This window comes from Homo sapiens, chromosome 15 (genome assembly GCF_000001405.40).
Source record: "Homo sapiens chromosome 15, GRCh38.p14 Primary Assembly".
NCBI classification, from domain to species: domain Eukaryota; kingdom Metazoa; phylum Chordata; class Mammalia; order Primates; family Hominidae; genus Homo; species Homo sapiens.
The window spans coordinates 19,357,606-19,645,963 of NC_000015.10; the positions used below are offsets into that span (position 1 = coordinate 19,357,606).

Consider the following 288,358-nt stretch of genomic DNA (forward strand, 5'->3'; position numbering starts at 1 on the left):
AACCTGCTTTGTGATGTTTGCATTCAACTCACAGAGCTGAACATTCCCGTTCATAGAGCAGGTTTGAAACACTCTTTCTGTACTATCTGGAAGTGGACATTTCGAGCGCTTTCAGGCCTATGGTGAAAAAGGAAACATCTTCAAATAAAAACTAGACAGAAGCATTCTCAGAAACTTATTTGTGATGTGTGTCCTCAACTCACAGAGTTCAACCTTTGTTTTGATACAGCAGTTTGGAAACACTCTTTTTGTAGAATCTACAAATGGATATTTGGAGACCTTTGAAAATTTTCGTTGGACACGGGAATATCTTCATATAAAATCTAGACAAAAGCATTCTCAGAAACTTCTTTGTAATGTTTGCATTCAACTCATAGAGTTGAACATTGCCTTTCATAAAGCACGTTTGAAACACACTTTGTGGAGTATGTGGAAATGGACATTTCGAGCACTCTTAGGCCTAAGGTGAAAAGGGAAATATCTTCAAATAAAAACTAGTCAGCCAGCATTCTCAGAAACCTCTTTGTGATGTGTGTACTCAACTAACAGAGTTGAACCTTCCTTTTCACAGAGCAGTTTGGAAACACACTTTTTGTGGCATTTGCAAGTGGATATTTGGATAGCTTTGAGGATTTCGTTGGAAACGGGAATATTTTCATATAAAATCTAGACAGAGCATTCTCAGAATCTTCTTTGTGATGTATGCCCTCAATTCACAGAGTTGAACCTTTGTTTGGATACAGCATTTTGGAAACATTCCTTTTGTAGAATCTGCAAGTTGATATTTGGATAGCTTTGAGGATTTCGTTGGAAACGGGAATATCTACATATAAAATCTAGACAGAAGCATTCTCAGAAACCTCTTTGTAATGTTTGCATTCAACTCATAGGTTTCAACATTCCCTATCATAGAGCAGGTTTGAAACACTCTTTTTGTAGTATGTGGAAGTGGACATTTGGAGCGCTTTGAGGCCTACGGTGAAAAAGGAAATATCTTCCCATAAAAACTAGACAGAAGCATTCTCAGAAACTTGTTTGTGACGTGTGTATTCAACTAACAGAGTTGAACCTTTCTTTTTACAGAGCAGCTTTGAAACCCTGTTTCTGTGGAATCTGCAATTGGAAATTTCGATAGTTCTGAGGATTTCGTTGGAAACGGGATTACAAATAGAAAGTAGACAGCAGCATTCTCAGAAACTGCTTTGTGATGTTTGCATTCAAGTCACATAGTTGAACATTCCCTTTCATAGAGCAGGTTTGAATCACTGTTTCTGTAGTATCTGGAAGTGGGTATTTCGAGCGCTTTCAGGCCTAAGGTGAGAAAGGAAATGTCTTCAAATAAGAACTAGACAGAAGCATTCTCAGAAACTTATTTGTGATGTGTGTCCTCAACTAACAGAGATGAACCTTTGTTTTGATACAGCAGTTTGGAAACACTCTTTTTGTAGAATCTACAAGAGGATATTTTGAGAGCATTGAAAATTTCGTTGGAAGCGGGAAAACCTTCATATAAAATCTAGACAGCAGCATTCTCAGAAACTTCTTTGTGATGTTTGCATTCAACTCATAGAGTTGAACATTCCCATTCATACAGCAGGTTTGAGACACTCTTTGTATAGCATGTGGAAATGGATATTTGGAGCGCTTTGAGGCCTATGGTGAAGAAGGAAATATCTTCCCAAAAAAACTAGACGAAAGCATTCTCGCAATCTTGTTTGCCATGTGTGTACTCAACTAACAGAGTTGAACCTATCTTTTGACAGAGCAGTTTTGAAACACTCTTTTTGTGGAATCTGCAAGTGGATATTTGGATAGCTTCGAGGATTTCGTTGGAAACGGGAATATCCTCATTTAAAATCTAGACGGAAGCATTCTCAGAACCTGCTTTGTGATGTTTGCATTCAACTCACAGAGCTGAACATTCCCGTTCATAGAGCAGGTTTGAAACACTCTTTCTGTACTATCTGGAAGTGGACATTTCGAGCGCTTTCAGGCCTATGGTGAAAAAGGAAACATCTTCAAATAAAAACTAGACAGAAGCATTCTCAGAAACTTATTTGTGATGTGTGTCCTCAACTCACAGAGTTCAACCTTTGTTTTGATACAGCAGTTTGGAAACACTCTTTTTGTAGAATCTACAAATGGATATTTGGAGAACTTTGAAAATTTCGTTGGACACGGGAATATCTTCATATAAAATCTAGACAAAAGCATTCTCAGAATCTTCTTTGTGATGTTTGCATTCAACTGATAGAGTTGAACATTCCCTTTCATACAGCACGTTTGAAACACACTTTGTGGAGTATGTGGAAATGGACATTTCGAGCACTCTTAGGCCTAAGGTGAAAAGGGAAATATCTTCAAATAAAAACTAGTCAGCAGCATTCTCAGAAACCTCTTTGTGATGTGTGTACTCAACTAACAGAGTTGAACCTTCCTTTTCACAGAGCAGTTTGGAAACACTCTTTTTGTGGCATTTGCAAGTGGATATTTGGATAGCTTTGAGGATTTCGTTGGAAACGGGAATATTTTCATATAAAATCTAGACAGAAGCATTCTCAGAATCTTCTTTGTGATGTATGCCCTCAATTCACAGAGTTGAACCTTTGTTTGGATACAGCATTTTGGAAACATTCCTTTTGCAGAATCTGCAAGTTGATATTTGGATAGCTTTGAGGATTTCGTTGGAAACGGGAATATCTACATATAAAATCTAGACAGAAGCATTCTCAGAAACCTCTTTGTAATGCTTGCATTCAACTCATAGGTTTCAACATTCCCTATCATAGAGCAGGTTTGAAACACTCTTTTTGTAGTATGTGGAAGTGGACATTTGGAGCGCTTTGAGGCCTACCGTGATAAAGGAAATATCTTCCCATAAAAACTAGACAGAAGCATTCTCAGAAACTTGTTTGTGACGTGTGTATTCAACTAACAGAGTTGAACCTTTCTTTTTACAGAGCAGCTTTGAAACACGCTTTTTGTGGAATCTGCAATTGGAAATTTCGATAGTTCTGAGGATTTCGTTGGAAACGGGATTACAAATAGAAAGTAGACAGCAGCATTCTCAGAAACTGCTTTGTGATGTTTGCATTCAAGTCACCTAGTAGAACATTCCCTTTCATAGAGCAGGTTTGAATCACTGTTTCTGTCGTATCTGGAAGTGGATATTTCGAGCGTTTTCAGGCCTAAGGTGAGAAAGGAAATGTCTTCAAATAAGAACTAGACAGAAGCATTCTCAGAAACTTATTTGTGATGTGTGTCCTCAACTAACAGAGTTGAACCTTTCTTTTGACACAGCAGTTTGGAAACACTCTTTTTGTAGAATCTACAAGTGGATATTTTGAGAGCATTGAAAATTTCGTTGGAAACGGGAAAACCTTCATATAAAATCTAGACAGAAGCATTCTCAGAAACTTCTTTGTAATGTTTGCATTCAACTCATAGAGTTGAACATTCCCTTTCATACAGCAGGTTTGAAACACTCTTTTTGTAGTATGTGGAAGTGGACATTTGGAGCGCTTTGAGGCCTACGGTGAAAAAGGAAATATCTTCCCATAAAAACTAGACAGAAGCATTCTCAGAAACTTGTTTGTGACGTGTGTATTCAACTAACAGAGTTGAACCTTTCTTTTTACAGAGCAGCTTTGAAACCCTGTTTCTGTGGAATCTGCAATTGGAAATTTCGATAGTTCTGAGGATTTCGTTGGAAACGGGATTACAAATAGAAAGTAGACAGCAGCATTCTCAGAAACTGCTTTGTGATGTTTGCATTCAAGTCACCTAGTTGAACATTCCCTTTCATAGAGCAGGTTTGAATCACTGTTTCTGTAGTATCTGGAAGTGGGTATTTCGAGCGCTTTCAGGCCTAAGGTGAGAAAGGAAATGTCTTCAAATAAGAACTAGACAGAAGCATTCTCAGAAACTTATTTGTGATGTGTGTCCTCAACTAACAGAGATGAACCTTTGTTTTGATACAGCAGTTTGGAAACACTCTTTTTGTAGAATCTACAAGAGGATATTTTGAGAGCATTGAAAATTTCGTTGGAAGCGGGAAAACCTTCATATAAAATCTAGACAGCAGCATTCTCAGAAACTTCTTTGTGATGTTTGCATTCAACTCATAGAGTTGAACATTCCCATTCATACAGCAGGTTTGAGACACTCTTTGTATAGCATGTGGAAATGGATATTTGGAGCGCTTTGAGGCCTATGGTGAAGAAGGAAATATCTTCCCAAAAAAACTAGACGAAAGCATTCTCGGAATCTTGTTTGCCATGTGTGTACTCAACTAACAGAGTTGAACCTATCTTTTGACAGAGCAGTTTTGAAACACTCTTTTTGTGGAATCTGCAAGTGGATATTTGGATAGCTTCGAGGATTTCGTTGGAAACGGGAATATCCTCATTTAAAATCTAGACGGAAGCATTCTCAGAACCTGCTTTGTGATGTTTGCATTCAACTCACAGAGCTGAACATTCCCGTTCATAGAGCAGGTTTGAAACACTCTTTCTGTACTATCTGGAAGTGGACATTTCGAGCGCTTTCAGGCCTATGGTGAAAAAGGAAATATCTTCAAATAAAAACTAGACAGAAGCATTCTCAGAAACTTATTTGTGATGTGTGTCCTCAACTCACAGAGTTCAACCTTTGTTTTGATACAGCAGTTTGGAAACACTCTTTTTGTAGAATCTACAAATGGATATTTGGAGACCTTTGAAAATTTCGTTGGACACGGGAATATCTTCATATAAAATCTAGACAAAAGCATTCTCAGAATCTTCTTTGTGATGTTTGCATTCAACTCATAGCAGTTGAACATTCCCTTTCATACAGCACGTTTGAAACACACTTTGTGGAGTATGTGGAAATGGACATTTCGAGCACTCTTAGGCCTAAGGTGAAAAGGGAAATATCTTCAAATAAAAACTAGTCAGCAGCATTCTCAGAAACCTCTTTGTGATGTGTGTACTCAACTAACAGAGTTGAACCTTCCTTTTCACAGAGCAGTTTGGAAACACTCTTTTTGTGGCATTTGCAAGTGGATATTTGGATAGCTTTGAGGATTTCGTTGGAAACGGGAATATTTTCATATAAAATCTAGACAGAAGCATTCTCAGAATCTTCTTTGTGATGTATGCCCTCAATTCACAGAGTTGAACCTTTGTTTGGATACAGCATTTTGGAAACATTCCTTTTGTAGAATCTGCAAGTTGATATTTGGATAGCTTTGAGGATTTCGTTGGAAACGGGAATATCTACATATAAAATACTAGACAGAAGCATTCTCAGAAACCTCTTTGTAATGCTTGCATTCAACTCATAGGTTTCAACATTCCCTATCATAGAGCAGGTTTGAAACACTCTTTTTGTAGTATGTGGAAGTGGACATTTGGAGCGCTTTGAGGCCTACGGTGAATAAAGGAAATATCTTCCCATAAAAACTAGACAGAAGCATTCTCAGAAACTTGTTTGTGACGTGTGTATTCAACTAACAGAGTTGAACCTTTCTTTTTACAGAGCAGCTTTGAAACACGCTTTTTGTGGAATCTGCAATTGGAAATTTCGATAGTTCTGAGGATTTCGTTGGAAACGGGATTACAAATAGAAAGTAGACAGCAGCATTCTCAGAAACTGCTTTGTGATGTTTGCATTCAAGTCACCTAGTTGAACATTCCCTTTCATAGAGCAGGTTTGAATCACTGTTTCTGTCGTATCTGGAAGTGGATATTTCGAGCGTTTTCAAGCCTAAGGTGAGAAAGGAAATGTCTTCAAATAAGAACTAGACAGAAGCATTCTCAGAAACTTATTTGTGATGTGTGTCCTCAACTAACAGAGTTGAACCTTTCTTTTGACACAGCAGTTTGGAAACACTCTTTTTGTAGAATCTACAAGTGGATATTTTGAGAGCATTGAAAATTTCGTTGGAAACGGGAAAACCTTCATATAAAATCTAGACAGAAGCATTCTCAGAAACTTCTTTGTAATGTTTGCATTCAACTCATAGAGTTGAACATTCCCTTTCATACAGCAGGTTTGAAACACTCTTTCTGTAGTATGTGGAAGTGGACATTTGGAGCGCTTTGAGGCCTACGGTGAAAAAGGAAGTATCTTCCCATAAAAACTAGACAGAAGCATTCTCAGAAACTTGTTTGTGACGTGTGTATTCAACTAACAGAGTTGAACCTTTCTTTTTACAGAGCAGCTTTGAAACCCTGTTTCTGTGGAATCTGCAATTGGAAATTTCGATAGTTCTGAGGATTTCGTTGGAAACGGGATTACAAATAGAAAGTAGACAGCAGCATTCTCAGAAACTGCTTTGTGATGTTTGCATTCAAGTCACATAGTTGAACATTCCCTTTCATAGAGCAGGTTTGAATCACTGTTTCTGTCGTATCTGGAAGTGGGTATTTCGAGCGCTTTCAGGCCTAAGGTGAGAAAGGAAATGTCTTCAAATAAGAACTAGACAGAAGCATTCTCAGAAACTTATTTGTGATGTGTGTCCTCAACTAACAGAGATGAACCTTTGTTTTGATACAGCAGTTTGGAAACACTCTTTTTGTAGAATCTACAAGAGGATATTTTGAGAGCATTGAAAATTTCGTTGGAAGCGGGAAAACCTTCATATAAAATCTAGACAGCAGCATTCTCAGAAACTTCTTTGTGATGTTTGCATTCAACTCATAGAGTTGAACATTCCCATTCATACAGCAGGTTTGAGACACTCTTTGTATAGCATGTGGAAATGGATATTTGGAGCGCTTTGAGGCCTATGGTGAAGAAGGAAATATCTTCCCAAAAAAACTAGACGAAAATCATTCTCGGAATCTTGTTTGCCATGTGTGTACTCAACTAACAGAGTTGAACCTATCTTTTGACAGAGCAGTTTTGAAACACTCTTTTTGTGGAATCTGCAAATGGATATTTGGATAGCTTCGAGGATTTCGTTGGAAACGGGAATATCCTCATTTAAAATCTAGACGGAAGCATTCTCAGAACCTGCTTTGTGATGTTTGCATTCAACTCACAGAGCTGAACATTCCCGTTCATAGAGCAGGTTTGAAACACTCTTTCTGTACTATCTGGAAGTGGACATTTCGAGCGCTTTCAGGCCTATGGTGAAAAAGGAAACATCTTCAAATAAAAACTAGACAGAAGCATTCTCAGAAACTTATTTGTGATGTGTGTCCTCAACTCACAGAGTTCAACCTTTGTTTTGATACAGCAGTTTGGAAACACTCTTTTTGTAGAATCTACAAATGGATATTTGGAGACCTTTGAAAATTTCGTTGGACACGGGAATATCTTCATATAAAATCTAGACAAAAGCATTCTCAGAGTCTTCTTTGTGATGTTTGCATTCAACTCATAGAGTTGAACATTCCCTTTCATACAGCACGTTTGAAACACACTTTGTGGAGTATGTGGAAATGGACATTTCGAGCACTCTTAGGCCTAAGGTGAAAAGGGAAATATCTTCAAATAAAAACTAATCAGCAGCGTTCTCAGAAACCTCTTTGTGATGTGTGTACTCAACTAACAGAGTTGAACCTTCCTTTTCATAGAGCAGTTTGGAAACACTCTTTTTGTGGCATTTGCAAGTGGATATTTGGATAGCTTTGAGGATTTCGTTGGAAACGGGAATATTTTCATATAAAATCTAGACAGAAGCATTCTCAGAATCTTCTTTGTGATGTATGCCCTCAATTCACAGAGTTGAACCTTTGTTTGGATACAGCATTTTGGAAACATTCCTTTTGTAGAATCTGCAAGTTGATATTTGGATAGCTTTGAGGATTTCGTTGGAAACGGGAATATCTACATATAAAATCTAGACAGAAGCATTCTCAGAAACCTCTTTGTAATGCTTGCATTCAACTCATAGGTTTCAACATTCCCTATCATAGAGCAGGTTTGAAACACTCTTTTTGTAGTATGTGAAAGTGGACATTTGGAGCGCTTTGAGGCCTACGGTGAAAAAGGAAATATCTTCCCATAAAAACTAGACAGAAGCATTCTCAGAAACTTGTTTGTGACGTGTGTATTCAACTAACAGAGTTGAACCTTTCTTTTTACAGAGCAGCTTTGAAACACGCTTTTTGTGGAATCTGCAATTGGAAATTTCGATAGTTCTGAGGATTTCGTTGGAAACGGGATTACAAATAGAGAGTAGACAGCAGCATTCTCAGAAACTTATTTGTGATGTGTGTCCTCAACTAACAGAGTTGAACCTTTCTTTTGACACAGCAGTTTGGAAACACTCTTTTTGTAGAATCTACAAGTGGATATTTTGAGAGCATTGAAAATTTCGTTGGAAACGGGAAAACCTTCATATAAAATCTAGACAGAAGCATTCTCAGAAACTTCTTTGTAATGTTTGCATTCAACTCATAGAGTTGAACATTCCCTTTCATACAGCAGGTTTGAAACACCCTTTTTGTAGTATGTGGAAGTGGACATTTGGAGCGCTTTGAGGCCTACGGTGAAAAAGGAAATATCTTCCCATAAAAACTAGACAGAAGCATTCTCAGAAACTTGTTTGTGACGTGTGTATTCAACTAACAGAGTTGAACCTTTCTTTTTACAGAGCAGCTTTGAAACCCTGTTTCTGTGGAATCTGCAATTGGAAATTTCGATAGTTCTGAGGATTTCGTTGGAAACGGGATTACAAATAGAAAGTAGACAGCAAGCATTCTCAGAAACTGCTTTGTGATGTTTGCATTCAAGTCACATAGTTGAACATTCCCTTTCATAGAGCAGGTTTGAATCACTGTTTCTGTAGTATCTGGAAGTGGGTATTTCGAGCGCTTTCAGGCCTAAGGTGAGAAAGGAAATGTCTTCAAATAAGAACTAGACAGAAGCATTCTCAGAAACTTATTTGTGATGTGTGTCCTCAACTAACAGAGATGAACCTTTGTTTTGATACAGCAGTTTGGAAACACTCTTTTTGTAGAATCTACAAGAGGATATTTTGAGAGCATTGAAAATTTCGTTGGAAGCGGGAAAACCTTCATATAAAATCTAGACAGCAGCATTCTCAGAAACTTCTTTGTGATGTTTGCATTCAACTCATAGAGTTGAACATTCCCATTCATACAGCAGGTTTGAGACACTCTTTGTATAGCATGTGGAAATGGATATTTGGAGCGCTTTGAGGCCTATGGTGAAGAAGGAAATATCTTCCCAAAAAAACTAGACGAAAGCATTCTCGGAATCTTGTTTGCCATGTGTGTACTCAACTAACAGAGTTGAACCTATCTTTTGACAGAGCAGTTTTGAAACACTCTTTTTGTGGAATCTGCAAGTGGATATTTGGATAGCTTCGAGGATTTCGTTGGAAACGGGAATATCCTCATTTAAAATCTAGACGGAAGCATTCTCAGAACCTGCTTTGTGATGTTTGCATTCAACTCACAGAGCTGAACATTCCCGTTCATAGAGCAGGTTTGAAACACTCTTTCTGTACTATCTGGAAGTGGACATTTCGAGCGCTTTCAGGCCTATGGTGAAAAAGGAAACATCTTCAAATAAAAACTAGACAGAAGCATTCTCAGAAACTTATTTGTGATGTGTGTCCTCAACTCACAGAGTTCAACCTTTGTTTTGATACAGCAGTTTGGAAACACTCTTTTTGTAGAATCTACAAATGGATATTTGGAGACCTTTGAAAATTTCGTTGGACACGGGAATATCTTCATATAAAATCTAGACAAAAGCATTCTCAGAGTCTTCTTTGTGATGTTTGCATTCAACTCATAGAGTTGAACATTCCCTTTCATACAGCACGTTTGAAACACACTTTGTGGAGTATGTGGAAATGGACATTTCGAGCACTCTTAGGCCTAAGGTGAAAAGGGAAATATCTTCAAATAAAAACTAGTCAGCAGCATTCTCAGAAACCTCTTTGTGATGTGTGTACTCAACTAACAGAGTTGAACCTTCCTTTTCACAGAGCAGTTTGGAAACACTCTTTTTGTGGCATTTGCAAGTGGATATTTGGATAGCTTTGAGGATTTCGTTGGAAACGGGAATATTTTCATATAAAATCTAGACAGAAGCATTCTCAGAATCTTCTTTGTGATGTATGCCCTCAATTCACAGAGTTGAACCTTTGTTTGGATACAGCATTTTGGAAACATTCCTTTTGCAGAATCTGCAAGCTGATATTTGGATAGCTTTGAGGATTTCGTTGGAAACGGGAATATCTACATATAAAATCTAGACAGAAGCATTCTCAGAAACCTCTTTGTAATGCTTGCATTCAACTCATAGGTTTCAACATTCCCTATCATAGAGCAGGTTTGAAACACTCTTTTTGTAGTATGTGGAAGTGGACATTTGGAGCGCTTTGAGGCCTACGGTGAAAAAGGAAATATCTTCCCATAAAAACTAGACAGAAGCATTCTCAGAAACTTGTTTGTGACGTGTGTATTCAACTAACAGAGTTGAACCTTTCTTTTTACAGAGCAGCTTTGAAACACGCTTTTTGTGGAATCTGCAATTGGAAATTTCGATAGTTCTGAGGATTTCGTTGGAAACGGGATTACAAACAGAAAGTAGACAGCAGCATTCTCAGAAACTGCTTTGTGATGTTTGCATTCAAGTCACCTAGTTGAACATTCCCTTTCATAGAGCAGGTTTGAATCACTGTTTCTGTCGTATCTGGAAGTGGATATTTCGAGCGTTTTCAGGCCTAAGGTGAGAAAGGAAATGTCTTCAAATAAGAACTAGACAGAAGCATTCTCAGAAACTTATTTGTGATGTGTGTCCTCAACTAACAGAGTTGAACCTTTCTTTTGACACAGCAGTTTGGAAACACTCTTTTTGTAGAATCTGCAAGTTGATATTTTGAGAGCATTGAAAATTTCGTTGGAAACGGGAATATCTACATATAAAATCTAGACAGAAGCATTCTCAGAAACTTCTTTGTAATGCTTGCATTCAACTCATAGAGTTGAACATTCCCTTTCATACAGCAGGTTTGAAACACTCTTTTTGTAGTATGTGGACGTGGACATTTGGAGCGCTTTGAGGCCTACGGTGAAAAAGGAAATATCTTCCCATAAAAACTAGACAGAAGCATTCTCAGAAACTTGTTTGTGACGTGTGTATTCAACTAACAGAGTTGAACCTTTCTTTTTACAGAGCAGCTTTGAAACCCTGTTTCTGTGGAATCTGCAATTGGAAATTTCGATAGTTCTGAGGATTTCGTTGGAAACGGGATTACAAATAGAAAGTAGACAGCAGCATTCTCAGAAACTGCTTTGTGATGTTTGCATTCAAGTCACCTAGTTGAACATTCCCTTTCATAGAGCAGGTTTGAATCACTGTTTCTGTAGTATCTGGAAGTGGGTATTTCGAGCGCTTTCAGGCCTAAGGTGAGAAAGGAAATGTCTTCAAATAAGAACTAGACAGAAGCATTCTCAGAAACCTATTTGTGATGTGTGTCCTCAACTGACAGAGTTGAACCTTTCTTTTGACACAGCAGTTTGGAAACACTCTTTTTGTAGAATCTACAAGTGGATATTTTGAGAGCATTGAAAATTTCGTTGGAAACGGGAAAACCTTCATATAAAATCTAGACAGAAGCATTCTCAGAAACTTCTTTGTAATGTTTGCATTCAACTCATAGAGTTGAACATTCCCTTTCATACAGCAGGTTTGAAACACTCTTTTTGTAGTATGTGGACGTGGACATTTGGAGCGCTTTGAGGCCTACGGTGAAAAAGGAAATATCTTCCCATAAAAACTAGACAGAAGCATTCTCAGAAACTTGTTTGTGACGTGTGTATTCAACTAACAGAGTTGAACCTTTCTTTTTACAGAGCAGCTTTGAAACCCTGTTTCTGTGGAATCTGCAATTGGAAATTTCGATAGTTCTGAGGATTTCGTTGGAAACGGGATTACAAATAGAAAGTAGACAGCAAGCATTCTCAGAAACTGCTTTGTGATGTTTGCATTCAAGTCACCTAGTTGAACATTCCCTTTCATAGAGCAGGTTTGAATCACTGTTTCTGTAGTATCTGGAAGTGGGTATTTCGAGCGCTTTCAGGCCTAAGGTGAGAAAGGAAATGTCTTCAAATAAGAACTAGACAGAAGCATTCTCAGAAACTTATTTGTGATGTGTGTCCTCAACTAACAGAGATGAACCTTTGTTTTGATACAGCAGTTTGGAAACACTCTTTTTGTAGAATCTACAAGAGGATATTTTGAGAGCATTGAAAATTTCGTTGGAAGCGGGAAAACCTTCATATAAAATCTAGACAGCAGCATTCTCAGAAACTTCTTTGTGATGTTTGCATTCAACTCATAGAGTTGAACATTCCCATTCATACAGCAGGTTTGAGACACTCTTTGTATAGCATGTGGAAATGGATATTTGGAGCGCTTTGAGGCCTATGGTGAAGAAGGAAATATCTTCCCAAAAAAACTAGACGAAGGCATTCTCGCAATCTTGTTTGCCATGTGTGTACTCAACTAACAGAGTTGAACCTATCTTTTGACAGAGCAGTTTTGAAACACTCTTTTTGTGGAATCTGCAAGTGGATATTTGGATAGCTTCGAGGATTTCGTTGGAAACGGGAATATCCTCATTTAAAATCTAGACGGAAGCATTCTCAGAACCTGCTTTGTGATGTTTGCATTCAACTCACAGAGCTGAACATTCCCGTTCATAGAGCAGGTTTGAAACACTCTTTCTGTACTATCTGGAAGTGGACATTTCGAGCGCTTTCAGGCCTATGGTGAAAAAGGAAACATCTTCAAATAAAAACTAGACAGAAGCATTCTCAGAAACTTATTTGTGATGTGTGTCCTCAACTCACAGAGTTCAACCTTTGTTTTGATACAGCAGTTTGGAAACACTCTTTTTGTAGAATCTACAAATGGATATTTGGAGACCTTTGAAAATTTCGTTGGACACGGGAATATCTTCATATAAAATCTAGACAAAAGCATTCTCAGAATCTTCTTTGTGATGTTTGCATTCAACTCATAGAGTTGAACATTACCTTTCATACAGCACGTTTGAAACACACTTTGTGGAGTATGTGGAAATGGACATTTCGAGCACTCTTAGGCCTAAGGTGAAAAGGGAAATATCTTCAAATAAAAACTAGTCAGCAGCATTCTCAGAAACCTCTTTGTGATGTGTGTACTCAACTAACAGAGTTGAACCTTCCTTTTCACAGAGCAGTTTGGAAACACTCTTTTTGTGGCATTTGCAAGTGGATATTTGGATAGCTTTGAGGATTTCGTTGGAAACGGGAATATTTTCATATAAAATCTAGACAGAAGCATTCTCAGAATCTTCTTTGTGATGTATGCCCTCAATTCACAGAGTTGAACCTTTGTTTGGATACAGCACTTTGGAAACATTCCTTTTGTAGAATCTGCAAGTTGATATTTGGATAGCTTTGAGGATTTCGTTGGAAACGGGAATATCTACATATAAAATCTAGACAGAAGCATTCTCAAAAACCTCTTTGTAATGCTTGCATTCAACTCATAGGTTTCAACATTCCCTATCATAGAGCAGGTTTGAAACACTCTTTTTGTAGTATGTGGAAGTGGACATTTGGAGCGCTTTGAGGCCTACGGTGAAAAAGGAAATATCTTCCCATAAAAACTAGACAGAAGCATTCTCAGAAACTTGTTTGTGACGTGTGTATTCAACTAACAGAGTTGAACCTTTCTTTTTACAGAGCAGCTTTGAAACACGCTTTTTGTGGAATCTGCAGTTGGAAATTTCGATAGTTCTGAGGATTTCGTTGGAAACGGGATTACAAATAGAAAGTAGACAGCAGCATTCTCAGAAACTGCTTTGTGATGTTTGCATTCAAGTCACCTAGTTGAACATTCCCTTTCATAGAGCAGGTTTGAATCACTGTTTCTGTCGTATCTGGAAGTGGATATTTCGAGCGTTTTCAGGCCTAAGGTGAGAAAGGAAATGTCTTCAAATAAGAACTAGACAGAAGCATTCTCAGAAACTTATTTGTGATGTGTGTCCTCAACTAACAGAGTTGAACCTTTCTTTTGACACAGCAGTTTGGAAACACTCTTTTTGTAGAATCTACAAGTGGATATTTTGAGAGCATTGAAAATTTCGTTGGAAACGGGAAAACCTTCATATAAAATCTAGACAGAAGCATTCTCAGAAACTTCTTTGTAATGTTTGCATTCAACTCATAGAGTTGAACATTCCCTTTCATACAGCAGGTTTGAAACACTCTTTTTGTAGTATGTGGAAGTGGACATTTGGAGCGCTTTGAGGCCTACGGTGAAAAAGGAAATATCTTCCCATAAAAACTAGACAGAAGCATTCTCAGAAACTTGTTTGTGACGTGTGTATTCAACTAACAGAGTTGAACCTTTCTTTTTACAGAGCAGCTTTGAAACCCTGTTTCTGTGGAATCTGCAATTGGAAATTTCGATAGTTCTGAGGATTTCGTTGGAAACGGGATTACAAATAGAAAGTAGACAGCAGCATTCTCAGAAACTGCTTTGTGATGTTTGCATTCAAGTCACATAGTTGAACATTCCCTTTCATAGAGCAGGTTTGAATCACTGTTTCTGTAGTATCTGGAAGTGGGTATTTCGAGCGCTTTCAGGCCTAAGGTGAGAAAGGAAATGTCTTCAAATAAGAACTAGACAGAAGCATTCTCAGAAACTTATTTGTGATGTGTGTCCTCAACTAACAGAGATGAACCTTTGTTTTGATACAGCAGTTTGGAAACACTCTTTTTGTAGAATCTACAAGAGGATATTTTGAGAGCATTGAAAATTTCGTTGGAAGCGGGAAAACCTTCATATAAAATCTAGACAGCAGCATTCTCAGAAACTTCTTTGTGATGTTTGCATTCAACTCATAGAGTTGAACATTCCCATTCATACAGCAGGTTTGAGACACTCTTTGTATAGCATGTGGAAATGGATATTTGGAGCGCTTTGAGGCCTATGGTGAAGAAGGAAATATCTTCCCAAAAAAACTAGACGAAAGCATTCTCGCAATCTTGTTTGCCATGTGTGTACTCAACTAACAGAGTTGAACCTATCTTTTGACAGAGCAGTTTTGAAACACTCTTTTTGTGGAATCTGCAAGTGGATATTTGGATAGCTTCGAGGATTTCGTTGGAAACGGGAATATCCTCATTTAAAATCTAGACGGAAGCATTCTCAGAACCTGCTTTGTGATGTTTGCATTCAACTCACAGAGCTGAACATTCCCGTTCATAGAGCAGGTTTGAAACACTCTTTCTGTACTATCTGGAAGTGGACATTTCGAGCGCTTTCAGGCCTATGGTGAAAAAGGAAACATCTTCAAATAAAAACTAGACAGAAGCATTCTCAGAAACTTATTTGTGATGTGTGTCCTCAACTCACAGAGTTCAACCTTTGTTTTGATACAGCAGTTTGGAAACAATCTTTATTTGGAGACATTTGAAAATTTCGTTGGACACGGGAATATCTTCATATAAAATCTAGACAAAAGCATTCTCAGAATCTTCTTTGTGATGTTTGCATTCAACTCATAGAGTTGAACATTCCCTTTCATACAGCACGTTTGAAACACACTTTGTGGAGTATGTGGAAATGGACATTTCGAGCACTCTTAGGCCTAAGGTGAAAAGGGAAATATCTTCAAATAAAAACTAGTCAGCAGCATTCTCAGAAACCTCTTTGTGATGTGTGTACTCAACTAACAGAGTTGAACCTTCCTTTTCACAGAGCAGTTTGGAAACACTCTTTTTGTGGCATTTGCAAGTGGATATTTGGATAGCTTTGAGGATTTCGTTGGAAACGGGAATATTTTCATATAAAATCTAGACAGAAGCATTCTCAGAATCTTCTTTGTGATGTATGCCCTCAATTCACAGAGTTGAACCTTTGTTTGGATACAGCATTTTGGAAACATTCCTTTTGTAGAATCTGCAAGTTGATATTTGGATAGCTTTGAGGATTTCGTTGGAAACGGGAATATCTACATATAAAATCTAGACAGAAGCATTCTCAGAAACCTCTTTGTAATGCTTGCATTCAACTCATAGGTTTCAACATTCCCTATCATAGAGTAGGTTTGAAACACTCTTTTTGTAGTATGTGGAAGTGGACATTTGGAGCGCTTTGAGGCCTACGGTGAAAAAGGAAATATCTTCCCATAAAAACTAGACAGAAGCATTCTCAGAAACTTGTTTGTGACGTGTGTATTCAACTAACAGAGTTGAACCTTTCTTTTTACAGAGCAGCTTTGAAACACGCTTTTTGTGGAATCTGCAATTGGAAATTTCGATAGTTCTGAGGATTTCGTTGGAAACGGGATTACAAATAGAAAGTAGACAGCAGCATTCTCAGAAACTGCTTTGTGATGTTTGCATTCAAGTCACCTAGTTGAACATTCCCTTTCATAGAGCAGGTTTGAATCACTGTTTCTGTCGTATCTGGAAGTGGATATTTCGAGCGTTTTCAGGCCTAAGGTGAGAAAGGAAATGTCTTCAAATAAGAACTAGACAGAAGCATTCTCAGAAACTTATTTGTGATGTGTGTCCTCAACTAACAGAGATGAACCTTTGTTTTGACACAGCAGTTTAGAAACACTCTTTTTGTAGAATCTACAAGAGGATATTTTGAGAGCATTGAAAATTTCATTGGAAGCGGGAAAACCTTCATATAAAATCTAGACAGCAGCATTCTCAGAAACTTCTTTGTGATGTTTGCATTCAACTCATAGAGTTGAACATTCCCATTCATACAGCAGGTTTGAGACACTCTTTGTATAGCATGTGGAAATGGATATTTGGAGCGCTTTGAGGCCTATGGTGAAGAAGGAAATATCTTCCCAAAAAAACTAGACGAAAGCATTCTCGCAATCTTGTTTGCCATGTGTGTACTCAACTAACAGAGTTGAACCTATCTTTTGACAGAGCAGTTTTGAAACACTCTTTTTGTGGAATCTGCAAGTGGATATTTGGATAGCTTCGAGGATTTCGTTGGAAACGGGAATATCCTCATTTAAAATCTAGACGGAAGCATTCTCAGAACCTGCTTTGTGATGTTTGCATTCAACTCACAGAGCTGAACATTCCCGTTCATAGAGCAGGTTTGAAACACTCTTTCTGTACTATCTGGAAGTGGACATTTCGAGCGCTTTCAGGCCTATGGTGAAAAAGGAAACATCTTCAAATAAAAACTAGACAGAAGCATTCTCAGAAACTTATTTGTGATGTGTGTCCTCAACTCACAGAGTTCAACCTTTGTTTTGATACAGCAGTTTGGAAACACTCTTTTTGTAGAATCTACAAATGGGTATTTGGAGACCTTTGAAAATTTCGTTGGACACGGGAATATCTTCATATAAAATCTAGACAAAAGCATTCTCAGAGTCTTCTTTGTGATGTTTGCATTCAACTCATAGAGTTGAACATTCCCTTTCATACAGCACGTTTGAAACACACTTTGTGGAGTATGTGGAAATGGACATTTCGAGCACTCTTAGGCCTAAGGTGAAAAGGGAAATATCTTCAAATAAAAACTAGTCAGCAGCATTCTCAGAAACCTCTTTGTGATGTGTGTACTCAACTAACAGAGTTGAACCTTCCTTTTCACAGAGCAGTTTGGAAACACTCTTTTTGTGGCATTTGCAAGTGGATATTTGGATAGCTTTGAGGATTTCGTTAGAAACGGGAATATTTTCATATAAAATCTAGACAGAAGCATTCTCAGAATCTTCTTTGTGATGTATGCCCTCAATTCACAGAGTTGAACCTTTGTTTGGATACAGCATTTTGGAAACATTCCTTTTGTAGAATCTGCAAGTTGATATTTGGATAGCTTTGAGGATTTCGTTGGAAACGGGAATATCTACATATAAAATCTAGACAGAAGCATTCTCAGAAACCTCTTTGTAATGCTTGCATTCAACTCATAGGTTTCAACATTCCCTATCATAGAGCAGGTTTGAAACACTCTTTTTGTAGTATGTGGAAGTGGACATTTGGAGCGCTTTGAGGCCTACGGTGAAAAAGGAAATATCTTCCCATAAAAACTAGACAGAAGCATTCTCAGAAACTTGTTTGTGACGTGTGTATTCACCTAACAGAGTTGAACCTTTCTTTTTACAGAGCAGCTTTGAAACACGCTTTTTGTGGAATCTGCAATTGGAAATTTCGATAGTTCTGAGGATTTTGTTGGAAACGGGATTACAAATAGAAAGTAGACAGCAGCATTCTCAGAAACTTATTTGTGATGTGTGTCCTCAACTAACAGAGTTGAACCTTTCTTTTGACACAGCAGTTTGGAAACACTCTTTTTGTAGAATCTACAAGTGGATATTTTGAGAGCATTGAAAATTTCGTTGGAAACGGGAAAACCTTCATATAAAATCTAGACAGAAGCATTCTCAGAAACTTCTTTGTAATGTTTGCATTCAACTCATAGAGTTGAACATTCCCTTTCATACAGCAGGTTTGAAACACTCTTTTTGTAGTATGTGGAAGTGGACATTTGGAGCGCTTTGAGGCCTACGGTGAAAAAGGAAATATGCTTCCCATAAAAACTAGACAGAAGCATTCTCAGAAACTTGTTTGTGACGTGTGTATTCAACTAACAGAGTTGAACCTTTCTTTTTACAGAGCAGCTTTGAAACCCTGTTTCTGTGGAATCTGCAATTGGAAATTTCGATAGTTCTGAGGATTTCGTTGGAAACGGGATTACAAATAGAAAGTAGACAGCAGCATTCTCAGAAACTGCTTTGTGATGTTTGCATTCAAGTCACATAGTTGAACATTCCCTTTCATAGAGCAGGTTTGAATCACTGTTTCTGTAGTATCTGGAAGTGGGTATTTCGAGCGCTTTCAGGCCTAAGGTGAGAAAGGAAATGTCTTCAAATAAGAACTAGACAGAAGCATTCTCAGAAACTTATTTGTGATGTGTGTCCTCAACTAACAGAGATGAACCTTTGTTTTGATACAGCAGTTTGGAAACACTCTTTTTGTAGAATCTACAAGAGGATATTTTGAGAGCATTGAAAATTTCGTTGGAAGCGGGAAAACCTTCATATAAAATCTAGACAGCAGCATTCTCAGAAACTTCTTTGTGATGTTTGCATTCAACTCATAGAGTTGAACATTCCCATTCATACAGCAGGTTTGAGACACTCTTTGTATAGCATGTGGAAATGGATATTTGGAGCGCTTTGAGGCCTATGGTGAAGAAGGAAATATCTTCCCAAAAAAACTAGACGAAAGCATTCTCGCAATCTTGTTTGCCATGTGTGTACTCAACTAACAGAGTTGAACCTATCTTTTGACAGAGCAGTTTTGAAACACTCTTTTTGTGGAATCTGCAAGTGGATATTTGGATAGCTTCGAGGATTTCGTTGGAAACGGGAATATCCTCATTTAAAATCTAGACGGAAGCATTCTCAGAACCTGCTTTGTGATGTTTGCATTCAACTCACAGAGCTGAACATTCCCGTTCATAGAGCAGGTTTGAAACACTCTTTCTGTACTATCTGGAAGTGGACATTTCGAGCGCTTTCAGGCCTATGGTGAAAAAGGAAACATCTTCAAATAAAAACTAGACAGAAGCATTCTCAGAAACTTATTTGTGATGTGTGTCCTCAACTCACAGAGTTCAACCTTTGTTTTGATACAGCAGTTTGGAAACACTCTTTTTGTAGAATCTACAAATGGATATTTGGAGACCTTTGAAAATTTCGTTGGACACGGGAATATCTTCATATAAAATCTAGACAAAAGCATTCTCAGAATCTTCTTTGTGATGTTTGCATTCAACTCATAGAGTTGAACATTCCCTTTCATACAGCACGTTTGAAACACACTTTGTGGAGTATGTGGAAATGGACATTTCGAGCACTCTTAGGCCTAAGGTGAAAAGGGAAATATCTTCAAATAAAAACTAGTCAGCAGCATTCTCAGAAACCTCTTTGTGATGTGTGTACTCAACTAACAGAGTTGAACCTTCCTTTTCACAGAGCAGTTTGGAAACACTCTTTTTGTGGCATTTGCAAGTGGATATTTGGATAGCTTTGAGGATTTCGTTGGAAACGGGAATATTTTCATATAAAATCTAGACAGAAGCATTCTCAGAATCTTCTTTGTGATGTATGCCCTCAATTCACAGAGTTGAACCTTTGTTTGGATACAGCATTTTGGAAACATTCCTTTTGTAGAATCTGCAAGTTGATATTTGGATAGCTTTGAGGATTTCGTTGGAAACGGGAATATCTACATATAAAATCTAGACAGAAGCATTCTCAGAAACCTCTTTGTAATGCTTGCATTCAACTCATAGGTTTCAACATTCCCTATCATAGAGCAGGTTTGAAACACTCTTTTTGTAGTATGTGGAAGTGGACATTTGGAGCGCTTTGAGGCCTACCGTGAAAAAGGAAATATCTTCCCATAAAAACTAGACAGAAGCATTCTCAGAAACTTGTTTGTGACGTGTGTATTCAACTAACAGAGTTGAACCTTTCTTTTTACAGAGCAGCTTTGAAACCCTGTTTCTGTGGAATCTGCAATTGGAAATTTCGATGGTTCTGAGGATTTCGTTGGAAACGGGATTACAAATAGAAAGTAGACAGCAGCATTCTCAGAAACTGCTTTGTGATGTTTGCATTCAAGTCACCTAGTTGAACATTCCCTTTCATAGAGCAGGTTTGAATCACAGTTTCTGTCGTATCTGGAAGTGGATATTTCGAGCGTTTTCAGGCCTAAGGTGAGAAAGGAAATGTCTTCAAATAAGAACTAGACAGAAGCATTCTCAGAAACTTATTTGTGATGTGTGTCCTCAACTAACAGAGTTGAACCTTTCTTTTGACACAGCAGTTTGGAAACACTCTTTTTGTAGAATCTACAAGTGTATATTTTGAGAGCATTGAAAATTTCCTTGGAAACGGGAAAACCTTCATATAAAATCTAGACAGAAGCATTCTCAGAAACTTCTTTGTGATGTTTGCATTCAACTCATAGAGTTGAACATTCCCATTCATACAGCAGGTTTGAGACACTCTTTGTATAGCATGTGGAAATGGATATTTGGAGCGCTTTGAGGCCTATGGTGAAGAAGGAAATATCTTCCCAAAAAAACTAGATGAAACCATTCTCGGAATCTTGTTTGCCATGTGTGTACTCAACTAACAGAGTTGAACCTATCTTTTGACAGAGCAGTTTTGAAACACTCTTTTTGTGGAATCTGCAAGTGGATATTTGGATAGCTTCGAGGATTTCGTTGGAAACGGGAATATCCTCATTTAAAATCTAGACGGAAGCATTCTCAGAACCTGCTTTGTGATATTTGCATTCAACTCACAGAGCTGAACATTCCCGTTCATAGAGCAGGTTTGAAACACTCTTTCTGTACTATCTGGAAGTGGACATTTCGAGCGCTTTCAGGCCTATGGTGAAAAAGGAAACATCTTCAAATAAAAACTAGACAGAAGCATTCTCAGAAACTTATTTGTGATGTGTGTCCTCAACTCACAGAGTTCAACCTTTGTTTTGATACAGCAGTTTGGAAACACTCTTTTTGTAGAATCTACAAATGGATATTTGGAGACCTTTGAAAATTTCGTTGGACACGGGAATATCTTCATATAAAATCTAGACAAAAGCATTCTCAGAATCTTCTTTGTGATGTTTGCATTCAACTCATAGAGTTGAACATTCCCTTTCATACAGCACGTTTGAAACACACTTTGTGGAGTATGTGGAAATGGACATTTCGAGCACTCTTAGGCCTAAGGTGAAAAGGGAAATATCTTCAAATAAAAACTAGTCAGCAGCATTCTCAGAAACCTCTTTGTGATGTGTGTACTCAACTAACAGAGTTGAACCTTCCTTTTCACAGAGCAGTTTGGAAACACTCTTTTTGTGGCATTTGCAAGTGGATATTTGGATAGCTTTGAGGATTTCGTTGGAAACGGGAATATTTTCATATAAAATCTAGACAGAAGCATTCTCAGAATCTTCTTTGTGATGTATGCCCTCAATTCACAGAGTTGAACCTTTGTTTGGATACAGCATTTTGGAAACATTCCTTTTGTAGAATCTGCAAGTTGATATTTGGATAGTTTGAGGATTTCGTTGGAAACGGGAATATCTACATATAAAATCTAGACAGAAGCATTCTCAGAAACCTCTTTGTAATGCTTGCATTCAACTCATAGGTTTCAACATTCCCTATCATAGAGCAGGTTTGAAACACTCTTTTTGTAGTATGTGGAAGTGGACATTTGGAGCGCTTTGAGGCCTACGGTGAAAAAGGAAATATCTTCCCATAAAAACTAGACAGAAGCATTCTCAGAAACTTGTTTGTGACGTGTGTATTCAACTAACAGAGTTGAACCTTTCTTTTTACAGAGCAGCTTTGAAACACGCTTTTTGTGGAATCTGCAATTGGAAATTTCGATAGTTCTGAGGATTTCGTTGGAAACGGGATTACAAATAGAAAGTAGACAGCAGCATTCTCAGAAACTGCTTTGTGATGTTTGCATTCAAGTCACCTAGTTGAACATTCCCTTTCATAGAGCAGGTTTGAATCACTGTTTCTGTCGTATCTGGAAGTGGATATTTCGAGCGTTTTCAGGCCTAAGGTGAGAAAGGAAATGTCTTCAAATAAGAACTAGACAGAAGCATTCTCAGAAACTTATTTGTGATGTGTGTCCTCAACTAACAGAGTTGAACCTTTCTTTTGACACAGCAGTTTGGAAACACTCTTTTTGTAGAATCTACAAGTGGATATTTTGAGAGCATTGAAAATTTCGTTGGAAACGGGGAAAACCTTCATATAAAATCTAGACAGAAGCATTCTCAGAAACTTCTTTGTAATGTTTGCATTCGACTCATAGAGTTGAACATTCCCTTTCATACAGCAGGTTTGAAACACTCTTTTTGTAGTATGTGGAAGTGGACATTTGGAGCGCTTTGAGGCCTACGGTGAAAAAGGAAATATCTTCCCATAAAAACTAGACAGAAGCATTCTCAGAAACTTGTTTGTGACGTGTGTATTCAACTAACAGAGTTGAACCTTTCTTTTTACAGAGCAGCTTTGAAACCCTGTTTCTGTGGAATCTGCAATTGGAAATTTCGATAGTTCTGAGGATTTCGTTGGAAACGGGATTACAAATAGAAAGTAGACAGCAGCATTCTCAGAAACTGCTTTGTGATGTTTGCATTCAAGTCACATAGTTGAACATTCCCTTTCATAGAGCAGGTTTGAATCACTGTTTCTGTAGTATCTGGAAGTGGGTATTTCGAGCGCTTTCAGGCCTAAGGTGAGAAAGGAAATGTCTTCAAATAAGAACTAGACAGAAGCATTCTCAGAAACTTATTTGTGATGTGTGTCCTCAACTAACAGAGATGAACCTTTGTTTTGATACAGCAGTTTGGAAACACTCTTTTTGTAGAATCTACAAGAGGATATTTTGAGAGCATTGAAAATTTCGTTGGAAGCGGGAAAACCTTCATATAAAATCTAGACAGCAGCATTCTCAGAAACTTCTTTGTGATGTTTGCATTCAACTCATAGAGTTGAACATTCCCATTCATACAGCAGGTTTGAGACACTCTTTGTATAGCATGTGGAAATGGATATTTGGAGCGCTTTGAGGCCTATGGTGAAGAAGGAAATATCTTCCCAAAAAAACTAGACGAAAGCATTCTCGCAATCTTGTTTGCCATGTGTGTACTCAACTAACAGAGTTGAACCTATCTTTTGACACAGCAGTTTTGAAACACTCTTTTTGTGGAATCTGCAAGTGGATATTTGGATAGCTTCGAGGATTTCGTTGGAAACGGGAATATCCTCATTTAAAATACTAGACGGAAGCATTCTCGGAACTGCTTTGTGATGTTTGCATTCAACTCACAGAGCTGAACATTCCCGTTCATAGAGCAGGTTTGAAACACTCTTTCTGTACTATCTGGAAGTGGACATTTCGAGCGCTTTCAGGCCTATGGTGAAAAAGGAAACATCTTCAAATAAAAACTAGACAGAAGCATTCTCAGAAACTTATTTGTGATGTGTGTCCTCAACTCACAGAGTTCAACCTTTGTTTTGATACAGCAGTTTGGAAACACTCTTTTTGTAGAATCTACAAATGGATATTTGGAGACCTTTGAAAATTTCGTTGGACACGGGAATATCTTCATATAAAATCTAGACAAAAGCATTCTCAGAATCTTCTTTGTGATGTTTGCATTCAACTCATAGAGTTGAACATTCCCTTTCATACAGCACGTTTGAAACACACTTTGTGGAGTATGTGGAAATGGACATTTCGAGCACTCTTAGGCCTAAGGTGAAAAGGGAAATATCTTCAAATAAAAACTAGTCAGCAGCATTCTCAGAAACCTCTTTGTGATGTGTGTACTCAACTAACAGAGTTGAACCTTCCTTTTCACAGAGCAGTTTGGAAACACTCTTTTTGTGGCATTTGCAAGTGGATATTTGGATAGCTTTGAGGATTTCGTTGGAAACGGGAATATTTTCATATAAAATCTAGACAGAAGCATTCTCAGAATCTTCTTTGTGATGTATGCCCTCAATTCACAGAGTTGAACCTTTGTTTGGATACAGCATTTTGGAAACATTCCTTTTGCAGAATCTGCAAGCTGATATTTGGATAGCTTTGAGGATTTCGTTGGAAACGGGAATATCTACATATAAAATCTAGACAGAAGCATTCTCAGAAACCTCTTTGTAATGCTTGCATTCAACTCATAGGTTTCAACATTCCCTATCATAGAGCAGGTTTGAAACACTCTTTTTGTAGTATGTGGAAGTGGACATTTGGAGCGCTTTGAGGCCTACGGTGAAAAAGGAAATATCTTCCCATAAAAACTAGACAGAAGCATTCTCAGAAACTTGTTTGTGACGTGTGTATTCAACTAACAGAGTTGAACCTTTCTTTTTACAGAGCAGCTTTGAAACACGCTTTTTGTGGAATCTGCAATTGGAAATTTCGATAGTTCTGAGGATTTCGTTGGAAACGGGATTACAAATAGAAAGTAGACAGCAGCATTCTCAGAAACTGCTTTGTGATGTTTGCATTCAAGTCACCTAGTTGAACATTCCCTTTCATAGAGCAGGTTTGAATCACTGTTTCTGTCGTATCTGGAAGTGGATATTTCGAGCGTTTTCAGGCCTAAGGTGAGAAAGGAAATGTCTTCAAATAAGAACTAGACAGAAGCATTCTCAGAAACTTATTTGTGATGTGTGTCCTCAACTAACAGAGTTGAACCTTTCTTTTGACACAGCAGTTTGGAAACACTCTTTTTGTAGAATCTACAAGTGGATATTTTGAGAGCATTGAAAATTTCGTTGGAAACGGGAAAACCTTCATATAAAATCTAGACAGAAGCATTCTCAGAAACTTCTTTGTAATGTTTGCATTCAACTCATAGAGTTGAACATTCCCTTTCATACAGCAGGTTTGAAACACTCTTTTTGTAGTATGTGGAAGTGGACATTTGGAGCGCTTTGAGGCCTACGGTGAAAAAGGAAATATCTTCCCATAAAAACTAGACAGAAGCATTCTCAGAAACTTGTTTGTGACGTGTGTATTCAACTAACAGAGTTGAACCTTTCTTTTTACAGAGCAGCTTTGAAACCCTGTTTCTGTGGAATCTGCAATTGGAAATTTCGATAGTTCTGAGGATTTCGTTGGAAACGGGATTACAAATAGAAAGTAGACAGCAGCATTCTCAGAAACTGCTTTGTGATGTTTGCATTCAAGTCACCTAGTTGAACATTCCCTTTCATAGAGCAGGTTTGAATCACTGTTTCTGTCGTATCTGGAAGTGGATATTTCGAGCGTTTTCAGGCCTAAGGTGAGAAAGGAAATGTCTTCAAATAAGAACTAGACAGAAGCATTCTCAGAAACTTATTTGTGATGTGTGTCCTCAACTAACAGAGTTGAACCTTTCTTTTGACACAGCAGTTTGGAAACACTCTTTTTGTAGAATCTACAAGTGGATATTTTGAGAGCATTGAAAATTTCGTTGGAAACGGGAAAACCTTCATATAAAATCTAGACAGAAGCATTCTCAGAAACTTCTTTGTAATGTTTGCATTCAACTCATAGAGTTGAACATTCCCTTTCATACAGCAGGTTTGAAACACTCTTTTTGTAGTATGTGGACGTGGACATTTGGAGCGCTTTGAGGCCTACGGTGAAAAAGGAAATATCTTCCCATAAAAACTAGACAGAAGCATTCTCAGAAACTTGTTTGTGACGTGTGTATTCAACTAACAGAGTTGAACCTTTCTTTTTACAGAGCAGCTTTGAAACCCTGTTTCTGTGGAATCTGCAATTGGAAATTTCGATAGTTCTGAGGATTTCGTTGGAAACGGGATTACAAATAGAAAGTAGACAGCAGCATTCTCAGAAACTGCTTTGTGATGTTTGCATTCAAGTCACCTAGTTGAACATTCCCTTTCATAGAGCAGGTTTGAATCACTGTTTCTGTAGTATCTGGAAGTGGGTATTTCGAGCGCTTTCAGGCCTAAGGTGAGAAAGGAAATGTCTTCAAATAAGAACTAGACAGAAGCATTCTCAGAAACATATTTGTGATGTGTGTCCTCAACTAACAGAGATGAACCTTTGTTTTGATACAGCAGTTTGGAAACACTCTTTTTGTAGAATCTACAAGAGGATATTTTGAGAGCATTGAAAATTTCGTTAGAAGCGGGAAAACCTTCATATAAAATCTAGACAGCAGCATTCTCAGAAACTTCTTTGTGATGTTTGCATTCAACTCATAGAGTTGAACATTCCCATTCATACAGCAGGTTTGAGACACTCTTTGTATAGCATGTGGAAATGGATATTTGGAGCGCTTTGAGGCCTATGGTGAAGAAGGAAATATCTTCCCAAAAAAACTAGACGAAAGCATTCTCGGAATCTTGTTTGCCATGTGTGTACTCAACTAACAGAGTTGAACCTATCTTTTGACAGAGCAGTTTTGAAACACTCTTTTTGTGGAATCTGCAAGTGGATATTTGGATAGCTTCGAGGATTTCGTTGGAAACGGGAATATCCTCATTTAAAATCCTAGACGGAAGCATTCTCAGAACCTGCTTTGTGATGTTTGCATTCAACTCACAGAGCTGAACATTCCCGTTCATAGAGCAGGTTTGAAACACTCTTTCTGTACTATCTGGAAGTGGACATTTCGAGCGCTTTCAGGCCTATGGTGAAAAAGGAAACATCTTCAAATAAAAACTAGACAGAAGCATTCTCAGAAACTTATTTGTGATGTGTGTCCTCAACTCACAGAGTTCAACCTTTGTTTTGATACAGCAGTTTGGAAACACTCTTTTTGTAGAATCTACAAATGGATATTTGGAGACCTTTGAAAATTTCGTTGGACACGGGAATATCTTCATATAAAATCTAGACAAAAGCATTCTCAGAATCTTCTTTGTGATGTTTGCATTCAACTCATAGAGTTGAACATTCCCTTTCATACAGCACGTTTGAAACACACTTTGTGGAGTATGTGGAAATGGACATTTCGAGCACTCTTAGGCCTAAGGTGAAAAGGGAAATATCTTCAAATAAAAACTAGTCAGCAGCATTCTCAGAAACCTCTTTGTGATGTGTGTACTCAACTAACAGAGTTGAACCTTCCTTTTCACAGAGCAGTTTGGAAACACTCTTTTTGTGGCATTTGCAAGTGGATATTTGGATAGCTTTGAGGATTTCGTTGGAAACGGGAATATTTTCATATAAAATCTAGACAGAAGCATTCTCAGAATCTTCTTTGTGATGTATGCCCTCAATTCACAGAGTTGAACCTTTGTTTGGATACAGCATTTTGGAAACATTCCTTTTGTAGAATCTGCAAGTTGATATTTGGATAGCTTTGAGGATTTCGTTGGAAACGGGAATATCTACATATAAAATCTAGACAGAAGCATTCTCAGAAACCTCTTTGTAATGCTTGCATTCAACTCATAGGTTTCAACATTCCCTATCATAGAGCAGGTTTGAAACACTCTTTTTGTAGTATGTGGAAGTGGACATTTGGAGCGCTTTGAGGCCTACCGTGAAAAAGGAAATATCTTCCCATAAAAACTAGACAGAAGCATTCTCAGAAACTTGTTTGTGACGTGTGTATTCAACTAACAGAGTTGAACCTTTCTTTTTACAGAGCAGCTTTGAAACCCTGTTTCTGTGGAATCTGCAATTGGAAATTTCGATGGTTCTGAGGATTTCGTTGGAAACGGGATTACAAATAGAAAGTAGACAGCAGCATTCTCAGAAACTGCTTTGTGATGTTTGCATTCAAGTCACCTAGTTGAACATTCCCTTTCATAGAGCAGGTTTGAATCACTGTTTCTGTCGTATCTGGAAGTGGATATTTCGAGCGTTTTCAGGCCTAAGGTGAGAAAGGAAATGTCTTCAAATAAGAACTAGACAGAAGCATTCTCAGAAACTTATTTGTGATGTGTGTCCTCAACTAACAGAGTTGAACTTTTCTTTTGACACAGCAGTTTGGAAACACTCTTTTTGTAGAATCTACAGGTGGATATTTTGAGAGCATTGAAAATTTCGTTGGAAACGGGAAAACCTTCATATAAAATCTAGACAGAAGCATTCTCAGAAACTTCTTTGTAATGTTTGCATTCAACTCATAGAGTTGAACATTCCCTTTCATACAGCAGGTTTGAAACACTCTTTTTGTAGTATGTGGAAGTGGACACTTGGAGCGCTTTGAGGCCTACGGTGAAAAAGGAAATATCTTCCCATAAAAACTAGACAGAAGCATTCTCAGAAACTTGTTTGTGACGTGTGTATTCAACTAACAGAGTTGAACCTTTCTTTTTACAGAGCAGCTTTGAAACCCTGTTTCTGTGGAATCTGCAATTGGAAATTTCGATAGTTCTGAGGATTTCGTTGGAAACGGGATTACAAATAGAAAGTAGACAGCAGCATTCTCAGAAACTGCTTTGTGATGTTTGCATTCAAGTCACATAGTTGATCATTCCCTTTCATAGAGCAGGTTTGAATCACTGTTTCTGTAGTATCTGGAAGTGGGTATTTCGAGCGCTTTCAGGCCTAAGGTGAGAAAGGAAATGTCTTCAAATAAGAACTAGACAGAAGCATTCTCAGAAACTTATTTGTGATGTGTGTCCTCAACTAACAGAGATGAACCTTTGTTTTGATACAGCAGTTTGGAAACACTCTTTTTGTAGAATCTACAAGAGGATATTTTGAGAGCATTGAAAATTTCGTTGGAAGCGGGAAAACCTTCATATAAAATCTAGACAGCAGCATTCTCAGAAACTTCTTTGTAATGTTTGCATTCAACTCATAGAGTTGAACATTCCCTTTCATACAGCAGGTTTGAAACACTCTTTTTGTAGTATGTGGAAGTGGACATTTGGAGCGCTTTGAGGCCTACGGTGAAAAAGGAAATATCTTCCCATAAAAACTAGACAGAAGCATTCTCAGAAACTTGTTTGTGACGTGTGTATTCAACTAACAGAGTTGAACCTTTCTTTTTACAGAGCAGCTTTGAAACCCTGTTTCTGTGGAATCTGCAATTGGAAATTTCGATAGTTCTGAGGATTTCGTTGCAAACGGGATTACAAATAGAAAGTAGACAGCAGCATTCTCAGAAACTGCTTTGTGATGTTTGCATTCAAGTCACCTAGTTGAACATTCCCTTTCATAGAGCAGGTTTGAATCACAGTTTCTGTCGTATCTGGAAGTGGATATTTCGAGCGTTTTCAGGCCTAAGGTGAGAAAGGAAATGTCTTCAAATAAGAACTAGACAGAAGCATTCTCAGAAACTTATTTGTGATGTGTGTCCTGAACTAACAGAGATGAACCTTTGTTTTGATACAGCAGTTTGGAAACACTCTTTTTGTAGAATCTACAAGAGGATATTTTGAGAGCATTGAAAATTTCGTTGGAAGCGGGAAAACCTTCATATAAAATCTAGACAGCAGCATTCTCAGAAACTTCTTTGTGATGTTTGCATTCAACTCATAGAGTTGAACATTCCCATTCATACAGCAGGTTTGTATACTCTTTGTATAGCATGTGGAAATGGATATTTGGAGCGCTTTGAGGCCTATGGTGAAGAAGGAAATATCTTCCCAAAAAAACTAGACGAAAGCATTCTCGGAATCTTGTTTGCCATGTGTGTACTCAACTAACAGAGTTGAACCTATCTTTTGACAGAGCAGTTTTGAAACACTCTTTTTGTGGAATCTGCAAGTGGATATTTGGATAGCTTCGAGGATTTCGTTGGAAACGGGAATATCCTCATTTAAAATCTAGACGGAAGCATTCTCAGAACCTGCTTTGTGATGTTTGCATTCAACTCACAGAGCTGAACATTCCCGTTCATAGAGCAGGTTTGAAACACTCTTTCTGTACTATCTGGAAGTGGACATTTCGAGCGCTTTCAGGCCTATGGTGAAAAAGGAAACATCTTCAAATAAAAACTAGACAGAAGCATTCTCAGAAACTTATTTGTGATGTGTGTCCTCAACTCACAGAGTTCAACCTTTGTTTTGATACAGCAGTTTGGAAACACTCTTTTTGTAGAATCTACAAATGGATATTTGGAGACCTTTGAAAATTTCGTTGGACACGGGAATATCTTCATATAAAATCTAGACAAAAGCATTCTCAGAATCTTCTTTGTGATGTTTGCATTCAACTCATAGATTTGAACGTTCCCTTTCATACAGCACGTTTGAAACACACTTTGTGGAGTATGTGGAAATGGACATTTCGAGCACTCTTAGGCCTAAGGTGAAAAGGGAAATATCTTCAAATAAAAACTAGTCAGCAGCATTCTCAGAAACCTCTTTGTGATGTGTGTACTCAACTAACAGAGTTGAACCTTCCTTTTCACAGAGCAGTTTGGAAACACTCTTTTTGTGGCATTTGCAAGTGGATATTTGGATAGCTTTGAGGATTTCGTTGGAAACGGGAATATTTTCATATAAAATCTAGACAGAAGCATTCTCAAAATCTTCTTTGTGATGTATGCCCTCAATTCACAGAGTTGAACCTTTGTTTGGATACAGCATTTTGGAAACATTCCTTTTGTAGAATCTGCAAGTTGATATTTGGATAGCTTTGAGGATTTCGTTGGAAACGGGAATATCTACATATAAAATCTAGACAGAAGCATTCTCAGAAACCTCTTTGTAATGTTTGCATTCAACTCATAGGTTTCAACATTCCCTATCATAGAGCAAGTTTGAAACACTCTTTTTGTAGTATGTGGAAGTGGACATTTGGAGCGCTTTGAGGCCTACGGTGAAAAAGGAAATATCTTCCCATAAAAACTAGAGAGAAGCATTCTCAGAAACTTGTTTGTGACGTGTGTATTCAACTAACAGAGTTGAACCTTTCTTTTTACAGAGCAGCTTTGAAACACGCTTTTTGTGGAATCTGCAATTGGAAATTTCGATAGTTCTGAGGATTTCGTTGGAAACGGGATTACAAATAGAAAGTAGACAGCAGCATTCTCAGAAACTGCTTTGTGATGTTTGCATTCAAGTCACCTAGGTGAACATTCTCTTTCATAGAGCAGGTTTGAATCACTGTTTCTGTCGTATCTGGAAGTGGATATTTCGAGCGTTTTCAGGCCTAAGGTGAGAAAGGAAATGTCTTCAAATAAGAACTAGACAGAAGCATTCTCAGAAACTTATTTGTGATGTGTGTCCTCAACTAACAGAGTTGAACCTTTCTTTTGACACAGCAGTTTGGAAACACTCTTTTTGTAGAATCTACAAGTGGATATTTTGAGAGCATTGAAAATTTCGTTGGAAACGGGAAAACCTTCATATAAAATCTAGACAGAAGCATTCTCAGAAACTTCTTTGTAATGTTTGCATTCAACTCATAGAGTTGAACATTCCCTTTCATACAGCAGGTTTGAAACACTCTTTTTGTAGTATGTGGAAGTGGACATTTGGAGCGCTTTGAGGCCTACGGTGAAAAAGGAAATATCTTCCCATAAAAACTAGACAGAAGCATTCTCAGAAACTTGTTTGTGACGTGTGTATTCAACTAACAGAGTTGAACCTTTCTTTCTACAGAGCAGCTTTGAAACACGCTTTTTGTGGAATCTGCAATTGGAAATTTCGATAGTTCTGAGGATTTCGGTGGAAACGGGATTACAAATACAAAGTAGACAGCAGCATTCTCAGAAACTGCTTTGTGATGTTTGCATTCAAGTCACCTAGTTGAACATTCCCTTTTATAGAGCAGGTTTGAATCACTGTTTCTGTCGTATCTGGAAGTGGATATTTCGAGCGTTTTCAGGCCTAAGGTGAGAAAGGAAATGTCTTCAAATAAGAACTAGACAGAAGCATTCTCAGAAACTTATTTGTGATGTGTGTCCTCAACTAACAGAGATGAACCTTTGTTTTGATACAGCAGTTTGGAAACACTCTTTTTGTAGAATCTACAAGAGGATATTTTGAGAGCATTGAAAATTTCGTTGGATGCGGGAAAACCTTCATATAAAATCTAGACAGCAGCATTCTCAGAAACTTCTTTGTGATGTTTGCATTCAACTCATAGAGTTGAACATTCCCATTCATAAAGCAGGTTTGAGACACTCTTTGTATAGCATGTGGAAATGGATATTTGGAGCGCTTTGAGGCCTATGGTGAAGAAGGAAATATCTTCCCAAAAAAACTAGACGAAAGCATTCTCGGAATCTTGTTTGCCATGTGTGTACTCAACTAACAGAGTTGAACCTATCTTTTGACAGAGCAGTTTTGAAACACTCTTTTTGTGGAATCTGCAAGTGGATATTTGGATAGCTTCGAGGATTTCGTTGGAAACGGGAATATCCTCATTTAAAATCTAGACGGAAGCATTCTCAGAACCTGCTTTGTGATGTTTGCATTCAACTCACAGAGCTGAACATTCCCGTTCATAGAGCAGGTTTGAAACACTCTTTCTGTACTATCTGGAAGTGGACATTTCGAGCGCTTTCAGGCCTATGGTGAAAAAGGAAACATCTTCAAATAAAAACTAGACAGAAGCATTCTCAGAAACTTATTTGTGATGTGTGTCCTCAACTCACAGAGTTCAACCTTTGTTTTGATACAGCAGTTTGGAAACACTCTTTTTGTAGAATCTACAAATGGATATTTGGAGACCTTTGAAAATTTCGTTGGACACGGGAATATCTTCATATAAAATCTAGACAAAAGCATTCTCAGAATCTTCTTTGTGATGTTTGCATTCAACTCATAGAGTTGAACGTTCCCTTTCATACAGCACGTTTGAAACACACTTTGTGGAGTATGTGGAAATGGACATTTCGAGCACTCTTAGGCCTAAGGTGAAAAGGGAAATATCTTCAAATAAAAACTAGTCAGCAGCATTCTCAGAAACCTCTTTGTGATGTGTGTACTCAACTAACAGAGTTGAACCTTCCTTTTCACAGAGCAGTTTGGAAACACTCTTTTTGTGGCATTTGCAAGTGGATATTTGGATAGCTTTGAGGATTTCGTTGGAAACGGGAATATTTTCATATAAAATCTAGACAGAAGCATTCTCAGAATCTTCTTTGTGATGTATGCCCTCAATTCACAGAGTTGAACCTTTGTTTGGATACAGCATTTTGGAAACATTCCTTTTGTAGAATCTGCAAGTTGATATTTGGATAGCTTTGAGGATTTCGTTGGAAACGGGAATATCTACATATAAAATCTAGACAGAAGCGTTCTCAGAAACCTCTTTGTAATGCTTGCATTCAACTCATAGGTTTCAACATTCCCTATCATAGAGCAGGTTTGAAACACTCTTTTTGTAGTATGTGGAAGTGGACATTTGGAGCGCTTTGAGGCCTACGGTGAAAAAGGAAATATCTTCCCATAAAAACTAGACAGAAGCATTCTCAGAAACTTGTTTGTGACGTGTGTATTCAACTAACAGAGTTGAACCTTTCTTTTTACAGAGCAGCTTTGAAACACGCTTTTTGTGGAATCTGCAATTGGAAATTTCGATAGTTCTGAGGATTTCGTTGGAAACGGGATTACAAATAGAAAGTAGACAGCAGCATTCTCAGAAACTGCTTTGTGATGTTTGCATTCAAGTCACCTAGTTGAACATTCCCTTTCATAGAGCAGGTTTGAATCACTGTTTCTGTCGTATCTGGAAGTGGATATTTCGAGCGTTTTCAGGCCTAAGGTGAGAAAGGAAATGTCTTCAAATAAGAACTAGACAGAAGCATTCTCAGAAACTTATTTGTGATGTGTGTCCTCAACTAACAGAGTTGAACTTTTCTTTTGACACAGCAGTTTGGAAACACTCTTTTTGTAGAATCTACAAGTGGATATTTTGAGAGCATTGAAAATTTCGTTGGAAACGGGAAAACCTTCATATAAAATCTAGACAGAAGCATTCTCAGAAACTTCTTTGTAATGTTTGCATTCAACTCATAGAGTTGAACATTCCCTTTCATACAGCAGGTTTGAAACACTCTTTTTGTAGTATGTGGAAGTGGACATTTGGAGCGCTTTGAGGCCTACGGTGAAAAAGGAAATATCTTCCCATAAAAACTAGACAGAAGCATTCTCAGAAACTTGTTTGTGACGTGTGTATTCAACTAACAGAGTTGAACCTTTCTTTTTACAGAGCAGCTTTGAAACACGCTTTTTGTGGAATCTGCAATTGGAAATTTCGATAGTTCTGAGGATTTCGTTGGAAACGGGATTACAAATACAAAGTAGACAGCAGCATTCTCAGAAACTGCTTTGTGGATGTTTGCATTCAAGTCACCTAGTTGAACATTCCCTTTCATAGAGCAGGTTTGAATCACTGTTTCTGTCGTATCTGGAAGTGGATATTTCGAGCGTTTTCAGGCCTAAGGTGAGAAAGGAAATGTCTTCAAATAAGAACTAGACAGAAGCATTCTCAGAAACTTATTTGTGATGTGTGTCCTCAACTAACAGAGTTGAACCTTTCTTTTGACACAGCAGTTTGGAAACACTCTTTTTGTAGAATCTACAAGTGGATATTTTGAGAGCATTGAAAATTTCCTTGGAAACGGGAAAACCTTCATATAAAATCTAGACAGAAGCATTCTCAGAAACTTCTTTGTGATGTTTGCATTCAACTCATAGAGTTGAACATTCCCATTCATACAGCAGGTTTGAGACACTCTTTGTATAGCATGTGGAAATGGATATTTGGAGCGCTTTGAGGCCTATGGTGAAGAAGGAAATATCTTCCCAAAAAAACTAGACGAAAGCATTCTCGGAATCTTGTTTGCCATGTGTGTACTCAACTAACAGAGTTGAACCTATCTTTTGACAGAGCAGTTTTGAAACACTCTTTTTGTGGAATCTGCAAGTGGATATTTGGATAGCTTCGAGGATTTCGTTGGAAACGGGAATATCCTCATTTAAAATCTAGACGGAAGCATTCTCAGAACCTGCTTTGTGATGTTTGCATTCAACTCACAGAGCTGAACATTCCCGTTCATAGAGCAGGTTTGAAACACTCTTTCTGTACTATCTGGAAGTGGACATTTCGAGCGCTTTCAGGCCTATGGTGAAAAAGGAAACATCTTCAAATAAAAACTAGACAGAAGCATCCTCAGAAACTTATTTGTGATGTGTGTCCTCAACTCACAGAGTTCAACCTTTGTTTTGATACAGCAGTTTGGAAACACTCTTTTTGTAGAATCTACAAATGGATATTTGGAGACCTTTGAAAATTTCGTTGGACACGGGAATATCTTCATATAAAATCTAGACAAAAGCATTCTCAGAATCTTCTTTGTGATGTTTGCATTCAACTCATAGAGTTGAACATTCCCTTTCATACAGCACGTTTGAAACACACTTTGTGGAGTATGTGGAAATGGACATTTCGAGCACTCTTAGGCCTAAGGTGAAAAGGGAAATATCTTCAAATAAAAACTAGTCAGCAGCATTCTCAGAAACCTCTTTGTGATGTGTGTACTCAACTAACAGAGTTGAACCTTCCTTTTCACAGAGCAGTTTGGAAACACTCTTTTTGTGGCATTTGCAAGTGGATATTTGGATAGCTTTGAGGATTTCGTTGGAAACGGGAATAGTTTCATATAAAATCTAGACAGAAGCATTCTCAGAATCTTCTTTGTGATGTATGCCCTCAATTCACAGAGTTGAACCTTTGTTTGGATACAGCATTTTGGAAACATTCCTTTTGTAGAATCTGCAAGTTGATATTTGGATAGCTTTGAGGATTTCGTTGGAAACGGGAATATCTACATATAAAATCTAGACAGAAGCATTCTCAGAAACCTCTTTGTAATGCTTGCATTCAACTCATAGGTTTCAACATTCCCTATCATAGAGCAGGTTTGAAACACTCTTTTTGTAGTATGTGGAAGTGGACATTTGGAGCGCTTTGAGGCCTACGGTGAAAAAGGAAATATCTTCCCATAAAAACTAGACAGAAGCATTCTCAGAAACTTGTTTGTGACGTGTGTATTCAACTAACAGAGTTGAACCTTTCTTTTTACAGAGCAGCTTTGAAACCCTGTTTCTGTGGAATCTGCAATTGGAAATTTCGATGGTTCTGAGGATTTCGTTGGAAACGGGATTACAAATAGAAAGTAGACAGCAGCATTCTCAGAAACTGCTTTGTGATGTTTGCATTCAAGTCACCTAGTTGAACATTCCCTTTCATAGAGCAGGTTTGAATCACTGTTTCTGTCGTATCTGGAAGTGGATATTTCGAGCGTTTTCAGGCCTAAGGTGAGAAAGGAAATGTCTTCAAATAAGAACTAGACAGAAGCATTCTCAGAAACTTATTTGTGATGTGTGTCCTCAACTAACAGAGTTGAACCTTTCTTTTGACACAGCAGTTTGGAAACACTCTTTTTGTAGAATCTACAAGTGGATATTTTGAGAGCATTGAAAATTTCGTTGGAAACGGGAAAACCTTTCTATAAAATCTAGACAGAAGCATTCTCAGAAACTTCTTTGTAATGTTTGCATTCAACTCATAGAGTTGAACATTCCCTTTCATACAGCAGGTTTGAAACACTCTTTTTGTAGTATGTGGAAGTGGACATTGGGAGCGCTTTGAGGCCTACGGTGAAAAAGGAAATATCTTCCCATAAAAACTAGACAGAAGCATTCTCAGAAACTTGTTTGTGACGTGTGTATTCAACTAACAGAGTTGAACCTTTCTTTTTACAGAGCAGCTTTGAAACCCTGTTTCTGTGGAATCTGCAATTGGAAATTTCGATAGTTCTGAGGATTTCGTTGGAAACGGGATTACAAATAGAAAGTAGACAGCAGCATTCTCAGAAACTGCTTTGTGATGTTTGCATTCAAGTCACCTAGTTGAACATTCCCTTTCATAGAGCAGGTTTGAATCACTGTTTCTGTAGTATCTGGAAGTGGGTATTTCGAGCGCTTTCAGGCCTAAGGTGAGAAAGGAAATGTCTTCAAATAAGAACTAGACAGAAGCATTCTCAGAAACTTATTTGTGATGTGTGTCCTCAACTAACAGAGATGAACCTTTGTTTTGATACAGCAGTTTGGAAACACTCTTTTTGTAGAATCTACAAGAGGATATTTTGAGAGCATTGAAAATTTCGTTGGAAGCGGGAAAACCTTCATATAAAATCTAGACAGCAGCATTCTCAGAAACTTCTTTGTGATGTTTGCATTCAACTCATAGAGTTGAACATTCCCATTCATACAGCAGGTTTGAGACACTCTTTGTATAGCATGTGGAAATGGATATTTGGAGCACTTTGAGGCCTATGGTGAAGAAGGAAATATCTTCCCAAAAAAACTAGACGAAAGCATTCTCGCAATCTTGTTTGCCATGTGTGTACTCAACTAACAGAGTTGAACCTATCTTTTGACAGAGCAGTTTTGAAACACTCTTTTTGTGGAATCTGCAAGTGGATATTTGGATAGCTTCGAGGATTTCGTTGGAAACGGGAATATCCTCATTTAAAATCTAGACGGAAGCATTCTCAGAACCTGCTTTGTGATGTTTGCATTCAACTCACAGAGCTGAACATTCCCGGTCATAGAGCAGGTTTGAAACACTCTTTCTGTACTATCTGGAAGTGGACATTTCGAGCGCTTTCAGGCCTATGGTGAAAAAGGAAACATCTTCAAATAAAAACTAGACAGAAGCATTCTCAGAAACTTATTTGTGATGTGTGTCCTCAACTCACAGAGTTCAACCTTTGTTTTGATACAGCAGTTTGGAAACACTCTTTTTGTAGAATCTACAAATGGATATTTGGAGACCTTTGAAAATTTCGTTGGACACGGGAATATCTTCATATAAAATCTAGACAAAAGCATTCTCAGAATCTTCTTTGTGATGTTTGCATTCAACTCATAGAGTTGAACATTCCCTTTCATACAGCACGTTTGAAACACACTTTGTGGAGTATGTGGAAATGGACATTTCGAGCACTCCTTAGGCCTAAGGTGAAAAGGGAAATATCTTCAAATAAAAACTAGTCAGCAGCATTCTCAGAAACCTCTTTGTGATGTGTGTACTCAACTAACAGAGTTGAACCTTCCTTTTCACAGAGCAGTTTGGAAACACTCTTTTTGTGGCATTTGCAAGTGGATATTTGGATAGCTTTGAGGATTTCGTTGGAAACGGGAATATTTTCATATAAAATCTAGACAGAAGCATTCTCAGAATCTTCTTTGTGATGTATGCCCTCAATTCACAGAGTTGAACCTCTGTTTGGATACAGCATTTTGGAAACATTCCTTTTGTAGAATCTGTAAGTTGATATTTGGATAGCTTTGAGGATTTCGTTGGAAACGGGAATATCTACATATAAAATCTAGACAGAAGCATTCTCAGAAACCTCTTTGTAATGCTTGCATTCAACTCATAGGTTTCAACATTCCCTATCATAGAGCAGGTTTGAAACACTCTTTTTGTAGTATGTGGAAGTGGACATTTGGAGCGCTTTGAGGCCTACGGTGAAAAAGGAAATATCTTCCCATAAAAACTAGACAGAAGCATTCTCAGAAACTTGTTTGTGACGTGTGTATTCAACTAACAGAGTTGAACCTTTCTTTTTACAGAGCAGCTTTGAAACACGCTTTTTGTGGAATCTGCAATTGGAAATTTCGATAGTTCTGAGGATTTCGTTGGAAACGGGATTACAAATAGAAAGTAGACAGCAGCATTCTCAGAAACTGCTTTGTGATGTTTGCATTCAAGTCACCTAGGTGAACATTCTCTTTCATAGAGCAGGTTTGAATCACTGTTTCTGTCGTATCTGGAAGTGGATATTTCGAGCGTTTTCAGGCCTAAGGTGAGAAAGGAAATGTCTTCAAATAAGAACTAGACAGAAGCATTCTCAGAAACTTATTTGTGATGTGTGTCCTCAACTAACAGAGATGAACCTTTGTTTTGATACAGCAGTTTGGAAACACTCTTTTTGTAGAATCTACAAGAGGATATTTTGAGAGCATTGAAAATTTCGTTGGAAGCGGGAAAACCTTCATATAAAATCTAGACAGCAGCATTCTCAGAAACTTCTTTGTGATGTTTGCATTCAACTCATAGAGTTGAACATTCCCATTCATACAGCAGGTTTGAGACACTCTTTGTATAGCATGTTTAAATGGATATTTGGAGCGCTTTGAGGCCTATGGTGAAGAAGGAAATATCTTCCCAAAAAAACTAGACGAAAGCATTCTCGCAATCTTGTTTGCCATGTGTGTACTCAACTAACAGAGTTGAACCTATCTTTTGACAGAGCAGTTTTGAAACACTCTTTTTGTGGAATCTGCAAGTGGATATTTGGATAGCTTCGAGGATTTCGTTGGAAACGGGAATATCCTCATTTAAAATCTAGACGGAAGCATTCTCAGAACCTGCTTTGTGATGTTTGCATTCAACTCACAGAGCTGAACATTCCCGTTCATAGAGCAGGTTTGAAACACTCTTTCTGTACTATCTGGAAGTGGACATTTCGAGCGCTTTCAGGCCTATGGTGAAAAAGGAAACATCTTCAAATAAAAACTAGACAGAAGCATTCTCAGAAACTTATTTGTGATGTGTGTCCTCAACTCACAGAGTTCAACCTTTGTTTTGATACAGCAGTTTGGAAACACTCTTTTTGTAGAATCTACAAATGGATATTTGGAGACCTTTGAAAATTTCGTTGGACACGGGAATATCTTCATATAAAATCTAGACAAAAGCATTCTCAGAGTCTTCTTTGTGATGTTTGCATTCAACTCATAGAGTTGAACATTCCCTTTCATACAGCACGTTTGAAACACACTTTGTGGAGTATGTGGAAATGGACATTTCGAGCACTCTTAGGCCTAAGGTGAAAAGGGAAATATCTTCAAATAAAAACTAGTCAGCAGCATTCTCAGAAACCTCTTTGTGATGTGTGTACTCAACTAACAGAGTTGAACCTTCCTTTTCACAGAGCAGTTTGGAAACACTCTTTTTGTGGCATTTGCAAGTGGATATTTGGATAGCTTTGAGGATTTCGTTGGAAACGGGAATATTTTCATATAAAATCTAGACAGAAGCATTCTCAGAATCTTCTTTGTGATGTATGCCCTCAATTCACAGAGTTGAACCTTTGTTTGGATACAGCATTTTGGAAACATTCCTTTTGTAGAATCTGCAAGTTGATATTTGGATAGCTTTGAGGATTTCGTTGGAAACGGGTATATCTACATATAAAATCTAGACAGAAGCATTCTCAGAAACCTCTTTGTAATGCTTGCATTCAACTCATAGGTTTCAACATTCCCTATCATAGAGCAGGTTTGAAACACTCTTTTTGTAGTATGTGGAAGTGGACATTTGGAGCGCTTTGAGGCCTACGGTGAAAAAGGAAATATCTTCCCATAAAAACTAGACAGAAGCATTCTCAGAAACTTGTTTGTGACGTGTGTATTCAACTAACAGAGATGAACCTTTCTTTTTACAGAGCAGCTTTGAAACACGCTTTTTGTGGAATCTGCAATTGGAAATTTCGATAGTTCTGAGGATTTCGTTGGAAACGGGATTACAAATAGAAAGTAGACAGCAGCATTCTCAGAAACTTATTTGTGATGTGTGTCCTCAACTAACAGAGTTGAACCTTTCTTTTGACACAGCAGTTTGGAAACACTCTTTTTGTAGAATCTACAAGTGGATATTTTGAGAGCATTGAAAATTTCGTTGGAAACGGGAAAACCTTCATATAAAATCTAGACAGAAGCATTCTCAGAAACTTCTTTGTAATGTTTGCATTCAACTCATAGAGTTGAACATTCCCTTTCATACAGCAGGTTTGAAACACTCTTTTTGTAGTATGTGGACGTGGACATTTGGAGCGCTTTGAGGCCTACGGTGAAAAAGGAAATATCTTCCCATAAAAACTAGACAGAAGCATTCTCAGAAACTTGTTTGTGACGTGTGTATTCAACTAACAGAGTTGAACCTTTCTTTTTACAGAGCAGCTTTGAAACCCTGTTTCTGTGGAATCTGCAATTGGAAATTTCGATAGTTCTGAGGATTTCGTTGGAAACGGGATTACAAATAGAAAGTAGACAGCAGCATTCTCAGAAACTGCTTTGTGATGTTTGCATTCAAGTCACATAGTTGAACATTCCCTTTCATAGAGCAGGTTTGAATCACTGTTTCTGTCGTATCTGGAAGTGGGTATTTCGAGCGCTTTCAGGCCTAAGGTGAGAAAGGAAATGTCTTCAAATAAGAACTAGACAGAAGCATTCTCAGAAACTTATTTGTGATGTGTGTCCTCAACTAACAGAGATGAACCTTTGTTTTGATACAGCAGTTTGGAAACACTCTTTTTGTAGAATCTACAAGAGGATATTTTGAGAGCATTGAAAATTTCGTTGGAAGCGGGAAAACCTTCATATAAAATCTAGACAGCAGCATTCTCAGAAACTTCTTTCTGATGTTTGCATTCAACTCATAGAGTTGAACATTCCCATTCATACAGCAGGTTTGAGACACTCTTTGTATAGCATGTGGAAATGGATATTTGGAGCGCTTTGAGGCCTATGGTGAAGAAGGAAATATCTTCCCAAAAAAACTAGACGAAAGCATTCTCGGAATCTTGTTTGCCATGTGTGTACTCAACTAACAGAGTTGAACCTATCTTTTGACAGAGCAGTTTTGAAACACTCTTTTTGTGGAATCTGCAAGTGGATATTTGGATAGCTTCGAGGATTTCCTTGGAAACGGGAATATCCTCATATAAAATCTAGACGGAAGCATTCTCAGAACCTGCTTTGTGATGTTTGCATTCAACTCACAGAGCTGAACATTCCTGTTCATAGAGCAGGTTTGAAACACTCTTTCTGTACTATCTGGAAGTGGACATTTCGAGCGCTTTCAGGCCTATGGTGAAAAAGGAAATATCTTCAAATAAAAACTAGACAGAAGCATTCTCAGAAACTTATTTGTGATGTGTGTCCTCAACTCACAGAGTTCAACCTTTGTTTTGATACAGCAGTTTGGAAACACTCTTTTTGTAGAATCTACAAATGGATATTTGGAGACCATTGAAAATTTCGTTGGACACGGGAATATCTTCATATAAAATCTAGACAAAAGCATTCTCAGAATCTTCTTTGTGATGTTTGCATTCAACTCATAGAGTTGAACATTCCCTTTCATACAGCACGTTTGGAACACACTTTGTGGAGTATGTGGAAATGGACATTTCGAGCACTCTTAGGCCTAAGGTGAAAAGGGAAATATCTTCAAATAAAAACTAGCCAGCAGCATTCTCAGAAACCTCTTTGTGATGTGTGTACTCAACTAACAGAGTTGAACCTTCCTTTTCACAGAGCAGTTTGGAAACACTCTTTTTGTGGCATTTGCAAGTGGATATTTGGATAGCTTTGAGGATTTCGTTGGAAACGGGAATATTTTCATATAAAATCTAGACAGAAGCATTCTCAGAATCTTCTTTGTGATGTATGCCCTCAATTCACAGAGTTGAACCTTTGTTTGGATACAGCATTTTGGAAACATTCCTTTTGTAGAATCTGCAAGTTGATATTTGGATAGCTTTGAGGATTTCGTTGGAAACGGGAATATCTACATATAAAATCTAGACAGAAGCATTCTCAGAAACCTCTTTGTAATGCTTGCATTCAACTCATAGGTTTCAACATTCCCTATCATAGAGCAGGTTTGAAACACTCTTTTTGTAGTATCTGGAAGTGGACATTTGGAGCGCTTTGAGGCCTACGGTGAAAAAGGAAATATCTTCCCATAAAAACTAGACAGAAGCATTCTCAGAAACTTGTTTGTGACGTGTGTATTCAACTAACAGAGTTGAACCTTTCTTTTTACAGAGCAGCTTTGAAACACGCTTTTTGTGGAATCTGCAATTGGAAATTTCGATAGTTCTGAGGATTTCGTTGGAAACGGGATTACAAATAGAAAGTAGACAGCAGCATTCTCAGAAACTGCTTTGTGATGTTTGCATTCAAGTCACCTAGTTGAACATTCCCTTTCATAGAGCAGGTTTGAATCACTGTTTCTGTCGTATCTGGAAGTGGATATTTCGAGCGTTTTCAGGCCTAAGGTGAGAAAGGAAATGTCTTCAAATAAGAACTAGACAGATAAGCATTCTCAGAAACTTATTTGTGATGTGTGTCCTCAACTAACAGAGTTGAACCTTTCTTTTGACACAGCAGTTTGGAAACACTCTTTTTGTAGAATCTACAAGTGGATATTTTGAGAGCATTGAAAATTTCGTTGGAAACGGGAAAACCTTCATATAAAATCTAGACAGAAGCATTCTCAGAAACTTCTTTGTAATGTTTGCATTCAACTCATAGAGTTGAACATTCCCTTTCATACAGCAGGTTTGAAACACTCTTTTTGTAGTATGTGGAAGTGGACATTTGGAGCGCTTTGAGGCCTACGGTGAAAAAGGAAATATCTTCCCATAAAAACTAGACAGAAGCAATCTCAGAAACTTGTTTGTGACGTGTGTATTCAACTAACAGAGTTGAACCTTTCTTTTTACAGAGCAGCTTTGAAACACGCTTTTTGTGGAATCTGCAATTGGAAATTTCGATAGTTCTGAGGATTTCGTTGGAAACGGGATTACAAATAGAAAGTAGACAGCAGCATTCTCAGAAACTGCTTTGTGATGTTTGCATTCAAGTCACCTAGTTGAACATTCCCTTTCATAGAGCAGGTTTGAATCACAGTTTCTGTCGTATCTGGAAGTGGATATTTCGAGCGTTTTCAGGCCTAAGGTGAGAAAGGAAATGTCTTCAAATAAGAACTAGACAGAAGCATTCTCAGAAACTTATTTGTGATGTGTGTCCTCAACTAACAGAGATGAACCTTTGTTTTGATACAGCAGTTTGGAAACACTCTTTTTGTAGAATCTACAAGAGGATATTTTGAGAGCATTGAAAATTTCGTTGGAAGCGGGAAAACCTTCATATAAAATCTAGACAGCAGCATTCTCAGAAACTTCTTTGTGATGTTTGCATTCAACTCATAGAGTTGAACATTCCCATTCATACAGCAGGTTTGAGACACTCTTTGTATAGCATGTGGAAATGGATATTTGGAGCGCTTTGAGGCCTATGGTGAAGAAGGAAATATCTTCCCCAAAAAACTAGTCGAAAGCATTCTCGGAATCTTGTTTGCCATGTGTGTACTCAACTAACAGAGTTGAACCTATCTTTTGACAGAGCAGTTTTGAAACACTCTTTTTGTGGAATCTGCAAGTGGATATTTGGATAGCTTCGAGGATTTCGTTGGAAACGGGAATATCCTCATTTAAAATCTAGACGGAAGCATTCTCAGAACCTGCTTTGTGATGTTTGCATTCAACTCACAGAGCTGAACATTCCCGTTCATAGAGCAGGTTTGAAACACTCTTTCTGTACTATCTGGAAGTGGACATTTCGAGCGCTTTCAGGCCTATGGTGAAAAAGGAAACATCTTCAAATAAAAACTAGACAGAAGCATTCTCAGAAACTTATTTGTGATGTGTGTCCTCAACTCACAGAGTTCAACCTTTGTTTTGATACAGCAGTTTGGAAACACTCTTTTTGTAGAATCTACAAATGGATATTTGGAGACCTTTGAAAATTTCGTTGGACACGGGAATATCTTCATATAAAATCTAGACAAAAGCATTCTCAGAATCTTCTTTGTGATGTTTGCATTCAACTCATAGAGTTGAACGTTCCCTTTCATACAGCACGTTTGAAACACACTTTGTGGAGTATGTGGAAATGGACATTTCGAGCACTCTTAGGCCTAAGGTGAAAAGGGAAATATCTTCAAATAAAAACTAGTCAGCAAGCATTCTCAGAAACCTCTTTGTGATGTGTGTACTCAACTAACAGAGTTGAACCTTCCTTTTCACAGAGCAGTTTGGAAACACTCTTTTTGTGGCATTTGCAAGTGGATATTTGGATAGCTTTGAGGATTTCGTTGGAAACGGTAATATTTTCATATAAAATCTAGACAGAAGCATTCTCAGAATCTTCTTTGTGATGTATGCCCTCAATTCACAGAGTTGAACCTTTGTTTGGATACAGCATTTTGGAAACATTCCTTTTGTAGAATCTGCAAGTTGATATTTGGATAGCTTTGAGGATTTCGTTGGAAACGGGAATATCTATCTACATATAAAATCTAGACAGAAGCATTCTCAGAAACTTCTTTGTAATGCTTGCATTCAACTCATAGGTTTCAACATTCCCTATCATAGAGCAGGTTTGAAACACTCTTTTTGTAGTATGTGGAAGTGGACATTTGGAGCGCTTTGAGGCCTACGGTGAAAAAGGAAATATCTTCCCATAAAAACTAGACAGAAGCATTCTCAGAAACTTGTTTGTGACGTGTGTATTCAACTAACAGAGTTGAACCTTTCTTTTTACAGAGCAGCTTTGAAACACGCTTTTTGTGGAATCTGCAATTGGAAATTTCGATAGTTCTGAGGATTTCGTTGGAAACGGGATTACAAATAGAAAGTAGACAGCAGCATTCTCAGAAACTGCTTTGTGATGTTTGCATTCAAGTCACCTAGTTGAACATTCCCTTTCATAGAGCAGGTTTGAATCACTGTTTCTGTCGTATCTGGAAGTGGATATTTCGAGCGTTTTCAGGCCTAAGGTGAGAAAGGAAATGTCTTCAAATAAGAACTAGACAGAAGCATTCTCAGAAACTTATTTGTGATGTGTGTCCTCAACTAACAGAGTTGAACCTTTCTTTTGACACAGCAGTTTGGAAACACTCTTTTTGTAGAATCTACAAGTGGATATTTTGAGAGCATTGAAAATTTCGTTGGAAACGGGAAAACCTTCATATAAAATCTAGACAGAAGCATTCTCAGAAACTTCTTTGTAATGTTTGCATTCAACTCATAGAGTTGAACATTCCCTTTCATACAGCAGGTTTGAAACACTCTTTTTGTAGTATGTGGAAGTGGACATTTGGAGCGCTTTGAGGCCTACGGTGAAAAAGGAAATATCTTCCCATAAAAACTAGACAGAAGCATTCTCAGAAACTTGTTTGTGACGTGTGTATTCAACTAACAGAGTTGAACCTTTCTTTTTACAGAGCAGCTTTGAAACCCTGTTTCTGTGGAATCTGCAATTGGAAATTTCGATAGTTCTGAGGATTTCGTTGGAAACGGGATTACAAATAGAAAGTAGACAGCAGCATTCTCAGAAACTGCTTTGTGATGTTTGCATTCAAGTCACCTAGTTGAACATTCCCTTTCATAGAGCAGGTATGAATCACTGTTTCTGTCGTATCTGGAAGTGGATATTTCGAGCGCTTTCAGGCCTAAGGTGAGAAAGGAAATGTCTTCAAATAAGAACTAGACAGAAGCATTCTCAGAAACTTATTTGTGATGTGTGTCCTCAACTAACAGAGATGAACCTTTGTTTTGATACAGCAGTTTGGAAACACTCTTTTTGTAGAATCTACAAGAGGATATTTTGAGAGCATTGAAAATTTCGTTGGAAGCGGGAAAACCTTCATATAAAATCTAGACAGCAGCATTCTCAGAAACTTCTTTGTGATGTTTGCATTCAACTCATAGAGTTGAACATTCCCATTCATACAGCAGGTTTGAGACACTCTTTGTATAGCATGTGGAAATGGATATTTGGAGCGCTTTGAGGCCTATGGTGAAGAAGGAAATATCTTCCCAAAAAAACTAGACGAAAAGCATTCTCGGAATCTTGTTTGCCATGTGTGTACTCAACTAACAGAGTTGAACCTATCTTTTGAGAGAGCAGTTTTGAAACACTCTTTCTGTGGAATCTGCAAGTGGATATTTGGATAGCTTCGAGGATTTCGTTGGAAACGGGAATATCCTCATTTAAAATCTAGACGGAAGCATTCTCAGAACCTGCTTTGTGATGTTTGCATTCAACTCACAGAGCTGAACATTCCCGTTCATAGAGCAGGTTTGAAACACTCTTTCTGTACTATCTGGAAGTGGACATTTCGAGCGCTTTCAGGCCTATGGTGAAAAAGGAAACATCTTCAAATAAAAACTAGACAGAAGCATTCTCAGAAACTTATTTGTGATGTGTGCCCTCAACTCACAGAGTTCAACCTTTGTTTTGATACAGCAGTTTGGAAACACTCTTTTTGTAGAATCTACAAATGGATATTTGGAGACCTTTGAAAATTTCGTTGGACACGGGAATATCTTCATATAAAATCTAGACAAAAGCATTCTCAGAATCTTCTTTGTGATGTTTGCATTCAACTCATAGAGTTGAACATTCCCTTTCATACAGCACGTTTGAAACACACTTTGTGGAGTATGTGGAAATGGACATTTCGAGCACTCTTAGGCCTAAGGTGAAAAGGGAAATATCTTCAAATAAAAACTAGTCAGCAGCATTCTCAGAAACCTCTTTGTGATGTGTGTACTCAACTAACAGAGTTGAACCTTCCTTTTCACAGAGCAGTTTGGAAACACTCTTTTTGTGGCATTTGCAAGTGGATATTTGGATAGCTTTGAGGATTTCGTTGGAAACGGGAATATTTTCATATAAAATCTAGACAGAAGCATTCTCAGAATCTTCTTTGTGATGTATGCCCTCAATTCACAGAGTTGAACCTTTGTTTGGATACAGCATTTTGGAAACATTCCTTTTGTAGAATCTGCAAGTTGATATTTGGATAGCATTGAGGATTTCGTTGGAAACGGGAATATCTACATATAAAATCTAGACAGAAGCATTCTCAGAAACCTCTTTCTAATGTTTGCATTCAACTCATAGGTTTCAACATTCCCTATCATAGAGCAGGTTTGAAACACTCTTTTTGTAGTATGTGGAAGTGGACATTTGGAGCGCTTTGAGGCCTACGGTGAAAAAGGAAATATCTTCCCATAAAAACTAGACAGAAGCATTCTCAGAAACTTGTTTGTGACGTGTGTATTCAACTAACAGAGTTGAACCTTTCTTTTTACAGAGCAGCTTTGAAACCCTGTTTCTGTGGAATCTGCAATTGGAAATTTCTATAGTTCTGAGGATTTCGTTGGAAACGGGATTACAAATAGAAAGTAGACAGCAGCATTCTCAGAAACTTATTTGTGATGTGTGTCCTCAACTAACAGAGTTGAACCTTTCTTTTGACACAGCAGTTTGGAAACACTCTTTTTGTAGAATCTACAAGTGGATATTTTGAGAGCATTGAAAATTTCGTTGGAAACGGGAAAACCTTCATATAAAATCTAGACAGAAGCATTCTCAGAAACTTCTTTGTAATGTTTGCATTCAACTCATAGAGTTGAACATTCCCTTTCATACAGCAGGTTTGAAACACTCTTTTTGTAGTATGTGGAAGTGGACATTTGGAGCGCTTTGAGGCCTACGGTGAAAAAGGAAATATCTTCCCATAAAAAATAGACAGAAGCAATCTCAGAAACTTGTTTGTGACGTGTGTATTCAACTAACAGAGTTGAACCTTTCTTTTTACAGAGCAGCTTTGAAACCCTGTTTCTGTGGAATCTGCAATTGGAAATTTCGATAGTTCTGAGGATTTCGTTGGAAACGGGATTACAAATACAAAGTAGACAGCAGCATTCTCAGAAACTGCTTTGTGATGTTTGCATTCAAGTCACCTAGTTGAACATTCCCTTTCATAGAGCAGGTTTGAATCACTGTTTCTGTAGTATCTGGAAGTGGGTATTTCGAGCGCTTTCAGGCCTAAGGTGAGAAAGGAAATGTCTTCAAATAAGAACTAGACAGAAGCATTCTCAGAAACTTATTTGTGATGTGTGTCCTCAACTAACAGAGATGAACCTTTGTTTTGATACAGCAGTTTGGAAACACTCTTTTTGTAGAATCTACAAGAGGACATTTTGAGAGCATTCAAAATTTCGTTGGAAGCGGGAAAACCTTCATATAAAATCTAGACAGCAGCATTCTCAGAAACTTCTTTGTGATGTTTGCATTCAACTCATAGAGTTGAACATTCCCATTCATACAGCAGGTTTGAGTCACTCTTTGTATAGCATGTGGAAATGGATATTTGGAGCGCTTTGAGGCCTATGGTGAAGAAGGAAATATCTTCCCAAAAAAACTAGACGAAAGCATTCTCGGAATCTTGTTTGCCATGTGTGTACTCAACTAACAGAGTTGAACCTATCTTTTGACAGAGCAGTTTTGAAACACTCTTTTTGTGGAATCTGCAAGTGGATATTTGGATAGCTTCGAGGATTTCGTTGGAAACGGGAATATCCTCATTTAAAATCTAGACGGAAGCATTCTCAGAACCTGCTTTGTGATGTTTGCATTCAACTCACAGAGCTGAACATTCCCGTTCACAGAGCAGGTTTGAAACACTCTTTCTGTACTATCTGGAAGTGGACATTTCGAGCGCTTTCAGGCCTATGGTGAAAAAGGAAACATCTTCAAATAAAAACTAGACAGAAGCATTCTCAGAAACTTATTTGTGATGTGTGTCCTCAACTCACAGAGTTCAACCTTTGTTTTGATACAGCAGTTTGGAAACACTCTTTTTGTAGAATCTACAAATGGATATTTGGAGACCTTTGAAAATTTCGTTGGACACGGGAATATCTTCATATAAAATGCTAGACAAAAGCATTCTCAGAATCTTCTTTGTGATGTTTGCATTCAACTCATAGAGTTGAACATTCCCTTTCATACAGCACGTTTGAAACACACTTTGTGGAGTATGTGGAAATGGACATTTCGAGCACTCTTAGGCCTAAGGTGAAAAGGGAAATATCTTCAAATAAAAACTAGTCAGCAGCATTCTCAGAAACCTCTTTGTGATGTGTGTACTCAACTAACAGAGTTGAACCTTCCTTTTCACAGAGCAGTTTGGAAACACTCTTTTTGTGGCATTTGCAAGTGGATATTTGGATAGCTTTGAGGATTTCGTTGGAAACGGGAATATTTTCATATAAAATCTAGACAGAAGCATTCTCAGAATCTTCTTTGTGATGTATGCCCTCAATTCACAGAGTTGAACCTTTGTTTGGATACAGCATTTTGGAAACATTCCTTTTGTAGAATCTGCAAGTTGATATTTGGATAGCTTTGAGGATTTCGTTGGAAACGGGAATATCTACATATAAAATCTAGACAGAAGCATTCTCAGAAACCTCTTTGTAATGCTTGCATTCAACTCATAGGTTTCAACATTCCCTATCATAGAGCAGGTTTGAAACACTCTTTTTGTAGTATGTGGAAGTGGACATTTGGAGCGCTTTGAGGCCTACCGTGAAAAAGGAAATATCTTCCCATAAAAACTAGACAGAAGCATTCTCAGAAACTTGTTTGTGACGTGTGTATTCAACTAACAGAGTTGAACCTTTCTTTTTACAGAGCAGCTTTGAAACCCTGTTTCTGTGGAATCTGCAATTGGAAATTTCGATAGTTCTGAGGATTTCGTTGGAAACGGGATTACAAATAGAAACTAGACAGCAGCATTCTCAGAAACTGCTTTGTGATGTTTGCATTCAAGTCACATAGTTGAACATTCCCTTTCATAGAGCAGGTTTGAATCACTGTTTCTGTAGTATCTGGAAGTGGGTATTTCGAGCGCTTTCAGGCCTAAGGTGAGAAAGGAAATGTCTTCAAATAAGAACTAGACAGAAGCATTCTCAGAAACTTATTTGTGATGTGTGTCCTCAACTAACAGAGATAAACCTTTGTTTTGATACAGCAGTTTGGAAACACTCTTTTTGTAGAATCTACAAGAGGATATTTTGAGAGCGTTGAAAATTTCGTTGGAAGCGGGAAAACCTTCATATAAAATCTAGACAGCAGCATTCTCAGAAACTTCTTTGTGATGTTTGCATTCAACTCATAGAGTTGAACATTCCCATTCATACAGCAGGTTTGAGACACTCTTTGTATAGCATGTGGAAATGGATATTTGGAGCGCTTTGAGGCCTATGGTGAAGAAGGAAATATCTTCCCAAAAAAACTAGACGAAAGCATTCTCGCAATCTTGTTTGCCATGTGTGTACTCAACTAACAGAGTTGAACCTATCTTTTGACAGAGCAGTTTTGAAACACTCTTTTTGTGGAATCTGCAAGTGGATATTTGGATAGCTTCGAGGATTTCGTTGGAAACGGGAATATCCTCATTTAAAATCTAGACGGAAGCATTCTCGGAACCTGCTTTGTGACGTTTGCATTCAACTCACAGAGCTGAACATTCCCGTTCATAGAGCAGGTTTGAAACACTCTTTCTGTACTATCTGGAAGTGGACATTTCGAGCGCTTTCAGGCCTATGGTGAAAAAGGAAACATCTTCAAATAAAAACTAGACAGAAGCATTCTCAGAAACTTATTTGTGATGTGTGTCCTCAACTCACAGAGTTCAACCTTTGTTTTGATACAGCAGTTTGGAAACACTCTTTTTGTAGAATCTACAAATGGATATTTGGAGACCTTAGAAAATTTCGTTGGACACGGGAATATCTTCATATAAAATCTAGACAAAAGCATTCTCAGAATCTTCTTTGTGATGTTTGCATTCAACTCATAGAGTTGAACATTCCCTTTCATACAGCACGTTTGAAACACACTTTGTGGAGTATGTGGAAATGGACATTTCGAGCACTCTTAGGCCTAAGGTGAAAAGGGAAATATCTTCAAATAAAAACTAGTCAGCAGCATTCTCAGAAACCTCTTTGTGATGTGTGTACTCAACTAACAGAGTTGAACCTTCCTTTTCACAGAGCAGTTTGGAAACACTCTTTTTGTGGCATTTGCAAGTGGATATTTGGATAGCTTTGAGGATTTCGTTGGAAACGGGAATATTTTCATATAAAATCTAGACAGAAGCATTCTCAGAATCTTCTTTGTGATGTATGCCCTCAATTCACAGAGTTGAACCTTTGTTTGGATACAGCATTTTGGAAACATTCCTTTTGTAGAATCTGCAAGTTGATATTTGGATAGCTTTGAGGATTTCGTTGGAAACGGGAATATCTACATATAAAATCTAGACAGAAGCATTCTCAGAAACCTCTTTGTAATGCTTGCATTCAACTCATAGGTTTCAACATTCCCTATCATAGAGCAGGTTTGAAACACTCTTTTTGTAGTATGTGGAAGTGGACATTTGGAGCGCTTTGAGGCCTACGGTGAAAAAGGAAATATCTTCCCATAAAAACTAGACAGAAGCATTCTCAGAAACTTGTTTGTGACGTGTGTATTCAACTAACAGAGTTGAACCTTTCTTTTTACAGAGCAGCTTTGAAACACGCTTTTTGTGGAATCTGCAATTGGAAATTTCGATAGTTCTGAGGATTTCGTTGGAAACGGGATTACAAATAGAAAGTAGACAGCAGCATTCTCAGAAACTGCTTTGTGATGTTTGCATTCAAGTCACCTAGTTGAACATTCCCTTTCATAGAGCAGGTTTGAATCACAGTTTCTGTCGTATCTGGAAGTGGATATTTCGAGCGTTTTCAGGCCTAAGGTGAGAAAGGAAATGTCTTCAAATAAGAACTAGACAGAAGCATTCTCAGAAACTTATTTGTGATGTGTGTCCTCAACTAACAGAGATGAACCTTTGTTTTGATACAGCAGTTTGGAAACACTCTTTTTGTAGAATCTACAAGAGGATATTTTGAGAGCATTGAAAATTTCGTTGGAAGCGGGAAAACCTTCATATAAAATCTAGACAGCAGCATTCTCAGAAACTTCTTTGTGATGTTTGCATTCAACTCATAGAGTTGAACATTCCCATTCATACAGCAGGTTTGAGACACTCTTTGTATAGCATGTGGAAATGGATATTTGGAGCGCTTTGAGGCCTATGGTGAAGAAGGAAATATCTTCCCTAAAAAACTAGACGAAAGCATTCTCGGAATCTTGTTTGCCATGTGTGTACTCAACTAACAGAGTTGAACCTATCTTTTGACAGAGCAGTTTTGAAACACTCTTTTTGTGGAATCTGCAAGTGGATATTTGGATAGCTTCGAGGATTTCGTTGGAAACGGGAATATCCTCATTTAAAATCTAGACGGAAGCATTCTCAGAACCTGCTTTGTGATGTTTGCATTCAACTCACAGAGCTGAACATTCCCGTTCATAGAGCAGGTTTGAAACACTCTTTCTGTACTATCTGGAAGTGGACATTTCGAGCGCTTTCAGGCCTATGGTGAAAAAGGAAACATCTTCAAATAAAAACTAGACAGAAGCATTCTCAGAAACTTATTTGTGATGTGTGTCCTCAACTCACAGAGTTCAACCTTTGTTTTGATACAGCAGTTTGGAAACACTCTTTTTGTAGAATCTACAAATGGATATTTGGAGACCTTTGAAAATTTCGTTGGACACGGGAATATCTTCATATAAAATCTAGACAAAAGCATTCTCAGAATCTTCTTTGTGATGTTTGCATTCAACTCATAGAGTTGAACATTCCCTTTCATACAGCACGTTTGAAACACACTTTGTGGAGTATGTGGAAATGGACATTTCGAGCACTCTTAGGCCTAAGGTGAAAAGGGAAATATCTTCAAATAAAAACTAGTCAGCAGCATTCTCAGAAACCTCTTTGTGATGTGTGTACTCAACTAACAGAGTTGAACCTTCCTTTTCACAGAGCAGTTTGGAAACACTCTTTTTGTGGCATTTGCAAGTGGATATTTGGATAGCTTTGAGGATTTCGTTGGAAACGGGAATATTTTCATATAAAATCTAGACAGAAGCATTCTCAGAATCTTCTTTGTGATGTATGCCCTCAATTCACAGAGTTGAACCTTTGTTTGGATACAGCATTTTGGAAACATTCCTTTTGTAGAATCTGCAAGTTGATATTTGGATAGCTTTGAGGATTTCGTTGGAAACGGGAATATCTACATATAAAATCTAGACAGAAGCATTCTCAGAAACCTCTTTGTAATGTTTGCATTCAACTCATAGGTTTCAACATTCCCTATCATAGAGCAGGTTTGAAACACTCTTTTTGTAGTATGTGGAAGTGGACATTTTGAGCGCTTTGAGGCCTACGGTGAAAAAGGAAATATCTTCCCATAAAAACTAGACAGAAGCATTCTCAGAAACTTGTTTGTGACGTGTGTATTCAACTAACAGAGTTGAACCTTTCTTTTTACAGAGCAGCTTTGAAACCCTGTTTCTGTGGAATCTGCAATTGGAAATTTTGATAGTTCTGAGGATTTCGTTGGAAACGGGATTACAAATAGAAAGTAGACAGCAGCATTCTCAGAAACTGCTTTGTGATGTTTGCATTCAAGTCACATAGTTGAACATTCCCTTTCATAGAGCAGGTTTGAATCACTGTTTCTGTCGTATCTGGAAGTGGGTATTTCGAGCGCTTTCAGGCCTAAGGTGAGAAAGGAAATGTCTTCAAATAAGAACTAGACAGAAGCATTCTCAGAAACTTATTTGTGATGTGTGTCCTCAACTAACAGAGATGAACCTTTGTTTTGATACAGCAGTTTGGAAACACTCTTTTTGTAGAATCTACAAGAGGATATTTTGAGAGCATTGAAAATTTCGTTGGAAGCGGGAAAACCTTCATATAAAATCTAGACAGCAGCATTCTCAGAAACTTCTTTGTGATGTTTGCATTCAACTCATAGAGTTGAACATTCCCATTCATACAGCAGGTTTGAGACACTCTTTGTATAGCATGTGGGAATGGATATTTGGAGCGCTTTGAGGCCTATGGTGAAGAAGGAAATATCTTCCCAAAAAAACTAGACGAAAGCATTCTCGGAATCTTGTTTGCCATGTGTGTACTCAACTAACAGAGTTGAACCTATCTTTTGACAGAGCAGTTTTGAAACACTCTTTTTGTGGAATCTGCAAGTGGATATTTGGATAGCTTCGAGGATTTCGTTGGAAACGGGAATATCCTCATTTAAAATCTAGACGGAAGCATTCTCGGAACCTGCTTTGTGATGTTTGCATTCAACTCACAGAGCTGAACATTCCCGTTCATAGAGCAGGTTTGAAACACTCTTTCTGTACTATCTGGAAGTGGACATTTCGAGCGCTTTCAGGCCTATGGTGAAAAAGGAAACATCTTCAAATACAAACTAGACAGAAGCATTCTCAGAAACTTATTTGTGATGTGTGTCCTCAACTCACAGAGTTCAACCTTTGTTTTGATACAGCAGTTTGGAAACACTCTTTTTGTAGAATCTACAAATGGATATTTGGAGACCTTTGAAAATTTCGTTGGACACGGGAATATCTTCATATAAAATCTAGACAAAAGCATTCTCAGAATCTTCTTTGTGATGTTTGCATTCAACTCATAGAGTTGAACATTCCCTTTCATACAGCACGTTTGAAACACACTTTGTGGAGTATGTGGAAATGGACATTTCGAGCACTCTTAGGCCTAAGGTGAAAAGGGAAATATCTTCAAATAAAAACTAGTCAGCAGCATTCTCAGAAACCTCTTTGTGATGTGTGTACTCAACTAACAGAGTTGAACCTTCCTTTTCACAGAGCAGTTTGGAAACACTCTTTTTGTGGCATTTGCAAGTGGATATTTGGATAGCTTTGAGGATTTCGTTGGAAACGGGAATATTTTCATATAAAATCTAGACAGAAGCATTCTCAGAATCTTCTTTGTGATGTATGCCCTCAATTCACAGAGTTGAACCTTTGTTTGGATACAGCATTTTGGAAACATTCCTTTTGTAGAATCTGCAAGTTGATATTTGGATAGCTTTGAGGATTTCGTTGGAAACGGGAATATCTACATATAAAATCTAGACAGAAGCATTCTCAGAAACCTCTTTGTAATGCTTGCATTCAACTCATAGGTTTCAACATTCCCTATCATAGAGCAGGTTTGAAACACTCTTTTTGTAGTATGTGGAAGTGGACATTTGGAGCGCTTTGAGTTCTACGGTGAAAAAGGAAATATCTTCCCATAAAAACTAGACAGAAGCATTCTCAGAAACTTGTTTGTGACGTGTGTATTCAACTAACAGAGTTGAACCTTTCTTTTTACAGAGCAGCTTTGAAACACGCTTTTTGTGGAATCTGCAATTGGAAATTTCGATAGTTCTGAGGATTTCGTTGGAAACGGGATTACAAATAGAAAGTAGACAGCAGCATTCTCAGAAACTGCTTTGTGATGTTTGCATTCAAGTCACCTAGTTGAACATTCCCTTTCATAGAGCAGGTTTGAATCACTGTTTCTGTCGTAACTGGAAGTGGATATTTCGAGCGTTTTCAGGCCTAAGGTGAGAAAGGAAATGTCTTCAAATAAGAACTAGACAGAAGCATTCTCAGAAACTTATTTGTGATGTGTGTCCTCAACTAACAGAGATGAACCTTTGTTTTGATACAGCAGTTTGGAAACACTCTTTTTGTAGAATCTACAAGAGGATATTTTGAGAGCATTGAAAATTTCGTTGGAAGCGGGAAAACCTTCATATAAAATCTAGGCAGCAGCATTCTCAGAAACTTCTTTGTGATGTTTGCATTCAACTCATAGAGTTGAACATTCCCATTCATACAGCAGGTTTGAGACACTCTTTGTATAGCATGTGGAAATGGATATTTGGAGCGCTTTGAGGCCTATGGTGAAGAAGGAAATATCTTCCCAAAAAAACTAGACGAAAGCATTCTCGGAATCTTGTTTGCCATGTGTGTACTCAACTAACAGAGTTGAACCTATCTTTTGACAGAGCAGTTTTGGAACACTCTTTTTGTGGAATCTGCAAGTGGATATTTGGATAGCTTCGAGGATTTCGTTGGAAACGGGAATATCCTCATTTAAAATCTAGACGGAAGCATTCTCAGAACCTGCTTTGTGATGTTTGCATTCAACTCACAGAGCTGAACATTCCCGTTCATAGAGCAGGTTTGAAACACTCTTTCTGTACTATCTGGAAGTGGACATTTCGAGCGCTTTCAGGCCTATGGTGAAAAAGGAAACATCTTCAAATAAAAACTAGACAGAAGCATTCTCAGAAACTTATTTGTGATGTGTGTCCTCAACTCACAGAGTTCAACCTTTGTTTTGATACAGCAGTTTGGAAACACTCTTTTTGTAGAATCTACAAATGGATATTTGGAGACCTTTGAAAATTTCGTTGGACACGGGAATATCTTCATATAAAATCTAGACAAAAGCATTCTCAGAATCTTCTTTGTGATGTTTGCATTCAACTCATAGAGTTGAACATTACCTTTCATACAGCACGTTTGAAACACACTTTGTGGAGTATGTGGAAATGGACATTTCGAGCACTCTTAGGCCTAAGGTGAAAAGTGAAATATCTTCAAATAAAAACTAGTCAGCAGCATTCTCAGAAACCTCTTTGTGATGTGTGTACTCAACTAACAGAGTTGAACCTTCCTTTTCACAGAGCAGTTTGGAAACACTCTTTTTGTGGCATTTGCAAGTGGATATTTGGATAGCTTTGAGGATTTCGTTGGAAACGGGAATATTTTCATATAAAATCTAGACAGAAGCATTCTCAGAATCTTCTTTGTGATGTATGCCCTCAATTCACAGAGTTGAACCTTTGTTTGGATACAGCATTTTGGAAACATTCCTTTTGTAGAATCTGCAAGTTGATATTTGGATAGTTTGAGGATTTCGTTGGAAACGGGAATATCTACATATAAAATCTAGACAGAAGCATTCTCAGAAACCTCTTTGTAATGCTTGCATTCAACTCATAGGTTTCAACATTCCCTATCATAGAGCAGGTTTGAAACACTCTTTTTGTAGTATGTGGAAGTGGACATTTGGAGCGCTTTGAGGCCTACGGTGAAAAAGGAAATATCTTCCCATAAAAACTAGACAGAAGCATTCTCAGAAACTTGTTTGTGACGTGTGTATTCAACTAACAGAGTTGAACCTTTCTTTTTACAGAGCAGCTTTGAAACACGCTTTTTGTGGAATCTGCAATTGGAAATTTCGATAGTTCTGAGGATTTCGTTGGAAACGGGATTACAAATAGAAAGTAGACAGCAGCATTCTCAGAAACTGCTTTGTGATGTTTGCATTCAAGTCACCTAGTTGAACATTCCCTTTCATAGAGCAGGTTTGAATCACTGTTTCTGTCGTATCTGGAAGTGGATATTTCGAGCGTTTTCAGGCCTAAGGTGAGAAAGGAAATGTCTTCAAATAAGAACTAGACAGAAGCATTCTCAGAAACTTATTTGTGATGTGTGTCCTCAACTAACAGAGTTGAACCTTTCTTTTGACACAGCAGTTTGGAAACACTCTTTTTGTAGAATCTACAAGTGGATATTTTGAGAGCATTGAAAATTTCGTTGGAAACGGGAAAACCTTCATATAAAATCTAGACAGAAGCATTCTCAGAAACTTCTTTGTAATGTTTGCATTCAACTCATAGAGTTGAACATTCCCTTTCATACAGCAGGTTTGAAACACTCTTTTTGTAGTATGTGGAAGTGGACATTGGGAGCGCTTTGAGGCCTACGGTGAAAAAGGAAATATCTTCCCATAAAAACTAGACAGAAGCATTCTCAGAAACTTGTTTGTGACGTGTGTATTCAACTAACAGAGTTGAACCTTTCTTTTTACAGAGCAGCTTTGAAACCCTGTTTCTGTGGAATCTGCAATTGGAAATTTCGATAGTTCTGAGGATTTCGTTGGAAACGGGATTACAAATAGAAAGTAGACAGCAGCATTCTCAGAAACTGCTTTGTGATGTTTGCATTCAAGTCACCTAGTTGAACATTCCCTTTCATAGAGCAGGTTTGAATCACTGTTTCTGTAGTATCTCGAAGTGGGTATTTCGAGCGCTTTCAGGCCTAAGGTGAGAAAGGAAATGTCTTCAAATAAGAACTAGACAGAAGCATTCTCAGAAACTTATTTGTGATGTGTGTCCTCAACTAACAGAGATGAACCTTTGTTTTGATACAGCAGTTTGGAAACACTCTTTTTGTAGAATCTACAAGAGGATATTTTGAGAGCATTGAAAATTTCGTTGGAAGCGGGAAAACCTTCATATAAAATCTAGACAGCAGCATTCTCAGAAACTTCTTTGTGATGTTTGCATTCAACTCATAGAGTTGAACATTCCCATTCATACAGCAGGTTTGAGACACTCTTTGTATAGCATGTGGAAATGGATATTTGGAGCGCTTTGAGGCCTATGGTGAAGAAGGAAATATCTTCCCAAAAAACTAGACGAAAGCATTCTCGCAATCTTGTTTGCCATGTGTGTACTCAACTAACAGAGTTGAACCTATCTTTTGACAGAGCAGTTTTGAAACACTCTTTTTGTGGAATCTGCAAATGGATATTTGGATAGCTTCGAGGATTTCCTTGGAAACGGGAATATCCTCATATAAAATCTAGACGGAAGCATTCTCAGAACCTGCTTTGTGATGTTTGCATTCAACTCACAGAGCTGAACATTCCTGTTCATAGAGCAGGTTTGAAACACTCTTTCTGTACTATCTGGAAGTGGACATTTCGAGCGCTTTCAGGCCTATGGTGAAAAAGGAAATATCTTCAAATAAAAACTAGACAGAAGCATTCTCAGAAACTTATTTGTGATGTGTGTCCTCAACTCACAGAGTTCAACCTTTGTTTTGATACAGCAGTTTGGAAACACTCTTTTTGTAGAATCTACAAATGGATATTTGGAGACCTTTGAAAATTTCGTTGGACACGGGAATATCTTCATATAAAATCTAGACAAAAGCATTCTCAGAATCTTCTTTGTGATGTTTGCATTCAACTCATAGAGTTGAACATTCCCTTTCATACAGCACGTTTGAAACACACTTTGTGGAGTATGTGGAAATGGACATTTCGAGCACTCTTAGGCCTAAGGTGAAAAGGGAAATATCTTCAAATAAAAACTAGTCAGCAGCATTCTCAGAAACCTCTTTGTGATGTGTGTACTCAACTAACAGAGTTGAACCTTCCTTTTCACAGAGCAGTTTGGAAACACTCTTTTTGTGGCATTTGCAAGTGGATATTTGGATAGCTTTGAGGATTTCGTTGGAAACGGGAATATTTTCATATAAAATCTAGACAGAAGCATTCTCAGAATCTTCTTTGTGATGTATGCCCTCAATTCACAGAGTTGAACCTTTGTTTGGATACAGCATTTTGGAAACATTCCTTTTGTAGAATCTGCAAGTTGATATTTGGATAGTTTGAGGATTTCGTTGGAAACGGGAATATCTACATATAAAATCTAGACAGAAGCATTCTCAGAAACCTCTTTGTAATGCTTGCATTCAACTCATAGGTTTCAACATTCCCTATCATAGAGCAGGTTTGAAACACTCTTTTTGTAGTATGTGGAAGTGGACATTTGGAGCGCTTTGAGGCCTACGGTGAAAAAGGAAATATCTTCCCATAAAAACTAGACAGAAGCATTCTCAGAAACTTGTTTGTGACGTGTGTATTCAACTAACAGAGTTGAACCTTTCTTTTTACAGAGCAGCTTTGAAACACGCTTTTTGTGGAATCTGCAATTGGAAATTTCGATAGTTCTGAGGATTTCGTTGGAAACGGGATTACAAATAGAAAGTAGACAGCAGCATTCTCAGAAACTGCTTTGTGATGTTTGCATTCAAGTCACCTAGTTGAACATTCCCTTTCATAGCAGCAGGTTTGAATCACTGTTTCTGTCGTATCTGGAAGTGGATATTTCGAGCGTTTTCAGGCCTAAGGTGAGAAAGGAAATGTCTTCAAATAAGAACTAGACAGAAGCATTCTCAGAAACTTATTTGTGATGTGTGTCCTCAACTAACAGAGATGAACCTTTGTTTTGATACAGCAGTTTGGAAACACTCTTTTTGTAGAATCTACAAGAGGATATTTTGAGAGCATTGAAAATTTCGTTGGAAGCGGGAAAACCTTCATATAAAATCTAGACAGCAGCATTCTCAGAAACTTCTTTGTGATGTTTGCATTCAACTCATAGAGTTGAACATTCCCATTCATACAGCAGGTTTGAGACACTCTTTGTATAGCATTTGGAAATGGATATTTGGAGCGCTTTGAGGCCTATGGTGAAGAAGGAAATATCTTCCCAAAAAAACTAGACGAAAGCATTCTCGCAATCTTGTTTGCCATGTGTGTACTCAACTAACAGAGTTGAACCTATCTTTTGACAGAGCAGTTTTGAAACACTCTTTTTGTGGAATCTGCAAGTGGATATTTGGATAGCTTCGAGGATTTCGTTGGAAACGGGAATATCCTCATTTAAAATCTAGACGGAAGCATTCTCAGAACCTGCTTTGTGATGTTTGCATTCAACTCACAGAGCTGAACATTCCCGTTCATAGAGCAGGTTTGAAACACTCTTTCTGTACTATCTGGAAGTGGACATTTCGAGCGCTTTCAGGCCTATGGTGAAAAAGGAAACATCTTCAAATAAAAACTAGACAGAAGCATTCTCAGAAACTTATTTGTGATGTGTGTCCTCAACTCACAGAGTTCAACCTTTGTTTTGATACAGCAGTTTGGAAACACTCTTTTTGTAGAATCTACAAATGGATATTTGGAGAACTTTGAAAATTTCGTTGGACACGGGAATATCTTCATATAAAATCTAGACAAAAGCATTCTCAGAATCTTCTTTGTGATGTTTGAATTCAACTCATAGAGTTGAACATTCCCTTTCATACAGCACGTTTGAAACACACTTTGTGGAGTATGTGGAAATGGACATTTCGAGCACTCTTAGGCCTAAGGTGAAAAGGGAAATATCTTCAAATAAAAACTAGTCAGCAGCATTCTCAGAAACCTCTTTGTGATGTGTGTACTCAACTAACAGAGTTGAACCTTCCTTTTCACAGAGCAGTTTGGAAACACTCTTTTTGTGGCATTTGCAAGTGGATATTTGGATAGCTTTGAGGATTTCGTTGGAAACGGGAATATTTTCATATAAAATCTAGACAGAAGCATTCTCAGAATCTTCTTTGTGATGTATGCCCTCAATTCACAGAGTTGAACCTTTGTTTGGATACAGCATTTTGGAAACATTCCTTTTGTAGAATCTGCAAGTTGATATTCGGATAGCTTTGAGGATTTCGTTGGAAACGGGAATATCTACATATAAAATCTAGACAGAAGCATTCTCAGAAACCTCTTTGTAATGCTTGCATTCAACTCATAGGTTTCAACATTCCCTATCATAGAGCAGGTTTGAAACACTCTTTTTGTAGTATGTGGAAGTGGACATTTGGAGCGCTTTGAGGCCTACGGTGAAAAAGGAAATATCTTCCCATAAAAACTAGACAGAAGCATTCTCAGAAACTTGTTTGTGACGTGTGTATTCAACTAACAGAGTTGAACCTTTCTTTTTACAGAGCAGCTTTGAAACACGCTTTTTGTGGAATCTGCAATTGGAAATTTCGATAGTTCTGAGGATTTCGTTGGAAACGGGATTACAAATACAAAGTAGACAGCAGCATTCTCAGAAACTGCTTTGTGATGTTTGCATTCTAGTCACCTAGTTGAACATTCCCTTTCATAGAGCAGGTTTGAATCACAGTTTCTGTCGTATCTGGAAGTGGATATTTCGAGCGCTTTCAGGCCTAAGGTGAGAAAGGAAATGTCTTCAAATAAGAACTAGACAGAAGCATTCTCAGAAACTTATTTGTGATGTGTGTCCTCAACTAACAGAGTTGAACCTTTCTTTTGACACAGCAGTTTGGAAACACTCTTTTTGTAGAATCTACAAGTGGATATTTTGAGAGCATTGAAAATTTCCTTGGAAACGGGAAAACCTTCATATAAAATCTAGACAGAAGCATTCTCAGAAACTTCTTTGTGATGTTTGCATTCAACTCATAGAGTTGAACATTCCCATTCATACAGCAGGTTTGAGACACTCTTTGTATAGCATGTGGAAATGGATATTTGGAGCGCTTTGAGGCCTATGGTGAAGAAGGAAATATCTTCCCAAAAAAACTAGACGAAAGCATTCTCGGAATCTTGTTTGCCATGTGTGTACTCAACTAACAGAGTTGAACCTATCTTTTGACAGAGCAGTTTTGAAACACTCTTTTTGTGGAATCTGCAAGTGGATATTTGGATAGCTTCGAGGATTTCGTTGGAAACGGGAATATCCTCATTTAAAATCTAGACGGAAGCATTCTCAGAACCTGCTTTGTGATGTTTGCATTCAACTCACAGAGCTGAACATTCCCGTTCATAGAGCAGGTTTGAAACACTCTTTCTGTACTATCTGGAAGTGGACATTTCGAGCGCTTTCAGGCCTATGGTGAAAAAGGAAACATCTTCAAATAAAAACTAGACAGAAGCATTCTCAGAAACTTATTTGTGATGTGTGTCCTCAACTCACAGAGTTCAACCTTTGTTTTGATACAGCAGTTTGGAAACACTCTTTTTGTAGAATCTACAAATGGATATTTGGAGAACTTTGAAAATTTCGTTGGACACGGGAATATCTTCATATAAAATCTAGACAAAAGCATTCTCAGAGTCTTCTTTGTGATGTTTGCATTCAACTGATAGAGTTGAACATTCCCTTTCATACAGCACGTTTGAAACACACTTTGTGGAGTATGTGGAAATGGACATTTCGAGCACTCTTAGGCCTAAGGTGAAAAGGGAAATATCTTCAAATAAAAACTAGTCAGCAGCATTCTCAGAAACCTCTTTGTGATGTGTGTACTCAACTAACAGAGTTGAACCTTCCTTTTCACAGAGCAGTTTGGAAACACTCTTTTTGTGGCATTTGCAAGTGGATATTTGGATAGCTTTGAGGATTTCGTTGGAAACGGGAATATTTTCATATAAAATCTAGACAGAAGCATTCTCAGAATCTTCTTTGTGATGTATGCCCTCAATTCACAGAGTTGAACCTTTGTTTGGATACAGCATTTTGGAAACATTCCTTTTGTAGAATCTGCAAGTTGATATTTGGATAGCTTTGAGGATTTCGTTGGAAACGGGAATATCTACATATAAAATCCAGACAGAAGATTTCTCAGAAACCTCTTGGTAATGTTTACATTCAACTCATAGGTTTCAACATTCCCTATCATAGAGCAGGATCGAAACACTCTTTTTGTAGTATGTGGAAGGGGATATGTGGAGCGCTTTGAGGCCTACGGTGAAAAAGGAAATATCTTCCCATAAAAACTAGACAGAAGCATTCTCAGAAACTTGTTTGTGACGTGTGTATTCAACTAACAGAGTTGAACCTTTCTTTTTACAGAGCAGCTTTGAAACACGCTTTTTGTGGAATCTGCAATTGGAAATTTCGATAGTTCTGAGGATTTCGTTGGAAACGGGATTACAAATAGAAAGTAGACAGCAGCATTCTCAGAAACTGCTTTGTGATGTTTGCATTCAAGTCACCTAGTTGAACATTCCCTTTCATAGAGCAGGTTTGAATCACAGTTTCTGTCGTATCTGGAAGTGGGTATTTCGAGCGTTTTCAGGCCTAAGGTGAGAAAGGAAATGTCTTCAAATAAGAACTAGACAGAAGCATTCTCAGAAACTTATTTGTGATGTGTGTCCTCAACTAACAGAGATGAACCTTTGTTTTGATACAGCAGTTTGGAAACACTCTTTTTGTAGAATCTACAAGAGGATATTTTGAGAGCATTGAAAATTTCGTTGGAAGCGGGAAAACCTTCATATAAAATCTAGACAGCAGCATTCTCAGAAACTTCTTTGTGATGTTTGCATTCAACTCATAGAGTTGAACATTCCCATTCATACAGCAGGTTTGAGACACTCTTTGTATAGCATGTGGAAATGGATATTTGGAGCGCTTTGAGGCCTATGGTGAAGAAGGAAATATCTTCCCAAAAAAACTAGACGAAAGCATTCTCGGAATCTTGTTTGCCATGTGTGTACTCAACTAACAGAGTTGAACCTATCTTTTGACAGAGCAGTTTTGAAACACTCTTTTTGTGGAATCTGCAAGTGGATATTTGGACAGCTTCGAGGATTTCCTTGGAAACGGGAATATCCTCATATAAAATCTAGACGGAAGCATTCTCAGAACCTGCTTTGTGATGTTTGCATTCAACTCACAGAGCTGAACATTCCCGTTCATAGAGCAGGTTTGAAACACTCTTTCTGTACTATCTGGAAGTGGACATTTCGAGCGCTTTCAGGCCTATGGTGAAAAAGGAAACATCTTCAAATAAAAACTAGACAGAAGCATTCTCAGAAACTTATTTGTGATGTGTGTCCTCAACTCACAGAGTTCAACCTTTGTTTTGATACAGCAGTTTGGAAACACTCTTTTTGTAGAATCTACAAATGGATATTTGGAGACCTTTGAAAATTTCGTTGGACACGGGAATATCTTCATATAAAATGCTAGACAAAAGCATTCTCAGAATCTTCTTTGTGATGTTTGCATTCAACTCATAGAGTTGAACATTCCCTTTCATACAGCACGTTTGAAACACACTTTGTGGAGTATGTGGAAATGGACATTTCGAGCACTCTTAGGCCTAAGGTGAAAAGGGAAATATCTTCAAATAAAAACTAGTCAGCAGCATTCTCAGAAACCTCTTTGTGATGTGTGTACTCAACTAACAGAGTTGAACCTTCCTTTTCACAGAGCAGTTTGGAAACACTCTTTTTGTGGCATTTGCAAGTGGATATTTGGATAGCTTTGAGGATTTCGTTGGAAACGGGAATATTTTCATATAAAATCTAGACAGAAGCATTCTCAGAATCTTCTTTGTGATGTATGCCCTCAATTCACAGAGTTGAACCTTTGTTTGGATACAGCATTTTGGAAACATTCCTTTTGTAGTATCTGCAAGTTGATATTTGGATAGCTTTGAGGATTTCGTTGGAAACGGGAATATCTACATATAAAACCTAGACAGAAGCATTCTCAGAAACCTCTTTGTAATGTTTGCATTCAACTCATAGGTTTCAACATTCCCTATCATAGAGCAGGTTTGAAACACTCTTTTTGTAGTATGTGGAAGTGGACATTTGGAGCGCTTTGAGGCCTACGGTGAAAAAGGAAATATCTTCCGATAAAAACTAGACAGAAGCATTCTCAGAAACTTGCTTCTGACGTGTATTCAACTAAAAGAGTTGAACCTTTCTTTTTACAGAGCAGCTTTGAAACACACTTTTGTGGAATCTGCAATTGGAAATTTCGATAGTTCTGAGAATTTCTTTGGAAACGGGATTACAAATAGAAAGTAGACAGCAGCATTCTCAGAAACTGCTTTGTGATGTTTGCATTCAAGTCACATAGTTGAACATTCCCTTTCATAGGGCAGGTTTGAATCACTATTTCTGTAGTATCTGGAAGTGGATATTTCGAGCGCTTTCAGGCCTAAGGTGAGAAAGGAAATATCTTCAAATAAGAACTAGACAGAAGCATTCTCAGAAACTTATTTGTGATGTGTGTCCTCAACTAACAGAGTTGAACCTTTGTTTTGATACAGCAGTTTGGAAACACTCTTTTTGTAGAATCTACAAGTGGATATTTTGAGAGCATTTTAAATTTCGTTGGAAGCGGGAAAACCTTCATATAAAATCTAGACAGAAGCATTCTCAGAAACTTCTTTGTAATGTTTGCATTCAACTCATAGAGTTGAACATTCCCTTTCATACAGCAGGTTTGAAACACTGTTTTTGTAGTATGTGGAAGTGGACATTTGGAGCGCTTTGAGGCCTACGGTGAAAAAGGAAATATCTTCCCATAAAAACTAGACAGAAGCATTCTCAGAAACTTGTTTGTGACGTGTGTATTCAACTAACAGAGTTGAACCTTTCTTTTTACAGAGCAGCTTTGAAACCCTGTTTTTGTGGAATCTGCAATTGGAAATTTCGATAGTTCTGAGGATTTCGTTGGAAACGGGATTACAAATAGAAAGTAGACAGCAGCATTCTCAGAAACTGCTTTGTGATGTTTGCATTCAAGTCACATAGTTGAACATTCCCTTTCATAGAGCAGGTTTGAATCACTGTTTCTGTAGTATCTGGAAGTGGGTATTTGGAGCGCTTTCAGGCCTAAGGTGAGAAAGGAAATGTCTTCAAATAAGAACTAGACAGAAGCATTCTCAGAAACTTATTTGTGATGTGTGTCCTCAACTAACAGAGTTGAACCTTTGTTTTGACACAGCAGTTTGGAAACACTCTTTTTGTAGAATCTACAAGTGGATATTTTGAGAGCATTGAAAATTTCGTTGGAAGCAGGAAAACCTTCATATAAAATCTAGACAGAAGCATTCTCAGAAACTTCTTTGTAATGTTTGCATTCAACTCATAGAGTTGAACATTCCCTTTCATACAGCAGGTTTGAAACACTCTTTTTGTAGTATGTGGAAGTGGACATTTGGAGCGCTTTGAGGCCTACGGTGAAAAAGGAAATATCTTCCCATAAAAACTAGACAGAAGCATTCTCAGAAACTTGTTTGTGACGTGTGTATTCAACTAACAGAGTTGAACCTTTCTTTTTACAGAGCAGCTTTGAAAACCTGTTTCTGTGGAATCTGCAATTGGAAATTTCGATAGTTCTGAGGATTTCGTTGGAAACGGGATTACAAATAGAAAGTAGACAGCAGCATTCTCAGAAACTGCTTTGTGATGTTTGCATTCAAGTCACATAGTTGAACATTCCCTTTCATAGAGCAGGTTTGAATCACTGTTTCTGTAGTATCTGGAAGTGGGTATTTCGAGCGCTTTCAGGCCTAAGGTGAGAAAGGAAATGTCTTCAAATAAGAACTAGACAGAAGCATTCTCAGAAACTTATTTGTGATGTGTGTCCTCAACTAACAGAGATGAACCTTTGTTTTGATACAGCAGTCTGGAAACACTCTTTTTGTAGAAACTACAAGAGGATATTTTGAGAGCATTGAAAATTTCGTTGGAAGCGGGAAAACCTTCATATAAAATCTAGACAGCAGCATTCTCAGAAACTTCTTTGTGATGTTTGCATTCAACTCATAGAGTTGAACATTCCCATTCATACAGCAGGTTTGAGTCACTCTTTGTATAGCATGTGGAAATGGATATTTGGAGCGCTTTGAGGCCTATGGTGAAGAAGGAAATATCTTCCCAAAAAAACTAGACGAAAGCATTCTCGGAATCTTGTTTGCCATGTGTGTACTCAACTAACAGAGTTGAACCTATCTTTTGAGAGAGCAGTTTTGAAACACTCTTTCTGTGGAATCTGCAAGTGGATATTTGGATAGCTTCGAGGATTTCGTTGGAAACGGGAATATCCTCATTTAAAATCTAGACGGAAGCATTCTCAGAACCTGCTTTGTGATGTTTGCATTCAACTCACAGAGCTGAACATTCCCGTTCATAGAGCAGGTTTGAAACACTCTTTCTGTACTATCTGGAAGTGGACATTTCGAGCGCTTTCAGGCCTATGGTGAAAAAGGAAACATCTTCAAATAAAAACTAGACAGAAGCATTCTCAGAAACTTATTTGTGATGTGTGTCCTCAACTCACAGAGTTCAACCTTTGTTTTGATACAGCAGTTTGGAAACACTCTTTTTGTAGAATCTACAAATGGATATTTGGAGACCTTTGAAAATTTCGTTGGACACGGGAATATCTTCATATAAAATCTAGACAGAAGCATTCTCAGAATCTTCTTTGTGATGTTTGCATTCAACTCATAGAGTTGAACATTCCCTTTCATACAGCACGTTTGAAACACACTTTGTGGAGTATGTGGAAATGGACATTTCGAGCACTCTTAGGCCTAAGGTGAAAAGGGAAATATCTTCAAATAAAAACTAGTCAGCAGCATTCTCAGAAACCTCTTTGTGATGTGTGTACTCAACTAACAGAGTTGAACCTTCCTTTTCACAGAGCAGTTTGGAAACACTCTTTTTGTGGCATTTGCAAGTGGATATTTGGATAGCTTTGAGGATTTCATTGGAAACGGGAATATTTTCATATAAAATCTAGACAGAAGCATTCTCAGAATCTTCTTTGTGATGTATGCCCTCAATTCACAGAGTTGAACCTTTGTTTGGATACAGCATTTTGGAAACATTCCTTTTGTAGAATCTGCAAGTTGATATTTGGATAGCTTTGAGGATTTCGTTGGAAACGGGAATATCTATCTACATATAAAATCTAGACAGAAGCATTCTCAGAAACCTCTTTGTAATGTTTGCATTCAACTCATAGGTTTCAACATTCCCTATCATAGAGCAGGTTTGAAACACTCTTTTTGTAGTATGTGGAAGTGGACATTTGGAGCGCTTTGAGGCCTACGGTGAAAAAGGAAATATCTTCCCATAAAAACTAGACAGAAGCATTCTCAGAAACTTGTTTGTGACGTGTGTATTCAACTAACAGAGTTGAACCTTTCTTTTTACAGAGCAGCTTTGAAACCCTGTTTCTGTGGAATCTGCAATTGGAAATTTCGATAGTTCTGAGGATTTCGTTGGAAACGGGATTACAAATAGAAAGTAGACAGCAGCATTCTCAGAAACTGCTTTCTGATGTTTGCATTCAAGTCACCTAGATGAACATTCCCTTTCATAGAGCAGGTTTGAATCACTGTTTCTGTAGTATCTGGAAGTGGGTATTTCGAGCGCTTTCAGGCCTAAGGTGAGAAAGGAAATGTCTTCAAATAAGAACTAGACAGAAGCATTCTCAGAAACTTATTTGTGATGTGTGTCCTCAACTAACAGAGATGAACCTTTGTTTTGATACAGCAGTTTGGAAACACTCTTTTTGTAGAATCTACAAGAGGATATTTTGAGAGCATTGAAAATTTCGTTGGAAGCGGGAAAACCTTCATATAAAATCTAGACAGCAGCATTCTCAGAAACTTCTTTGTGATGTTTGCATTCAACTCATAGAGTTGAACATTCCCATTCATACAGCAGGTTTGAGACACTCTTTGTATAGCATTTGGAAATGGATATTTGGAGCGCTTTGAGGCCTATGGTGAAGAAGGAAATATCTTCCCAAAAAAACTAGACGAAAGCATTCTCGGAATCTTGTTTGCCATGTGTGTACTCAACTAACAGAGTTGAACCTATCTTTTGACAGAGCAGTTTTGAAACACTCTTTTTGTGGAATCTGCAAGTGGATATTTGGATAGCTTCGAGGATTTCGTTGGAAACGGGAATATCCTCATTTAAAATCTAGACGGAAGCATTCTCAGAACCTGCTTTGTGATGTTTGCATTCAACTCACAGAGCTGAACATTCCCGTTCATAGAGCAGGTTTGAAACACTCTTTCTGTACTATCTGGAAGTGGACATTTCGAGCGCTTTCAGGCCTATGGTGAAAAAGGAAACATCTTCAAATAAAAACTAGACAGAAGCATTCTCAGAAACTTATTTGTGATGTGTGTCCTCAACTCACAGAGTTCAACCTTTGTTTTGATACAGCAGTTTGGAAACACTCTTTTTGTAGAATCTACAAATGGATATTTGGAGACCTTTGAAAATTTCGTTGGACACGGGAATATCTTCATATAAAATCTAGACAAAAGCATTCTCAGAATCTTCTTTGTGATGTTTGCATTCAACTCATAGAGTTGAACATTCCCTTTCATACAGCACGTTTGAAACACACTTTGTGGAGTATGTGGAAATGGACATTTCGAGCACTCTTAGGCCTAAGGTGAAAAGGGAAATATCTTCAAATAAAAACTAGTCAGCAGCATTCTCAGAAACCTCTTTGTGATGTGTGTACTCAACTAACAGAGTTGAACCTTCCTTTTCACAGAGCAGTTTGGAAACACTCTTTTTGTGGCATTTGCAAGTGGATATTTGGATAGCTTTGAGGATTTCGTTGGAAACGGGAATATTTTCATATAAAATCTAGACAGAAGCATTCTCAGAATCTTCTTTGTGATGTATGCCCTCAATTCACAGAGTTGAACCTCTGTTTGGATACAGCATTTTGGAAACATTCCTTTTGTAGAATCTGTAAGTTGATATTTGGATAGCTTTGAGGATTTCGTTGGAAACGGGAATATCTACATATAAAATCTAGACAGAAGCATTCTCAGAAACCTCTTTGTAATGCTTGCATTCAACTCATAGGTTTCAACATTCCCTATCATAGAGCAGGTTTGAAACACTCTTTTTGTAGTATGTGGAAGTGGACATTTGGAGCGCTTTGAGGCCTACGGTGAAAAAGGAAATATCTTCCCATAAAAACTAGACAGAAGCATTCTCAGAAACTTGTTTGTGACGTGTGTATTCAACTAACAGAGTTGAACCTTTCTTTTTACAGAGCAGCTTTGAAACACGCTTTTTGTGGAATCTGCAATTGGAAATTTCGATAGTTCTGAGGATTTCGTTGGAAACGGGATTACAAATAGAAAGTAGACAGCAGCATTCTCAGAAACTGCTTTGTGATGTTTGCATTCAAGTCACCTAGTTGAACATTCCCTTTCATAGAGCAGGTTTGAATCACTGTTTCTGTCGTATCTGGAAGTGGATATTTCGAGCGTTTTCAGGCCTAAGGTGAGAAAGGAAATGTCTTCAAATAAGAACTAGACAGAAGCATTCTCAGAAACTTATTTGTGATGTGTGTCCTCAACTAACAGAGTTGAACCTTTCTTTTGACACAGCAGTTTGGAAACACTCTTTTTGTAGAATCTACAAGAGGATATTTTGAGAGCATTGAAAATTTCGTTGGAAACGGGAAAACCTTCATATAAAATCTAGACAGAAGCATTCTCAGAAACTTCTTTGTAATGTTTGCATTCAACTCATAGAGTTGAACATTCCCTTTCATACAGCAGGTTTGAAACACTCTTTTTGTAGTATGTGGAAGTGGACATTTGGAGCGCTTTGAGGCCTACGGTGAAAAAGGAAATATCTTCCCATAAAAACTAGACAGAAGCATTCTCAGAAACTTGTTTGTGACGTGTGTATTCAACTAACAGAGTTGAAACTTTCTTTTTACAGAGCAGCTTTGAAACACGCTTTTTGTGGAATCTGCAATTGGAAATTTCGATAGTTCTGAGGATTTCGTTGGAAACGGGATTACAAATAGAAAGTAGACAACAGCATTCTCAGAAACTGCTTTGTGATGTTTGCATTCAACTCATAGAGTTGAACATTCCCATTCATACAGCAGGTTTGAGACACTCTTTGTATAGCATGTGGAAATGGATATTTGGAGCGCTTTGAGGCCTATGGTGAAGAAGGAAATATCTTCCCATAAAAACTAGACGAAAGCATTCTCGGAATCTTGTTTGCCATGTGTGTACTCAACTAACAGAGTTGAACCTATCTTTTGACAGAGCAGTTTTGAAACACTCTTTTTGTGGAATCTGCAAGTGGATATTTGGATAGCTTCGAGGATTTCGTTGGAAACGGGAATATCCTCATTTAAAATCTAGACGGAAGCATTCTCGGAACCTGCTTTGTGATGTTTGCATTCAACTCACAGAGCTGAACATTCCCGTTCATAGAGCAGGTTTGAAACACTCTTTCTGTACTATCTGGAAGTGGACATTTCGAGCGCTTTCAGGCCTATGGTGAAAAAGGAAACATCTTCAAATAAAAACTAGACAGAAGCATTCTCAGAAACTTATTTGTGATGTGTGTCCTCAACTCACAGAGTTCAACCTTTGTTTTGATACAGCAGTTTGGAAACACTCTTTTTGTAGAATCTACAAATGGATATTTGGAGACCTTTGAAAATTTCGTTGGACACGGGAATATCTTCATATAAAATCTAGACAAAAGCATTCTCAGAATCTTCTTTGTGATGTTTGCATTCAACTCATAGAGTTGAACATTCCCTTTCATACAGCACGTTTGAAACACACTTTGTGGAGTATGTGGAAATGGACATTTCGAGCACTCTTAGGCCTAAGGTGAAAAGGGAAATATCTTCAAATAAAAACTAGTCAGCAGCATTCTCAGAAACCTCTTTGTGATGTGTGTACTCAACTAACAGAGTTGAACCTTCCTTTTCACAGAGCAGTTTGGAAACACTCTTTTTGTGGCATTTGCAAGTGGATATTTGGATAGCTTTGAGGATTTCGTTGGAAACGGGAATATTTTCATATAAAATCTAGACAGAAGCATTCTCAGAATCTTCTTTGTGATGTATGCCCTCAATTCACAGAGTTGAACCTTTGTTTGGATACAGCATTTTGGAAACATTCCTTTTGTAGAATCTGCAAGTTGATATTTGGATAGCTTTGAGGATTTCGTTGGAAACGGGAATATCTACATATAAAATCTAGACAGAAGCATTCTCAGAAACCTCTTTGTAATGCTTGCATTCAACTCATAGGTTTCAACATTCCCTATCATAGAGCAGGTTTGAAACACTCTTTTTGTAGTATGTGGAAGTGGACATTTGGAGCGCTTTGAGGCCTACCGTGAAAAAGGAAATATCTTCCCATAAAAACTAGACAGAAGCATTCTCAGAAACTTGTTTGTGACGTGTGTATTCAACTAACAGAGTTGAACCTTTCTTTTTACAGAGCAGCTTTGAAACACGCTTTTTGTGGAATCTGCAATTGGAAATTTCGATAGTTCTGAGGATTTCGTTGGAAACGGGATTACAAATACAAAGTAGACAGCAGCATTCTCAGAAACTGCTTTGTGATGTTTGCATTCAAGTCACCTAGTTGAACATTCCCTTTCATAGAGCAGGTTTGAATCACTGTTTCTGTCGTATCTGGAAGTGGATATTTCGAGCGTTTTCAGGCCTAAGGTGAGAAAGGAAATGTCTTCAAATAAGAACTAGACAGAAGCATTCTCAGAAACTTATTTGTGATGTGTGTCCTCAACTAACAGAGTTGAACCTTTCTTTTGACACAGCAGTTTGGAAACACTCTTTTTGTAGAATCTACAAGTCGATATTTTGAGAGCATTGAAAATTTCGTTGGAAACGGGAAAACCTTCATATAAAATCTAGACAGAAGCATTCTCAGAAACTTCTTTGTAATGTTTGCATTCAACTCATAGAGTTGAACATTCCCTTTCATACAGCAGGTTTGAAACACTCTTTTTGTAGTATGTGGAAGTGGACATTTGGAGCGCTTTGAGGCCTACGGTGAAAAAGGAAATATCTTCCCATAAAAACTAGACAGAAGCATTCTCAGAAACTTGTTTGTGTCGTGTGTATTCAACTAACAGAGTTGAACCTTTCTTTTTACAGAGCATCTTTGAAACACGCTTTTTGTGGAATCTGCAATTGGAAATTTCGATAGTTCTGAGGATTTCGTTGGAAACGGGATTACAAATAGAAAGTAGACAGCAGCATTCTCAGAAACTGCTTTGTGATGTTTGCATTCAAGTCACCTAGTTGAACATTCCCTTTCATAGAGCAGGTTTGAATCACAGTTTCTGTCGTATCTGGAAGTGGATATTTCGAGAGTTTTCAGGCCTAAGGTGAGAAAGGAAATGTCTTCAAATAAGAACTAGACAGAAGCATTCTCAGAAACTTATTTGTGATGTGTGTCCTCAACTAACAGAGATGAACCTTTATTTTGATACAGCAGTTTGGAAACACTCTTTTTGTAGAATCTACAAGAGGATATTTTGAGAGCATTGAAAATTTCGTTGGAAGCGGGAAAACCTTCATATAAAATCTAGACAGCAGCATTCTCAGAAACTTCTTTGTGATGTTTGCATTCAACTCATAGAGTTGAACATTCCCATTCATACAGCAGGTTTGAGACACTCTTTGTATAGCATGTGGAAATGGATATTTGGAGCGCTTTGAGGCCTATGGTGAAGAAGGAAATATCTTCCCAAAAAAACTAGACGAAAGCATTCTCGCAATCTTGTTTGCCATGTGTGTACTCAACTAACAGAGTTGAACCTATCTTTTGACAGAGCAGTTTTGAAACACTCTTTTTGTGGAATCTGCAAGTGGATATTTGGATAGCTTCGAGGATTTCGTTGGAAACGGGAATATCCTCATTTAAAATCTAGACGGAAGCATTCTCAGAACCTGCTTTGTGATGTTTGCATTCAACTCACAGAGCTGAACATTCCCGTTCATAGAGCAGGTTTGAAACACTCTTTCTGTACTATCTGGAAGTGGACATTTCGAGCGCTTTCAGGCCTATGGTGAAAAAGGAAACATCTTCAAATAAAAACTAGACAGAAGCATTCTCAGAAACTTATTTGTGATGTGTGTCCTCAACTCACAGAGTTCAACCTTTGTTTTGATACAGCAGTTTGGAAACACTCTTTTTGTAGAATCTACAAATGGATATTTGGAGACCTTTGAAAATTTCGTTGGACACAGGAATATCTTCATATAAAATCTAGACAAAAGCATTCTCAGAATCTTCTTTGTGATGTTTGCATTCAACTCATAGAGTTGAACATTCCCTTTCATACAGCACCTTTGAAACACACTTTATGGAGTATGTGGAAATGGACATTTCGAGCAATCTTAGGCCTAAGGTGAAAAGGGAAATATCTTCAAATAAAAACTAGTCAGCAGCATTCTCAGAAACCTCTTTGTGATGTGTGTACTCAACTAACAGAGTTGAACCTTCCTTTTCACAGAGCAGTTTGGAAACACTCTTTTTGTGGCATTTGCAAGTGGATATTTGGATAGCTTTGAGGATTTCGTTGGAAACGGGAATATTTTCATATAAAATCTAGACAGAAGCATTCTCAGAATCTTCTTTGTGATGTATGCCCTCAATTCACAGAGTTGAACTTTTGTTTGGATACAGCATTTTGGAAACATTCCTTTTGTAGAATCTGCAAGTTGATATTTGGATAGCTTTGAGGATTTCGTTGGAAACGGGAATATCTACATATAAAATCTAGACAGAAGCATTCTCAGAAACTTCTTTGTAATGCTTGCATTCAACTCATAGGTTTCAACATTCCCTATCATAGAGCAGGTTTGAAACACTCTTTTTGTAGTATGTGGAAGTGGACATTTGGAGCGCCTTGAGGCCTACGGTGAAAAAGGAAATATCTTCCCATAGAAACTAGACAGAAGCAATCTCAGAAACTTGTTTGTGACGTGTGTATTCAACTAACAGAGTTGAACCTTTCTTTTTACAGAGCAGCTTTGAAACACGCTTTTTGTGGAATCTGCAATTGGAAATTTCGATAGTTCTGAGGATTTCGTTGGAAACGGGATTACAAATAGAAAGTAGACAGCAGCATTCTCAGAAACTTATTTGTGATGTGTGTCCTCAACTAACAGAGTTGAACCTTTCTTTTGACACAGCAGTTTGGAAACACTCTTTTTGTAGAATCTACAAGTGGATATTTTGAGAGCATTGAAAATTTCGTTGGAAACGGGAAAACCTTCATATAAAATGCTAGACAGAAGCATTCTCAGAAACTTCTTTGTAATGTTTGCATTCAACTCATAGAGTTGAACATTCCCTTTCATACAGCAGGTTTGAAACACTCTTTTTGTAGTATGTGGACGTGGACATTTGGAGCGCTTTGAGGCCTACGGTGAAAAAGGAAATATCTTCCCATAAAAACTAGACAGAAGCATTCTCAGAAACTTGTTTGTGACGTGTGTATTCAACTAACAGAGTTGAACCTTTCTTTTTACAGAGCAGCTTTGAAACCCTGTTTCTGTGGAATCTGCAATTGGAAATTTCGATAGTTCTGAGGATTTCGTTGGAAACGGGATTACAAATAGGAAAGTAGACAGCAGCATTCTCAGTAAACTGCTTTGTGATGTTTGCATTCAAGTCACCTAGTTGAACATTCCCTTTCATAGAGCAGGTTTGAATCACTGTTTCTGTCGTATCTGGAAGTGGGTATTTCGAGCGCTTTCAGGCCTAAGGTGAGAAAGGAAATGTCTTCAAATAAGAACTAGACAGAAGCATTCTCAGAAACTTATTTGTGATGTGTGTCCTCAACTAACAGAGATGAACCTTTGTTTTGATACAGCAGTTTGGAAACACTCTTTTTGTAGAATCTACAAGAGGATATTTTGAGAGCATTGAAAATTTCGTTGGAAGCGGGAAAACCTTCATATAAAATCTAGACAGCAGCATTCTCAGAATCTTCTTTGTGATGTTTGCATTCAACTCATAGAGTTGAACATTCCCTTTCATACAGCACGTTTGAAACACACTTTGTGGAGTATGTGGAAATGGACATTTCGAGCACTCTTAGGCCTAAGGTGAAAAGGGAAATATCTTCAAATAAAAACTAGTCAGCAGCATTCTCAGAAACCTCTTTGTGATGTGTGTACTCAACTAACAGAGTTGAACCTTCCTTTTCACAGAGCAGTTTGGAAACACTCTTTTTGTGGCATTTGCAAGTGGATATTTGGATAGCTTTGAGGATTTCGTTGGAAACGGGAATATTTTCATATAAAATCTAGACAGAAGCATTCTCAGAATCTTCTTTGTGATGTATGCCCTCAATTCACAGAGTTGAACCTTTGTTTGGATACAGCATTTTGGAAACATTCCTTTTGTAGAATCTGCAAGTTGATATTTGGATAGCTTTGAGGATTTCGTTGGAAACGGGAATATCTACATATAAAATCTAGACAGAAGCATTCTCTCGAAACCTCTTTGTAATGTTTGCATTCAACTCATAGGTTTCAACATTCCCTATCATAGAGCAGGTTTGATACACTCTTTTTGTAGTATGTGGAAGTGGACATTTGGAGCGCTTTGAGGCCTACGGTGAAAAAGGAAATATCTTCCCATAAAAACTAGACAGAAGCATTCTCAGAAACTTGTTTGTGACGTGTGTATTCAACTAACAGAGTTGAACCTTTCTTTTTACAGAGCAGCTTTGAAACACGCTTTTTGTGGAATCTGCAATTGGAAATTTCGATAGTTCTGAGGATTTCGTTGGAAACGGGATTACAAATAGAAAGTAGACAGCAGCATTCTCAGAAACTGCTTTGTGATGTTTGCATTCAAGTCACCTAGTTGAACATTCCCTTTCATAGAGCAGGTTTGAATCACAGTTTCTGTCGTATCTGGAAGTGGATATTTCGAGCGCTTTCAGGCCTAAGGTGAGAAAGGAAATGTCTTCAAATAAGAACTAGACAGAAGCATTCTCAGAAACTTATTTGTGATGTGTGTCCTCAACTAACAGAGATGAACCTTTGTTTTGATACAGCAGTTTGGAAACACTCTTTTTGTAGAATCTACAAGAGGATATTTTGAGAGCATTGAAAATTTCGTTGGAAGCGGGAAAACCTTCATATAAAATCTAGACAGCAGCATTCTCAGAAACTTCTTTGTGATGTTTGCATTCAACTCATAGAGTTGAACATTCCCATTCATACAGCAGGTTTGAGACACTCTTTGTATAGCATGTGGAAATGGATATTTGGAGCGCTTTGAGGCCTATGGTGAAGAAGGAAATATCTTCCCAAAAAAACTAGACGAAAGCATTCTCGGAATCTTGTTTGCCATGTGTGTACTCAACTAACAGAGTTGAACCGATCTTTTGACAGAGCAGTTTTGAAACACTCTTTTTGTGGAATCTTCAAGTGGATGTTTGGATAGCTTCGAGGATTTCGTTGGAAACGGGAATATCCTCATTTAAAATCTAGACGGAAGCATTCTCAGAACCTGCTTTGTGATGTTTGCATTCAACTCACAGAGCTGAACATTCCCGTTCATAGAGCAGGTTTGAAACACTCTTTCTGTACTATCTGGAAGTGGACATTTCGAGCGCTTTCAGGCCTATGGTGAAAAAGGAAACATCTTCAAATAAAAACTAGACAGAAGCATTCTCAGAAACTTATTTGTGATGTGTGTCCTCAACTCACAGAGTTCAACCTTTGTTTTGATACAGCAGTTTGGAAACACTCTTTTTGTAGAATCTACAAATGGATATTTGGAGACCTTTGAAAATTTCGTTGGACACCGGAATATCTTCATATAAAATCTAGACAAAAGCATTCTCAAAATCTTCTTTGTGATGTTTGCATTCAACTCATAGAGTTGAACATTCCCTTTCATACAGCACGTTTGAAACACACTTTGTGGAGTATGTGGAAATGGACATTTCGAGCACTCTTAGGCCTAAGGTGAAAAGGGAAATATCTTCAAATAAAAACTAGTCAGCAGCATTCTCAGAAACCTCTTTGTGATGTGTGTACTCAACTAACAGAGTTGAACCTTCCTTTTCACAGAGCAGTTTGGAAACACTCTTTTTGTGGCATTTGCAAGTGGATATTTGGATAGCTTTGAGGATTTCGTTGGAAACGGGAATATTTTCATATAAAATCTAGACAAAAGCATTCTCAGAATCTTCTTTGTGATGTATGCCCTCAATTCACAGAGTTGAACCTTTGTTTGGATACAGCATTTTGGAAACATTCCTTTTGTAGAATCTGCAAGTTGATATTTGGATAGCTTTGAGGATTTCGTTGGAAACGGGAATATCTACATATAAAATCTAGACAGAAGCATTCTCAGAAACCTCTTTGTAATGCTTGCATTCAACTCATAGGTTTCAACATTCCCTATCATAGAGCAGGTTTGAAACACTCTTTTTGTAGTATGTGGAAGTGGACATTTGGAGCGCTTTGAGGCCTACGGTGAAAAAGGAAATATCTTCCCATAAAAACTAGACAGAAGCATTCTCAGAAACTTGTTTGTGACGTGTGTATTCAACTAACAGAGTTGAACCTTTCTTTTTACAGAGCAGCTTTGAAACACGCTTTTTGTGGAATCTGCAATTGGAAATTTCGATAGTTCTGAGGATTTCGTTGGAAACGGGATTACAAATAGAAAGTAGACAGCAGCATTCTCAGAAACTGCTTTGTGATGTTTGCATTCAAGTCACCTAGTTGAACATTCCCTTTCATAGAGCAGGTTTGAATCACTGTTTCTGTAGTATCTGGAAGTGGGTATTTCGAGCGCTTTCAGGCCTAAGGTGAGAAAGGAAATGTCTTCAAATAAGAACTAGACAGAAGCATTCTCAGAAACTTATTTGTGATGTGTGTCCTCAACTAACAGAGATGAACCTTTGTTTTGATACAGCAGTTTGGAAACACTCTTTTTGTAGAATCTACAAGAGGATATTTTGAGAGCATTGAAAATTTCGTTGGAAGCGGGTAAACCTTCATATAAAATCTAGACAGCAGCATTCTCAGAAACTTCTTTGTGATGTTTGCATTCAACTCATAGAGTTGAACATTCCCATTCATACAGCAGGTTTGAGACACTCTTTGTATAGCATGTGGAAATGGATATTTGGAGCGCTTTGAGGCCTATGGTGAAGAAGGAAATATCTTCCCAAAAAAACTAGACGAAAGCATTCTCGCAATCTTGTTTGCCATGTGTGTACTCAACTAACAGAGTTGAACCTATCTTTTGACAGAGCAGTTTTGAAACACTCTTTTTGTGGAATCTGCAAGTGGATATTTGGATAGCTTCGAGGATTTCGTTGGAAACAGGAATATCCTCATTTAAAATCTAGACGGAAGCATTCTCAGAACCTGCTTTGTGATGTTTGCATTCAACTCACAGAGCTGAACATTCCCGTTCATAGAGCAGGTTTGAAACACACTTTCTGTACTATCTGGAAGTGGACACTTCGAGCGCTTTCAGGCCTATGGTGAAAAAGGAAACATCTTCAAATAAAAACTAGACAGAAGCATTCTCAGAAACTTATTTGTGATGTGTGTCCTCAGCTCACAGAGTTCAACCTTTGTTTTGATACAGCAGTTTGGAAACACTCTTTTTGTAGAATCTACAAATGGATATTTGGAGACCTTTGAAAATTTCGTTGGAAACGGGAAAACCTTCATATAAAATCTAGACAGAAGCATTCTCAGAATCTTCTTTGTGATGTTTGCATTCAACTCATAGAGTTGAACATTCCCTTTCATACAGCACGTTTGAAACACACTTTGTGGAGTATGTGGAAATGGACATTTCGAGCACTCTTAGGCCTAAGGTGAAAAGGGAAATATCTTCAAATAAAAACTAGTCAGCAGCATTCTCAGAAACCTCTTTGTGATGTGTGTACTCAACTAACAGAGTTGAACCTTTCCTTTTCACAGAGCAGTTTGGAAACACTCTTTTTGTGGCATTTGCAAGTGGATATTTGGATAGCTTTGAGGATTTCGTTGGAAACGGGAATATTTTCATATAAAATCTAGACAGAAGCATTCTCAGAATCTTCTTTGTGATGTATGCCCTCAATTCACAGAGTTGAACCTTTGTTTGGATACAGCATTTTGGAAACATTCCTTTTGTAGAATCTGCAAGTTGATATTTGGATAGCTTTGAGGATTTGGTTGGAAACGGGAATATCTACATATAAAATCTAGACAGAAGCATTCTCAGAAACCTCTTTGTAATGTTTGCATTCAACTCATAGGTTTCAACATTCCCTATCATAGAGCAGGTTTGAAACACTCTTTTTGTAGTATGTGGAAGTGGACATTTGGAGCGCTTTGAGGCCTACGGTGAAAAAGGAAATATGCTTCCCATAAAAACTAGACAGAAGCATTCTCAGAAACTTGTTTGTGACGTGTGTATTCAACTAACAGAGTTGAACCTTTCTTTTTACAGAGCAGCTTTGAAACCCTGTTTCTGTGGAATCTGCAATTGGAAATTTCGATAGTTGCTGAGGATTTCGTTGGAAACGGGATTACAAATAGAAAGTAGACAGCAAGCATTCTCAGAAACTGCTTTGTGATGTTTGCATTCAAGTCACCTAGTTGAACATTCCCTTTCATAGAGCAGGTTTGAATCACTGTTTCTGTCGTATCTGGAAGTGGATATTTCGAGCGTTTTCAGGCCTAAGGTGAGAAAGGAAATGTCTTCAAATAAGAACTAGACAGAAGCATTCTCAGAAACTTATTTGTGATGTGTGTCCTCAACTAACAGAGTTGAACCTTTCTTTTGACACAGCAGTTTGGAAACACTCTTTTTGTAGAATCTACAAGTGGATATTTTGAGAGCATTGAAAATTTCGTTGGAAAGGGGAAAACCTTCATATAAAATCTAGACAGAAGCATTCTCAGAAACTTCTTTGTAATGTTTGCATTCAACTCATAGAGTTGAACATTCCCTTTCATACAGCAGGTTTGAAACACTCTTTTTGTAGTATGTGGAAGTGGACATTTGGAGCGCTTTGAGGCCTACGGTGAAAAAGGAAATATCTTCCCATAAAAACTAGACAGAAGCATTCTCTGAAACTTGTTTGTGACGTGTGTATTCAACTAACAGAGTTGAACCTTTCTTTTTACAGAGCAGCTTTGAAACCCTGTTTCTGTGGAATCTGCAATTGGAAATTTCGATAGTTCTGAGGATTTCGTTGGAAACGGGATTACAAATAGAAAGTAGACAGCAGCATTCTCAGAAACTGCTTTGTGATGTTTGCATTCAAGTCACCTAGTTGAACATTCCCTTTCATAGAGCAGGTTTGAATCACTGTTTCTGTAGTATCTGGAAGTGGGTATTTCGAGCGCTTTCAGGCCTAAGGTGAGAAAGGAAATGTCTTCAAATAAGAACTAGACAGAAGCATTCTCAGAAACTTATTTGTGATGTGTGTCCTCAACTAACAGAGATGAACCTTTGTTTTGATACAGCAGTTTGGAAACACTCTTTTTGTATAATCTACAAGAGGATATGTTGAGAGCATTGAAAATTTCGTTGGAAGCGGGAAAACCTTCATATAAAATCTAGACAGCAGCATTCTCAGAAACTTCTTTGTGATGTTTGCATTCAACTCATAGAGTTGAACATTCCCATTCATACAGCAGGTTTGAGACACTCTTTGTATAGCATGTGGAAATGGATATTTGGAGCGCTTTGAGGCCTATGGTGAAGAAGGAAATATCTTCCCCAAAAAACTAGACGAAAGCATTCTCGCAATCTTGTTTGCCATGTGTGTACTCAACTAACAGAGTTGAACCTATCTTTTGACAGAGCAGTTTTGAAACACTCTTTTTGTGGAATCTGCAAGTGGATATTTGGATAGCTTCGAGGATTTCGTTGGAAACGGGAATATCCTCATTTAAAATCTAGACGGAAGCATTCTCAGAACCTGCTGTGTGATGTTTGCATTCAACTCACAGAGCTGAACATTCCCGTTCATAGAGCAGGTTTGAAACACTCTTTCTGTACTATCTGGAAGTGGACATTTCGAGCGCTTTCAGGCCTATGGTGAAAAAGGAAACATCTTCAAATAAAAACTAGACAGAAGCATTCTCAGAAACTTATTTGTGATGTGTGTCCTCAACTCACAGAGTTCAACCTTTGTTTTGATACAGCAGTTTGGAAACACTCTTTTTGTAGAATCTACAAATGGATATTTGGAGACCTTTGAAAATTTCGTTGGACACGGGAATATCTTCATATAAAATCTAGACAAAAGCATTCTCAGAATCTTCTTTGTGATGTTTGCATTCAACTCATAGAGTTGAACATTCCCTTTCACACAGCACGTTTGAAACACACTTTGTGGAGTATGTGGAAATGGACATTTCGAGCACTCTTAGGCCTAAGGTGAAAAGGGAAATATCTTCAAATAAAAACTAGTCAGCAGCATTCTCAGAAACCTCTTTGTGATGTGTGTACTCAACTAACAGAGTTGAACCTTCCTTTTCACAGAGCAGTTTGGAAACACTCTTTTTGTGGCATTTGCAAGTGGATATTTGGATAGCTTTGAGGATTTCGTTGGAAACGGGAATATTTTCATATAAAATCTAGACAGAAGCATTCTCAGAATCTTCTTTGTGATGTATGCCCTCAATTCACAGAGTTGAACCTTTGTTTGGATACAGCATTTTGGAAACATTCCTTTTGCAGAATCTGCAAGCTGATATTTGGATAGCTTTGAGGATTTCGTTGGAAACGGGAATATCTACATATAAAATCTAGACAGAAGCATTCTCAGAAACCTCTTTGTAATGCTTGCATTCAACTCATAGGTTTCAACATTCCCTATCATAGAGCAGGTTTGAAACACTCTTTTTGTAGTATGTGGAAGTGGACATTTGGAGCGCTTTGAGGCCTACGGTGAATAAAGGAAATATCTTCCCATAAAAACTAGACAGAAGCATTCTCAGAAACTTGTTTGTGACGTGTGTATTCAACTAACAGAGTTGAACCTTTCTTTTTACAGAGCAGCTTTGAAACACGCTTTTTGTGGAATCTGCAATTGGAAATTTTGATAGTTCTGAGGATTTCGTTGGAAACGGGATTACAAATAGAAAGTAGACAGCAGCATTCTCAGAAACTTATTTGTGATGTGTGTCCTCAACTAACGGAGTTGAACCTTTCTTTTGACACAGCAGTTTGGAAACACTCTTTTTGTAGAATCTACAAGTGGATATTTTGAGAGCATTGAAAATTTCGTTGGAAACGGGAAAACCTTCATATAAAATCTAGACAGAAGCATTCTCAGAAACTTCTTTGTAATGTTTGCATTCAACTCATAGAGTTGAACATTCCCTTTCATACAGCAGGTTTGAAACACTCTTTTTGTAGTATGTGGAAGTGGACATTTGGAGCGCTTTGAGGCCTACGGTGAAAAAGGAAATATCTTCCCATAAAAACTAGACAGAAGCATTCTCAGAAACTTGTTTGTGACGTGTGTATTCAACTAACAGAGTTGAACCTTTCTTTTTACAGAGCAGCTTTGAAACACGCTTTTTGTGGAATCTGCAATTGGAAATTTCGATAGTTCTGAGGATTTCGTTGGAAACGGGATTACAAATAGAAAGTAGACAGCAGCATTCTCAGAAACTGCTTTGTGATGTTTGCATTCAAGTAACCTAGTTGAACATTCCCTTTCATAGAGCAGGTTTGAATCACTGTTTCTGTCGTATCTGGAAGTGGATATTTCGAGCGTTTTCAGGCCTAAGGTGAGAAAGGAAATGTCTTCAAATAAGAACTAGACAGAAGCATTCTCAGAAACTTATTTGTGATGTGTGTCCTCAACTAACAGAGATGAACCTTTGTTTTGATACAGCAGTTTGGAAACACTCTTTTTGTAGAATCTACAAGAGGATATTTTGAGAGCATTGAAAATTTCGTTGGAAGCGGGAAAACCTTCATATAAAATCTAGACAGCAGCATTCTCAGAAACTTCTTTGTGATGTTTGCATTCAACTCATAGAGTTGAACATTCCCATTCATACAGCAGGTTTGAGACACTCTTTGTATAGCATGTGGAAATGGATATTTGGAGCACTTTGAGGCCTATGGTGAAGAAGGAAATATCTTCCCAAAAAAACTAGACGAAAGCATTCTCGGAATCTTGTTTGCCATGTGTGTACTCAACTAACAGAGTTGAACCTATCTTTTGACAGAGCAGTTTTGAAACACTCTTTTTGTGGAATCTGCAAGTGGATATTTGGATAGCTTCGAGGATTTCGTTGGAAACGGGAATATCCTCATTTAAAATCTAGACGGAAGCATTCTCAGAACCTGCTTTGTGATGTTTGCATTCAACTCACAGAGCTGAACATTCCCGTTCATAGAGCAGGTTTGAAACACTCTTTCTGTACTATCTGGAAGTGGACATTTCGAGCGCTTTCAGGCCTATGGTGAAAAAGGAAACATCTTCAAATAAAAACTAGACAGAAGCATTCTCAGAAACTTATTTGTGATGTGTGTCCTCAACTCACAGAGTTCAACCTTTGTTTTGATACAGCAGTTTGGAAACACTCTTTTTGTAGAATCTACAAATGGATATTTGGAGACCTTTGAAAATTTCGTTGGACACGGGAATATCTTCATATAAAATCTAGACAAAAGCATTCTCAGAATCTTCTTTGTGATGTTTGCATTCAACTCATAGAGTTGAACATTCCCTTTCATACAGCACGTTTGAAACACACTTTGTGGAGTATGTGGAAATGGACATTTCGAGCACTCTTAGGCCTAAGGTGAAAAGGGAAATATCTTCAAATAAAAACTAGTCAGCAGCATTCTCAGAAACCTCTTTGTGATGTGTGTACTCAACTAACAGAGTTGAACCTTCCTTTTCACAGAGCAGTTTGGAAACACTCTTTTTGTGGCATTTGCAAGTGGATATTTGGATAGCTTTGAGGATTTCGTTGGAAACGGGAATATTTTCATATAAAATCTAGACAGAAGCATTCTCAGAATCTTCTTTGTGATGTATGCCCTCAATTCACAGAGTTGAACCTTTGTTTGGATACAGCATTTTGGAAACATTCCTTTTGTAGAATCTGCAAGTTGATATTTGGATAGCTTTGAGGATTTCGTTGGAAACGGGAATATCTACATATAAAATCTAGACAGAAGCATTCTCAGAAACCTCTTTGTAATGCTTGCATTCAACTCATAGGTTTCAACATTCCCTATCATAGAGCAGGTTTGAAACACTCTTTTTGTAGTATGTGGAAGTGGACATTTGGAGCGCTTTGAGGCCTACCGTGAAAAAGGAAATATCTTCCCATAAAAACTAGACAGAAGCATTCTCAGAAATTTGTTTGTGACGTGTGTATTCAACTAACAGAGTTGAACCTTTCTTTTTACAGAGCAGCTTTGAAACCCTGTTTCTGTGGAATCTGCAATTGGAAATTTCGATAGTTCTGAGGATTTCGTTGGAAACGGGATTACAAATAGAAAGTAGACAGCAGCATTCTCAGAAACTGCTTTGTGATGTTTGCATTCAAGTCACCTAGTTGAACATTCCCTTTCATAGAGCAGGTTTGAATCACTGTTTCTGTAGTATCTGGAAGTGGGTATTTCAAGCGCTTTCAGGCCTAAGGTGAGAAAGGAAATGTCTTCAAATAAGAACTAGACAGAAGCATTCTCAGAAACTTATTTGTGATGTGTGTCCTCAACTAACAGAGATGAACCTTTGTTTTGATACAGCAGTTTGGAAACACTCTTTTTGTAGAATCTACAAGAGGATATTTTGAGAGCATTGAAAATTTCGTTGGAAGCGGGAAAACCTTCATATAAAATCTAGACAGCAGCATTCTCAGAAACTTCTTTGTGATGTTTGCATTCAACTCATAGAGTTGAACATTCCCATTCATACAGCAGGTTTGAGACACTCTTTGTATAGCATGTGGAAATGGATATTTGGAGCGCTTTGAGGCCTATGGTGAAGAAGGAAATATCTTCCCACAAAAACTAGACGAAAGCATTCTCGGAATCTTGTTTGCCATGTGTGTACTCAACTAACAGAGTTGAACCTATCTTTTGACAGAGCAGTTTTGAAACACTCTTTTTGTGGAATCTGCAAGTGGATATTTGGATAGCTTCGAGGATTTCGTTGGAAACGGGAATATCCTCATTTAAAATCTAGACGGAAGCATTCTCAGAACCTGCTTTGTGATGTTTGCATTCAACTCACAGAGCTGAACATTCCCGTTCATAGAGCAGGTTTGAAACACTCTTTCTGTACTATCTGGAAGTGGACATTTCGAGCGCTTTCAGGCCTATGGTGAAAAAGGAAACATCTTCAAATAAAAACTAGACAGAAGCATTCTCAGAAACTTATTTGTGATGTGTGTCCTCAACTCACAGAGTTCAACCTTTGTTTTGATACAGCAGTTTGGAAACACTCTTTTTGTAGAATCTACAAATGGATATTTGGAGACCTTTGAAAATTTCGTTGGACACGGGAATATCTTCATATAAAATCTAGACAAAAGCATTCTCAGAGTCTTCTTTGTGATGTTTGCATTCAACTCATAGAGTTGAACATTCCCTTTCATACAGCACGTTTGAAACACACTTTGTGGAGTATGTGGAAATGGACATTTCGAGCACTCTTAGGCCTAAGGTGAAAAGGGAAATATCTTCAAATAAAAACTAGTCAGCAGCATTCTCAGAAACCTCTTTGTGATGTGTGTACTCAACTAACAGAGTTGAACCTTCCTTTTCACAGAGCAGTTTGGAAACACTCTTTTTGTGGCATTTGCAAGTGGATATTTGGATAGCTTTGAGGATTTCGTTGGAAACGGGAATATTTTCATATAAAATCTAGACAGAAGCATTCTCAGAATCTTCTTTGTGATGTATGCCCTCAATTCACAGAGTTGAACCTTTGTTTGGATACAGCATTTTGGAAACATTCCTTTTGTAGAATCTGCAAGTTGATATTTGGATAGCTTTGAGGATTTTCGTTGGAAACGGGAATATCTACATATAAAATCTAGACAGAAGCATTCTCAGAAACCTCTTTGTAATGCTTGCATTCAACTCATAGGTTTCAACATTCCCTATCATAGAGCAGGTTTGAAACACTCTTTTTGTAGTATGTGGAAGTGGACATTTGGAGCGCTTTGAGGCCTACCGTGAAAAAGGAAATATCTTCCCATAAAAACTAGACAGAAGCATTCTCAGAAACTTGTTTGTGACGTGTGTATTCAACTAACAGAGTTGAACCTTTCTTTTTACAGAGCAGCTTTGAAACCCTGTTTCTGTGGAATCTGCAATTGGAAATTTCGATAGTTCTGAGGATTTCGTTGGAAACGGGATTACAAATAGAAAGTAGACAGCAGCATTCTCAGAAACTGCTTTGTGATGTTTGCATTCAAGTCACCTAGTTGAACATTCCCTTTCATAGAGCAGGTTTGAATCACTGTTTCTGTAGTATCTGGAAGTGTGTATTTCGAGCGCTTTCAGGCCTAAGGTGAGAAAGGAAATGTCTTCAAATAAGAACTAGACAGAAGCATTCTCAGAAACTTATTTGTGATGTGTGTCCTCAACTAACAGAGATGAACCTTTGTTTTGATACAGCAGTTTGGAAACACTCTTTTTGTAGAATCTACAAGAGGATATTTTGAGAGCATTGAAAATTTCGTTGGAAGCGGGAAAACCTTCATATAAAATCTAGACAGCAGCATTCTCAGAAACTTCTTTGTGATGTTTGCATTCAACTCATAGAGTTGAACATTCCCATTCATACAGCAGGTTTGAGACACTCTTTGTATAGCATGTGGAAATGGATATTTGGAGCGCTTTGAGGCCTATGGTGAAGAAGGAAATATCTTCCCAAAAAAACTAGACGAAAGCATTCTCGCAATCTTGTTTGCCATGTGTGTACTCAACTAACAGAGTTGAACCTATCTTTTGACAGAGCAGTTTTGAAGCACTCTTTTTGTGGAATCTGCAAGTGGATATTTGGATAGCTTCGAGGATTTCGTTGGAAACGGGAATATCCTCATTTAAAATCTAGACGGAAGCATTCTCAGAACCTGCTTTGTGATGTTTGCATTCAACTCACAGAGCTGAACATTCCCGTTCATAGAGCAGGTTTGAAACACTCTTTCTGTACTATCTGGAAGTGGACATTTCGAGCGCTTTCAGGCCTATGGTGAAAAAGGAAACATCTTCAAATAAAAACTAGACAGAAGCATTCTCAGAAACTTATTTGTGATGTGTGTCCTCAACTCACAGAGTTCAACCTTTGTTTTGATACAGCAGTTTGGAAACACTCTTTTTGTAGAATCTACAAATGGATATTTGGAGACCTTTGAAAATTTCGTTGGACACGGGAATATCTTCATATAAAATCTAGACAAAAGCATTCTCAGAATCTTCTTTGTGATGTTTGCATTCAACTCATAGAGTTGAACATTCCCTTTCATACAGCACGTTTGAAACACACTTTGTGGAGTATGTGGAAATGGACATTTCGAGCACTCTTAGGCCTAAGGTGAAAAGGGAAATATCTTCAAATAAAAACTAGTCAGCAGCATTCTCAGAAACCTCTTTGTGATGTGTGTACTCAACTAACAGAGTTGAACCTTCCTTTTCACAGAGCAGTTTGGAAACACTCTTTTTGTGGCATTTGCAAGTGGATATTTGGATAGCTTTGAGGATTTCGTTGGAAACGGGAATATTTTCATATAAAATCTAGACAGAAGCATTCTCAAAATCTTCTTTGTGATGTATGCCCTCAATTCACAGAGTTGAACCTTTGTTTGGATACAGCATTTTGGAAACATTCCTTTTGTAGAATCTGCAAGTTGATATTTGGATAGCTTTGAGGATTTCGTTGGAAACGGGAATATCTACATATAAAATCTAGACAGAAGCATTCTCAGAAACCTCTTTGTAATGCTTGCATTCAACTCATAGGTTTCAACATTCCCTATCATAGAGCAGGTTTGAAACACTCTTTTTGTAGTATGTGGAAGTGGACATTTGGAGCGCTTTGAGGCCTACGGTGAAAAAGGAAATATCTTCCCATAAAAACTAGACAGAAGCATTCTCAGAAACTTGTTTGTGACGTGTGTATTCAACTAACAGAGTTGAACCTTTCTTTTTACAGAGCAGCTTTGAAACACGCTTTTTGTGGAATCTGCAATTGGAAATTTCGATAGTTCTGAGGATTTCGTTGGAAACGGGATTACAAATAGAAAGTAGACAGCAGCATTCTCAGAAACTGCTTTGTGATGTTTGCATTCAAGTCACCTAGTTGAACATTCCCTTTCATAGAGCAGGTTTGAATCACTGTTTCTGTCGTATCTGGAAGTGGATATTTCGAGCGTTTTCAGGCCTAAGGTGAGAAAGGAAATGTCTTCAAATAAGAACTAGACAGAAGCATTCTCAGAAACTTATTTGTGATGTGTGTCCTCAACTAACAGAGATGAACCTTTGTTTTGATACAGCAGTTTGGAAACACTCTTTTTGTAGAATCTACAAGAGGATATTTTGAGAGCATTGAAAATTTCGTTGGAAGCGGGAAAACCTTCATATAAAATCTAGACAGCAGCATTCTCAGAAACTTCTTTGTGATGCTTGCATTCAACTCATAGAGTTGAACATTCCCATTCATACAGCAGGTTTGAGACACTCTTTGTATAGCATGTGGAAATGGATATTTGGAGCGCTTTGAGGCCTATGGTGAAGAAGGAAATATCTTCCCAAAAAAACTAGACGAAAGCATTCTCGCAATCTTGTTTGCCATGTGTGTACTCAACTAACAGAGTTGAACCTATCTTTTGACAGAGCAGTTTTGAAACACTCTTTTTGTGGAATCTGCAAGTGGATATTTGGATAGCTTCGAGGATTTCGTTGGAAACGGGAATATCCTCATTTAAAATCTAGACGGAAGCATTCTCGGAACCTGCTTTGTGATGTTTGCATTCAACTCACAGAGCTGAACATTCCCGTTCATAGAGCAGGTTTGAAACACTCTTTCTGTACTATCTGGAAGTGGACATTTCGAGCGCTTTCAGGCCTATGGTGAAAAAGGAAACATCTTCAAATAAAAACTAGACAGAAGCATTCTCAGAAACTTATTTGTGATGTGTGTCCTCAACTCACAGAGTTCAACCTTTGTTTTGATACAGCAGTTTGGAAACACTCTTTTTGTAGAATCTACAAATGGATATTTGGAGACCTTTGAAAATTTCGTTGGACACGGGAATATCTTCATATAAAATCTAGACAAAAGCATTCTCAGAATCTTCTTTGTGATGTTTGCATTCAACTCATAGAGTTGAACATTCCCTTTCATACAGCACGTTTGAAACACACTTTGTGGAGTATGTGGAAATGGACATTTCGAGCACTCTTAGGCCTAAGGTGAAAAGGGAAATATCTTCAAATAAAAACTAGTCAGCAGCATTCTCAGAAACCTCTTTGTGATGTGTGTACTCAACTAACAGAGTTGAACCTTCCTTTTCACAGAGCAGTTTGGAAACACTCTTTTTGTGGCATTTGCAAGTGGATATTTGGATAGCTTTGAGGATTTCGTTGGAAACGGGAATATTTTCATATAAAATCTAGACAGAAGCATTCTCAGAATCTTCTTTGTGATGTATGCCCTCAATTCACAGAGTTGAACCTTTGTTTGGATACAGCATTTTGGAAACATTCCTTTTGTAGAATCTGCAAGTTGATATTTGGATAGCTTTGAGGATTTCGTTGGAAACGGGAATATCTACATATAAAATCTAGACAGAAGCATTCTCAGAAACCTCTTTGTAATGCTTGCATTCAACTCATAGGTTTCAACATTCCCTATCATAGAGCAGGTTTGAAACACTCTTTTTGTAGTATGTGGAAGTGGACATTTGGAGCGCTTTGAGGCCTACGGTGAAAAAGGAAATATCTTCCCATAAAAACTAGACAGAAGCATTCTCAGAAACTTGTTTGTGACGTGTGTATTCAACTAACAGAGTTGAACCTTTCTTTTTACAGAGCAGCTTTGAAACACGCTTTTTGTGGAATCTGCATTTGGAAATTTCGATAGTTCTGAGGATTTCGTTGGAAACGGGATTACAAATAGAAAGTAGACAGCAGCATTCTCAGAAACTTATTTGTGATGTGTGTCCTCAACTAACAGAGTTGAACCTTTCTTTTGACACAGCAGTTTGGAAACACTCTTTTTGTAGAATATACAAGAGGATATTTTCAGAGCATTGAAAATTTCGTTGGAAGCGGGAAAACCTTCATATAAAATCTAGACAGCAGCATTCTCAGAAACTTCTCTGTAATGTTTGCATTCAACTCATAGAGTTGAACATTCCCTTTCATACAGCAGGTTTGAAACACTCTTTTTGTAGTATGTGGAAGTGGACATTTGGAGCGCTTTGAGGCCTACGGTGAAAAAGGAAATATCTTCCCATAAAAACTAGACAGAAGCATTCTCAGAAACTTGTTTGTGACGTGTGTATTCAACTAACAGAGTTGAACCTTTCTTTTTACAGAGCAGCTTTGAAACCCTGTTTCTGTGGAATCTGCAATTGGAAATTTCGATAGTTCTGAGGATTTCGTTGGAAACGGGATTACAAATAGAAAGTAGACAGCAGCATTCTCAGAAACTGCTTTGTGATGTTTGCATTCAAGTCACATAGTTGAACATTCCCTTTCATAGAGCAGGTTTGAATCACTGTTTCTGTAGTATCTGGAAGTGGGTATTTCGAGCGCTTTCAGGCCTAAGGTGAGAAAGGAAATGTCTTCAAATAAGAACTAGACAGAAGCATTCTCAGAAACTTATTTGTGATGTGTGTCCTCAACTAACAGAGATGAACCTTTGTTTTGATACAGCAGTTTGGAAACACTCTTTTTGTAGAATCTACAAGAGGATATTTTGAGAGCATTGAAAATTTCGTTGGAAGCGGGAAAACCTTCATATAAAATCTAGACAGCAGCATTCTCAGAAACTTCTTTGTGATGTTTGCATTCAACTCATAGAGTTGAACATTCCCATTCATAGAGCAGGTTTGAGACACTCTTTGTATAGCATGTGGAAATGGATATTTGGAGCGCTTTGAGGCCTATGGTGAAGAAGGAAATATCTTCCCAAAAAAACTAGACGAAAGCATTCTCGGAATCTTGTTTGCCATGTGTGTACTCAACTAACAGAGTTGAACCTATCTTTTGACAGAGCAGTTTTGAAACACTCTTTTTGTGGAATCTGCAAGTGGATATTTGGATAGCTTCGAGGATTTCGTTGGAAACGGGAATATCCTCATTTAAAATCTAGACGGAAGCATTCTCAGAACCTGCTGTGTGATGTTTGCATTCAACTCACAGAGCTGAACATTCCCGTTCATAGAGCAGGTTTGAAACACTCTTTCTGTACTATCTGGAAGTGGACATTTCGAGCGCTTTCAGGCCTATGGTGAAAAAGGAAACATCTTCAAATAAAAACTAGACAGAAGCATTCTCAGAAACTTATTTGTGATGTGTGTCCTCAACTCACAGAGTTCAACCTTTGTTTTGATACAGCAGTTTGGAAACACTCTTTTTGTAGAATCTACAAATGGATATTTGGAGACCTTTGAAAATTTCGTTGGACACGGGAATATCTTCATATAAAATCTAGACAAAAGCATTCTCAGAGTCTTCTTTGTGATGTTTGCATTCAACTCATAGAGTTGAACATTCCCTTTCATACAGCACGTTTGAAACACACTTTGTGGAGTATGTGGAAATGGACATTTCGAGCACTCTTAGGCCTAAGGTGAAAAGGGAAATATCTTCAAATAAAAACTAGTCAGCAGCATTCTCAGAAACCTCTTTGTGATGTGTGTACTCAACTAACAGAGTTGAACCTTCCTTTTCACAGAGCAGTTTGGAAACACTCTTTTTGTGGCAGTTGCAAGTGGATATTTGGATAGCTTTGAGGATTTCGTTGGAAACGGGAATATTTTCATATAAAATCTAGACAGAAGCATTCTCAGAATCTTCTTTGTGATGTATGCCCTCAATTCACAGAGTTGAACCTTTGTTTGGATACAGCATTTTGGAAACATTCCTTTTGCAGAATCTGCAAGTTGATATTTGGATAGCTTTGAGGATTTCGTTGGAAACGGGAATATCTACATATAAAATCTAGACAGAAGCATTCTCAGAAACCTCTTTGTAATGCTTGCATTCAACTCATAGGTTTCAACATTCCCTATCATAGAGCAGGTTTGAAACACTCTTTTTGTAGTATGTGGAAGTGGACATTTGGAGCGCTTTGAGGCCTACGGTGAAAAAGGAAATATCTTCCCATAAAAACTAGACAGAAGCATTCTCAGAAACTTGTTTGTGACGTGTGTATTCAACTAACAGAGTTGAACCTTTCTTTTTACAGAGCAGCTTTGAAACACGCTTTTTGTGGAATCTGCAATTGGAAATTTTGATAGTTCTGAGGATTTCGTTGGAAACGGGATTACAAATAGAAAGTAGACAGCAGCATTCTCAGAAACTTATTTGTGATGTGTGTCCTCAACTAACAGAGTTGAACCTTTCTTTTGACACAGCAGTTTGGAAACACTCTTTTTGTAGAATCTACAAGTGGATATTTTGAGAGCATTGAAAATTTCGTTGGAAACGGGAAAACCTTCATATAAAATCTAGACAGAAGCATTCTCAGAAACTTCTTTGTAATGTTTGCATTCAACTCATAGAGTTGAACATTCCCTTTCATACAGCAGGTTTGAAACACTCTTTTTGTAGTATGTGGAAGTGGACATTTGGAGCGCTTTGAGGTCTACGGTGAAAAAGGAAATATCTTCCCATAAAAACTAGACAGAAGCATTCTCAGAAACTTGTTTGTGACGTGTGTATTCAACTAACAGAGTTGAACCTTTCTTTTTACAGAGCAGCTTTGAAACCCTGTTTCTGTGGAATCTGCAATTGGAAATTTCGATAGTTCTGAGGATTTCGTTGGAAACGGGATTACAAATACAAAGTAGACAGCAGCATTCTCAGAAACTGCTTTGTGATGTTTGCATTCAAGTCACCTAGTTGAACATTCCCTTTCATAGAGCAGGTTTGAATCACTGTTTCTGTCGTATCTGGAAGTGGATATTTCGAGCGTTTTCAGGCCTAAGGTGAGAAAGGAAATGTCTTCAAATAAGAACTAGACAGAAGCATTCTCAGAAACTTATTTGTGATGTGTGTCCTCAACTAACAGAGTTGAACCTTTCTTTTGACACAGCAGTTTGGAAACACTCTTTTTGTAGAATCTACAAGTCGATATTTTGAGAGCATTGAAAATTTCGTTGGAAACGGGAAAATCTTCATATAAAATCTAGACAGAAGCATTCTCAGAAACTTCTTTGTAATGTTTGCATTCAACTCATAGAGTTGAACATTCCCTTTCATACAGCAGGTTTGAAACACTCTTTTTGTAGTATGTGGAAGTGGACATTTGGAGCGCTTTGAGGCCTACGGTGAAAAAGGAAATATGCTTCCCATAAAAACTAGACAGAAGCATTCTCAGAAACTTGTTTGTGACGTGTGTATTCAACTAACAGAGTTGAACCTTTCTTTTTACAGAGCAGCTTTGAAACCCTGTTTCTGTGGAATCTGCAATTGGAAATTTCGATAGTTCTGAGGATTTCGTTGGAAACGGGATTACAAATAGAAAGTAGACAGCAGCATTCTCAGAAACTGCTTTGTGATGTTTGCGTTCAAGTCACCTAGTTGAACATTCCCTTTCATAGAGCAGGTTTGAATCACTGTTTCTGTAGTATCTGGAAGTGGGTATTTCGAGCGCTTTCAGGCCTAAGGTGAGAAAGGAAATGTCTTCAAATAAGAACTAGACAGAAGCATTCTCAGAAACTTATTTGTGATGTGTGTCCTCAACTAACAGAGATGAACCTTTGTTTTGATACAGCAGTTTGGAAACACTCTTTTTGTAGAATCTACAAGAGGATATTTTGAGAGCATTGAAAATTTCGTTGGAAGCGGGAAAACCTTCATATAAAATCTAGACAGCAGCATTCTCAGAAACTTCTTTGTGATGTTTGCATTCAACTCATAGAGTTGAACATTCCCATTCATACAGCAGGTTTGAGACACTCTTTGTATAGCATGTGGAAATGGATATTTGGAGCGCTTTGAGGCCTATGGTGAAGAAGGAAATATCTTCCCAAAAAAACTAGACGAAAGCATTCTCGGAATCTTGTTTGCCATGTGTGTACTCAACTAACAGAGTTGAACCTATCTTTTGACAGAGCAGTTTTGAAACACTCTTTTTGTGGAATCTGCAAGTGGATATTTGGATAGCTTCGAGGATTTCGTTGGAAACGGGAATATCCTCATTTAAAATCTAGACGGAAGCATTCTCAGAACCTGCTTTGTGATGTTTGCATTCAACTCACAGAGCTGAACATTCCCGTTCATAGAGCAGGTTTGAAACACTCTTTCTGTACTATCTGGAAGTGGACATTTCGAGCGCTTTCAGGCCTATGGTGAAAAAGGAAACATCTTCAAATAAAAACTAGACAGAAGCATTCTCAGAAACTTATTTGTGATGTGTGTCCTCAACTCACAGAGTTCACCTTTGTTTTGATACAGCAGTTTGGAAACACTCTTTTTGTAGAATCTACAAATGGATATTTGGAGACCTTTGAAAATTTCGTTGGACACGGGAATATCTTCATATAAAATCTAGACAAAAGCATTCTCAGAATCTTCTTTGTGATGTTTGCATTCAACTCATAGAGTTGAACATTCCCTTTCATACAGCACGTTTGAAACACACTTTGTGGAGTATGTGGAAATGGACATTTCGAGCACTCTTAGGCCTAAGGTGAAAAGGGAAATATCTTCAAATAAAAACTAGTCAGCAGCATTCTCAGAAACCTCTTTGTGATGTGTGTACTCAACTAACAGAGTTGAACCTTCCTTTTCACAGAGCAGTTTGGAAACACTCTTTTTGTGGCATTTGCAAGTGGATATTTGGATAGCTTTGAGGATTTCGTTGGAAACGGGAATATTTTCATATAAAATCTAGACAGAAGCATTCTCAGAATCTTCTTTGTGATGTATGCCCTCAATTCACAGAGTTGAACCTTTGTTTGGATACAGCATTTTGGAAACATTCCTTTTGTAGAATCTGCAAGTTGATATTTGGATAGCTTTGAGGATTTCGTTGGAAACGGGAATATCTACATATAAAATCTAGACAGAAGCATTCTCAGAAACCTCTTTGTAATGCTTGCATTCAACTCATAGGTTTCAACATTCCCTATCATAGAGCAGGTTTGAAACACTCTTTTTGTAGTATGTGGAAGTGGACATTTGGAGCGCTTTGAGGCCTACGGTGAAAAAGGAAATATCTTCCCATAAAAACTAGACAGAAGCATTCTCAGAAACTTGTTTGTGACGTGTGTATTCAACAAACAGAGTTGAACCTTTCTTTTTACAGAGCAGCTTTGAAACACGCTTTTTGTGGAATCTGCAATTGGAAATTTCGATAGTTCTGAGGATTTCGTTGGAAACGGGATTACAAATAGAAAGTAGACAGCAGCATTCTCAGAAACTTATTTGTGATGTGTGTCCTCAACTAACAGAGTTGAACCTTTCTTTTGACACAGCAGTTTGGAAACACTCTTTTTGTAGAATCTACAAGTGGATATTTTGAGAGCATTGAAAATTTCGTTGGAAACGGGAAAACCTTCATATAAAATCTAGACAGAAGCATTCTCAGAAACTTCTTTGTAATGTTTGCATTCAACCTCATAGAGTTGAACATTCCCTTTCATACAGCAGGTTTGAAACACCCTTTTTGTAGTATGTGGAAGTGGACATTTGGAGCGCTTTGAGGCCTACGGTGAAAAAGGAAATATCTTCCCATAAAAACTAGACAGAAGCATTCTCAGAAACTTGTTTGTGACGTGTGTATTCAACTAACAGAGTTGAACCTTTCTTTTTACAGAGCAGCTTTGAAACCCTGTTTCTGTGGAATCTGCAATTGGAAATTTCGATAGTTCTGAGGATTTCGTTGCAAACGGGATTACAAATAGAAAGTAGACAGCAGCATTCTCAGAAACTGCTTTGTGATGTTTGCATTCAAGTCACATAGTTGAACATTCCCTTTCATAGAGCAGGTTTGAATCCCTGTTTCTGTCGTATCTGGAAGTGGGTATTTCGAGCGTTTTCAGGCCTAAGGTGAGAAAGGAAATGTCTTCAAATAAGAACTAGACAGAAGCATTCTCAGAAACTTATTTGTGATGTGTGTCCTCAACTAACAGAGATGAACCTTTGTTTTGATACAGCAGTTTGGAAACACTCTTTTTGTAGAATCTACAAGAGGATATTTTGAGAGCATTGAAAATTTCGTTGGAAGCGGGAAAACCTTCATATAAAATCTAGACAGCAGCATTCTCAGAAACTTCTTTGTGATGTTTGCATTCAACTCATAGAGTTGAACATTCCCATTCATACAGCAGGTTTGAGACACTCTTTGTATAGCATGTGGAAATGGATATTTGGAGCGCTTTGAGGCCTATGGTGAAGAAGGAAATATCTTCCCACAAAAACTAGACGAAAGCATTCTCGCAATCTTGTTTGCCATGTGTGTACTCAACTAACAGAGTTGAACCTATCTTTTGACAGAGCAGTTTTGAAACACTCTTTTTGTGGAATCTGCAAGTGGATATTTGGATAGCTTCGAGGATTTCGTTGGAAACGGGAATATCCTCATTTAAAATCTAGACGGAAGCATTCTCAGAACCTGTTTGTGATGTTTGCATTCAACTCACAGAGCTGAACATTCCCGTTCATAGAGCAGGTTTGAAACACTCTTTCTGTACTATCTGGAAGTGGACATTTCGAGCGCTTTCAGGCCTATGGTGAAAAAGGAAACATCTTCAAATAAAAACTAGACAGAAGCATTCTCAGAAACTTATTTGTGATGTGTGTCCTCAACTCACAGAGTTCAACCTTTGTTTTGATACAGCAGTTTGGAAACACTCTTTTTGTAGAATCTACAAATGGATATTTGGAGACCTTTGAAAATTTCGTTGGACACGGGAATATCTTCATATAAAATCTAGACAAAAGCATTCTCAGAATCTTCTTTGTGATGTTTGCATTCAACTGATAGAGTTGAACATTCCCTTTCATACAGCACGTTTGAAACACACTTTGTGGAGTATGTGGAAATGGACATTTCGAGCACTCTTAGGCCTAAGGTGAAAAGGGAAATATCTTCAAATAAAAACTAGTCAGCAGCATTCTCAGAAACCTCTTTGTGATGTGTGTACTCAACTAACAGAGTTGAACCTTCCTTTTCACAGAGCAGTTTGGAAACACTCTTTTTGTGGCATTTGCAAGTGGATATTTGGATAGCTTTGAGGATTTCTTTGAAACGGGAATATTTTCATATAAAATCTAGACAGAAGCATTCTCAGAATCTTCTTTGTGATGTATGCCCTCAATTCACAGAGTTGAACCTTTGTTTGGATACAGCATTTTGGAAACATTCCTTTTGCAGAATCTGCAAGCTGATATTTGGATAGCTTTGAGGATTTCGTTGGAAACGGGAATATCTACATATAAAATCTAGACAGAAGCATTCTCAGAAACCTCTTTGTAATGCTTGCATTCAACTCATAGGTTTCAACATTCCCTATCATAGAGCAGGTTTGAAACACTCTTTTTGTAGTATGTGGAAGTGGACATTTGGAGCGCTTTGAGGCCTACGGTGAAAAAGGAAATATCTTCCCATAAAAACTAGACAGAAGCATTCTCAGAAACTTGTTTGTGACGTGTGTATTCAACTAACAGAGTTGAACCTTTCTTTTTACAGAGCAGCTTTGAAACACGCTTTTTGTGGAATCTGCAATTGGAAATTTCGATAGTTCTGAGGATTTCGTTGGAAACGGGATTACAAATAGAAAGTAGACAGCAGCATTCTCAGAAACTGCTTTGTGATGTTTGCATTCAAGTCACCTAGTTGAACATTCCCTTTCATAGAGCAGGTTTGAATCACTGTTTCTGTCGTATCTGGAAGTGGATATTTCGAGCGTTTTCAGGCCTAAGGTGAGAAAGGAAATGTCTTCAAATAAGAACTAGACAGAAGCATTCTCAGAAACTTATTTGTGATGTGTGTCCTCAACTAACAGAGTTGAACCTTTCTTTTGACACAGCAGTTTGGAAACACTCTTTTTGTAGAATCTACAAGTGGATGTTTTGAGAGCATTGAAAATTTCGTTGGAAACGGGAAAACATTCATATAAAATCTAGACAGAAGCATTCTCAGAAACTTCTTTGTAATGTTTGCATTCAACTCATAGAGTTGAACATTCCCTTTCATACAGCAGGTTTGAAACACTCTTTTTGTAGTATGTGGAAGTGGACATTTGGAGCGCTTTGAGTCCTACGGTGAAAAAGGAAATATCTTCCCATAAAAACTAGACAGAAGCAATCTCAGAAACTTGTTTGTGACGTGTGTATTCAACTAACAGAGTTGAACCTTTCTTTTTACAGAGCAGCTTTGAAACACGCTTTTTGTGGAATCTGCAATTGGAAATTTCGATAGTTCTGAGGATTTCGTTGGAAACGGGATTACAAATAGAAAGTAGACAGCAGCATTCTCAGAAACTGCTTTGTGATGTTTGCATTCAAGTCACCTAGTTGAACATTCCCTTTCATAGAGCAGGTTTGAATCACTGTTTCTGTAGTATCTGGAAGTGGGTATTTCGAGCGCTTTCAGGCCTAAGGTGAGAAAGGAAATGTCTTCAAATAAGAACTAGACAGAAGCATTCTCAGAAACTTATTTGTGATGTGTGTCCTCAACTAACAGAGATGAACCTTTGTTTTGATACAGCAGTCTGGAAACACTCTTTTTGTAGAAACTACAAGAGGATATTTTGAGAGCATTGAAAATTTCGTTGGAAGCGGGAAAACCTTCATATAAAATCTAGACAGCAGCATTCTCAGAAACTTCTTTGTGATGTTTGCATTCAACTCATAGAGTTGAACATTCCCATTCATACAGCAGGTTTGAGACACTCTTTGTATAGCATGTGGAAATGGATATTTGGAGCGCTTTGAGGCCTATGGTGAAGAAGGAAATATCTTCCCAAAAAAACTAGACGAAAGAGCATTCTCGCAATCTTGTTTGCCATGTGTGTACTCAACTAACAGAGTTGAACCTATCTTTTGACAGAGCAGTTTTGAAACACTCTTTTTGTGGAATCTGCAAGTGGATATTTGGATAGCTTCGAGGATTTCGTTGGAAACGGGAATATCCTCATTTAAAATCTAGACGGAAGCATTCTCAGAACCTGCTTTGTGATGTTTGCATTCAACTCACAGAGCTGAACATTCCCGTTCATAGAGCAGGTTTGAAACACTCTTTCTGTACTATCTGGAAGTGGACATTTCGAGCGCTTTCAGGCCTATGGTGAAAAAGGAAACATCTTCAAATAAAAACTAGACAGAAGCATTCTCAGAAACTTATTTGTGATGTGTGTCCTCAACTCACAGAGTTCAACCTTTGTTTTGATACAGCAGTTTGGAAACACTCTTTTTGTAGAATCTACAAATGGATATTTGGAGACCTTTGAAAATTTCGTTGGACACGGGAATATCTTCATATAAAATGCTAGACAAAAGCATTCTCAGAATCTTCTTTGTGATGTTTGCATTCAACTCATAGAGTTGAACATTCCCTTTCATACAGCACGTTTGAAACACACTTTGTGGAGTATGTGGAAATGGACATTTCGAGCACTCTTAGGCCTAAGGTGAAAAGGGAAATATCTTCAAATAAAAACTAGTCAGCAGCATTCTCAGAAACCTCTTTGTGATGTGTGTACTCAACTAACAGAGTTGAACCTTCCTTTTCACAGAGCAGTTTGGAAACACTCATTTTGTGGCATTTGCAAGTGGATATTTGGATAGCTTTGAGGATTTCGTTGGAAACGGGAATATTTTCATATAAAATCTAGACAGAAGCATTCTCAGAATCTTCTTTGTGATGTATGCCCTCAATTCACAGAGTTGAACCTTTGTTTGGATACAGCATTTTGGAAACATTCCTTTTGTAGAATCTGCAAGTTCATATTTGGATAGCTTTGAGGATTTCGTTGGAAACGGGAATATCTACATATAAAATCTAGACAGAAGCATTCTCAGAAACCTCTTTGTAATGCTTGCATTCAACTCATAGGTTTCAACATTCCCTATCATAGAGCAGGTTTGAAACACTCTTTTTGTAGTATGTGGAAGTGGACATTTGGAGCGCTTTGAGGCCTACGGTGAAAAAGGAAATATCTTCCCATAAAAACTAGACAGAAGCATTCTCAGAAACTTGTTTGTGACGTGTGTATTCAACTAACAGAGTTGAACCTTTCTTTTTACAGAGCAGCTTTGAAACCCTGTTTCTGTGGAATCTGCAATTGGAAATTTCGATAGTTCTGAGGATTTCGTTGGAAACGGGATTACAAATAGAAAGTAGACAGCAGCATTCTCAGAAACTGCTTTGTGATGTTTGCATTCAAGTCACATAGTTGAACATTCCCTTTCATAGAGCAGGTTTGAATCACTGTTTCTGTCGTATCTGGAAGTGGATATTTCGAGCGTTTTCAGGCCTAAGGTGAGAAAGGAAATGTCTTCAAATAAGAACTAGACAGAAGCATTCTCAGAAACTTGTGATGTGTGTCCTCAACTAACAGAGTTGAACCTTTCTTTTGACACAGCAGTTTGGAAACACTCTTTTTGTAGAATCTACAAGTGGATATTTTGAGAGCATTGAAAATTTCGTTGGAAACGGGAAAACCTTCATATAAAATCTAGACAGAAGCATTCTCAGAAACTTCTTTGTAATGTTTGCATTCAACTCATAGAGTTGAACATTCCCTTTCATACAGCAGGTTTGAAACACTCTTTTTGTAGTATGTGGAAGTGGACATTTGGAGCGCTTTGAGGCCTACGGTGAAAAAGGAAATATCTTCCCATAAAAACTAGACAGAAGCATTCTCAGAAACTTGTTTGTGACGTGTGTATTCAACTAACAGAGTTGAACCTTTCTTTTTACAGAGCAGTTTTGAAACCCTGTTTCTGTGGAATCTGCAATTGGAAATTTCGATAGTTCTGAGGATTTCGTTGGAAACGGGATTACAAATAGAAAGTAGACAGCAGCATTCTCAGAAACTGCTTTGTGATGTTTGCATTCAAGTCACATAGTTGAACATTCCCTTTCATAGAGCAGGTTTGAATCACTGTTTCTGTAGTATCTGGAAGTGGGTATTTCGAGCGCTTTCAGGCCTAAGGTGAGAAAGGAAATGTCTTCAAATAAGAACTAGACAGAAGCATTCTCAGAAACTTATTTGTGATGTGTGTCCTCAACTAACAGAGATGAACCTTTCTTTTGATACAGCAGTTTGGAAACACTCTTTTTGTAGAATCTACAAGAGGATATTTTGAGAGCATTGAAAATTTCGTTGGAAGCGGGAAAACCTTCATATAAAATCTAGACAGCAGCATTCTCAGAAACTTCTTTGTGATGTTTGCATTCAACTCATAGAGTTGAACATTCCCATTCATACAGCAGGTTTGAGACACTCTTTGTATAGCATGTGGAAATGGATATTTGGAGCGCTTTGAGGCCTATGGTGAAGAAGGAAATATCTTCCCAAAAAAACTAGACGAAAGCATTCTCGGAATCTTGTTTGCCATGTGTGTACTCAACTAACAGAGTTGAACCTATCTTTTGACAGAGCAGTTTTGAAACACTCTTTTTGTGGAATCTGCAAGTGGATATTTGGATAGCTTCGAGGATTTCGTTGGAAACGGGAATATCCTCATTTAAAATCTAGACGGAAGCATTCTCAGAACCTGCTTTGTGATGTTTGCATTCAACTCACAGAGCTGAACATTCCCGTTCATAGAGCAGGTTTGAAACACTCTTTCTGTACTATCTGGAAGTGGACATTTCGAGCGCTTTCAGGCCTATGGTGAAAAAGGAAACATCTTCAAATAAAAACTAGACAGAAGCATTCTCAGAAACTTATTTGTGATGTGTGTCCTCAACTCACAGAGTTCAACCTTTGTTTTGATACAGCAGTTTGGAAACACTCTTTTTGTAGAATCTACAAATGGATATTTGGAGACCTTTGAAAATTTCGTTGGACACGGGAATATCTTCATATAAAATCTAGACAAAAGCATTCTCAGAATCTTCTTTGTGATGTTTGCATTCAACTCATAGAGTTGAACATTCCCTTTCATACAGCACGTTTGAAACACACTTTGTGGAGTATGTGGAAATGGACATTTCGAGCACTCTTAGGCCTAAGGTGAAAAGGGAAATATCTTCAAATAAAAACTAGTCAGCAGCATTCTCAGAAACCTCTTTGTGATGTGTGTACTCAACTAACAGAGTTGAACCTTCCTTTTCACAGAGCAGTTTGGAAACACTCTTTTTGTGGCATTTGCAAGTGGATATTTGGATAGCTTTGAGGATTTCGTTGGAAACGGGAATATTTTCATATAAAATCTAGACAGAAGCATTCTCAGAATCTTCTTTGTGATGTATGCCCTCAATTCACAGAGTTGAACCTTTGTTTGGATACAGCATTTTGGAAACATTCCTTTTGTAGAATCTGCAAGTTGATATTTGGATAGCTTTGAGGATTTCGTTGGAAACGGGAATATCTACATATAAAATCTAGACAGAAGCATTCTCAGAAACCTCTTTGTAATGCTTGCATTCAACTCATAGGTTTCAACATTCCCTATCATAGAGCAGGTTTGAAACACTCTTTTTGTAGTATGTGGAAGTGGACATTTGGAGCGCTTTGAGGCCTACGGTGAAAAAGGAAATATCTTCCCATAAAAACTAGACAGAAGCATTCTCAGAAACTTGTTTGTGACGTGTGTATTCAACTAACAGAGTTGAACCTTTCTTTTTACAGAGCAGCTTTGAAACCCTGTTTCTGTGGAATCTGCAATTGGAAATTTCGATAGTTCTGAGGATTTCGTTGGAAACGGGATTACAAATAGAAAGTAGACAGCAGCATTCTCAGAAACTGCTTTGTGATGTTTGCATTCAAGTCACCTAGTTGAACATTCCCTTTCATAGAGCAGGTTTGAATCACTGTTTCTGTAGTATCTGGAAGTGGGTATTTCGAGCGCTTTCAGGCCTAAGGTGAGAAAGGAAATGTCTTCAAATAAGAACTAGACAGAAGCATTCTCAGAAACTTATTTGTGATGTGTGTCCTCAACTAACAGAGATGAACCTTTGTTTTGATACAGCAGTTTGGAAACACTCTTTTTGTAGAATCTACAAGAGGATATTTTGAGAGCATTGAAAATTTCGTTGGAAGCGGGAAAACCTTCATATAAAATCTAGACAGCAGCATTCTCAGAAACTTCTTTGTGATGTTTGCATTCAACTCATAGAGTTGAACATTCCCATTCATACAGCAGGTTTGAGACACTCTTTGTATAGCATGTGGAAATGGATATTTGGAGCGCTTTGAGGCCTATGGTGAAGAAGGAAATATCTTCCCAAAAAAACTAGACGAAAGCATTCTCGGAATCTTGTTTGCCATGTGTGTACTCAACTAACCGAGTTGAACCTATCTTTTGAGAGAGCAGTTTTGAAACACTCTTTCTGTGGAATCTGCAAGTGGATATTTGGATAGCTTCGAGGATTTCGTTGGAAACGGGAATATCCTCATTTAAAATCTAGACGGAAGCATTCTCAGAACCTGCTTTGTGATGTTTGCATTCAACTCACGGAGCTGAACATTCCCGTTCATAGAGCAGGTTTGAAACACTCTTTCTGTACTATCTGGAAGTGGACATTTCGAGCGCTTTCAGGCCTATGGTGAAAAAGGAAACATCTTCAAATAAAAACTAGACAGAAGCATTCTCAGAAACTTATTTGTGATGTGTGTCCTCAACTCACAGAGTTCAACCTTTGTTTTGATACAGCAGTTTGGAAACACTCTTTTTGTAGAATCTACAAATGGATATTTGGAGACCTTTGAAAATTTCGTTGGACACGGGAATATCTTCATATAAAATCTAGACAAAAGCATTCTCAGAATCTTCTTTGTGATGTTTGCATTCAACTCATAGAGTTGAACATTCCCTTTCATACAGCACGTTTGAAACACACTTTGTGGAGTATGTGGAAATGGACATTTCGAGCACTCTTAGGCCTAAGGTGAAAAGGGAAATATCTTCAAATAAAAACTAGTCAGCAGCATTCTCAGAAACCTCTTTGTGATGTGTGTACTCAACTAACAGAGTTGAACCTTCCTTTTCACAGAGCAGTTTGGAAACACTCTTTTTGTGGCATTTGCAAGTGGATATTTGGATAGCTTTGAGGATTTCGTTGGAAACGGGAATATTTTCATATAAAATCTAGACAGAAGCATTCTCAGAATCTTCTTTGTGATGTATGCCCTCAATTCACAGAGTTGAACCTTTGTTTGGATACAGCATTTTGGAAACATTCCTTTTGTAGAATCTGCAAGTTGATATTTGGATAGCTTTGAGGATTTCGTTGGAAACGGGAATATCTACATATAAAATCTAGACAGAAGCATTCTCAGAAACCTCTTTGTAATGCTTGCATTCAACTCATAGGTTTCAACATTCCCTATCATAGAGCAGGTTTGAAACACTCTTTTTGTAGTATGTGGAAGTGGACATTTGGAGCGCTTTGAGGCCTACGGTGAAAAAGGAAATATCTTCCCATAAAAACTAGACAGAAGCATTCTCAGAAACTTGTTTGTGACGTGTGTATTCAACTAACAGAGTTGAACCTTTCCTTTTACAGAGCAGCTTTGAAACCCTGTTTCTGTGGAATCTGCAATTGGAAATTTCGATAGTTCTGAGGATTTCGTTGGAAACGGGATTACAAATAGATAGTAGACAGCAGCATTCTCAGAAACTGCTTTGTGATGTTTGCATTCAAGTCACCTAGTTGAACATTCCCTTTCATAGAGCAGGTTTGAATCACTGTTTCTGTAGTATCTGGAAGTGGGTATTTCGAGCGCTTTCAGGCCTAAGGTGAGAAAGGAAATGTCTTCAAATAAGAACTAGACAGAAGCATTCTCAGAAACTTATTTGTGATGTGTGTCCTCAACTAACAGAGATGAACCTTTGTTTTGATACAGCAGTTTGGAAACACTCTTTTTGTAGAATCTACAAGAGGATATTTTGAGAGCATTGAAAATTTCGTTGGAAGCGGGAAAACCTTCATATAAAATACTAGACAGCAAGCATTCTCAGAAACTTCTTTGTGATGTTTGCATTCAACTCATAGAGTTGAACATTCCCATTCATACAGCAGGTTTGAGACACTCTTTGTATAGCATGTGGAAATGGATATTTGGAGCGCTTTGAGGCCTATGGTGAAGAAGGAAATATCTTCCCAAAAAAACTAGACGAAAGCATTCTCGCAATCTTGTTTGCCATGTGTGTACTCAACTAACAGAGTTGAACCTATCTTTTGACAGAGCAGTTTTGAAACACTCTTTTTGTGGAATCTGCAAGTGGATATTTGGATAGCTTCGAGGATTTCATTGGAAACGGGAATATCCTCATTTAAAATCTAGACGGAAGCATTCTCAGAACCTGCTTTGTGATGTTTGCATTCAACTCACAGAGCTGAACATTCCCGTTCATAGAGCAGGTTTGAAACACTCTTTCTGTACTATCTGGAAGTGGACATTTCGAGCGCTTTCAGGCCTATGGTGAAAAAGGAAACATCTTCAAATAAAAACTAGACAGAAGCATTCTCAGAAACTTATTTGTGATGTGTGTCCTCAACTCACAGAGTTCAACCTTTGTTTTGATACAGCAGTTTGGAAACACTCTTTTTGTAGAATCTACAAATGGATATTTGGAGACCTTTGAAAATTTCGTTGGACACGGGAATATCTTCATATAAAATCTAGACAAAAGCATTCTCAGAATCTTCTTTGTGATGTTTGCATTCAACTCATAGAGTTGAACGTTCCCTTTCATACAGCACGTTTGAAACACACTTTGTGGAGTATGTGGAAATGGACATTTCGAGCACTCTTAGGCCTAAGGTGAAAAGGGAAATATCTTCAAATAAAAACTAGTCAGCAGCATTCTCAGAAACCTCTTTGTGATGTGTGTACTCAACTAACAGAGTTGAACCTTCCTTTTCACAGAGCAGTTTGGAAACACTCTTTTTGTGGCATTTGCAAGTGGATATTTGGATAGCTTTGAGGATTTCGTTGGAAACGGGAATATTTTCATATAAAATCTAGACAGAAGCATTCTCAGAATCTTCTTTGTGATGTATGCCCTCAATTCACAGAGTTGAACCTTTGTTTGGATACAGCATTTTGGAAACATTCCTTTTGTAGAATCTGCAAGTTGATATTTGGATAGCTTTGAGGATTTCGTTGGAAACGGGAATATCTACATATAAAATCTAGACAGAAGCATTCTCAGAAACCTCTTGTAATGCTTGCATTCAACTCATAGGTTTCAACATTCCCTATCATAGAGCAGGTTTGAAACACTCTTTTTGTAGTATGTGGAAGTGGACATTTGGAGCGCTTTGAGGCCTACGGTGAAAAAGGAAATATCTTCCCATAAAAACTAGACAGAAGCATTCTCAGAAACTTGTTTGTGACGTGTGTATTCAACTAACAGAGTTGAACCTTTCTTTTTACAGAGCAGCTTTGAAACACGCTTTTTGTGGAATCTGCAATTGGAAATTTCGATAGTTCTGAGGATTTCGTTGGAAACGGGATTACAAATAGAAAGTAGACAGCAGCATTCTCAGAAACTGCTTTGTGATGTTTGCATTCAAGTCACCTAGTTGAACATTCCCTTTCATAGAGCAGGTTTGAATCACTGTTTCTGTCGTATCTGGAAGTGGAAATTTCAAGCGTTTTCAGGCCTAAGGTGAGAAAGGAAATGTCTTCAAATAAGAACTAGACAGAAGCATTCTCAGAAACTTATTTGTGATGTGTGTCCTCAACTAACAGAGTTGAACCTTTCTTTTGACACAGCAGTTTGGAAACACTCTTTTTGTAGAATCTACAAGTGGATATTTTGAGAGCATTGAAAATTTCGTTGGAAACGGGAAAACCTTCATATAAAATCTAGACAGAAGCATTCTCAGAAACCTCTTTGTAATGTTTGCATTCAACTCATAGGTTTCAACATTCCCTATCATAGAGCAGGTTTGAAACACTCTTTTTGTAGTATGTGGAAGTGGACATTTGGAGCGCTTTGAGGCCTACGGTGAAAAAGGAAATATCTTCCCATAAAAACTAAACAGAAGCATTCTCAGAAACTTGTTTGTGACGTGTGTATTCAACTAACAGAGTTGAACCTTTCTTTTTACAGAGCAGCTTTGAAACCCTGTTTCTGTGGAATCTGCAACTGGAAATTTCGATAGTTCTGAGGATTTCGTTGGAAACGGGATTACAAATAGAAAGTAGACAGCAGCATTCTCAGAAACTGCTTTGTGATGTTTGCATTCAAGTCACCTAGTTGAACATTCCCTTTCATAGAGCAGGTTTGAATCACTGTTTCTGTCGTATCAGGAAGTGGATATTTCGAGCGTTTTCAGGCCTAAGGTGAGAAAGGAAATGTCTTCAAATAAGAACTAGACAGAAGCATTCTCAGAAACTTATTTGTGATGTGTGTCCTCAACTAACAGAGTTGAACCTTTCTTTTGACACAGCAGTTTGGAAACACTCTTTTTGTAGAATCTACAAGTGGATATTTTGAGAGCATTGAAAATTTCGTTGGAAACGGGAAAACCTTCATATAAAATCTAGACAGAAGCATTCTCAGAAACTTCTTTGTAATGTTTGCATTCGACTCATAGAGTTGAACATTCCCTTTCATACAGCAGGTTTGAAACACTCTTTTTGTAGTATGTGGAAGTGGACATTTGGAGCGCTTTGAGGCCTACGGTGAAAAAGGAAATATCTTCCCATAAAAACTAGACAGAAGCATTCTCAGAAACTTGTTTGTGACGTGTGTATTCAACTAACAGAGTTGAACCTTTCTTTTTACAGAGCAGCTTTGAAACCCTGTTTCTGTGGAATCTGCAATTGGAAATTTCGATAGTTCTGAGGATTTCGTTGGAAACGGGATTACAAATAGAAAGTAGACAGCAGCATTCTCAGAAAGTGCTTTGTGATGTTTGCATTCAAGTCACATAGTTGAACATTCCCTTTCATAGAGCAGGTTTGAATCCCTGTTTCTGTCGTATCTGGAAGTGGGTATTTCGAGCGTTTTCAGGCCTAAGGTGAGAAAGGAAATGTCTTCAAATAAGAACTACACAGAAGCATTCTCAGAAACTTATTTGTGATGTGTGTCCTCAACTAACAGAGATGAACCTTTGTTTTGATACAGCAGTTTGGAAACACTCTTTTTGTGGAATCTACAAGAGGATATTTTGAGAGCATTGAAAATTTGGTTGGAAGCGGGAAAACCTTCATATAAAATCTAGACAGCAGCATTCTCAGAAACTTCTTTGTGATGTTTGCATTCAACTCATAGAGTTGAACATTCCCATTCATACAGCAGGTTTGAGACACTCTTTGTATAGCATGTGGAAATGGATATTTGGAGCGCTTTGAGGCCTATGGTGAAGAAGGAAATATCTTCCCAAAAAAACTAGACGAAAGCATTCTCGCAATCTTGTTTGCCATGTGTGTACTCAACTAACAGAGTTGAACCTATCTTTTGACAGAGCAGTTTTGAAACACTCTTTTTGTGGAATCTGCAAGTGGATATTTGGATAGCTTCGAGGATTTCGTTGGAAACGGGAATATCCTCATTTAAAATCTAGACGGAAGCATTCTCAGAACCTGCTTTGTGATGTTTGCATTCAACTCACAGAGCTGAACATTCCCGTTCATAGAGCAGGTTTGAAACACTCTTTCTGTACTATCTGGAAGTGGACATTTCGAGCGCTTTCAGGCCTATGGTGAAAAAGGAAACATCTTCAAATAAAAACTAGACAGAAGCATTCTCAGAAACTTATTTGTGATGTGTGTCCTCAACTCACAGAGTTCAACCTTTGTTTTGATACAGCAGTTTGGAAACACTCTTTTTGTAGAATCTACAAATGGATATTTGGAGAACTTTGAAATTTTCGTTGGACACGGGAATATCTTCATATAAAATCTAGACAAAAGCATTCTCAGAATCTTCTTTGTGATGTTTGCATTCAACTCATAGAGTTGAACATTCCCTTTCATACAGCACGTTTGAAACACACTTTGTGGAGTATGTGGAAATGGACATTTCGAGCACTCTTAGGCCTAAGGTGAAAAGGGAAATATCTTCAAATAAAAACTAGTCAGCAGCATTCTCAGAAACCTCTTTGTGATGTGTGTACTCAACTAACAGAGTTGAACCTTCCTTTTCACAGAGCAGTTTGGAAACACTCTTTTTGTGGCATTTGCAAGTGGATATTTGGATAGCTTTGTGGATTTCGTTGGAAACGGGAATATTTTCATATAAAATCTAGACAGAAGCATTCTCAGAATCTTCTTTGTGATGTATGCCCTCAATTCACAGAGTTGAACCTTTGTTTGGATACAGCATTTTGGAAACATTCCTTTTGTAGAATCTGCAAGTTGATATTTGGATAGCTTTGAGGATTTCGTTGGAAACGGGAATATCTACATATAAAATCTAGACAGAAGCATTCTCAGAAACCTCTTTGTAATGTTTGCATTCAACTCATAGGTTTCAACATTCCCTATCATAGAGCAGGTTTGAAACACTCTTTTTGTAGTATGTGGAAGTGGACATTTGGAGCGCTTTGAGGCCTACGGTGAAAAAGGAAATATCTTCCCATAAAAACTAGACAGAAGCATTCTCAGAAACTTGTTTGTGACGTGTGTATTCAACTAACAGAGTTGAACCTTTCTTTTTACAGAGCAGCTTTGAAACCCTGTTTCTGTGGAATCTGCAATTGGAAACTTCGATAGTTCTGAGGATTTCGTTGGAAACGGGATTACAAATAGAAAGTAGACAGCAGCATTCTCAGAAACTGCTTTGTGATGTTTGCATTCAAGTCACCTAGTTGAACATTCCCTTTCATAGAGCAGGTTTGAATCACTGTTTCTGTAGTATCTGGAAGTGTGTATTTCGAGCGCTTTCAGGCCTAAGGTGAGAAAGGAAATGTCTTCAAATAAGAACTAGACAGAAGCATTCTCAGAAACTTATTTGTGATGTGTGTCCTCAACTAACAGAGATGAACCTTTGTTTTGATACAGCAGTTTGGAAACACTCTTTTTGTAGAATCTACAAGAGGATATTTTGAGAGCATTGAAAATTTCGTTGGAAGCGGGAAAACCTTCATATAAAATCTAGACAGCAGCATTCTCAGAAACTTCTTTGTGATGTTTGCATTCAACTCATAGAGTTGAACATTCCCATTCATACAGCAGGTTTGAGACACTCTTTGTATAGCATGTGGAAATGGATATTTGGAGCGCTTTGAGGCCTATGGTGAAGAAGGAAATATCTTCCCAAAAAAACTAGACGAAAGCATTCTCGGAATCTTGTTTGCCATGTGTGTACTCAACTAACAGAGTTGAACCTATCTTTTGACAGAGCAGTTTTGAAACACTCTTTTTGTGGAATCTGCAAGTGGATATTTGGATAGCTCGAGGATTTCGTTGGAAACGGGAATATCCTCATTTAAAATCTAGACGGAAGCATTCTCGGAACCTGCTTTGTGATGTTTGCATTCAACTCACAGAGCTGAACATTCCCGTTCATAGAGCAGGTTTGAAACACTCTTTCTGTACTATCTGGAAGTGGACATTTCGAGCGCTTTCAGGCCTATGGTGAAAAAGGAAACATCTTCAAATAAAAACTAGACAGAAGCATTCTCAGAAACTTATTTTTGATGTGTGTCCTCAACTCACAGAGTTCAACCTTTGTTTTGATACAGCAGTTTGGAAACACTCTTTTTGTAGAATCTACAAATGGATATTTGGAGACCTTTGAAAATTTCGTTGGACACGGGAATATCTTCATATAAAATCTAGACAAAAGCATTCTCAGAATCTTCTTTGTGATGTTTGCATTCAACTCATAGAGTTGAACATTCCCTTTCATACAGCACGTTTGAAACACACTTTGTGGAGTATGTGGAAATGGACATTTCGAGCACTCTTAGGCCTAAGGTGAAAAGGGAAATATCTTCAAATAAAAACTAGTCAGCAGCATTCTCAGAAACCTCTTTGTGATGTGTGTACTCAACTAACAGAGTTGAACCTTCCTTTTCACAGAGCAGTTTGGAAACACTCTTTTTGTGGCATTTGCAAGTGGATATTTGGATAGCTTTGAGGATTTCGTTGGAAACGGGAATATTTTCATATAAAATCTAGACAGAAGCATTCTCAGAATCTTCTTTGTGATGTATGCCCTCAATTCACAGAGTTGAACCTTTGTTTGGATACAGCATTTTGGAAACATTCCTTTTGTAGAATCTGCAAGTTGATATTTGGATAGCTTTGAGGATTTCGTTGGAAACGGGAATATCTACATATAAAATCTAGACAGAAGCATTCTCAGAAACCTCTTTGTAATGCTTGCATTCAACTCATAGGTTTCAACATTCCCTATCATAGAGCAGGTTTGAAACACTCTTTTTGTAGTATGTGGAAGTGGACATTTGGAGCGCTTTGAGGCCTACCGTGAAAAAGGAAATATCTTCCCATAAAAACTAGACAGAAGCATTCTCAGAAACTTGTTTGTGACGTGTGTATTCAACTAACAGAGTTGAACCTTTCTTTTTACAGAGCAGCTTTGAAACCCTGTTTCTGTGGAATCTGCAAATGGAAATTTCGATAGTTCTGAGGATTTCGTTGGAAACGGGATTACAAATAGAAAGTAGACAGCAGCATTCTCAGAAACTGCTTTGTGATGTTTGCATTCAAGTCACATAGCTGAACATTCCCTTTCATAGAGCAGCTTTGAATCACTGTTTCTGTAGTATCTGGAAGTGGGTATTTCGAGCGCTTTCAGGCCTAAGGTGAGAAAGGAAATGTCTTCAAATAAGAACTAGACAGAAGCATTCTCAGAAACTTATTTGTGATGTGTGTCCTCAACTAACAGAGATGAACCTTTGTTTTGATACAGCAGTTTGGAAACACTCTTTTTGTAGAATCTACAAGAGGATATTTTGAGAGCATTGAAAATTTCGTTGGAAGCGGGAAAACCTTCATATAAAATCTAGACAGCCAGCATTCTCAGCAAACTTCTTTGTGATGTTTGCATTCAACTCATAGAGTTGAACATTCCCATTCATACAGCAGGTTTGAGACACTCTTTGTATAGCATGTGGAAATGGATATTTGGAGCGCTTTGAGGCCTATGGTGAAGAAGGAAATATCTTCCCAAAAAAACTAGACGAAAGCATTCTCGGAATCTTGTTTGCCATGTGTGTACTCAACTAACAGAGTTGAACCTATCTTTTGACAGAGCAGTTTTGAAACACTCTTTTTGTGGAATCTGCAAGTGGATATTTGGATAGCTTCGAGGATTTCGTTGGAAACGGGAATATCCTCATTTAAAATCTAGACGGAAGCATTCTCAGAACCTGCTTTGTGATGTTTGCATTCAACTCACAGAGCTGAACATTCCCGTTCATAGAGCAGGTTTGAAACACTCTTTCTGTACTATCTGGAAGTGGACATTTCGAGCACTTTCAGGCCTATGGTGAAAAAGGAAACCTCTTCAAATAAAAACTAGACAGAAGCATTCTCAGAAACTTATTTGTGATGTGTGTCCTCAACTCACAGAGTTCAACCTTTGTTTTGATACAGCAGTTTGGAAACACTCTTTTTGTAGAATCTACAAATGGATATTTGGAGACCTTTGAAAATTTCGTTGGACACGGGAATATCTTCATATAAAATCTAGACAAAAGCATTCTCAGAATCTTCTTTGTGATGTTTGCATTCAACTCATAGAGTTGAACATTACCTTTCATACAGCACGTTTGAAACACACTTTGTGGAGTATGTGGAAATGGACATTTCGAGCACTCTTAGGCCTAAGGTGAAAAGGGAAATATCTTCAAATAAAAACTAGTCAGCAGCATTCTCAGAAACCTCTTTGTGATGTGTGTACTCAACTAACAGAGTTGAACCTTCCTTTTCACAGAGCAGTTTGGAAACACTCTTTTTGTGGCATTTGCAAGTGGATATTTGGATAGCTTTGAGGATTTCGTTGGAAACGGGAATATTTTCATATAAAATCTAGACAGAAGCATTCTCAGAATCTTCTTTGTGATGTATGCCCTCAATTCACAGAGTTGAACCTTTGTTTGGATACAGCATTTTGGAAATATTCCTTTTGTAGAATCTGCAAGTTGATATTTGGATAGCTTTGAGGATTTCGTTGGAAACGGGAATATCTACATATAAAATCTAGACAGAAGCATTCTCAGAAACCTCTTTGTAATGTTTGCATTCAACTCATAGGTTTCAACATTCCCTATCATAGAGCAGGTTTGAAACACTCTTTTTGTAGTATGTGGAAGTGGACATTTGGAGCGCTTTGAGGCCTACGGTGAAAAAGGAAATATCTTCCCATAAAAACTAGACAGAAGCATTCTCAGAAACTTGTTTGTGACGTGTGTATTCAACTAACAGAGTTGAACCTTTCTTTTTACAGAGCAGCTTTGAAACACGCTTTTTGTGGAATCTGCAATTGGAAATTTCGATAGTTCTGAGGATTTCGTTGGAAACGGGATTACAAATAGAAAGTAGACAGCAGCATTCTCAGAAACTGCTTTGTGATGTTTGCATTCAAGTCACCTAGTTGAACATTCCCTTTCATAGAGCAGGTTTGAATCACTGTTTCTGTCGTATCTGGAAGTGGGTATTTCGAGCGCTTTCAGGCCTAAGGTGAGAAAGGAAATGTCTTCAAATAAGAACTAGACAGAAGCATTCTCAGAAACTTATTTGTGATGTGTGTCCTCAACTAACAGAGATGAACCTTTGTTTTGATACAGCAGTTTGGAAACACTCTTTTTGTAGAATCTACAAGAGGATATTCTGAGAGCATTGAAAATTTCGTTGGAAGCGGGAAAACCTTCATATAAAATCTAGACAGCAGCATTCTCAGAAACTTCTTTGTGATGTTTGCATTCAACTCATAGAGTTGAACATTCCCATTCATACAGCAGGTTTGAGACACTCTTTGTATAGCATGTGGAAATGGATATTTGGAGCGCTTTGAGGCCTATGGTGAAGAAGGAAATATCTTCCCAAAAAAACTAGACGAAAGCATTCTCGGAATCTTGTTTGCCATGTGTGTACTCAACTAACAGAGTTGAACCTATCTTTTGACAGAGCAGTTTTGAAACACTCTTTTTGTGGAATCTGCAAGTGGATATTTGGATAGCTTCGAGGATTTCGTTGGAAATGGGAATATCCTCATTTAAAATCTAGACGGAAGCATTCTCAGAACCTGCTTTGTGATGTTTGCATTCAACTCACAGAGCTGAACATTCCCGTTCATAGAGCAGGTTTGAAACACTCTTTCTGTACTATCTGGAAGTGGACATTTCGAGCGCTTTCAGGCCTATGGTGAAAAAGGAAACATCTTCAAATAAAAACTAGACAGAAGCATTCTCAGAAACTTATTTGTGATGTGTGTCCTCAACTCACAGAGTTCAACCTTTGTTTTGATACAGCAGTTTGGAAACACTCTTTTTGTAGAATCTACAAATGGATATTTGGAGACCTATGAAAATTTCGTTGGACACGGGAATATCTTCATATAAAATCTAGACAAAAGCATTCTCAGAATCTTCTTTGTGATGTTTGCATTCAACTCATAGAGTTGAACATTCCCTTTCATACAGCACGTTTGAAACACACTTTGTGGAGTATGTGGAAATGGACATTTCGAGCACTCTTAGGCCTAAGGTGAAAAGGGAAATATCTTCAAATAAAAACTAGTCAGCAGCATTCTCAGAAACCTCTTTGTGATGTGTGTACTCAACTAACAGAGTTGAACCTTCCTTTTCACAGAGCAGTTTGGAAACACTCTTTTTGTGGCATTTGCAAGTGGATATTTGGATAGCTTTGAGGATTTCGTTGGAAACGGGAATATTTTCATATAAAATCTAGACAGAAGCATTCTCAGAATCTTCTTTGTGATGTATGCCCTCAATTCACAGAGTTGAACCTTTGTTTGGATACAGCATTTTGGAAACATTCCTTTTGTAGAATCTGCAAGTTGATATTTGGATAGCTTTGAGGATTTCGTTGGAAACGGGAATATCTACATATCAAATCTAGACAGAAGCATTCTCAGAAACCTCTTTGTAATGCTTGCATTCAACTCATAGGTTTCAACATTCCCTATCATAGAGCAGGTTTGAAACACTCTTTTTGTAGTATGTGGAAGTGGACATTTGGAGCGCTTTGAGGCCTACCGTGAAAAAGGAAATATCTTCCCATAAAAACTAGACAGAAGCATTCTCAGAAACTTGTTTGTGACGTGTGTATTCAACTAACAGAGTTGAACCTTTCTTTTTACAGAGCAGCTTTGAAACACGCTTTTTGTGGAATCTGCAATTGGAAATTTCGATAGTTCTGAGGATTTCGTTGGAAACGGGATTACAAATAGAAAGTAGACAGCAGCATTCTCAGAAACTGCTTTGTGATGTTTGCATTCAAGTCACCTAGTTGAACATTCCCTTTCATAGAGCAGGTTTGAATCACTGTTTCTGTCGTATCTGGAAGTGGATATTTCGAGCGTTTTCAGGCCTAAGGTGAGAAAGGAAATGTCTTCAAATAAGGACTAGACAGAAGCATTCTCAGAAACTTGTGATGTGTGTCCTCAACTAACAGAGTTGAACCTTTCTTTTGACACAGCAGTTTGGAAACACTCTTTTTGTAGAATCTACAAGTGGATATTTTGAGAGCATTGAAAATTTCGTTGGAAACGGGAAAACCTTCATATAAAATCTAGACAGAAGCATTCTCAGAAACTTCTTTGTAATGTTTGCATTCAACTCATAGAGTTGAACATTCCCTTTCATACAGCAGGTTTGAAACACTCTTTTTGTAGTATGTGGACGTGGACATTTGGAGCGCTTTGAGGCCTACGGTGAAAAAGGAAATATCTTCCCATAAAAACTAGACAGAAGCATTCTCAGAAACTTGTTTGTGACGTGTGTATTCAACTAACAGAGTTGAACCTTTCTTTTTACAGAGCAGCTTTGAAACCCTGTTTCTGTGGAATCTGCAATTGGAAATTTCGATAGTTCTGAGGATTTCGTTGGAAACGGGATTACAAATAGAAAGTAGACAGCAGCATTCTCAGAAACTGCTTTGTGATGTTTGCATTCAAGTCACCTAGTTGAACATTCCCTTTCATAGAGCAGGTTTGAATCACTGTTTCTGTAGTATCTGGAAGTGGGTATTTCGAGCGCTTTCAGGCCTAAGGTGAGAAAGGAAATGTCTTCAAATAAGAACTAGACAGAAGCATTCTCAGAAACTTATTTGTGATGTGTGTCCTCAACTAACAGAGATGAACCTTTGTTTTGATACAGCAGTTTGGAAACACTCTTTTTGTAGAATCTACAAGAGGATATTTTGAGAGCGTTGAAAATTTCGTTGGAAGCGGGAAAACCTTCATATAAAATACTAGACAGCAGCATTCTCAGAAACTTCTTTGTGATGTTTGCATTCAACTCATAGAGTTGAACATTCCCATTCATACAGCAGGTTTGAGACACTCTTTGTATAGCATGTGGAAATGGATATTTGGAGCGCTTTGAGGCCTATGGTGAAGAAGGAAATATCTTCCCAAAATAACTAGACGAAAGCATTCTCGGAATCTTGTTTGCCATGTGTGTACTCAACTAACAGAGTTGAACCTATCTTTTGACAGAGCAGTTTTGAAACACTCTTTTTGTGGAATCTGCAAGTGGATATTTGGATAGCTTCGAGGATTTCGTTGGAAACGGGAATATCCTCATTTAAAATCTAGACGGAAGCATTCTCAGAACCTGCTTTGTGATGTTTGCATTCAACTCACAGAGCTGAACATTCCCGTTCATAGAGCAGGTTTGAAACACTCTTTCTGTACTATCTGGAAGTGGACATTTCGAGCGCTTTCAGGCCTATGGTGAAAAAGGAAACATCTTCAAATAAAAACTAGACAGAAGCATTCTCAGAAACTTATTTGTGATGTGTGTCCTCAACTCACAGAGTTCAACCTTTGTTTTGATACAGCAGTTTGGAAACACTCTTTTTGTAGAATCTACAAATGGATATTTGGAGACCTTTGAAAATTTCGTTGGACACGGGAATATCTTCATATAAAATCTAGACAAAAGCATTCTCAGAATCTTCTTTGTGATGTTTGCATTCAACTCATAGAGTTGAACATTCCCTCTCATACAGCACGTTTGAAACACACTTTGTGGAGTATGTGGAAATGGACATTTCGAGCACTCTTAGGCCTAAGGTGAAAAGGGAAATATCTTCAAATAAAAACTAGTCAGCAGCATTCTCAGAAACCTCTTTGTGATGTGTGTACTCAACTAACAGAGTTGAACCTTCCTTTTCACAGAGCAGTTTGGAAACACTCTTTTTGTGGCATTTGCAAGTGGATATTTGGATAGCTTTGAGGATTTCGTTGGAAACGGGAATATTTTCATATAAAATCTAGACAGAAGCATTCTCAGAATCTTCTTTGTGATGTATGCCCTCAATTCACAGAGTTGAACCTTTGTTTGGATACAGCATTTTGGAAACATTCCTTTTGTAGAATCTGCAAGTTGATATTTGGATAGCTTTGAGGATTTCGTTGGAAACGGGAATATCTACATATAAAATCTAGACAGAAGCATTCTCAGAAACCTCTTTGTAATGCTTGCATTCAACTCATAGGTTTCAACATTCCCTATCATAGAGCAGGTTTGAAACACTCTTTTTGTAGTATGTGGAAGTGGACATTTGGAGCGCTTTGAGGCCTACGGTGAAAAAGGAAATATCTTCCCATAAAAACTAGACAGAAGCATTCTCAGAAACTTGTTTGTGACGTGTGTATTCAACTAACAGAGTTGAACCTTTCTTTTTACAGAGCAGCTTTGAAACCCTGTTTCTGTGGAATCTGCAATTGGAAATTTCGATGGTTCTGAGGATTTCGTTGGAAACGGGATTACAAATAGAAAGTAGACAGCAGCATTCTCAGAAACTGCTTTGTGATGTTTGCATTCAAGTCACCTAGTTGAACATTCCCTTTCATAGAGCAGGTTTGAATCACAGTTTCTGTCGTATCTGGAAGTGGATATTTCGAGCGCTTTCAGGCCTAAGGTGAGAAAGGAAATGTCTTCAAATAAGAACTAGACAGAAGTATTCTCAGAAACTTATTTGTGATGTGTGTCCTCAACTAACAGAGATGAACCTTTGTTTTGATACAGCAGTTTGGAAACACTCTTTTTGTAGAATCTACAAGAGGATATTTTGAGAGCATTGAAAATTTCGTTGGAAGCGGGAAAACCTTCATATAAAATCTAGACAGCAGCATTCTCAGAAACTTCTTTGTGATGTTTGCATTCAACTCATAGAGTTGAACATTCCCATTCATACAGCAGGTTTGAGACACTCTTTGTATAGCATGTGGAAATGGATATTTGGAGCGCTTTGAGGCCTATGGTGAAGAAGGAAATATCTTCCCAAAAAAACTAGACGAAAGCATTCTCGGAATCTTGTTTGCCATGTGTGTACTCAACTAACAGAGTAGAACCTATCTTTTGACAGAGCAGTTTTGAAACACTCTTTTTGTGGAATCTGCAAGTGGATATTTGGATAGCTTCGAGGATTTCGTTGGAAACGGGAATATCCTCATTTAAAATCTAGACGGAAGCATTCTCAGAACCTCCTTTGTGATGTTTGCATTCAACTCACAGAGCTGAACATTCCCGTTCATAGAGCAGGTTTGAAACACTCTTTCTGTACTATCTGGAAGTGGACATTTCGAGCGCTTTCAGGCCTATGGTGAAAAAGGAAATATCTTCAAATAAAAACTAGACAGAAGCATTCTCAGAACCTTATTTGTGATGTGTGTCCTCAACTCACAGAGTTCAACCTTTGTTTTGATACAGCAGTTTGGAAACACTCTTTTTGTAGAAACTACAAATGGATATTTGGAGACCTTTGAAAATTTCGTTGGACACGGGAATATCTTCATATAAAATCTAGACAAAAGCATTCTCAGAATCTTCTTTGTGATGTTTGCATTCAACTCATAGAGTTGAACATTCCCTTTCATACAGCACGTTTGAAACACACTTTGTGGAGTATGTGGAAATGGACATTTCGAGCACTCTTAGGCCTAAGGTGAAAAGGGAAATATCTTCAAATAAAAACTAGTCAGCAGCATTCTCAGAAACCTCTTTGTGATGTGTGTACTCAACTAACAGAGTTGAACCTTCCTTTTCACAGAGCAGTTTGGAAACACTCTTTTTGTGGCATTTGCAAGTGGATATTTGGATAGCTTTGAGGATTTCGTTGGAAACGGGAATATTTTCATATAAAATGCTAGACAGAAGCATTCTCAGAATCTTCTTTGTGATGTATTCCCTCAATTCACAGAGTTGAACCTTTGTTTGGATACAGCATTTTGGAAACATTCCTTTTGTAGAATCTGCAAGTTGATATTTGGATAGCTTTGAGGATTTCGTTGGAAACGGGAATATCTACATATAAAATCTAGACAGAAGCATTCTCAGAAACCTCTTTGTAATGTTTGCATTCAACTCATAGGTTTCAACATTCCCTATCATAGAGCAGGTTTGAAACACTCTTTTTGTAGTATGTGGAAGTGGACATTTGGAGCGCTTTGAGGCCTACGGTGAAAAAGGAAATATCTTCCCATAAAAACTAGACAGAAGCATTCTCAGAAACTTGTTTGTGACGTGTGTATTCAACTAACAGAGTTGAACCTTTCTTTTTACACAGCAGCTTTGAAACACGCTTTTTGTGGAATCTGCAATTGGAAATTTCGATAGTTCTGAGGATTTCGTTGGAAACGGGATTACAAATAGAAAGTAGACAGCAGCATTCTCAGAAACTTATTTGTGATGTGTGTCCTCAACTAACAGAGTTGAACCTTTCTTTTGACACAGCAGTTTGGAAACACTCTTTTTGTAGAATCTACAAGTGGATATTTTGAGAGCATTGAAAATTTCGTTGGAAACGGGAAAACCTTCATATAAAATCTAGACAGAAGCATTCTCAGAAACTTCTTTGTAATGTTTGCATTCAACTCATAGAGTTGAACATTCCCTTTCATACAGCAGGTTTGAAACACCCTTTTTGTAGTATGTGGAAGTGGACATTTGGAGCGCTTTGAGGCCTACGGTGAAAAAGGAAATATCTTCCCATAAAAACTAGACAGAAGCATTCTCAGAAACTTGTTTGTGACGTGTGTATTCAACTAACAGAGTTGAACCTTTCTTTTTACAGAGCAGCTTTGAAACCCTGTTTCTGTGGAATCTGCAATTGGAAATTTCGATAGTTCTGAGGATTTCGTTGGAAACGGGATTACAAATTGAAAGTAGACAGCAGCATTCTCAGAAACTGCTTTGTGATGTTTGCATTCAAGTCACCTAGTTGAACATTCCCTTTCATAGAGCAGGTTTGAATCACTGTTTCTGTCGTATCTGGAAGTGGATATTTCGAGCGTTTTCAGGCCTAAGGTGAGAAAGGAAATGTCTTCAAATAAGAACTAGACAGAAGCATTCTCAGAAACTTATTTGTGATGTGTGTCCTCAACTAACAGAGATGAACCTTTGTTTTGATACAGCAGTTTGGAAACACTCTTTTTGTAGAATCTACAAGAGGATATTTTGAGAGCATTGAAAATTTCGTTGGAAGCGGGAAAACCTTCATATAAAATCTAGACAGCAGCATTCTCAGAAACTTCTTTGTGATGTTTGCATTCAACTCATAGAGTTCAACATTCCCATTCATACAGCAGGTTTGAGACACTCTTTGTATAGCATGTGGAAATGGATATTTGGAGCGCTTTGAGGCCTATGGTGAAGAAGGAAATATCTTCCCAAAAAAACTAGACGAAAGCATTCTCGGAATCTTGTTTGCCATGTGTGTACTCAACTAACAGAGTTGAACCTATCTTTTGACAGAGCAGTTTTGAAACACTCTTTTTGTGGAATCTGCAAGTGGATATTTGGATAGCTTCGAGGATTTCGTTGGAAACGGGAATATCCTCATTTAAAATCTAGACGGAAGCATTCTCAGAACCTGCTTTGTGATGTTTGCATTCAACTCACAGAGCTGAACATTCCCGTTCATAGAGCAGGTTTGAAACACTCTTTCTGTACTATCTGGAAGTGGACATTTCGAGCGCTTTCAGGCCTATGGTGAAAAAGGAAACATCTTCAAATAAAAACTAGACAGAAGCATTCTCAGAAAACTTATTTGTGATGTGTGTCCTCAACTCACAGAGTTCAACCTTTGTTTTGATACAGCAGTTTGGAAACACTCTTTTTGTAGAATCTACAAATGGATATTTGGAGACCTTTGAAAATTTCGTTGGACACGGGAATATCTTCATATAAAATCTAGACAAAAGCATTCTCAGAATCTTCTTTGTGATGTTTGCATTCAACTCATAGAGTTGAACATTCCCTTTCATACAGCACGTTTGAAACACACTTTGTGGAGTATGTGGAAATGGACATTTCGAGCACTCTTAGGCCTAAGGTGAAAAGGGAAATATCTTCAAATAAAAACTAGTCAGCAGCATTCTCAGAAACCTCTTTGTGATGTGTGTACTCAACTAACAGAGTTGAACCTTCCTTTTCACAGAGCAGTTTGGAAACACTCTTTTTGTGGCATTTGCAAGTGGATATTTGGATAGCTTTGAGGATTTCGTTGGAAACGGGAATATTTTCATATAAAATCTAGACAGAAGCATTCTCAGAATCTTCTTTGTGATGTATGCCCTCAATTCACAGAGTTGAACCTTTGTTTGGATACAGCATTTTGGAAACATTCCTTTTGCAGAATCTGCAAGTTGATATTTGGATAGCTTTGAGGATTTCGTTGGAAACGGGAATATCTACATATAAAATCTAGACAGAAGCATTCTCAGAAACCTCTTTGTAATGCTTGCATTCAACTCATATGTTTCAACATTCCCTATCATAGAGCAGGTTTGAAACACTCTTTTTGTAGTATGTGGAAGTGGACATTTGGAGCGCTTTGAGGCCTACCGTGAAAAAGGAAATATCTTCCCATAAAAACTAGACAGAAGCATTCTCAGAAACTTGTTTGTGACGTGTGTATTCAACTAACAGAGTTGAACCTTTCTTTTTACAGAGCAGCTTTGAAACCCTGTTTCTGTGGAATCTGCAATTGGAAATTTCGATAGTTCTGAGGATTTCGTTGGAAACGGGATTACAAATAGAAAGTAGACAGCAGCATTCTCAGAAACTGCTTTGTGATGTTTGCATTCAAGTCACCTAGTTGAACATTCCCTTTCATAGAGCAGGTTTGAATCACTGTTTCTGTCGTATCTGGAAGTGGATATTTCGAGCGTTTTCAGGCCTAAGGTGAGAAAGGAAATGTCTTCAAATAAGAACTAGACAGAAGCATTCTCAGAAACTTATTTGTGATGTGTGTCCTCAACTAACAGAGTTGAACCTTTCTTTTGACACAGCAGTTTGGAAACACTCTTTTTGTAGAATCTACAAGTGGATATTTTGAGAGCATTGAAAATTTCGTTGGAAACGGGAAAACCTTCATATAAAATCTAGACAGAAAGCATTCTCAGAAACTTCTTTGTAATGTTTGCATTCAACTCATAGGAGTTGAACATTCCCTTTCATACAGCAGGTTTGAAACACTCTTTTTGTAGTATGTGGACGTGGACATTTGGAGCGCTTTGAGGCCTACGGTGAAAAAGGAAATATCTTCCCATAAAAACTAGACAGAAGCATTCTCAGAAACTTGTTTGTGACGTGTGTATTCAACTAACAGAGTTGAACCTTTCTTTTTACAGAGCAGCTTTGAAACCCTGTTTCTGTGGAATCTGCAATTGGAAATTTCGATAGTTCTGAGGATTTCGTTGCAAACGGGATTACAAATAGAAAGTAGACAGCAGCATTCTCAGAAACTGCTTTGTGATGTTTGCATTCAAGTCACATTGTTGAACATTCCCTTTCATAGAGCAGGTTTGAAACACTGTTTCTGTAGTATCTGGAAGTGGGTATTTCGAGCACTTTCAGGCCTAAGGTGAGAAAGGAAATGTCTTCAAATAAGAACTAGACAGAAGCATTCTCAGAAACTTATTTGTGATGTGTGTCCTCAACTAACAGAGATGAACCTTTGTTTTGATACAGCAGTTTGGAAACACTCTTTTTGTAGAATCTACAAGAGGATATTTTGAGAGCATTGAAAATTTCGTTGGAAGCGGGAAAACCTTCATATAAAATCTAGACAGCAGCATTCTCAGAAACTTCTTTGTGATGTTTGCATTCAACTCATAGAGTTGAACATTCCCATTCATACAGCAGATTTGAGACACTCTTTGTATAGCATGTGGAAATGGATATTTGGAGCGCTTTGAGGCCTATGGTGAAGAAGGAAATATCTTCCCAAAAAAACTAGACGAAAGCATTCTCGGAATCTTGTTTGCCATGTGTGTACTCAACTAACAGAGTTGAACCTATCTTTTGACAGAGCAGTTTTGAAACACTCTTTTTGTGGAATCTGCAAGTGGATATTTGGATAGCTTCGAGGATTTCGTTGGAAACGGGAATATCCTCATTTAAAATCTAGACGGAAGCATTCTCAGAACCTGCTTTGTGATGTTTGCATTCAACTCACAGAGCTGAACATTCCCGTTCATAGAGCAGGTTTGAAACACTCTTTCTGTACTATCTGGAAGGGGACATTTCGAGCGCTTTCAGGCCTATGGTGAAAAAGGAAACATCTTCAAATAAAAACTAGACAGAAGCATTCTCAGAAACTTATTTGTGATGTGTGTCCTCAACTCACAGAGTTCAACCTTTGTTTTGATACAGCAGTTTGGAAACACTCTTTTTGTAGAATCTACAAATGGATATTTGGAGACCTTTGAAAATTTCGTTGGACACGGGAATATCTTCATATAAAATCTAGACAAAAGCATTCTCAGAATCTTCTTTGTGATGTTTGCATTCAACTCATAGAGTTGAACATTCCCTTTCATACAGCACGTTTGAAACACACTTTGTGGAGTATGTGGAAATGGACATTTCGAGCACTCTTAGGCCTAAGGTGAAAAGGGAAATATCTTCAAATAAAAACTAGTCAGCAGCATTCTCAGAAACCTCTTTGTGATGTGTGTCCTCAACTAACAGAGTTGAACCTTTCCTTTGACACAGCAGATTGGAAACACTCTTTTTGTAGAATCTACAAGTGGATATTTTGAGAGCATTGAAAATTTCCTTGGAAACGGGAAAACCTTCATATAAAATCTAGACAGAAGCATTCTCAGAAACTTCTTTGTAATGTTTGCATTCAAGTCATAGAGTTGAACATTCCCTTTCATACAGCAGGTTTGAAACACTCTTTTTGTAGTATGTGGAAGTGGACATTTGGAGCGCTTTGAGGCCTACGGTGAAAAAGGAAATATCTTCCCATAAAAACTAGACAGAAGCAATCTCAGAAACTTGTTTGTGACGTGTGTATTCAACTAACAGAGTTGAACCTTTCTTTTTACAGAGCAGCTTTGAAACCCTGTTTCTGTGGAATCTGCAATTGGAAATTTCGATAGTTCTGAGGATTTCGTTGGAAACGGGATTACAAATAGAAAGTAGACAGCAGCATTCTCAGAAACTGCTTTGTGATGTTTGCATTCAAGTCACCTAGTTGAACATTCCCTTTCATAGAGCAGGTTTGAATCACTGTTTCTGTCGTATCTGGAAGTGGATATTTCGAGCGTTTTCAGGCCTAAGGTGAGAAAGGAAATGTCTTCAAATAAGAACTAGACAGAAGCATTCTCAGAAACTTATTTGTGATGTGTGTCCTCAACTAACAGAGTTGAACCTTTCTTTTGACACAGCAGTTTGGAAACACTCTTTTTGTAGAATCTACAAGTGGATATTTTCAGAGCATTGAAAATTTCGTTGGAAACGGGAAAACCTTCATATAAAATCTAGACAGAAGCATTCTCAGAAACTTCTTTGTAATGTTTGCATTCAACTCATAGAGTTGAACATTCCCTTTCATACAGCAGGTTTGAAACACTCTTTTTGTAGTATGTGGAAGTGGACATTTGGAGCGCTTTGAGGCCTACGGTGAAAAAGGAAATATCTTCCCATAAAAACTAGACAGAAGCATTCTCAGAAACTTGTTTGTGACGTGTGTATTCAACTAACAGAGTTGAACCTTTCTTTTTACAGAGCAGCTTTGAAACCCTGTTTCTGTGGAATCTGCAATTGGAAATTTCGATAGTTCTGAGGATTTCGTTGGAAACGGGATTACAAATAGAAAGTAGACAGCAGCATTCTCAGAAACTGCTTTGTGATGTTTGCATTCAAGTCACATAGTTGAACATTCCCTTTCATAGAGCAGGTTTGAATCACTGTTTCTGTAGTATCTGGAAGTGGGTATTTCGAGCGCTTTCAGGCCTAAGGTGAGAAAGGAAATGTCTTCAAATAAGAACTAGACAGAAGCATTCTCAGAAACTTATTTGTGATGTGTGTCCTCAACTAACAGAGATGAACCTTTGTTTTGATACAGCAGTTTGGAAACACTCTTTTTGTAGAATCTACAAGAGGATATTTTGAGAGCATTGAAAATTTCGTTGGAAGCGGGAAAACCTTCATATAAAATCTAGACAGCAGCATTCTCAGAAACTTCTTTGTGATGTTTGCATTCAACTCATAGAGTTGAACATTCCCATTCATACAGCAGGTTTGAGACACTCTTTGTATAGCATGTGGAAATGGATATTTGGAGCGCTTTGAGGCCTATGGTGAAGAAGGAAATATCTTCCCAAAAAACTAGACGAAAGCATTCTCGGAATCTTGTTTGCCATGTGTGTACTCAACTAACAGAGTTGAACCTATCTTTTGACAGAGCAGTTTTGAAACACTCTTTTTGTGGAATCTGCAAGTGGATATTTGGATAGCTTCGAGGATTTCGTTGGAAACGGGAATATCCTCATTTAAAATCTAGACGGAAGCATTCTCAGAACCTGCTTTGTGATGTTTGCATTCAACTCACAGAGCTGAACATTCCCGTTCATAGAGCAGGTTTGAAACAGTCTTTCTGTACTATCTGGAAATGGACATTTCGAGCGCTTTCAGGCCTATGGTGAAAAAGGAAACATCTTCAAATAAAAACTAGACAGAAGCATTCTCAGAAACTTATTTGTGATGTGTGTCCTCAACTCACAGAGTTCAACCTTTGTTTTGATACAGCAGTTTGGAAACACTCTTTTTGTAGAATCTACAAATGGATATTTGGAGACCTTTGAAAATTTCGTTGGACACGGGAATATCTTCATATAAAATCTAGACAAAAGCATTCTCAGAATCTTCTTTGTGATGTTTGCATTCAACTCATAGAGTTGAACGTTCCCTTTCATACAGCACGTTTGAAACACACTTTGTGGAGTATGTGGAAATGGACATTTCGAGCACTCTTAGGCCTAAGGTGAAAAGGGAAATATCTTCAAATAAAAACTAGTCAGCAGCATTCTCAGAAACCTCTTTGTGATGTGTGTACTCAACTAACAGAGTTGAACCTTCCTTTTCACAGAGCAGTTTGGAAACACTCTTTTTGTGGCATTTGCAAGTGGATATTTGGATAGCTTTGAGGATTTCGTTGGAAACGGGAATATTTTCATATAAAATCTAGACAGAAGCATTCTCAGAATCTTCTTTGTGATGTATGCCCTCAATTCACAGAGTTGAACCTTTGTTTGGATACAGCATTTTGGAAACATTCCTTTTGTAGAATCTGCAAGTTGATATTTGGATAGTTTGAGGATTTCGTTGGAAACGGGAATATCTACATATAAAATCTAGACAGAAGCATTCTCAGAAACCTCTTTGTAATGCTTGCATTCAACTCATAGGTTTCAACATTCCCTATCATAGAGCAGGTTTGAAACACTCTTTTTGTAGTATGTGGAAGTGGACATTTGGAGCGCTTTGAGGCCTACGGTGAAAAAGGAAATATCTTCCCATAAAAACTAGACAGAAGCATTCTCAGAAACTTGTTTGTGACGTGTGTATTCAACTAACAGAGTTGAACCTTTCTTTTTACAGAGCAGCTTTGAAACCCTGTTTCTGTGGAATCTGCAATTGGAAATTTCGATAGTTCTGAGGATTTCGTTGCAAACGGGATTACAAATAGAAAGTAGACAGCAGCATTCTCAGAAACTGCTTTGTGATGTTTGCATTCAAGTCACATTGTTGAACATTCCCTTTCATAGAGCAGGTTTGAAACACTGTTTCTGTAGTATCTGGAAGTGGGTATTTCGAGCACTTTCAGGCCTAAGGTGAGAAAGGAAATGTCTTCAAATAAGAACTAGACAGAAGCATTCTCAGAAACTTATTTGTGATGTGTGTCCTCAACTAACAGAGATGAACCTTTGTTTTGATACAGCAGTTTGGAAACACTCTTTTTGTAGAATCTACAAGAGGATATTTTGAGAGCATTGAAAATTTCGTTGGAAGCGGGAAAACCTTCATATAAAATCTAGACAGCAGCATTCTCAGAAACTTCTTTGTGATGTTTGCATTCAACTCATAGAGTTGAACATTCCCATTCATACAGCAGGTTTGAGACACTCTTTGTATAGCATGTGGAAATGGATATTTGGAGCGCTTTGAGGCCTATGGTGAAGAAGGAAATATCTTCCCAAAAAAACTAGACGAAAGCATTCTCGGAATCTTGTTTGCCATGTGTGTACTCAACTAACAGAGTTGAACCTATCTTTTGACAGAGCAGTTTTGAAACACTCTTTTTGTGGAATCTGCAAGTGGATATTTGGATAGCTTCGAGGATTTCGTTGGAAACGGGAATATCCTCATTTAAAACCTAGACGGAAGCATTCTCAGAACCTGCTTTGTGATGTTTGCATTCAACTCACAGAGCTGAACATTCCCGTTCATAGAGCAGGTTTGAAACACTCTTTCTGTACTATCTGGAAGTGGACATTTCGAGCGCTTTCAGGCCTATGGTGAAAAAGGAAACATCTTCAAATAAAAACTAGACAGAAGCATTCTCAGAAACTTATTTGTGATGTGTGTCCTCAACTCACAGAGTTCAACCTTTGTTTTGATACAGCAGTTTGGAAACACTCTTTTTGTAGAATCTACAAATGGATATTTGGAGACCTTTGAAAATTTCGTTGGACACGGGAATATCTTCATATAAAATCTAGACAAAAGCATTCTCAGAGTCTTCTTTGTGATGTTTGCATTCAACTCATAGAGTTGAACATTCCCTTTCATACAGCACGTTTGAAACACACTTTGTGGAGTATGTGGAAATGGACATTTCGAGCACTCTAAGGCCTAAGGTGAAAAGGGAAATATCTTCAAATAAAAACTAGTCAGCAGCATTCTCAGAAACCTCTTTGTGATGTGTGTACTCAACTAACAGAGTTGAACCTTCCTTTTCACAGAGCAGTTTGGAAACACTCTTTTTGTGGCATTTACAAGTGGATATTTGGATAGCTTTGAGGATTTCGTTGGAAACGGGAATATTTTCATATAAAATCTAGACAGAAGCATTCTCAGAATCTTCTTTGTGATGTATTCCCTCAATTCACAGAGTTGAACCTTTGTTTGGATACAGCATTTTGGAAACATTCCTTTTGTAGAATCTGCAAGTTGATATTTGGATAGCTTTGAGGATTTCGTTGGAAACGGGAATATCTACATATAAAATCTAGACAGAAGCATTCTCAGAAACCTCTTTGTAATGCTTGCATTCAACTCATAGGTTTCAACATTCCCTATCATAGAGCAGGTTTGAAACACTCTTTTTGTAGTATGTGGAAGTGGACATTTGGAGCGCTTTGAGGCCTACCGTGAAAAAGGAAATATCTTCCCATAAAAACTAGACAGAAGCATTCTCAGAAACTTGTTTGTGACGTGTGTATTCAACTAACAGAGTTGAACCTTTCTTTTTACAGAGCAGCTTTGAAACACGCTTTTTGTGGAATCTGCAATTGGAAATTTCGATAGTTCTGAGGATTTCGGTGGAAACGGGATTACAAATAGAAAGTAGACAGCAGCATTCTCAGAAACTTATTTGTGATGTGTGTCCTCAACTAACAGAGTTGAACCTTTCTTTTGACACAGCAGTTTGGAAACACTCTTTTTGTAGAATCTACAAGTGGATATTTTGAGAGCATTGAAAATTTCGTTGGAAACGGGAAAACCTTCATATAAAATCTAGACAGAAGCATTCTCAGAAACTTCTTTGTAATGTTTGCATTCAACTCATAGAGTTGAACATTCCCTTTCATAGAGCAGGTTTGAAACACTCTTTTTGTAGTATGTGGAAGTGGACATTTGGAGCGCTTTGAGGCCTACGGTGAAAAAGGAAATATCTTCCCATAAAAACTAGACAGAAGCATTCTCAGAAACTTGTTTGTGACGTGTGTATTCAACTAACAGAGTTGAACCTTTCTTTTTACAGAGCAGCTTTGAAACCCTGTTTCTGTGGAATCTGCAATTGGAAATTTCGATAGTTCTGAGGATTTCGTTGGAAACGGGATTACAAATAGAAAGTAGACAGCAGCATTCTCAGAAACTGCTTTGTGATGTTTGCATTCAAGTCACCTAGTTGAACATTCCCTTTCATAGAGCAGGTTTGAATCACTGTTTCTGTAGTATCTGGAAGTGGGTATTTCGAGCGCTTTCAGGCCTAAGGTGAGAAAGGAAATGTCTTCAAATAAGAACTAGACAGGAAGCATTCTCAGAAACTTATTTGTGATGTGTGTCCTCAACTAACAGAGATGAACCTTTGTTTTGATACAGCAGTTTGGAAACACTCTTTTTGTAGAATCTACAAGAGGATATTTTGAGAGCATTGAAAATTTCGTTGGAAGCGGGAAAACCTTCATATAAAATCTAGACAGCAGCATTCTCAGAAACTTCTTTGTGATGTTTGCATTCAACTCATAGAGTTGAACATTCCCATTCATACAGCAGGTTTGAGACACTCTTTGTATAGCATGTGGAAATGGATATTTGGAGCGCTTTGAGGCCTATGGTGAAGAAGGAAATATCTTCCCAAAAAAACTAGACGAAAGCATTCTCGGAATCTTGTTTGCCATGTGTGTACTCAACTAACAGAGTTGAAACTATCTTTTGACAGAGCAGTTTTGAAACACTCTTTTTGTGGAATCTGCAAGTGGATATTTGGATAGCTTCGAGGATTTCGTTGGAAACGGGAATATCCTCATTTAAAATCTAGACGGAAGCATTCTCAGAACCTGCTTTGTGATGTTTGCATTCAACTCACAGAGCTGAACATTCCCGTTCATAGAGCAGGTTTGAAACACTCTTTCTGTACTATCTGGAAGTGGACATTTCGAGCGCTTTCAGGCCTATGGTGAAAAAGGAAACATCTTCAAATAAAAACTAGACAGAAGCATTCTCAGAAACTTATTTGTGATGTGTGTCCTCAACTCACAGAGTTCAACCTTTGTTTTGATACAGCAGTTTGGAAACACTCTTTTTGTAGAATCTACAAATGGATATTTGGAGACCTTTGAAAATTTCGTTGGACACGGGAATATCTTCATATAAAATCTAGACAAAAGCATTCTCAGAATCTTCTTTGTGATGTTTGCATTCAACTCATAGAGTTGAACATTCCCTTTCATACAGCACGTTTGAAACACACTTTGTGGAGTATGTGGAAATGGACATTTCGAGCACTCTTAGGCCTAAGGTGAAAAGGGAAATATCTTCAAATAAAAACTAGTCAGCAGCATTCTCAGAAACCTCTTTGTGATGTGTGTACTCAACTAACAGAGTTGAACCTTCCTTTTCACAGAGCAGTTTGGAAACACTCTTTTTGTGGCATTTGCAAGTGGATATTTGGATAGCTTTGAGGATTTCGTTGGAAACGGGAATATTTTCATATAAAATGCTAGACAGAAGCATTCTCAGAATCTTCTTTGTGATGTATGCCCTCAATTCACAGAGTTGAACCTTTGTTTGGATACAGCATTTTGGAAACATTCCTTTTGTAGAATCTGCAAGTTGATATTTGGATAGCTTTGAGGATTTCGTTGGAAACGGGAATATCTACATATAAAATCTAGACAGAAGCATTCTCAGAAACCTCTTTGTAATGCTTGCATTCAACTCATAGGTTTCAACATTCCCTATCATAGAGCAGGTTTGAAACACTCTTTTTGTAGTATGTGGAAGTGGACATTTGGAGCGCTTTGAGGCCTACGGTGAAAAAGGAAATATCTTCCCATAAAAACTAGACAGAAGCATTCTCAGAAACTTGTTTGTGACGTGTGTATTCAACTAACAGAGTTGAACCTTTCTTTTTACAGAGCAGCTTTGAAACCCTGTTTCTGTGGAATCTGCAATTGGAAATTTCGATAGTTCTGAGGATTTCGTTGGAAACGGGATTACAAGTAGAAAGTAGACAGCAGCATTCTCAGAAACTGCTTTGTGATGTTTGCATTCAAGTCACCTAGTTGAACATTCCCTTTCATAGAGCAGGTTTGAATCACTGTTTCTGTAGTATCTGGAAGTGGGTATTTCGAGCGCTTTCAGGCCTAAGGTGAGAAAGGAAATGTCTTCAAATAAGAACTAGACAGAAGCATTCTCAGAAACTTATTTGTGATGTGTGTCCTCAACTAACAGAGATGAACCTTTCTTTTGATACAGCAGTTTGGAAACACTCTTTTTGTAGAATCTACAAGAGGATATTTTGAGAGCATTGAAAATTTCGTTGGAAGCGGGAAAACCTTCATATAAAATCTAGACAGCAGCATTCTCAGAAACTTCTTTGTGATGTTTGCATTCAACTCATAGAGTTGAACATTCCCATTCATACAGCAGGTTTGAGACACTCTTTGTATAGCATGTGGAAATGGATATTTGGAGCGCTTTGAGGCCTATGGTGAAGAAGGAAATATCTTCCCAAAAAAACTAGACGAAAGCATTCTCAGAATCTTGTTTGCCATGTGTGTACTCAACTAACAGAGTTGAACCTATCTTTTGACAGAGCAGTTTTGAAACACTCTTTTTGTGGAATCTGCAAGTGGATATTTGGATAGCTTCGAGGATTTTGTTGGAAACGGGAATATCCTCATTTAAAATCTAGACGGAAGCATTCTCAGAACCTGCTTTGTGATGTTTGCATTCAACTCACAGAGCTGAACATTCCCGTTCATAGAGAAGGTTTGAAACACTCTTTCTGTACTATCTGGAAGTGGACATTTCGAGCGCTTTCAGGCCTATGGTGAAAAAGGAAACATCTTCAAATAAAAACTAGACAGAAGCATTCTCAGAAACTTATTTGTGATGTGTGTCCTCAACTCACAGAGTTCAACCTTTGTTTTGATACAGCAGTTTGGAAACACTCTTTTTGTAGAATCTACAAATGGATATTTGGAGACCTTTGAAAATTTCGTTGGACACGGGAATATCTTCATATAAAATCTAGACAAAAGCATTCTCAGAGTCTTCTTTGTGATGTTTGCATTCAACTCATAGAGTTGAACATTCCCTTTCATACAGCACGTTTGAAACACACTTTGTGGAGTATGTGGAAATGGACATTTCGAGCACTCTTAGGCCTAAGGTGAAAAGGGAAATATCTTCAAATAAAAACTAGTCAGCAGCATTCTCAGAAACCTCTTTGTGATGTGTGTACTCAACTAACAGAGTTGAACCTTCCTTTTCACAGAGCAGTTTGGAAACACTCTTTTTGTGGCATTTGCAAGTGGATATTTGGATAGCTTTGAGGATTTCGTTGGAAACGGCAATATTTTCATATAAAATCTAGACAGAAGCATTCTCAGAATCTTCTTTGTGATGTATGCCCTCAATTCACAGAGTTGAACCTTTGTTTGGATACAGCATTTTGGAAACATTCCTTTTGTAGAATCTGCAAGTTGATATTTGGATAGCTTTGAGGATTTCGTTGGAAACGGGAATATCTACATATAAAATCTAGACAGAAGCATTCTCAGAAACCTCTTTGTAATGCTTGCATTCAACTCATAGGTTTCAACATTCCCTATCATAGAGCAGGTTTGAAACACTCTTTTTGTAGTATGTGGAAGTGGACATTTGGAGCGCTTTGAGGCCTACGGTGAAAAAGGAAATATCTTCCCATAAAAACTAGACAGAAGCATTCTCAGAAACTTGTTTGTGACGTGTGTATTCAACTAACAGAGTTGAACCTTTCTTTTTACAGAGCAGCTTTGAAACCCTGTTTCTGTGGAATCTGCAATTGGAAATTTCGATGGTTCTGAGGATTTCGTTGGAAACGGGATTACAAATAGAAAGTAGACAGCAGCATTCTCAGAAACTGCTTTGTGATGTTTGCATTCAAGTCACCTAGTTGAACATTCCCTTTCATAGAGCAGGTTTGAATCACTGTTTCTGTCGTATCTGGAAGTGGATATTTCGAGCGTTTTCAGGCCTAAGGTGAGAAAGGAAATGTCTTCAAATAAGAACTAGACAGAAGCATTCTCAGAAACTTATTTGTGATGTGTGTCCTCAACTAACAGAGTTGAACCTTTCTTTTGACACAGCAGTTTGGAAACACTCTTTTTGTAGAATCTACAAGTGGATATTTTGAGAGCATTGAAAATTTCTTTGGAAACGGGAAAACCTTCATATAAAATCTAGACAGAAGCATTCTCAGAAACTTCTTTGTAATGTTTGCATTCAACTCATAGAGTTGAACATTCCCTTTCATACAGCAGGTTTGAAACACTCTTTTTGTAGTATGTGGAAGTGGACATTTGGAGCGCTTTGAGGCCTACGGTGAAAAAGGAAATATCTTCCCATAAAAACTAGACAGAAGCATTCTCCGAAACTTGTTTGTGACGTGTGTATTCAACTAACAGAGTTGAACCTTTCTTTTTACAGAACAGCTTTGAAAACCTGTTTTTGTGTAATCTGCAATTGGAAATTTCGATAGTTCTAAGGATTTCGTTGGAAACGGGATTACAAATAGAAAGTAGACAGCAGCATTCTCAGAAACTGCTTTGTGATGTTTGCATTCAAGTCACATAGTTGAAAATTCCCTTTCATAGAGCAGGTTTGAATCACTGTTTCTGTAGTATCTGGAAGTGGGTATTTCGAGCGCTTTCAGGCCTAAGGTGAGAAAGGAAATGTCTTCAAATAAGAACTAGACAGAAGCATTCTCAGAAACTTATTTGTGATGTGTGTCCTCAACTAACAGAGATGAACCTTTGTTTTGATACAGCAGTTTGGAAACACTCTTTTTGTAGAATCTACAAGAGGATATTTTGAGAGCATTGAAAATTTCGTTGGAAGCGGGAAAACCTTCATATAAAATCTAGACAGCAGCATTCTCAGAAACTTCTTTGTGATGTTTGCATTCAACTCATAGAGTTGAACATTCCCATTCATACAGCAGGTTTGAGACACTCTTTGTATAGCATGTGGAAATGGATATTTGGAGCGCTTTGAGGCCTATGGTGAAGAAGGAAATATCTTCCCAAAAAAACTAGACGAAAGCATTCTCGCAATCTTGTTTGCCATGTGTGTACTCAACTAACAGAGTTGAACCTATCTTTTGACAGAGCAGTTTTGAAACACTCTTTTTGTGGAATCTGCAAGTGGATATTTGGATAGCTTCGAGGATTTCGTTGGAAACGGGAATATCCTCATTTAAAATGCTAGACGGAAGCATTCTCAGAACCTGCTTTGTGATGTTTGCATTCAACTCACAGAGCTGAACATTCCCGTTCATAGAGCAGGTTTGAAACACTCTTTCTGTACTATCTGGAAGTGGACATTTCGAGCGCTTTCAGGCCTATGGTGAAAAAGGAAACATCTTCAAATAAAAACTAGACAGGAAGCATTCTCAGAAACTTATTTGTGATGTGTGTCCTCAACTCACAGAGTTCAACCTTTGTTTTGATACAGCAGTTTGGAAACACTCTTTTTGTAGAATCTACAAATGGATATTTGGAGACCTTTGAAAATTTCGTTGGACACGGGAATATCTTCATATAAAATCTAGACAAAAGCATTCTCAGAGTCTTCTTTGTGATGTTTGCATTCAACTCATAGAGTTGAACATTCCCTTTCATACAGCACGTTTGAAACGCACTTTGTGGAGTATGTGGAAATGGACATTTCGAGCACTCTTAGGCCTAAGGTGAAAAGGGAAATATCTTCAAATAAAAACTAGTCAGCAGCATTCTCAGAAACCTCTTTGTGATGTGTGTACTCAACTAACAGAGTTGAACCTTCCTTTTCACAGAGCAGTTTGGAAACACTCTTTTTGTGGCATTTGCAAGTGGATATTTGGATAGCTTTGAGGATTTCGTTGGAAACGGGAATATTTTCATATAAAATCTAGACAGAAGCATTCTCAGAATCTTCTTTGTGATGTATGCCCTCAATTCACAGAGTTGAACCTTTGTTTGGATACAGCATTTTGGAAAAATCCCTTTTGTAGAATCTGCAAGTTGATATTTGGATAGCTTTGAGGATTTCGTTGGAAACGGGAATATCTACATATAAAATCTAGACAGAAGCATTCTCAGAAACCTCTTTGTAATGCTTGCATTCAACTCATAGGTTTCAACATTCCCTATCATAGAGCAGGTTTGAAACACTCTTTTTGTAGTATGTGGAAGTGGACATTTGGAGCGCTTTGAGGCCTACGGTGAAAAAGGAAATATCTTCCCATAAAAACTAGACAGAAGCATTCTCAGAAACTTGTTTGTGACGTGTGTATTCAACTAACAGAGTTGAACCTTTCTTTTTACAGAGCAGCTTTGAAACACGCTTTTTGTGGAATCTGCAATTGGAAATTTCGATAGTTCTGAGGATTTCGTTATAAACGGGATTACAAATAGAAAGTAGACAGCAGCATTCTCAGAAACTGCTTTGTGATGTTTGCATTCAAGTCACCTAGTTGAACATTCCCTTTCATAGAGCAGGTTTGAATCACTGTTTCTGTCGTATCTGGAAGTGGATATTTCGAGCGTTTTCAGGCCTAAGGTGAGAAAGGAAATGTCTTCAAATAAGAACTAGACAGAAGCATTCTCAGAAACTTATTTGTGATGTGTGTCCTCAACTAACAGAGTTGAACCTTTCTTTTGACACAGCAGTTTGGAAACACTCTTTTTGTAGAATCTACAAGTGGATATTTTGAGAGCATTGAAAATTTCCTTGGAAACGGGAAAACCTTCATATAAAATCTAGACAGAAGCATTCTCAGAAACTTCTTTGTGATGTTTGCATTCAACTCATAGAGTTGAACATTCCCATTCATACAGCAGGTTTGAGACACTCTTTGTATAGCATGTGGAAATGGATATTTGGAGCGCTTTGAGGCCTATGGTGAAGAAGGAAATATCTTCCCAAAAAAACTAGACGAAAGCATTCTCGGAATCTTGTTTGCCATGTGTGTACTCAACTAACAGAGTTGAACCTATCTTTTGACAGAGCAGTTTTGAAACACTCTTTTTGTGGAATCTGCAAGTGGATATTTGGATAGCTTCGAGGATTTCGTTGGAAACGGGAATATCCTCATTTAAAATCTAGACGGAAGCATTCTCAGAACCTGCTTTGTGATGTTTGCATTCAACTCACAGAGCTGAACATTCCCATTCATAGAGCAGGTTTGAAACACTCTTTCTGTACTATCTGGAAGTGGACATTTCGAGCGCTTTCAGGCCTATGGTGAAAAAGGAAACATCTTCAAATAAAAACTAGACAGAAGCATTCTCAGAAACTTATTTGTGATGTGTGTCCTCAACTCACAGAGTTCAACCATTGTTTTGATACAGCAGTTTGGAAACACTCTTTTTGTAGAATCTACAAATGGATATTTGGAGACCTTTGAAAATTTCGTTGGACACGGGAATATCTTCATATGAAATCTAGACAAAAGCATTCTCAGAATCTCCTTTGTGATGTTTGCATTCAACTCATAGAGTTGAATATTCCCTTTCATACAGCACGTTTGAAACACACTTTGTGGAGTATGTGGAAATGGACATTTCGAGCACTCTTAGGCCTAAGGTGAAAAGGGAAATATCTTCAAATAAAAACTAGTCAGCAGCATTCTCAGAAACCTCTTTGTGATGTGTGTACTCAACTAACAGAGTTGAACCTTCCTTTTCACAGAGCAGTTTGGAAACACTCTTTTTGTGGCATTTGCAAGTGGATATTTGGATAGCTTTGAGGATTTCGTTGGAAACGGGAATATTTTCATATAAAATCTAGACAGAAGCATTCTCAGAATCTTCTTTGTGATGTATGCCCTCAATTCACAGAGTTGAACCTTTGTTTGGATACAGCATTTTGGAAACATTCCTTTTGTAGAACCTGCAAGTTGATATTTGGATAGCTTTGAGGATTTCGTTGGAAACGGGAATATCTACATATAAAATCTAGACAGAAGCATTCTCAGAAACCTCTTTGTAATGCTTGCATTCAACTCATAGGTTTCAACATTCCCTATCATAGAGCAGGTTTGAAACACTCTTTTTGTAGTATGTGGAAGTGGACATTTGGAGCGCTTTGAGGCCTACAGTGAAAAAGGAAATATCTTCCCATAAAAACTAGACAGAAGCATTCTCAGAAACTTGTTTGTGACGTGTGTATTCAACTAACAGAGTTGAACCTTTCTTTTTACAGAGCAGCTTTGAAACCCTGTTTCTGTGGAATCTGCAATTGGAAATTTCGATAGTTCTGAGGATTTCGTTGGAAACGGGATTACAAATAGAAAGTAGACAGCAGCATTCTCAGAAACTGCTTTGTGATGTTTGCATTCAAGTCACATTGTTGAACATTCCCTTTCATAGAGCAGGTTTGAAACACTGTTTCTGTAGTATCTGGAAGTGGGTATTTCGAGCACTTTCAGGCCTAAGGTGAGAAAGGAAATGTCTTCAAATAAGAACTAGACAGAAGCATTCTCAGAAACTTATTTGTGATGTGTGTCCTCAACTAACAGAGATGAACCTTTGTTTTGATACAGCAGTTTGGAAACACTCTTTTTGTAGAATCTACAAGAGGATATTTTGAGAGCATTGAAAATTTCGTTGGAAGCGGGAAAACCTTCATATAAAATCTAGACAGCAGCATTCTCAGAAACTTCTTTGTGATGTTTGCATTCAACTCATAGAGTTGAACATTCCCATTCATACAGCAGGTTTGAGACACTCTTTGTATAGCATGTGGAAATGGATATTTGGAGCGCTTTGAGGCCTATGGTGAAGAAGGAAATATCTTCCCAAAAAAACTAGACGAAAGCATTCTCGCAATCTTGTTTGCCATGTGTGTACTCAACTAACAGAGTTGAACCTATCTTTTGACAGAGCAGTTTTGAAACACTCTTTTTGTGGAATCTGCAAGTGGATATTTGGATAGCTTCGAGGATTTCGTTGGAAACGGGAATATCCTCATTTAAAATCTAGACGGAAGCATTCTCAGAACCTGCTTTGTGATGTTTGCATTCAACTCACAGAGCTGAACATTCCCGTTCATAGAGCAGGTTTGAAACACTCTTTCTGTACTATCTGGAAGTGGACATTTCGAGCGCTTTCAGGCCTATGGTGAAAAAGGAAACATCTTCAAATAAAAACTAGACAGAAGCATTCTCAGAAACTTATTTGTGATGTGTGTCCTCAACTCACAGAGTTCAACCTTTGTTTTGATACAGCAGTTTGGAAACACTCTTTTTGTAGAATCTACAAATGGATATTTGGAGACCTTTGAAAATTTCGTTGGACACCGGGAATATCTTCATATAAAATCTAGACAAAAGCATTCTCAGAATCTTCTTTGTGATGTTTGCATTCAACTCATAGAGTTGAACATTCCCTTTCATACAGCACGTTTGAAACACACTTTGTGGAGTATGTGGAAATGGACATTTCGAGCACTCTTAGGCCTAAGGTGAAAAGGGAAATATCTACAAATAAAAACTAGTCAGCAGCATTCTCAGAAACCTCTTTGTGATGTGTGTACTCAACTAACAGAGTTGAACCTATCTTTTGACAGAGCAGTTTGGAAACACTCTTTTTGTGGCATTTGCAAGTGGATATTTGGATAGCTTTGAGGATTTCGTTGGAAACGGGAATATTTTCATATAAAATCTACACAGAAGCATTCTCAGAATCTTCTTTGTGATGTATGTCCTCAATTCACAGAGTTGAACCTTTGTTTGGATACAGCATTTTGGAAACATTCCTTTTGTAGAATCTGCAAGTTGATATTTGGATAGCTTTGAGGATTTCGTTGGAAACGGGAATATCTACATATAAAATCTAGACAGAAGCATTCTCAGAAACCTCTTTGTAATGCTTGCATTCAACTCATAGGTTTCAACATTCCCTATCATAGAGCAGGTTTGAAACACTCTTTTTGTAGTATGTGGAAGTGGACATTTGGAGCGCTTTGAGGCCTACGGTGAATAAAGGAAATATCTTCCCATAAAAACTAGACAGAAGCATTCTCAGAAACTTGTTTGTGACGTGTGTATTCAACTAACAGAGTTGAACCTTTCTTTTTACAGAGCAGCTTTGAAACACGCTTTTTGTGGAATCTGCAATTGGAAATTTCGATAGTTCTGAGGATTTCGTTGGAAACGGGATTACAAATAGAAAGTAGACAGCAGCATTCTCAGAAACTGCTTTGTGATGTTTGCATTCAAGTCACCTAGTTGAACATTTCCTTTCATAGAGCAGGTTTGAATCACAGTTTCTGTCGTATCTGGAAGTGGATATTTCGAGCGCTTTCAGGCCTAAGGTGAGAAAGGAAATGTCTTCAAATAAGAACTAGACAGAAGCATTCTCAGAAACTTATTTGTGATGTGTGTCCTCAACTAACAGAGATGAACCTTTGTTTTGATACAGCAGTTTGGAAACACTCTTTTTGTAGAATCTACAAGAGGATATTTTGAGAGCATTGAAAATTTCGTTGGAAGCGGGAAAACCTTCATATAAAATCTAGACAGCAGCATTCTCAGAAACTTCTTTGTGATGTTTGCATTCAACTCATAGAGTTGAACATTCCCATTCATACAGCAGGTTTGAGACACTCTTTGTATAGCATGTGGAAATGGATATTTGGAGCGCTTTGAGGCCTATGGTGAAGAAGGAAATATCTTCCCAAAAAAACTAGACGAAAGCATTCTCGCAATCTTGTTTGCCATGTGTGTACTCAACTAACAGAGTTGAACCTATCTTTTGACAGAGCAGTTTTGAAACACTCTTTTTGTGGAATCTGCAAGTGGATATTTGGATAGCTTCGAGGATTTCGTTGGAAACGGGAATATCCTCATTTAAAATACTAGACGGAGCATTCTCAGAACCTGCTTTGTGATGTTTGCATTCAACTCACAGAGCTGAACATTCCCGTTCATAGAGCAGGTTTGAAACACTCTTTCTGTACTATCTGGAAGTGGACATTTCGAGCGCTTTCAGGCCTATGGTGAAAAAGGAAACATCTTCAAATAAAAACTAGACAGAAGCATTCTCAGAAACTTATTTGTGATGTGTGTCCTCAACTCACAGAGTTCAACCTTTGTTTTGATACAGCAGTTTGGAAACACTCTTTTTGTAGAATCTACAAATGGATATTTGGAGACCTTTGAAAATTTTGTTGGACACGGGAATATCTTCATATAAAATCTAGACAAAAGCATTCTCAGAATCTTCTTTGTGATGTTTGCATTCAACTCATAGAGTTGAACATTCCCTTTCATACAGCACGTTTGAAACACACTTTGTGGAGTATGTGGAAATGGACATTTCGAGCACTCTTAGGCCTAAGGTGAAAAGGGAAATATCTTCAAATAAAAACTAGTCAGCAGCATTCTCAGAAACCTCTTTGTGATGTGTGTACTCAACTAACAGAGTTGAACCTTCCTTTTCACAGAGCAGTTTGGAAACACTCTTTTTGTGGCATTTGCAAGTGGATATTTGGATAGCTTTGAGGATTTCGTTGGAAACGGGAATATTTTCATATAAAATCTAGACAGAAGCATTCTCAGAATCTTCTTTGTGATGTATGCCCTCAATTCACAGAGTTGAACCTTTGTTTGGATACAGCATTTTGGAAACATTCCTTTTGTAGAATCTGCAAGTTGATATTTGGATAGCTTTGAAGATTTCGTTGGAAACGGGAATATCTACATATAAAATCTAGACAGGAAGCATTCTCAGAAACCTCTTTGTAATGCTTGCATTCAACTCATAGGTTTCAACATTCCCTATCATAGAGCAGGTTTGAAACACTCTTTTTGTAGTATGTGGAAGTGGACATTTGGAGCGCTTTGAGGCCTACGGTGAAAAAGGAAATATCTTCCCATAAAAACTAGACAGAAGCATTCTCAGAAACTTGTTTGTGACGTGTGTATTCAACTAACAGAGTTGAACCTTTCTTTTTACAGAGCAGCTTTGAAACACGCTTTTTGTGGAATCTGCAATTGGAAATTTCGATAGTTCTGAGGATTTCGTTGGAAACGGGATTACAAATAGAAAGTAGACAGCAGCATTCTCAGAAACTGCTTTGTGATGTTTGCATTCAAGTCACCTAGTTGAACATTCCCTTTCATAGAGCAGGTTTGAATCACTGTTTCTGTCGTATCTGGAAGTGGATATTTCGAGCGTTTTCAGGCCTAAGGTGAGAAAGGAAATGTCTTCAAATAAGAACTAGACAGAAGCATTCTCAGAAACTTATTTGTGATGTGTGTCCTCAACTAACAGAGTTGAACCTTTCTTTTGACACAGCAGTTTGGAAACACTCTTTTTGTAGAATCTACAAGTGGATATTTTGAGAGCATTGAAAATTTCGTTGGAAACGGGAAAACCTTCATATAAAATCTAGACAGAAGCATTCTCAGAAACTTCTTTGTAATGTTTGCATTCAACTCATAGAGTTGAACATTCCCTTTCATACAGCAGGTTTGAAACACTCTTTTTGTAGTATGTGGACGTGGACATTTGGAGCGCTTTGAGGCCTACGGTGAAAAAGGAAATATCTTCCCATAAAAACTAGACAGAAGCATTCTCAGAAACTTGTTTGTGACGTGTGTATTCAACTAACAGAGTTGAACCTTTCTTTTTACAGAGCAGCTTTGAAACCCTGTTTCTGTGGAATCTGCAATTGGAAATTTCGATAGTTCTGAGGATTTCGTTGGAAACGGGATTACAAATAGAAAGTAGACAGCAGCATTCTCAGAAACTGCTTTCTGATGTTTGCATTCAAGTCACCTAGATGAACATTCCCTTTCATAGAGCAGGTTTGAATCACTGTTTCTGTAGTATCTGGAAGTGGGTATTTCGAGCGCTTTCAGGCCTAAGGTGAGAAAGGAAATGTCTTCAAATAAGAACTAGACAGAAGCATTCTCAGAAACTTATTTGTGATGTGTGTCCTCAACTAACAGAGATGAACCTTTGTTTTGATACAGCAGTTTGGAAACACTCTTTTTGTAGAATCTACAAGAGGATATTTTGAGAGCATTGAAAATTTCGTTGGAAGCGGGAAAACCTTCATATAAAATCTAGACAGCAGCATTCTCAGAAACTTCTTTGTGATGTTTGCATTCAACTCATAGAGTTGAACATTCCCATTCATACAGCAGGTTTGAGACACTCTTTGTATAGCATGTGGAAATGGATATTTGGAGCGCTTTGAGGCCTATGGTGAAGAAGGAAATATCTTCCCAAAAAAACTAGACGAAAGCATTCTCGGAATCTTGTTTGCCATGTGTGTACTCAACTAACAGAGTAGAACCTATCTTTTGACAGAGCAGTTTTGAAACACTCTTTTTGTGGAATCTGCAAGTGGATATTTGGATAGCTTCGAGGATTTCGTTGGAAACGGGAATATCCTCATTTAAAATCTAGACGGAAGCATTCTCAGAACCTGCTTTGTGATGTTTGCATTCAACTCACAGAGCTGAACATTCCCGTTCATAGAGCAGGTTTGAAACACTCTTTCTGCACTATCTGGAAGTGGACATTTCGAGCGCTTTCAGGCCTATGGTGAAAAAGGAAACATCTTCAAATAAAAACTAGACAGAAGCATTCTCAGAAACTTATTTGTGATGTGTGTCCTCAACTCACAGAGTTCAACCTTTGTTTTGATACAGCAGTTTGGAAACACTCTTTTTGTAGAATCTACAAATGGATATTTGGAGAACTTTGAAAATTTCGTTGGACACGGGAATATCTTCATATAAAATCTAGACAAAAGCATTCTCAGAATCTTCTTTGTGATGTTTGCATTCAACTCATAGAGTTGAACATTCCCTTTCATACAGCACGTTTGAAACACACTTTGTGGAGTATGTGGAAATGGACATTTCGAGCACTCTTAGGCCTAAGGTGAAAAGGGAAATATCTTCAAATAAAAACTAGTCAGCAGCATTCTCAGAAACCTCTTTGTGATGTGTGTACTCAACTAACAGAGTTGAACCTTCCTTTTCACAGAGCAGTTTGGAAACACTCTTTTTGTGGCATTTGCAAGTGGATATTTGGATAGCTTTGAGGATTTCGTTGGAAACGGGAATATTTTCATATAAAATGCTAGACAGAAGCATTCTCAGAATCTTCTTTGTGATGTATGCCCTCAATTCACAGAGTTGAACCTTTGTTTGGATACAGCATTTTGGAAACATTCCTTTTGTAGAATCTGCAAGTTGATATTTGGATAGTTTGAGGATTTCGTTGGAAACGGGAATATCTACATATAAAATCTAGACAGAAGCATTCTCAGAAACCTCTTTGTAATGCTTGCATTCAACTCATAGGTTTCAACATTCCCTATCATAGAGCAGGTTTGAAACACTCTTTTTGTAGTATGTGGAAGTGGACATTTGGAGCGCTTTGAGGCCTACGGTGAAAAAGGAAATATCTTCCCATAAAAACTAGACAGAAGCATTCTCAGAAACTTGTTTGTGACGTGTGTATTCAACTAACAGAGTTGAACCTTTCTTTTTACAGAGCAGCTTTGAAACACGCTTTTTGTGGAATCTGCAATTGGAAATTTCGATAGTTCTGAGGATTTCGTTGGAAACGGGATTACAAATAGAAAGTAGACAGCAGCATTCTCAGAAACTGCTTTGTGATGTTTGCATTCAAGTCACCTAGTTGAACATTCCCTTTCATAGAGCAGGTTTGAATCACTGTTTCTGTCGTATCTGGAAGTGGATATTTCGAGCGTTTTCAGGCCTAAGGTGAGAAAGGAAATGTCTTCAAATAAGAACTAGACAGAAGCATTCTCAGAAACTTATTTGTGATGTGTGTCCTCAACTAACAGAGATGAACCTTTGTTTTGATACAGCAGTTTGGAAACACTCTTTTTGTAGAATCTACAAGAGGATATTTTGAGAGCATTGAAAATTTCGTTGGATGCGGGAAAACCTTCATATAAAATCTAGACAGCAGCATTCTCAGAAACTTCTTTGTGATGTTTGCATTCAACTCATAGAGTTGAACATTCCCATTCATACAGCAGGTTTGAGACACTCTTTATATAGCATGTGGAAATGGATATTTGGAGCGCTTTGAGGCCTATGGTGAAGAAGGAAATATCTTCCCAAAAAAACTAGACGAAAGCATTCTCGGAATCTTGTTTGCCATGTGTGTACTCAACTAACAGAGTTGAACCTATCTTTTGACAGAGCAGTTTTGAAACACTCTTTTTGTGGAATCTGCAAGTGGATATTTGGATAGCTTCGAGGATTTCGTTGGAAACGGGAATATCCTCATATAAAATCTAGACGGAAGCATTCTCAGAACCTGCTTTGTGATGTTTGCATTCAACTCACAGAGCTGAACATTCCCGTTCATAGAGCAGGTTTGAAACACTCTTTCTGTACTATCTGGAAGTGGACATTTCGAGCGCTTTCAGGCCTATGGTGAAAAAGGAAACATCTTCAAATAAAAACTAGACAGAAGCATTCTCAGAAACTTATTTGTGATGTGTGTCCTCAACTCACAGAGTTCAACCTTTGTTTTGATACAGCAGTTTGGAAACACTCTTTTTGTAGAATCTACAAATGGATATTTGGAGACCTTTGAAAATTTCGTTGGACACGGGAATATCTTCATATAAAATCTAGACAAAAGCATTCTCAGAATCTTCTTTGTGATGTTTGCATTCAACTCATAGAGTTGAACATTCCCTTTCATACAGCACGTTTGAAACACACTTTGTGGAGTATGTGGAAATGGACATTTCGAGCACTCTTAGGCCTAAGGTGAAAAGGGAAATATCTTCAAATAAAAACTAGTCAGCAGCATTCTCAGAAACCTCTTTGTGATGTGTGTACTCAACTAACAGAGTTGAACCTTCCTTTTCACAGAGCAGTTTGGAAACACTCTTTTTGTGGCATTTGCAAGTGGATATTTGGATAGCTTTGAGGATTTCGTTGGAAACGGGAATATTTTCATATAAAATCTAGACAGAAGCATTCTCAGAATCTTCTTTGTGATGTATGCCCTCAATTCACAGAGGTTGAACCTTTGTTTGGATACAGCATTTTGGAAACATTCCTTTTGTAGAATCTGCAAGTTGATATTTGGATAGCTTTGAGGATTTCGTTGGAAACGGGAATATCTACATATAAAATCTAGACAGAAGCATTCTCAGAAACCTCTTTGTAATGCTTGCATTCAACTCATAGGTTTCAACATTCCCTATCATAGAGCAGGTTTGAAACACTCTTTTTGTAGTATGTGGAAGTGGACATTTGGAGCGCTTTGAGGCCTACCGTGAAAAAGGAAATATCTTCCCATAAAAACTAGACAGAAGCATTCTCAGAAACTTGTTTGTGACGTGTGTATTCAACTAACAGAGTTGAACCTTTCTTTTTACAGAGCAGCTTTGAAACACGCTTTTTGTGGAATCTGCAATTGGAAATTTCGATAGTTCTGAGGATTTCGTTGGAAACGGGATTACAAATAGAAAGTAGACAGCAGCATTCTCAGAAACTGCTTTGTGATGTTTGTATTCAAGTCACCTAGTTGAACATTCCCTTTCATAGAGCAGGTTTGAATCACTGTTTCTGTCGTATCTGGAAGTGGATATTTCGAGCGTTTTCAGGCCTAAGGTGAGAAAGGAAATGTCTTCAAATAAGAACTAGACAGAAGCATTCTCAGAAACTTATTTGTGATGTGTGTCCTCAACTAACAGAGTTGAACCTTTCTTTTGACACAGCAGTTTGGAAACACTCTTTTTGTAGAATCTACAAGTGGATATTTTGAGAGCATTGAAAATTTCGTTGGAAACGGGAAAACCTTCATATAAAATCTAGACAGAAGCATTCTCAGAAACTTCTTTGTAATGTTTGCATTCAACTCATAGAGTTGAACATTCCCTTTCATACAGCAGGTTTGAAACACTCTTTTTGTAGTATGTGGACGTGGACATTTGGAGCGCTTTGAGGCCTACGGTGAAAAAGGAAATATCTTCCCATAAAAACTAGACAGAAGCATTCTGAGAAACTTGTTTGTGACGTGTGTATTCAACTAACAGAGTTGAACCTTTCTTTTTACAGAGCAGCTTTGAAACCCTGTTTCTGTGGAATCTGCAATTGGAAATTTCGATAGTTCTGAGGATTTCGTTGGAAACGGGATTACAAATAGAAAGTAGACAGCAGCATTCTCAGAAACTGCTTTGTGATGTTTGCATTCAAGTCACCTAGTTGAACATTCCCTTTCATAGAGCAGGTTTGAATCACTGTTTCTGTAGTATCTGGAAGTGGGTATTTCGAGCGCTTTCAGGCCTAAGGTGAGAAAGGAAATGTCTTCAAATAAGAACTAGACAGAAGCATTCTCAGAAACTTATTTGTGATGTGTGTCCTCAACTAACAGAGATGAACCTTTGTTTTGATACAGCAGTTTGGAAACACTCTTTTTGTAGAATCTACAAGAGGATATTTTGAGAGCATTGAAAATTTTGTTGGAAGCGGGAAAACCTTCATATAAAATCTAGACAGCAGCATTTCTCAGAAACTTCTTTGTGATGTTTGCATTCAACTCATAGAGTTGAACATTCCCATTCATACAGCAGGTTTGAGACACTCTTTGTATAGCATGTGGAAATGGATATTTGGAGCGCTTTGAGGCCTATGGTGAAGAAGGAAATATCTTCCCAAAAAAACTAGACGAAAGCATTCTCGCAATCTTGTTTGCCATGTGTGTACTCAACTAACAGAGTTGAACCTATCTTTTGACAGAGCAGTTTTGAAACACTCTTTTTGTGGAATCTGCAAGTGGATATTTGGATAGCTTCGAGGATTTCGTTGGAAACGGGAATATCCTCATTTAAAATCTAGACGGAAGCATTCTCAGAACCTGCTTTGTGATGTTTGCATTCAACTCAAGAGCTGAACATTCCCGTTCATAGAGCAGGTTTGAAACACTCTTTCTGTACTATCTGGAAGTGGACATTTCGAGCGCTTTCAGGCCTATGGTGAAAAAGGAAACATCTTCAAATAAAAACTAGACAGAAGCATTCTCAGAAACTTATTTGTGATGTGTGTCCTCAACTCACAGAGTTCAACCTTTGTTTTGATACAGCAGTTTGGAAACACTCTTTTTGTAGAATCTACAAATGGATATTTGGAGAACTTTGAAAATTTCGTTGGACATGGGAATATCTTCATATAAAATCTAGACAAAAGCATTCTCAGAATCTTCTTTGTGATGTTTGAATTCAACTCATAGAGTTGAACATTCCCTTTCATACAGCACGTTTGAAACACACTTTGTGGAGTATGTGGAAATGGACATTTCGAGCACTCTTAGGCCTAAGGTGAAAAGGGAAATATCTTCAAATAAAAACTAGTCAGCAGCATTCTCAGAAACCTCTTTGTGATGTGTGTACTCAACTAACAGAGTTGAACCTTCCTTTTCACAGAGCAGTTTGGAAACACTCTTTTTGTGGCATTTGCAAGTGGATATTTGGATAGCTTTGAGGATTTCGTTGGAAACGGGAATATTTTCATATAAAATCTAGACAGAAGCATTCTCAGAATCTTCTTTGTGATGTATGCCCTCAATTCACAGAGTTGAACCTTTGTTTGGATACAGCATTTTGGAAACATTCCTTTTGCAGAATCTGCAAGTTGATCTTTGGATAGCTTTGAGGATTTCGTTGGAAACGGGAATATCTACATATAAAATCTAGACAGAAGCATTCTCAGAAACCTCTTTGTAATGCTTGCATTCAACTCATAGGTTTCAACATTCCCTATCATAGAGCAGGTTTGAAACACTCTTTTTGTAGTATGTGGAAGTGGACATTTGGAGCGCTTTGAGGCCTACCGTGATAAAGGAAATATCTTCCCATAAAAACTAGACAGAAGCATTCTCAGAAACTTGTTTGTGACGTGTGTATTCAACTAACAGAGTTGAACCTTTCTTTTTACAGAGCAGCTTTGAAACACGCTTTTTGTGGAATCTGCAATTGGAAATTTCGATAGTTCTGAGGATTTCGTTGGAAACGGGATTACAAATAGAAAGTAGACAGCAGCATTCTCAGAAACTGCTTTGTGATGTTTGCATTCAAGTCACATAGTTGAACATTCCCTTTCATAGAGCAGGTTTGAATCACTGTTTCTGTAGTATCTGGAAGTGGGTATTTCGAGCGCTTTCAGGCCTAAGGTGAGAAACGAAATGTCTTCAAATAAGAACTAGACAGAAGCATTCTCAGAAACTTATTTGTGATGTGTGTCCTCAACTAACAGAGATGAACCTTTGTTTTGATACAGCAGTTTGGAAACACTCTTTTTGTAGAATCTACAAGAGGATATTTTGAGAGCATTGAAAATTTCGTTGGAAGCGGGAAAACCTTCATATAAAATCTAGACAGAAGCATTCTCAGAAACTTCTTTGTGATGTTTGCATTCAACTCATAGAGTTGAACATTCCCATTCATACAGCAGGTTTGAGACACTCTTTGTATAGCATGTGGAAATGGATATTTGGAGCGCTTTGAGGCCTATGGTGAAGAAGGAAATATCTTCCCAAAAAAACTAGACGAAAGCATTCTCGCAATCTTGTTTGCCATGTGTGTACTCAACTAACAGAGTTGAACCTATCTTTTGACAGAGCAGTTTTGAAACACTCTTTTTGTGGAATCTGCAAGTGGATATTTGGATAGCTTCGAGGATTTCGTTGGAAACGGGAATATCCTCATTTAAAATCTAGACGGAAGCATTCTCGGAACCTGCTTTGTGATGTTTGCATTCAACTCACAGAGCTGAACATTCCCGTTCATAGAGCAGGTTTGAAACACTCTTTCTGTACTATCTGGAAGTGGACATTTCGAGCGCTTTCAGGCCTATGGTGAAAAAGGAAACATCTTCAAATAAAAACTAGACAGAAGCATTCTCAGAAACTTATTTGTGATGTGTGTCCTCAACTCACAGAGTTCAACCTTTGTTTTGATACAGCAGTTTGGAAACACTCTTTTTGTAGAATCTACAAATGGATATTTGGAGACCTTTGAAAATTTCGTTGGACACGGGAATATCTTCATATAAAATCTAGACAAAACCATTCTCAGAATCTTCTTTGTGATGTTTGCATTCAACTCATAGAGTTGAACATTCCCTTTCATACAGCACGTTTGAAACACACTTTGTGGAGTATGTGGAAATGGACATTTCGAGCACTCTTAGGCCTAAGGTGAAAAGGGAAATATCTTCAAATAAAAACTAGTCAGCAGCATTCTCAGAAACCTCTTTGTGATGTGTGTACTCAACTAACAGAGTTGAACCTTCCTTTTCACAGAGCAGTTTGGAAACACTCTTTTTGTGGCATTTGCAAGTGGATATTTGGATAGCTTTGAGGATTTCGTTGGAAACGGGAATATTTTCATATAAAATTTAGACAGAAGCATTCTCAGAATCTTCTTTGTGATGTATGCCCTCAATTCACAGAGTTGAACCTTTGTTTGGATACAGCATTTTGGAAACATTCCTTTTGTAGAATCTGCAAGTTGATATTTGGATAGCTTTGAGGATTTCGTTGGAAACGGGAATATCTACATATAAAATCTAGACAGAAGCATTCTCAGAAACCTCTTTCTAATGTTTGCATTCAACTCATAGGTTTCAACATTCCCTATCATAGAGCAGGTTTGAAACACTCTTTTTGTAGTATGTGGAAGTGGACATTTGGAGCGCTTTGAGGCCTACGGTGAAAAAGGAAATATCTTCCCATAAAAACTAGACAGAAGCATTCTCAGAAACTTGTTTGTGACGTGTGTATTCAACTAACAGAGTTGAACCTTTCTTTTTACAGAGCAGCTTTGAAACCCTGTTTCTGTGGAATCTGCAATTGGAAATTTCGATAGTTCTGAGGATTTCGTTGGAAACGGGATTACAAATAGAAAGTAGACAGCAGCATTCTCAGAAACTGCTTTGTGATGTTTGCATTCAAGTCACCTAGTTGAACATTCCCTTTCATAGAGGAGGTTTGAATCACTGTTTCTGTCGTATCAGGAAGTGGATATTTCGAGCGTTTTCAGGCCTAAGGTGAGAAAGGAAATGTCTTCAAATAAGAACTAGACAGAAGCATTCTCAGAAACTTATTTGTGATGTGTGTCCTCAACTAACAGAGATGAACCTTTGTTTTGATACAGCAGTTTGGAAACACTCTTTTTGTAGAATCTACAAGAGGATATTTTGAGAGCATTGAAAATTTCGTTGGAAGCGGGAAAACCTTCATATAAAATCTAGACAGCAGCATTCTCAGAAACTTCTTTGTGATGTTTGCATTCAACTCATAGAGGTGAACATTCCCATTCATACAGCAGGTTTGAGACACTCTTTGTATAGCATGTGGAAATGGATATTTGGAGCGCTTTGAGGCCTATGGTGAAGAAGGAAATATCTTCCCAAAAAAACTAGACGAAAGCATTCTCGCAATCTTGTTTGCCATGTGTGTACTCAACTAACAGAGTTGAACCTATCTTTTGACAGAGCAGTTTTGAAACACTCTTTTTGTGGAATCTGCAAGTGGATATTTGGATAGCTTCGAGGATTTCGTTGGAAACGGGAATATCCTCATTTAAAATCTAGACGGAAGCATTCTCAGAACCTGCTTTGTGATGTTTGCATTCAACTCACAGAGCTGAACATTCCCGTTCATAGAGCAGGTTTGAAACACTCTTTCTGTACTATCTGGAAGTGGACATTTCGAGCGCTTTCAGGCCTATGGTGAAAAAGGAAACATCTTCAAATAAAAACTAGACAGGAAGCATTCTCAGAAACTTATTTGTGATGTGTGTCCTCAACTCACAGAGTTCAACCTTTGTTTTGATACAGCAGTTTGGAAACACTCTTTTTGTAGAATCTACAAATGGATATTTGGAGACCTTTGAAAATTTCGTTGGACACGGGAATATCTTCATATAAAATCTAGACAAAAGCATTCTCAGAATCTTCTTTGTGATGTTTGCATTCAACTCATAGAGTTGAACGTTCCCTTTCATACAGCACGTTTGAAACACACTTTGTGGAGTATGTGGAAATGGACATTTCGAGCACTCTTAGGCCTAAGGTGAAAAGGGAAATATCTTCAAATAAAAACTAGTCAGCAGCATTCTCAGAAACCTCTTTGTGATGTGTGTACTCAACTAACAGAGTTGAACCTTCCTTTTCACAGAGCAGTTTGGAAACACTCTTTTTGTGGCATTTGCAAGTGGATATTTGGATAGCTTTGAGGATTTCGTTGGAAACGGGAATATTTTCATATAAAATCTAGACAGAAGCATTCTCAGAATCTTCTTTGTGATGTATGCCCTCAATTCACAGAGTTGAACCTTTGTTTGTATACAGCATTTTGGAAACATTCCTTTTGTAGAATCTGCACGTTGATATTTGGATAGCTTTGAGGATTTCGTTGGAAACGGGAATATCTACATATAAAATCTAGACAGAAGCATTCTCAGAAACCTCTTTGTAATGTTTGCATTCAACTCATAGGTTTCAACATTCCCTATCATAGAGCAGGTTTGAAACACTCTTTTTGTAGTATGTGGAAGTGGACATTTGGAGCGCTTTGAGGCCTACGGTGAAAAAGGAAATATCTTCCCATAAAAACTAGACAGAAGCATTCTCAGAAACTTGTTTGTGACGTGTGTATTCAACTAACAGAGTTGAACCTTTCTTTTTACAGAGCAGCTTTGAAACACGCTTTTTGTGGAATCTGCAATTGGAAATTTCGATAGTTCTGAGGATTTCGTTGGAAACGGGATTACAAATAGAAAGTAGACAGCAGCATTCTCAGAAACTGCTTTGTGATGTTTGCATTCAAGTCACCTAGTTGAACATTCCCTTTCGTAGAGCAGGTTTGAATCACAGTTTCTGTCGTATCTGGAAGTGGATATTTCGAGCGTTTTCAGGCCTAAGGTGAGAAAGGAAATGTCTTCAAATAAGAACTAGACAGAAGCATTCTCAGAAACTTATTTGTGATGTGTGTCCTCAACTAACAGAGATGAACCTTTGTTTTGATACAGCAGTTTGGAAACACTCTTTTTGTAGAATCTACAAGAGGATATTTTGAGAGCATTGAAAATTTCGTTGGAAGCGGGAAAACCTTCATATAAAATCTAGACAGCAGCATTCTCAGAAACTTCTTTGTGATGTTTGCATTCAACTCATAGAGTTGAACATTCCCATTCATACAGCAGGTTTGAGACACTCTTTGTATAGCATGTGGAAATGGATATTTGGAGCGCTTTGAGGCCTATGGTGAAGAAGGAAATATCTTCCCAAAAAAACTAGACGAAAGCATTCTCGGAATCTTGTTTGCCATGTGTGTACTCAACTAACCGAGTTGAACCTATCTTTTGAGAGAGCAGTTTTGAAACACTCTTTCTGTGGAATCTGCAAGTGGATATTTGGATAGCTTCGAGGATTTCCTTGGAAACGGGAATATCCTCATTTAAAATCTAGACGGAAGCATTCTCAGAACCTGCTTTGTGATGTTTGCATTCAACTCACGGAGCTGAACATTCCCGTTCATAGAGCAGGTTTGAAACACTCTTTCTGTACTATCTGGAAGTGGACATTTTGAGCGCTTTCAGGCCTATGGTGAAAAAGGAAACATCTTCAAATAAAAACTAGACAGAAGCATTCTCAGAAACTTATTTGTGATGTGTGTCCTCAACTCACAGAGTTCAACCTTTGTTTTGATACAGCAGTTTGGAAACACTCTTTTTGTAGAATCTACAAATGGATATTTGGAGACCTTTGAAAATTTCGTTGGACACGGGAATATCTTCATATAAAATCTAGACAAAAGCATTCTCAGAGTCTTCTTTGTGATGTTTGCATTCAACTGATAGAGTTGAACATTCCCTTTCATACAGCACGTTTGAAACACACTTTGTGGAGTATGTGGAAATGGACATTTCGAGCACTCTTAGGCCTAAGGTGAAAAGGGAAATATCTTCAAATAAAAACTAGTCAGGAGCATTCTCAGAAACCTCTTTGTGATGTGTGTACTCAACTAACAGAGTTGAACCTTCCTTTTCACAGAGCAGTTTGGAAACACTCTTTTTGTGGCATTTGCAAGTGGATATTTGGATAGCTTTGAGGATTTCGTTGGAAACGGGAATATTTTCATATAAAATCTAGACAGAAGCATTCTCAGAATCTTCTTTGTGATGTATTCCCTCAATTCACAGAGTTGAACCTTTGTTTGGATACAGCATTTTGGAAACATTCCTTTTGTAGAATCTGCAAGTTGATATTTGGATAGCTTTGAGGATTTCGTTGGAAACGGGAATATCTACATATAAAATCTAGACAGAAGCATTCTCAGAAACCTCTTTGTAATGCTTGCATTCAACTCATAGGTTTCAACATTCCCTATCATAGAGCAGGTTTGAAACACTCTTTTTGTAGTATGTGGAAGTGGACATTTGGAGCGCTTTGAGGCCTACGGTGAAAAAGGAAATATCTTCCCATAAAAACTAGACAGAAGCATTCTCAGAAACTTGTTTGTGACGTGTGTATTCAACTAACAGAGTTGAACCTTTCTTTTTACAGAGCAGCTTTGAAACACGCTTTTTGTGGAATCTGCAATTGGAAATTTCGATAGTTCTGAGGATTTCGTTGGAAACGGGATTACAAATAGAAAGTAGACAGCAGCATTCTCAGAAACTGCTTTGTGATGTTTGCATTCAAGTCACCTAGTTGAACATTCCCTTTCATAGAGCAGGTTTGAATCACTGTTTCTGTCGTATCTGGAAGTGGATATTTCGAGCGTTTTCAGGCCTAAGGTGAGAAAGGAAATGTCTTCAAATAAGAACTAGACAGAAGCATTCTCAGAAACTTATTTGTGATGTGTGTCCTCAACTAACAGAGTTGAACCTTTCTTTTGACACAGCAGTTTGGAAACACTCTTTTTGTAGAATCTACAAGTGGATATTTTGAGAGCATTGAAAATTTCGTTGGAAACGGGAAAACCTTCATATAAAAAATAGACAGAAGCATTCTCAGAAACTTCTTTGTAATGTTTGCATTCGACTCATAGAGTTGAACATTCCCTTTCATACAGCAGGTTTGAAACACTCTTTTTGTAGTATGTGGAAGTGGACATTTGGAGCGCTTTGAGGCCTACGGTGAAAAAGGAAATATCTTCCCATAAAAACTAGACAGAAGCATTCTCAGAAACTTGTTTGTGACGTGTGTATTCAACTAACAGAGTTGAACCTTTCTTTTTACAGAGCAGCTTTGAAACCCTGTTTCTGTGGAATCTGCAATTGGAAATTTCGATAGTTCTGAGGATTTCGTTGGAAACGGGATTACAAATAGAAAGTAGACAGCAGCATTCTCAGAAACTGCTTTGTGATGTTTGCATTCAAGTCACATAGTTGAACATTCCCTTTCATAGAGCAGGTTTGAATCACTGTTTCTGTAGTATCTGGAAGTGGGTATTTCGAGCGCTTTCAGGCCTAAGGTGAGAAAGGAAATGTCTTCAAATAAGAACTAGACAGAAGCATTCTCAGAAACTTATTTGTGATGTGTGTCCTCAACTAACAGAGATGAACCTTTGTTTTGATACAGCAGTTTAGAAACACTCTTTTTGTAGAATCTACAAGAGGATATTTTGAGAGCATTGAAAATTTCGTTGGAAGCGGGAAAACCTTCATATAAAATCTAGACAGCAGCATTCTCAGAAACTTCTTTGTGATGTTTGCATTCAACTCATAGAGTTGAACATTCCCATTCGTACAGCAGGTTTGAGACACTCTTTGTATAGCATGTGGAAATGGATATTTGGAGCGCTTTGAGGCCTATGGTGAAGAAGGAAATATCTTCCCAAAAAAACTAGACGAAAGCATTCTCGCAATCTTGTTTGCCATGTGTGTACTCAACTAACAGAGTTGAACCTATCTTTTGACAGAGCAGTTTTGAAACACTCTTTTTGTGGAATCTGCAAGTGGATATTTGGATAGCTTCGAGGATTTCGTTGGAAACGGGAATATCCTCATTTAAAATCTAGACGGAAGCATTCTCGGAACCTGCTTTGTGATGTTTGCATTCAACTCACAGAGCTGAACATTCCCGTTCATAGAGCAGGTTTGAAACACTCTTTCTGTACTATCTGGAAGTGGACATTTCGAGCGCTTTCAGGCCTATGGTGAAAAAGGAAACATCTTCAAATAAAAACTAGACAGAAGCATTCTCAGAAACTTATTTGTGATGTGTGTCCTCAACTCACAGAGTTCAACCTTTGTTTTGATACAGCAGTTTGGAAACACTCTTTTTGTAGAATCTACAAATGGATATTTGGAGACCTTTGAAAATTTCGTTGGACACGGGAATATCTTCATATAAAATCTAGACAAAAGCATTCTCAGAATCTTCTTTGTGATGTTTGCATTCAACTCATACAGTTGAACATTCCCTTTCATACAGCACGTTTGAAACACACTTTGTGGAGTATGTGGAAATGGACATTTCGAGCACTCTTAGGCCTAAGGTGAAAAGGGAAATATCTTCAAATAAAAACTAGTCAGCAGCATTCTCAGAAACCTCTTTGTGATGTGTGTACTCAACTAACAGAGTTGAACCTTCCTTTTCACAGAGCAGTTTGGAAACACTCTTTTTGTGGCATTTGCAAGTGGATATTTGGATAGCTTTGAGGATTTCGTTGGAAACGGGAATATTTTCATATAAAATCTAGACAGAAGCATTCTCAGAATCTTCTTTGTGATGTATGCCCTCAATTCACAGAGTTGAACCTTTGTTTGGATACAGCATTTTGGAAACATTCCTTTTGCAGAATCTGCAAGTTGATATTTGGATAGCTTTGAGGATTTCGTTGGAAACGGGAATATCTACATATAAAATCTAGACAGAAGCATTCTCAGAAACCTCTTTGTAATGCTTGCATTCAACTCATAGGTTTCAACATTCCCTATCATAGAGCAGGTTTGAAACACTCTTTTTGTAGTATGTGGAAGTGGACATTTGGAGCGCTTTGAGGCCTACGGTGAAAAAGGAAATATCTTCCCATAAAAACTAGACAGAAGCATTCTCAGAAACTTGTTTGTGACGTGTGTATTCAACTAACAGAGTTGAACCTTTCTTTTTACAGAGCAGCTTTGAAACACGCTTTTTGTGGAATCTGCAATTGGAAATTTCGATAGTTCTGAGGATTTCGGTGGAAACGGGATTACAAATAGAAAGTAGACAGCAGCATTCTCAGAAACTTATTTGTGATGTGTGTCCTCAACTAACAGAGTTGAACCTTTCTTTTGACACAGCAGTTTGGAAACACTCTTTTTGTAGAATCTACAAGTGGATATTTTGAGAGCATTGAAAATTTCGTTGGAAACGGGAAAACCTTCATATAAAATCTAGACAGAAGCATTCTCAGAAACTTCTTTGTAATGTTTGCATTCTACTCATAGAGTTGAACATTCCCTTTCATACAGCAGGTTTGAAACACTCTTTTTGTAGTATGTGGAAGTGGACATTTGGAGCGCTTTGAGGCCTACGGTGAAAAAGGAAATATCTTCCCATAAAAACTAGACAGAAGCATTCTCAGAAACTTGTTTGTGACGTGTGTATTCAACTAACAGAGTTGAACCTTTCTTTTTACAGAGCAGCTTTGAAACCCTGTTTCTGTGGAATCTGCAATTGGAAATTTCGATAGTTCTGAGGATTTCGTTGCAAACGGGATTACAAATAGAAAGTAGACAGCAGCATTCTCAGAAACTGCTTTGTGATGTTTGCATTCAAGTCACCTAGTTGAACATTCCCTTTCATAGAGCAGGTTTGAATCACTGTTTCTGTCGTATCTGGAAGTGGATATTTCGAGCGTTTTCAGGCCTAAGGTGAGAAAGGAAATGTCTTCAAATAAGAACTAGACAGAAGCATTCTCAGAAACTTATTTGTGATGTGTGTCCTCAACTAACAGAGTTGAACCTTTTTTTTGACACAGCAGTTTGGAAACACTCTTTTTGTAGAATCTACAAGAGGATATTTTGAGAGCATTGAAAATTTCGTTGGAAACGGGAAAACCTTCATATAAAATCTAGACAGAAGCATTCTCAGAAACTTCTTTGTAATGTTTGCATTCAACTCATAGAGTTGAACATTCCCTTTCATACAGCAGGTTTGAAACACTCTTTTTGTAGTATGTGGAAGTGGACATTTGGAGCGCTTTGAGGCCTACGGTGAAAAAGGAAATATCTTCCCATAAAAACTAGACAGAAGCATTCTCAGAAACTTGTTTGTGACGTGTGTATTCAACTAACAGAGTTGAACCTTTCTTTTTACAGAGCAGCTTTGAAACACGCTTTTTGTGGAATCTGCAATTGGAAATTTCGATAGTTCTGAGGATTTCGTTGGAAACGGGATTACAAATAGAAAGTAGACAGCAGCATTGCTCAGAAACTGCTTTGTGATGTTTGCATTCAAGTCACCTAGTTGAACATTCCCTTTCATAGAGCAGGTTTGAATCACTGTTTCTGTCGTATCTGGAAGTGGATATTTCGAGCGTTTTCAAGCCTAAGGTGAGAAAGGAAATGTCTTCAAATAAGAACTAGACAGAAGCATTCTCAGAAACTTATTTGTGATGTGTGTCCTCAACTAACAGAGATGAACCTTTGTTTTGATACAGCAGTTTGGAAACACTCTTTTTGTAGAATCTACAAGAGGATATTTTGAGAGCATTGAAAATTTCGTTGGAAGCGGGAAAACCTTCATATAAAATCTAGACAGCAGCATTCTCAGAAACTTCTTTGTGATGTTTGCATTCAACTCATAGAGTTGAACATTCCCATTCATACAGCAGGTTTGAGACACTCTTTGTATAGCATGTGGAAATGGATATTTGGAGCGCTTTGAGGCCTATGGTGAAGAAGGAAATATCTTCCCAAAAAAACTAGACGAAAGCATTCTCGGAATCTTGGTTAGCCATGTGTGTACTCAACTAACAGAGTTGAACCTATCTTTTGACAGAGCAGTTTTGAAACACTCTTTTTGTGGAATCTGCAAGTGGATATTTGGATAGCTTCGAGGATTTCGTTGGAAACGGGAATATCCTCATTTAAAATCTAGACGGAAGCATTCTCAGAACCTGCTTTGTGATGTTTGCATTCAACTCACAGAGCTGAACATTCCCGTTCATAGAGCAGGTTTGAAACACTCTTTCTGTACTATCTGGAAGTGGACATTTCGAGCGCTTTCAGGCCTATGGTGAAAAAGGAAACATCTTCAAATAAAAACTAGACAGAAGCATTCTCAGAAACTTATTTGTGATGTGTGTCCTCAACTCACAGAGTTCAACCTTTGTTTTGATACAGCAGTTTGGAAACACTCTTTTTGTAGAATCTACAAATGGATATTTGGAGACCTTTGAAAATTTCGTTGGACACGGGAATATCTTCATATAAAATCTAGACAAAAGCATTCTCAGAATCTTCTTTGTGATGTTTGCATTCAACTCATAGAGTTGAACATTCCCTTTCATACAGCACGTTTGAAACACACTTTGTGGAGTATGTGGAAATGGACATTTCGAGCACTCTTAGGCCTAAGGTGAAAAGGGAAATATCTTCAAATAAAAACTAGTCAGCAGCATTCTCAGAAACCTCTTTGTGATGTGTGTACTCAACTAACAGAGTTGAACCTTCCTTTTCACAGAGCAGTTTGGAAACACTCTTTTTGTGGCATTTGCAAGTGGATATTTGGATAGCTTTGAGGATTTCGTTGGAAACGGGAATATTTTCATATAAAATCTAGACAGAAAGCATTCTCAGAATCTTCTTTGTGATGTATGCCCTCAATTCACAGAGTTGAACCTTTGTTTGGATACAGCATTTTGGAAACATTCCTTTTGCAGAATCTGCAAGTTGATATTTGGATAGCTTTGAGGATTTCGTTGGAAACGGGAATATCTACATATAAAATCTAGACAGAAGCATTCTCAGAAACCTCTTTGTAATGCTTGCATTCAACTCATAGGTTTCAACATTCCCTATCATAGAGCAGGTTTGAAACACTCTTTTTGTAGTATGTGGAAGTGGACATTTGGAGCGCTTTGAGGCCTACGGTGAAAAAGGAAATATCTTCCCATAAAAACTAGACAGAAGCATTCTCAGAAACTTGTTTGTGACGTGTGTATTCAACTAACAGAGTTGAACCTTTCTTTTTACAGAGCAGCTTTGAAACCCTGTTTCTGTGGAATCTGCAATTGGAAATTTCGATAGTTCTGAGGATTTCGTTGCAAACGGGATTACAAATAGAAAGTAGACAGCAGCATTCTCAGAAACTGCTTTGTGATGTTTGCATTCAAGTCACCTAGTTGAACATTCCCTTTCATAGAGCAGGTTTGAATCACTGTTTCTGTCGTATCTGGAAGTGGATATTTCGAGCGTTTTCAGGCCTAAGGTGAGAAAGGAAATGTCTTCAAATAAGAACTAGACAGAAGCATTCTCACAAACTTATTTGTGATGTGTGTCCTCAACTAACAGAGTTGAACCTTTCTTTTGACACAGCAGTTTGGAAACACTCTTTTTGTAGAATCTACAAGTGGATATTTTGAGAGCATTGAAAATTTCGTTGGAAACGGGAAAACCTTCATATAAAATCTAGACAGAAGCATTCTCAGAAACTTCTTTGTAATGTTTGCATTCAACTCATAGAGTTGAACATTCCCTTTCATACAGCAGGTTTGAAACACTCTTTTTGTAGTATGTGGAAGTGGACATTTGGAGCGCTTTGAGGCCTACGGTGAAAAAGGAAATATCTTCCCATAAAAACTAGACAGAAGCATTCTCAGAAACTTGTTTGTGACGTGTGTATTCAACTAACAGAGTTGAACCTTTCTTTTTACAGAGCAGCTTTGAAACCCTGTTTCTGTGGAATCTGCAATTGGAAATTTCGATAGTTCTGAGGATTTCGTTGGAAACGGGATTACAAATAGAAAGTAGACAGCAGCATTCTCAGAAACTGCTTTGTGATGTTTGCATTCAAGTCACATAGCTGAACATTCCCTTTCATAGAGCAGGTTTGAATCACTGTTTCTGTAGTATCTGGAAGTGGGTATTTCGAGCGCTTTCAGGCCTAAGGTGAGAAAGGAAATGTCTTCAAATAAGAACTAGACAGAAGCATTCTCAGAAACTTATTTGTGATGTGTGTCCTCAACTAACAGAGATGAACCTTTGTTTTGATACAGCAGTTTGGAAACACTCTTTTTGTAGAATCTACAAGAGGATATTTTGAGAGCATTGAAAATTTCGTTGGAAGCGGGAAAACCTTCATATAAAATCTCGACAGCAGCATTCTCAGAAACTTCTTTGTGATGTTTGCATTCAACTCATAGAGTTGAACATTCCCATTCATACAGCAGGTTTGAGACACTCTTTGTATAGCATGTGGAAATGGATATTTGGAGCGCTTTGAGGCCTATGGTGAAGAAGGAAATATCTTCCCAAAAAAACTAGACGAAAGCATTCTCGCAATCTTGTTTGCCATGTGTGTACTCAACTAACAGTAGTTGAACCTATCTTTTGACAGAGCAGTTTTGAAACACTCTTTTTGTGGAATCTGCAAGTGGATATTTGGATAGCTTCGAGGATTTCGTTGGAAACGGGAATATCCTCATTTAAAATCTAGACGGAAGCATTCTCAGAACCTGCTTTGTGATGTTTGCATTCAACTCACAGAGCTGAACATTCCCGTTCATAGAGCAGGTTTGAAACACTCTTTCTGTACTATCTGGAAGTGGACATTTCGAGCGCTTTCAGGCCTATGGTGAAAAAGGAAACATCTTCAAATAAAAACTAGACAGAAGCATTCTCAGAAACTTATTTGTGATGTGTGTCCTCAACTCACAGAGTTCAACCTTTGTTTTGATACAGCAGTTTGGAAACACTCTTTTTGTAGAATCTACAAATGGATATTTGGAGACCTTTGAAAATTTCGTTGGACACGGGAATATCTTCATATAAAATCTAGACAAAAGCATTCTCAGAATCTTCTTTGTGATGTTTGCATTCAACTCATAGAGTTGAACATTCCCTTTCACACAGCACGTTTGAAACACACTTTGTGGAGTATGTGGAAATGGACATTTCGAGCACTCTTAGGCCTAAGGTGAAAAGGGAAATATCTTCAAATAAAAACTAGTCAGCAGCATTCTCAGAAACCTCTTTGTGATGTGTGTACTCAACTAACAGAGTTGAACCTTCCTTTTCACAGAGCAGTTTGGAAACACTCTTTTTGTGGCATTTGCAAGTGGATATTTGGATAGCTTTGAGGATTTCGTTGGAAACGGGAATATTTTCATATAAAATCTAGACAGAAGCATTCTCAGAATCTTCTTTGTGATGTATGCCCTCAATTCACAGAGTTGAACCTTTGTTTGGATACAGCATTTTGGAAACATTCCTTTTGCAGAATCTGCAAGTTGATATTTGGATAGCTTTGAGGATTTCGTTGGAAACGGGAATATCTACATATAAAATCTAGACAGAAGCATTCTCAGAAACCTCTTTGTAATGCTTGCATTCAACTCATATGTTTCAACATTCCCTATCATAGAGCAGGTTTGAAACACTCTTTTTGTAGTATGTGGAAGTGGACATTTGGAGCGGTTTGAGGCCTACCGTGAAAAAGGAAATATCTTCCCATAAAAACTAGACAGAAGCATTCTCAGAAACTTGTTTGTGACGTGTGTATTCAACTAACAGAGTTGAACCTTTCTTTTTACAGAGCAGCTTTGAAACACGCTTTTTGTGGAATCTGCAATTGGAAATTTCGATAGTTCTGAGGATTTCGTTGGAAACGGGATTACAAATACAAAGTAGACAGCAGCATTCTCAGAAACTGCTTTGTGGATGTTTGCATTCAAGTCACCTAGTTGAACATTCCCTTTCATAGAGCAGGTTTGAATCACTGTTTCTGTCGTATCTGGAAGTGGATATTTCGAGCGTTTTCAGGCCTAAGGTGAGAAAGGAAATGTCTTCAAATAAGAACTAGACAGAAGCATTCTCAGAAACTTATTTGTGATGTGTGTCCTCAACTAACAGAGTTGAACCTTTCTTTTGACACAGCAGTTTGGAAACACTCTTTTTGTAGAATCTACAAGTGGATATTTTGAGAGCATTGAAAATTTCGTTGGAAACGGGAAAACCTTCATATAAAATCTAGACAGAAGCATTCTCAGAAACTTCTTTGTAATGTTTGCATTCAACTCATAGAGTTGAACATTCCCTTTCATACAGCAGGTTTGAAACACTCTTTTTGTAGTATGTGGACGTGGACATTTGGAGCGCTTTGAGGCCTACGGTGAAAAAGGAAGTATCTTCCCATAAAAACTAGACAGAAGCATTCTCAGAAACTTGTTTGTGACGTGTGTATTCAACTAACAGAGTTGAACCTTTCTTTTTACAGAGCAGCTTTGAAACCCTGTTTCTGTGGAATCTGCAATTGGAAATTTCGATAGTTCTGAGGATTTCGTTGGAAACGGGATTACAAATAGAAAGTAGACAGCAGCATTCTCAGAAACTGCTTTGTGATGTTAGCATTCAAGTCACCTAGTTGAACATTCCCTTTCATAGAGCAGGTTTGAATCACTGTTTCTGTCGTATCTGGAAGTGGGTATTTCGAGCGCTTTCAGGCCTAAGGTGAGAAAGGAAATGTCTTCAAATAAGAACTAGACAGAAGCATTCTCAGAAACTTATTTGTGATGTGTGTCCTCAACTAACAGAGATGAACCTTTGTTTTGATACAGCAGTTTGGAAACACTCTTTTTGTAGAATCTACAAGAGGATATTTTGAGAGCATTGAAAATTTCGTTGGAAGCGGGAAAACCTTCATATAAAATCTAGACAGCAGCATTCTCAGAAACTTCTTTGTGATGTTTGCATTCAACTCATAGAGTTGAACATTCCCATTCATACAGCAGGTTTGAGACACTCTTTGTATAGCATGTGGAAATGGATATTTGGAGCGCTTTGAGGCCTATGGTGAAGAAGGAAATATCTTCCCAAAAAAACTAGACGAAAGCATTCTCGGAATCTTGTTTGCCATGTGTGTACTCAGCTAACAGAGTTGAACCTATCTTTTGACAGAGCAGTTTTGAAATACTCTTTTTGTGGAATCTGCAAGTGGATATTTGGATAGCTTCGAGGATTTCGTTGGAAACGGGAATATCCTCATTTAAAATCTAGACGGAAGCATTCTCAGAACCTGCTTTGTGATGTTTGCATTCAACTCACGGAGCTGAACATTCCCGTTCATAGAGCAGGTTTGAAACACTCTTTCTGTACTATCTGGAAGTGGACATTTCGAGCGCTTTCAGGCCTATGGTGAAAAAGGAAACATCTTCAAATAAAAACTAGACAGAAGCATTCTCAGAAACTTATTTGTGATGTGTGTCCTCAACTCACAGAGTTCAACCTTTGTTTTGATACAGCAGTTTGGAAACACTCTTTTTGTAGAATCTACAAATGGATATTTGGAGACCTTTGAAAATTTCGTTGGACACGGGAATATCTTCATATAAAATCTAGACAAAAGCATTCTCAGAATCTTCTTTGTGATGTTTGCATTCAACACATAGAGTTGAACATTCCCTTTCATACAGCACGTTTGAAACACACTTTGTGGAGTATGCGGAAATGGACATTTCGAGCACTCTTAGGCCTAAGGTGAAAAGGGAAATATCTTCAAATAAAAACTAGTCAGCAGCATTCTCAGAAACCTCTTTGTGATGTGTGTACTCAACTAACAGAGTTGAACCTTCCTTTTCACAGAGCAGTTTGGAAACACTCTTTTTGTGGCATTTGCAAGTGGATATTTGGATAGCTTTGAGGATTTCGTTGGAAACGGGAATATTTTCATATAAAATCTAGACAGAAGCATTCTCAGAATCTTCTTTGTGATGTATGCCCTCAATTCACAGAGTTGAACCTTTGTTTGGATACAGCATTTTGGAAACATTCCTTTTGTAGAATCTGCAAGTTGATATTTGGATAGCTTTGAGGATTTCGTTGGAAACGGGAATATCTACATATCAAATCTAGACAGAAGCATTCTCAGAAACCTCTTTGTAATGCTTGCATTCAACTCATAGGTTTCAACATTCCCTATCATAGAGCAGGTTTGAAACACTCTTTTTGTAGTATGTGGAAGTGGACATTTGGAGCGCTTTGAGGCCTACGGTGAAAAAGGAAATATCTTCCCATAAAAACTAGACAGAAGCATTCTCAGAAACTTGTTTGTGACGTGTGTATTCAACTAACAGAGTTGAACCTTTCTTTTTACAGAGCAGCTTTGAAACATGCTTTTTGTGGAATCTGCAATTGGAAATTTCGATAGTTCTGAGGATTTCGTTGGAAACGGGATTACAAATAGAAAGTAGACAGCAGCATTCTCAGAAACTGCTTTGTGATGTTTGCATTCAAGTCACCTAGTTGAACATTCCCTTTCATAGAACAGGTTTGAATCACTGTTTCTGTAGTATCTGGAAGTGGGTATTTCGAGCGCTTTCAGGCCTAAGGTGAGAAAGGAAATGTCTTCAAATAAGAACTAGACAGAAGCATTCTCAGAAACTTATTTGTGATGTGTGTCCTCACCTAACAGAGATGAACCTTTGTTTTGATACAGCAGTTTGGAAACACTCTTTTTGTAGAATCTACAAGAGGATATTTTGAGAGCATTGAAAATTTCGTTGGAAGCGGGAAAACCTTCATATAAAATCTAGACAGCAGCATTCTCAGAAACTTCTTTGTGATGTTTGCATTCAACTCATAGAGTTGAACATTCCCATTCATACAGCAGGTTTGAGACACTCTTTGTATAGCATGTGGAAATGGATATTTGGAGCGCTTTGAGGCCTATGGTGAAGAAGGAAATATCTTCCCAAAAAAACTAGACGAAAGCATTCTCGCAATCTTGTTTGCCATGTGTGTACTCAACTAACAGAGTTGAACCTATCTTTTGACAGAGCAGTTTTGAAACACTCTTTTTGTGGAATCTGCAAGTGGATATTTGGATAGCTTCGAGGATTTCGTTGGAAACGGGAATATCCTCATTTAAAATCTAGACGGAAGCATTCTCAGAACCTGCTTTGTGATGTTTGCATTCAACTCACAGAGCTGAACATTCCCGTTCATAGAGCAGGTTTGAAACACTCTTTCTGTACTATCTGGAAGTGGACATTTCGAGCGCTTTCAGGCCTATGGTGAAAAAGGAAACATCTTCAAATAAAAACTAGACAGAAGCATTCTCAGAAACTTATTTGTGATGTGTGTCCTCAACTCACAGAGTTCAACCTTTGTTTTGATACAGCAGTTTGGAAACACTCTTTTTGTAGAATCTACAAATGGATATTTGGGGACCTTTGAAAATTTCGTTGGACACGGGAATATCTTCATATAAAATCTAGACAAAAGCATTCTCAGAGTCTTCTTTGTGATGTTTGCATTCAACTCATAGAGTTGAACATTCCCTTTCATACAGCACGTTTGAAACACACTTTGTGGAGTATGTGGAAATGGACATTTCGAGCACTCTTAGGCCTAAGGTGAAAAGGGAAATATCTTCAAATAAAAACTAGTCAGCAGCATTCTCAGAAACCTCTTTGTGATGTGTGTACTCAACTAACAGAGTTGAACCTTCCTTTTCACAGAGCAGTTTGGAAACACTCTTTTTGTGGCATTTGCAAGTGGATATTTGGATAGCTTTGAGGATTTCGTTGGAAACGGGAATATTTTCATATAAAATCTAGACAGAAGCATTCTCAGAATCTTCTTTGTGATGTATTCCCTCAATTCACAGAGTTGAACCTTTGTTTGGATACAGCATTTTGGAAACATTCCTTTTGTAGAATCTGCAAGTTGATATTTGGATAGCTTTGAGGATTTCGTTGGAAACGGGAATATCTACATATAAAATCTAGACAGAAGCATTCTCAGAAACCTCTTTGTAATGCTTGCATTCAACTCATAGGTTTCAACATTCCCTATCATAGAGCAGGTTTGAAACACTCTTTTTGTAGTATGTGGAAGTGGACATTTGGAGCACTTTGAGGCCTACGGTGAAAAAGGAAATATCTTCCCATAAAAACTAGACAGAAGCATTCTCAGAAACTTGTTTGTGACGTGTGTATTCAACTAACAGAGTTGAACCTTTCTTTTTACAGAGCAGCTTTGAAACACGCTTTTTGTGGAATCTGCAATTGGAAATTTCGATAGTTCTGAGGATTTCGTTGGAAACGGGATTACAAATAGAAAGTAGACAGCAGCATTCTCAGAAACTGCTTTGTGATGTTTGCATTCAAGTCACCTAGTTGAACATTCCCTTTCATAGAGCAGGTTTGAATCCCTGTTTCTGTCGTATCTGGAAGTGGATATTTCGAGCGTTTTCAGGCCTAAGGTGAGAAAGGAAATGTCTTCAAATAAGAACTAGACAGAAGCATTCTCAGAAACTTATTTGTGATGTGTGTCCTCAACTAACAGAGATGAACCTTTGTTTTGACACAGCAGTTTAGAAACACTCTTTTTGTAGAATCTACAAGAGGATATTTTGAGAGCATTGAAAATTTCATTGGAAGCGGGAAAACCTTCATATAAAATCTAGACAGCAGCATTCTCAGAAACTTCTTTGTGATGTTTGCATTCAACTCATAGAGTTGAACATTCCCATTCATACAGCAGGTTTGAGACACTCTTTGTATAGTATGTGGAAATGGATATTTGGCGCGCTTTGAGGCCTATGGTGAAGAAGGGAATATCTTCCCAAAAAAACTAGACGAAAGCATTCTCGCAATCTTGTTTGCCATGTGTGTACTCAACTAACAGAGTTGAACCTATCTTTTGACAGAGCAGTTTTGAAACACTCTTTTTGTGGAATCTGCAAGTGGATATTTGGATAGCTTCGAGGATTTCGTTGGAAACGGGAATATCCTCATTTAAAATCTAGACGGAAGCATTCTCAGAACCTGCTTTGTGATGTTTGCATTCAACTCACAGAGCTGAACATTCCCGTTCATAGAGCAGGTTTGAAACACTCTTTCTGTACTATCTGGAAGTGGACATTTCGAGCGCTTTCAGGCCTATGGTGAAAAAGGAAACATCTTCAAATAAAAACTAGACAGAAGCATTCTCAGAAACTTATTTGTGATGTGTGTCCTCAACTCACAGAGTTCAACCTTTGTTTTGATACAGCAGTTTGGAAACACTCTTTTTGTAGAATCTACAAATGGATATTTGGAGACCTTTGAAAATTTCGTTGGACACGGGAATATCTTCATATAAAATCTAGACAAAAGCATTCTCAGAATCTTCTTTGTGATGTTTGCATTCAACTCATAGAGTTGAACATTCCCTTTCATACAGCACGTTTGAAACACACTTTGTGGAGTATGTGGAAATGGACATTTCGAGCACTCTTAGGCCTAAGGTGAAAAGGGAAATATCTTCAAATAAAAACTAGTCAGCAAGCATTCTCAGAAACCTCTTTGTGATGTGTGTACTCAACTAACAGAGTTGAACCTTCCTTTTCACAGAGCAGTTTGGAAACACTCTTTTTGTGGCATTTGCAAGCGGATATTTGGATAGCTTTGAGGATTTCGTTGGAAACGGGAATATTTTCATATAAAATTTAGACAGAAGCATTCTCAGAATCTTCTTTGTGATGTATGCCCTCAATTCACAGAGTTGAACCTTTGTTTGGATACAGCATTTTGGAAACATTCCTTTTGTAGAATCTGCAAGTTGATATTTGGATAGCTTTGAGGATTTCGTTGGAAACGGGAATATCTACATATAAAATCTAGACAGAAGCATTCTCAGAAACCTCTTTGTAATGCTTGCATTCAACTCATAGGTTTCAACATTCCCTATCATAGAGCAGGTTTGAAACACTCTTTTTGTAGTATGTGGAAGTGGACATTTGGAGCACTTTGAGGCCTACGGTGAAAAAGGAAATATCTTCCCATAAAAACTAGACAGAAGCATTCTCAGAAACTTGTTTGTGACGTGTGTATTCAACTAACAGAGTTGAACCTTTCTTTTTACAGAGCAGCTTTGAAACACGCTTTTTGTGGAATCTGCAATTGGAAATTTCGATAGTTCTGAGGATTTCGTTGGAAACGGGATTACAAATAGAAAGTAGACAGCAGCATTCTCAGAAACTGCTTTGTGATGTTTGCATTCAAGTCACATAGTTGAACATTCCCTTTCATAGAGCAGGTTTGAATCACTGTTTCTGTAGTATCTGGAAGTGGGTATTTCGAGCGCTTTCAGGCCTAAGGTGAGAAAGGAAATGTCTTCAAATAAGAACTAGACAGAAGCATTCTCAGAAACTTATTTGTGATGTGTGTCCTCAACTAACAGAGATGAACCTTTGTTTTGATACAGCAGTTTGGAAACACTCTTTTTGTAGAATCTACAAGAGGATATTTTGAGAGCATTGAAAATTTCGTTGGAAGCGGGAAAACCTTCATATAAAATCTAGACAGCAGCATTCTCAGAAACTTCTTTGTGATGTTTGCATTCAACTCATAGAGTTGAACATTCCCATTCATACAGCAGGTTTGAGACACTCTTTGTATAGCATGTGGAAATGGATATTTGGAGCGCTTTGAGGCCTATGGTGAAGAAGGAAATATCTTCCCAAAAAAACTAGACGAAAGCATTCTCGCAATCTTGTTTGCCATGTGTGTACTCAACTAACAGAGTTGAACCTATCTTTTGACAGAGCAGTTTTGAAACACTCTTTTTGTGGAATCTGCAAGTGGATATTTGGATAGCTTCGAGGATTTCGTTCGAAACGGGAATATCCTCATTTAAAATCTAGACGGAAGCATTCTCGGAACCTGCTTTGTGATGTTTGCATTCAACTCACAGAGCTGAACATTCCCGTTCATAGAGCAGGTTTGAAACACTCTTTCTGTACTATCTGGAAGTGGACATTTCGAGCGCTTTCAGGCCTATGGTGAAAAAGGAAACATCTTCAAATAAAAACTAGACAGAAGCATTCTCAGAAACTTATTTGTGATGTGTGTCCTCAACTCACAGAGTTCAACCTTTGTTTTGATACAGCAGTTTGGAAACACTCTTTTTGTAGAATCTACAAATGGATATTTGGAGACCTTTGAAAATTTCGTTGGACACGGGAATATCTTCATATAAAATCTAGACAAAAGCATTCTCAGAGTCTTCTTTGTGATGTTTGCATTCAACTGATAGAGTTGAACATTCCCTTTCATACAGCACGTTTGAAACACACTTTGTGGAGTATGTGGAAATGGACATTTCGAGCACTCTTAGGCCTAAGGTGAAAAGGGAAATATCTTCAAATAAAAACTAGTCAGCAGCATTCTCAGAAACCTCTTTGTGATGTGTGTACTCAACTAACAGAGTTGAACCTTCCTTTTCACAGAGCAGTTTGGAAACACTCTTTTTGTGGCATTTGCAAGTGGATATTTGGATAGCTTTGAGGATTTCGTTGGAAACGGGAATATTTTCATATAAAATCTAGACAGAAGCATTCTCAGAATCTTCTTTGTGATGTATGCCCTCAATTCACAGAGTTGAACCTTTGTTTGGATACAGCATTTTGGAAACATTCCTTTTGTAGAATCTGCAAGTTGATATTTGGATAGCTTTGAGGATTTCGTTGGAAACGGGAATATCTACATATAAAATCTAGACAGAAGCATTCTCAGAAACCTCTTTGTAATGCTTGCATTCAACTCATAGGTTTCAACATTCCCTATCATAGAGCAGGTTTGAAACACTCTTTTTGTAGTATGTGGAAGTGGACATTTGGAGCGCTTTGAGGCCTACGGTGAAAAAGGAAATATCTTCCCATAAAAACTAGACAGAAGCATTCTCAGAAACTTGTTTGTGACGTGTGTATTCAACTAACAGAGTTGAACCTTTCTTTTTACAGAGCAGCTTTGAAACACGCTTTTTGTGGAATCTGCAATTGGAAATTTCGATAGTTCTGAGGATTTCGTTGGAAACGGGATTACAAATAGAAAGTAGACAGCAGCATTCTCAGAAACTGCTTTGTGATGTTTGCATTCAAGTCACCTAGTTGAACATTCCCTTTCATAGAGCAGGTTTGAATCACTGTTTCTGTCGTATCTGGAAGTGGATATTTCGAGCGTTTTCAGGCCTAAGGTGAGAAAGGAAATGTCTTCAAATAAGAACTAGACAGAAGCATTCTCAGAAACTTATTTGTGATGTGTGTCCTCAACTAACAGAGTTGAACCTTTCTTTTGACACAGCAGTTTGGAAACACTCTTTTTGTAGAATCTACAAGTGGATATTTTGAGAGCATTGAAAATTTCGTTGGAAACGGGAAAACCTTCATATAAAATCTAGACAGAAGCATTCTCAGAAACTTCTTTGTAATGTTTGCATTCAACTCATAGAGTTGAACATTCCCTTTCATACAGCAGGTTTGAAACACTCTTTTTGTAGTATGTGGAAGTGGACATTTGGAGCGCTTTGAGGCCTACGGTGAAAAAGGAAATATCTTCCCATAAAAACTAGATAGAAGCATTCTCAGAAACTTGTTTGTGACGTGTGTATTCAACTAACAGAGTTGAACCTTTCTTTTTACAGAGCAGCTTTGAAACCCTGTTTCTGTGGAATCTGCAATTGGAAATTTCGATAGTTCTGAGGATTTCGTTGGAAACGGGATTACAAATAGAAAGTAGACAGCAGCATTCTCAGAAACTGCTTTGTGATGTTTGCATTCAAGTCACCTAGTTGAACATTCCCTTTCATAGAGCAGGTTTGAATCACTGTTCTCTGTAGTATCTGGAAGTGGATATTTCGAGCGCTTTCAGGCCTAAGGTGAGAAAGGAAATGTCTTCAAATAAGAACTAGACAGAAGCATTCTCAGAAACTTATTTGTGATGTGTGTCCTCAACTAACAGAGATGAACCTTTGTTTTGATACAGCAGTTTGGAAACACTCTTTTTGTAGAATCTACAAGAGGATATTTTGAGAGCATTGAAAATTTCGTTGGAAGCGGGAAAACCTTCATATAAAATCTAGACAGCAGCATTCTCAGAAACTTCTTTGTGATGTTTGCATTCAACTCATAGAGTTGAACATTCCCATTCATACAGCAGGTTTGAGACACTCTTTGTATAGCATGTGGAAATGGATATTTGGAGCGCTTTGAGGCCTATGGTGAAGAAGGAAATATCTTCCCAAAAAAACTAGACGAAAGCATTCTCGCAATCTTGTTTGCCATGTGTGTACTCAACTAACAGAGTTGAACCTATCTATCTTTTGACAGAGCAGTTTTGAAACACTCTTTCTGTGGAATCTGCAAGTGGATATTTGGATAGCTTCGAGGATTTCGTTGGAAACGGGAATATCCTCATTTAAAATCTAGACGGAAGCATTCTCAGAACCTGCTTTGTGATGTTTGCATTCAACTCACAGAGCTGAACATTCCCGTTCATAGAGCAGGTTTGAAACACTCTTTCTGTACTATCTGGAAGTGGACATTTCGAGCGCTTTCAGGCCTATGGTGAAAAAGGAAACATCTTCAAATAAAAACTAGACAGAAGCATTCTCAGAAACTTATTTGTGATGTGTGTCCTCAACTCACAGAGTTCAACCTTTGTTTTGATACAGCAGTTTGGAAACACTCTTTTTGTAGAATCTACAAATGGATATTTGGAGACCTTTGAAAATTTCGTTGGACACGGGAATATCTTCATATAAAATCTAGACAAAAGCATTCTCAGAATCTTCTTTGTGATGTTTGCATTCAACTCATAGAGTTGAACATTCCCTTTCATACAGCACGTTTGAAACACACTTTGTGGAGTATGTGGAAATGGACATTTCGAGCACTCTTAGGCCTAAGGTGAAAAGGGAAATATCTTCAAATAAAAACTAGTCAGCAGCATTCTCAGAAACCTCTTTGTGATGTGTGTACTCAACTAACAGAGTTGAACCTTCCTTTTCACAGAGCAGTTTGGAAACACTCTTTTTGTGGCATTTGCAAGTGGATATTTGGATAGCTTTGAGGATTTCGTTGGAAACGGGAATATTTTCATATAAAATCTAGACAGAAGCATTCTCAGAATCTTCTTTGTGATGTATGCCCTCAATTCACAGAGTTGAACCTTTGTTTGGATACAGCATTTTGGAAACATTCCTTTTGTAGAATCTGCAAGTTGATATTTGGATAGCTTTGAGGATTTCGTTGGAAACGGGAATATCTACATATAAAATCTAGACAGAAGCATTCTCAGAAACCTCTTTGTAATGCTTGCATTCAACTCATAGGTTTCAACATTCCCTATCATAGAGCAGGTTTGAAACACTCTTTTTGTAGTATGTGGAAGTGGACATTTGGAGCGCTTTGAGGCCTACCGTGAAAAAGGAAATATCTTCCCATAAAAACTAGACAGAAGCATTCTCAGAAACTTGTTTGTGACGTGTGTATTCAACTAACAGAGTTGAACCTTTCTTTTTACAGAGCAGCTTTGAAACACGCTTTTTGTGGAATCTGCAATTGGAAATTTCGATAGTTCTGAGGATTTCGTTGGAAACGGGATTACAAATAGAAAGTAGACAGCAGCATTCTCAGAAACTGCTTTGTGATGTTTGCATTCAAGTCACCTAGTTGAACATTCCCTTTCATAGAGCAGGTTTGAATCACAGTTTCTGTCGTATCTGGAAGTGGATATTTCGAGCGCTTTCAGGCCTAAGGTGAGAAAGGAAATGTCTTCAAATAAGAACTAGACAGAAGCATTCTCAGAAACTTATTTGTGATGTGTGTCCTCAACTAACAGAGATGAACCTTTGTTTTGATACAGCAGTTTGGAAACACTCTTTTTGTAGAATCTACAAGAGGATATTTTGAGAGCATTGAAAATTTCGTTGGAAGCGGGAAAACCTTCATATAAAATCTAGACAGCAGCATTCTCAGAAACTTCTTTGTGATGTTTGCATTCAACTCATAGAGTTGAACATTCCCATTCATACAGCAGGTTTGAGACACTCTTTGTATAGCATGTGGAAATGGATATTTGGAGCGCTTTGAGGCCTATGGTGAAGAAGGAAATATCTTCCCAAAAAAACTAGACGAAAGCATTCTCGGAATCTTGTTTGCCATGTGTGTACTCAACTAACAGAGTTGAACCTATCTTTTGAGAGAGCAGTTTTGAAACACTCTTTCTGTGGAATCTGCAAGTGGATATTTGGATAGCTTCGAGGATTTCGTTGGAAACGGGAATATCCTCATTTAAAATCTAGACGGAAGCATTCTCAGAACCTGCTTTGTGATGTTTGCATTCAACTCACAGAGCTGAACATTCCCGTTCATAGAGCAGGTTTGAAACACTCTTTCTGTACTATCTGGAAGTGGACATTTCGAGCGCTTTCAGGCCTATGGTGAAAAAGGAAACATCTTCAAATAAAAACTAGACAGAAGCATTCTCAGAAACTTATTTGTGATGTGTGTCCTCAACTCACAGAGTTCAACCTTTGTTTTGATACAGCAGTTTGGAAACACTCTTTTTGTAGAATCTACAAATGGATATTTGGAGACCTTTGAAAATTTCGTTGGACACGGGAATATCTTCATATAAAATCTAGACAAAAGCATTCTCAGAATCTTCTTTGTGATGTTTGCATTCAACTCATAGATTTGAACATTCCCTTTCATACAGCACGTTTGAAACACACTTTGTGGAGTATGTGGAAATGGACATTTCGAGCACTCTTAGGCCTAAGGTGAAAAGGGAAATATCTTCAAATAAAAACTAGTCAGCAGCGTTCTCAGAAACCTCTTTGTGATGTGTGTACTCAACTAACAGAGTTGAACCTTCCTTTTCACAGAGCAGTTTGGAAACACTCTTTTTGTGGCATTTGCAAGTGGATATTTGGATAGCTTTGAGGATTTCGTTGGAAACGGGAATATTTTCATATAAAATCTAGACAGAAGCATTCTCAGAATCTTCTTTGTGATGTATGCCCTCAATTCACAGAGTTGAACCTTTGTTTGGATACAGCATTTTGGAAACATTCCTTTTGTAGAATCTGCAAGTTGATATTTGGATAGCTTTGAGGATTTCGTTGGAAACGGGAATATCTACATATAAAATCTAGACAGAAGCATTCTCAGAAACCTCTTTGTAATGCTTGCATTCAACTCATAGGTTTCAACATTCCCTATCATAGAGCAGGTTTGAAACACTCTTTTTGTAGTATGTGGAAGTGGACATTTGGAGCGCTTTGAGGCCTACGGTGAAAAAGGAAATATCTTCCCATAAAAACTAGACAGAAGCATTCTCAGAAACTTGTTTGTGACGTGTGTATTCAACTAACAGAGTTGAATCTTTCTTTTTACAGAGCAGCTTTGAAACACGCTTTTTGTGGAATCTGCAATTGGAAATTTCGATAGTTCTGAGGATTTCGTTGGAAACGGGATTACAAATAGAAAGTAGACAGCAGCATTCTCAGAAACTTATTTGTGATGTGTGTCCTCAACTAACAGAGTTGAACCTTTCTTTTGACACAGCAGTTTGGAAACACTCTTTTTGTAGAATCTACAAGTGGATATTTTGAGAGCATTGAAAATTTCGTTGGAAACGGGAAAACCTTCATATAAAATCTAGACAGAAGCATTCTCAGAAACTTCTTTGTAATGTTTGCATTCAACTCATAGAGTTGAACATTCCCATTCATACAGCAGGTTTGAAACACTCTTTTTGTAGTATGTGGACGTGGACATTTGGAGCGCTTTGAGGCCTACGGTGAAAAAGGAAATATCTTCCCATAAAAACTAGACAGAAGCATTCTCAGAAACTTGTTTGTGACGTGTGTATTCAACTAACAGAGTTGAACCTTTCTTTTTACAGAGCAGCTTTGAAACCCTGTTTCTGTGGAATCTGCAATTGGAAATTTCGATAGTTCTGAGGATTTCGTTGGAAACGGGATTACAAATAGAAAGTAGACAGCAGCATTCTCAGAAACTGCTTTGTGATGTTTGCATTCAAGTCACCTAGTTGAACATTCCCTTTCATAGAGCAGGTTTGAATCACTGTTTCTGTAGTATCTGGAAGTGGGTATTTCGAGCGCTTTCAGGCCTAAGGTGAGAAAGGAAATGTCTTCAAACAAGAACTAGACAGAAGCATTCTCAGAAACTTATTTCGTGATGTGTGTCCTCAACTAACAGAGATGAACCTTTGTTTTGATACAGCAGTTTGGAAACACTCTTTTTGTAGAATCTACAAGAGGATATTTTGAGAGCATTGAAAATTTCGTTGGAAGCGGGAAAACCTTCATATAAATTCTAGACAGCAGCATTCTCAGAAACTTCTTTGTGATGTTTGCATTCAACTCATAGAGTTGAACATTCCCATTCATACAGCAGGTTTGAGACACTCTTTGTATAGCATGTGGAAATGGATATTTGGAGCGCTTTGAGGCCTATGGTGAAGAAGGAAATATCTTCCCAAAAAAACTAGACGAAAGCATTCTCGGAATCTTGTTTGCCATGTGTGTACTCAACTAACAGAGTTGAACCTATCTTTTGACAGAGCAGTTTTGAAACACTCTTTTTGTGGAATCTGCAAGTGGATATTTGGATAGCTTCGAGGATTTCGTTGGAAACGGGAATATCCTCATTTAAAATCTAGACGGAAGCATTCTCAGAACCTGCTTTGTGATGTTTGCATTCAACTCACAGAGCTGAACATTCCCGTTCATAGAGCAGGTTTGAAACACTCTTTCTGTACTATCTGGAAGTGGACATTTCGAGCGCTTTCAGGCCTATGGTGAAAAAGGAAACATCTTCAAATAAAAACTAGACAGAAGCATTCTCAGAAACTTATTTGTGATGTGTGTCCTCAACTCACAGAGTTCAACCTTTGTTTTGATACAGCAGTTTGGAAACACTCTTTTTGTAGAATCTACAAATGGATATTTGGAGACCTTTGAAAATTTCGTTGGACACGGGAATATCTTCATATAAAATCTAGACAAAAGCATTCTCAGAATCTTCTTTGTGATGTTTGCATTCAACTCATAGAGTTGAACATTCCCTTTCATACAGCACGTTTGAAACACACTTTGTGGAGTATGTGGAAATGGACATTTCGAGCACTCTTAGGCCTAAGGTGAAAAGGGAAATATCTTCAAATAAAAACTAGTCAGCAGCATTCTCAGAAACCTCTTTGTGATGTGTGTACTCAACTAACAGAGTTGAACCTTCCTTTTCACAGAGCAGTTTGGAAACACTCTTTTTGTGGCATTTGCAAGTGGATATTTGGATAGCTTTGAGGATTTCGTTGGAAACGGGAATATTTTCATATAAAATCTAGACAGAAGCATTCTCAGAATCTTCTTTGTGATGTATGCCCTCAATTCACAGAGTTGAACCTTTGTTTGGATACAGCATTTTGGAAACATTCCTTTTGCAGAATCTGCAAGCTGATATTTGGATAGCTTTGAGGATTTCGTTGGAAACGGGAATATCTACATATAAAATCTAGACAGAAGCATTCTCAGAAACCTCTTTGTAATGCTTGCATTCAACTCATAGGTTTCAACATTCCCTATCATAGAGCAGGTTTGAAACACTCTTTTTGTAGTATGTGGAAGTGGACATTTGGAGCGCTTTGAGGCCTACGGTGAAAAAGGAAATATCTTCCCATAAAAACTAGACAGAAGCATTCTCAGAAACTTGTTTGTGACGTGTGTATTCAACTAACAGAGTTGAACCTTTCTTTTTACAGAGCAGCTTTGAAACACGCTTTTTGTGGAATCTGCAATTGGAAATTTCGATAGTTCTGAGGATTTCGTTGGAAACGGGATTACAAATAGAAAGTAGACAGCAGCATTCTCAGAAACTTATTTGTGATGTGTGTCCTCAACTAACAGAGTTGAACCTTTCTTTTGACACAGCAGTTTGGAAACACTCTTTTTGTAGAATCTACAAGTGGATATTTTGAGAGCATTGAAAATTTCATTGGAAACGGGAAAACTTTCATATAAAATCTAGACAGAAGCATTCTCAGAAACTTCTTTGTAATGTTTGCATTCAACTCATAGAGTTGAACATTCCCTTTCATACAGCAGGTTTGAAACACTCTTTTTGTAGTATGTGGAAGTGGACATTTGGAGCGCTTTGAGGCCTATGGTGAAAAAGGAAATATCTTCCCATAAAAACTAGACAGAAGCATTCTCAGAAACTTGTTTGTGACGTGTGTATTCAACTAACAGAGTTGAACCTTTCTTTTTACAGAGCAGCTTTGAAACCCTGTTTCTGTGGAATCTGCAATTGGAAATTTCGATAGTTCTGAGGATTTCGTTGGAAACGGGATTACAAATAGAAAGTAGACAGCAGCATTCTCAGAAACTGCTTTGTGATGTTTGCATTCAAGTCACCTAGTTGAACATTCCCTTTCATAGAGCAGGTTTGAATCACAGTTTCTGTCGTATCTGGAAGTGGATATTTCGAGCGTTTTCAGGCCTAAGGTGAGAAAGGAAATGTCTTCAAATAAGAACTAGACAGAAGCATTCTCAGAAACTTATTTGTGATGTGTGTCCTCAACTAACAGAGATGAACCTTTGTTTTGATACAGCAGTTTGGAAACACTCTTTTTGTAGAATCTACAAGAGGATATTTTGAGAGCATTGAAAATTTCGTTGGAAGCGGGAAAACCCTTCATATAAAATCTAGACAGCAGCATTCTCAGAAACTTCTTTGTGATGTTTGCATTCAACTCATAGAGTTGAACATTCCCATTCATACAGCAGGTTTGAGACACTCTTTGTATAGCATGTGGAAATGGATATTTGGAGCGCTTTGAGGCCTATGGTGAAGAAGGAAATATCTTCCCAAAAAAACTAGACGAAAGCATTCTCGCAATCTTGTTTGCCATGTGTGTACTCAACTAACAGAGTTGAACCTATCTTTTGACAGAGCAGTTTTGAAACACTCTTTTTGTGGAATCTGCAAGTGGATATTTGGATAGCTTCGAGGATTTCGTTGGAAACGGGAATATCCTCATTTAAAATCTAGACGGAAGCATTCTCGGAACCTGCTTTGTGATGTTTGCATTCAACTCACAGAGCTGAACATTCCCGTTCATAGAGCAGGTTTGAAACACTCTTTCTGTACTATCTGGAAGTGGACATTTCGAGCGCTTTCAGGCCTATGGTGAAAAAGGAAACATCTTCAAATAAAAACTAGACAGAAGCATTCTCAGAAACTTATTTGTGATGTGTGTCCTCAACTCACAGAGTTCAACCTTTGTTTTGATACAGCAGTTTGGAAACACTCTTTTTGTAGAATCTACAAATGGATATTTGGAGACCTTTGAAAATTTCGTTGGACACGGGAATATCTTCATATAAAATCTAGACAAAAGCATTCTCAGAATCTTCTTTGTGATGTTTGCATTCAACTCATAGAGTTGAACATTCCCTTTCATACAGCACGTTTGAAACACACTTTGTGGAGTATGTGGAAATGGACATTTCGAGCACTCTTAGGCCTAAGGTGAAAAGGGAAATATCTTCAAATAAAAACTAGTCAGCAGCATTCTCAGAAACCTCTTTGTGATGTGTGTACTCAACTAACAGAGTTGAACCTTCCTTTTCACAGAGCAGTTTGGAAACACTCTTTTTGTGGCATTTGCAAGTGGATATTTGGATAGCTTTGAGGATTTCGTTGGAAACGGGAATATTTTCATATAAAATCTAGACAGAAGCATTCTCAGAATCTTCTTTGTGATGTATGCCCTCAATTCACAGAGTTGAACCTTTGTTTGGATACAGCATTTTGGAAACATTCCTTTTGTAGAATCTGCAAGTTGATATTTGGATAGCTTTGAGGATTTCGTTGGAAACGGGAATATCTACATATAAAATCTAGACAGAAGCATTCTCAGAAACCTCTTTGTAATGCTTGCATTCAACTCATAGGTTTCAACATTCCCTATCATAGAGCAGGTTTGAAACACTCTTTTTGTAGTATGTGGAAGTGGACATTTGGAGCGCTTTGAGGCCTACGGTGAAAAAGGAAATATCTTCCCATAAAAACTAGACAGAAGCATTCTCAGAAACTTGTTTGTGACGTGTGTATTCAACTAACAGAGTTGAACCTTTCTTTTTACAGAGCAGCTTTGAAACACGCTTTTTGTGGAATCTGCAATTGGAAATTTCGATAGTTCTGAGGATTTCGTTGGAAACGGGATTACAAATAGAATGTAGACAGCAGCATTCTCAGAAACTTATTTGTGATGTGTGTCCTCAACTAACAGAGTTGAACCTTTCTTTTGACACAGCAGTTTGGAAACACTCTTTTTGTAGAATCTACAAGTGGATATTTTGAGAGCATTGAAAATTTCGTTGGAAACGGGAAAACCTTCATATAAAATCTAGACAGAAGCATTCTCAGAAACTTCTTTGTAATGTTTGCATTCAACTCATAGAGTTGACCATTCCCTTTCATACAGCAGGTTTGAAACACTCTTTTTGTAGTATGTGGAAGTGGACATTTGGAGCGCTTTGAGGCCTACGGTGAAAAAGGAAATATCTTCCCATAAAAACTAGACAGAAGCATTCTCAGAAACTTGTTTGTGACGTGTGTATTCAACTAACAGAGTTGAACCTTTCTTTTTACAGAGCAGCTTTGAAACCCTGTTTCTGTGGAATCTGCAATTGGAAATTTCGATAGTTCTGAGGATTTCGTTGGAAACGGGATTACAAATAGAAAGTAGACAGCAGCATTCTCAGAAACTGCTTTGTGATGTTTGCATTCAAGTCACCTAGTTGAACATTCCCTTTCATAGAGCAGGTTTGAATCACAGTTTCTGTCGTATCTGGAAGTGGATATTTCGAGCGTTTTCAGGCCTAAGGTGAGAAAGGAAATGTCTTCAAATAAGAACTAGACAGAAGCATTCTCAGAAACTTATTTGTGATGTGTGTCCTCAACTAACAGAGATGAACCTTTGTTTTGATACAGCAGTTTGGAAACACTCTTTTTGTAGAATCTACAAGAGGATATTTTGAGAGCATTGAAAATTTCGTTGGAAGCGGGAAAACCTTCATATAAAATCTAGACAGCAGCATTCTCAGAAACTTCTTTGTGATGTTTGCATTCAACTCATAGAGTTGAACATTCCCATTCATACAGCAGGTTTGAGACACTCTTTGTATAGCATGTGGAAATGGATATTTGGAGCGCTTTGAGGCCTATGGTGAAGAAGGAAATATCTTCCCAAAAAAACTAGACGAAAGCATTCTCGGAATCTTGTTTGCCATGTGTGTACTCAACTAACAGAGTTGAACCTATCCTTTGACAAAGCAGTTTTGAAACACTCTTTTTGTGGAATCTGCAAGTGGATATTTGGATAGCTTCGAGGATTTCGTTGGAAACGGGAATATCCTCATTTAAAATCTAGACGGAAGCATTCTCAGAACCTGCTTTGTGATGTTTGCATTCAACTCACAGAGCTGAACATTCCCGTTCATAGAGCAGGTTTGAAACACTCTTTCTGTACTATCTGGAAGTGGACATTTCGAGCGCTTTCAGGCCTATGGTGAAAAAGGAAACATCTTCAAATAAAAACTAGACAGAAGCATTCTCAGAAACTTATTTGTGATGTGTGTCCTCAACTCACAGAGTTCAACCTTTGTTTTGATACAGCAGTTTGGAAACAATCTTTATTTGGAGACCTTTGAAAATTTCGTTGGACACGGGAATATCTTCATATAAAATCTAGACAAAAGCATTCTCAGAATCTTCTTTGTGATGTTTGCATTCAACTCATAGAGTTGAACATTCCCTTTCATACAGCACGTTTGAAACACACTTTGTGGAGTATGTGGAAATGGACATTTCGAGCACTCTTAGGCCTAAGGTGAAAAGGGAAATATCTTCAAATAAAAACTAGTCAGCAGCATTCTCAGAAACCTCTTTGTGATGTGTGTACTCAACTAACAGAGTTGAACCTTCCTTTTCACAGAGCAGTTTGGAAACACACTTTTTGTGGCATTTGCAAGTGGATATTTGGATAGCTTTGAGGATTTCGTTGGAAACGGGAATATTTTCATATAAAATCTAGACAGAAGCATTCTCAGAATCTTCTTTGTGATGTATGCCCTCAATTCACAGAGTTGAACCTTTGTTTGGATACAGCATTTTGGAAACATTCCTTTTGTAGAATCTGCAAGTTGATATTTGGATAGCTTTGAGGATTTCGTTGGAAACGGGAATATCTACATATAAAATCTAGACAGAAGCATTCTCAGAAACCTCTTTGTAATGCTTGCATTCAACTCATAGGTTTCAACATTCCCTATCATAGAGCAGGTTTGAAACACTCTTTTTGTAGTATGTGGAAGTGGACATTTGGAGCGCTTTGAGGCCTACGGTGAAAAAGGAAATATCTTCCCATAAAAACTAGACAGAAGCATTCTCAGAAACTTGTTTGTGACGTGTGTATTCAACAAACAGAGTTGAACCTTTCTTTTTACAGAGCAGCTTTGAAACACGCTTTTTGTGGAATCTGCAATTGGAAATTTCGATAGTTCTGAGGATTTCGTTGGAAACGGGATTACAAATAGAAAGTAGACAGCAGCATTCTCAGAAACTTATTTGTGATGTGTGTCCTCAACTAACAGAGTTGAACCTTTCTTTTGACACAGCAGTTTGGAAACACTCTTTTTGTAGAATCTACAAGTGGATATTTTGAGAGCATTGAAAATTTCGTTGGAAACGGGAAAACCTTCATATAAAATCTAGACAGAAGTATTCTCAGAAACTTCTTTTTAATGTTTGCATTCAACTCATAGAGTTGAACATTCCCTTTCATGCAGCAGGTTTGAAACACTCTTTTTGTAGTATGTGGAAGTGGACATTTGGAGTGCTTTGAGGCCTACGGTGAAAAAGGAAATATCTTCCCATAAAAACTAGACAGAAGCATTCTCAGAAACTTGTTTGTGACGTGTGTATTCAACTAACAGAGTTGAACCTTTCTTTTTACAGAGCAGCTTTGAAACCCTGTTTCTGTGGAATCTGCAATTGGAAATTTCGATAGTTCTGAGGATTTCGTTGGAAACGGGATTACAAATAGAAAGTAGACAGCAGCATTCTCAGAAACTGCTTTGTGATGTTTGCATTCAACTCACAGAGCTGAACATTCACTTTCATAGAGCAGGTATGAATCACTGTTTCTGTAGTATCTGGAAGTGGATATTTCGAGTGCTTTCAGGCCTAAGGTGAGAAAGGAAATGTCTTCAAATAAGAACTAGACAGAAACATTCTCAGAAACTTATTTGTGATGTGTGTCCTGAACTAACAGAGATGAACCTTTGTTTTGATACAGCAGTTTGGAAACACTCTTTTTGTAGAATCTACAAGAGGATATTTTGAGAGCATTGAAAATTTCGTTGGAAGCGGGAAAACCTTCATATAAAATCTAGACAGCAGCATTCTCAGAAACTTCTTTGTGATGTTTGCATTCAACTCATAGAGTTGAACATTCCCATTCATACAGCAGGTTTGAGACACTCTTTGTATAGCATGTGGAAATGGATATTTGGAGCGCTTTGAGGCCTATGGTGAAGAAGGAAATATCTTCCCAAAAAAACTAGACGAAAGCATTCTCGGAATCTTGTTTGCCATGTGTGTACTCAACTAACAGAGTTGAACCTATCTTTTGACAGAGCAGTTTTGAAACACTCTTTTTGTGGAATCTGCAAGTGGATATTTGGATAGCTTCGAGGATTTCGTTGGAAACGGGAATATCCTCATTTAAAATCTAGACGGAAGCATTCTCAGAACCTGCTTTGTGATGTTTGCATTCAACTCACAGAGCTGAACATTCCCGTTCATAGAGCAGGTTTGAAACACTCTTTCTGTACTATCTGGAAGTGGACATTTCGAGCGCTTTCAGGCCTATGGTGAAAAAGGAAACATCTTCAAATAAAAACTAGACAGAAGCATTCTCAGAAACTTATTTGTGATGTGTGTCCTCAACTCACAGAGTTCAACCTTTGTTTTGATACAGCAGTTTGGAAACACTCTTTTTGTAGAATCTACAAATGGATATTTGGAGACCTTTGAAAATTTCGTTGGACACGGGAATATCTTCATATAAAATCTAGACAAAAGCATTCTCAGAATCTTCTTTGTGATGTTTGCATTCAACTCATAGAGTTGAACATTCCCTTTCATACAGCACATTTGAAACACACTTTGTGGAGTATGTGGAAATGGACATTTCGAGCACTCTTAGGCCTAAGGTGAAAAGGGAAATATCTTCAAATAAAAACTAGTCAGCAGCATTCTCAGAAACCTCTTTGTGATGTGTGTACTCAACTAACAGAGTTGAACCTTCCTTTTCACAGAGCAGTTTGGAAACACTCTTTTTGTGGCATTTGCAAGTGGATATTTGGATAGCTTTGAGGATTTCGTTGGAAACGGGAATATTTTCATATAAAATCTAGACAGAAGCATTCTCAGAATCTTCTTTGTGATGTATGCCCTCAATTCACAGAGTTGAACCTTTGTTTGGATACAGCATTTTGGAAACATTCCTTTTGTAGAATCTGCAAGTTGATATTTGGATAGCTTTGAGGATTTCGTTGGAAACGGGAATATCTACATATAAAATCTAGACAGAAGCATTCTCAGAAACCTCTTTGTAATGCTTGCATTCAACTCATAGGTTTCAACATTCCCTATCATAGAGCAGGTTTGAAACACTCTTTTTGTAGTATGTGGAAGTGGACATTTGGAGCGCTTTGAGGCCTACGGTGAAAAAGGAAATATCTTCCCATAAAAACTAGACAGAAGCATTCTCAGAAACTTGTTTGTGACGTGTGTATTCAACTAACAGAGTTGAACCTTTCTTTTTACAGAGCAGCTTTGAAACACGCTTTTTGTGGAATCTGCAATTGGAAATTTCGATTGTTCTGAGGATTTCGTTGGAAACGGGATTACAAATAGAAAGTAGACAGCAGCATTCTCAGAAACTGCTTTGTGATGTTTGCATTCAAGTCACCTAGTTGAACATTCCCTTTCATAGAGCAGGTTTGAATCACTGTTTCTGTCGTATCTGGAAGTGGATATTTCGAGCGTTTTCAGGCCTAAGGTGAGAAAGGAAATGTCTTCAAATAAGAACTAGACAGAAGCATTCTCAGAAACTTATTTGTGATGTGTGTCCTCAACTAACAGAGTTGAACCTTTCTTTTGACACAGCAGTTTGGAAACACTCTTTTTGTAGAATCTACAAGTGGATATTTTGAGAGCATTGAAAATTTCGTTGGAAACGGGAAAACCTTCATATAAAATCTAGACAGAAGCATTCTCAGAAACTTCTTTGTAATGTTTGCATTCAACTCATAGAGTTGAACATTCCCTTTCATACAGCAGGTTTGAAACACTCTTTTTGTAGTATGTGGACGTGGACATTTGGAGCGCTTTGAGGCCTACGGTGAAAAAGGAAATATCTTCCCATAAAAACTAGACAGAAGCATTCTCAGAAACTTGTTTGTGACGTGTGTATTCAACTAACAGAGTTGAACCTTTCTTTTTACAGAGCAGCTTTGAAACCCTGTTTCTGTGGAATCTGCAATTGGAAATTTCGATAGTTCTGAGGATTTCGTTGGAAACGGGATTACAAATAGAAAGTAGACAGCAGCATTCTCAGAAACTGCTTTGTGATGTTTGCATTCAAGTCACCTAGTTGAACATTCCCTTTCATAGAGCAGGTTTGAATCACTGTTTCTGTAGTATCTGGAAGTGGGTATTTCGAGCGCTTTCAGGCCTAAGGTGAGAAAGGAAATGTCTTCAAATAAGAACTAGACAGAAGCATTCTCAGAAACTTATTTGTGATGTGTGTCCTCAACTAACAGAGATGAACCTTTGTTTTGATACAGCAGTTTGGAAACACTCTTTTTGTAGAATCTACAAGAGGATATTTTGAGAGCATTGAAAATTTCGTTGGAAGCGGGAAAACCTTCATATAAAATCTAGACAGCAGCATTCTCAGAAACTTCTTTGTGATGTTTGCATTCAACTCATAGAGTTGAACTTTCCCATTCATACAGCAGGTTTGAGACACTCTTTGTATAGCATGCGGAAATGGATATTTGGAGCGCTTTGAGGACTATGGTGAAGAAGGAAATATCTTCCCAAAAAAACTAGACGAAAGCATTCTCGCAATCTTGTTTGCCATGTGTGTACTCAACTAACAGAGTTGAACCTATCTTTTGACAGAGCAGTTTTGAAACACTCTTTTTGTGGAATCTGCAAGTGGATATTTGGATAGCTTCGAGGATTTCGTTGGAAACGGGAATATCCTCATTTAAAATCTAGACGGAAGCATTCTCAGAACCTGCTTTGTGATGTTTGCATTCAACTCACAGAGCTGAACATTCCCGTTCATAGAGCAGGTTTGAAACACTCTTTCTGTACTATCTGGAAGTGGACATTTCGAGCGCTTTCAGGCCTATGGTGAAAAAGGAAACATCTTCAAATAAAAACTAGACAGAAGCATTCTCAGAAACTTATTTGTGATGTGTGTCCTCAACTCACAGAGTTCAACCTTTGTTTTGATACAGCAGTTTGGAAACACTCTTTTTGTAGAATCTACAAATGGATATTTGGAGACCTTTGAAAATTTCGTTGGACACGGGAATATCTTCATATAAAATCTAGACAAAAGCATTCTCAGAATCTTCTTTGTGATGTTTGCATTCAACTCATAGAGTTGAACATTCCCTTTCATACAGCACGTTTGAAACACACTTTGTGGAGTATGTGGAAATGGACATTTCGAGCACTCTTAGGCCTAAGGTGAAAAGGGAAATATCTTCAAATAAAAACTAGTCAGCAGCATTCTCAGAAACCTCTTTGTGATGTGTGTACTCAACTAACAGAGTTGAACCTTCCTTTTCACAGAGCAGTTTGGAAACACTCTTTTTGTAGAATCTACAAGTGGATATTTTGAGAGCATTGAAAATTTCGTTGGAAACGGGAAAACCTTCATATAAAATCTAGACAGAAGCATTCTCAGAAACTTCTTTGTAATGTTTGCATTCGACTCATAGAGTTGAACATTCCCTTTCATACAGCAGGTTTGAAACACTCTTTTTGTAGTATGTGGAAGTGGACATTTGGAGCGCTTTGAGGCCTACGGTGAAAAAGGAAATATCTTCCCATAAAAACTAGACAGAAGCATTCTCAGAAACTTGTTTGTGACGTGTGTATTCAACTAACAGAGTTGAACCTTTCTTTTTACAGAGCAGCTTTGAAACCCTGTTTCTGTGGAATCTGCAATTGGAAATTTCGATAGTTCTGAGGATTTCGTTGGAAACGGGATTACAAATAGAAAGTAGACAGCAGCATTCTCAGAAACTGCTTTGTGATGTTTGCATTCAAGTCACCTAGTTGAACATTCCCTTTCATAGAACAGGTTTGAATCACTGTTTCTGTAGTATCTGGAAGTGGGTATTTCGAGCGCTTTCAGGCCTAAGGTGAGAAAGGAAATGTCTTCAAATAAGAACTAGACAGAAGCATTCTCAGAAACTTATTTGTGATGTGTGTCCTCAACTAACAGAGATGAACCTTTGTTTTGATACAGCAGTTTGGAAACACTCTTTTTGTAGAATCTACAAGAGGATATTTTGAGAGCATTGAAAATTTCGTTGGAAGCGGGAAAACCTTCATATAAAATCTAGACAGCAGCATTCTCAGAAACTTCTTTGTGATGTTTGCATTCAACTCATAGAGTTGAACATTCCCATTCATACAGCAGGTTTGAGACACTCTTTGTATAGCATGTGGAAATGGATATTTGGAGCGCTTTGAGGCCTATGGTGAAGAAGGAAATATCTTCCCAAAAAAACTAGACGAAAGCATTCTCGGAATCTTGTTTGCCATGTGTGTACTCAACTAACAGAGTTGAACCTATCTTTTTAAAGAGCAGTTTTGAAACACTCTTTTTGTGGAATCTGCAAGTGGATATTTGGATAGCTACGAGGATTTCGTTGGAAACGGGAATATCCTCATTTAAAATCTAGACGGAAGCATTCTCAGAACCTGCTGTGTGATGTTTGCATTCAACTCACAGAGCTGAACATTCCCGTTCATAGAGCAGGTTTGAAACACTCTTTCTGTACTATCTGGAAGTGGACATTTCGAGCGCTTTCAGGCCTATGGTGAAAAAGGAAACATCTTCAAATAAAAACTAGACAGAAGCATTCTCAGAAACTTATTTGTGATGTGTGTCCTCAACTCACAGAGTTCAACCTTTGTTTTGATACAGCAGTTTGGAAACACTCTTTTTGTAGAATCTACAAATGGATATTTGGAGACCTTTGAAAATTTCGTTGGACACGGGAATATCTTCATATAAAATCTAGACAAAAGCATTCTCAGAATCTTCTTTGTGATGTTTGCATTCAACTCATAGAGTTGAACATTCCCTTTCATACAGCACGTTTGAAACACACTTTGTGGAGTATGTGGAAATGGACATTTCGAGCACTCTTAGGCCTAAGGTGAAAAGGGAAATATCTTCAAATAAAAACTAGTCAGCAGCATTCTCAGAAACCTCTTTGTGATGTGTGTACTCAACTAACAGAGTTGAACCTTCCTTTTCACAGAGCACTTTGGAAACACTCTTTTTGTGGCATTTGCAAGTGGATATTTGGATAGCTTTGAGGATTTCGTTGGAAACGGGAATATTTTCATATAAAATCTAGACAGAAGCATTCTCAGAATCTTCTTTGTGATGTATGCCCTCAATTCACAGAGTTGAACCTTTGTTTGGATACAGCATTTTGGAAACATTCCTTTTGCAGAATCTGCAAGCTGATATTTGGATAGCTTTGAGGATTTCGTTGGAAACGGGAATATCTACATATAAAATCTAGACAGAAGCATTCTCAGAAACCTCTTTGTAATGCTTGCATTCAACTCATAGGTTTCAACATTCCCTATCATAGAGCAGGTTTGAAACACTCTTTTTGTAGTATGTGGAAGTGGACATTTGGAGCGCTTTGAGGCCTACGGTGAAAAAGGAAATATCTTCCCATAAAAACTAGACAGAAGCATTCTCAGAAACTTGTTTGTGACGTGTGTATTCAACTAACAGAGTTGAACCTTTCTTTTTACAGAGCAGCTTTGAAACACGCTTTTTGTGGAATCTGCAATTGGAAATTTCGATAGTTCTGAGGATTTCGTTGGAAACGGGATTACAAATAGAAAGTAGACAGCAGCATTCTCAGAAACTTATTTGTGATGTGTGTCCTCAACTAACAGAGTTGAACCTTTCTTTTGACACAGCAGTTTGGAAACACTCTTTTTGTAGAATCTACAAGTGGATATTTTGAGAGCATTGAAAATTTCGTTGGAAACGGGAAAACCTTCATATAAAATCTAGACAGAAGCATTCTCAGAAACTTCTTTGTAATGTTTGCATTCAACTCATAGAGTTGAACATTCCCATTCATACAGCAGGTTTGAAACACTCTTTTTGTAGTATGTGGAAGTGGACATTTGGAGCGCTTTGAGGCCTACGGTGAAAAAGGAAATATCTTCCCATAAAAACTAGACAGAAGCATTCTCAGAAACTTGTTTGTGACGTGTGTATTCAACTAACAGAGTTGAACCTTTCTTTTTACAGAGCAGCTTTGAAACACGCTTTTTGTGGAATCTGCAATTGGAAATTTCGATAGTTCTGAGGATTTCGTTGGAAACGGGATTACAAATAGAAAGTAGACAGCAGCATTCTCAGAAACTGCTTTGTGATGTTTGCATTCAAGTCACCTAGTTGAACATTCCCTTTCATAGAGCAGGTTTGAATCACAGTTTCTGTCGTATCTGGAAGTGGATATTTCGAGCGTTTTCAGGCCTAAGGTGAGAAAGGAAATGTCTTCAAATAAGAACTAGACAGAAGCATTCTCAGAAACTTATTTGTGATGTGTGTCCTCAACTAACAGAGATGAACCTTTGTTTTGATACAGCAGTTTGGAAACACTCTTTTTGTAGAATCTACAAGAGGATATTTTGAGAGCATTGAAAATTTCGTTGGAAGCGGGAAAACCTTCATATAAAATCTAGACAGCAGCATTCTCAGAAACTTCTTTGTGATGTTTGCATTCAACTCATAGAGTTGAACATTCCCATTCATACAGCAGGTTTGAGACACTCTTTGTATAGCATGTGGAAATGGATATTTGGAGCGCTTTGAGGCCTATGGTGAAGAAGGAAATATCTTCCCAAAAAAACTAGACGAAAGCATTCTCGGAATCTTGTTTGCCATGTGTGTACTCAACTAACAGAGTTGAACCTATCTTTTGACAGAGCAGTTTTGAAACGCTCTTTTTGTGGAATCTGCAAGTGGATATTTGGATAGCTTCGAGGATTTCGTTGGAAACGGGAATATCCTCATTTAAAATCTAGACGGAAGCATTCTCAGAACCTGCTTTGTGATGTTTGCATTCAACTCACAGAGCTGAACATTCCCGTTCATAGAGCAGGTTTGAAACACTCTTTCTGTACTATCTGGAAGTGGACATTTCGAGCGCTTTCAGGCCTATGGTGAAAAAGGAAACATCTTCAAATAAAAACTAGACAGAAGCATTCTCAGAAACTTATTTGTGATGTGTGTCCTCAACTCACAGAGTTCAACCTTTGTTTTGATACAGCAGTTTGGAAACACTCTTTTTGTAGAATCTACAAATGGATATTTGGAGACCTTTGAAAATTTCGTTGGACACGGGAATATCTTCATATAAAATCTAGACAAAAGCATTCTCAGAATCTTCTTTGTGATGTTTGCATTCAACTCATAGAGTTGAACATTCCCTTTCATACAGCACGTTTGAAACACACTTTGTGGAGTATGTGGAAATGGACATTTCGAGCACTCTTAGGCCTAAGGTGAAAAGGGAAATATCTTCAAATAAAAACTAGTCAGCAGCATTCTCAGAAACCTCTTTGTGATGTGTGTACTCAACTAACAGAGTTGAACCTTCTTTTTCACAGAGCAGTTTGGAAACACTCTTTTTGTGGCATTTGCAAGTGGATATTTGGATAGCTTTGAGGATTTCGTTGGAAACGGGAATATTTTCATATAAAATCTAGACAGAAGCATTCTCAGAATCTTCTTTGTGATGTATGCCCTCAATTCACAGAGTTGAACCTTTGTTTGGATACAGCATTTTGGAAACATTCCTTTTGTAGAATCTGCAAGTTGATATTTGGATAGCTTTGAGGATTTCGTTGGAAACGGGAATATCTACATATAAAATCTAGACAGAAGCATTCTCAGAAACCTCTTTGTAATGCTTGCATTCAACTCATAGGTTTCAACATTCCCTATCATAGAGCAGGTTTGAAACACTCTTTTTGTAGTATGTGGAAGTGGACATTTGGAGCGCTTTGAGGCCTACCGTGAAAAAGGAAATATCTTCCCATAAAAACTAGACAGAAGCATTCTCAGAAACTTGTTTGTGACGTGTGTATTCAACTAACAGAGTTGAACCTTTCTTTTTACAGAGCAGCTTTGAAACACGCTTTTTGTGGAATCTGCAATTGGAAATTTCGATAGTTCTGAGGATTTCGTTGGAAACGGGATTACAAATACAAAGTAGACAGCAGCATTCTCAGAAACTTATTTGTGATGTGTGTCCTCAACTAACAGAGTTGAACCTTTCTTTTGACACAGCAGTTTGGAAACACTCTTTTTGTAGAATCTACAAGTGGATATTTTGAGAGCATTGAAAATTTCCTTGGAAACGGGAAAACCTTCATATAAAATCTAGACAGAAGCATTCTCAGAAACTTCTTTGTAATGTTTGCATTCAACTCATAGAGTTGAACATTCCCTTTCATACAGCAGGTTTGAAACACTCTTTTTGTAGTATGTGGAAGTGGACATTTGGAGCGCTTTGAGGCCTACGGTGAAAAAGGAAATATCTTCCCATAAAAACTAGACAGAAGCATTCTCAGAAACTTGTTTGTGACGTGTGTATTCAACTAACAGAGTTGAACCTTTCTTTTTACAGAGCAGCTTTGAAACCCTGTTTCTGTGGAATCTGCAATTGGAAATTTCGATAGTTCTGAGGATTTCGTTGGAAACGGGATTACAAATAGGAAAGTAGACAGCAGCATTCTCAGTAAACTGCTTTGTGATGTTTGCATTCAAGTCACCTAGTTGAACATTCCCTTTCATAGAGCAGGTTTGAATCACTGTTTCTGTCGTATCTGGAAGTGGGTATTTCGAGCGCTTTCAGGCCTAAGGTGAGAAAGGAAATGTCTTCAAATAAGAACTAGACAGAAGCATTCTCAGAAACTTATTTGTGATGTGTGTCCTCAACTAACAGAGATGAACCTTTGTTTTGATACAGCAGTTTGGAAACACTCTTTTTGTAGAATCTACAAGAGGATATTTTGAGAGCATTGAAAATTTCGTTGGAAGCGGGAAAACCTTCATATAAAATCTAGACAGCAGCATTCTCAGAAACTTCTTTGTGATGTTTGCATTCAACTCATAGAGTTGAACATTCCCATTCATACAGCAGGTTTGAGACACTCTTTGTATAGCATGTGGAAATGGATATTTGGAGCGCTTTGAGGCCTATGGTGAAGAAGGAAATATCTTCCCAAAAAAACTAGACGAAAGCATTCTCGCAATCTTGTTTGCCATGTGTGTACTCAACTAACAGAGTTGAACCTATCTTTTGACAGAGCAGTTTTGAAACACTCTTTTTGTGGAATCTGCAAGTGGATATTTGGATAGCTTCGAGGATTTCGTTGGAAACGGGAATATCCTCATTTAAAATCTAGACGGAAGCATTCTCAGAACCTGCTTTGTGATGTTTGCATTCAACTCACAGAGCTGAACATTCCCGTTCATAGAGCAGGTTTGAAACACTCTTTCTGTACTATCTGGAAGTGGACATTTCGAGCGCTTTCAGGCCTATGGTGAAAAAGGAAACATCTTCAAATAAAAACTAGACAGGAAGCATTCTCAGAAACTTATTTGTGATGTGTGTCCTCAACTCACAGAGTTCAACCTTTGTTTTGATACAGCAGTTTGGAAACACTCTTTTTGTAGAATCTACAAATGGATATTTGGAGACCTTTGAAAATTTCGTTGGACACGGGAATATCTTCATATAAAATCTAGACAAAAGCATTCTCAGAATCTTCTTTGTGATGTTTGCATTCAACTCATAGAGTTGAACATTCCCTTTCATACAGCACGTTTGAAACACACTTTGTGGAGTATGTGGAAATGGACATTTCGAGCACTCTTAGGCCTAAGGTGAAAAGGGAAATATCTTCAAATAAAAACTAGTCAGCAGCATTCTCAGAAACCTCTTTGTGATGTGTGTACTCAACTAACAGAGTTGAACCTTCCTTTTCACAGAGCAGTTTCGAAACACTCTTTTTGTGGCATTTGCAAGTGGATATTTGGATAGCTTTGAGGATTTCGTTGGAAACGGGAATATTTTCATATAAAATCTAGACAGAAGCATTCTCAGAATCTTCTTTGTGATGTATGCCCTCAATTCACAGAGTTGAACCTTTGTTTGGATACAGCATTTTGGAAACATTCCTTTTGTAGAATCTGCAAGTTGATATTTGGATAGCTTTGAGGATTTCGTTGGAAACGGGAATATCTACATATAAAATCTAGACAGAAGCATTCTCAGAAACCTCTTTGTAATGCTTGCATTCAACTCATAGGTTTCAACATTCCCTATCATAGAGCAGGTTTGAAACACTCTTTTTGTAGTATGTGGAAGTGGACATTTTGAGCGCTTTGAGGCCTACCGTGAAAAAGGAAATATCTTCCCATAAAAACTAGACAGAAGCATTCTCAGAAACTTGTTTGTGACGTGTGTATTCAACTAACAGAGTTGAACCTTTCTTTTTACAGAGCAGCTTTGAAACACGCTTTTTGTGGAATCTGCAATTGGAAATTTCGATAGTTCTGAGGATTTCGTTGGAAACGGGATTACAAATAGAAAGTAGACAGCAGCATTCTCAGAAACTTATTTGTGATGTGTGTCCTCAACTAACAGAGTTGAACCTTTCTTTTGACACAGCAGTTTGGAAACACTCTTTTTGTAGAATCTACAAGTGGATATTTTGAGAGCATTGAAAATTTCGTTGGAAACGGGAAAACCTTCATATAAAATCTAGACAGATGCATTCTCAGAAACTTCTTTGTAATGTTTGCATTCAACTCATAGAGTTGAACATTCCCTTTCATACAGCAGGTTTGAAACACTCTTTTTGTAGTATGTGGAAGTGGACATTTGGAGCGCTTTGAGGCCTACGGTGAAAAAGGAAATATCTTCCCATAAAAACTAGACAGAAGCATTCTCAGAAACTTGTTTGTGACGTGTGTATTCAACTAACAGAGTTGAACCTTTCTTTTTACAGAGCAGCTTTGAAACCCTGTTTCTGTGGAATCTGCAATTGGAAATTTCGATAGTTCTGAGGATTTCGTTGGAAACGGGATTACAAATAGAAAGTAGACAGCAGCATTCTCAGAAACTGCTTTGTGATGTTTGCATTCAAGTCACCTAGTTGAACATTCCCTTTCATAGAGCAGGTTTGAATCACAGTTTCTGTCGTATCTGAAAGTGGATATTTCGAGCATTTTCAGGCCTAAGGTGAGAAAGGAAATGTCTTCAAATAAGAACTAGACAGAAGCATTCTCAGAAACTTATTTGTGATGTATGTCCTCAACTAACAGAGATGAACCTTTGTTTTGATACAGCAGTTTGGAAACACTCTTTTTGTAGAATCTACAAGAGGATATTTTGAGAGCATTGAAAATTTCGTTGGAAGCGGGAAAACCTTCATATAAAATCTAGACAGCAGCATTCTCAGAAACTTCTTTGTGATGTTTGCATTCAACTCATAGAGTTGAACATTCCCATTCATACAGCAGGTTTGAGACACTCTTTGTATAGCATGTGGAAATGGATATTTGGAGCGCTTTGAGGCCTATGGTGAAGAAGGAAATATCTTCCCCAAAAAACTAGACGAAAGCATTCTCGGAATCTTGTTTGCCATGTGTGTACTCAACTAACAGAGTTGAACCTATCTTTTGACAGAGCAGTTTTGAAACACTCTTTTTGTGGAATCTGCAAGTGGATATTTGGATAGCTTCGAGGATTTCGTTGGAAACGGGAATATCCTCATTTAAAACCTAGACGGAAGCATTCTCAGAACCTGCTTTGTGATGTTTGCATTCAACTCACAGAGCTGAACATTCCCGTTCATAGAGCAGGTTTGAAACACTCTTTCTGTACTATCTGGAAGTGGACATTTCGAGCGCTTTCAGGCCTATGGTGAAAAAGGAAACATCTTCAAATAAAAACTAGACAGAAGCATTCTCAGAAACTTATTTGTGATGTGTGTCCTCAACTCACAGAGTTCAACCTTTGTTTTGATACAGCAGTTTGGAAACACTCTTTTTGTAGAATCTACAAATGGATATTTGGAGACCTTTGAAAATTTCGTTGGACACGGGAATATCTTCATATAAAATCTAGACAAAAGCATTCTCAGAATCTTCTTTGTGATGTTTGCATTCAACTCATAGAGTTGAACATTCCCTTTCATACAGCACGTTTGAAACACACTTTGTGGAGTATGTGGAAATGGACATTTCGAGCACTCTTAGGCCTAAGGTGAAAAGGGAAATATCTTCAAATAAAAACTAGTCAGCAGCATTCTCAGAAACCTCTTTGTGATGTGTGTACTCAACTAACAGAGTTGAACCTTCCTTTTCACAGAGCAGTTTGGAAACACTCTTTTTGTGGCATTTGCAAGTGGATATTTGGATAGCTTTGAGGATTTCGTTGGAAACGGGAATATTTTCATATAAAATGCTAGACAGAAGCATTCTCAGAATCTTCTTTGTGATGTATGCCCTCAATTCACAGAGTTGAACCTTTGTTTGGATACAGCATTTTGGAAACATTCCTTTTGCAGAATCTGCAAGCTGATATTTGGATAGCTTTGAGGATTTCGTTGGAAACGGGAATATCTACATATAAAATCTAGACAGAAGCATTCTCAGAAACCTCTTTGTAATGCTTGCATTCAACTCATAGGTTTCAACATTCCCTATCATAGAGCAGGTTTGAAACACTCTTTTTGTAGTATGTGGAAGTGGACATTTGGAGCGCTTTGAGGCCTACGGTGAAAAAGGAAATATCTTCCCATAAAAACTAGACAGAAGCATTCTCAGAAACTTGTTTGTGACGTGTGTATTCAACTAACAGAGTTGAACCTTTCTTTTTACAGAGCAGCTTTGAAACACGCTTTTTGTGGAATCTGCAATTGGAAATTTCGATAGTTCTGAGGATTTCGTTGGAAACGGGATTACAAATAGAAAGTAGACAGCAGCATTCTCAGAAACTTATTTGTGATGTGTGTCCTCAACTAACAGAGTTGAACCTTTCTTTTGACACAGCAGTTTGGAAACACTCTTTTTGTAGAATCTACAAGTGGATATTTTGAGAGCATTGAAAATTTCGTTGGAAACGGGAAAACCTTCATATAAAATCTAGACAGAAGCATTCTCAGAAACTTCTTTGTAATGTTTGCATTCGACTCATAGAGTTGAACATTCCCTTTCATACAGCAGGTTTGAAACACTCTTTTTGTAGTATGTGGAAGTGGACATTTGGAGCGCTTTGAGGCCTACGGTGAAAAAGGAAATATCTTCCCATAAAAACTAGACAGAAGCATTCTCAGAAACTTGTTTGTGACGTGTGTATTCAACTAACAGAGTTGAACCTTTCTTTTTACAGAGCAGCTTTGAAACCCTGTTTCTGTGGAATCTGCAATTGGAAATTTCGATAGTTCTGAGGATTTCGTTGGAAACGGGATTACAAATAGAAAGTAGACAGCAGCATTCTCAGAAACTGCTTTGTGATGTTTGCATTCAAGTCACCTAGTGGAACATTCCCTTTCATAGAGCAGGTTTGAATCACTGTTTCTGTAGTATCTGGAAGTGGGTATTTCGAGCGCTTTCAGGCCTAAGGTGAGAAAGGAAATGTCTTCAAATAAGAACTAGACAGAAGCATTCTCAGAAACTTATTTGTGATGTGTGTCCTCAACTAACAGAGATGAACCTTTGTTTTGATACAGCAGTTTGGAAACACTCTTTTTGTAGAATCTACAAGAGGATATTTTGAGAGCATTGAAAATTTCGTTGGAAGCGGGAAAACCTTCATATAAAATCTAGACAGCAGCATTCTCAGAAACTTCTTTGTGATGTTTGCATTCAACTCATAGAGTTGAACATTCCCATTCATACAGCAGGTTTGAGACACTCTTTGTATAGCATGTGGAAATGGATATTTGGAGCGCTTTGAGGCCTATGGTGAAGAAGGAAATATCTTCCCAAAAAAACTAGACGAAAGCATTCTCGGAATCTTGTTTGCCATGTGTGTACTCAACTAACAGAGTTGAACCTATCTTTTGAGAGAGCAGTTTTGAAACACTCTTTTTGTGGAATCTGCAAGTGGATATTTGGATAGCTTCGAGGATTTCGTTGGAAACGGGAATATCCTCATATAAAATCTAGACGGAAGCATTCTCAGAACCTGCTTTGTGATGTTTGCATTCAACTCACAGAGCTGAACATTCCCGTTCATAGAGCAGGTTTGAAACACTCTTTCTGTACTATCTGGAAGTGGACATTTCGAGCGCTTTCAGGCCTATGGTGAAAAAGGAAACATCTTCAAATAAAAACTAGACAGAAGCATTCTCAGAAACTTATTTGTGATGTGTGTCCTCAACTCACAGAGTTCAACCTTTGTTTTGATACAGCAGTTTGGAAACACTCTTTTTGTAGAATCTACAAATGGATATTTGGAGAACTTTGAAAATTTCGTTGGACACGGGAATATCTTCATATAAAATCTAGACAAAAGCATTCTCAGAATCTTCTTTGTGATGTTTGCATTCAACTCATAGAGTTGAACATTCCCTTTCATACAGCACGTTTGAAACACACTTTGTGGAGTATGTGGAAATGGACATTTCGAGCACTCTTAGGCCTAAGGTGAAAAGGGAAATATCTTCAAATAAAAACTAGTCAGCAGCATTCTCAGAAACCTCTTTGTGATGTGTGTACTCAACTAACAGAGTTGAACCTTCCTTTTCACAGAGCAGTTTGGAAACACTCTTTTTGTGGCATTTGCAAGTGGATATTTGGATAGCTTTGAGGATTTCATTGGAAACGGGAATATTTTCATATAAAATCTAGACAGAAGCATTCTCAGAATCTTCTTTGTGATGTATGCCCTCAATTCACAGAGTTGAACCTTTGTTTGGATACAGCATTTTGGAAACATTCCTTTTGTAGAATCTGCAAGTTCATATTTGGATAGCTTTGAGGATTTCGTTGGAAACGGGAATATCTACATATAAAATCTAGACAGAAGCATTCTCAGAAACCTCTTTGTAATGCTTGCATTCAACTCATAGGTTTCAACATTCCCTATCATAGAGCAGGTTTGAAACACTCTTTTTGTAGTATGTGGAAGTGGACATTTGGAGCGCTTTGAGGCCTACGGTGAAAAAGGAAATATCTTCCCATAAAAACTAGACAGAAGCATTCTCAGAAACTTGTTTGTGACGTGTGTATTCAACTAACAGAGTTGAACCTTTCTTTTTACAGAGCAGCTTTGAAACACGCTTTTTGTGGAATCTGCAATTGGAAATTTCGATAGTTCTGAGGATTTCATTGGAAACGGGATTACAAATAGAAAGTAGACAGCAGCATTCTCAGAAACTGCTTTGTGATGTTTGCATTCAAGTCACCTAGTTGAACATTCCCTTTCATAGAGCAGGTTTGAATCACTGTTTCTGTCGTATCTGGAAGTGGATATTTCGAGCGTTTTCAGGCCTAAGGTGAGAAAGGAAATGTCTTCAAATAAGAACTAGACAGAAGCATTCTCAGAAACTTATTTGTGATGTGTGTCCTCAACTAACAGAGTTGAACCTTTCTTTTGACACAGCAGTTTGGAAACACTCTTTTTGTAGAATCTACAAGTGGATATTTTGAGAGCATTGAAAATTTCGTTGGAAACGGGAAAACCTTCATATAAAATCTAGACAGAAGCATTCTCAGAAACTTCTTTGTAATGTTTGCATTCAACTCATAGAGTTGAACATTCCCTTTCATACAGCAGGTTTGAAACACTCTTTTTGTAGTATGTGGACGTGGACATTTGGAGCGCTTTGAGGCCTACGGTGAAAAAGGAAATATCTTCCCATAAAAACTAGACAGAAGCATTCTCAGAAACTTGTTTGTGACGTGTGTATTCAACTAACAGAGTTGAACCTTTCTTTTTACAGAGCAGCTTTGAAACACGCTTTTTGTGGAATCTGCAATTGGAAATTTCGATAGTTCTGAGGATTTCGTTGGAAACGGGATTACAAATAGAAAGTAGACAGCAGCATTCTCAGAAACTGCTTTGTGATGTTTGCATTCAAGTCACCTAGTTGAACATTCCCTTTCATAGAGCAGGTTTGAATCACAGTTTCTGTCGTATCTGGAAGTGGATATTTCGAGCGCTTTCAAGCCTAAGGTGAGAAAGGAAATGTCTTCAAATAAGAACTAGACAGAAGCATTCTCAGAAACTTATTTGTGATGTGTGTCCTCAACTAACAGAGATGAACCTTTGTTTTGATACAGCAGTTTGGAAACACTCTTTTTGTAGAATCTACAAGAGGATATTTTGAGAGCATTGAAAATTTCGTTGGAAGCGGGAAAACCTTCATATAAAATCTAGACAGCAGCATTCTCAGAAACTTCTTTGTGATGTTTGCATTCAACTCATAGAGTTGAACATTCCCATTCATACAGCAGGTTTGAGACACTCTTTGTATAGCATGTGGAAATGGATATTTGGAGCGCTTTGAGGCCTATGGTGAAGAAGGAAATATCTTCCCAAAAAAACTAGACGAAAGCATTCTCGGAATCTTGTTTGCCATGTGTGTACTCAACTAACAGAGTTGAACCTATCTTTTGACAGAGCAGTTTTGAAACACTGTTTTTGTGGAATCTGCAAGTGGATATTTGGATAGCTTCGAGGATTTCGTTGGAAACGGGAATATCCTCATTTAAAATCTAGACGGAAGCATTCTCGGAACCTGCTTTGTGATGTTTGCATTCAACTCACAGAGCTGAACATTCCCGTTCATAGAGCAGGTTTGAAACACTCTTTCTGTACTATCTGGAAGGGGACATTTCGAGCGCTTTCAGGCCTATGGTGAAAAAGGAAACATCTTCAAATAAAAACTAGACAGAAGCATTCTCAGAAACTTACTTGTGATGTGTGTCCTCAACTCACAGAGTTCAACCTTTGTTTTGATACAGCAGTTTGGAAACACTCTTTTTGTAGAATCTACAAATGGATATTTGGAGACCTTTGAAAATTTCGTTGGACACGGGAATATCTTCATATAAAATCTAGACAAAAGCATTCTCAGAATCTTCTTTGTGATGTTTGCATTCAACTCATAGAGTTGAACATTCCCTTTCATACAGCACGTTTGAAACACACTTTGTGGAGTATGTGGAAATGGACATTTCGAGCACTCTTAGGCCTAAGGTGAAAAGGGAAATATCTTCAAATAAAAACTAGTCAGCAGCATTCTCAGACACCTCTTTGTGATGTGTGTACTCAACTAACAGAGTTGAACCTTCCTTTTCACAGAGCAGTTTGGAAACACTCTTTTTGTGGCATTTGCAAGTGGATATTTGGATAGCTTTGAGGATTTCGTTGGAAACGGGAATATTTTCATATAAAATCTAGACAGAAGCATTCTCAGAATCTTCTTTGTTATGTATGCCCTCAATTCACAGAGTTGAACCTTTGTTTGGATACAGCATTTTGGAAACATTCCTTTTGTAGAATCTGCAAGTTGATATTTGGATAGCTTTGAGGATTTCGGTTGGAAACGGGAATATCTACATATAAAATCTAGACAGAAGCATTCTCAGAAACTTGTTTGTGACGTGTGTATTCAACTAACAGAGTTGAAACTTTCTTCTTACAGAGCAGCTTTGAAACACTCTTTTGGTGGAATCTGCAATTGGAAATTTCGATAGTTCTGAGGATTTCGTTGGAAACGGGATTACAAATAGAAAGTAGACAGCAGCATTCTCAGAAACTGCTTTGTGATGTTTGTATTCAAGTCACCTAGTTGAACATTCCCTTTCATAGAGGAGGTTTGAATCACTGTTTCTGTAGTATCTGGAAGTGGATATTGCGAGCGCTTTCAGGCCTAAGGTGAGAAAGGTAATGTCTTTAAATCCGAACTAGACAGAAGCATTCTCAGAAACTTATTTGTGATGTGTGTCCTCAACTGACAGAGTTGAACCTTTGTTTTGATACAGCAGTTTGGAAACACTCTTTCTGGAGAATCTACAAGTGGATATTTTGAGAGCATTGAAAATTTTGTTGGAAGCGGGAAAACCTTCATATAAAATCTAGACAGAAGCATTCTCCGAAACTTCATTGTGTTGTTTGCATTCAACTCATGGAGTTGAACATTCCCTTTGATACAGCAGGTTTGAAACACTCTTTGTGTAGTATGTTGAAATGGACTTTTCGAGCGCTTTGAAGCCTATGGTGAAAAAAGAAATATCTTCCCATAAAATGTAGACAGAAGCTTTCTCAGAAACTTCTTTGTGATGTGTGTACTCAAGTAACAGAGTTGAACCTTCCTCGTGACAGAGCAGTTTTGAAACACTCTTTTTTTAGAATCTACAAGTGGATATTTGGATAGATTTGAGGATTACAATGGAAAAGGCAATATCTTCACATAAAATCTAGACAGAAGCACTCAGAGAAGCTTCTTTGTGATGAATGCATTCATCACACAGAGTTGAAACTTTGTTTTGATTTAGCAGTTTGAGACAATCTTTCCGTAGAATCTTGAAGTGAATATTTGGAGGGCTTGGAGTTCTGTTTTAGAGAAGGAGATATCTTCATCAAAAACTACACAGCAGCATTCTCAGAAACTTCTTTGTGATGTTTGCATTCAACTCATAGAGTTGAACATTCCCATTCATACAGCAGGTTTGAGACACTCTTTGTATAGCATGTGGAAATGGATATTTGGAGCGCTTTGAGGCCTATGGTGAAGAAGGAAATATCTTCCCAAAAAAACTAGACGAAAGCATTCTCGGAATCTTGTTTGCCATGTGTGTACTCAACTAACAGAGTTGAACCGATCTTTTGACAGAGCAGTTTTGAAACACTCTTTTTGTGGAATCTTCAAGTGGATGTTTGGATAGCTTCGAGGATTTCGTTGGAAACGGGAATATCCTCATTTAAAATCTAGACGGAAGCATTCTCAGAACCTGCTTTGTGATGTTTGCATTCAACTCACAGAGCTGAACATTCCCGTTCATAGAGCAGGTTTGAAACACTCTTTCTGTACTATCTGGAAGTGGACATTTCGAGCGCTTTCAGGCCTATGGTGAAAAAGGAAACATCTTCAAATAAAAACTAGACAGAAGCATTCTCAGAAACTTATTTGTGATGTGTGTCCTCAACTCACAGAGTTCAACCTTTGTTTTGATACAGCAGTTTGGAAACACTCTTTTTGTAGAATCTACAAATGGATATTTGGAGACCTTTGAAAATTTCGTTGGACACGGGAATATCTTCATATAAAATCTAGACAAAAGCATTCTCAGAATCTTCTTTGTGATGTTTGCATTCAACTCATAGAGTTGAACATTCCCTTTCATACAGCACGTTTGAAACACACTTTGTGGAGTATGTGGAAATGGACATTTCGAGCACTCTTAGGCCTAAGGTGAAAAGGGAAATATCTTCAAATAAAAACTAGTCAGCAGCATTCTCAGAAACCTCTTTGTGATGTGTGTACTCAACTAACAGAGTTGAACCTTCCTTTTCACAGAGCAGTTTGGAAACACTCTTTTTGAGGCATTTGCAAGTGGATATTTGGATAGCTTTGAGGATTTCGTTGGAAACGGGAATATTTTCATATAAAATCTAGACAGAAGCATTCTCAGAATCTTCTTTGTGATGTATGCCCTCAATTCACAGAGTTGAACCTTTGTTTGGATACAGCATTTTGGAAACATTCCTTTTGTAGAATCTGCAAGTTGATATTTGGATAGCTTTGAGGATTTCGTTGGAAACGGGAATATCTACATATAAAATCTAGACAGAAGCATTCTCTCGAAACCTCTTTGTAATGTTTGCATTCAACTCATAGGTTTCAACATTCCCTATCATAGAGCAGGTTTGATACACTCTTTTTGTAGTATGTGGAAGTGGACATTTGGAGCGCTTTGAGGCCTACGGTGAAAAAGGAAATATCTTCCCATAAAAACTAGACAGAAGCATTCTCAGAAACTTGTTTCTGACGTGTATTCAACTAACAGAGTTGAACCTTTCTTTTTACAGAGCAGCTTTGAAACACTCTTTTTGTGGAATCTGCAATTGGAAATTTCGATAGTTCTGAGGATTTCGTTGGAAACGGGATTACAAATAGAAAGTCGACAGCAGCATTCTCAGAAACTGCTTTGTGATGTTTGCATTCAAGTCACATAGTTGAACATTCCCTTTCATAGAGCAGGTTTGAATCACTGTCTCTGTAGTATCTGGAAGTGGATATTTCGAGCGCTTTCAGGCCTAAGGTGAGAAAGGAAATGTCTTCAAATAAGAAGTAGACAGAAGCATTCTCAGAAACTTATTTGTGATGTGTGTCCTCAACTAACAGAGTTGAATCTTTGTTTTGATACAGCAGTTTGGAAACACTCTTTTTGTAGAATCTACAAGTGGATATTTTGAGAGCATTGAAAATTTCGTTGGAAACGGGAAAACCTTCATATAAATTCTAGACAGAAGCATTCTAAGAAACTACTTTGTAATGTTTGCATTCAACTCATAGAGTTGCACATTCCGGTTCATACAGCAGGTTTGAAACACTCTTTTTGTAGTATGTGGAAATGGACAGTTGGAGCCCTTTGAGGCCTACGGTGAAAAAGGAAATATCTTCCCATAAAAACTAGACAGAAGCATTCTCAGAAACTTGTTTGTGACGTGTGTATTCAACTAACAGAGTTGAACCTTTCTTTTTACAGGGCAGCTTTGAAACACTCTTTTTGTGGAATCTGCAATTGAAAATTTCGATAGTTCTGAGGATTTCGTTGGAAACGGGATTACAAATAGAAAGTAGACAGCAGCATTCTGAGAAACTGCTTTGTGATGTTTGCATTCAAGTCCCCTAGTTGAACATTCCCTTTCATAGAGCAGGTTTGAATCACTATTTCTGTACTATCTGGAAGTGGATATTTCGAGCGCTTTCAGGCCTAAGGTGAGAAAGGAAACGTCTTCAAATAAGAACTAGACAGAAGAATTCTCAGAAACTTATTTGTGATGTGTGTCTTCAACTAACAGAGTTGAACATTTGTTTTGATACAGCAGTTTGGAAACACTCTTTTTGTAGAATCTACAAGTGGATATTTTGAGAGCATTGAAAATTTCGTTGGAAACGGGAATACCTTCATATAAAATCTAGACAGAAGCATTCTCAGTAAACTTCTTTGTAATGTTTGCATTCAACTCATAGAGTTGAACATTCCCTTTCATACAGCAGGTTTGAAACACTCTTTTTGTAGTATGTGGAAGTGGACACTTGGAGCGCTTTGAGGCCTACGGTGAAAAAGGAAATATCTTCCCATAAAAACTAGACAGAAGCATTCTCAGAAACTTGTTTGTGACGTGTGTATTCAACTAACAGAGTTGAACCTTTCTTTTTACAGAGCAGCTTTGAAACCCTGTTTCTGTGGAATCTGCAATTGGAAATTTCGATAGTTCTGAGGATTTCGTTGGAAACGGGATTACAAATAGAAAGTAGACAGCAGCATTCTCAGAAACTGCTTTGTGATGTTTGCATTCAAGTCACCTAGTAGAACATTCCCTTTCATAGAGCAGGTTTGAATCACTGTTTCTGTCGTATCTGGAAGTGGATATTTCGAGCGTTTTCAGGCCTAAGGTGAGAAAGGAAATGTCTTCAAATAAGAACTAGACAGAAGCATTCTCAGAAACTTATTTGTGATGTGTGTCCTCAACTAACAGAGTTGAACCTTTCTTTTGACACAGCAGTTTGGAAACACTCTTTTTGTAGAATCTACAAGTGGATATTTTGAGAGCATTGAAAATTTCGTTGGAAACGGGAAAACCTTCATATAAAATCTAGACAGAAGCATTCTCAGAAACTTCTTTGCAATGTTTGCATTCAACTCATAGAGTTGAACATTCCCTTTCATACAGCAGGTTTGAAACACTCTTTTTGTAGTATGTGGAAGTGGACATTTGGAGCGCTTTGAGGCCTACGGTGAAAAAGGAAATATCTTCCCATAAAAACTAGACAGAAGCATTCTCAGAAACTTGTTTGTGACGTGTGTATTCAACTAACAGAGTTGAACCTTTCTTTTTACAGAGCAGCTTTGAAACCCTGTTTCTGTGGAATCTGCAATTGGAAATTTCGATAGTTCTGAGGATTTCGTTGCAAACGGGATTACAAATAGAAAGTAGACAGCAGCATTCTCAGAAACTGCTTTGTGATGTTTGCATTCAAGTCACCTAGTTGAACATTCCCTTTCATAGAGCAGGTTTGAATCACTGTTTCTGTCGTATCTGGAAGTGGATATTTCGAGCGTTTTCAGGCCTAAGGTGAGAAAGGAAATGTCTTCAAATAAGAACTAGACAGAAGCATTCTCAGAAACTTATTTGTGATGTGTGTCCTCAACTAACAGAGTTGAACCTTTCTTTTGACACAGCAGTTTGGAAACACTCTTTTTGTAGAATCTACAAGTGGATATTTTGAGAGCATTGAAAATTTCGTTGGAAACGGGAAAACCTTCATATAAAATCTAGACAGAAGCATTCTCAGAAACTTCTTTGTAATGTTTGCATTCAACTCATAGAGTTGAACATTCCCTTTCATACAGCAGGTTTGAAACACTCTTTTTGTAGTATGTGGAAGTGGACATTTGGAGCGCTTTGAGGCCTACGGTGAAAAAGGAAATATCTTCCCATAAAAACTAGACAGAAGCATTCTCAGAAACTTGTTTGTGACGTGTGTATTCAACTAACAGAGTTGAACCTTTCTTTTTACAGAGCAGCTTTGAAACCCTGTTTCTGTGGAATCTGCAATTGGAAATTTCGATAGTTCTGAGGATTTCGTTGGAAACGGGATTACAAATAGAAAGTAGACAGCAAGCATTCTCAGAAACTGCTTTGTGATGTTTGCATTCAAGTCACCTAGTTGAACATTCCCTTTCATAGAGCAGGTTTGAATCACTGTTTCTGTCGTATCTGGAAGTGGATATTTCGAGCGTTTTCAGGCCTAAGGTGAGAAAGGAAATGTCTTCAAATAAGAACTAGACAGAAGCATTCTCAGAAACTTATTTGTGATGTGTGTCCTCAACTAACAGAGTTGAACCTTTCTTTTGACACAGCAGTTTGGAAACACTCTTTTTGTAGAATCTACAAGTGGATATTTTGAGAGCATTGAAAATTTCGTTGGAAACGGGAAAACCTTCATATAAAATCTAGAACAGAAGCATTCTCAGAAACTTCTTTGTAATGTTTGCATTCAACTCATAGAGTTGAACATTCCCTTTCATACAGCAGGTTTGAAACACTCTTTTTGTAGTATGTGGAAGTGGACATTTGGAGCGCTTTGAGGCCTACGGTGAAAAAGGAAATATCTTCCCATAAAAACTAGACAGAAGCATTCTCAGAAACTTGTTTGTGACGTGTGTATTCAACTAACAGAGTTGAACCTTTCTTTTTACAGAGCAGCTTTGAAACACGCTTTTTGTGGAATCTGCAATTGGAAATTTCGATAGTTCTGAGGATTTCGTTGGAAACGGGATTACAAATACAAAGTAGACAGCAGCATTCTCAGAAACTTATTTGTGATGTGTGTCCTCAACTAACAGAGTTGAACCTTTCTTTTGACACAGCAGTTTGGAAACACTCTTTTTGTAGAATCTACAAGTGGATATTTTGAGAGCATTGAAAATTTCGTTGGAAACGGGAAAACCTTCATATAAAATCTAGACAGAAGCATTCTCAGAAACTTCTTTGTAATGTTTGCATTCAACTCATAGAGTTGAACATTCCCTTTCATACAGCAGGTTTGAAACACTCTTTTTGTAGTATGTGGAAGTGGACATTTGGAGTGCTTTGAGGCCTACGGTGAAAAAGGAAATATCTTCCCATAAAAACTAGACAGAAGCAATCTCAGAAACTTGTTTGTGACGTGTGTATTCAACTAACAGAGTTGAACCTTTCTTTTTACAGAGCAGCTTTGAAACACGCTTTTTGTGGAATCTGCAATTGGAAATTTCGATAGTTCTGAGGATTTCGTTGGAAACGGGATTACAAATAGAAAGTAGACAGCAGCATTCTCAGAAACTTATTTGTGATGTGTGTCCTCAACTAACAGAGTTGAACCTTTCTTTTGACACAGCAGTTTGGAAACACTCTTTTTGTAGAATCTACAAGTGGATATTTTGAGAGCATTGAAAATTTCGTTGGAAACGGGAAAACCTTCATATAAAATCTAGACAGAAGCATTCTCAGAAACTTCTTTGTAATGTTTGCATTCGACTCATAGAGTTGAACATTCCCTTTCATACAGCAGGTTTGAAACACTCTTTTTGTAGTATGTGGAAGTGGACATTTGGAGCGCTTTGAGGCCTACGGTGAAAAAGGAAATATCTTCCCATAAAAACTAGACAGAAGCATTCTCAGAAACTTGTTTGTGACGTGTGTATTCAACTAACAGAGTTGAACCTTTCTTTTTACAGAGCAGCTTTGAAACCCTGTTTCTGTGGAATCTGCAATTGGAAATTTCGATAGTTCTGAGGATTTCGTTGGAAACGGGATTACAAATAGAAAGTAGACAGCAGCATTCTCAGAAACTGCTTTGTGATGTTTGCATTCAAGTCACATAGTTGAACATTCCCTTTCATAGAGCAGGTTTGAATCACTGTTTCTGTAGTATCTGGAAGTGGGTATTTCGAGCGCTTTCAGGCCTAAGGTGAGAAAGGAAATGTCTTCAAATAAGAACTAGACAGAAGCATTCTCAGAAACTTATTTGTGATGTGTGTCCTCAACTAACAGAGATAAACCTTTGTTTTGATACAGCAGTTTGGAAACACTCTTTTTGTAGAATCTACAAGAGGATATTTTGAGAGCGTTGAAAATTTCGTTGGAAGCGGGAAAACCTTCATATAAAATCTAGACAGCAGCATTCTCAGAAACTTCTTTGTGATGTTTGCATTCAACTCATAGAGTTGAACGTTCCCTTTCATACAGCAGTTTTGAGACACTCTTTGTATAGTATGTGGAAATGGATATTTGGAGCGCTTTGAGGCCTATGGTGAAGAAGGAAATATCTTCCCAAAAAAACTAGACGAAAGCATTCTCGGAATCTTGTTTGCCATGTGTGTACTCAACTAACAGAGTTGAACCTATCTTTTGACAGAGCAGTTTTGAAACACTCTTTTTGTGGAATCTGCAAGTGGATATTTGGATAGCTTCGAGGATTTCGTTGGAAACGGGAATATCCTCATTTAAAATCTAGACGGAAGCATTCTCAGAACCTGCTTTGTGATGTTTGCATTCAACTCACAGAGCTGAACATTCCCGTTCATAGAGCAGGTTTGAAACACTCTTTCTGTACTATCTGGAAGTGGACATTTCGAGCGCTTTCAGGCCTATGGTGAAAAAGGAAATATCTTCAAATAAAAACTAGACAGAAGCATTCTCAGAAACTTATTTGTGATGTGTGTCCTCAACTCACAGAGTTCAACCTTTGTTTTGATACAGCAGTTTGGAAACACTCTTTTTGTAGAATCTACAAATGGATATTTGGAGACCATTGAAAATTTCGTTGGACACGGGAATATCTTCATATAAAATCTAGACAAAAGCATTCTCAGAATCTTCTTTGTGATGTTTGCATTCAACTCATAGAGTTGAACATTCCCTTTCATACAGCACGTTTGGAACACACTTTGTGGAGTATGTGGAAATGGACATTTCGAGCACTCTTAGGCCTAAGGTGAAAAGGGAAATATCTTCAAATAAAAACTAGCCAGCAGCATTCTCAGAAACCTCTTTGTGATGTGTGTACTCAACTAACAGAGTTGAACCTTCCTTTTCACAGAGCAGTTTGGAAACACTCTTTTTGTGGCATTTGCAAGTGGATATTTGGATAGCTTTTGAGGATTTCGTTGGAAACGGGAATATTTTCATATAAAATCTAGACAGAAGCATTCTCAGAATCTTCTTTGTGATGTATGCCCTCAATTCACAGAGTTGAACCTTTGTTTGGATACAGCATTTTGGAAACATTCCTTTTGTAGAATCTGCAAGTTGATATTTGGATAGCTTTGAGGATTTCGTTGGAAACGGGAATATCTACATATAAAATCTAGACAGAAGCATTCTCAGAAACCTCTTTGTAATGCTTGCATTCAACTCATAGGTTTCAACATTCCCTATCATAGAGCAGGTTTGAAACACTCTTTTTGTAGTATGTGGAAGTGGACATTTGGAGCGCTTTGAGGCCTACGGTGAAAAAGGAAATATCTTCCCATAAAAACTAGACAGAAGCATTCTCAGAAACTTGTTTGTGACGTGTGTATTCAACTAACAGAGTTGAACCTTTCTTTTTACAGAGCAGCTTTGAAACACGCTTTTTGTGGAATCTGCAATTGGAAATTTTGATAGTTCTGAGGATTTCGTTGGAAACGGGATTACAAATAGAAAGTAGACAGCAGCATTCTCAGAAACTTATTTGTGATGTGTGTCCTCAACTAACAGAGTTGAACTTTTCTTTTGACACAGCAGTTTGGAAACACTCTTTTTGTAGAATCTACAGGTGGATATTTTGAGAGCATTGAAAATTTCGTTGGAAACGGGAAAACCTTCATATAAAATCTAGACAGAAGCATTCTCAGAAACTTCTTTGTAATGTTTGCATTCAACTCATAGAGTTGAACATTCCCTTTCATACAGCAGGTTTGAAACACTCTTTTTGTAGTATGTGGAAGTGGACATTTGGAGCGCTTTGAGGCCTACGGTGAAAAAGGAAATATCTTCCCATAAAAACTAGACAGAACCATTCTCAGAAACTTGTTTGTGACGTGTGTATTCAACTAACAGAGTTGAACCTTTCTTTTTACAGAGCAGCTTTGAAACACTCTTTTTGTGGAATCTGCAATTGGAAATTTCGATAGTTCTGAGGATTTCGTTGGAAACGGGATTACAAATAGAAAGTAGACAGCAGCATTCTCAGAATCTGCTTTGTGATGTTTGCATTCAAGTCACCTAGTTGAACATTCCCTTTCATAGAGCAGGTTTGAATCACTGTTTCTGTAGTACCTGGAAGTGGGTATTTCGATCGCTTTCAGGCCTAAGGTGAGAAAGGAAATGTCTTCAAATCAGAACTAGACAGAAGCATTCTCAGAAACTTATTTGTGATGTGTGTCCTCAACTAACAGAGATGAACCTTTGTTTTGATACAGCAGTTTGGAAACACTCTTTTTGTAGAATCTACAAGAGGATATTTTGAGAGCATTGAAAATTTCGTTGGAAGCGGGAAAACCTTCATATAAAATCTAGACAGCAGCATTCTCAGAAACTTCTTTGTGATGTTTGCATTCAACTCATAGAGTTGAACATTCCCATTCATACAGCAGGTTTGAGACACTCTTTGTATAGCATGTGGAAATGGATATTTGGAGCGCTTTGAGGCCTATGGTGAAGAAGGAAATATCTTCCCAAAAAAACTAGACGAAAGCATTCTCGGAATCTTGTTTGCCATGTGTGTACTCAACTAACCGAGTTGAACCTATCTTTTGAGAGAGCAGTTTTGAAACACTCTTTCTGTGGAATCTGCAAGTGGATATTTGGATAGCTTCGAGGATTTCGTTGGAAACGGGAATATCCTCATTTAAAATCTAGACGGAAGCATTCTCAGAACCTGCTTTGTGATGTTTGCATTCAACTCACGGAGCTGAACATTCCCGTTCATAGAGCAGGTTTGAAACACTCTTTCTGTACTATCTGGAAGTGGACATTTCGAGCGCTTTCAGGCCTATGGTGAAAAAGGAAACATCTTCAAATAAAAACTAGACAGAAGCATTCTCAGAAACTTATTTGTGATGTGTGTCCTCAACTCACAGAGTTCAACCTTTGTTTTGATACAGCAGTTTGGAAACACTCTTTTTGTAGAATCTACAAATGGATATTTGGAGACCTTTGAAAATTTCGTTGGACACGGGAATATCTTCATATAAAATCTAGACAAAAGCATTCTCAGAATCTTCTTTGTGATGTTTGCATTCAACTCATAGAGTTGAACATTCCCTTTCATACAGCACGTTTGAAACACACTTTGTGGAGTATGTGGAAATGGACATTTCGAGCACTCTTAGGCCTAAGGTGAAAAGGGAAATATCTTCAAATAAAAACTAGTCAGCAGCATTCTCAGAAACCTCTTTGTGATGTGTGTACTCAACTAACAGAGTTGAACCTTCCTTTTCACAGAGCAGTTTGGAAACACTCTTTTTGTGGCATTTGCAAGTGGATATTTGGATAGCTTTGAGGATTTCGTTGGAAACGGCAATATTTTCATATAAAATCTAGACAGAAGCATTCTCAGAATCTTCTTTGTGATGTATGCCCTCAATTCACAGAGTTGAACCTTTGTTTGGATACAGCATTTTGGAAACATTCCTTTTGTAGAATCTGCAAGTTGATATTTGGATAGCTTTGAGGATTTCGTTGGAAACGGGAATATCTACATATAAAATCTAGACAGAAGCATTCTCAGAAACCTCTTTGTAATGCTTGCATTCAACTCATAGGTTTCAACATTCCCTATCATAGAGCAGGTTTGAAACACTCTTTTTGTAGTATGTGGAAGTGGACATTTGGAGCGCTTTGAGGCCTACCGTGAAAAAGGAAATATCTTCCCATAAAAACTAGACAGAAAGCATTCTCAGAAACTTGTTTGTGACGTGTGTATTCAACTAACAGAGTTGAACCTTTCTTTTTACAGAGCAGCTTTGAAACACGCTTTTTGTGGAATCTGCAATTGGAAATTTTGATAGTTCTGAGGATTTCGTTGGAAACGGGATTACAAATAGAAAGTAGACAGCAGCATTCTCAGAAACTGCTTTGTGATGTTTGCATTCAAGTCACCTAGTTGAACATTCCCTTTCATAGAGCAGGTGTGAATCCCTGTTTCTGTCGTATCTGGAAGTGGATATTTCGAGCGTTTTCAGGCCTAAGGTGAGAAAGGAAATGTCTTCAAATAAGAACTAGACAGAAGCATTCTCAGAAACTTATTTGTGATGTGTGTCCTCAACTAACAGAGATGAAACTTTGTTTTGACACAGCAGTTTAGAAACACTCTTTTTGTAGAATCTACAAGAGGATATTTTGAGAGCATTGAAAATTTCATTGGAAGCGGGAAAACCTTCATATAAAATCTAGACAGCAGCATTCTCAGAAACTTCTTTGTGATGTTTGCATTCAACTCATAGAGTTGAACATTCCCATTCATACAGCAGGTTTGAGACACTCTTTGTATAGTATGTGGAAATGGATATTTGGAGCGCTTTGAGGCCTATGGTGAAGAAGGAAATATCTTCCCAAAAAAACTAGACGAAAAGCATTCTCGCAATCTTGTTTGCCATGTGTGTACTCAACTAACAGAGTTGAACCTATCTTTTGACAGAGCAGTTTTGAAACACTCTTTTTGTGGAATCTGCAAATGGATATTTGGATAGCTTCGAGGATTTCCTTGGAAACGGGAATATCCTCATATAAAATCTAGACGGAGCATTCTCAGAACCTGCTTTGTGATGTTTGCATTCAACTCACAGAGCTGAACATTCCTGTTCATAGAGCAGGTTTGAAACACTCTTTCTGTACTATCTGGAAGTGGACATTTCGAGCGCTTTCAGGCCTATGGTGAAAAAGGAAATATCTTCAAATAAAAACTAGACAGAAGCATTCTCAGAAACTTATTTGTGATGTGTGTCCTCAACTCACAGAGTTCAACCTTTGTTTTGATACAGCAGTTTGGAAACACTCTTTTTGTAGAATCTACAAATGGATATTTGGAGACCTTTGAAAATTTCGTTGGACACGGGAATATCTTCATATAAAATCTAGACAAAAGCATTCTCAGAATCTTCTTTGTGATGTTTGCATTCAACTCATAGAGTTGAACATTCCCTTTCATACAGCACGTTTGAAACACACTTTGTGGAGTATGTGGAAATGGACATTTCGAGCACTCTTAGGCCTAAGGTGAAAAGGGAAATATCTTCAAATAAAAACTAGTCAGCAGCATTCTCAGAAACCTCTTTGTGATGTGTGTACTCAACTAACAGAGTTGAACCTTCCTTTTCACAGAGCAGTTTGGAAACACTCTTTTTGTGGCATTTGCAAGTGGATATTTGGATAGCTTTGAGGATTTCGTTGGAAACGGGAATATTTTCATATAAAATCTAGACAGAAGCATTCTCAGAATCTTCTTTGTGATGTATGCCCTCAATTCACAGAGTTGAACCTTTGTTTGGATACAGCATTTTGGAAACATTCCTTTTGTAGAATCTGCAAGTTGATATTTGGATAGCTTTGAGGATTTCGTTGGAAACGGGAATATCTACATATAAAATCTAGACAGAAGCATTCTCAGAAACCTCTTTGTAATGCTTGCATTCAACTCATAGGTTTCAACATTCCCTATCATAGAGCAGGTTTGAAACACTCTTTTTGTAGTATGTGGAAGTGGACATTTGGAGCGCTTTGAGGCCTACCGTGAAAAAGGAAATATCTTCCCATAAAAACTAGACAGAAGCATTCTCAGAAACTTGTTTGTGACGTGTGTATTCAACTAACAGAGTTGAACCTTTCTTTTTACAGAGCAGCTTTGAAACACGCTTTTTGTGGAATCTGCAATTGGAAATTTCGATAGTTCTGAGGATTTCGTTGGAAACGGGATTACAAATAGAAAGTAGACAGCAGCATTCTCAGAAACTTATTTGTGATGTGTGTCCTCAACTAACAGAGTTGAACCTTTCTTTTGACACAGCAGTTTGGAAACACTCTTTTTGTAGAATCTACAAGTGGATATTTTGAGAGCATTGAAAATTTCGTTGGAAACGGGAAAACCTTCATATAAAATCTAGACAGAAGCATTCTCAGAAACTTCTTTGTGATGTTTGCATTCAACTCATAGAGTTGAACATTCCCATTCATACAGCAGGTTTGAGACACTCTTTGTATAGCATGTGGAAATGGATATTTGGAGCGCTTTGAGGCCTATGGTGAAGAAGGAAATATCTTCCCAAAAAAACTAGACGAAAGCATTCTCGGAATCTTGTTTGCCATGTGTGTACTCAACTAACCGAGTTGAACCTATCTTTTGAGAGAGCAGTTTTGAAACACTCTTTCTGTGGAATCTGCAAGTGGATATTTGGATAGCTTCGAGGATTTCCTTGGAAACGGGAATATCCTCATTTAAAATCTAGACGGAAGCATTCTCAGAACCTGCTTTGTGATGTTTGCATTCAACTCACGGAGCTGAACATTCCCGTTCATAGAGCAGGTTTGAAACACTCTTTCTGTACTCTCTGGAAGTGGACATTTTGAGCGCTTTCAGGCCTATGGTGAAAAAGGAAACATCTTCAAATAAAAACTAGACAGAAGCATTCTCAGAAACTTATTTGTGATGTGTGTCCTCAACTCACAGAGTTCAACCTTTGTTTTGATACAGCAGTTTGGAAACACTCTTTTTGTAGAATCTACAAATGGATATTTGGAGACCTTTGAAAATTTCGTTGGACACGGGAATATCTTCATATAAAATCTAGACAAAAGCATTCTCAGAATCTTCTTTGTGATGTTTGCATTCAACTCATAGAGTTGAACATTCCCTTTCATACAGCACGTTTGAAACACACTTTGTGGAGTATGTGGAAATGGACATTTCGAGCACTCTTAGGCCTAAGGTGAAAAGGGAAATATCTTCAAATAAAAACTAGTCAGCAGCATTCTCAGAAACCTCTTTGTGATGTGTGTACTCAACTAACAGAGTTGAACCTTCCTTTTCACAGAGCAGTTTGGAAACACTCTTTTTGTGGCATTTGCAAGTGGATATTTGGATAGCTTTGAGGATTTCGTTGGAAACGGGAATATTTTCATATAAAATCTAGACAGAAGCATTCTCAGAATCTTCTTTGTGATGTATGCCCTCAATTCACAGAGTTGAACCTTTGTTTGGATACAGCATTTTGGAAACATTCCTTTTGTAGAATCTGCAAGTTGATATTTGGATAGCTTTGAGGATTTCGTTGGAAACGGGAATATCTACATATAAAATCTAGACAGAAGCATTCTCAAAAACCTCTTTGTAATGCTTGCATTCAACTCATAGGTTTCAACATTCCCTATCATAGAGCAGGTTTGAAACACTCTTTTTGTAGTATGTGGAAGTGGACATTTGGAGCGCTTTGAGGCCTACGGTGAAAAAGGAAATATCTTCCCATAAAAACTAGACAGAAGCATTCTCAGAAACTTGTTTGTGACGTGTGTATTCAACTAACAGAGTTGAACCTTTCTTTTTACAGAGCAGCTTTGAAACACGCTTTTTGTGGAATCTGCAATTGGAAATTTCGATAGTTCTGAGGATTTCGTTGGAAACGGGATTACAAATAGAAAGTAGACAGCAGCATTCTCAGAAACTTATTTGTGATGTGTGTCCTCAACTAACAGAGTTGAACCTTTCTTTTGACACAGCAGTTTGGAAACACTCTTTTTGTAGAATCTACAAGTGGATATTTTGAGAGCATTGAAAATTTCGTTGGAAACGGGAAAACCTTCATATAAAATCTAGACAGAAGCATTCTCAGAAACTTCTTTGTAATGTTTGCATTCAACTCATAGAGTTGAACATTCCCTTTCATACAGCAGGTTTGAAACACTCTTTTTGTAGTATGTGGACGTGGACATTTGGAGCGCTTTGAGGCCTACGGTGAAAAAGGAAATATCTTCCCATAAAAACTAGACAGAAGCATTCTCAGAAACTTGTTTGTGACGTGTGTATTCAACTAACAGAGTTGAACCTTTGTTTTTACAGAGCAGCTTTGAAACACGCTTTTTGTGGAATCTGCAATTGGAAATTTCGATAGTTCTGAGGATTTCGTTGGAAACGGGATTACAAATAGAAAGTAGACAGCAGCATTCTCAGAAACTGCTTTGTGATGTTTGCATTCAAGTCACCTAGTTGAACACTCCCTTTCATAGAGCAGGTTTGAATCACAGTTTCTGTCGTATCTGGAAGTGGATATTTCGAGCGCTTTCAGGCCTAAGGTGAGAAAGGAAATGTCTTCAAATAAGAACTAGACAGAAGCATTCTCAGAAACTTATTTGTGATGTGTGTCCTCAACTAACAGAGATGAACCTTTGTTTTGATACAGCAGTTTGGAAACACTCTTTTTGTAGAATCTACAAGAGGATATTTTGAGAGCATTGAAAATTTCGTTGGAAGCGGGAAAACCTTCATATAAAATCTAGACAGCAGCATTCTCAGAAACTTCTTTGTGATGTTTGCATTCAACTCATAGAGTTGAACATTCCCATTCATACAGCAGGTTTGAGACACTCTTTGTATAGCATGTGGAAATGGATATTTGGAGCGCTTTGAGGCCTATGGTGAAGAAGGAAATATCTTCCCAAAAAAACTAGACGAAACCATTCTCGCAATCTTGTTTGCCATGTGTGTACTCAACTAACAGAGTTGAACCTATCTTTTGACAGAGCAGTTTTGAAACACTCTTTTTGTGGAATCTGCAAGTGGATATTTGGATAGCTTCGAGGATTTCGTTGGAAACGGGAATATCCTCATTTAAAATCTAGACGGAAGCATTCTCGGAACCTGCTTTGTGATGTTTGCATTCAACTCACAGAGCTGAACATTCCCGTTCATAGAGCAGGTTTGAAACACTCTTTCTGTACTATCTGGAAGTGGACATTTCGAGCGCTTTCAGGCCTATGGTGAAAAAGGAAACATCTTCAAATAAAAACTAGACAGAAGCATTCTCAGAAACTTATTTGTGATGTGTGTCCTCAACTCACAGAGTTCAACCTTTGTTTTGATACAGCAGTTTGGAAACACTCTTTTTGTAGAATCTACAAATGGATATTTGGAGACCTTTGAAAATTTCGTTGGACACGGGAATATCTTCATATAAAATCTAGACAAAAGCATTCTCAGAATCTTCTTTGTGATGTTTGCATTCAACTCATAGAGTTGAACATTCCCTTTCATACAGCACGTTTGAAACACACTTTGTGGAGTATGTGGAAATGGACATTTCGAGCACTCTTAGGCCTAAGGTGAAAAGGGAAATATCTTCAAATAAAAACTAGTCAGCAGCATTCTCAGAAACCTCTTTGTGATGTGTGTACTCAACTAACAGAGTTGAACCTTCCTTTTCACAGAGCAGTTGGGAAACACTCTTTTTGTGGCATTTGCAAGTGGATATTTGGATAGCTTTGAGGATTTCGTTGGAAACGGGAATATTTTCATATAAAATCTAGACAGAAGCATTCTCAGAATCTTCTTTGTGATGTATGCCCTCAATTCACAGAGTTGAACCTTTGTTTGGATACAGCATTTTGGAAACATTCCTTTTGCAGAATCTGCAAGTTGATATTTGGATAGCTTTGAGGATTTCGTTGGAAACGGGAATATCTACATATAAAATCTAGACAGAAGCATTCTCAGAAACCTCTTTGTAATGCTTGCATTCAACTCATAGGTTTCAACATTCCCTATCATAGAGCAGGTTTGAAACACTCTTTTTGTAGTATGTGGAAGTGGACATTTGGAGCGCTTTGAGGCCTACCGTGATAAAGGAAATATCTTCCCATAAAAACTAGACAGAAGCATTCTCAGAAACTTGTTTGTGACGTGTGTATTCAACTAACAGAGTTGAACCTTTCTTTTTACAGAGCAGCTTTGAAACACGCTTTTTGTGGAATCTGCAATTGGAAATTTCGATAGTTCTGAGGATTTCGTTGGAAACGGGATTACAAATAGAAAGTAGACAGCAGCATTCTCAGAAACTTATTTGTGATGTGTGTCCTCAACTAACAGAGTTGAACCTTTCTTTTGACACAGCAGTTTGGAAACACTCTTTTTGTAGAATCTACAAGTGGATATTTTGAGAGCATTGAAAATTTCGTTGGAAACGGGAAAACCTTCATATAAAATCTAGACAGAAGCATTCTCAGAAACTTCTTTGTAATGTTTGCATTCAACTCATAGAGTTGAACATTCCCTTTCATACAGCAGGTTTGAAACACTCTTTTTGTAGTATGTGGAAGTGGACATTTGGAGCGCTTTGAGGCCTACGGTGAAAAAGGAAGTATCTTCCCATAAAAACTAGACAGAAGCATTCTCAGAAACTTGTTTGTGACGTGTGTATTCAACTAACAGAGTTGAACCTTTCTTTTTACAGAGCAGCTTTGAAACCCTGTTTCTGTGGAATCTGCAATTGGAAATTTCGATAGTTCTGAGGATTTCGTTGGAAACGGGATTACAAATAGAAAGTAGACAGCAGCATTCTCAGAAACTGCTTTGTGATGTTTGCATTCAAGTCACATAGCTGAACATTCCCTTTCATAGAGCAGGTTTGAATCACTGTTTCTGTAGTATCTGGAAGTGGGTATTTCGAGCGCTTTCAGGCCTAAGGTGAGAAAGGAAATGTCTTCAAATAAGAACTAGACAGAAGCATTCTCAGAAACTTATTTGTGATGTGTGTCCTCAACTAACAGAGATGAACCTTTGTTTTGATACAGCAGTTTGGAAACACTCTTTTTGTAGAATCTACAAGAGGATATTTTGAGAGCATTGAAAATTTCGTTGGAAGCGGGAAAACCTTCATATAAAATCTAGACAGCAGCATTCTCAGAAACTTCTTTGTGATGTTTGCATTCAACTCATAGAGTTGAACATTCCCATTCATACAGCAGGTTTGAGACACTCTTTGTATAGCATGTGGAAATGGATATTTGGAGCGTTTTGAGGCCTATGGTGAAGAAGGAAATATCTTCCCAAAAAAACTAGACGAAAGCATTCTCGGAATCTTGTTTGCCATGTGTGTACTCAACTAACAGAGTTGAACCTATCTTTTGACAGAGCAGTTTTGAAACACTCTTTTTGTGGAATCTGCAAGTGGATATTTGGATAGCTTCGAGGATTTCGTTGGAAACGGGAATATCCTCATTTAAAATCTAGACGGAAGCATTCTCAGAACCTGCTTTGTGATGTTTGCATTCAACTCACAGAGCTGAACATTCCCGTTCATAGAGCAGGTTTGAAACACTCTTTCTGTACTATCTGGAAGTGGACATTTCGAGCACTTTCAGGCCTATGGTGAAAAAGGAAACATCTTCAAATAAAAACTAGACAGAAGCATTCTCAGAAACTTATTTGTGATGTGTGTCCTCAACTCACAGAGTTCAACCTTTGTTTTGATACAGCAGTTTGGAAACACTCTTTTTGTAGAATCTACAAATGGATATTTGGAGACCTTTGAAAATTTCGTTGGACACGGGAATATCTTCATATAAAATCTAGACAAAAGCATTCTCAGAATCTTCTTTGTGATGTTTGCATTCAACTCATAGAGTTGAACATTCCCTTTCATACAGCACGTTTGAAACACACTTTGTGGAGTATGTGGAAATGGACATTTCGAGCACTCTTAGGCCTAAGGTGAAAAGGGAAATATCTTCAAATAAAAACTAGTCAGCAGCATTCTCAGAAACCTCTTTGTGATGTGTGTACTCAACTAACAGAGTTGAACCTTCCTTTTCACAGAGCAGTTTGGAAACACTCTTTTTGTGGCATTTGCAAGTGGATATTTGGATAGCTTTGAGGATTTCGTTGGAAACGGGAATATTTTCATATAAAATCTAGACAGAAGCATTCTCAGAATCTTCTTTGTGATGTATGCCCTCAATTCACAGAGTTGAACCTTTGTTTGGATACAGCATTTTGGAAACATTCCTTTTGTAGAATCTGCAAGTTGATATTTGGATAGCTTTGAGGATTTCGTTGGAAACGGGAATATCTACATATAAAATCTAGACAGAAGCATTCTCAGAAACCTCTTTGTAATGCTTGCATTCAACTCATAGGTTTCAACATTCCCTATCATAGAGCAGGTTTGAAACACTCTTTTTGTAGTATGTGGAAGTGGACATTTGGAGCGCTTTGAGGCCTACGGTGAAAAAGGAAATATCTTCCCATAAAAACTAGACAGAAGCATTCTCAGAAACTTGTTTGTGACGTGTGTATTCAACTAACAGAGTTGAACCTTTCTTTTTACAGAGCAGCTTTGAAACCCTGTTTCTGTGGAATCTGCAATTGGAAATTTTGATAGTTCTGAGGATTTCGTTGGAAACGGGATTACAAATAGAAAGTAGACAGCAGCATTCTCAGAAACTGCTTTGTGATGTTTGCATTCAAGTCACATAGTTGAACATTCCCTTTCATAGAGCAGGTTTGAATCACTGTTTCTGTAGTATCTGGAAGTGGGTATTTCGAGCGCTTTCAGGCCTAAGGTGAGAAAGGAAATGTCTTCAAATAAGAACTAGACAGAAGCATTCTCAGAAACTTATTTGTGATGTGTGTCCTCACCTAACAGAGATGAACCTTTGTTTTGATACAGCAGTTTGGAAACACTCTTTTTGTAGAATCTACAAGAGGATATTTTGAGAGCATTGAAAATTTCGTTGGAAGCGGGAAAACCTTCATATAAAATCTAGACAGCAGCATTCTCAGAAACTTCTTTGTGATGTTTGCATTCAACTCATAGAGTTGAACATTCCCATTCATACAGCAGGTTTGAGACACTCTTTGTATAGCATGTGGAAATGGATATTTGGAGCGCTTTGAGGCCTATGGTGAAGAAGGAAATATCTTCCCAAAAAAACTAGACGAAAGCATTCTCGCAATCTTGTTTGCCATGTGTGTACTCAACTAACAGAGTTGAACCTATCTTTTGACAGAGCAGTTTTGAAACACTCTTTTTGTGGAATCTGCAAGTGGATATTTGGATAGCTTCGAGGATTTCGTTGGAAACGGGAATATCCTCATTTAAAATCTAGACGGAAGCATTCTCAGAACCTGCTTTGTGATGTTTGCATTCAACTCACAGAGCTGAACATTCCCGTTCATAGAGCAGGTTTGAAACACTCTTTCTGTACTATCTGGAAGTGGACATTTCGAGCGCTTTCAGGCCTATGGTGAAAAAGGAAACATCTTCAAATAAAAACTAGACAGAAGCATTCTCAGAAACTTATTTGTGATGTGTGTCCTCAACTCACAGAGTTCAACCTTTGTTTTGATACAGCAGTTTGGAAACACTCTTTTTGTAGAATCTACAAATGGATATTTGGAGACCTTTGAAAATTTCGTTGGACACGGGAATATCTTCATATAAAATCTAGACAAAAGCATTCTCAGAATCTTCTTTGTGATGTTTGCATTCAACTCATAGAGTTGAACGTTCCCTTTCATACAGCACGTTTGAAACACACTTTGTGGAGTATGTGGAAATGGACATTTCGAGCACTCTTAGGCCTAAGGTGAAAAGGGAAATATCTTCAAATAAAAACTAGTCAGCAGCATTCTCAGAAACCTCTTTGTGATGTGTGTACTCAACTAACAGAGTTGAACCTTCCTTTTCACAGAGCAGTTTGGAAACACTCTTTTTGTGGCATTTGCAAGTGGATATTTGGATAGCTTTGAGGATTTCGTTGGAAACGGGAATATTTTCATATAAAATCTAGACAGAAGCATTCTCAGAATCTTCTTTGTGATGTATGCCCTCAATTCACAGAGTTGAACCTTTGTTTGGATACAGCATTTTGGAAACATTCCTTTTGCAGAATCTGCAAGCTGATATTTGGATAGCTTTGAGGATTTCGTTGGAAACGGGAATATCTACATATAAAATCTAGACAGAAGCATTCTCAGAAACCTCTTTGTAATGCTTGCATTCAACTCATAGGTTTCAACATTCCCTATCATAGAGCAGGTTTGAAACACTCTTTTTGTAGTATGTGGAAGTGGACATTTGGAGCGCTTTGAGGCCTACGGTGAAAAAGGAAATATCTTCCCATAAAAACTAGACAGAAGCATTCTCAGAAACTTGTCTGTGACGTGTGTATTCAACTAACAGAGTTGAACCTTTCTTTTTACAGAGCAGCTTTGAAACACGCTTTTTGTGGAATCTGCAATTGGAAATTTCGATAGTTCTGAGGATTTCTTTGGAAACGGGATTACAAATAGAAAGTAGACAGCAGCATTCTCAGAAACTGCTTTGTGATGTTTGCATTCAAGTCACCTAGTTGAACATTCCCTTTCATAGAGCAGGTTTGAATCACTGTTTCTGTCGTATCTGGAAGTGGATATTTCGAGCGTTTTCAGGCCTAAGGTGAGAAAGGAAATGTCTTCAAATAAGAACTAGACAGAAGCATTCTCAGAAACTTATTTGTGATGTGTGTCCTCAACTAACAGAGTTGAACATTTCTTTTGACACAGCAGTTTGGAAACACTCTTTTTGTAGAATCTACAAGAGGATATTTTGAGAGCATTGAAAATTTAGTTGGAAACGGGAAAACCTTCATATAAAATCTAGACAGAAGCATTCTCAGAAACTTCTTTGTAATGTTTGCATTCGACTCATAGAGTTGAACATTCCCTTTCATACAGCAGGTTTGAAACACTCTTTTTGTAGTATGTGGAAGTGGACATTTGGAGCGCTTTGAGGCCTACGGTGAAAAAGGAAATATCTTCCCATAAAAACTAGACAGAAGCATTCTCAGAAACTTGTTTGTGACGTGTGTATTCAACTAACAGAGTTGAACCTTTCTTTTTACAGAGCAGCTTTGAAACCCTGTTTCTGTGGAATCTGCAATTGGAAATTTCGATAGTTCTGAGGATTTCGTTGGAAACGGGATTACAAATAGAAAGTAGACAGCAGCATTCTCAGAAACTGCTTTGTGATGTTTGCATTCAAGTCACATAGTTGAACATTCCCTTTCATAGAGCAGGTTTGAATCACTGTTTCTGTAGTATCTGGAAGTGGGAATTTCGAGCGCTTTCAGGCCTAAGGTGAGAAAGGAAATGTCTTCAAATAAGAACTAGACAGAAGCATTCTCAGAAACTTATTTGTGATGTGTGTCCTCAACTAACAGAGATGAACCTTTGTTTTGATACAGCAGTTTGGAAACACTCTTTTTGTAGAATCTACAAGAGGATATTTTGAGAGCATTGAAAATTTCGTTGGAAGCGGGAAAACCTTCATATAAAATCTAGACAGCAGCATTCTCAGAAACTTCTTTGTGATGTTTGCATTCAACTCATAGAGTTGAACATTCCCATTCATACAGCAGGTTTGAGACACTCTTTGTATAGCATGTGGAAATGGATATTTGGAGCGCTTTGAGGCCTATGGTGAAGAAGGAAATATCTTCCCTAAAAAACTAGACGAAAGCATTCTCGGAATCTTGTTTGCCATGTGTGTACTCAACTAACAGAGTTGAACCTATCTTTTGACAGAGCAGTTTTGAAACACTCTTTTTGTGGAATCTGCAAGTGGATATTTGGATAGCTTCGAGGATTTCGTTGGAAACGGGAATATCCTCATTTAAAATCTAGACGGAAGCATTCTCAGAACCTGCTGTGTGATGTTTGCATTCAACTCACAGAGCTGAACATTCCCGTTCATAGAGCAGGTTTGAAACACTCTTTCTGTACTATCTGGAAGTGGACATTTCGAGCGCTTTCAGGCCTATGGTGAAAAAGGAAACATCTTCAAATAAAAACTAGACAGAAGCATTCTCAGAAACTTATTTGTGATGTGTGTCCTCAACTCACAGAGTTCAACCTTTGTTTTGATACAGCAGTTTGGAAACACTCTTTTTGTAGAATCTACAAATGGATATTTGGAGACCTTTGAAAATTTCGTTGGACACGGGAATATCTTCATATAAAATCTAGACAAAAGCATTCTCAGAATCTTCTTTGTGATGTTTGCATTCAACTCATAGAGTTGAACATTCCCTTTCATACAGCAAGTTTGAAACACACTTTGTGGAGTATGTGGAAATGGACATTTCGAGCACTCTTAGGCCTAAGGTGAAAAGGGAAATATCTTCAAATAAAAACTAGTCAGCAGCATTCTCAGAAACCTCTTTGTGATGTGTGTACTCAACTAACAGAGTTGAACCTTCCTTTTCACAGAGCAGTTTGGAAACACTCTTTTTGTGGCATTTGCAAGTGGATATTTGGATAGCTTTGAGGATTTCGTTGGAAACGGGAATATTTTCATATAAAATCTAGACAGAAGCATTCTCAGAATCTTCTTTGTGATGTATGCCCTCAATTCACAGAGTTGAACCTTTGTTTGGATACAGCATTTTGGAAACATTCCTTTTGCAGAATCTGCAAGCTGATATTTGGATAGCTTTGAGGATTTCGTTGGAAACGGGAATATCTACATATAAAATCTAGACAGAAGCATTCTCAGAAACCTCTTTGTAATGCTTGCATTCAACTCATAGGTTTCAACATTCCCTATCATAGAGCAGGTTTGAAACACTCTTTTTGTAGTATGTGGAAGTGGACATTTGGAGCGCTTTGAGGCCTACGGTGAAAAAGGAAATATCTTCCCATAAAAACTAGACAGAAGCATTCTCAGAAACTTGTTTGTGACGTGTGTATTCAACTAACAGAGATGAACCTTTCTTTTTACAGAGCAGCTTTGAAACACGCTTTTTGTGGAATCTGCAATTGGAAATTTCGATAGTTCTGAGGATTTCGTTGGAAACGGGATTACAAATAGAAAGTAGACAGCAGCATTCTCAGAAACTTATTTGTGATGTGTGTCCTCAACTAACAGAGTTGAACCTTTCTTTTGACACAGCAGTTTGGAAACACTCTTTTTGTAGAATCTACAAGTGGATATTTTGAGAGCATTGAAAATTTCGTTGGAAACGGGAAAACCTTCATATAAAATCTAGACAGAAGCATTCTCAGAAACTTCTTTGTAATGTTTGCATTCAACTCATAGAGTTGAACATTCCCTTTCATACAGCAGGTTTGAAACACTCTTTTTGTAGTATGTGGACGTGGACATTTGGAGCGCTTTGAGGCCTACGGTGAAAAAGGAAATATCTTCCCATAAAAACTAGACAGAAGCATTCTCAGAAACTTGTTTGTGACGTGTGTATTCAACTAACAGAGTTGAACCTTTCTTTTTACAGAGCAGCTTTGAAACCCTGTTTCTGTGGAATCTGCAATTGGAAATTTCGATAGTTCTGAGGATTTCGTTGGAAACGGGATTACAAATAGAAAGTAGACAGCAGCATTCTCAGAAACTGCTTTGTGATGTTTGCATTCAAGTCACCTAGTTGAACATTCCCTTTCATAGAGCAGGTTTGAATCACTGTTTCTGTAGTATCTGGAAGTGGGTATTTCGAGCGCTTTCAGGCCTAAGGTGAGAAAGGAAATGTCTTCAAATAAGAACTAGACAGAAGCATTCTCAGAAACTTATTTGTGATGTGTGTCCTCAACTAACAGAGATGAACCTTTGTTTTGATACAGCAGTTTGGAAACACTCTTTTTGTAGAATCTACAAGAGGATATTTTGAGAGCATTGAAAATTTCGTTGGAAGCGGGAAAACCTTCATATAAACTCTAGACAGCAGCATTCTCAGAAACTTCTTTGTGATGTTTGCATTCAACTCATAGAGTTGAACATTCCCATTCATACAGCAGGTTTGAGACACTCTTTGTATAGCATGTGGAAATGGATATTTGGAGCGCTTTGAGGCCTATGGTGAAGAAGGAAATATCTTCCCAAAAAAACTAGACGAAAGCATTCTCGCAATCTTGTTTGCCATGTGTGTACTCAACTAACAGAGTTGAACCTATCTTTTGACAGAGCAGTTTTGAAACACTCTTTTTGTGGAATCTGCAAGTGGATATTTGGATAGCTTCGAGGATTTCGTTGGAAACGGGAATATCCTCATTTAAAATCTAGACGGAAGCATTCTCAGAACCTGCTTTGTGATGTTTGCATTCAACTCACAGAGCTGAACATTCCCGTTCATAGAGCAGGTTTGAAACACTCTTTCTGTACTATCTGGAAGTGGACATTTCGAGCGCTTTCAGGCCTATGGTGAAAAAGGAAACATCTTCAAATAAAAACTAGACAGAAGCATTCTCAGAAACTTATTTGTGATGTGTGTCCTCAACTCACAGAGTTCAACCTTTGTTTTGATACAGCAGTTTGGAAACACTCTTTTTGTAGAATCTACAAATGGATATTTGGAGACCTTTGAAAATTTCGTTGGACACGGGAATATCTTCATATAAAATCTAGACAAAAGCATTCTCAGAATCTTCTTTGTGATGTTTGCATTCAACTCATAGAGTTGAACATTCCCTTTCATACAGCACGTTTGAAACACACTTTGTGGAGTATGTGGAAATGGACATTTCGAGCACTCTTAGGCCTAAGGTGAAAAGGGAAATATCTTCAAATAAAAACTAGTCAGCAGCATTCTCAGAAACCTCTTTGTGATGTGTGTACTCAACTAACAGAGTTGAACCTTCCTTTTCACAGAGCAGTTTGGAAACACTCTTTTTGTGGCATTTGCAAGTGGATATTTGGATAGCTTTGAGGATTTCGTTGGAAACGGGAATATTTTCATATAAAATCTAGACAGAAGCATTCTCAGAATCTTCTTTGTGATGTATGCCCTCAATTCACAGAGTTGAACCTTTGTTTGGATACAGCATTTTGGAAACATTCCTTTTGCAGAATCTGCAAGCTGATATTTGGATAGCTTTGAGGATTTCGTTGGAAACGGGAATATCTACATATAAAATCTAGACAGAAGCATTCTCAGAAACCTCTTTGTAATGCTTGCATTCAACTCATAGGTTTCAACATTCCCTATCATAGAGCAGGTTTGAAACACTCTTTTTGTAGTATGTGGAAGTGGACATTTGGAGCGCTTTGAGGCCTACGGTGAAAAAGGAAATATCTTCCCATAAAAACTAGACAGAAGCATTCTCAGAAACTTGTTTGTGACGTGTGTATTCAACTAACAGAGTTGAACCTTTCTTATTACAGAGCAGCTTTGAAACACGCTTTTTGTGGAATCTGCAATTGGAAATTTCGATAGTTCTGAGGATTTCGTTGGAAACGGGATTACAAATAGAAAGTAGACAGCAGCATTCTCAGAAACTGCTTTGTGATGTTTGCATTCAAGTCACCTAGTTGAACATTCCCTTTCATAGAGCAGGTTTGAATCACAGTTTCTGTCGTATCTGGAAGTGGATATTTCGAGCGTTTTCAGGCCTAAGGTGAGAAAGGAAATGTCTTCAAATAAGAACTAGACAGAAGCATTCTCAGAAACTTATTTGTGATGTGTGTCCTCAACTAACAGAGATGAACCTTTGTTTTGATACAGCAGTTTGGAAACACTCTTTTTGTAGAATCTACAAGAGGATATTTTGAGAACATTGAAAATTTCGTTGGAAGCGGGAAAACCTTCATATAAAATCTAGACAGCAGCATTCTCAGAAACTTCTTTGTGATGTTTGCATTCAACTCATAGAGTTGAACATTCCCATTCATACAGCAGGTTTGAGACACTCTTTGTATAGCATGTGGAAATGGATATTTGGAGCGCTTTGAGGCCTATGGTGAAGAAGGAAATATCTTCCCAAAAAAACTAGACGAAAGCATTCTCGGAATCTTGTTTGCCATGTGTGTACTCAACTAACAGAGTTGAACCTATCTTTTGACAGAGCAGTTTTGAAACACTCTTTTTGTGGAATCTGCAAGTGGATATTTGGATAGCTTCGAGGATTTCGTTGGAAACGGGAATATCCTCATTTAAAATCTAGACGGAAGCATTCTCAGAACCTGCTTTGTGATGTTTGCATTCAACTCACAGAGCTGAACATTTCCGTTCATAGAGCAGGTTTGAAACACTCTTTCTGTACTATCTGGAAGTGGACATTTCGAGCGCTTTCAGGCCTATGGTGAAAAAGGAAACATCTTCAAATAAAAACTAGACAGAAGCATTCTCAGAAACTTATTTGTGATGTGTGTCCTCAACTCACAGAGTTCAACCTTTGTTTTGATACAGCAGTTTGGAAACACTCTTTTTGTAGAATCTACAAATGGATATTTGGAGACCTTTGAAAATTTCGTTGGACACGGGAATATCTTCATATAAAATCTAGACAAAAGCATTCTCAGAATCTTCTTTGTGATGTTTGCATTCAACTCATAGAGTTGAACATTCCCTTTCATACAGCACGTTTGAAACACACTTTGTGGAGTATGTGGAAATGGACATTTCGAGCACTCTTAGGCCTAAGGTGAAAAGGGAAATATCTTCAAATAAAAACTAGTCAGCAGCATTCTCAGAAACCTCTTTGTGATGTGTGTACTCAACTAACAGAGTTGAACCTTCCTTTTCACAGAGCAGTTTGGAAACACTCTTTTTGTGGCATTTGCAAGTGGATATTTGGATAGCTTTGAGGATTTCGTTGGAAACGGGAATATTTTCATATAAAATCTAGACAGAAGCATTCTCAGAATCTTCTTTGTGATGTATGCCCTCAATTCACAGAGTTGAACCTTTGTTTGGATACAGCATTTTGGAAACATTCCTTTTGCAGAATCTGCAAGTTGATATTTGGATAGCTTTGAGGATTTCGTTGGAAACGGGAATATCTACATATAAAATCTAGACAGAAGCATTCTCAGAAACCTCTTTGTAATGCTTGCATTCAACTCATAGGTTTCAACATTCCCTATCATAGAGCAGGTTTGAAACACTCTTTTTGTAGTATGTGGAAGTGGACATTTGGAGCGCTTTGAGGCCTACGGTGAAAAAGGAAATATCTTCCCATAAAAACTAGACAGAAGCATTCTCAGAAACTTGTTTGTGACGTGTGTATTCAACTAACAGAGTTGAACCTTTCTTTTTACAGAGCAGCTTTGAAACACGCTTTTTGTGGAATCTGCAATTGGAAATTTCGATAGTTGCTGAGGATTTCGTTGGAAACGGGATTACAAATAGAAAGTAGACAGCAGCATTCTCAGAAACTTATTTGTGATGTGTGTCCTCAACTAACAGAGTTGAACCTTTCTTTTGACACAGCAGTTTGGAAACACTCTTTTTGTAGAATCTACAAGTGGATATTTTGAGAGCATTGAAAATTTCCTTGGAAACGGGAAAACCTTCATATAGAATCTAGACAGAAGCATTCTCAGCAAACTTCTTTGTAATGTTTGCATTCAACTCATAGAGTTGAACATTCCCTTTCATACAGCAGGTTTGAAACACTCTTTTTGTAGTATGTGGACGTGGACATTTGGAGCGCTTTGAGGCCTACGGTGAAAAAGGAAATATCTTCCCATAAAAACTAGACAGAAGCATTCTCAGAAACTTGTTTGTGACGTGTGTATTCAACTAACAGAGTTGAACCTTTCTTTTTACAGAGCAGCTTTGAAACCCTGTTTCTGTGGAATCTGCAATTGGAAATTTCGATAGTTCTGAGGATTTCGTTGGAAACGGGATTACAAATAGAAAGTAGACAGCAGCATTCTCAGAAACTGCTTTGTGATGTTTGCATTCAAGTCACCTAGTTGAACATTCCCTTTCATAGAGCAGGTTTGAATCACTGTTTCTGTAGTATCTGGAATTGGGTATTTCGAGCGCTTTCAGGCCTAAGGTGAGAAAGGAAATGTCTTCAAATAAGAACTAGACAGAAGCATTCTCAGAAACTTATTTGTGATGTGTGTCCTCAACTAACAGAGATGAACCTTTGTTTTGATACAGCAGTTTGGAAACACTCTTTTTGTAGAATCTACAAGAGGATATTTTGAGAGCATTGAAAATTTCGTTGGAAGCGGGAAAACCTTCATATAAAATCTAGACAGCAGCATTCTCAGAAACTTCTTTGTGATGTTTGCATTCAACTCATAGAGTTGAACATTCCCATTCATACAGCAGGTTTGAGACACTCTTTGTATAGCATGTGGAAATGGATATTTGGAGCGCTTTGAGGCCTATGGTGAAGAAGGAAATATCTTCCCAAAAAAACTAGACGAAAGCATTCTCGGAATCTTGTTTGCCATGTGTGTACTCAACTAACAGAGTTGAACCTATCTTTTGACAGAGCAGTTTTGAAACACTCTTTTTGTGGAATCTGCAAGTGGATATTTGGATAGCTTCGAGGATTTCGTTGGAAACGGGAATATCCTCATTTAAAACCTAGACGGAAGCATTCTCAGAACCTGCTTTGTGATGTTTGCATTCAACTCACAGAGCTGAACATTCCCGTTCATAGAGCAGGTTTGAAACACTCTTTCTGTACTATCTGGAAGTGGACATTTCGAGCGCTTTCAGGCCTATGGTGAAAAAGGAAACATCTTCAAATAAAAACTAGACAGAAGCATTCTCAGAAACTTATTTGTGATGTGTGTCCTCAACTCACAGAGTTCAACCTTTGTTTTGATACAGCAGTTTGGAAACACTCTTTTTGTAGAATCTACAAATGGATATTTGGAGACCTTTGAAAATTTCGTTGGACACGGGAATATCTTCATATAAAATCTAGACAAAAGCATTCTCAGGAATCTTCTTTGTGATGTTTGCATTCAACTCATAGAGTTGAACATTCCCTTTCATACAGCACGTTTGAAACACACTTTGTGGAGTATGTGGAAATGGACATTTCGAGCACTCTTAGGCCTAAGGTGAAAAGGGAAATATCTTCAAATAAAAACTAGTCAGCAGCATTCTCAGAAACCTCTTTGTGATGTGTGTACTCAACTAACAGAGTTGAACCTTCCTTTTCACAGAGCAGTTTGGAAACACTCTTTTTGTGGCATTTGCAAGTGGATATTTGGATAGCTTTGAGGATTTCGTTGGAAACGGGAATATTTTCATATAAAATCTAGACAGAAGCATTCTCAGAATCTTCTTTGTGATGTATGCCCTCAATTCACAGAGTTGAACCTTTGTTTGGATACAGCATTTTGGAAACATTCCTTTTGTAGAATCTGCAAGTTGATATTTGGATAGCTTTGAGGATTTCGTTGGAAACGGGAATATCTACATATAAAATCTAGACAGAAGCATTCTCAGAAACCTCTTTGTAATGCTTGCATTCAACTCATAGGTTTCAACATTCCCTATCATAGAGCAGGTTTGAAACACTCTTTTTGTAGTATGTGGAAGTGGACATTTGGAGCGCTTTGAGGCCTACGGTGAAAAAGGAAATATCTTCCCATAAAAACTAGACAGAAGCATTCTCAGAAACTTGTTTGTGACGTGTGTATTCAACTAACAGAGTTGAACCTTTCTTTTTACAGAGCAGCTTTGAAACACGCTTTTTGTGGAATCTGCAATTGGAAATTTCGATAGTTCTGAGGATTTCGTTGGAAACGGGATTACAAATAGAAAGTAGACAGCAGCATTCTCAGAAACTTATTTGTGATGTGTGTCCTCAACTAACAGTAGTTGAACCTTTCTTTTGACACAGCAGTTTGGAAACACTCTTTTTGTAGAATCTACAAGTGGATATTTTCAGAGCATTGAAAATTTCGTTGGAAACGGGAAAATCTTCATATAAAATCTAGACAGAAGCATTCTCAGAAACTTCTTTGTAATGTTTGCATTCAACTCATAGAGTTGAACATTCCCTTTCATACAGCAGGTTTGAAACACTCTTTTTGTAGTATGTGGAAGTGGACATTTGGAGCGCTTTGAGGCCTACGGTGAAAAAGGAAATATCTTCCCATAAAAACTAGACAGAAGCATTCTCAGAAACTTGTTTGTGACGTGTGTATTCAACTAACAGAGTTGAACCTTTCTTTTTACAGAGCAGCTTTGAAACCCTGTTTCTGTGGAATCTGCAATTGGAAATTTCGATAGTTCTGAGGATTTCGTTGGAAACGGGATTACAAATACAAAGTAGACAGCAGCATTCTCAGAAACTGCTTTGTGATGTTTGCATTCAAGTCACATAGTTGAACATTCCCTTTCATAGAGCAGGTTTGAATCACTGTTTCTGTAGTATCTGGAAGTGGGTATTTCGAGCGCTTTCAGGCCTAAGGTGAGAAAGGAAATGTCTTCAAATAAGAACTAGACAGAAGCATTCTCAGAAACTTATTTGTGATGTGTGTCCTCAACTAACAGAGATGAACCTTTGTTTTGATACAGCAGTTTGGAAACACTCCTTTTGTAGAATCTACAAGAGGATATTTTGAGAGCATTGAAAATTTCGTTGGAAGCGGGAAAACCTTCATATAAAATCTAGACAGCAGCATTCTCAGAAACTTCTTTGTGATGTTTGCATTCAACTCATAGAGTTGAACATTCCCATTCATACAGCAGGTTTGAGACACTCTTTGTATAGCATGTGGAAATGGATATTTGGAGCGCTTTGAGGCCTTTGGTGAAGAAGGAAATATCTTCCCAAAAAAACTAGACGAAAGCATTCTCGGAATCTTGTTTGCCATGTGTGTACTCAACTAACAGAGTTGAACCTATCTTTTGACAGAGCAGTTTTGAAACACTCTTTTTGTGGAATCTGCAAGTGGATATTTGGATAGCTTCGAGGATTTCGTTGGAAACGGGAATATCCTCATTTAAAATCTAGACGGAAACATTCTCAGAACCTGCTTTGTGATGTTTGCATTCAACTCACAGAGCTGAACATTCCCGTTCATAGAGCAGGTTTGAAACACTCTTTCTGTACTATCTGGAAGTGGACATTTTGAGCGCTTTCAGGCCTATGGTGAAAAAGGAAACATCTTCAAATAAAAACTAGACAGAAGCATTCTCAGAAACTTATTTGTGATGTGTGTCCTCAACTCACAGAGTTCAACCTTTGTTTTGATACAGCAGTTTGGAAACACTCTTTTTGTAGAATCTACAAATGGATATTTGGAGACCTTTGAAAATTTCGTTGGACACGGGAATATCTTCATATAAAATCTAGACAAAACCATTCTCAGAATCTTCTTTGTGATGTTTGCATTCAACTCATAGAGTTGAACATTCCCTTTCATACAGCACGTTTGAAACACACTTTGTGGAGTATGTGGAAATGGACATTTCGAGCACTCTTAGGCCTAAGGTGAAAAGGGAAATATCTTCAAATAAAAACTAGTCAGCAGCATTCTCAGAAACCTCTTTGTGATGTGTGTACTCAACTAACAGAGTTGAACCTTCCTTTTCACAGAGCAGTTTGGAAACACTCTTTTTGTGGCATTTGCAAGTGGATATTTGGATAGCTTTGAGGATTTCGTTGGAAACGGGAATATTTTCATATAAAATCTAGACAGAAGCATTCTCAGAATCTTCTTTGTGATGTATGCCCTCAATTCACAGAGTTGAACCTTTGTTTGGATACAGCATTTTGGAAACATTCCTTTTGTAGAATCTGCAAGTTGATATTTGGATAGCTTTGAGGATTTCGTTGGAAACGGGAATATCTACATATAAAATCTAGACAGAAGCATTCTCAGAAACCTCTTTGTAATGCTTGCATTCAACTCATAGGTTTCAACATGCCCTATCATAGAGCAGGTTTGAAACACTCTTTTTGTAGTATGTGGAAGTGGACATTTGGAGCGCTTTGAGGCCTACGGTGAAAAAGGAAATATCTTCCCATAAAAACTAGACAGAAGCATTCTCAGAAACTTGTTTGTGACGTGTGTATTCAACTAACAGAGTTGAACCTTTCTTTTTACAGAGCAGCTTTGAAACACGCTTTTTGTGGAATCTGCAATTGGAAATTTCGATAGTTCTGAGGATTTCGTTGGAAACGGGATTACAAATAGAAAGTAGACAGCAGCATTCTCAGAAACTTATTTGTGATGTGTGTCCTCAACTAACAGAGTTGAACCTTTCTTTTGACACAGCAGTTTGGAAACACTCTTTTTGTAGAATCTACAAGTGGATATTTTGAGAGCATTGAAAATTTCGTTGGAAACGGGAAAACCTTCATATAAAATCTAGACAGAAGCATTCTCAGAAACTTCTTTGTAATGTTTGCATTCAACTCATAGAGTTGAACATTCCCTTTCATACACCAGGTTTGAAACACTCTTTTTGTAGTATGTGGAAGTTTACATTTGGAGTGCTTTGAGGCCTACGGTGAAAATGGAAATATCTTCCCATAAAAACTAGACAGAAGCATTCTCAGAAACCTGTTTGTGACGTGTGTATTCAACTAACAGAGTTGAACCTTTCTTTTTACAGAGCAGCTTTGAAACCCTGTTTTTGTGGAATCTGCAATTGGAAATTTCGGTAGTTCTGAGTATTTCGTTGGAAACGGTATTACAAATAGAAAGTAGACAGCAGCATTCTCAGAAACTGCTTTGTGATGTTTGCATTCAAGTCACATAGTTGAACATTTCCTTTGATAGAGCAGGTTTGAATCACTGTCTGTGTAGTATCTGGAAGTGGGTGTTTCGAGCGCTTTCAGGCCTAAGATGAGAAAGGAAATGTCTTCAAATAAGAACTAGACAGAAGCATTCTCAGAAACTTATTTGTGATGTGTGTCCTCAACTAACAGAGTTGAACCTTTGTTTTGATACAGCAGTTTGGAAGCACTCTTTTTGTAGAATCTACAAGTGGATATTTTGAGAGCATTGAAAATTTCGTTGGAAGCGGGAAAACCTTCATATAAAATCTAGACAGTAGCATTCTCAGAAACTTCTTTGTGATGTTTGCATTCAACTCATAGAGTTGAACATTCCCATTCATACAGCAGGTTTGAGACACTCTTTGTATAGCATGTGGAAATGGATATTTGGAGCGCTTTGAGGCCTATGGTGAAGAAGGAAATATCTTCCCAAAAAAACTAGACGAAAGCATTCTCGGAATCTTGTTTGCCATGTGTGTACTCAACTAACAGAGTTGAACCTATCTTTTGACAGAGCAGTTTTGAAACACTCTTTTTGTGGAATCTGCAAGTGGATATTTGGATAGCTTCGAGGATTTCGTTGGAAACGGGAATATCCTCATTTAAAATCTAGACGGAAGCATTCTCAGAACCTGCTTTGTGATGTTTGCATTCAACTCACAGGAGGCTGAACATTCCCGTTCATAGAGCAGGTTTGAAACACTCTTTCTGTACTATCTGGAAGTGGACATTTCGAGCGCTTTCAGGCCTATGGTGGAAAAGGAAACATCTTCAAATAAAAACTAGACAGAAGCATTCTCAGAAACTTATTTGTGATGTGTGTCCTCAACTCACAGAGTTCAACCTTTGTTTTGATACAGCAGTTTGGAAACACTCTTTTTGTAGAATCTACAAATGGATATTTGGAGACCTTTGAAAATTTCGTTGGACACGGGAATATCTTCATATAAAATCTAGACAAAAGCATTCTCAGAATCTTCTTTGTGATGTTTGCATTCAACTCATAGAGTTGAACATTCCCTTTCATACAGCACGTTTGAAACACACTTTGTGGAGTATGTGGAAATGGACATTTCGAGCACTCTTAGGCCTAAGGTGAAAAGGGAAATATCTTCAAATAAAAACTAGTCAGCAGCATTCTCAGAAACCTCTTTGTGATGTGTGTACTCAACTAACAGAGTTGAACCTTCCTTTTCACAGAGCAGTTTGGAAACACTCTTTTTGTGGCATTTGCAAGTGGATATTTGGATAGCTTTGAGGATTTCGTTGGAAACGGGAATATTTTCATATAAAATCTAGACAGAAGCATTCTCAGAATCTTCTTTGTGATGTATGCCCTCAATTCACAGAGTTGAACCTTTGTTTGGATACAGCATTTTGGAAACATTCCTTTTGTAGAATCTGCAAGTTGATATTTGGATAGCTTTGAGGATTTCGTTGGAAACGGGAATATCTACATATAAAATCTAGACAGAAGCATTCTCAGAAACCTCTTTGTAATGCTTGCATTCAACTCATAGGTTTCAACATTCCCTATCATAGAGCAGGTTTGAAACACTCTTTTTGTAGTATGTGGAAGTGGACATTTGGAGCGCTTTGAGGCCTACGGTGAAAAAGGAAATATCTTCCCATAAAAACTAGACAGAAGCATTCTCAGAAACTTGTTTGTGACGTGTGTATTCAACTAACAGAGTTGAACCTTTCTTTTTACAGAGCAGCTTTGAAACACGCTTTTTGTGGAATCTGCAATTGGAAATTTCGATAGTTCTGAGGATTTCGTTGGAAACGGGATTACAAATAGAAAGTAGACAGCAGCATTCTCAGAAACTTATTTGTGATGTGTGTCCTCAACTAACAGAGTTGAACCTTTCTTTTGACACAGCAGTTTGGAAACACTCTTTTTGTAGAATCTACAAGTGGATATTTTGAGAGCATTGAAAATTTCGTTGGAAACGGGAAAACCTTCATATAAAATCTAGACAGAAGCATTCTCAGAAACTTCTTTGTAATGTTTGCATTCAACTCATAGAGTTGAACATTCCCTTTCATACAGCAGGTTTGAAACACTCTTTTTGTAGTATGTGGACGTGGACATTTGGAGCGCTTTGAGGCCTACGGTGAAAAAGGAAATATCTTCCCATAAAAACTAGACAGAAGCAATCTCAGAAACTTGTTTGTGACGTGTGTATTCAACTAACAGAGTTGAACCTTTCTTTTTACAGAGCAGCTTTGAAACACGCTTTTTGTGGAATCTGCAATTGGAAATTTCGATAGTTCTGAGGATTTCGTTGGAAACGGGATTACAAATAGAAAGTAGACAGCAGCATTCTCAGAAACTGCTTTGTGATGTTTGCATTCAAGTCACCTAGTTGAACATTCCCTTTCATAGAGCAGGTTTGAATCACAGTTTCTGTCGTATCTGGAAGTGGGTATTTCGAGCGCTTTCAGGCCTAAGGTGAGAAAGGAAATGTCTTCAAATAAGAACTAGACAGAAGCATTCTCAGAAACTTATTTGTGATGTGTGTCCTCAACTAACAGAGATGAACCTTTGTTTTGATACAGCAGTTTGGAAACACTCTTTTTGTAGAATCTACAAGAGGATATTTTGAGAGCATTGAAAATTTCGTTGGAAGCGGGAAAACCTTCATATAAAATCTAGACAGCAGCATTCTCAGAAACTTCTTTGTGATGTTTGCATTCAACTCATAGAGTTGAACATTCCCATTCATACAGCAGGTTTGAGACACTCTTTGTATAGCATGTGGAAATGGATATTTGGAGCGCTTTGAGGCCTATGGTGAAGAAGGAAATATCTTCCCAAAAAAACTAGACGAAAGCATTCTCGGAATCTTGTTTGCCATGTGTGTACTCAACTAACAGAGTTGAACCTATCTTTTGACAGAGCAGTTTTGAAACACTCTTTTTGTGGAATCTGCAAGTGGATATTTGGATAGCTTCGAGGATTTCGTTGGAAACGGGAATATCCTCATTTAAAATCTAGACGGAAGCATTCTCAGAACCTGCTTTGTGATGTTTGCATTCAACTCACAGAGCTGAACATTCCCGTTCATAGAGCAGGTTTGAAACACTCTTTCTGTACTATCTGGAAGTGGACATTTCGAGCGCTTTCAGGCCTATGGTGAAAAAGGAAACATCTTCAAATAAAAACTAGACAGAAGCATTCTCAGAAACTTATTTGTGATGTGTGTCCTCAACTCACAGAGTTCAACCTTTGTTTTGATACAGCAGTTTGGAAACACTCTTTTTGTAGAATCTACAAATGGATATTTGGAGACCTTTGAAAATTTCGTTGGACACGGGAATATCTTCATATAAAATCTAGACAAAAGCATTCTCAGAGTCTTCTTTGTGATGTTTGCATTCAACTCATAGAGTTGAACATTCCCTTTCATACAGCACGTTTGAAACACACTTTGTGGAGTATGTGGAAATGGACATTTCGAGCACTCTTAGGCCTAAGGTGAAAAGGGAAATATCTTCAAATAAAAACTAGTCAGCAGCATTCTCAGAAACCTCTTTGTGATGTGTGTACTCAACTAACAGAGTTGAACCTTCCTTTTCACAGAGCAGTTTGGAAACACTCTTTTTGTGGCAGTTGCAAGTGGATATTTGGATAGCTTTGAGGATTTCGTTGGAAACGGGAATATTTTCATATAAAATCTAGACAGAAGCATTCTCAGAATCTTCTTTGTGATGTATGCCCTCAATTCACAGAGTTGAACCTTTGTTTGGATACAGCATTTTGGAAACATTCCTTTTGTAGAATCTGCAAGTTGATATTTGGATAGTTTGAGGATTTCGTTGGAAACGGGAATATCTACATATAAAATCTAGACAGAAGCATTCTCAGAAACCTCTTTGTAATGCTTGCATTCAACTCATAGGTTTCAACATTCCCTATCATAGAGCAGGTTTGAAACACTCTTTTTGTAGTATGTGGAAGTGGACATTTGGAGCGCTTTGAGGCCTACGGTGAAAAAGGAAATATCTTCCCATAAAAACTAGACAGAAGCATTCTCAGAAACTTGTTTGTGACGTGTGTATTCAACTAACAGAGTTGAACCTTTCTTTTTACAGAGCAGCTTTGAAACACGCTTTTTGTGGAATCTGCAATTGGAAATTTCGATAGTTCTGAGGATTTCGTTGGAAACGGGATTACAAATAGAAAGTAGACAGCAGCATTCTCAGAAACTTATTTGTGATGTGTGTCCTCAACTAACAGAGTTGAACCTTTCTTTTGACACAGCAGTTTGGAAACACTCTTTTTGTAGAATCTACAAGTGGATATTTTGAGAGCATTGAAAATTTCGTTGGAAACGGGAAAACCTTCATATAAAATCTAGACAGAAGCATTCTCAGAAACTTCTTTGTAATGTTTGCATTCAACTCATAGAGTTGAACATTCCCTTTCATACAGCAGGTTTGAAACACTCTTTTTGTAGTATGTGGAAGTGGACATTTGGAGCGCTTTCAGGCCTACGGTGAAAAAGGAAATATCTTCCCATAAAAACTAGACAGAAGCATTCTCAGAAACTTCTTTGTGACGTGTGTATTCAACTAACAGAGTTGAACCTTTCTTTTTACAGAGCAGCTTTGAAACCCTGTTTCTGTGGAATCTGCAATTGGAAATTTCGATAGTTCTGAGGATTTCGTTGGAAACGGGATTACAAATAGAAAGTAGACAGCAGCATTCTCAGAAACTGCTTTGTGATGTTTGCATTCAAGTCACATAGTTGAACATTCCCTTTCATAGAGCAGGTTTGAATCACTGTTTCTGTAGTATCTGGAAGTGGGTATTTCGAGCGCTTTCAGGCCTAAGGTGAGAAAGGAAATGTCTTCAAATAAGAACTAGACAGAAGCATTCTCAGAAACTTATTTGTGATGTGTGTCCTCAACTAACAGAGATGAACCTTTGTTTTGATACAGCAGTTTGGAAACACTCTTTTTGTAGAATCTACAAGAGGATATTTTGAGAGCATTGAAAATTTCGTTGGAAGCGGGAAAACCTTCATATAAAATCTAGACAGCAGCATTCTCAGAAACTTCTTTGTGATGTTTGCATTCAACTCATAGAGTTGAACATTCCCATTCATACAGCAGGTTTGAGACACTCTTTGTATAGCATGTGGAAATGGATATTTGGAGCGCTTTGAGGCCTATGGTGAAGAAGGAAATATCTTCCCAAAAAAACTAGACGAAGCATTCTCGGAATCTTGTTTGCCATGTGTGTACTCAACTAACAGAGTTGAACCTATCTTTTGACAGAGCAGTTTTGAAACACTCTTTTTGTGGAATCTGCAAGTGGATATTTGGATAGCTTCGAGGATTTCGTTGGAAACGGGAATATCCTCATTTAAAATCTAGACGGAAGCATTCTCAGAACCTGCTTTGTGATGTTTGCATTCAACTCACAGAGCTGAACATTCCCGTTCATAGAGCAGGTTTGAAACACTCTTTCTGTACTATCTGGAAGTGGACATTTCGAGCGCTTTCAGGCCTATGGTGAAAAAGGAAACATCTTCAAATAAAAACTAGACAGAAGCATTCTCAGAAACTTATTTGTGATGTGTGTCCTCAACTCACAGAGTTCAACCTTTGTTTTGATACAGCAGTTTGGAAACACTCTTTTTGTAGAATCTACAAATGGATATTTGGAGACCTTTGAAAATTTCGTTGGACACGGGAATATCTTCATATAAAATCTAGACAAAAGCATTCTCAGAATCTTCTTTGTGATGTTTGCATTCAACTCATAGAGTTGAACATTCCCTTTCATACAGCACGTTTGAAACACACTTTGTGGAGTATGTGGAAATGGACATTTCGAGCACTCTTAGGCCTAAGGTGAAAAGGGAAATATCTTCAAATAAAAACTAGTCAGCAGCATTCTCAGCAAACCTCTTTGTGATGTGTGTACTCAACTAACAGAGTTGAACCTTCCTTTTCACAGAGCAGTTTGGAAACACTCTTTTTGTGGCATTTGCAAGTGGATATTTGGATAGCTTTGAGGATTTCGTTGGAAACGGGAATATTTTCATATAAAATCTAGACAGAAGCATTCTCAGAATCTTCTTTGTGATGTATGCCCTCAATTCACAGAGTTGAACCTTTGTTTGGATACAGCATTTTGGAAACATTCCTTTTGTAGAATCTGCAAGTTGATATTTGGATAGCTTTGAGGATTTCGTTGGAAACGGGAATATCTACATATAAAATCTAGACAGAAGCATTCTCAGAAACCTCTTTGTAATGCTTGCATTCAACTCATAGGTTTCAACATTCCCTATCATAGAGCAGGTTTGAAACACTCTTTTTGTAGTATGTGGAAGTGGACATTTGGAGCGCTTTGAGGCCTACGGTGAAAAAGGAAATATCTTCCCATAAAAACTAGACAGAAGCATTCTCAGAAACTTGTTTCTGACGTGTATTCAACTAAAAGAGTTGAACCTTTCTTTTTACAGAGCAGCTTTGAAACACACTTTTGTGGAATCTGCAATTGGAAATTTCGATAGTTCTGAGAATTTCTTTGGAAACGGGATTACAAATAGAAAGTAGACAGCAGCATTCTCAGAAACTGCTTTGTGATGTTTGCATTCAAGTCACATAGTTGAACATTCCCTTTCATAGGGCAGGTTTGAATCACTATTTCTGTAGTATCTGGAAGTGGATATTTCGAGCGCTTTCAGGCCTAAGGTGAGAAAGGAAATGTCTTCAAATAAGAACTAGACAGAAGCATTCTCAGAAACTTCTTTGTAATGTTTGCATTCAACTCATAGAGTTGAACATTCCCTTTCATACAGCAGGTTTGAAACACTCTTTTTGTAGTATGTGGAAGTGGACATTTGGAGCACTTTGAGGCCTACGGTGAAAAAGGAAATATCTTCCCATAAAAACTAGACAGAAGCATTCTCAGAAACTTGTTTGTGACGTGTGTATTCAACTAACAGAGTTGAACCTTTCTTTTTACAGAGCAGCTTTGAAACACGCTTTTTGTGGAATCTGCAATTGGAAATTTCGATAGTTCTGAGGATTTCGTTGGAAACGGGATTACAAATAGAAAGTAGACAGCAGCATTCTCAGAAACTTATTTGTGATGTGTGTCCTCAACTAACAGAGTTGAACCTTTCTTTTGACACAGCAGTTTGGAAACACTCTTTTTGTAGAATCTACAAGTGGATATTTTGAGAGCATTGAAAATTTCGTTGGAAACGGGAAAACCTTCATATAAAATCTAGACAGAAGCATTCTCAGAAACTTCTTTGTAATGTTTGCATTCAACTCATAGAGTTGAACATTCCCTTTCATACAGCAGGTTTGAAACACTCTTTTTGTAGTATGTGGAAGTGGACATTTGGAGCGCTTTGAGGCCTACGGTGAAAAAGGAAATATCTTCCCATAAAAACTAGACAGAAGCATTCTCAGAAACTTGTTTGTGACGTGTGTATTCAACTAACAGAGTTGAACCTTTCTTTTTACAGAGCAGCTTTAAACACGCTTTTTGTGGAATCTGCAATTGGAAATTTCGATAGTTCTGAGGATTTCGTTGGAAACGGGATTACAAATAGAAAGTAGACAGCAGCATTCTCAGAAACTGCTTTGTGATGTTTGCATTCAAGTCACCTAGTTGAACATTCCCTTTCATAGAGCAGGTTTGAATCACAGTTTCTGCCGTATCTGGAAGTGGATATTTCGAGCGCTTTCAGGCCTAAGGTGAGAAAGGAAATGTCTTCAAATAAGAACTAGACAGAAGCATTCTCAGAAACTTATTTGTGATGTGTGTCCTCAACTAACAGAGATGAACCTTTGTTTTGATACAGCAGTTTGGAAACACTCTTTTTGTAGAATCTACAAGAGGATATTTTGAGAGCGTTGAAAATTTCGTTGGAAGCGGGAAAACCTTCATATAAAATACTAGACAGCAGCATTCTCAGAAACTTCTTTGTGATGTTTGCATTCAACTCATAGAGTTGAACATTCCCATTCATACAGCAGGTTTGAGACACTCTTTGTATAGCATGTGGAAATGGATATTTGGAGCGCTTTGAGGCCTATGGTGAAGAAGGAAATATCTTCCCAAAAAAACTAGACGAAAGCATTCTCGGAATCTTGTTTGCCATGTGTGTACTCAACTAACAGAGTTGAACCTATCTTTTGACAGAGCAGTTTTGAAACACTCTTTTTGTGGAATCTGCAAGTGGATATTTGGATAGCTTCGAGGATTTCGTTGGAAACGGGAATATCCTCATTTAAAACCTAGACGGAAGCATTCTCAGAACCTGCTTTGTGATATTTGCATTGAACTCACAGAGCTGAACATACCCTTTGATAGAGCAGGTTTGAAACACTCTTTCTGTACTATCTGGAAGTGGGCATTTTGAGCGCTTTCAGGCCTATGGTGAAAAAGGAAATATCTTCAAATAAAAACTAGACAGAAGCATTCTCAGAAACTTATTTGTGATGTGTGACCTCAACTCACAGAGTTCAACCTTTGTTTTGATACAGCAGTTTGGAGACACTCTTTTTGTAGAATCTACAAATGGATATTTGGAGATCTTTGAAAATTTCGTTGGACATGGGAATATCTTCATATAAAATCTAGACAAAAGCATTCTCAGAATCTTCTTTGTGATGTTTGCATTGAACTCATAGAGTTGAGCATTCCCTTTCATACAGCACGTTAGAAACACACTTTGTGTAGTATGTGGAAATGGACATTTCGAGCACTCTTAGGCCTAAGGTGAAAAGGGAAATATCTTCAAATAAAAACTAGTCAGCAGCATTCTCAGAAACCTCTTGGTGAATGTGTGTACTCAACTAACAGAGTTGAACCTTCCTTTTCACAGAGCAGGTTTGAAACACTCTTTTTGTGGCATTTTCAAGTGGATATTTGGATAGCTTTGAGGATTTCGTTGGAAACGGGAATATTTTCATGTAAAATCTAGACCGAAGCATTCTCAGAATCTTCTTTGTGATGTATGCCCTCAATTCCCAGAGTTGAACCTTTGTTTGGATACAGCATTTTGGAAACATTCCTTTTGTAGAATCTGCAAGTTGATATTTGGATAGCTTTGAGGATTTCGTTGGAAACGGGAATATCTACATATAAAATCTAGACAGAAGCATTCTCAGAAACTTCTTTGTAATGTTTGCATTCAACTCATAGAGTTGAACATTCCCTTTCATACAGCAGGTTTGAAACACTCTTTTTGTAGTATGTGGAAGTGGACATTTGGAGCGCTTTGAGGCCTACGGTGAAAAAGGAAATATCTTCCCATAAAAACTAGACAGAAGCATTCTCAGAAACCTGTTTGTGACGTGTGTATTCAACTAACAGAGTTGAACCTTTCTTTTTACAGAGCAGCTTTGAAACCCTGTTTTTGTGGAATCTGCAATTGGAAATTTCGGTAGTTCTGAGTATTTCGTTGGAAACGGTATTACAAATAGAAAGTAGACAGCAGCATTCTCAGAAACTGCTTTGTGATGTTTGCATTCAAGTCACATAGTTGAACATTTCCTTTGATAGAGCAGGTTTGAATCACTGTCTGTGTAGTATCTGGAAGTGGGTGTTTCGAGCGCTTTCAGGCCTAAGATGAGAAAGGAAATGTCTTCAAATAAGAACTAGACAGAAGCATTCTCAGAAACTTATTTGTGATGTGTGTCCTCAACTAACAGAGATGAACCTTTGTTTTGATACAGCAGTTTGGAAACACTCTTTTTGTAGAATCTACAAGAGGATATTTTGAGAGCATTGAAAATTTCGTTGGAAGCGGGAAAACCTTCATATAAAATCTAGACAGCAGCATTCTCAGAAACTTCTTTGTGATGTTTGCATTCAACTCATAGAGTTGAACATTCCCATTCATACAGCAGGTTTGAGACACTCTTTGTATAGCATGTGGAAATGGATATTTGGAGCGCTTTGAGGCCTATGGTGAAGAAGGAAATATCTTCCCAAAAAAACTAGACGAAAGCATTCTCGGAATCTTGTTTGCCATGTGTGTACTCAACTAACAGAGTTGAACCTATCTTTTGACAGAGCAGTTTTGAAACACTCTTTTTGTGGAATCTGCAAGTGGATATTTGGATAGCTTCGAGGATTTCGTTGGAAACGGGAATATCCTCATTTAAAATCTAGACGGAAGCATTCTCAGAACCTGCTTTGTGATGTTTGCATTCAACTCACAGAGCTGAACATTCCCGTTCATAGAGCAGGTTTGAAACACTCTTTCTGTACTATCTGGAAGTGGACATTTCGAGCGCTTTCAGGCCTATGGTGAAAAAGGAAACATCTTCAAATAAAAACTAGACAGAAGCATTCTCAGAAACTTATTTGTGATGTGTGTCCTCAACTCACAGAGTTCAACCTTTGTTTTGATACAGCAGTTTGGAAACACTCTTTTTGTAGAATCTACAAATGGATATTTGGAGACCTTTGAAAATTTCGTTGGACACCGGGAATATCTTCATATAAAATCTAGACAAAAGCATTCTCAGAATCTTCTTTGTGATATTGGCATTCAACTCATAGAGTTGAACATTCCCTTTCATACAGCACGTTTGAAACACACTTTGTGGAGTATGTGGAAATGGACATTTCGAGCACTCTTAGGCCTAAGGTGAAAAGGGAAATATCTTCAAATAAAAACTAGTCAGCAGCATTCTCAGAAACCTCTTTGTGATGTGTGTACTCAACTAACAGAGTTGAACCTTCCTTTTCACAGAGCAGTTTGGAAACACTCTTTTTGTGGCATTTGCAAGTGGATATTTGGATAGCTTTGAGGATTTCGTTGGAAACGGGAATATTTTCATATAAAATCTAGACAGAAGCATTCTCAGAATCTTCTTTGTGATGTATGCCCTCAATTCACAGAGTTGAACCTTTGTTTGGATACAGCATTTTGGAAACATTCCTTTTGCAGAATCTGCAAGCTGATATTTGGATAGCTTTGAGGATTTCGTTGGAAACGGGAATATCTACATATAAAATCTAGACAGAAGCATTCTCAGAAACCTCTTTGTAATGCTTGCATTCAACTCATAGGTTTCAACATTCCCTATCATAGAGCAGGTTTGAAACACTCTTTTTGTAGTATGTGGAAGTGGACATTTGGAGCGCTTTGAGGCCTACGGTGAAAAAGGAAATATCTTCCCATAAAAACTAGACAGAAGCATTCTCAGTAAACTGCTTTGTGATGTTTGCATTCAAGTCACCTAGTTGAACATTCCCTTTCATAGAGCAGGTTTGAATCACTGTTTCTGTCGTATCTGGAAGTGGATATTTCGAGCGTTTTCAAGCCTAACGTGAGAAAGGAAATGTCTTCAAATAAGAACTAGACAGAAGCATTCTCATGAAACTTATTTGTGATGTGTGTCCTCAACTAACAGAGTTGAACCTTTCTTTTGACACAGCAGTTTGGAAACACTCTTTTTGTAGAATCTACAAGTGGATATTTTCAGAGCATTGAAAATTTCGTTGGAAACGGGAAAACCTTCATATAAAATCTAGACAGAAGCATTCTCAGAAACTTCTTTGTAATGTTTGCATTCAACTCATAGAGTTGAACATTCCCTTTCATACAGCAGGTTTGAAACACTCTTTTTGTAGTATGTGGAAGTGGACATTTGGAGCGCTTTGAGGCCTATGGTGAAAAAGGAAATATCTTCCCATAAAAACTAGACAGAAGCATTCTCAGAAACTTGTTTGTGACGTGTGTATTCAACTAACAGAGTTGAACCTTTCTTTTTACAGAGCAGCTTTGAAACCCTGTTTCTGTGGAATCTGCAATTGGAAATTTCGATAGTTCTGAGGATTTCGTTGGAAACGGGATTACAAATAGAAAGTAGACAGCAGCATTCTCAGAAACTGCTTTGTGATGTTTGCATTCAAGTCACCTAGTTGAACATTCCCTTTCATAGAGCAGGTTTGAATCACAGTTTCTGTCGTATCTGGAAGTGGATATTTCGAGAGTTTTCAGGCCTAAGGAGAGAAAGGAAATGTCTTCAAATAAGAACTAGACAGAAGCATTCTCAGAAACTTATTTGTGATGTGTGTCCTCAACTAACAGAGATGAACCTTTGTTTTGATACAGCAGTTTGGAAACACTCTTTTTGTAGAATCTACAAGAGGATATTTTGAGAGCATTGAAAATTTCGTTGGAAGCGGGAAAACCTTCATATAAAATCTAGACAGCAGCATTCTCAGAAACTTCTTTGTGATGTTTGCATTCAACTCATAGAGTTGAACATTCCCATTCATACAGCAGGTTTGAGACACTCTTTGTATAGCATGTGGAAATGGATATTTGGAGCGCTTTGAGGCCTATGGTGAAGAAGGAAATATCTTCCCAAAAAAACTAGACGAAAGCATTCTCGGAATCTTGTTTGCCATGTGTGTACTCAACTAACAGAGTTGAACCTATCTTTTGACAGAGCAGTTTTGAAACACTCTTTTTGTGGAATCTGCAAGTGGATATTTGGATAGCTTCGAGGATTTCGTTGGAAACGGGAATATCCTCATTTAAAACCTAGACGGAAGCATTCTCAGAACCTGCTTTGTGATGTTTGCATTCAACTCACAGAGGTGAACATTCCCGTTCATAGAGCAGGTTTGAAACACTCTTTCTGTACTATCTGGAAGTGGACATTTCGAGCGCTTTCAGGCCTATGGTGAAAAAGGAAACATCTTCAAATAAAAACTAGACAGAAGCATTCTCAGAAACTTATTTGTGATGTGTGTCCTCAACTCACAGAGTTCAACCTTTGTTTTGATACAGCAGTTTGGAAACACTCTTTTTGTAGAATCTACAAATGGATATTTGGAGACCTTTGAAAATTTCGTTGGACACGGGAATATCTTCATATAAAATCTAGACAAAAGCATTCTCAGAATCTTCTTTGTGATGTTTGCATTCAACTCATAGAGTTGAACATTCCCTTTCATACAGCACGTTTGAAACACACTTTGTGGAGTATGTGGAAATGGACATTTCGAGCACTCTTAGGCCTAAGGTGAAAAGGGAAATATCTTCAAATAAAAACTAGTCAGCAGCATTCTCAGAAACCTCTTTGTGATGTGTGTACTCAACTAACAGAGTTGAACCTTCCTTTTCACAGAGCAGTTTGGAAACACTCTTTTTGTGGCATTTGCAAGTGGATATTTGGATAGCTTTGAGGATTTCGTTGGAAACGGGAATATTTTCATATAAAATCTAGACAGAAGCATTCTCAGAATCTTCTTTGTGATGTATGCCCTCAATTCACAGAGTTGAACCTTTGTTTGGATACAGCATTTTGGAAACATTCCTTTTGTAGAATCTGCAAGTTGATATTTGGATAGCTTTGAGGATTTCGTTGGAAACGGGAATATCTACATATAAAATCTAGACAGAAGCATTCTCAGAAACCTCTTTGTAATGCTTGCATTCAACTCATAGGTTTCAACATTCCCTATCATAGAGCAGGTTTGAAACACTCTTTTTGTAGTATGTGGAAGTGGACATTTGGAGCGCTTTGAGGCCTACCGTGAAAAAGGAAATATCTTCCCATAAAAACTAGACAGAAGCATTCTCAGAAACTTGTTTGTGACGTGTGTATTCAACTAACAGAGTTGAACCTTTCTTTTTACAGAGCAGCTTTGAAACACGCTTTTTGTGGAATCTGCAATTGGAAATTTCGATAGTTCTGAGGATTTCGTTGGAAACGGGATTACAAATAGAAAGTAGACAGCAGCATTCTCAGAAACTTATTTGTGATGTGTGTCCTCAACTAACAGAGTTGAACCTTTCTTTTGACACAGCAGTTTGGAAACACTCTTTTTGTAGAATCTACAAGTGGATATTTTGAGAGCATTGAAAATTTCGTTGGAAACGGGAAAACCTTCATATAAAATCTAGACAGAAGCATTCTCAGAAACTTCTTTGTAATGTTTGCATTCAACTCATAGAGTTGAACATTCCCTTTCATACAGCAGGTTTGAAACACTCTTTTTGTAGTATGTGGAAGTGGACATTTGGAGCGCTTTGAGGCCTACGGTGAAAAAGGAAATATCTTCCCATAAAAACTAGACAGAAGCATTCTCAGAAACTTGTTTGTGACGTGTGTATTCAACTAACAGAGTTGAACCTTTCTTTTTACAGAGCAGCTTTGAAACACGCTTTTTGTGGAATCTGCAATTGGAAATTTCGATAGTTCTGAGGATTTCGTTGCAAACGGGATTACAAATAGAAAGTAGACAGCAGCATTCTCAGAAACTGCTTTGTGATGTTTGCATTCAAGTCACCTAGTTGAACATTCCCTTTCATAGAGCAGGTTTGAATCACAGTTTCTGTCGTATCTGGAAGTGGATATTTCGAGCGTTTTCAGGCCTAAGGTGAGAAAGGAAATGTCTTCAAATAAGAACTAGACAGAAGCATTCTCAGAAACTTATTTGTGATGTGTGTCCTCAACTAACAGAGATGAACCTTTGTTTTGATACAGCAGTTTGGAAACACTCTTTTTGTAGAATCTACAAGAGGATATTTTGAGAGCATTGAAAATTTCGTTGGAAGCGGGAAAACCTTCATATAAAATCTAGACAGCAGCATTCTCAGAAACTTCTTTGTGATGTTTGCATTCAACTCATAGAGTTGAACATTCCCATTCATACAGCAGGTTTGAGACACTCTTTGTATAGCATGTGGAAATGGATATTTGGAGCACTTTGAGGCCTATGGTGAAGAAGGAAATATCTTCCCAAAAAAACTAGACGAAAGCATTCTCGCAATCTTGTTTGCCATGTGTGTACTCAACTAACAGAGTTGAACCTATCTTTTGACAGAGCAGTTTTGAAACACTCTTTTTGTGGAATCTGCAAGTGGATATTTGGATAGCTTCGAGGATTTCGTTGGAAACGGGAATATCCTCATTTAAAATCTAGACGGAAGCATTCTCAGAACCTGCTTTGTGATGTTTGCATTCAACTCACAGAGCTGAACATTCCCGTTCATAGAGCAGGTTTGAAACACTCTTTCTGTACTATCTGGAAGTGGACATTTCGAGCGCTTTCAGGCCTATGGTGAAAAAGGAAACATCTTCAAATAAAAACTAGACAGAAGCATTCTCAGAAACTTATTTGTGATGTGTGTCCTCAACTCACAGAGTTCAACCTTTGTTTTGATACAGCAGTTTGGAAACACTCTTTTTGTAGAATCTACAAATGGATATTTGGAGACCTTTGAAAATTTCGTTGGACACGGGAATATCTTCATATAAAATCTAGACAAAAGCATTCTCAGAATCTTCTTTGTGATGTTTGCATTCAACTCATAGAGTTGAACATTCCCTTTCATACAGCACGTTTGAAACACACTTTGTGGAGTATGTGGAAATGGACATTTCGAGCACTCTTAGGCCTAAGGTGAAAAGGGAAATATCTTCAAATAAAAACTAGTCAGCAGCATTCTCAGAAACCTCTTTGTGATGTGTGTACTCAACTAACAGAGTTGAACCTTCCTTTTCACAGAGCAGTTTGGAAACACTCTTTTTGTGGCATTTGCAAGTGGATATTTGGATAGCTTTGAGGATTTCGTTGGAAACGGGAATATTTTCATATAAAATCTAGACAGAAGCATTCTCAGAATCTTCTTTGTGATGTATGCCCTCAATTCACAGAGTTGAACCTTTGTTTGGATACAGCATTTTGGAAACATTCCTTTTGTAGAATCTGCAAGTTGATATTTGGATAGCTTTGAGGATTTCGTTGGAAACGGGAATATCTACATATAAAATCTAGACAGAAGCATTCTCAGAAACCTCTTTGTAATGCTTGCATTCAACTCATAGGTTTCAACATTCCCTATCATAGAGCAGGTTTGAAACACTCTTTTTGTAGTATGTGGAAGTGGACATTTGGAGCGCTTTGAGGCCTACGGTGAAAAAGGAAATATCTTCCCATAAAAACTAGACAGAAGCATTCTCAGAAACTTGTTTGTGACGTGTGTATTCAACTAACAGAGTTGAACCTTTCTTTTTACAGAGCAGCTTTGAAACACGCTTTTTGTGGAATCTGCAATTGGAAATTTCGATAGTTCTGAGGATTTCGTTGGAAACGGGATTACAAATAGAAAGTAGACAGCAGCATTCTCAGAAACTTATTTGTGATGTGTGTCCTCAACTAACAGAGTTGAACCTTTCTTTTGACACAGCAGTTTGGAAACACTCTTTTTGTAGAATCTACAAGTGGATATTTTGAGAGCATTGAAAATTTCGTTGGAAACGGGAAAACCTTCATATAAAATCTAGACAGAAGCATTCTCAGAAACTTCTTTGTAATGTTTGCATTCGACTCATAGAGTTGAACATTCCCTTTCTTACAGCAGGTTTGAAACACTCTTTTTGTAGTATGTGGAAGTGGACATTTGGAGCGCTTTGAGGCCTACGGTGAAAAAGGAAATATCTTCCCATAAAAACTAGACAGAAGCATTCTCAGAAACTTGTTTGTGACTGTGTGTATTCAACTAACAGAGTTGAACCTTTCTTTTTACAGAGCAGCTTTGAAACCCTGTTTCTGTGGAATCTGCAATTGGAAATTTCGATAGTTCTGAGGATTTCGTTGGAAACGGGATTACAAATAGAAAGTAGACAGCAGCATTCTCAGAAACTGCTTTGTGATGTTTGCATTCAAGTCACCTAGTTGAACATTCCCTTTCATAGAGCAGGTTTGAATCACTGTTTCTGTAGTATCTGGAAGTGGGTATTTCGAGCGCTTTCAGGCCTAAGGTGAGAAAGGAAATGTCTTCAAATAAGAACTAGACAGAAGCATTCTCAGAAACTTATTTGTGATGTGTGTCCTCAACTAACAGAGATGAACCTTTGTTTTGATACAGCAGTTTGGAAACACTCTTTTTGTAGAATCTACAAGAGGATATTTTGAGAGCATTGAAAATTTCGTTGGAAGCGGGAAAACCTTCATATAAAATCTAGACAGCAGCATTCTCAGAAACTTCTTTGTGATGTTTGCATTCAACTCATAGAGTTGAACATTCCCATTCATACAGCAGGTTTGAGACACTCTTTGTATAGCATGTGGAAATGGATATTTGGAGCGCTTTGAGGCCTATGGTGAAGAAGGAAATATCTTCCCAAAAAAACTAGACGAAAGAGCATTCTCGCAATCTTGTTTGCCATGTGTGTACTCAACTAACAGAGTTGAACCTATCTTTTGACAGAGCAGTTTTGAAACACTCTTTTTGTGGAATCTGCAAGTGGATATTTGGATAGCTTCGAGGATTTCGTTGGAAACGGGAATATCCTCATTTAAAATCTAGACGGAAGCATTCTCAGAACCTGCTTTGTGATGTTTGCATTCAACTCACAGAGCTGAACATTCCCGTTCATAGAGCAGGTTTGAAACACTCTTTCTGTACTATCTGGAAGTGGACATTTCGAGCGCTTTCAGGCCTATGGTGAAAAAGGAAACATCTTCAAATAAAAACTAGACAGAAGCATTCTCAGAAACTTATTTGTGATGTGTGTCCTCAACTCACAGAGTTCAACCTTTGTTTTGATACAGCAGTTTGGAAACACTCTTTTTGTAGAATCTACAAATGGATATTTGGAGACCTTTGAAAATTTCGTTGGACACGGGAATATCTTCATATAAAATCTAGACAAAAGCATTCTCAGAATCTTCTTTGTGATGTTTGCATTCAACTCATAGAGTTGAACATTCCCTTTCATACAGCACGTTTGAAACACACTTTGTGGAGTATGTGGAAATGGACATTTCGAGCACTCTTAGGCCTAAGGTGAAAAGGGAAATATCTTCAAATAAAAACTAGTCAGCAGCATTCTCAGAAACCTCTTTGTGATGTGTGTACTCAACTAACAGAGTTGAACCTTCCTTTTCACAGAGCAGTTTGGAAACACTCTTTTTGTGGCATTTGCAAGTGGATATTTGGATAGCTTTGAGGATTTCGTTGGAAACGGGAATATTTTCATATAAAATCTAGACAGAAGCATTCTCAGAATCTTCTTTGTGATGTATGCCCTCAATTCACAGAGTTGAACCTTTGTTTGGATACAGCATTTTGGAAACATTCCTTTTGTAGAATCTGCAAGTTGATATTTGGATAGCTTTGAGGATTTCGTTGGAAACGGGAATATCTACATATAAAATCTAGACAGAAGCATTCTCAGAAACCTCTTTGTAATGCTTGCATTCAACTCATAGGTTTCAACATTCCCTATCATAGAGCAGGTTTGAAACACTCTTTTTGTAGTATGTGGAAGTGGACATTTGGAGCGCTTTGAGGCCTACGGTGAAAAAGGAAATATCTTCCCATAAAAACTAGACAGAAGCATTCTCAGAAACTTGTTTGTGACGTGTGTATTCAACTAACAGAGTTGAACCTTTCTTTTTACAGAGCAGCTTTGAAACACGCTTTTTGTGGAATCTGCAATTGGAAATTTCGATAGTTCTGAGGATTTCGTTGGAAACGGGATTACAAATAGAAAGTAGACAGCAGCATTCTCAGAAACTTATTTGTGATGTGTGTCCTCAACTAACAGAGTTGAACCTTTCTTTTGACACAGCAGTTTGGAAACACTCTTTTTGTAGAATCTACAAGTGGATATTTTGAGAGCATTGAAAATTTCGTTGGAAACGGGAAAACCTTCATATAAAATCTAGACAGAAGCATTCTCAGAAACTTCTTTGTAATGTTTGCATTCAACTCATAGAGTTGAACATTCCCTTTCATACAGCAGGTTTGAAACACTCTTTTTGTAGTATGTGGACGTGGACATTTGGAGCGCTTTGAGGCCTACGGTGAAAAAGGAAATATCTTCCCATAAAAACTAGACAGAAGCATTCTCAGAAACTTGTTTGTGACGTGTGTATTCAACTAACAGAGTTGAACCTTTCTTTTTACAGAGCAGCTTTGAAACCCTGTTTCTGTGGAATCTGCAATTGGAAATTTCGATAGTTCTGAGGATTTCGTTGGAAACGGGATTACAAATAGAAAGTAGACAGCAGCATTCTCAGAAACTGCTTTGTGATGTTTGCATTCAAGTCACCTAGTTGAACATTCCCTTTCATAGAGCAGGTTTGAATCACTGTTTCTGTAGTATCTGGAAGTGGGTATTTCGAGCGCTTTCAGGCCTAAGGTGAGAAAGGAAATGTCTTCAAATAAGAACTAGACAGAAGCATTCTCAGAAACTTGTGATGTGTGTCCTCAACTAACAGAGTTGAACCTTTCTTTTGACACAGCAGTTTGGAAACACTCTTTTTGTAGAATCTACAAGTGGATATTTTGAGAGCATTGAAAATTTCGTTGGAAACGGGAAAACCTTCATATAAAATCTAGACAGAAGCATTCTCAGAAACTTCTTTGTGATGTTTGCATTCAACTCATAGAGTTGAACATTCCCTTTCATACAGCAGGTTTGAAACACTCTTTTTGTAGTATGTGGAAGTGGACATTTGGAGCGCTTTGAGGCCTACGGTGAAAAAGGAAATATCTTCCCATAAAAACTAGACAGAAGCATTCTCAGAAACTTGTTTGTGACGTGTGTATTCAACTAACAGAGTTGAACCTTTCTTTTTACAGAGCAGCTTTGAAACCCTGTTTCTGTGGAATCTGCAATTGGAAATTTCGATAGTTCTGAGGATTTCGTTGGAAACGGGATTACAAATAGAAAGTAGACAGCAGCATTCTCAGAAACTGCTTTGTGATGTTTGCATTCAACTCACCTAGTTGAACATTCCCTTTCATAGAGCAGGTTTGAATCACTGTTTCTGTAGTATCTGGAAGTGGGTATTTCGAGCGCTTTCAGGCCTAAGGTGAGAAAGGAAATGTCTTCAAATAAGAACTAGACAGAAGCATTCTCAGAAACTTATTTGTGATGTGTGTCCTCAACTAACAGAGATGAACCTTTGTTTTGATACAGCAGTTTGGAAACACTCTTTTTGTAGAATCTACAAGAGGATATTTTGAGAGCATTGAAAATTTCGTTGGAAGCGGGAAAACCTTCATATAAAATCTAGACAGCAGCATTCTCAGAAACTTCTTTGTGATGTTTGCATTCAACTCATAGAGTTGAACATTCCCATTCATACAGCAGGTTTGAGACACTCTTTGTATAGCATGTGGAAATGGATATTTGGAGCGCTTTGAGGCCTATGGTGAAGAAGGAAATATCTTCCCAAAAAAACTAGACGAAAGCATTCTCGGAATCTTGTTTGCCATGTGTGTACTCAACTAACAGAGTTGAACCTATCTTTTGACAGAGCAGTTTTGAAACACTCTTTTTGTGGAATCTGCAAGTGGATATTTGGATAGCTTCGAGGATTTCGTTGGAAACGGGAATATCCTCATTTAAAATCTAGACGGAAGCATTCTCAGAACCTGCTTTGTGATGTTTGCATTCAACTCACAGAGCTGAACATTCCCGTTCATAGAGCAGGTTTGAAACACTCTTTCTGTACTATCTGGAAGTGGACATTTCGAGCGCTTTCAGGCCTATGGTGAAAAAGGAAACATCTTCAAATAAAAACTAGACAGAAGCATTCTCAGAAACTTATTTGTGATGTGTGTCCTCAACTCACAGAGTTCAACCTTTGTTTTGATACAGCAGTTTGGAAACACTCTTTTTGTAGAATCTACAAATGGATATTTGGAGACCTTTGAAAATTTCGTTGGACACGGGAATATCTTCATATAAAATCTAGACAAAAGCATTCTCAGAATCTTCTTTGTGATGTTTGCATTCAACTCATAGAGTTGAACATTCACTTTCATACAGCACGTTTGAAACACACTTTGTGGAGTATGTGGAAATGGACATTTCGAGCACTCTTAGGCCTAAGGTGAAAAGGGAAATATCTTCAAATAAAAACTAGTCAGCAGCATTCTCAGAAACCTCTTTGTGATGTGTGTACTCAACTAACAGAGTTGAACCTTCCTTTTCACAGAGCAGTTTGGAAACACTCTTTTTGTGGCATTTGCAAGTGGATATTTGGATAGCTTTGAGGATTTTGTTGGAAACGGGAATATTTTCATATAAAATCTAGACAGAAGCATTCTCAGAATCTTCTTTGTGATGTATGCCCTCAATTCACAGAGTTGAACCTTTGTTTGGATACAGCATTTTGGAAACATTCCTTTTGTAGAATCTGCAAGTTGATATTTGGATAGCTTTGAGGATTTCGTTGGAAACGGGAATATCTACATATAAAATCTAGACAGAAGCATTCTCAGAAACCTCTTTGTAATGCTTGCATTCAACTCATAGGTTTCAACATTCCCTATCATAGAGCAGGTTTGAAACACTCTTTTTGTAGTATGTGGAAGTGGACATTTGGAGCGCTTTGAGGCCTACGGTGAAAAAGGAAATATCTTCCCATAAAAACTAGACAGAAGCATTCTCAGAAACTTGTTTGTGACGTGTGTATTCAACTAACAGAGTTGAACCTTTCTTTTTACAGAGCAGCTTTGAAACACGCTTTTTGTGGAATCTGCAATTGGAAATTTCGATAGTTCTGAGGATTTCGTTGGAAACGGGATTACAAATAGAAAGTAGACAGCAGCATTCTCAGAAACCTCTTTGTGATGTGTGTCCTCAACTAACAGAGTTGAACCTTTCTTTTGACACAGCAGATTGGAAACACTCTTTTTGTAGAATCTACAAGTGGATATTTTGAGAGCATTGAAATTTTCCTTGGAAACGGGAAAACCTTCATATAAAATCTAGACAGAAGCATTCTCAGAAACTTCTTTGTAATGTTTGCATTCAACTCATAGAGTTGAACATTCCCTTTCATACAGCAGGTTTGAAACACTCTTTTTGTAGTATGTGGAAGTGGACATTTGGAGCGCTTTGAGGCCTACGGTGAAAAAGGAAATATCTTCCCATAAAAACTAGACAGAAGCATTCTCAGAAACTTGTTTGTGACGTGTGTATTCAACTAACAGAGTTGAACCTTTCTTTTTACAGAGCAGCTTTGAAACCCTGTTTCTGTGGAATCTGCAATTGGAAATTTCGATAGTTCTGAGGATTTCGTTGGAAACGGGATTACAAATAGAAAGTAGACAGCAGCATTCTCAGAAACTGCTTTGTGATGTTTGCATTCAAGTCACCTAGTTGAACATTCCCTTTCATAGAGCAGGTTTGAATCACAGTTTCTGTCGTATCTGGAAGTGGATATTTCGAGCGTTTTCAGGCCTAAGGTGAGAAAGGAAATGTCTTCAAATAAGAACTAGACAGAAGCATTCTCAGAAACTTATTTGTGATGTGTGTCCTCAACTAACAGAGATGAACCTTTGTTTTGATACAGCAGTTTGGAAACACTCTTTTTGTAGAATCTACAAGAGGATATTTTGAGAGCATTGAAAATTTCGTTGGAAGCGGGAAAACCTTCATATAAAATCTAGACAGCAGCATTCTCAGAAACTTCTTTGTGATGTTTGCATTCAACTCATAGAGTTGAACATTCCCATTCATACAGCAGGTTTGAGACACTCTTTGTATAGCATGTGGAAATGGATATTTGGAGCGCTTTGAGGCCTATGGTGAAGAAGGAAATATCTTCCCAAAAAAACTAGACGAAAGCATTCTCGGAATCTTGTTTGCCATGTGTGTACTCAACTAACAGAGTTGAACGTATCCTTTGACAAAGCAGTTTTGAAACACTCTTTTTGTGGAATCTGCAAGTGGATATTTGGATAGCTTCGAGGATTTCGTTGGAAACGGGAATATCCTCATTTAAAATCTAGACGGAAGCATTCTCAGAACCTGCTTTGTGATGTTTGCATTCAACTCACAGAGCTGAACATTCCCGTTCATAGAGCAGGTTTGAAACACTCTTTCTGTACTATCTGGAAGTGGACATTTCGAGCGCTTTCAGGCCTATGGTGAAAAAGGAAACATCTTCAAATAAAAACTAGACAGAAGCATTCTCAGAAACTTATTTGTGATGTGTGTCCTCAACTCACAGAGTTCAACCTTTGTTTTGATACAGCAGTTTGGAAACACTCTTTTTGTAGAATCTACAAATGGATATTTGGAGACCTTTGAAAATTTCGTTGGACACGGGAATATCTTCATATAAAATCTAGACAAAAGCATTCTCAGAATCTTCTTTGTGATGTTTGCATTCAACTCATAGAGTTGAACATTCCCTTTCATACAGCACGTTTGAAACACACTTTGTGGAGTATGTGGAAATGGACATTTCGAGCACTCTTAGGCCTAAGGTGAAAAGGGAAATATCTTCAAATAAAAACTAGTCAGCAGCATTCTCAGAAACCTCTTTGTGATGTGTGTACTCAACTAACAGAGTTGAACCTTCCTTTTCACAGAGCAGTTTGGAAACACTCTTTTTGTGGCATTTGCAAGTGGATATTTGGATAGCTTTGAGGATTTCGTTGGAAACGGGAATATTTTCATATAAAATCTAGACAGAAGCATTCTCAGAATCTTCTTTGTGATGTATGCCCTCAATTCACAGAGTTGAACCTTTGTTTGGATACAGCATTTTGGAAACATTCCTTTTGCAGAATCTGCAAGCTGATATTTGGATAGCTTTGAGGATTTCGTTGGAAACGGGAATATCTACATATAAAATCTAGACAGAAGCATTCTCAGAAACCTCTTTGTAATGCTTGCATTCAACTCATAGGTTTCAACATTCCCTATCATAGAGCAGGTTTGAAACACTCTTTTTGTAGTATGTGGAAGTGGACATTTGGAGCGCTTTGAGGCCTACGGTGAAAAAGGAAATATCTTCCCATAAAAACTAGACAGAAGCATTCTCAGAAACTTGTTTGTGACGTGTGTATTCAACTAACAGAGTTGAACCTTTCTTTTTACAGAGCAGCTTTGAAACACGCTTTTTGTGGAATCTGCAATTGGAAATTTCGATAGTTCTGAGGATTTCGTTGGAAACGGGATTACAAATAGAAAGTAGACAGCAGCATTCTCAGAAACTTATTTGTGATGTGTGTCCTCAACTAACAGAGTTGAACCTTTCTTTTGACACAGCAGTTTGGAAACACTCTTTTTGTAGAATCTACAAGTGGATATTTTGAGAGCATTGAAAATTTCGTTGGAAACGGGAAAACCTTCATATAAAATCTAGACAGAAGCATTCTCAGAAACTTCTTTGTAATGTTTGCATTCAACTCATAGAGTTGAACATTCCCTTTCATACAGCAGGTTTGAAACACTCTTTTTGTAGTATGTGGACGTGGACATTTGGAGCGCTTTGAGGCCTACGGTGAAAAAGGAAATATCTTCCCATAAAAACTAGACAGAAGCATTCTCAGAAACTTGTTTGTGACGTGTGTATTCAACTAACAGAGTTGAACCTTTCTTTTTACAGAGCAGCTTTGAAACACGCTTTTTGTGGAATCTGCAATTGGAAATTTCGATAGTTCTGAGGATTTCGTTGGAAACGGGATTACAAATAGAAAGTAGACAGCAGCATTCTCAGAAACTGCTTTGTGATGTTTGCATTCAAGTCACCTAGTTGAACATTCCCTTTCATAGAGCAGGTTTGAATCACAGTTTCTGTCGTATCTGGAAGTGGATATTTCGAGCGTTTTCAGGCCTAAGGTGAGAAAGGAAATGTCTTCAAATAAGAACTAGACAGAAGCATTCTCAGAAACTTATTTGTGATGTGTGTCCTCAACTAACAGAGATGAACCTTTGTTTTGATACAGCAGTTTGGAAACACTCTTTTTGTAGAATCTACAAGAGGATATTTTGAGAGCGTTGAAAATTTCGTTGGAAGCGGGAAAACCTTCATATAAAATCTAGACAGCAGCATTCTCAGAAACTTCTTTGTGATGTTTGCATTCAACTCATAGAGTTGAACATTCCCATTCATACAGCAGGTTTGAGACACTCTTTGTATAGCATGTGGAAATGGATATTTGGAGCGCTTTGAGGCCTATGGTGAAGAAGGAAATATCTTCCCAAAAAAACTAGACGAAAGCATTCTCGGAATCTTGTTTGCCATGTGTGTACTCAACTAACAGAGTTGAACCTATCTTTTGACAGAGCAGTTTTGAAACACTCTTTTTGTGGAATCTGCAAGTGGATATTTGGATAGCTTCGAGGATTTCGTTGGAAACGGGAATATCCTCATTTAAAATCTAGACGGAAGCATTCTCAGAACCTGCTTTGTGATGTTTGCATTCAACTCACAGAGCTGAACATTCCCGTTCATAGAGCAGGTTTGAAACACTCTTTCTGTACTATCTGGAAGTGGACATTTCGAGCGCTTTCAGGCCTATGGTGAAAAAGGAAACATCTTCAAATAAAAACTAGACAGAAGCATTCTCAGAAACTTATTTGTGATGTGTGTCCTCAACTCACAGAGTTCAACCTTTGTTTTGATACAGCAGTTTGGAAACACTCTTTTTGTAGAATCTACAAATGGATATTTGGAGACCTTTGAAAATTTCGTTGGACACGGGAATATCTTCATATAAAATCTAGACAAAAGCATTCTCAGAATCTTCTTTGTGATGTTTGCATTCAACTCATAGCAGTTGAACATTCCCTTTCATACAGCACGTTTGAAACACACTTTGTGGAGTATGTGGAAATGGACATTTCGAGCACTCTTAGGCCTAAGGTGAAAAGGGAAATATCTTCAAATAAAAACTAGTCAGCAGCATTCTCAGAAACCTCTTTGTGATGTGTGTACTCAACTAACAGAGTTGAACCTTCCTTTTCACAGAGCAGTTTGGAAACACTCTTTTTGTGGCATTTGCAAGTGGATATTTGGATAGCTTTGAGGATTTCGTTGGAAACGGGAATATTTTCATATAAAATCTAGACAGAAGCATTCTCAGAATCTTCTTTGTGATGTATGCCCTCAATTCACAGAGTTGAACCTTTGTTTGGATACAGCATTTTGGAAACATTCCTTTTGTAGAATCTGCAAGTTGATATTTGGATAGCTTTGAGGATTTCGTTGGAAACGGGAATATCTACATATAAAATCTAGACAGAAGCATTCTCAGAAACCTCTTTGTAATGCTTGCATTCAACTCATAGGTTTCAACATTCCCTATCATAGAGCAGGTTTGAAACACTCTTTTTGTAGTATGTGGAAGTGGACATTTGGAGCGCTTTGAGGCCTACGGTGAAAAAGGAAATATCTTCCCATAAAAACTAGACAGAAGCATTCTCAGAAACTTGTTTGTGACGTGTGTATTCAACTAACAGAGTTGAACCTTTCTTTTTACAGAGCAGCTTTGAAACACGCTTTTTGTGGAATCTGCAATTGGAAATTTCGATAGTTCTGAGGATTTCGTTGGAAACGGGATTACAAATAGAAAGTAGACAGCAGCATTCTCAGAAACTTATTTGTGATGTGTGTCCTCAACTAACAGAGTTGAACCTTTCTTTTGACACAGCAGTTTGGAAACACTCTTTTTGTAGAATCTACAAGTGGATATTTTGAGAGCATTGAAAATTTCGTTGGAAACGGGAAAACCTTCATATAAAATCTAGACAGAAGCATTCTCAGAAACTTCTTTGTAATGTTTGCATTCAACTCATAGAGTTGAACATTCCCTTTCATACAGCAGGTTTGAAACACTCTTTTTGTAGTATGTGGACGTGGACATTTGGAGCGCTTTGAGGCCTACGGTGAAAAAGGAAATATCTTCCCATAAAAACTAGACAGAAGCATTCTCAGAAACTTGTTTGTGACGTGTGTATTCAACTAACAGAGTTGAACCTTTCTTTTTACAGAGCAGCTTTGAAACACGCTTTTTGTGGAATCTGCAATTGGAAATTTCGATAGTTCTGAGGATTTCGTTGGAAACGGGATTACAAATAGAAAGTAGACAGCAGCATTCTCAGAAACTGCTTTGTGATGTTTGCATTCAAGTCACATAGTTGAACATTCCCTTTCATAGAGCAGGTTTGAATCACTGTTTCTGTAGTATCTGGAAGTGGGTATTTCGAGCGCTTTCAGGCCTAAGGTGAGAAAGGAAATGTCTTCAAATAAGAACTAGACAGAAGCATTCTCAGAAACTTATTTGTGATGTGTGTCCTCAACTAACAGAGGTGAACCTTTGTTTTGATACAGCAGTTTGGAATCACTCTTTTTGTAGAATCTACAAGAGGATATTTTGAGAGCATTGAAAATTTCGTTGGAAGCGGGAAAACCTTCATATAAAATCTAGACAGCAGCATTCTCAGAAACTTCTTTGTGATGTTTGCATTCAATTCATAGAGTTGAACATTCCCATTCATACAGCAGGTTTTAGACACTCTTTGTATAGCATGTGGAAATGGATATTTGGAGCGCTTTGAGGCCTATGGTGAAGAAGGAAATATCTTCCCACAAAAACTAGACGAAAGCATTCTCGCAATCTTGTTTGCCATGTGTGTACTCAACTAACAGAGTTGAACCTATCTTTTGACAGAGCAGTTTTGAAACACTCTTTTTGTGGAATCTGCAAGTGGATATTTGGATAGCTTCGAGGATTTCGTTGGAAACGGGAATATCCTCATTTAAAATCTAGACGGAAGCATTCTCAGAACCTGCTTTGTGATGTTTGCATTCAACTCACAGAGCTGAACATTCCCGTTCATAGAGCAGGTTTGAAACACTCTTTCTGTACTATCTGGAAGTGGACATTTCGAGCGCTTTCAGGCCTATGGTGAAAAAGGAAACATCTTCAAATAAAAACTAGACAGAAGCATTCTCAGAAACTTATTTGTGATGTGTGTCCTCAACTCACAGAGTTCAACCTTTGTTTTGATACAGCAGTTTGGAAACACTCTTTTTGTAGAATCTACAAATGGATATTTGGAGACCTTTGAAAATTTCGTTGGACACGGGAATATCTTCATATAAAATCTAGACAAAAGCATTCTCAGAATCTTCTTTGTGATGTTTGCATTCAACTCATAGAGTTGAACATTCCCTTTCATACAGCACGTTTGAAACACACTTTGTGGAGTATGTGGAAATGGACATTTCGAGCACTCTTAGGCCTAAGGTGAAAAGGGAAATATCTTCAAATAAAAACTAGTCAGCCAGCATTCTCAGAAACCTCTTTGTGATGTGTGTACTCAACTAACAGAGTTGAACCTTCCTTTTCACAGAGCAGTTTGGAAACACTCTTTTTGAGGCATTTGCAAGTGGATATTTGGATAGCTTTGAGGATTTCGTTGGAAACGGGAATATTTTCATATAAAATCTAGACAGAGCATTCTCAGAATCTTCTTTGTGATGTATGCCCTCAATTCACAGAGTTGAACCTTTGTTTGGATACAGCATTTTGGAAACATTCCTTTTGTAGAATCTGCAAGTTGATATTTGGATAGCTTTGAGGATTTCGTTGGAAACGGGAATATCTACATATAAAATCTAGACAGAAGCATTCTCAGAAACCTCTTTGTAATGCTTGCATTCAACTCATAGGTTTCAACATTCCCTATCATAGAGCAGGTTTGAAACACTCTTTTTGTAGTATGTGGAAGTGGACATTTGGAGCGCTTTGAGGCCTACGGTGAAAAAGGAAATATCTTCCCATAAAAACTAGACAGAAGCATTCTCAGAAACTTGTTTGTGACGTGTGTATTCAACTAACAGAGTTGAACCTTTCTTTTTACAGAGCAGCTTTGAAACACGCTTTTTGTGGAATCTGCAATTGGAAATTTCGATAGTTCTGAGGATTTCGTTGGAAACGGGATTACAAATAGAAAGTAGACAGCAGCATTCTCAGAAACTTATTTGTGATGTGTGTCCTCAACTAACAGAGTTGAACCTTTCTTTTGACACAGCAGTTTGGAAACACTCTTTTTGTAGAATCTACAAGTGGATATTTTGAGAGCATTGAAAATTTCGTTGGAAACGGGAAAACCTTCATATAAAATCTAGACAGAAGCCATTCTCAGAAACTTCTTTGTAATGTTTGCATTCAACTCATAGAGTTGAACATTCCCTTTCATACAGCAGGTTTGAAACACTCTTTTTGTAGTATGTGGACGTGGACATTTGGAGCGCTTTGAGGCCTACGGTGAAAAAGGAAATATCTTCCCATAAAAACTAGACAGAAGCATTCTCAGAAACTTGTTTGTGACGTGTGTATTCAACTAACAGAGTTGAACCTTTCTTTTTACAGAGCAGCTTTGAAACCCTGTTTCTGTGGAATCTGCAATTGGAAATTTCGATAGTTCTGAGGATTTCGTTGGAAACGGGATTACAAATAGAAAGTAGACAGCAGCATTCTCAGAAACTGCTTTGTGATGTTTGCATTCAAGTCACATAGTTGAACATTCCCTTTCATAGAGCAGGTTTGAATCACTGTTTCTGTAGTATCTGGAAGTGGGTATTTCGAGCGCTTTCAGGCCTAAGGTGAGAAAGGAAATGTCTTCAAATAAGAACTAGACAGAAGCATTCTCAGAAACTTATTTGTGATGTGTGTCCTCAACTAACAGAGATGAACCTTTGTTTTGATACAGCAGTTTGGAAACACTCTTTTTGTAGAATCTACAAGAGGATATTTTGAGAGCATTGAAAATTTCGTTGGAAGCGGGAAAACCTTCATATAAAATCTAGACAGCAGCATTCTCAGAAACTTCTTTGTGATGTTTGCATTCAACTCATAGAGTTGAACATTCCCATTCATACAGCAGGTTTGAGACACTCTTTGTATAGCATATGGAAATGGATATTTGGAGCGCTTTGAGGCCTATGGTGAAGAAGGAAATATCTTCCCAAAAAAACTAGACGAAAGCATTCTCGCAATCTTGTTTGCCATGTGTGTACTCAACTAACAGAGTTGAACCTATCTTTTGACAGAGCAGTTTTGAAACACTCTTTCTGTGGAATCTGCAAGTGGATATTTGGATAGCTTCGAGGATTTCCTTGGAAACGGGAATATCCTCATATAAAATCTAGACGGAAGCATTCTCAGAACCTGCTTTGTGATGTTTGCATTCAACTCACGGAGCTGAACATTCCTGTTCATAGAGTAGGTTTGAAACACTCTTTCTGTACTATCTGGAAGTGGACATTTCGAGCGCTTTCAGGCCTATGGTGAAAAAGGAAACATCTTCAAATAAAAACTAGACAGAAGCATTCTCAGAAACTTATTTGTGATGTGTGTCCTCAACTCACAGAGTTCAACCTTTGTTTTGATACAGCAGTTTGGAAACAATCTTTATTTGGAGACCTTTGAAAATTTCGTTGGACACGGGAATATCTTCATATAAAATCTAGACAAAAGCATTCTCAGAATCTTCTTTGTGATGTTTGCATTCAACTCATAGAGTTGAACATTCCCTTTCATACAGCACGTTTGAAACACACTTTGTGGAGTATGTGGAAATGGACATTTCGAGCACTCTTAGGCCTAAGGTGAAAAGGGAAATATCTTCAAATAAAAACTAGTCAGCAGCATTCTCAGAAACCTCTTTGTGATGTGTGTACTCAACTAACAGAGTTGAACCTTCCTTTTCACAGAGCAGTTTGGAAACACTCTTTTTGTGGCATTTGCAAGTGGATATTTGGATAGCTTTGAGGATTTCGTTGGAAACGGGAATATTTTCATATAAAATCTAGACAGAAGCATTCTCAGAATCTTCTTTGTGATGTATGCCCTCAATTCACAGAGTTGAACCTTTGTTTGGATACAGCATTTTGGAAACATTCCTTTTGCAGAATCTGCAAGCTGATATTTGGATAGCTTTGAGGATTTCGTTGGAAACGGGAATATCTACATATAAAATCTAGACAGAAGCATTCTCAGAAACCTCTTTGTAATGCTTGCATTCAACTCATAGGTTTCAACATTCCCTATCATAGAGCAGGTTTGAAACACTCTTTTTGTAGTATGTGGAAGTGGACATTTGGAGCGCTTTGAGGCCTACGGTGAAAAAGGAAATATCTTCCCATAAAAACTAGACAGAAGCATTCTCAGAAACTTGTTTGTGACGTGTGTATTCAACTAACAGAGTTGAACCTTTCTTTTTACAGAGCAGCTTTGAAACACGCTTTTTGTGGAATCTGCAATTGGAAATTTCGATAGTTCTGAGGATTTCGTTGGAAACGGGATTACAAATAGAAAGTAGACAGCAGCATTCTCAGAAACTTATTTGTGATGTGTGTCCTCAACTAACAGAGTTGAACCTTTCTTTTGACACAGCAGTTTGGAAACACTCTTTTTGTAGAATCTACAAGTGGATATTTTGAGAGCATTGAAAATTTCGTTGGAAACGGGAAAACCTTCATATAAAATCTAGACAGAAGCATTCTCAGAAACTTCTTTGTAATGTTTGCATTCAACTCATAGAGTTGAACATTCCCTTTCATACAGCAGGTTTGAAACACTCTTTTTGTAGTATGTGGAAGTGGACATTTGGAGCGCTTTGAGGCCTACGGTGAAAAAGGAAATATCTTCCCATAAAAACTAGACAGAAGCATTCTCAGAAACTTGTTTGTGACGTGTGTATTCAACTAACAGAGTTGAACCTTTCTTTTTACAGAGCAGCTTTGAAACCCTGTTTCTGTGGAATCTGCAATTGGAAATTTCGATAGTTCTGAGGATTTCGTTGGAAACGGGATTACAAATAGAAAGAAGACAGCAGCATTCTCAGAAACTGCTTTGTGATGTTTGCATTCAAGTCACCTAGTTGAACATTCCCTTTCATAGAGCAGGTTTGAATCACTGTTTCTGTAGTATCTGGAAGTGGGTATTTCGAGTGCTTTCAGGCCTAAGGTGAGAAAGGAAATGTCTTCAAATAAGAACTAGACAGAAGCATTCTCAGAAACTTATTTGTGATGTGTGTCCTCAACTACCAGAGATGAACCTTTGTTTTGATACAGCAGTTTGGAAACACTCTTTTTGTAGAATCTACAAGAGGATATTTTGAGAGCATTGAAAATTTCGTTGGAAGCGGGAAAACCTTCATATAAAATCTAGACAGCAGCATTCTCAGAAACTTCTTTGTAATGTTTGCATTCAACTCATAGAGTTGAACATTCCCATTCATACAGCAGGTTTGAGACACTCTTTGTATAGCATGTGGAAATGGATATTTGGAGCGCTTTGAGGCCTATGGTGAAGAAGGAAATATCTTCCCAAAAAAACTAGACGAAAGCATTCTCGGAATCTTGTTTGCCATGTGTGTACTCAACTAACAGAGTTGAACCTATCTTTTGAGAGAGCAGTTTTGAAACACTCTTTCTGTGGAATCTGCAAGTGGATATTTGGATAGCTTCGAGGATTTCGTTGGAAACGGGAATATCCTCATTTAAAATCTAGACGGAAGCATTCTCAGAACCTGCTTTGTGATGTTTGCATTCAACTCACGGAGCTGAACATTCCCGTTCATAGAGCAGGTTTGAAACACTCTTTCTGTACTATCTGGAAGTGGACATTTCGAGCGCTTTCAGGCCTATGGTGAAAAAGGAAACATCTTCAAATAAAAACTAGACAGAAGCATTCTCAGAAACTTATTTGTGATGTGTGTCCTCAACTCACAGAGTTCAACCTTTGTTTTGATACAGCAGTTTGGAAACACTCTTTTTGTAGAATCTACAAATGGATATTTGGAGACCTTTGAAAATTTCGTTGGACACGGGAATATCTTCATATAAAATCTAGACAAAAGCATTCTCAGAATCTTCTTTGTGATGTTTGCATTCAACTCATAGAGTTGAACATTCCCTTTCATACAGCACGTTTGAAACACACTTTGTGGAGTATGTGGAAATGGACATTTCGAGCACTCTTAGGCCTAAGGTGAAAAGGGAAATATCTTCAAATAAAAACTAGTCAGCAGCATTCTCAGAAACCTCTTTGTGATGTGTGTACTCAACTAACAGAGTTGAACCTTCCTTTTCACAGAGCAGTTTGGAAACACTCTTTTTGTGGCATTTGCAAGTGGATATTTGGATAGCTTTGAGGATTTCGTTGGAAACGGGAATATTTTCATATAAAATCTAGACAGAAGCATTCTCAGAATCTTCTTTGTGATGTATGCCCTCAATTCACAGAGTTGAACCTTTGTTTGGATACAGCATTTTGGAAACATTCCTTTTGTAGAATCTGCAAGTTGATATTTGGATAGCTTTGAGGATTTCGTTGGAAACGGGAATATCTACATATAAAATCTAGACAGAAGCATTCTCAGAAACCTCTTTGTAATGCTTGCATTCAACTCATAGGTTTCAACATTCCCTATCATAGAGCAGGTTTGAAACACTCTTTTTGTAGTATGTGGAAGTGGACATTTGGAGCGCTTTGAGGCCTACGGTGAAAAAGGAAATATCTTCCCATAAAAACTAGACAGAAGCATTCTCAGAAACTTGTTTGTGACGTGTGTATTCAACTAACAGAGTTGAACCTTTCTTTTTACAGAGCAGCTTTGAAACACGCTTTTTGTGGAATCTGCAATTGGAAATTTCGATAGTTCTGAGGATTTCGTTGGAAACGGGATTACAAATAGAAAGTAGACAGCAGCATTCTCAGAAACTTATTTGTGATGTGTGTCCTCAACTAACAGAGTTGAACCTTTCTTTTGACACAGCAGTTTGGAAACACTCTTTTTGTAGAATCTACAAGTGGATATTTTGAGAGCATTGAAAATTTCGTTGGAAACGGGAAAACCTTCATATAAAATCTAGACAGAAGCATTCTCAGAAACTTCTTTGTAATGTTTGCATTCAACTCATAGAGTTGAACATTCCCTTTCATACAGCAGGTTTGAAACACTCTTTTTGTAGTATGTGGAAGTGGACATTTGGAGCGCTTTGAGGCCTACGGTGAAAAAGGAAATATCTTCCCATAAAAACTAGACAGAAGCATTCTCAGAAACTTGTTTGTGACGTGTGTATTCAACTAACAGAGTTGAACCTTTCTTTTTACAGAGCAGCTTTGAAACCCTGTTTCTGTGGAATCTGCAATTGGAAATTTCGATAGTTCTGAGGATTTCGTTGCAAACGGGATTACAAATAGAAAGTAGACAGCAGCATTCTCAGAAACTGCTTTGTGATGTTTGCATTCAAGTCACCTAGTTGAACATTCCCTTTCATAGAGCAGGTTTGAATCACTGTTTCTGTAGTATCTGGAAGTGGGTATTTCGAGCGCTTTCAGGCCTAAGGTGAGAAAGGAAATGTCTTCAAATAAGAACTAGACAGAAGCATTCTCAGAAACTTATTTGTGATGTGTGTCCTCAACTAACAGAGATGAACCTTTGTTTTGATACAGCAGTTTGGAAACACTCTTTTTGTAGAATCTACAAGAGGATATTTTGAGAGCATTGAAAATTTCGTTGGAAGCGGGAAAACCTTCATATAAAATCTAGACAGCAGCATTCTCAGAAACTTCTTTGTGATGTTTGCATTCAACTCATAGAGTTGAACATTCCCATTCATACAGCAGGTTTGAGACACTCTTTGTATAGCATGTGGAAATGGATATTTGGAGCGCTTTGAGGCCTATGGTGAAGAAGGAAATATCTTCCCAAAAAAACTAGACGAAAGCATTCTCGGAATCTTGTTTGCCATGTGTGTACTCAACTAACAGAGTTGAACCTATCTTTTGACAGAGCAGTTTTGAAACACTCTTTTTGTGGAATCTGCAAGTGGATATTTGGATAGCTTCGAGGATTTCGTTGGAAACGGGAATATCCTCATTTAAAATCTAGACGGAAGCATTCTCAGAACCTGCTTTGTGATGTTTGCATTCAACTCACAGAGCTGAACATTCCCGTTCATAGAGCAGGTTTGAAACACTCTTTCTGTACTATCTGGAAGTGGACATTTCGAGCGCTTTCAGGCCTATGGTGAAAAAGGAAACATCTTCAAATAAAAACTAGACAGAAGCATTCTCAGAAACTTATTTGTGATGTGTGTCCTCAACTCACAGAGTTCAACCTTTGTTTTGATACAGCAGTTTGGAAACACTCTTTTTGTAGAATCTACAAATGGATATTTGGAGACCTTTGAAAATTTCGTTGGACACGGGAATATCTTCATATAAAATCTAGACAAAAGCATTCTCAGAATCTTCTTTGTGATGTTTGCATTCAACTCATAGAGTTGAACATTCCCTTTCATACAGCACGTTTGAAACACACTTTGTGGAGTATGTGGAAATGGACATTTCGAGCACTCTTAGGCCTAAGGTGAAAAGGGAAATATCTTCAAATAAAAACTAGTCAGCAGCATTCTCAGAAACCTCTTTGTGATGTGTGTACTCAACTAACAGAGTTGAACCTTCCTTTTCACAGAGCAGTTTGGAAACACTCTTTTTGTGGCATTTGCAAGTGGATATTTGGATAGCTTTGAGGATTTCGTTGGAAACGGGAATATTTTCATATAAAATCTAGACAGAAGCATTCTCAGAATCTTCTTTGTGATGTATGCCCTCAATTCACAGAGTTGAACCTTTGTTTGGATACAGCATTTTGGAAACATTCCTTTTGTAGAATCTGCAAGTTGATATTTGGATAGCTTTGAGGATTTCGTTGGAAACGGGAATATCTACATATAAAATCTAGACAGAAGCATTCTCAGAAACCTCTTTGTAATGCTTGCATTCAACTCATAGGTTTCAACATTCCCTATCATAGAGCAGGTTTGAAACACTCTTTTTGTAGTATGTGGAAGTGGACATTTGGAGCGCTTTGAGGCCTACGGTGAAAAAGGAAATATCTTCCCATAAAAACTAGACAGAAGCATTCTCAGAAACTTGTTTGTGACGTGTGTATTCAACTAACAGAGTTGAACCTTTCTTTTTACAGAGCAGCTTTGAAACACGCTTTTTGTGGAATCTGCAATTGGAAATTTCGATAGTTCTGAGGATTTCGTTGGAAACGGGATTACAAATAGAAAGTAGACAGCAGCATTCTCAGAAACTTATTTGTGATGTGTGTCCTCAACTAACAGAGTTGAACCTTTCTTTTGACACAGCAGTTTGGAAACACTCTTTTTGTAGAATCTACAAGTGGATATTTTGAGAGCATTGAAAATTTCGTTGGAAACGGGAAAACCTTCATATAAAATCTAGACAGAAGCATTCTCAGAAACTTCTTTGTAATGTTTGCATTCAACTCATAGAGTTGAACATTCCCTTTCATACAGCAGGTTTGAAACACTCTTTTTGTAGTATGTGGAAGTGGACATTTGGAGCGCTTTGAGGCCTACGGTGAAAAAGGAAATATCTTCCCATAAAAACTAGACAGAAGCATTCTCAGTAAACTTGTTTGTGACGTGTGTATTCAACTAACAGAGTTGAACCTTTCTTTTTACAGAGCAGCTTTGAAACCCTGTTTCTGTGGAATCTGCAATTGGAAATTTCGATAGTTCTGAGGATTTCGTTGGAAACGGGATTACAAATAGAAAGTAGACAGCAGCATTCTCAGAAACTGCTTTGTGATGTTTGCATTCAAGTCACCTAGTTGAACATTCCCTTTCATAGAGCAGGTTTGAATCACTGTTTCTGTAGTATCTGGAAGTGGGTATTTCGAGCGCTTTCAGGCCTAAGGTGAGAAAGGAAATGTCTTCAAATAAGAACTAGACAGAAGCATTCTCAGAAACTTATTTGTGATGTGTGTCCTCAACTAACAGAGATGAACCTTTGTTTTGATACAGCAGTTTGGAAACACTCTTTTTGTAGAATCTACAAGAGGATATTTTGAGAGCATTGAAAATTTCGTTGGAAGCGGGAAAACCTTCATATAAAATCTAGACAGCAGCATTCTCAGAAACTTCTTTGTGATGTTTGCATTCAACTCATAGAGTTGAACATTCCCATTCATACAGCAGGTTTGAGACACTCTTTGTATACCATGTGGAAATGGATATTTGGAGCGCTTTGAGGCCTATGGTGAAGAAGGAAATATTTTCCCAAAAAAACTAGACGAAAGCATTCTCGGAATCTTGTTTGCCATGTGTGTACTCAACTAACAGAGTTGAACCTATCTTTTGACAGAGCAGTTTTGAAACACTCTTTTTGTGGAATCTGCAAGTGGATATTTGGATAGCTTCGAGGATTTCGTTGGAAACGGGAATATCCTCATTTAAAATCTAGACGGAAGCATTCTCAGAACCTGCTTTGTGATGTTTGCATTCAACTCACAGAGCTGAACATTCCCGTTCATAGAGCAGGTTTGAAACACTCTTTCTGTACTATCTGGAAGTGGACATTTCGAGCGCTTTCAGGCCTATGGTGAAAAAGGAAACATCTTCAAATAAAAACTAGACAGAAGCATTCTCAGAAACTTATTTGTGATGTGTGTCCTCAACTCACAGAGTTCAACCTTTGTTTTGATACAGCAGTTTGGAAACACTCTTTTTGTAGAATCTACAAATGGATATTTGGAGACCTTTGAAAATTTCGTTGGACACGGGAATATCTTCATATAAAATCTAGACAAAAGCATTCTCAGAATCTTCTTTGTGATGTTTGCATTCAACTCATAGAGTTGAACATTCCCTTTCATACAGCACGTTTGAAACACACTTTGTGGAGTATGTGGAAATGGACATTTCGAGCACTCTTAGGCCTAAGGTGAAAAGGGAAATATCTTCAAATAAAAACTAGTCAGCAGCATTCTCAGAAACCTCTTTCTGATGTGTGTACTCAACTAACAGAGTTGAACCTTCCTTTTCACAGAGCAGTTTGGAAACACTCTTTTTGTGGCATTTGCAAGTGGATATTTGGATAGCTTTGAGGATTTCGTTGGAAACGGGAATATTTACATATAAAATCTAGACAGAAGCATTCTCAGAATCTTCTTTGTGATGTATGCCCTCAATTCACAGAGTTGAACCTTTGTTTGGATACAGCATTTTGGAAACATTCCTTTTGTAGAATCTGCAAGTTGATATTTGGATAGCTTTGAGGATTTCGTTGGAAACGGGAATATCTACATATAAAATCTAGACAGAAGCATTCTCAGAAACCTCTTTGTAATGCTTGCATTCAACTCATAGGTTTCAACATTCCCTATCATAGAGCAGGTTTGAAACACTCTTTTTGTAGTATGTGGAAGTGGACATTTGGAGCGCTTTGAGGCCTACGGTGAAAAAGGAAATATCTTCCCATAAAAACTAGACAGAAGCATTCTCAGAAACTTGTTTGTGACGTGTGTATTCAACTAACAGAGTTGAACCTTTCTTTTTACAGAGCAGCTTTGAAACCCTGTTTCTGTGGAATCTGCAATTGGAAATTTCGACAGTTCTGAGGATTTCGTTGGAAACGGGATTACAAATAGAAAGTAGACAGCAGCATTCTCAGAAACTTATTTGTGATGTGTGTCCTCAACTAACAGAGTTGAACCTTTCTTTTGACACAGCAGTTTGGAAACACTCTTTTTGTAGAATCTACAAGTGGATATTTTGAGAGCATTGAAAATTTCGTTGGAAACGGGAAAACCTTCATATAAAATCTAGACAGAAGCATTCTCAGAAACTTCTTTGTAATGTTTGCATTCAACTCATAGAGTTGAACATTCCCTTTCATACAGCAGGTTTGAAACACTCTTTTTGTAGTATGTGGAAGTGGACATTTGGAGCGCTTTGAGGCCTACGGTGAAAAAGGAAATATCTTCCCATAAAAACTAGACAGAAGCATTCTCAGAAACTTGTTTGTGACGTGTGTATTCAACTAACAGAGTTGAACCTTTCTTTTTACAGAGCAGCTTTGAAACCCTGTTTCTGTGGAATCTGCAATTGGAAATTTCGATAGTTCTGAGGATTTCGTTGGAAACGGGATTACAAATAGAAAGTAGACAGCAGCATTCTCAGAAACTGCTTTGTGATGTTTGCATTCAACTCATAGAGTTGAACATTCCCTTTCATAGAGCAGGTTTGAATCACTGTTTCTGTAGTATCTGGAAGTGGGTATTTCGAGCGCTTTCAGGCCTAAGGTGAGAAAGGAAATGTCTTCAAATAAGAACTAGACAGAAGCATTCTCAGAAACTTATTTGTGATGTGTGTCCTCAACTAACAGAGATGAACCTTTGTTTTGATACAGCAGTTTGGAAACACTCTTTTTGTAGAATCTACAAGAGGATATTTTGAGAGCATTGAAAATTTCGTTGGAAGCGGGAAAACCTTCATATAAAATCTAGACAGCAGCATTCTCAGAAACTTCTTTGTGATGTTTGCATTCAACTCATAGAGTTGAACATTCCCATTCATACAGCAGGTTTGAGACACTCTTTGTATAGCATGTGGAAATGGATATTTGGAGCGCTTTGAGGCCTATGGTGAAGAAGGAAATATCTTCCCAAAAAAACTAGACGAAAGCATTCTCGGAATCTTGTTTGCCATGTGTGTACTCAACTAACAGAGTTGAACCTATCTTTTGACAGAGCAGTTTTGAAACACTCTTTTTGTGGAATCTGCAAGTGGATATTTGGATAGCTTCGAGGATTTCGTTGGAAACGGGAATATCCTCATTTAAAATCTAGACGGAAGCATTCTCGGAAACTGCTTTGTGATGTTTGCATTCAACTCACAGAGCTGAACATTCCCGTTCATAGAGCAGGTTTGAAACACTCTTTCTGTACTATCTGGAAGTGGACATTTCGAGCGCTTTCAGGCCTATGGTGAAAAAGGAAACATCTTCAAATAAAAACTAGACAGAAGCATTCTCAGAAACTTATTTGTGATGTGTGTCCTCAACTCACAGAGTTCAACCTTTGTTTTGATACAGCAGTTTGGAAACACTCTTTTTGTAGAATCTACAAATGGATATTTGGAGACCTTTGAAAATTTCGTTGGACACGGGAATATCTTCATATAAAATCTAGACAAAAGCATTCTCAGAGTCTTCTTTGTGATGTTTGCATTCAACTCATAGAGTTGAACATTCCCTTTCATACAGCACGTTTGAAACACACTTTGTGGAGTATGTGGAAATGGACATTTCGAGCACTCTTAGGCCTAAGGTGAAAAGGGAAATATCTTCAAATAAAAACTAGTCAGCAGCATTCTCAGAAACCTCTTTGTGATGTGTGTACTCAACTAACAGAGTTGAACCTTCCTTTTCACAGAGCAGTTTGGAAACACTCTTTTTGTGGCACTTGCAAGTGGATATTTGGATAGCTTTGAGGATTTCGTTGGAAACGGGAATATTTTCATATAAAATCTAGACAGAAGCATTCGCAGAATCTTCTTTGTGATGTATGCCCTCAATTCACAGAGTTGAACCTTTGTTTGGATACAGCATTTTGGAAACATTCCTTTTGTAGAATCTGCAAGTTGATATTTGGATAGCTTTGAGGATTTCGTTGGAAACGGGAATATCTACATATAAAATCTAGACAGAAGCATTCTCAGAAACCTCTTTGTAATGCTTGCATTCAACTCATAGGTTTCAACATTCCCTATCATAGAGCAGGTTTGAAACACTCTTTTTGTAGTATGTGGAAGTGGACATTTGGAGCGCTTTGAGGCCTACCGTGAAAAAGGAAATATCTTCCCATAAAAACTAGACAGAAGCATTCTCAGAAACTTGTTTGTGACGTGTGTATTCAACTAACAGAGTTGAACCTTTCTTTTTACAGAGCAGCTTTGAAACACGCTTTTTGTGGAATCTGCAATTGGAAATTTCGATAGTTCTGAGGATTTCGTTGGAAACGGGATTACAAATAGAAAGTAGACAGCAGCATTCTCAGAAACTTATTTGTGATGTGTGTCCTCAACTAACAGAGTTGAACCTTTCTTTTGACACAGCAGTTTGGAAACACTCTTTTTGTAGAATCTACAAGTGGATATTTTGAGAGCATTGAAAATTTCGTTGGAAACGGGAAAACCTTCATATAAAATCTAGACAGAAGCATTCTCAGAAACTTCTTTGTAATGTTTGCATTCAACTCATAGAGTTGAACATTCCCTTTCATACAGCAGGTTTGAAACACTCTTTTTGTAGTATGTGGACGTGGACATTTGGAGCGCTTTGAGGCCTACGGTGAAAAAGGAAATATCTTCCCATAAAAACTAGACAGAAGCATTCTCAGAAACTTGTTTGTGACGTGTGTATTCAACTAACAGAGTTGAACCTTTCTTTTTACAGAGCAGCTTTGAAACCCTGTTTCTGTGGAATCTGCAATTGGAAATTTCGATAGTTCTGAGGATTTCGTTGGAAACGGGATTACAAATAGAAAGTAGACAGCAGCGTTCTCAGAAACTGCTTTGTGATGTTTGCATTCAAGTCACCTAGTTGAACATTCCCTTTCATAGAGCAGGTTTGAATCACAGTTTCTGTCGTATCTGGAAGTGGATATTTCGAGCGTTTTCAGGCCTAAGGTGAGAAAGGAAATGTCTTCAAATAAGAACTAGACAGAAGCATTCTCAGCAAACTTATTTGTGATGTGTGTCCTCAACTAACAGAGATGAACCTTTGTTTTGATACAGCAGTTTGGAAACACTCTTTTTGTAGAATCTACAAGAGGATATTTTGAGAGCATTGAAAATTTCGTTGGAAGCGGGAAAACCTTCATATAAAATCTAGACAGAAGCATTCTCAGAAACTCCTTTGTAATGTTTGCATTCAACTCATAGAGTTGAACATTCCCTTTCATACAGCAGGTTTGAAACACTCTTTTTGTAGTATGTGGACGTGGACATTTGGAGCCGCTTTGAGGCCTACGGTGAAAAAGGAAATATCTTCCCATAAAAACTAGACAGAAGCATTCTCAGAAACTTGTTTGTGACGTGTGTATTCAACTAACAGAGTTGAACCTTTCTTTTTACAGAGCAGCTTTGAAACCCTGTTTCTGTGGAATCTGCAATTGGAAATTTCGATAGTTCTGAGGATTTCGTTGGAAACGGGATTACAAATAGAAAGTAGACAGCAGCATTCTCAGAAACTGCTTTGTGATGTTTGCATTCAAGTCACCTAGTTGAACATTCGCTTTCATAGAGCAGGTTTGAATCACTGTTTCTGTAGTATCTGGAAGTGTGTATTTCGAGCGCTTTCAGGCCTAAGGTGAGAAAGGAAATGTCTTCAAATAAGAACTAGACAGAAGCATTCTCAGAAACTTATTTGTGATGTGTGTCCTCAACTAACAGAGATGAACCTTTGTTTTGATACAGCAGTTTGGAAACACTCTTTTTGTAGAATCTACAAGAGGATATTTTGAGAGCATTGAAAATTTCGTTGGAAGCGGGAAAGCCTTCATATAAAATCTAGACAGCAGCATTCTCAGAAACTTCTTTGTGATGTTTGCATTCAACTCATAGAGTTGAACATTCCCATTCATACAGCAGGTTTGAGACACTCTTTGTATAGCATGTGGAAATGGATATTTGGAGCGCTTTGAGGCCTATGGTGAAGAAGGAAATATCTTCCCAAAAAAACTAGACGAAAGCATTCTCGGAATCTTGTTTGCCATGTGTGTACTCAACTAACAGAGTTGAACCTATCTTTTGACAGAGCAGTTTTGAAACACTCTTTTTGTGGAATCTGCAAGTGGATATTTGGATAGCTTCGAGGATTTCGTTGGAAACGGGAATATCCTCATTTAAAATCTAGACGGAAGCATTCTCAGAACCTGCTTTGTGATGTTTGCATTCAACTCACAGAGCTGAACATTCCCGTTCATAGAGCAGGTTTGAAACACTCTTTCTGTACTATCTGGAAGTGGACATTTCGAGCGCTTTCAGGCCTATGGTGAAAAAGGAAACATCTTCAAATAAAAACTAGACAGAAGCATTCTCAGAAACTTATTTGTGATGTGTGTCCTCAACTCACAGAGTTCGACCTTTGTTTTGATACAGCAGTTTGGAAACACTCTTTTTGTAGAATCTACAAATGGATATTTGGAGACCTTTGAAAATTTCGTTGGACACGGGAATATCTTCATATAAAATCTAGACAAAAGCATTCTCAAAATCTTCTTTGTGATGTTTGCATTCAACTCATAGAGTTGAACATTCCCCTTTCATACAGCACGTTTGAAACACACTTTGTGGAGTATGTGGAAATGGACATTTCGAGCACTCTTAGGCCTAAGGTGAAAAGGGAAATATCTTCAAATAAAAACTAGTCAGCAGCATTCTCAGAAACCTCTTTGTGATGTGTGTACTCAACTAACAGAGTTGAACCTTCCTTTTCACAGAGCAGTTTGGAAACACTCTTTTTGTGGCATTTGCAAGTGGATATTTGGATAGCTTTGAGGATTTCGTTGGAAACGGGAATATTTTCATATAAAATCTAGACAGAAGCATTCTCAGAATCTTCTTTGTGATGTATGCCCTCAATTCACAGAGTTGAACCTTTGTTTGGATACAGCATTTTGGAAACATTCCTTTTGTAGAATCTGCAAGTTGATATTTGGATAGCTTTGAGGATTTCGTTGGAAACGGGAATATCTACATATAAAATCTAGACAGAAGCATTCTCAGAAACCTCTTTGTAATGCTTGCATTCAACTCATAGGTTTCAACATTCCCTATCATAGAGCAGGTTTGAAACACTCTTTTTGTAGTATGTGGAAGTGGACATTTGGAGCGCTTTGAGGCCTACGGTGAAAAAGGAAATATCTTCCCATAAAAACTAGACAGAAGCATTCTCAGAAACTTGTTTGTGACGTGTGTATTCAACTAACAGAGTTGAACCTTTCTTTTTACAGAGCAGCTTTGAAACACGCTTTTTGTGGAATCTGCAATTGGAAATTTCGATAGTTCTGAGGATTTCGTTGGAAACGGGATTGCAAATAGAAAGTAGACAGCAGCATTCTCAGAAACTGCTTTGTGATGTTTGCATTCAAGTCACCTAGTTGAACATTCCCTTTCATAGAGCAGGTTTGAATCACTGTTTCTGTCGTATCTGGAAGTGGATATTTCGAGCGTTTTCAGGCCTAAGGTGAGAAAGGAAATGTCTTCAAATAAGAACTAGACAGAAGCATTCTCAGAAACTTATTTGTGATGTGTGTCCTCAACTAACAGTAGTTGAACCTTTCTTTTGACACAGCAGTTTGGAAACACTCTTTTTGTAGAATCTACAAGTGGATATTTTCAGAGCATTGAAAATTTCGTTGGAAACGGGAAAATCTTCATATAAAATCTAGACAGAAGCATTCTCAGAATCTTCTTTGTAATGTTTGCATTCAACTCATAGGTTTCAACATTCCCTATCATAGAGCAGGTTTGAAACACTCTTTTTGTAGTATGTGGAAGTGGACATTTGGAGCGCTTTGAGGCCTACGGTGAAAAAGGAAATATCTTCCCATAAAAACTAGACAGAAGCATTCTCAGAAACTTGTTTGTGACGTGTGTATTCAACTAACAGAGTTGAACCTTTCTTTTTACAGAGCAGCTTTGAAACCCTGTTTCTGTGGAATCTGCAATTGGAAATTTCGATAGTTCTGAGGATTTCGTTGGAAACGGGATTACAAATAGAAAGTAGACAGCCAGCATTCTCAGCAAACTGCTTTGTGATGTTTGCATTCAAGTCACATAGTTGAACATTCCCTTTCATAGAGCAGGTTTGAATCACTGTTTCTGTAGTATCTGGAAGTGGGTATTTCGAGCGCTTTCAGGCCTAAGGTGAGAAAGGAAATGTCTTCAAATAAGAACTAGACAGAGCATTCTCAGAAACTTATTTGTGATGTGTGTCCTCAACTAACAGAGATGAACCTTTGTTTTGATACAGCAGTTTGGAAACACTCTTTTTGTAGAATCTACAAGAGGATATTTTGAGAGCATTGAAAATTTCGTTGGAAGCGGGAAAACCTTCATATAAAATCTAGACAGCAGCATTCTCAGAAACTTCTTTGTGATGTTTGCATTCAACTCATAGAGTTGAACATTCCCATTCATACAGCAGGTTTGAGACACTCTTTGTATAGCATGTGGAAATGGATATTTGGAGCGCTTTGAGGCCTATGGTGAAGAAGGAAATATCTTCCCAAAAAAAATAGACGAAAGCATTCTCGGAATCTTGTTTGCCATGTGTGTACTCAACTAACAGAGTTGAACCTATCTTTTGACAGAGCAGTTTTGAAACACTCTTTTTGTGGAATCTGCAAGTGGATATTTGGATAGCTTCGAGGATTTCGTTGGAAACGGGAATATCCTCATTTAAAATCTAGACGGAAGCATTCTCAGAACCTGCTTTGTGATGTTTGCATTCAACTCACAGAGCTGAACATTCCCGTTCATAGAGCAGGTTTGAAACACTCTTTCTGTACTATCTGGAAGTGGACATTTCGAGCGCTTTCAGGCCTATGGTGAAAAAGGAAACATCTTCAAATAAAAACTAGACAGAAGCATTCTCAGAAACTTATTTGTGATGTGTGTCCTCAACTCACAGAGTTCAACCTTTGTTTTGATACAGCAGTTTGGAAACAATCTTTATTTGGAGACCTTTGAAAATTTCGTTGGACACGGGAATATCTTCATATAAAATCTAGACAAAAGCATTCTCAGAAACTTCTTTGTAATGTTTGCATTCAACGCATAGAGTTGAACATTCCCTTTCATACAGCAGGTTTGAAACACTCTTTTTGTAGTATGTGGAAGTGGACATTTGGAGCGCTTTGAGGCCTACGGTGAAAAAGGAAATATTCTTCCCATAAAAACTAGACAGAAGCATTCTCAGAAAGCTCTTTGTGATGTGTGTACTCAGCTAACAGAGTTGAACCTTCCATTTCACAGAGCAGTTTGGAAACACTCTTTTTGTGGCATTTGCAAGTGGACATTTGGATAGCTTTGAGGATTTCTTTGAAACGGGAATATTTTCATATAAAATCTAGACAGAAGCATTCTCAGAATCTTCTTTGTGATGTATGCCCTCAATTCACAGAGTTGAACCATTGTTTCGATACAGCATTTTGGAAACATTCCTTTTGTAGAATCTGCAAGTTGATATTTGTATAGCTTTGAGGATTTCGTTGGAAACGGGAATATCTACATATAAAATACTGGACAGAAGCATTCTCAGAAACATGTTTGTAATGTTTTCATTCAACTCATAGGTTTCAACATTCCCTATCTTAGAGCAGGATTGAAACACTCTTTTTGTAGTATGTGGAAGTGGACATTTGGAGCGCTTTGAGGCCTACGGTGAAAAAGGAAATATCTTCCCATAAAAACTAGACAGAAGCATTCTCAGAAACTTGTTTGTGACGTGTGTATTCAACTAACAGAGTTGAACCTTTCTTTTTACAGAGCAGCTTTGAAACATGCTTTTTGTGGAATCTGCAATTGGAAATTTCGATAGTTCTGAGGATTTCGGTGGAAACGGGATTACAAATAGAAAGTAGACAGCAGCATTCTCAGAAACTGCTTTCTGATGTTTGCATTCAAGTCACCTAGTTGAACATTCCCTTTCATAGAGCAGGTTTGAATCACTGTTTCTGTCGTATCTGGAAGTGGATATTTCGAGCGTTTTCAGGCCTAAGGTGAGAAAGGAAATGTCTTCAAATAAGAACTAGACAGAAGCATTCTCAGAAACTTATTTGTGATGTGTGTCCTCAACTAACAGAGATGAACCTTTGTTTTGATACAGCAGTTTGGAAACACTCTTTTTGTAGAATCTACAAGAGGATATTTTGAGAGCATTGAAAATTTCGTTGGAAGCGGGAAAACCTTCATATAAAATCTAGACAGCAGCATTCTCAGAAACTTCTTTGTGATGTTTGCATTCAACTCATAGAGTTGAACATTCCCATTCATACAGCAGGTTTGAGACACTCTTTGTATAGCATGTGGAAATGGATATTTGGAGCGCTTTGAGGCCTATGGTGAAGAAGGAAATATCTTCCCAAAAAAACTAGACGAAAGCATTCTCGCAATCTTGTTTGCCATGTGTGTACTCAACTAACAGAGTTGAACCTATCTTTTGACAGAGCAGTTTTGAAACACTCTTTTTGTGGAATCTGCAAATGGATATTTGGATAGCTTCGAGGATTTCCTTGGAAACGGGAATATCCTCATATAAAATCTAGACGGAAGCATTCTCAGAACCTGCTTTGTGATGTTTGCATTCAACTCACAGAGCTGAACATTCCTCTTCATAGAGCAGGTTTGAAACACTCTTTCTGTACTATCTGGAAGTGGACATTTCGAGCGCTTTCAGGCCTATGGTGAAAAAGGAAACATCTTCAAATAAAAACTAGACAGAAGCATTCTCAGAAACTTATTTGTGATGTGTGTCCTCAACTCACAGAGTTCAACCTTTGTTTTGATACAGCAGTTTGGAAACACTCTTTTTGTAGAATCTACAAATGGATATTTGGAGACCATTGAAAATTTCGTTGGACACGGGAATACCTTCATATAAAATCTAGACAAAAGCATTCTCAGAATCTTCTTTGTGATGTTTGCATTCAACTCATAGAGTTGAACATTCCCTTTCATACAGCACGTTTGGAACACACTTTGTGGAGTATGTGGAAATGGACATTTCGAGCACTCTTAGGCCTAAGGTGAAAAGGGAAATATCTTCAAATAAAAACTAGCCAGCAGCATTCTCAGAAACCTCTTTGTGATGTGTGTACTCAACTAACAGAGTTGAACCTTCCTTTTCACAGAGCAGTTTGGAAACACTCTTTTTGTGGCATTTGCAAGTGGATATTTGGATAGCTTTGAGGATTTCGTTGGAAACGGGAATATTTTCATATAAAATCTAGACAGAAGCATTCTCAGAATCTTCTCTGTGATGTATGCCCTCAATTCACAGAGTTGAACCTTTGTTTGGATACAGCATTTTGGAAACATTCCTTTTGTAGAATCTGCAAGTTGATATTTGGATAGCTTTGAGGATTTCGTTGGAAACGGGAATATCTACATATAAAATCTAGACAGAAGCATTCTCAGAAACCTCTTTGTAATGCTTGCATTCAACTCATAGGTTTCAACATTCCCTATCATAGAGCAGGTTTGAAACACTCTTTTTGTAGTATGTGGAAGTGGACATTTGGAGCGCTTTGAGGCCTACGGTGAAAAAGGAAATATCTTCCCATAAAAACTAGACAGAAGCATTCTCAGAAACTTGTTTGTGACGTGTGTATTCAACTAACAGAGTTGAACCTTTCTTTTTACAGAGCAGCTTTGAAACACGCTTTTTGTGGAATCTGCAATTGGAAATTTCGATAGTTCTGAGGATTTCGTTGGAAACGGGATTACAAATAGAAAGTAGACAGCAGCATTCTCAGAAACTTATTTGTGATGTGTGTCCTCAACTAACAGAGTTGAACCTTTCTTTTGACACAGCAGTTTGGAAACACTCTTTTTGTAGAATCTACAAGTGGATATTTTGAGAGCATTGAAAATTTCGTTGGAAACGGGAAAACCTTCATATAAAATCTAGACAGAAGCATTCTCAGAAACTTCTTTGTAATGTTTGCATTCAACTCATAGAGTTGAACATTCCCTTTCATACAGCAGGTTTGAAACACTCTTTTTGTAGTATGTGGAAGTGGACATTTGGAGCGCTTTGAGGCCTACGGTGAAAAAGGAAATATCTTCCCATAAAAACTAGACAGAAGCATTCTCAGAAACTTGTTTGTGACGTGTGTATTCAACTAACAGAGTTGAACCTTTCTTTTTACAGAGCAGCTTTGAAACCCTGTTTCTGTGGAATCTGCAATTGGAAATTTCGATAGTTCTGAGGATTTCGTTGGAAACGGGATTACAAATAGAAAGTAGACAGCAGCATTCTCAGAAACTGCTTTGTGATGTTTGCATTCAAGTCACCTAGTTGAACATTCCCTTTCATAGAGCAGGTTTGAATCACTGTTTCTGTCGTATCTGGAAGTGGGTATTTCGAGCACTTTCAGGCCTAAGGTGAGAAAGGAAATGTCTTCAAATAAGAACTAGACAGAAGCATTCTCAGAAACTTATTTGTGATGTGTGTCCTCAACTAACAGAGATGAACCTTTGTTTTGATACAGCAGTTTGGAAACACTCTTTTTGTAGAATCTACAAGAGGATATTTTGAGAGCATTGAAAATTTCGTTGGAAGCGGGAAAACCTTCATATAAAATCTAGACAGCAGCATTCTCAGAAACTTCTTTGTGATGTTTGCATTCAACTCATAGAGTTGAACATTCCCATTCATACAGCAGGTTTGAGACACTCTTTGTATAGCATGTGGAAATGGATATTTGGAGCGCTTTGAGGCCTATGGTGAAGAAGGAAATATCTTCCCTAAAAAACTAGACGAAAGCATTCTCGCAATCTTGTTTGCCATGTGTGTACTCAACTAACAGAGTTGAACCTATCTTTTGACAGAGCAGTTTTGAAACACTCTTTTTGTGGAATCTGCAAGTGGATATTTGGATAGCTTCGAGGATTTCGTTGGAAACGGGAATATCCTCATTTAAAATCTAGACGGAAGCATTCTCAGAACCTGCTTTGTGATGTTTGCATTCAACTCACAGAGCTGAACATTCCCGTTCATAGAGCAGGTTTGAAACACTCTTTCTGTACTATCTGGAAGTGGACATTTCGAGCGCTTTCAGGCCTATGGTGAAAAAGGAAACATCTTCAAATAAAAACTAGACAGAAGCATTCTCAGAAACTTATTTGTGATGTGTGTCCTCAACTCACAGAGTTCAACCTTTGTTTTGATACAGCAGTTTGGAAACACTCTTTTTGTAGAATCTACAAATGGATATTTGGAGACCTTTGAAAATTTCGTTGGACACGGGAATATCTTCATATAAAATCTAGACAAAAGCATTCTCAGAATCTTCTTTGTGATGTTTGCATTCAACTCATAGAGTTGAACATTCCCTTTCATACAGCACGTTTGAAACACACTTTGTGGAGTATGTGGAAATGGACATTTCGAGCACTCTTAGGCCTAAGGTGAAAAGGGAAATATCTTCAAATAAAAACTAGTCAGCAGCATTCTCAGAAACCTCTTTGTGATGTGTGTACTCAACTAACAGAGTTGAACCTTCCTTTTCACAGAGCAGTTTGGAAACACTCTTTTTGTGGCATTTGCAAGTGGATATTTGGATAGCTTTGAGGATTTCGTTGGAAACGGGAATATTTTCATATAAAATCTAGACAGAAGCATTCTCAGAATCTTCTTTGTGATGTATGCCCTCAATTCACAGAGTTGAACCTTTGTTTGGATACAGCATTTTGGAAACATTCCTTTTGTAGAATCTGCAAGTTGATATTTGGATAGCTTTGAGGATTTCGTTGGAAACGGGAATATCTACATATAAAATCTAGACAGAAGCATTCTCAGAAACCTCTTTGTAATGCTTGCATTCAACTCATAGGTTTCAACATTCCCTATCATAGAGCAGGTTTGAAACACTCTTTTTGTAGTATGTGGAAGTGGACATTTGGAGCGCTTTGAGGCCTACCGTGAAAAAGGAAATATCTTCCCATAAAAACTAGACAGAAGCATTCTCAGAAACTTGTTTGTGACGTGTGTATTCAACTAACAGAGTTGAACCTTTCTTTTTACAGAGCAGCTTTGAAACACGCTTTTTGTGGAATCTGCAATTGGAAATTTCGATAGTTCTGAGGATTTCGTTGGAAACGGGATTACAAATAGAAAGTAGACAGCAGCATTCTCAGAAACTTATTTGTGATGTGTGTCCTCAACTAACAGAGTTGAACCTTTCTTTTGACACAGCAGTTTGGAAACACTCTTTTTGTAGAATCTACAAGTGGATATTTTGAGAGCATTGAAAATTTCGTTGGAAACGGGAAAACCTTCATATAAAATCTAGACAGAAGCATTCTCAGAAACTTCTTTGTAATGTTTGCATTCAACTCATAGAGTTGAACATTCCCTTTCATACAGCAGGTTTGAAACACTCTTTTTGTAGTATGTGGACGTGGACATTTGGAGCGCTTTGAGGCCTACGGTGAAAAAGGAAATATCTTCCCATAAAAACTAGACAGAAGCAATCTCAGAAACTTGTTTGTGACGTGTGTATTCAACTACCAGAGTTGAACCTTTCTTTTTACAGAGCAGCTTTGAAACCCTGTTTCTGTGGAATCTGCAATTGGAAATTTCGATAGTTCTGAGGATTTCGTTGGAAACGGGATTACAAATAGAAAGTAGACAGCAGCATTCTCAGAAACTGCTTTGTGATGTTTGCATTCAAGTCACCTAGTTGAACATTCCCTTTCATAGAGCAGGTTTGAATCACTGTTTCTGTCGTATCTGGAAGTGGATATTTCGAGCGTTTTCAGGCCTAAGGTGAGAAAGGAAATGTCTTCAAATAAGAACTAGACAGAAGCATTCTCAGAAACTTATTTGTGATGTGTGTCCTCAACTAACAGAGTTGAACCTTTCTTTTGACACAGCAGTTTGGAAACACTCTTTTTGTAGAATCTACAAGTGGATATTTTGAGAGCATTGAAAATTTCATTGGAAACGGGAAAACCTTCATATAAAATCTAGACAGAAGCATTCTCAGAAACTTCTTTGTAATGTTTGCATTCAACTCATAGAGTTGAACATTCCCTTTCATACAGCAGGTTTGAAACACTCTTTTTGTAGTAT

At 37.8% G+C, this 288,358-nt stretch overlaps 1 annotated feature.

The window, feature by feature from the left end:
• Positions 1-288,358: part of a centromere (Linear centromere model derived predominantly from reads generated in PMID: 17803354. This region does not represent an actual centromere sequence, as long-range ordering of repeats and unmapped WGS contigs is not provided by the model. For details of model production, see http://arxiv.org/abs/1307.0035.) that runs on past both edges of the window.